General features: G+C 40.7%; 2 protein-coding genes and 1 long non-coding RNA gene across 3 annotated transcripts in view; 2 read left to right on the top strand and 1 right to left on the bottom strand.

Moving 5' to 3' along the window:
* The first annotated feature begins 7,838 nt into the window (after positions 1 to 7,838).
* Positions 7,839 to 9,289, top strand: LOC141009545 (uncharacterized). The gene is made up of 3 exons (XR_012180144.1): positions 7,839 to 8,001; positions 8,132 to 8,212; positions 8,302 to 9,289. It is a non-coding gene; the product is annotated as an uncharacterized lncRNA (long non-coding RNA).
* A 22,320-nt stretch (positions 9,290 to 31,609) lies between these two features.
* Positions 31,610 to 138,146, top strand: slc18a2 (solute carrier family 18 member 2). The gene is made up of 15 exons (XM_073482487.1): positions 31,610 to 31,742; positions 58,970 to 59,306; positions 76,194 to 76,252; positions 76,357 to 76,440; positions 92,497 to 92,589; positions 93,132 to 93,221; positions 93,387 to 93,430; positions 110,130 to 110,190; positions 118,360 to 118,455; positions 123,995 to 124,073; positions 130,289 to 130,340; positions 131,948 to 132,011; positions 132,108 to 132,227; positions 135,005 to 135,138; positions 138,039 to 138,146. Exons 1-15 carry the CDS (start codon positions 31,610 to 31,612, stop codon positions 138,144 to 138,146), a joined length of 1,554 nt encoding a protein of 517 aa, XP_073338588.1.
* Positions 138,147 to 161,269: 23,123 nt separating this feature from the next.
* The window catches only part of pdzd8 (PDZ domain containing 8), a 93,873-nt gene continuing 32,642 nt past the window's right edge, over positions 161,270 to 222,500 (bottom strand). Inside the window, exons 3-5 of the mRNA XM_073482206.1 lie at positions 214,991 to 215,093; positions 166,533 to 166,695; positions 161,270 to 166,422 (exon numbers count right to left, since the gene is read on the bottom strand). Coding sequence (XP_073338307.1) covers positions 164,060 to 166,422; positions 166,533 to 166,695; positions 214,991 to 215,093 — 2,629 coding nt within the window. The 3' untranslated portion in view covers positions 161,270 to 164,059. The remainder of the gene's footprint in view (positions 166,423 to 166,532; positions 166,696 to 214,990; positions 215,094 to 222,500) is intronic.

The following is a 222,500-nucleotide window of genomic DNA, read 5'->3' as shown; positions in this document are numbered from 1 at the left end:
ACCACATCGTCCATCAGCAGGGTTTGCAGGGCTGACCGGATCGACGGCTGCCATGTCACTAAGAATTTTTTAAGAAAGAAGCAAGAATTATAATTTCATAATATAATTATAATTAAAAAAAATAATACAACAAACAAAACTATCTACCAAACACTTTAAATAGGAATAATGCCTTTAAAATTATTTTACTTGCCAACTAAAGATAGTCGTGGTCAGGGATCACCGCCGCAGACAGCTGGTCCCGCCATGGAGCACCACTGGCTGCCTCCAACACGTTCTCCCCCTCATCCTCCAGCATGACGTCCTGCAGCTCATCCTCTGGGGGCATGATGTCACCTGCCCCCAGGCAGATGTTGTGCAGGACGGCACAAGCTGTTATGACCTGAAATGAAAAAAAAATCATTAATTTTGATTTACTCTGCTTCAGTACTCAAAAAAAAAAAAAGAATCCTGTTGCGTTATGACGTACCTGAGGCACAAAGGTGTGGGGCACCTCCAGCACTTGCAGGAAGATGGACCTGAACCTGGTCTTCATCATTCCAAAGGCACGCTCAATGATAGAGCGTGCCCTGGAATGATGGACGTTGAAGTGCTGGGCTCCCACACCTTGCACAGGCCGCTTGTAGGGAGTGATGAGGGGGAGTGGATGTTGGAGGCACGGGTACGGGTAGGATGAAGTGCCCTGGAGGAGGGTAGATAGCCCGCCTGTACAGTGGGCTGTGCCAAAGTACTCTGGAGTCGTGCACCGACCCCGGCCAGTCCATGTACGTGTCTACAAAGTGGCCCTGATGGTCACAAACTGCCTGCAGGATGATGGAGGCGAACAGTTCCCTTTTCTTGTAGCAGTGACCATCAGGGCCGCTTGGTGGCTTGATCCTAACATGGAAGTCGTCGATCGCTCCAGCAGCTTTTAAAAAAGCTCTGTGTCTTGCCAGCCCTGCAAACCCACGAGTTACTGCCGCCAGGTCTTCAGCGGTCTTTGGGAGGTAGATGACCTTGTGGCGAATGGCCACCACCTCCCCAGTAACTCGGTGGACGATACAGTGGAGCGAGGCATCCCAAACACCCTTGAGACCACCCTGTATGACGCCCCACTCGCCAGCCAGAAAAGGAACACCAAGGTCTCTATTGTGGCACCCCATCCATGTCTCCGATCCTGTTGGAGAAGGTTCAGCAGCACTGCCAGTGACTCTCTGCTCAGCCTAAAATCCTGCCTGGTGTCTCCTTCCTCAAAGAACCTGTCCAGGACAGGAACGGCCAGGTTGACCCTGCAGTACAGGGGTCTGGTCTGGATTGGGAAAGGAGGGGAAGAACAGGAGAAGAAAAATGGTTAATTAGACAATAGCTACATAATTTTAGTTAAGATAATTCTAGTTCATTTTAGAGCTTTGGTAGATAATGCTAAATCTGTTTATCGATCCACTTATCAGTCTATCTAGGCTTCTCAATCGGTTTTGATGATTCATGACAAAATATTTTAATATTAAATTAAGGTCAGGGTCCTTTAACTATTAATCAATTGTCAAGGTTATATGGCATTAACCATATGTGCCGTTCTACAGTTTATGTCTAGCATTAACGTAATGTATTGGTATGTTAATGACCCCTAACTGTTAGCTAGCTAATAATGATAATAATGATAACATTACTGTGGGTTCAAATAACAGGTCTACCTCTCCACGTTCCTCTCTCAACCGGAGATACACCAGCCGTTGGCGGTGCCAACAGAGCCGCATCTCCTCTTCCTCCAAAATAAGGAAGATTAAAAATAAAACCATAAAATCCATCAAATCAAACATTTTCAGTCAACTCTCTTTCACGGTCCTGGGCGTCAGAAATCTTGACGTAAGGGTAAGGGTGGGAACATCTGGTGACGCAACCAGGAAATACCAGGAAGGCTAGACCGTCCCATTTAACAACGGTTGACATGGCCTTCGAAGGTCCTTCGAAGGATGCAGCCCCTGAATTTGGACACAGCTAATGATTTTGTTGAATCATGTAACTAGAATTCCAAAAATGGTGGACGTGAATACGTCACCTATAGCTAGTCAAATGAACAAACGCGCGAGATTTGAACAACGGCAATGGTTACACCACCGTTGGCTTCGTGTGCGCTTTGATTGCACACAAGATGAATTTGGAGGGACAGTGACCCTACTGTTCCACAAAAGGTGGTCGTGCTACCATGAGGCGTCTGTCTCTGAAATCATGGGGGGCTGTGAAAGGCAGGCCGTACATACTGGACATTAGGGTCATTGCACTTTCCTTTGTTTACTAGGCTTTGTTAGTGCAAGGAGGCTGCATTTAAGCATTGAGCTGCACGCAGGCCGATCCCACGTCAGAACCATATGGACAGTCCCAACAGAATCATGTAATTGAATTTCTCCAGTGCTTTCAATAATAATAATAATAATAATAATAATAATCACAATAATAGACTTTATTTCTATAGCGCCTTTCAAAACTAAAGTTACAAGGTGCTTCACAGAATATAGTACCATACAGCACAGTGCAAGACAAATTAAGCAAATAAGATGCAATAAATCAGATGCCTCACAAAATACAATACCAACGCAAAGAGCAGTAAACAAGAAATATAAAACACAGAGATAATACAAAATATGAAAGAGCAAGATTAAGACTTATGGGAACCATAAAAGCATGATCCCCCTTTGTTTTCAGTCTGGACCGTGGTACTGTTAGCAGAATTTGGTTCTCTGATCTTAGGAATCTTGAAGCAGAATAAGGGTGGACCCCTTATTCAGGCCAACCTGATAAACTGATGAAGAAGGCCAGCTCTCTCCTGGAATGCTCCCTCAACCGAGGTGGTGGGAGAAAGGAAGATGTTAGCTAAACTATCATTCCTGATGGAGAATGACTGTCACACCATGCAGGACACTCTAGCCCTTTTGACACAGAGATTCCGCATTATCGCCGCAACAAAGGCTCACCTCTACACCGCCTTTGTTTGTTCACACTGAACCAAGCTGCGGAACCGAAAGAGGCTTGACGGTACACATCATGATGTTAACATCCCTGCATTTTTTTTCCCAACGTGTTTCCCCCGGTGTCCATCTGTTACTCTAAACATGTACTGGCCGGCTGTTTATAATCATATGGATGCAGTTATAATGTGTTGTGATTGAGATCCTGACCCACCATGCATCATGGAAAGTGACAAAGTTATGTTTTTTGCTCTAAATTATATAATTGCATAATCGAACTACAAAAACACAATAGTGGAAGATGACAAAGACATGGTGAGTTAAAGTTTTTTTCTCTGAATCATGTCACATAATCATCGCCATTCAACTAGCCTGGCTTGGCTGCCGGGGAACAGAAGCTGTTTTTCGGGCAGAAATGTGACGAAGAGTCGGTAGGACAGACATGATGGCAGACACTTTCCATGTATGGATGCAGTATTTTTTTTTTCTTATATAAAATGCTGAATGCCGAAAACCATGACAACCAAGAGATGCAAAAATGCCTAAAGACAAAGTAGCAAATAAAAAACTAACACAAAGTACAAACCAAGAGCAAAGTACAAATCAAAAGCAAAGTCCAAACCAGTAATCAAGAGAGCTAAGCCGAAACATAAAGCCAGGAACAAAAACCAGAAAACAACCCAAAAACAAAGCCACGTACATGACCAAATGTAACCCCAATGACTAACAAACATACTGTAATTCCTTAATCTCTGCATCTACCTCATCTCCTTTCACCCACCTTCACCTATCAACACCCATCATTTTACATACACATATCAGCCATTACACATACACCATGATTATTATTATTATTATTACTATTATGTATATTTTTTTCTCCTTTGTTTCCTGAGGCACACCGACATTACACATTCACCCAGCTACCTACATACAGTATATTTCCTTCTATCTCTCCCTTCCGTTTTCCTACTAATACTAATGTAGTGCTAATCAAATATCCACCCTCACTATTATTTATATAATTATTAGTGTTGAAATATTATGATATTATTGTTTTTTTTCTTCTTCTTCTTCCTTTCTCAACCAACATCATTAATATTATAACTATTATTATAATTGTTTCGACACACAGATTATCATCATCATCATCGTCGTCATCATCATCATCATCGTCATCATTATTATCTTCCTGTGACAATGTTTTATAATTTTAGACCAATAACTTAATTTTGTGCTTAAACTAAAAAACAAACTAAACTGTCGCTCAAATGTAATGGGCTACAGTAGAATCTGGGACTTTTAGGTCCTCCACCAAGCTTGGCTTCTGGTGTTATAATAAAGGCTGATTTATGGTTCACGTAGGCTTTATGCAGAGCTGATGCTGAAACCTACACAAGTGACCTACGCCGTATTGAGCATTTATATATGTGTGCAGGCAGATGCGGATTAATGCACAGGCTTCCCTAGGCTGCAGCCTAGGGGCCCCACGTGTGCAGGGACCGTGGGGGACTGTTAAAACAAAGTGATTTCATCCCCCCGACTTTCTCCTAACCGTTTGCCCGCCCTCGCGGTGTACCAGCGTACTAAAATGGAGCGCACCTCAGTCCCCCATACATGAAAACCCATTGGCCAAGTTAGATTGATTGACAGCCATCAGGCCAATCACAGCCATTTGACCAAACCCACTAGTCCCGCCCCCCGGGAAAGTAAACACGTAGGATTTTTTGGAGGTGCACGTCAGGCTACAGGCCAATTTAGGGTTGCGCGGCATATCGTCGCCGTCGCGTCGCAGAGAGTCGCCGTCGCCTTGAACCCCCTTTGCCGAACATCTGCGTCACTTGACGCGCACCTCCCAAAAATCCTAACTACGCGTCGAAATGGCGCAGACAGCAGGGACATGCGACGCGGACCTCGAGGGCTGTGATTGGTCCGCGTTACATCATTTCCGGCTCCTCCTCCTGTCGTTTGCCTTGACTCGTTCAAAGGACGTACAGACCACCTCCTCACACGTCTTCTCCTTCGTTTGGTATTTAACATTTGCACTAGAAGCATTTGTTCTTCAATATCGATCAGCTCCAGCTCCAAAAGTATCCTCTCTCGCTCAGTCGCCATTGTTCAATGTACTGTTTACCAGAGACCAGGCGTGTTCACTCTCTGGCGTAACCGGAAAGTAAACACTCCAGGTACGAATTCATGCGGTTTCGTTACTCAGCGCCCCCTAGCGTTGTGGCAGTGAATTACCACGCGATGCATAGACACCGCCGCACTACTATAAATGAAAAATCACGGCGATCATGTTCGCCGACGCCTAGGCGCACAATCGCCGCGCAAGCATAATCCCCGCTTACGGCGTAGGGGTCTGCGTCGACGGCGTAGCTACGGCGTAGGTACGCCGTCGACCTGACGCAGAACCATAAATTAAGCTTGACACGGAGCTGCCGTCACTCGCTGCCGCAGACAGCGAACAGAGCAGAGGTATGACACGTTATTTAACTAGTTAATAATGTAGAATTTTCTCTGTAAATAACTAAACTATGTCTTGCTTTGTGGCATGTCCGCTAATATTAAGCAAGCCAGGTGGCAAACAAAGTTAATGCAAGCCAGGTAAAGTTAATGGTAACTGTTTTCTAGAGACATCCACTGATTTTGATATTATTCAACATTATCATTATTCTTTTTGTTAGGAATGCCAAACAGGAAGAGGCAGCAGAAGATTGACTCCTCTTTCAAGTCAAGTTGTCATTTAATTGGAGTTATGTGACAGGAGGGAAACAGAAAGCTAGCTTTCAATCCATAAATGCACTAATTCAATTTTATGGAAGTACATTCATATTCTTGCATTAATGCCATGTAGGTGTTCATTTACGTAACTTAAAGCTATTTGTTGGAGTTTAAAACCTTCTTTTCAATGAAGAAAATCTCCTACGTCAACTCATCCCTGTTACTGCTCTCAGAAACTAGAAAAGAATAGAAATGAAGACAATGAAATGCAATAAAACTATTAAAATCTTATAGGAATAAAATAATATAGAGTACAATAAAGGCTAGGATGAAAGATTAGTTAAAACAGATTAGAACAACAAAATATATGTAAAATAATTAATAAAAAGCAGATAAAAGAACAACAAAAGAATTGAATGTTTCCTAATCAAAATCAAGGCTGTTTACATAAAATATTTCAACACTTCCATGTTCAGGAATATTAACATTGAGTTCTTTATGTAGGATGTTTCTGAGGAAGGGAAGTCCAGGAGGCAGGACAAAGGAGAGCATGGAGAAGATGAGGGAGAGAACAGGAGAGAAGTTGGAGAGAAGACAAGAGGGGGAGAACACAGGAGAAGAGAGGGAGAACACAAAAGAAGGAGAAGGGGAGAACATGAGAGAAGGAGAGGGAGATAACACAAGAGAAGAGGGAGGAACACAGTGTTCTTGCCAATTTCACTCACTCACACTTGTTCTTTAATAAGACATATACATTAATTTCTTAATACCATGGTATGTGATTGCTTGTGAATATATAATATCTTAGGTTAAAGAGTGTTGTGCTATAATGTACATTTTGAATGCAATATTATTGGCATATCCTAGTGAAGAAAATCTAGAAATGCATCGCATTAGTTTTGGAGACTGAAACAGGGGCCAAAGGTGGTTGCGGTGCTCATGTGCTACCCCAGAACCCCCCCACATTTAAAATTGCTGCTCCACCCCTGTGGAGGGGTCCTTGAATTGGTCAGATTATTTTTTAGAAATTTAAATACACTTGTATAATTATGGTACTTGTACAATAATGGAAAAATGCATTGACCTCTATTGGTCCATGGGGTAATAAACAAACAAAACAGCACTGATTGGGCAGACACGGGTCACCTCATCCAATCAAGCTCATCGATTCGATTTGACCTACCTGTGTGCTAACTGGAGTGTGTGTGGATCATGTTTGCCAAATATTCTCCTGCACTGTTACACATGGTGCAAAAATACATTTTTTCTGGGAGAGCGTGATGCATAAGGGGGGCCCACATCAAAAATAGCCTAGGGGCCCATGACTACCTTAATCCTCCTCTGTGCGCAGGTGTTACTGCATTGCTGGCAGTGGTGTGCAGATTGCCAGCTGACTTTCCCCTTTAAACACACTGACTCAGCTCACAGCTGCGTCTCTGAGCAAGAGACTGTGGACGGGCCGAGTATCTGCAGGGAGGGCCGCAGCTGCATACAACTGAACGACTTGGTTTCGGCAAGCCAGCGTTGCAACAACCTGATTGTTGTTTTTTTTTTACATCAACAATTATTAATCAGCAGGAATTATTCATTGTCCTGGTTGGTTCTCAGGTTGTTCTACAGTAAAGTCAGTACAGACGTTCCCAGTTATTCATTTACATTGCTGAAAAGGAGGTGTTCCTGAGGCCAAAACTATGTACAATGAAAAAACATCAACATCTTTTTTTCATCTGACTACTGATGCTGCTGCTGGAGAAGTGGGCTGCTGAGGACACTCAACATAGTGCTTGGGAGCAGTGGAGACATTCAATCTCCAACTTAACACAAACCATCCTCCATCTCCATCTGTAATCATGAAATAAATAATCGTAAACTGAACAGGCCGTAAATTCAGGCTCTGTCTGACTTTACATCCGGTCCTCTGTCATTTCGGGTAATATTAGGTAATATTAGATATAATATTATCTAATATAATATTAGATGTAACGCCAGTGACAAGTTAACTCCTGGCAAGTCATGGTTGGCCCACCAGCACAGGAGCTGGTCAGGTCAGCTGAGCCGGCGGAGCCAATCAGGCCGCTTTACGTCACTCAGGGGCCGTCTCTTTTCCCCTGGTGACAGAAGAAAACGCACCTGGCTCACAGAGCACGCCAGCCAGGCAGCCGTCCACTACTCATGGCACGTTGCTACTCACACATCCACGACTACAGAGAGATATACGGACACGAGAGGACTGAAGCAGAAAGCCGGAGCTTCACTGCAACAGTGGGAAGACAGTGACTGAAGAGGAAGCCGGACAAACTCTTATGTCACGTTCCAACTGAAGAAGAAGCTGGTGAGTGCAACTCATTCATGAAGATGCTAATGCTAAATGCTAGCGGGACGCCGCTAACGCTACCTAGCATTGCTAACATCGCTAGCTCTAAAGCTCTGATGCTAATTGATAATGCCCCGTCATTTAACAGTTACCTGCCTGTTCGGATGATGTGATGCTGTGCTGCTGCTGCTGCTGAAGAGGATGTGTGCTGGATTTGGACTTAACACTGGTGAGGAACTGTGTGATTAGTGTGGATGCTAACTCATGCAACCAGGAGGAATTAAATGACTGATGATGATGATACCTGTTCATTAACAGGTCAGGCTTTTTAATCCTGATGATGATGATGAAGAGGAAGATAAAGACGAAGACAACACGGATGGCGAGCTAACCAGAAGAGTAAAGACGACTGAGCAGCTAAGACACACACAGGCCGCAAGCCTGGCTGATCCCCAGGTGGTGTGGTAGCACTAGCTTTAGTCTGGTCCCGTTATTTATGGGTTAACAGTAATTAATTCTGCAATACTACTATACTTGAATCAAGGTCTAAAGTCTTTATAAACCACTGCGTACATTTCTGCTTATGGTATTGGGAAATGTTGTGTGTACCTGAATGATTGTGTGTTGAAGAGTTGATTAACCTCAGCTAAGTCAAAGCTGCGTGGAGTACAATCTCCAATTTTGATAGCACTTTATGCTTTATCACATTGAACCTTTGTACATAGTTTTCTTTTCCAAAGGCCTTTATTTTGGTTAATTATTTTGGTTAATTATTTTGGGTATCAAGTATTACTACTGCACTTTAACGTTTCTGTGTATATATATATATCTTTTGTCAATACACTTTACTCTCTTTGCAACTCAGTCGTTGTGTGCGTTGTTAATTCTCCATAGCTCCTGAGCCGAACCTCCTTTACATACTAGTCCACCACATACATTTTGGTATTCTCTTCTACCTATAAATTTAATCTGATTGTATCTTAAGTGCTACATAATTTTGGCGAGCTAGCCAGGAGCTGTGTTGAGAATTGATGAACATACATTTTTTGGGGGGTATAAATCAACAACTTAAATCATGGAAATCGTGTTGGAAGAGTCAATAAAAATCCCAGATTCGGTAGTAATAGTTGGTTTAACTAACACTGACAGAGACAAAGAAATTGAAACTTACCTTGAGCAATTTGGTTCGGTAAGTCGTGTTTTTGGTATTGATACTGCTGAATTTCCAAGACATGGTATTGTTGAGTTTACACATGGAACTGCAATGCAGTCTCTTGCACCTTTGTTACCGTTAAACTATATAAGTCCTACCGCACCTGAGGTCACTTATAAGATATGCTCATTGGCCGGCATATACAGTCCCCTCACATGCAGCAGCGCCACCAAGACCTACCTGGAGGAGCTGCAGGCCATCGCTAAGCTAAGTGCAAAGCCATTTGAAGTGTTATTACAAGAGGAGCTAGTCAAAGTCTCTTCTTCCCTGACCTCAGAAAAAGAGCCTGAAGTGAAATCTGACCCACACGATGATCAAGTGCCCTTTACTACAACAGAGACAGTGAAGAAAGGCCCTGTTAAAGCGTCTCCCGTTTCGACCCCAATTGGAAAATCATCGCCCAGCCTGACCAGTGCTTTTGTTTCTTACCTTGCCCCTCCTGCCACTATTAAGCGTCAGCCCCTCCTGTCAAGTGAGGAAGTGCTAAATCCCCCTGAAATTCAGAAAGTGGTAGTAGAACACATTGTCAAGACCGACAGTGTTGTGTCCCATCTTCATGGTTCTTCTCGACTCCGGGCTTTTTCTGGAAAATCTCTACGGCCCAGTAATGAAGCTGATTATGAGACTTGGCGAACCAATGTAGATTTGTTTCTCACTGATCCCTCTGTGTCTGATTTGGATCGCTCTCGCAAGATTTTTGATAGTTTGCTGCCCCCTGCTGCCGACATTGTGAAGCATTTAGGGCCCCGAGCGCTACCAAATGCATATCTTGAACTTTTGAACTCAGCTTATGGCACAGTGGCTGATGGAGATGAGTGTTTTGCCAAGTTTCTGAGCACATTGCAAAATAATGGAGAAAAGCCTTCTGAGTATCTGCACCGCCTTCAAGTGGTGTTAAACACAGCTGTGAAACGAGGTGGTGTTTCTTTCACTGACTTGAATCGCCATCTCTTGAAACAATTTTGTCGAGGCTGTTGGGATAACGCTTTGATCAGTGATCTCCAGTTGGAGCAAAAGAAGGACAATCCTCCATCCTTTGCAAAGTTGCTTTTGTTGCTCCGTGTTGAAGAGGATAAGCAAGTGGCTAAAGCTTCCCGTATGAAACATCACTTGGGTTCAGTAAGACCAACATCTCTTGCTTCAAAGTCACATGCGGCCTCCCATGTGCACAGTGCTTGCTCCTGTGCAGTGGTTGAGCAGTCCTCTGAAATTGAGCAGCTTAAGAAGATGGTGACGCAGATACAGAATCAACTTTCAACTTTGACCTCTTCTTTTGGTACAGGCTCTAGAAATACACCAATGAGCCATGCCAGGTCCACTGATTCAGCCACTTTTCGAAAGAGCCCAGGATACTCCGGAAAGCAGTTTAAAGCAAGCAGCAAGCCAAATTTTCAGCTTCGCCCTGGATATTGCTTTAACTGTGGAGAAGATGGCCACATTTCGTCTCACTGTGATCAACCATCCAACCCTTCTTTGGTTGCATTCAAAAAAACACAGCTGCAAGAGAAGCGTCGCCAACTTAAACCTCCTCCATCTTCTGGCGAATTAAACTAGAATCAGCTCCTGTGGAGGGACACTCAGGAGCTGGTGAAGAGGAACGGAGTCCCACTGCAAAGCGGGTACAGTTGAAACAAGCCAAAGCAAATAATCACCTGTCAGCACCCTCAAAAAGACTGGTGGGAACGAAGAGTACGGTGCAGGTTAAGATCTCCGGTAACCCAACAACCTGTCTACTGGACACGGGGTCTCAAGTCACAACCATTCCTTTGTCATATCATGCACAGTTTTTGGCAGATCAACCAATTAAGCCTTTAACCACCCTACTAGAAATAGAAGGAGCCAATGGACAAGAGGTACCGTATCTAGGGTGTGTAGAGCTGTGTGTGACATTCCCGAAGGAGTTTGTTGGGGCGGAGCTTGATGTCCCCACTCTTGCTTTAGTGGTCCCCAGTCACGGTGGAACCACAGGTGACCAAGTGTTAATTGGCACCAACACGCTTGATCTCCTTTATGCTGAGTATTGCCAGTGCAACCCCAGTTTTATCCCTGTACATCATGGTTATCGGGCTGTGTTGAAGATCATGGCATTGAGGCACCAGCATTCTCATGATGGAAACTTGGGGCTGATAAAGCTGCATGGACACAGCCCTGAAGTGATTCCAGCCTTTAGTACTGTGGTATTACAGGGTGTTATGAACAATAGAGGTCCCCATGCAGAGAAATGGGCCCTCATGGAACCCCCATCTGACTTTTCCTTACCTTGTGGTGTTTTGGTGACAAGTTGTCTTATTACTGTGTCTTCCAAGCATTCCAGTCGCCTTCCAGTGGTGGTGCACAATGAAACTGGGCGCGACATTATTCTTCCACCGAAGACTGTGTTGGCTGAATTGAGCGTGGTACAGAGCATCATTAAAACCCAGACTGATTCTGTTCAAAATAACCTGTCCAATCCCCCAGAATCCCCGCTACCTCCACGCTTTCAGTTTGATTTCACTGACTCACCTGTATCAGCTGAATGGAAAGAAAGGATAACCAAACTCCTCAACGCTATGCCTGAAGTCTTTGCACAGCATGATCTGGATTTTGGGAACACTGATAAAGTAAAACATCATATCAAACTGAATGACCAGACTCCCTTTAAACAGCGGGCGAGACCCATCCATCCGCATGATGTGGATGCAGTGCGCAAACACCTGCAAGAGCTGGCAGAGGCCGGGATTATCCGAGAGTCCGAATCCCCCTTCTCTTCACCGATTGTTGTCATTCGGAAGAAAGATAACTCTGTCCGCCTGTGCATTGACTACAGAAAGCTTAACATACAGACCATCAAAGATGCATATGCCCTTCCAAACATGGAAGAAGCTTTTCGTGCTCTGGCTGGTTCCAAATGGTTTTCTGTATTGGACCTTAAGTCTGGTTATTATCAAATTGAAATGGAAGAATCGGATAAAGAAAAAACTGCTTTTGTCTGCCCTTTAGGCTTCTGGGAGTTTAACCGGATGCCCCAAGGCATTACCAACGCCCCTAGCACATTTCAACGCTTGATGGAGAAGTGTATGGGAGGCTTCAATCTGAAAGAGGTGCTAGTGTTCATAGATGACATCATCATCTTTTCTGACACTCTGGAGGAACATGAATCCCGCCTGCTTAAAGTGTTGCAGCGTCTGAAGGAATATGGTCTCAAGTTGTCCGTGGAAAAATGTAAATTCTTCCAAACTTCAGTAAGATATCTTGGCCATATTGTATCTGCTGACGGTGTTGAGACGGATCCTGATAAAATCCAAGCACTGAAGACCTGGCCACAACCCAGAACACTCAAAGAATTGAGATCATTCCTTGGTTTCTCTGGTTATTATCGGAGGTTTATTAAAGGTTACTCCCAGCTCGTTAAGCCTCTGAACGACCTCACTGCAGGATATCCACCCCTTCACAACCGAGGGAAGAAAACTGGTCAGTCTCCTCAGTACCACAACCCAAAGGAGCCCTTTGGATCTCGATGGACCCCCGCTTGTCAGCAAGCCTTTGAAACTCTCATTGAAACTCTTTCTACAGCCCTTGTTCTCGGATTTGCTAATCCTAAACTGCCTTACACCCTCCACACCGATGCTAGCACCACCGGATTGGGTGCTGCATTGTACCAGGAGCAGGAAGGAAAGCTACGAGCCATTGCTTTTGCGAGCCGAGGATTGACCCGCAGTGAATCAAAGTACCCAGCGCATAAGCTTGAGTTTTTGGCTCTGAAATGGGCAGTTACGGCTAAATTCAGTGATTACTTGTATGGAGCTCAGTTCACAGTGGTCACTGATAGTAACCCCCTCACCTACATTCTGACTACAGCCAAGCTGGATGCTATAAGCTATCGATGGCTATCTGACCTTGCTACTTTCACTTTCAAGCTGCAGTATCGAGCCGGCAGCCAGAATGTAGATGCCGATGCTTTATCACGACGTCCTCATGGTGATCTGCTGAATGACTATTCTTCCCAAAAAGAAAGTGATCGAATCCGCCAGTTTGCCTTACAGCATCTGTCTGAGTCAGAAGTTGAAGCCATTTGTGACAAGCATGTTGTTTGTAACACTATGACTGTGGATGAAAGTGGATCTCACAACTCACCCTTGGTTGAATCGCTTACATGTCATGCTGAAGCCATTCCAAGTGCCCTCCTTGAGGGAGGTGAGAGCGGGTTCCCTGTGATTCCTCATCTAACAGAAAGTGAGTTAAAGGAAAAGCAAAGAGCGGACCCCTGTATCCGGGAAGTTGTTCAGCAATTGGAATCAGGAGTGAGTCCATCACCTACCGTTCGAGCGGAACTTCCTGAGCTTCCTCTGTTGCTCCGGGAATGGAATCGCTTGGTTCTGAAAAATGACATTCTGTACAGATCACGACAACAAGGTTCAAGTACCACTCTTCAATTGGTGTTACCAGCAGAATTGAGAGGCCTGGTGTTACAAAGTCTCCATGATGACATGGGACATATGGGAGGGGAGCGTGTGCTTGATCTTGTACGAGCCCGATTTTTTTGGCCCAAAATGGCAGCTACAGTTGAAAAGAAAATCCACACCTGCAATCGCTGTGTTCGGCGAAAGACCCCTCCCGAGAAAGCAGCTCCATTGGTCAACATACTTACCAGCCGTCCATTAGAGTTGGTGTGTATGGATTTTTTGTCTCTGGAACCCGATCGCAGCAATACAAAGGACATATTGGTAATAACTGATCATTTCACCAAGTATGCTGTGGCTATTCCGACTCCCAATCAAAAGGCTCGCACTGTTGCCAAAGCATTATGGGAAAGTTTCATCGTCCATTATGGCTTCCCAGAACGCCTTCACAGTGACCAAGGGCCGGATTTTGAATCCAAAACTATCAAGGAACTCTGTCAACTCGCTGGCATAAGGAAAGTCCGAACCACTCCATATCATCCAAGAGGAAATCCTGTGGAACGTTTTAATCGAACACTGCTTCAGATGCTGGGAACCTTAAGTCACAAGGACAAAAGTCATTGGAAGGACTTTGTTAAGCCTTTAGTACATGCTTATAACTGTACCAAGAATGATACTACTGGTTTTAGCCCCTACGAGCTCATGTTTGGTCGACAGCCTCGTCTGCCAATAGATTTGGCTTTTGGTCTTCCCTCTGATGTTGCACAGCCCTCACAATCTCAATATGTCAAAGATCTCAAGAGCCATCTGGAGGAGAGTTACAAACTTGCCAGTGGAAATTATGCTAAGAGCGCAGGCCGGAACAAGGCACGCTTTGACAAACGGATCACTGAATCTACACTCAATGTGGATGACCGGGTGCTTGTCAGAAATGTTCGGCTGCGAGGAAAGCACAAGTTGGCGGATAAGTGGGAGTCAGACATATATGTTGTCGTGAAACGGGCAGGAGAACTTCCAGTGTATACTGTAAAACCTGAACACCGAGATGGACCTTTACGCACAGTACACAGAGACCTGCTGCTTCCATGTGGGTTTTTGCCTAGCTGTGACCCTGAACTTCCTGGCACTGTCAATCTGCCTCGACGGCCACAAACCCGTAGCCAGTCAAGTCCCAGCAGTGACACACAGGTACAAGAGGATGTTAATTCTGATTCTGACTATGATATTCCTATTCCCCGAAAGCTGCAGAACACTCCATCTGCATTCATTAAAGTGTACGAGAAGAATCCAGTTCAGCAGTCTACGTGTGCAGATCCTCCAGCTCATGCAGTGACTTCCTCTCCCTTGCCACTCTCTGTTCATCCCTCTGAGAGTGATACAAGGGACGTGGTTGTCCCAGCTGTAGCGACCTCAGCTGACATCCCCGATGAGGTTGATCTTGGAGCTGGTGCTGAATCTGAACCTGCTTCATTCTCACACGCTAATTCCAATGTATCTCCTGATACTGCTTCACCTGGACAAGACAATGCTCTTAATATGGAACCTGGTTCTAACAAAGACAACTCACCTGAGCCTAACACTGTTTGTGATGTATCACCTGAAAGAAACTTACCTGATATGCATGCTGTTGACCAGGATGTAAGCTCAGATGTGTTAACTGAAAGTAATCAACGTGATGATGTTCAAGAACCTCCGCCGGAAAGCAATCCGTTGCCTCCTGACCCACCTGTCAGATATCCCACGAGACAGAGGAAACCACCAGAGCGGTTCCAATACACCACCCTGGGAAATCCACTTGTTTCAGTAATTCAGTCATTGTTTCAAGGCCTAAGCAATGCTGTCACCAGCTCTCTAGTGGATCCCAGTCCAGATGTGGTGATGTCCTCTGTGCCGATGTGGGCTGGCTTGGATGCTCCTGTAACTTCTCAGCCACAGGGAGGATGCAGCGGGACGTGCAATCCTTCAAGAGGGGAGGATGTAACGCCAGTGACAAGTTAACTCCTGGCAAGTCATGGTTGGCCCACCAGCACAGGAGCTGGTCAGGTCAGCTGAGCCGGCGGAGCCAATCAGGCCGCTTTACGTCACTCAGGGGCCGTCTCTTTTCCCCCGGTGACAGAAGAAAACGCACCTGGCTCACAGAGCACGCCAGCCAGGCAGCCGTCCACTACTCTGCTGAGGACTGAAGCAGAAAGCCGGAGCTTCACTGCAACAGTGGGAAGACAGTGACTGAAGAGGAAGCCGGACAAACTCTTATGTCACGTTCCAACTGAAGAAGAAGCTGGTGAGTGCAACTCATTCATGAAGATGCTAATGCTAAATGCTAGCGGGACGCCGCTAACGCTACCTAGCATTGCTAACATCGCTAGCTCTAAAGCTCTGATGCTAATTGATAATGCCCCGTCATTTAACAGTTACCTGCCTGTTCGGATGATGTGATGCTGTGCTGCTGCTGCTGCTGAAGAGGATGTGTGCTGGATTTGGACTTAACACTGGTGAGGAACTGTGTGATTAGTGTGGATGCTAACTCATGCAACCAGGAGGAATTAAATGACTGATGATGATGATACCTGTTCATTAACAGGTCAGGCTTTTTAATCCTGATGATGATGATGAAGAGGAAGATAAAGACGAAGACAACACGGATGGCGAGCTAACCAGAAGAGTAAAGACGACTGAGCAGCTAAGACACACACAGGCCGCAAGCCTGGCTGATCCCCAGGTGGTGTGGTAGCACTAGCTTTAGTCTGGTCCCGTTATTTATGGGTTAACAGTAATTAATTCTGCAATACTACTATACTTGAATCAAGGTCTAAAGTCTTTATAAACCACTGCGTACATTTCTGCTTATGGTATTGGGAAATGTTGTGTGTACCTGAATGATTGTGTGTTGAAGAGTTGATTAACCTCAGCTAAGTCAAAGCTGCGTGGAGTACAATCTCCAATTTTGATAGCACTTTATGCTTTATCACATTGAACCTTTGTACATAGTTTTCTTTTCCAAAGGCCTTTATTTTGGTTAATTATTTTGGTTAATTATTTTGGGTATCAAGTATTACTACTGCACTTTAACGTTTCTGTGTATATATATATATATCTTTTGTCAATACACTTTACTCTCTTTGCAACTCAGTCGTTGTGTGCGTTGTTAATTCTCCATAGCTCCTGAGCCGAACCTCCTTTACATACTAGTCCACCACATACATTTTGGTATTCTCTTCTACCTATAAATTTAATCTGATTGTATCTTAAGTGCTACATTATGTTCATGTTAATTAAATGTATTGATGGGAGTATGACCTAAGGTTACAGGAGCTGGAAATATTTGATAAAAGGGCAGTCAACACATTTTACACCAAAAAGGTTTAAAAATCCATTACAAGCCTGTATGGACACAAGGGGTTTAGGAGGATGTGGGTATTTACCAGTCAGAGAGGGTCAAGGAAAACAAGCTGCTTTATGGGAAATGTAGAATGCAGCATTTTTGGAGCTTGGTGATCCATAGTGACTAAAAGTCAGGATATCAGCCTCCGCTACTTGGATTTTGATTATTCTTGTTTTTCAATCGGTCTCTTGTGGATGCCCCAACTCTAAGGAAGTGCAGTACAGTAAAATTAGAGGAGCACTCAGTAGTTTTGGTGCAGAAATGTTAATGAGGAAATGAAGAAACTGTTGATGTGGCGGGAGGTTTTGGTCCTGATGGACCGCAGCCTCCTGCCAGAGGGGAGAGTGTCAAAAAGTCTGTGACCGGAATGGGAGGGGTTGGCCACAATCCTACCTGCACACCTCAGAGCCCTGGAGCTGTGCAGGTCCTGAAGGGATGGAAGGTTGCAGCCAATCACCTTCTCAGTAGAGCGTATGATACGCTGCAGTCTGCTCTTGTCCTTAGCAGTGGCAGCAGCGTACCAGATGGTGATGGAGGAGGTGAGGATGGACTCGATGATGGCAGTGTAGAAGTGCACCATCATCGTCTTTGGCAGGTTGAACTTCTTCAACTGCTGCAGGAAGAACATCTGTTGGGCCTTTTTGGTGAGGGATCTGATGTTCAGCTCCCATTTTAGGTCCTGGGTGATGATGGTGCCCAAGAAGCGGCAGGACTCCACAGAGTCGACTGGGGAGCCACAGGGTGATGGAGGCGGGTGGGGCTGGGTTCTTCCTGAAGTCTACTACTATCTCCACTGTCTTTAGAGCATTAAGCTCCAGGTTGTTCTGGCTGCACTAGGAGGAGATAGTACAACAGGGTTATGCCTGGTATATCAGATACTGCACTGGCTTCACTATAGTATGTGTAGCATTTAACGTGAAGAAACAGAGGAAATAAAATAAAAGCAGATGAATGCAGCACATAAAACTTACATACACCCCCCTGCACAGTCTCTGTTCCCATCTAGTGTCCAACTGTATGTACTTCAGGAGAGAAGAGTCGCAGCTAGGGTAATCACTGTGCTAAACTGTTGGTGCAAACCAAGTTCACTGTGTCCGTCATTATTACATGTTATATGTTAATATAGAGCTTTTAACTGAATCCCTAAGGGTTTAAATTCTGTTGTGATGTTAGCAATAATACAGTGACCATTTTTTCACCAAATAGCCAGTTAACAACGATGAAAGCAGTGCCCAAAATTTTCATCTTTTTTAAATTATCACATTATCAGAAGTCTTTCTTTTTATATAATTGACAATAAAATAAATACATTTAAAGTGGAAATGGACAACCTTTGCAAGTAGAGAGTAAAACTACCCAAAACACAGGACAAAACCTGAGCTCATTCATTCATTTAGTCTATAATGGAGACGTTAAAGCAGATGAAAATGATGCTGTATGCAGTATACATTTACTTTTATAATGATAAATTAAAGCAAAAAACTTAATGATTGCCAGTTTACATATGCACTACTGCTAACTAAAGTAATCAGATAAATATAGTGGATTAAAAAGTACAATATTTGCTTCCAAAATTTAGTGGAGTAAGTATAAAGTAGCAGAAAATGGTAATGCTCAAGTGAAGAACAAGTACCTCAAAATTGTACTTTAGTACAGTACTTGAGTAAACGTACTTAGTTGCATTCTATCACTGAATGAGAGAAACATGAGTTTGTTGGAACACTCTGACTTTATGGATGTTACAACTGCTTTGGTTCAGTTTTCATATAAAAACTCAAACTGACTCGCTAATTTCTTACTTTCAGGCAGAGCAGACTGTGCTATACACACAAAGAACATGAAAAAGTTTGCAGAGTTTGACAGTAAAAGGCTGTTTTCACATTAATTTGGCTCCACTACAGGCTTCAGCCAAGCTGTTAATGGGGAATAAGATTGGACCACACTCCTTACCTTGGAGAAAAATCTCACTCCAAAATAGCCCAGCTTGGTAGCTGTGAAAGAAAAGGACAGAAAGGAAAAGGCTACACAGGGCCACTACTTCAACCGTCACCATGGAGCCAGATCCTTGTCTGTCCAGGAGATCTTGTACTATCCAAGTTGGACCATGAAAAGTCGTAGTCTTCGGCTGCAGTGATCTCTAGTGAGCGCACTACCCCAGGTTGTTCGCAGGGAGCTGCGGCGGAAACGCCATCACCTGCAACTAGGGCTGGCTCCCCAGCCCTCACCAGCAGTGCCCTGTGAGGCGACAGAGACAGACACCGACTCGGACAGAGCCACCATGTTAGAGACTGTTCCTGTCAGTCAGAGTGAGGCTATACCCCCGACCCCTTTGCCTAGTCAGACTGTGACTAGATCTGGACGAGTTTGTAAACCAGTCAACAGGCTAGACCTGTAGACATGAAGGATTCATGGACTCTGGGGGGGGTTGAAAAAAAAAAGTGATAAAAAAAGGGGGATAGTGTGAGAATTTGCCACAGATGTTGATAATTCTCATTTGTGGTAGATTTGTGTTGATAGATATTACTAGTGGTAATTTGACGTTGAGGAACAACTCACTTTAAGTTTACATTGGTCGATGACAAGTGCTGTTAAGATAGCCATTTACAGTTACAAAGTTTCTGTGATGTTATTAAGATAATAACACAAAAAGACGGGGAGATGTCATATAAAGATGTGCCTGCACATTACCATGTGTTTTACGGTAACGCAGTGAAACCTAAGGGACAGAGATCTCACTTATTCTCGCTAGAGTATGTGTATGTTATGTTCTCCATGCTACCGTGTGTTCACTAAATATAGCTCTGGCTAGAAGTGAGTCAAACCTCCAGCATACACTTTCACTTTCAATTTTTTTTAAGTTTTGCATTTACACTTCTAGTTCAGTTATTTGAAATACAACATTTGTATTTGGTTGTTCCATGCTACTGTCCTTATACTGTAAATGGCAATGTCCTGATCAATATTGTAGCCATTTATTTTTCTATATTGATCCACTTAGCTTCTATTTTTACTTTCAACTATTTCATTATTGTGAGAATTTATGTTGCTTAAAAGTCATTTTGTAAATGTGGGATACCTAACCCTCCCTCATCTTTCTGTTGTTGTGAGGCTTTAAGTTTGATTTTCTGTCTTCTGTTGTTCCAAATACATTTTGAAATCATTTTATTCCACATACTGTTCCCTTTACTTTATTTTTATTATTGGTCTTGGCAATGCTTGAAATAGAAATACAAATTAAGGGGGTATCATCATTTGTAATCGTTTCTACTCTGCTTAGTATTCCGTCTGGTATTAATATCCATCTATTTAGATCCTGTCTTATTTTACTTTCCAAAACAGAATAATTGATTTCAAACAATTTATCTAGATTATTAATGCCCAAGTCTCTTTTTTTCTTTTTGTCCCATTTAATTCTGTAACCACCTTTCAAAGCTTGGCTACAGTGCCGGCCCTGACCAATTTGGTGCCCTAGGCAAGATTTTGGCTGGCACCCCCTTGCATCACAGTCAATTTTACAATTAATTTTCATACACTCACACAGAAATTACATGTATGTATTCAAGATTTTATTTTTTTTTAAGTCAAAAATATCACACCAAATAAAAACTGAAGAAAGAAACAAGTGATAAATTAAAAATACAATATAAATAAGGTATTGCACAAACATATTAAAGAATATTCTATTTACATACAAAATAAAAACAGTCTCTGTATTCTTTAGGAGGAAACCTTTTGCAGCAGAAGCAGTGCAAGCTATCATTCTTTTTTGAGTACATCAGCCAGCTTCTTTTGATTTTTTTCCCCACTGGCTAAGACTATGGTAAAAAAGTCATGTGGACAATTTCTCCCATCTTTGTTTTTGGGAAATGTGTAACTGTTTTTTATTTGAAATGGTCCTCTGTGAACTAACTCCTTTCTTACTTTGTCAGTTAGAAGAGATGGCCAGTCAGCAGGGTCTATTGGTGCAGCCTTTAGTCCTGATGCTGTGTCACTCTGGTGTGCTGAGGTAGAGGGGACAGGAGCACCTGATGCTGTGGCTGTGTCCAAATTCAGGGGCTGCAGCCCACGAAGGGCGCATTTGAAGGCCAATTACGTCACAACGCTGCGCGAAGGCTGTCCAAATTCGAAGGCTGCTCCACATGCAGCCCACAAATGCAGCCTTCCCCACCCTCGTTTAGGAGGACGCACCGCTACTATCCTTCGCGGCCTCACATATCCCAAGATCCTTTGCGCACTGCTGCTCAGTCCCGAAACAGAAGAGGAAGCAAGAGAAAATGGCGACATCAAGTGGCGCAGACATGACATTTAAATTTAAGTAATGGGTTTATACTCGGTTTTTACTCATTTGAACATCCAACGCCAGATATGTTAAACTTCAAGAGACTATAAAACCTCCAAAGTTTAACTTTCAGTTAAAATACGTGATGCTGGTACTGCTATGGTAAATATAGTTGTTAATCACCAATGGGTTAATGTTTATTTTGTAATGTTGATAATTCAATTTAGATTTGACACATTGTACACACACAAATAATGTACACGTTTGATAGATTTGAACCAAAACAGACTTTAATGCATGAACACCTGGTGATGCAACCAGGAAATACTCCGAAGGCTGGACCGTCCAATTTAACAATGGTGGACGCAGCCTTCAAGGTCTCTCCGAAGGACCCGGCCTCCGTGGGCCGCAAAGGCCGCGTCCTTGAAGGCTGCAGCCCCTGAATTTGGACACAGCCACATAGACGCCTCATTGAGCGCTGGACCGTACGTCGACGTCGCCGCCATATTGGAGGAGGCAGCTCTGCCCCGTGAACTAATACAAGTGAATGGAGTGAACTTTACAAAGCTCCTTCTACAAAGTGCTATAAGTTAATGCCTCTCATTTACACATTCACACACGTACGAATATATTCAGGAAACAGATAAGAACCAGAAACAACGTCTGTAACGTCCTCTGATGATTATAAACGTTAACTACTCCTTATATGTTCAGTATAAAGGTAGGCACCAAACCACCGGATGTACTTTTATAATGTTTTTATGAGTGTTTACAGCTGCCAACGTATGTAACGCTGCTACTGTGATGATACATGACGGTTAAATGTTGAATCTGTGTCTATAATAACCAGATCCTGACATGTAAATGTGACATCTGTCTACCATACTGTCAACTTAAATATGGACTACTGACTGCATAATATATTAATCAGAATCACTTCACTAATCCCCGACGGGAAATTGCTTGCGTTACAGTTGCTCCCATTCAAAGTCAAGAATATGCAGAAAAATAGTAATAATAACAATAACAATAATGATGATGATGATAATAATAATAATAATAATAATAATAATAATAATAATACAAACTATATATATAGTGCATATTTATAAAAGTAGCCTACTGCAACTTTACTTTTTTTTTACCATGTAATGTTATTTTATACAATATCATATTTTATAATGTTCTGTCATGGAGTTTATCACTTCACTGCTAAAAGAAAAGAAAGCAGGCTCACTGCCAGTTGCAGTTTCTTATCTTTAATTATTTGTCTCCATGATTGTTAATTTTATTACTTAGATTATCAGAAATCACTGTGTAAAAACGACGTTGGTGCTTTTTATTCCAACAGACATCACATTTACATGTCAGGATCTGGTTATTATAGACACAGATTCAATATTTAACCGTCATGTATGTAGCGTTACATACGTTGGCAGCTGTAAACACTCATAAAAACATTATAAAAATACATCCGGTGGTTTGGTGCCTACCTGTATACTGAACATATGAGGAGTAGTTAAGGTTTATAATCATCAGAGGACGTTACAGACGTTGTTTTTGGTTCCTATCTGTTTCCTGAATATATTCGTACGTGTGTGAATGTGTAAATGAGAGACATTAACTTATAGCACTTTGTAGAAGGAGCTTTGTAAAGTTCACTCCATTCACTTGTATTAGTTCACGGGGCTGAGTTGCCTCCTCCAATATGGCGGCGACGTCAACGTATCGCAGAGGCGGGCCAACCCGCTCAATGAGGCGTCTATGTATATATGTCTATGGTGATATGCTCCATGGCACCGCTATAGTTTTATGTGGACAACACGTCCAGTTAGGCATTACTACTGTAAATGTTTGTAGACAGACGACTAGTGTCTCTTACGAGAACATTGTACAGCAGTGTAGTTGTGTTGTGTTAAGTTAATTCGGGGAACTCGGATTGAGACACCAAAGTGCATCAGGAAGCTAACACGGCTAGCGCTAGCTTATTCGCCACAGACTTTGTACAAGTGTAGCCTGCTCGGACACATTGGATATACATCGTCCGGACTGCTAAGTTAACTACACTGAGACCAAGGGACTGAGGTATCCAGCGGACAGTGGAGAACTCCGGTCGCCAGACATCTCGGGTGAGCTGTACAGAGGATATCTCTTCTTTTCACGGATCGGCGCACTCTCGGTGAGGGCGGCGGCCATTGTTTCAAGTGTTTCTCTCAGCATTGGAGCGCAGAGGACATCTTGTTCTTTGTTTCTACGATCCCAAGCTTCATATCAGGCCTGCAACGTTTGATCTGGTAACTCATTGGGTACCCATAGTATTATTTAAGTTAGAGAACTGCCGGCTATAGATTGTAAGATTGAAGGGTTTTGTTTAATTGTCTTTGAAACTGAATATTTTGGTTTTGGTGTTCACATGAAGGACTTTTGAGGTATTGAAGTTAAAATAACTACCAGCGAACTGAAAAAAAACTACTTATTTGTTTATTAATAATTGTGTACAGATGTGTATATTTTGTGCTAAGTAAATAGTTCAATATATATCATTGGCAGTTGAATGGTTTATTTGAATTTAAGGCTTAATGCATATCTTTAGCTCTGGACAAGAGGGTAAACGTTTATTTTAGTACTTTGTGTGACTAAAATACAGTAAGTTTAAAGCTGTCATTTAAAGGTGAGTAATTGTCATTAAGTCAGAATAGTCTTGCTATATAGTAACTAAAACAAGGTCAAAAGACAAAGTAAACACACACCTACTGTTAGAGATAACACTTTATCCAAAGAACTCAGGATAGCTACCCCTATTAATTGCCAGAACAGCAAAGGGGCGCTACAAATATATGTACTAATTCCTCTGGTGATGTAAAATAAACAATTATATCATCTGCATAAAGAGATATTTTATGCATTTCCTTTCCCAATTGTGTTCTTTTATATCTGCATTTTTTCAAATTCCTATCGCTAGCCTTTTAATGTAAACAGCAAATAAATGGGGGGAGAGAGGATCTTGTCTGTCTGCTTCCTCTTTGTATTGTAAATCTTCTTGATAGTGTACCATTTGTTTTTACTCATGGATCCTATAAATTGCTTGCAACCATTAGCTAAATTTCTTGTCCAGGCCAAGGCTGTTAAGAGTCTCAAACATTAAAGGCCAGCTCACTAAATCAAAGGCCTTCTTTGCATCTAATGTGACTAACAGAAGGTCTTCGTTATGCCTTTGAGCATAATCATTTACATTTTACATTGCTTGCCTAATTTTGTCTGCTAGTAGCCTCACATTCTGTGTCAATTCTAACTGTAACAATGGATTTTACACTATTAGCTAAAATTGCTGATGGTCTGTATGGTCTGTATTGAGCAGTGAAATGGGCCATGTCTGTGCCCGCTTTCCTGTATAGTGCATAATTATAGTGCATATTATGTTTTTTGTTTTGTTTTGTAGAATTCATTTGTAAATGTGTCATCTCCTGGAGATTTTCCTGCATTTAGTCCAACTATTTGTTGTTTCCTCTTAAGTAACTTGTTTTATCAGTTGAATATTTTTTTCCTGTTGCACTCTTTGTGGTTTAAAATTTCTCTATTTCTCAATTTTCTTAATTTGATTTCCATCCACTCTTGCTTATTTCTGTATAATGTTTTGGACTAAGTTTGCAAACTCTTTAGTAATATTTTCCTTATCAGTTATTGTTTCTGACAGATCCATTTTTAATTTCATACTACAGGCTTTGTTCATATGTCTTTGAAGTTTATAGGTTTATAGATTAAGATTGTAAAAAATGTTGGTCCACCATCATGGTTTGACTCACAGGAGAGCCAAGGGATGCTCAGCTCCAGCCGGACACCAGCTGCTCTGAAAGCCTACTTTGAGACATCTATGGGGAGCTCTAAAATGTTTTCCACTTTTGTGTCTCTTGTTACATTTTATTTTCTGTACATTAAGGTTCCTGAAAAAAAAAAAAATATGTCCATGTTGCATGTTTATTTGCCCATGACATTCCAATTTCCAAACACTTGTCTCCACTAATTAACTCAATATTGTGTTGCTTTGTGGCGTGTAGACATAAGGTGTGTTTCCAGAGCTGATGAGATCCATAGACAAACAGAGCACATGATTCAGGTATCCTGTTTCTTTTCATGGTAAAAATTTACTTTTGGCCCTTCTTCCATGTTTCTCTCATGGTTGCAATCCACAGACATACGGGGAAACAACAGCAAAGTGAAGGGAATTTACAAGAGCATTGTCAAAGACATTTCACAAAGTTGAGAGTTTCCCCTTACTCACCTTAAAAAACTTTGATTTTTTTAGGGGAGTCTGGTACTGGTTTTTCACCATATCAAATTCCTCTTTGTTCAAGCAGTGGTCAAACATCATTCAGTCAGCCTTGAGTAATGAGAAAACTGAAACTGAAGGAAAACATTTTTAAAAAAGAACACCATATCTTTCACTGGCAAAACTCCTCTAAGTATCAAGCTAGCAAACTAGCATCCTTACATTACTCTGTCAGCAACTGCAAGCTAATGCCTGATTAATGCTAAATCACAATCTTTATATGTACATGACATGACATTCACTGTTGAAACAGAAGAACACAGACACAGGTCACATGCTTCAATGTTAACAATTTCATTGATGCACAGGTTGAACCGCAGGGGCTGTCAATCATTTTCACATCACATGATATGTGAAAACTTGACAGAAGTTCCCCAAACTTGAAAATGTTATTTATTTATTATAATAGTCATAACATAATGTTTCAAGTCCCTTTGATGAAAATATTTTTTTTGTTGACACAAATTAGATTTGCATTTGTAGTCACTCAGCTTGGTCTTGTGCTCCTGTTTAAAACCCACCCTAATTAAACACCTTGTATCCTGGTTGTTTACTAGTATTTTTTTTAATCTGTTGCTGTGGACAAACAATCTCAAGTAGAACCAGGATGCTAGTAGCAGAGCATCACAGTTTCTCCTTTGTTGTTTATGGCACTCATAAAACTTTAAGGTGCATCAACACCACCTTCTGGCTCGGCAGGTTCAAAAAGTTCACAACATGACGTCATACAAATGGGCTATGGATGACACTCCCAAACCGTGGCAAAACCCTGCAGCTGATCACCACAATGACTGATTTGGTCTGAATAAGGCCTTAGCCAAATAAGTAACTGTTATCAGAGTCTGGAGATCGCGTCCTGCCAGAGGAGGATTAAGGTAGTCATGGGCCCCTAGGCTATTTTTGATGTGGGCCCCCCCTTATGCATCACGCTCTCCCAGAAAAAATGTATTTTTGCACCATGTGTAACAGTGCAGGAGAATATTTGGCAAACATGATCCACACACACTCCAGTTAGCACACAGGTAGGTCAAATCGAATCGATGAGCTTGATTGGATGAGGTGACCCGTGTCTGCCCAATCAGTGCTGTTTTGTTTGTTTATTACCCCATGGACCAATAGAGGTCAATGCATTTTTCCATTATTGTACAAGTACCATAATTATACAAGTGTATTTAAATTTCTAAAAAATAATCTGACCAATTCAAGGACCCCTCCACAGGGGTGGAGCAGCAATTTTAAATGTGCGGGGGTTCTGGGGTAGCACATGAGCACCGCAACCACCTTTGGCCCCTGTTTCAGTCTCCAAAACTAATGCGATGCATTTCTAGATTTTCTTCACTAGGATATGCCAATAATATTGCATTCAAAATGTACATTATAGCACAACACTCTTTAACCTAAGATATTATATATTCACAAGCAATCACATACCATGGTATTAAGAAATTAATGTATATGTCTTATTAAAGAACAAGTGTGAGTGAGTGAAATTGGCAAGAACACTGTGTTCCTCCCTCTTCTCTTGTGTTATCTCCCTCTCCTTCTCTCATGTTCTCCCCTTCTCCTTCTTTTGTGTTCTCCCTCTCTTCTCCTGTGTTCTCCCCCTCTTGTCTTCTCTCCAACTTCTCTCCTGTTCTCTCCCTCATCTTCTCCATGCTCTCCTTTGTCCTGCCTCCTGGACTTCCCTTCCTCAGAAACATCCTACATAAAGAACTCAATGTTAATATTCCTGAACATGGAAGTGTTGAAATATTTTATGTAAACAGCCTTGATTTTGATTAGGAAACATTCAATTCTTTTGTTGTTCTTTTATCTGCTTTTTATTAATTATTTTACATATATTTTGTTGTTCTAATCTGTTTTAACTAATCTTTCATCCTAGCCTTTATTGTACTCTATATTATTTTATTCCTATAAGATTTTAATAGTTTTATTGCATTTCATTGTCTTCATTTCTATTCTTTTCTAGTTTCTGAGAGCAGTAACAGGGATGAGTTGATGTAGGAGATTTTCTTCATTGAAAAGAAGGTTTTAAACTCCAACAAATAGCTTTAAGTTACGTAAATGAACACCTACATGGCATTAATGCAAGAATATGAATGTACTACCATAAAATTGAATTAGTGCATTTATGGATTGAAAGCTAGCTTTCTGTTTCCCTCCTGTCACATAACTCCAATTAAATGACAACTTGACTTGAAAGAGGAGTCAATCTTCTGCTGCCTCTTCCTGTTTGGCATTCCTAACAAAAAGAATAATGATAATGTTGAATAATATCAAAATCAGTGGATGTCTCTAGAAAACAGTTACCATTAACTTTACCTGGCTTGCATTAACTTTGTTTGCCACCTGGCTTGCTTAATATTAGCGGACATGCCACAAAGCAAGACATACTTTAGTTATTTACAGAGAAAATTCTACATTATTAACTAGTTAAATAACGTGTCATACCTCTGCTCTGTTCGCTGTCTGCGGCAGCGAGTGACGGCAGCTCCGTGTCAGCATGTACGTGTTTACTTTCCCGGGGGGCGGGACTAGTGGGTTTGGTCAAATGGCTGTGATTGGCCTGATGGCTGTCAATCAATCTAACTTGGCCAATGGGTTTTCATGTATGGGGGACTGAGGTGCGCTCCATTTTAGTACGCTGGTACACCGCGAGGGCGGGCAAACGGTTTAATACCTTAAGAGAAAGTCGGGGGGAGGAAATCACCTTGTTTTAAAAGTCCCCCACGGCTGTGACACCACGGCCCCTCCACACGTGGGGCCCCTAGGCTGCAGCCTAGGGAAGCCTGTGCATTAATCCGCATCTGCGTCCTGCAATAAAGCATCTTGCCATTTGTCACCAATTCTCCTTTGATGTCCTCAAGAGATGTGTTTGGAGCCTCAATTATGATTGCCCGAGGGAAAGTAAAATGTGTGATTACCCTACACTGATCTGGATTGCCATTGTCATTAAACAAATCAGTCATTTATAGCAGTGAAGCCCCACTCTGTGGATACTCAATGATGCACAGCACATTACTTCCTAGTTAAATTAAAGTTTACAAAAATGACAAACTATGAAAACGATCATGATGCAATAAGTATTGTGGCTGCTATAGATCTAGTTTTATAAGGAACTGAATGTTACAGTTTAACCCAAACTGAACTGAACACAGTCAGAAAAAAGTGAATTAACTGCAAAGCTCATGGACCTTGACTCAAGGTTTAACAAAAAAAAATTTGAATCAGCAAAGTCATTCAGAAATTCCACCCAATGTGTCAATGCTTTTGTCATGTTATGCTGGTTTTGAATACATCATGTGCTTGTCCCAACATTTACTCTAAAAGCAGAGCTGTAGGGTTTTAATTAAAACTTTTACTAGATCAGATATCATTATTATATTCTAACTCACTATGTCCGTATCTTAATCCTTCATCACAATTGCGATAGCACATGTTATCCAGCAGATGTCACCATTGGTGTAATCAAACCTTCAAAACAGATTACAGCGCAACTATTTTGTATCAGTTCAGTGCTTCAGACATCTTTGTGTCTATCCTAATGCAAAGAAACAAAAGGGGGACATAATCAGTCCAGACAGTGAACACAGAATGGGGGATACGGGGGTTGTACAGAATATATTGAAGTAATAGTGTTATTTTATTCACAATATTACTTTGCTCTGTATTATTTAAAATCACAATGTATGTTGAATAGCACTTATAAGGGTTATTATGTATAGCTTTAACCTTCCATATCCCCCTGAAATAAATGGTTTGGGGGAGCACAACTCATTCTTTGTATTTCAAGAGAGTGAATATTGGACTTAAAGCAAAACTACTTTAATACAACTTTCATTTCGTACTCGCAAAAGTAACTGTTGAGATCTTGGATTATGGCAGTGTCAGTAAACCTGGGTCAGATGGAGCATAAATAGTCAGATTTTCATAAATTTAAGCTTACAGGCCAACTTCCAAACTTTGACTTACCATACTTAGCATAGGCACATGCATGGCTTTACATTACAATGTAGGACATATTCAACATTATATGTGCATATAATTAAACTTTATCTCTAGTTAAAGTTAAATTAAGTTAAACCGATGTTGCTGCATTCCAAGATCTCAGCAGTTATTTTGGTGAGCAAGATGTTATTGTAGCTAATAGAAACAATGACGAGAGTAAAAAGGTGTGGTCTCGCCACTTGAGGCAGCAGAAAGTGACTGCATTGTATTCTAACAAAAACCTGCTATTCAGTGAGTAATATAAGCCTACATATGTGGGTTCACAACCTGCTTTAATGATTAGAGAGGCAGCTATCAGAGGAAACTCTCAAGAGGAAACAGAATTTTAGCTTCTGAAAACAAAATGTTCACGGCTCTGATGGCTGCTTTTCTCAAAACCATTTCTCTATATGTTTGTGACCTTTTGGATGTGTAGGAGAAGACATTAAAATTAAGCTGCTGTGCAGCTAATTGCATCTTTGTATGAAAATCCCTGACGCAAATTCCTTGGGGATTATTCTTTTGATAAAATCCATTAGCCGCACAAAAATCCAGATGCCTGCCTTTTTTTCTAAGATGGCCACCATGTCTTGACCTTAAAATAATATTTGGGGTGCATATTTTTGGAAAAACTGTCCAACATCAATAATCTTGCTATGAAATCATAATTTTTTTGAACACATAGAAGGTTTAATTCTGGAGAAACTAAGAATTTTCCTTCTACAATATTTCAGCCATTGAAAGAAGAAAATCAGCTTATTGAGCTTTGGGCTGTTTAAATGCATGGTGTATGGAGAGTGGGGAAAGATGAGCCAGTGGGTTAGGTGACCCACCCCTGATATTTTTTAATACGTTTATCTGAAAGGAGAGAAACATATGTCAGAAGCATTTGTTTACACAGAAAAACATTTTTCAAATGTTCTGCAAGTCAGGTAAAATGATGACAGGTGTATTATACATGTACCCATAAGCCATGTGAATTAATCAGTTTAAGATTAGCCCAAATTGCTAAGCTACACAGTTTTACTTTAAGCAAAAAAAAGACAAAAAAAACCTTTTTTTCAAAATGGTGACCATGAGCTATGTGATCAAAGTGGGCAAAAGGCTGTGGGGGTAAATTGAGCCAGTGGTTGAGTTTACCCTACCATAAATTGAGTCTCTGAAGATAAAAGTGGTATTTCAGTGCAGTATAACATAACTGGTTTGGTTTTTCATATATTAAATATTGTAGATCTGTCATGGGCATGGGATTTATATTGTGCTTTTCTAGTCTATAATCTACTAAAAATGCTGTACAACACTCACATTCACCCTTCATACACGGATAGCAGAAGCTTGGTCTGGCCAGTTATAATCAGGCAGCATGGAACCTCTGGTGTTTGACCAGCTATGCTTACTTTTGTTGCCAGGTTGGTTCAAAACGCCATTATTACCCAGAAAAGAATATGGTTATTGGAAAAAAGGGCAACATCATCACATAACGTTTTTTTCAGCATGCTGTATCATAGCCCATCGGTACACAGACATGCAAGTCATTGCACGGTTCTCATTGAGAATCTATGTGACAACTGAAATGTATACATATACACAACAATAATAAAAACGATTTTTTCATAAAAATATGTATGTCACAATTGCTTTCACTATTGAAGCAGTTTTGAACATCCTTTCAGCAGTTTATTATTCGTTAATGTGCTCTACTCCAGGAAATATGGTTTGAATGGTTGACGGGAGGTCTGACCAAACTGAGCCTACACACAGCCTAAAGGTTGAATGACGTCAGCAGCGGGTCCAATGAGTAGAGAGAGCGTCTCCTCTTCCCATCACTGCTGCTGCTGCTGCTGCTGCTGCTGCCGGCCCTCGTACAGCCAAGGTAAGACCTCCACACTGCAGCGCTAACTTTAGGTTTTTTTTTACACATTCTAAGCACTTTGTTATTTCTAACTTATCAGCTGCTTCTTACAGAAAGTTACTGACCCAGCACTGCCACTTGTCTCTCTGCAGGAGGACTTGTCACCCGTCTCTCTTGTATTGTCTTGCCATTTTCGGGACCGATACCATGGGGAGGTTAGATGAGCTTCGGCAGTTTAGTTTGTTGAAATGGCTCAGAGAAGAGAGACAGTCGAGGAAACTGATTCTCTTCATTGTTTTCGTCGCCCTGCTCCTGGATAACATGCTGCTGACTGTAGTCGGTAGGTGCCTGCTTGTCTCACTTCTACACATCTGCAAAGTTCTTTGTTTTTCTTTATTTAACTCACGCAACAGGTAGTCGAGATCACAGTCTGTCTTAAGATGTAAATATGTCCAGTTGTCTTTGAGTCCAGCCAGTTGTCTTCCCAGGTTGTAAAATACGACACCGCTACCTGGGAATGACACGGGGCTGCAGCTCAGCCTGTTGCCCCAGTCTGCATGACGCGCTGTAGTGCTCTCTGTGGAATGCGTCCTCTACTGAGCCAATCTGAGCGTAAATGTCGGCCACATTTAGGACAAAATAAAATGATTGGGTCGGGTTAATGGGGTCGGGATTTTAGGTTTTCATTTGGGGTGTGATTTTTTTTTTCAGGAGCAAAATAATAAATAAATAATATACATTAAAATTGAAAATAATTGATTGTAATATATATATAAAGAAGCGTTTTAAAGATAACCAGCAGGGCAGGTTTTAAGGGGATGGTTTTCATCTCATTTGGTCCGTTTAAATCCACCTTAAAACCTCCTGATCCAATTAATGTATACTCATATGGAATTTGAAATATTGGCAATCAATATCAATATCATTTGGACTTCCAGGGGAAGTCCAAATGATATTAATCACTGTGATACTTGACCTAATATATGTGGTATATGTTTTGTATATGTATATATTTTAGATTAGTGGATCAATTCAAGATCTTCGTCCATCCATCTATTATCTGTAACCGCTTATCCTTTGCGAGGAGCCGATCCCAGTAACACACTTTGACAAAACACTGTTGATCCTGGTCTCAGTCATGAACTCTTCTTACACTATAACACTAAGCCCATTAATAGTTTTAAAAATGTGTGTGTGAGAGGGAGAAAGCGAGATAAATAATTTACCCATAATGATGTAAAACATTAAACAATTGGATTTTAAGGGGTTAATTACTTGACATCATCAACTGTCAAAATAAGACCAAAATAAAAATGTCTTCTTTCTTTCTTTGCACTCAAAATCTAACATGTCAAAGTATTTTATAGTTTTGGTTTACCATGTATACTTGTAAAGTGTATTAGTTATGGTTCAAGCGCCACAGGGGAGGAACCCTGTTGTGTTTGTACCGGTTTATTATTATTATTATTATTAGTAGTAGTAGTAGTATTACTGTTATTAATACTACTATTATTATAATTATTATTGTTTATCTTATGTCGTGGCTCAAATTGCCATCAGATGGAATGACACACGGAACTTGGTTCATTAGCTCAAAGTGATGTGCAGATGCTTCCCAAGAAACATGAACCCAATTGACCAGATGGTGGTGCTGTAATTAAGGCGCCCCCAAAATGCAATTTTGCAAAGGCCACATCCCTTCTGAATTTGGACCCAGTCCAGCTGAATATGCTCTTCAAAAAAGCTTCTTGGACCATAAAAGTCTGACTAGATTGATTTTCCACAATGTTGAATCTTTTCAAAAAACAGTTATAAAAATACAACTTTCAAATTTTGACCACACAAATGCCAAAATCTGTATACAGCATGGCGGGACAGTGTTACAGATTTCTATTGTAAATGAGAGAGATTATTGAAAAGCATGGCCGTCGTAAACCAAACAATTTAACAAGCTTTGGAGCTTAATAGAAAAATGGACATAACTCATTGATCATTTGTCCAATCATCATAAATATGGGTTCATATCTTCAGGCCATATTTGGGAAGAGGCTAATGAAGTATTTCAAATCTGATCCATAGGGGCTCCTCAAATATCAAAAAGAAGTACCCCAAAAAACAAGTGGAAAGAATTTAGCCAATTTTGATGTCCAAGCTCTTGGGGCTAGTATTAACCAAAATCGGTAGTGCTTAGTGATAGGTGTTAGTGGGAATGGCCTATCACATATTTGCTCATAACTCTGGATACCTTTGACTGAAATGCTACAGGCTTGCGGCCATATTTATAATTTGTCTTACTATTGCAGTGCCCACTCAAAATGTGCCTGTTCAGAATGGGCCGATTATTGGTCTCTGGAATTGCTTTTTCTTTTTTTTCTTTTTTTTTTATTAGTGCATGAACACAGAACAAAGACATTGTGGAGTAGACCAGTATTTTTCATCCTTTTTTGAATCCTGGCACATTTTTTACATTAAAAAAATCATGCAGCACACCACCGAACAAAAATGTTACAAAATGACACACTGTAGCCTAATACAGCATTAATAATGAAGTTATTATAACTAAGGTTCAGGAACTGGACCACGCCACTCCACCTTGCTGATCTGCCACCCAGGCCCATCCAATTAAACCACCTGTGTCTCATCAACCTAACCACCTGTGCCTCATTAACTCAACCACCCATGTCGCCCTGATTCAATCACCTGTGAAACCTAAAGAGGCAAGCCTAACCATTTCTCTCCCGTTTGTCTCAAGTTCTGACATCCTTCCATGCTAAGACAAGCATTTTGAAACTAATAAAGAAAATTTGAAAACCTTACCACCTTCCAATGGATCAAGAGCTGTTCCTCAATCCTTCCGATGACGATCTCTTCGACAATCGTTCTGTCATTCTGTCAGGTTTTCTCTGATGGCGTCTCCATCAACAAAACGCACATTGGTCAGGAGTTGAGCATGTCCACTAATGTCCATAGACTCATCAAGTTGCAATGCAAATGTCCCACTGATGTGTATCTTTTCCAAAACAACGCTTTTGATGTCTGCATACATGTCATCAATATGTCTGTTATCTGAGAGATAATTGGACAATTTCCCACGGCACACCTGATGATCTCTCGCGGCACACAGTGGTTGAAAATACGAGAGTAGACACATGACAAATGCTCGACATTACCTGACTAAACCATGAAGTGGAAATAAACAGACATGACAACAGCAAAACAAGTAATAATGATAGTACAAAAGAGAATCTCTAAAGCTACGGCAAGTGTGTGAGTATGTGTGTGTGTGCATGTGTCTGTGTGTGTTTGTGAGATCGTGGGTTTGAATGCATAGATATATGCGTGCTTCTACAGCAGTGAGCGGGAAAAAATAAATCAGATGAAGATAGAAGGATGACATTGTAAAAGATAGTATCGAGACAAAGAGAAAAATAAATAATTTAATAAATTGACAAGGCAGAGAAAGAAGGAAATAATTAAATATGAAGGTGAGGGGTGAGAGGAAGAGAGAAATAGTGTGAATAAATATTTTAGAAAATAGATAGTCTTGGGCACATTATAGGAATCAGGGGTTGCTTGGGCTACGTAGAGGTTGAGAGGGATGGGCCTGTTGTTCACTCCCAATCTATCTAGGTACTGTCTGCTGTGTGTGTGTGTGTTTGTGTGTGTGCATGTTCCCCTCTTCATGATTCTATTACCCATTGGGTCTGGCAACTTTCCCCAAGGGGCTGTTGCTGAGGCACCCAAGACGGAGGCAATACGCCACTGCCTCCAGATGGAGTAACTGAAAAAAAGATAAATAACAAAATAAATAAATAAATGCTAAGAAAAAGGACGGAAAAGTGAGTGCTACCAGTATGAAAGCACTATGTGGTAATGTGCGACCTGCTGTTTGTATGGGTTTGTGGCTATGTTGGAAGAAAGTGGTAGAGTTTACAGTTTATGATGTCAGATGTCTATTACTATTATGCACGTTGTCTGGTGAAGAAGAATTCCATGTCAGATTTATGCGGATAGTAATGGTGAGATGATAGTGGCAATATACGGTCGGTAGAGTGATAACATCGTTATTACCAATAATAGTAATAGTAATCATAATCATAATAATTATATAACAATATGTGAGTACATCCTGTACATTGATCATCATATTAATTAGTGTTATCATCCTTATTATCGTCATCATCACCACTAACATCAAAAGTGATAGCAATAATAATATAGTAAGAATTATATCATAATAATGACATAAGTAATAGCAATACTGAATGGGAACATTTTAAACATTAATATGACCATATGAATTATTATAATAATTCATAATTAAAAATAATAATAATACTAAATTAAAGCTGCAAGCAGCGATGAACGGGCCCTCGCAGTCCACGCGGGTCGGGGCGTGCTGCTGTCGGGGCGTGCTCCTTACCCGGACCCATTGCCCCGTTATTGTGCACGCATGTCTTAACTGATAGCCAAAAACGTTTTTGTGTTGATAATAGCGCCACCTGCTGGTGATTTTTGGTGTGTGAGTTACAGATGCCAGTCTATACCACCCCAATCAGTTTCATATCCATAAGTGTTATGGTGTGGGCACAGTGCCAATTATAAAATGAAACTGCCACCAGAGCGCCACCTAGTGTCAGATCGGTAACACCTTTGTCAGTTGTCCTCAGGAGGCCATTGGCAATCAGTGTACCAAGTTTTGTGTTAATCCGACCAACCAATGTCGAGATATAAAATACTTCAATTTAAATAGCGCCACCTAGTGGTCATGGGCTAAGCTTTTGCACAGAGCCTTAGGGGCTCATGGGGAAGTAGTACCCTGAGTTTCACGTTATTTGGACACACCAATGTGGAGATATGCAACACTTCCTGTTTTGACCCGAATCCACAGGAAGTTGTTATTTAATAACTTGAGTATTCTTTGGCGTATCAAAATTCTTTTAATAACTTTTTGTCAGAATGGTCCACAGATGCTGTGTGCAAAGTTTTGTGCAAATCGGTGAAATTGACTGGGAGGAGTTCGAAAAAGTAGGTTTGCGACATTTCGCGAGCTAGCGAAAAAAAACGGTAGGCGGAAATGGGCGTGGCCTATATCAGGAGATTCAGCAAGATTCACTGAACGCGTGGATATAAGTTCATAATTTTGAATGTGCGACAAAGTATGTGGGAGTTATTAGCCAAAACGCATGTGCCTTGATTATAGCGCCACCTAGTGGTGAAAATTCACAACGACAACAGATTATAAAATTTTTCGCCAGGCCTAATGTCTTTGCCAAATAAAATCGCGTTTTCATCCATGTTCAGGCAGTGAAAAATGCGATCATTAAGGACAAAGGAAAATAATAATCATTCGAAAAACAATAGGGACCTCGCAGGTTCCCTGCTTGGGCCCTAATTAGAACATTTGTAGTGGATCCTTTGGGTCCTGTATGAAGGGGGTGGGAATTTGGAGGCCTGGTCACCTTGGGCTCTTTGATTTTTTCATCAAGCCATTCCTGAGTTTTTGTGGCGTGTTGGTGCATTGTCCTGCAGGGGAAGGGGTGCACTGCCATCAAGGAGTGTCGTTGTCATGAGGTGGTGTACTTGGTCCACAACAGTGTTTGGATGGGTGGTATCAAGTGGCATCCACATGAATGTCAGGACACAAGGTTTCCCAGCAGAACATTGTAACGAGATGACCTATGTTACTCACATCACCTGTCAGGGGTTTTAATGTTGTGGTTGATCGGTGTATACCATCATCATCATCAACGTTACCATTCAAATAAAGTCAGACAAGATTGAATAAACAGAATGATAAATGAAAAGGGCGAAGGGACAACATGGGGCCGCGCCACTGTGGACTCTGGGAGAGCGATGGGGTCGGGTGCAATGTACCGGGCAGCAGGCGAAGGGGGGGACCTGGGCGTTGCAGACTAGCTCTCGGTACGTGGAATGTCACCTCTCTGGTGGGGAAGGAACCGGAGCTGGTGCGGGAGGTAGAGCGGTACCAACTAGATATAGTTTGGCTCACCTCCATGCACAGCACCAGTTCTGGAACCAAACTCCTTGAGAGGGGCTGGACTCTCCTTTTCCAGAGTTGCCCAGGGTGAGAGGTGCCGGGCGGGTGTGGGGATACTCATAAGCCCCCGGCTGAGCGCCGCTGTGTTGGAGTTCTCCCCGAGGGACGAGAGGGTCGCCTCCATGCGACTGCAGGTCACTGGGGGGAAGGCTCTGACTGTTGTTTGTGCGTATGCACCAAACAGCAGCTCAGAATACCCGGCCTTCTTGGAGTCCCTGGGTGGTGTTCTGGAAGGGGCTCCACCTGGGGACTCCATAGTTCTTCTGGGGGTGTCACGGTTCAGAAACTGAGACTCAAGTGCAAGACAACGAGACACAGGCTGGGATGAGTTCAAAGACAAAAGTAATTTATTAAAGGCTGCACCAATACAAAAACTAGAACCAAGGAAGGAGTGACACTTCACCCAAGGGGCTGGCGGGGACTAATTCAAACCCGCACAAACCAAAAGAAAAGATAAACAAACTCGGTACAAACTAACGCTAAAACGGGAAATCAGGAGGCAGCTAATAAACTAACAAAAAGTGCTGTCTACAAATAATTAGACAGGAACGGGAATTTACAACTACCAGACCGGACGGGAGAGAGAGCTGGACTGCGTCTGGCTGCGGGGCTGGAGGGGGGAAGGCATGCGGAGATGATGCGGAGGGACCAGGTGGAGATGCGGCAGACAGGTGCGGCTTTCCAGGGGGGAGCGGGAGTGGGAATCCGGAGAGCTGGGTGAAGCCTCGGCGGAGGAGACAGGAGACAGGCGGGTCCAGGAGTGCAGGCGAGGAAGGGAAACTGGAGACAGAGGTAGGGGTCAAAAATAGTTTCACTGGGAAAACAGGCTAGAACAGAGCAACATCAATGAACTAACAGTATATTGAGTTACGGTCCGGCGTCGTGTTGTGGAAAGTGTCTGGTTTTTATGGTGGCAGGTGAATGAATGAGATTGCTCCCCTCCCCGCCGCACGGATCAATCCACTGATTGCAGAGTGGCTGCACCTGTCCGCTCTGCACCCGCATCACGCTCCAGCCTGCCAGAGAGAGAGAGAGAGAGGAAGAAGAGAGAAAGAGGGAGAGAGGGAAAGAAAAGTGTGAGAGAGGCTGCCACTATATAGCCCTCGAAGTGGAGGGCGTGACAGGGGGACTTTAACGCTCACGTGGGTGACGATTGGGAAACTTGGAGGGGGGTGATTGGGAGGAACGGCCTGCCCGACCTGAACTCGAATGGGGTTTTGTTATTGGACTTCTGTGCTAGTCATGGATTGGCCATAACAAACACCATGTTTGAGCATAGGGTGGCTCATAAGTGTACCTGGTACCAGGCCACCTTAGGCCAAAGACTTGCGGCCTGCGGCCATATGTCGTGGACACTCGGGTGAAGAGAAGAGCAGAGCTGTCAACTGATCACCACCTGGTGGTGAGACAGACCTGAGAAACCCAAACAAGTAGTGAGGGTGAACTGGGAACGTCTGGCGGAGGCCCCGATCCATCAGGTCTTCAACCCCTACCTCCAGAAGAACTTTTCGCTCATCCCAGGAGAGACTGGGGATATGGAATCCAAATGGACCATGTTCAGAGCCTCCATTGTAGAGGCGGCTGCTAAGAGCTGTGGTCAGATGGTCATCGGTGCCAGTCAGGGCGGCGACCCAAGGACCCGCTGGTGGACACCGCCGGTGAGGGAAGCCGTCAAGCTGAAGAAGGAGGCCTTTCAGGCTTAGCTGGCCCAGGGGTCGCCTGAAACAGCAGACTGGTACCAGGAGGCGGGAGGAGTTAGGTGAGGCTATGGAGAAGGACTTTTGGTCAGCCTCAAGGAAGTTCTGGCAAACCATCCGGCGACTCAGAAAAGGGAAGCAGGCCTCAGCCCAGGCTGTTTTCAGCCATATCCCTGGCAGAGGTCACTGAGGTAGTCAAGAAGCTCCCCAGTGGCAAGGCGCCAGGGGTGGATGAGATTCGCCCCGAGATGCTGAAGGCTCTGGACATTGTTGGGCTGTCATGGCTGACACGTCTTTTCAGTGTCGTGTGGAGGTCAGGGACGGTACCTCTGGAGTGGCAGACCGGGGTGGTGGTTCCCATTTTTAAAAAGGGGGACTGGAGGGTGTGCTCCAATTATCGGGATATCACACTGCTTAGCCTCCCTGGGAAAGTTTATTCCAGGGTGCTGGAAAGGAGGGTCCGTCCGATTGTCAAACCTCTGATTCTGGAGGAACAATGCGGATTCCGTCCTGGCCATGGAACAGTGGATCAGCTCTTTGCAGGCTTCCTGGGGGGGTCATGGGAGTTTGCCCATCCAGTCTTCATGTGTTTTGTGGAGAAGGCCTATGACCGGGTCCCCCGGGGAGTACTGTGGCGGGTACTAAGGGAGCACCGGGGTCATTGGTACGAGCTATCCGGTCCTTGTACGACCAAAGTGAGAGTTGTGTCCGTATACTCAGCACAAAGTCGAATACATTTCCAGTGGGTGTTGGACTCCGCCAGGGCTGCCCTTTGTCTCCGATCCTGTTTGTGGTCTTCATGGACGGGATCTCAAGGTGGAGCCATGGTGAGGAGAGTGTCCGGTATGGGAACCTCAGAATTGCGTCTTTACTTTTTGCGGATGACGTGGTTCTGTTGGCTTCCTCAGCCAGTGACCTCCAGCAACCATTGGGGCGGTTCGCAGCCGAGTGTGACGCGGTCAGGATGAGGGTCAGCACCTCCAAGTCTGAGGCCATGGTTCTCTGCCAGAAAACGGTGGATTGCCCCCTCCAGTTGGGGAGTGAGCTTCTGACCCAAGCGAAGGAGTTTAAGTATCTTGGGGTCTTGTTCACAAGTGATGGGAGAATGGACAGATGGCTTGGTGCAGCGTCTGCAGTATTGCAGGCGTTGTAGTCGATTAACCGTTCCATCTCTGTTCCAACCCTCACCTATGGTCACGAGCTGTGGGTAGTGACTGAAAGAACGAGATTGCGGATACAAGTGGCCGAAATGAGTTTCCTCTGTAGGGTGGCTGGGCTCAGCCTTAGAGGAGCTCAGACATCCGGAGGGAGCTCGGAGTAGAGCCACTGCTCCTTCACGTTGAGAGGAGCCAGTTGAGGTGGTTCGGGCATATGATCAGGATGCCTCCTGGGCGCCTCCCCTTGGAGGTTTTCCGGGCACATCCAACTGGGAGGAGACCCAGGGGCAGACCCAGAACCCGCTGGAGAGATTACATACCTCATCTGGCCTGGGAACGCCTTGGGATCCTCCCGGAGGAGCTGGAAAGTGTTGCTGGGGAGAAGGAGGTCTGGAGCTCCCTACTGTGCCGGCTGCCACCGCGACTCAACCCCGGATAAGTGGTAGAAGATGAGATGAGATGAGATGAGATGAGATGAGATGAGATGAGATGAGATGAGACTTGGATCAAGAAGTGGCTGATTGGTGAGCAGTGCCAAGTGGCATGTAAGTAAGTGTTGGTGTTGCTCTGTGACTAATGTATGTATCTGTCTCAGTCAGGCAGTCAGTGTATTCCCAATGCTGAACTTCTGGATAAGCTGTGGAAAATTTGTGAAAGTATTGTAATAATATGGTGTAGATGTGGAAATTTAATGTTTTTTTTATTGATAGAGAAGTCTGGGTTGTTCCAAATTGGTGAGCGGTGGGATGGGGCACCTGTGCAGTGCTGAAGCAATGGTTATGTTTTGAAAACTGGTATTGCTGCTTGCAGCTTTATCATTAACCGTTCATCAAAAATACTGTGTGATTGACACTGGTTGTGTAGGCTCATAAACATTAACATTAAAACTTTAATTAACTGATGCCTTGTTAGGTGTAACCAGTGCTGATGAGAAATGCTCTACATTATCAAGGGCTGCGCCTAACAAATATTTTGATCAAATAATTTAATTCTTTTTTTGATCAGTCTTAATGTAATTCCTCATTTATCAATTTTTCAAAAGATCATTCTTTTGATGACTTAATATTACCTTTAATTTATCCAAATAATTATTACAAACATATATACTTTATACAGTAATATAAACATCACTCTCTAACGTCACTGCATGTCACTGCTGTGTAATGATAAAAGACCCATTGTCAGATGCCTGAAAAATAGTGGACCTCAAATTCAGAAGGATTGCTGTTACATATACATTAACCCTCTAGGCGCCAAAGTCGCATTATTGCGACAGGCAACATTGCTGAAGAAAACAGCCCATATCTTTAAATCTACTGCCTTGTGCTGTAACTGTTTGTAACCAGTAGATGGCCACTAGATTCAGCTCCAATCCTGACGTCATTTGTGGGTGTGTTTCTATGCAAAATATCTGAGAAAAAAAAAGTTTGAAACCCGACACCAGCTGTCAGAGCGGCAGTGGCTGAGCGGCAGAGTGGGAGAGGAGAGAGCAGCGGAGCGCTGGCAGCATCGTGCTGGACAGATCGAGAGACAGATAGCGATTTTTGTAATGAAAAAAACAAAATGCCCAGAGGACTTTACAGTGCGGATGAGGTGCTTGCACAGATCTTTGCTGATCACGATTCAGAAGGGGACGATTTGCCCTCTGATGACGATCGCTCGTCAGAGACGAGTGACTCTGATGATGCTGCAGCTGCACACACTGTCACACAAGCAACACACACTGATCATGGCGAGAGTTACTCCTATCAGATTCCTGTTCATTTACTCTGAGGATGAGAGGATGAAAAAATGAAATGAAAAAATGAAATGAAATGAAAAAAAAACTACTGTGTAAATATGTTCAGAATTCCGTTTTACTGAATTTTACCTGGTGATTTTCAAATTAGATTAGCAACTTTACTCCAATCAAACTCCTGTTCCTTTATTTTGAGGATGAGATACCAATACAAATATTTTCTTTTTCTGTGTAAATATGTTCAAAAATCAGTTTTACTGAAAGTTACGTAAACCAATATGGCTGCCACCTGGTGACGTCACAATATGCAAATTAGATGAGTAAATTTACTCCCATCACAAACTTTAGGTCATTATGAATATTTTTCTCATTTACACTATGGATTTATCTCTCACCACTTCCAAGCAACAGCCTTTTGAAATTGTAAAATCCAAACGGAATATTTTCCTAAATAAACCCTGGCGCCTAGAGGGTTAATTTAATTACTGTATGTCATAGCAATACTTTCCCAGTGGGAAAGGGAAAATAAATTAAATGATTTACAGACTGTAACAACAGTCTGTAGCATTAATTTTAGACATTTTCTCAGTCATATATGGCTTTTAATGTAAACAGAAAATTCTTCATTCGTCATTCCTCTCTCTGGCCAAACAACTGCTCACTCGACTCTACATTTTCCTGTTCCTAGTGTGACGTGTGAAGTCGCTTGGATAACATAAACATAATGCATAGCCATGGCTCAACAACATACTAGATCATAAAGAGACAATGCAGGAGAGCAGAATGTAAAAGGAAAGCAAATAAATCCCACGCCTTCCTCACTTGCTTAAAGGAGCTCTTGGGGAAATACCAGCAGGCCGTAAAAAATGCAAAATTTAAAAATATTTTTCTGATACATCTCCAAAAACACTAACATCTCCAGGACCCTGTTTAGAGTGATTGACTCTGTTTTGTCCACTCATCAAATTCTCCATTTAGAACAGTTCCCTGAAAATGTTAAAGAATTTCTTCCTGTCTCTTTGTGAGCAAAATAGAGAATAGCAGGCAACATATCCCATTAACTCCCCTTGACATTTCAATTTCAATGAACATTTCACATTAAATTAATCAGTTTGAACCCACTACTCTATTATCTCTCACCAAAACCATATCCCAGATGAAATTATCGTCAACCCTATTAGACACCATTTCTACATCTCTCCTAAAGGTAGTACTTGAAACAGTTGGTCCCACTATCCTCTCCATTGTAAGCAACTGCATAGTTTCTGGTTTTGTTCCTTCATTTAAACATGCATTAAAGCTATAGTTGGTAATCCTGTTCAGAAATACTTTTTGTTATACTGGGTGAAATGGTCCTTCCATCCTAAGGGTAGTCAATACATAATTAGTTCAGAAAAAGGAACGAAAAAAATCAGACCTCTGTGGAAGCTGCAGGCCTGTACAAACTCTGACCAATCCCTGCCTCTCGGTCAGAGTGGAAAGAACCAATCAGATGCCTTCATGTCTCGTCCGCCCACGCCCCCCTCTGTTCCTCCGTCCTCCCTGCGTGCACTCATCACGTGTCACCGTTGCCGGAAATATTCAGCACACTCCATACTGAGTTAGCAGGAGAGAACAATGCAGAGAAAATGCAGCCAAAAGTAGCACTTCCAGCATTACTTGTAACGGCTCGCCCCACTAAACAGGCTAAGAAAAGAAAGCCGGAGGCAGAAAAGGCTGCAACAAAAAAGGCTTTGGATAAAGCCAGAGGGAAAACCAGAGTCAACATCGGTTCAGCTTTTGAACAGTGGAGACAACTGAGGGAGCTGAAGGCCTTAAGAAGTAATGCAGAGGTTGCTGTCTTTCTGTTGGACAGGTAATTATTTGTTTTGCTTCAGGGGGATTTGTTATTTTCATGAAATATGTAACGTTAGCCAACTTAGCTACTTTTGTAGCTCGTATTAGCCCAATGCTAACATTAGATTCTCTGTCGGTGTAAGCCAGTAACGTTACAGGTCGTCGGTACTACTGCTTATCTAACTTATAGGATCTGTGCTTCCTGCACGGAGCATTGAGCGTTTGTACTCAACGCATCTGGTGGTACATGAGGTAGTTTGGTTGATGTCCAAAATGTGCTGAAGTACTCGGCTCTCCTCTGCCCTGCTGACTCCTACTGTCAGATGCACGTTCAAGTTTGTGGGGGCGTGGCTTTGGACGGAGCACTGACGGGAAGGGGAGGAGGGGAGCTTAGAGGAGGTGCCACTTTCAAATCTTGCTAGCTCTCCAACATTACCAACTATAGCTTTAATCCAGCCCCTTCTAAAGAAAGCCGGTCTTGATCCCCATCTTCCCTCAAACTACAGACCCATCTCAAAATTATCAGTTTTATCCCACATTTTAGAAAAACTCATTTCCTTACAGCTCCTTCCAACTTAAGCAATACCAGTCTCACAAATGACTTACTGATGACATTGGATGCTGCCTCAGTCCTGCTCTTACTAAATCTAACTAACTCAACTGCTGTTTTCTTACCTCTAAAATAGAACCCTCTACGTCATTGTTGGTAATGCCTCTACCTCAACAGCTCTTCTTACGTGCGCTGTCCCACAAGGATCCATCCTTGGTCCTTTAATTTTTTTCAGGCAACATGATCTCTCTTGGTCATGTCATCTGTGGCCATAACATCCAGTCTCACTGTTAGGCTGATGACACTCAGCTCTACAAAACCAAACCTAGATTCCCTCAAGGCCTGCCTAACCAATATACCCTGTTGGATGTCCCAGAACTTCTTACAACTTAACACAGATAAGTCTGAGATTGTCATGTTCAACCCCTTGTGTTCCAGATCCCACATATAAGAACTGTCTGTACCACCGTCGGCAAATGTCAAACTGATTCTAATAAACCTTGTCGTTTTGTACGACAACTTTTTTTTACAACTGTTTCAATGCCCAGGTAAAGAGTGTTGTTCAATCCTGCTTTTTGCATCTGATCCAAAAAAGATAATCAAATCAAGATCTGAACAAAGTTGTTCATGCCCTCGTGTCTATCCAGTTACAGTACTGCAATGCCCTTTACTCTAGTATTAGTCAAACCTTACTACACTGCCTGCAGCTGGTTCAGAATGTCGCAGCCAGATTTGTTACTGGTTCGAGGAAATAGGATCACATCACTTTGGTCTTAGCTACCCTTTACTGGCTACCTTCTATTTAGAATTGATTTTAAGATGTTGCTGCTGACTATAAAAGCTCTCCATGGTCTGGCTCCTGGCTACATCATTGAGTTTCTACTCTCATATGTGCCAAGTTGTAACCTAAGGTCCTTTGACATGGCTCTGCTGGTGGTCCCAAAGTCCAGGTTGGGCGATATGGCTGAAAAGTCTGCCAGTGATGAAGCTGATACCATGGATTGTGAGTCATAGTTTCCCTGATAATCACACCAACCACTTAGGCTGACACAACTGCAGTGTCTCTGGGCTGGTAGGTAGAGCAAACAGACCGGGTGGCGGAGCAGCGGCAGGGCAGCACCTTACCCCTTACCTAATGAGCCCAGAGACACTCCGGTAGCGAAGAGCGGCTCTGGAGGATGAGTGACACAGAAAGGAGCAGCAAAAAACCTGAACAGTGGCCAAAGAGGTTGTGTGTTTACCAGCGAAATCTACAACTTGTGAACCACTGCTTCAGGTCGCAAGAAAAGCAGACTGTGTGAGTAAACAGTTTACAGGCGGACTAAAACTGGTCTTGTCAGTCACATGGTGATAGTATAACCGAACTACACACTTGTGGAAGGATTGGCTGTCTGCATGTCACTCGTACCACATAGGCTGTTTAAATGAGCCAGGGAGGTAGCACACATGGGATTTGTCTGTTAAATGATGGGCTGTTCGCTGCTCATAGCAGCTCCATTATTAAGTTATATGACAGCCTGTTTGTTTGCTGGGGCATATTTGTTCTATGTTTTCCATTGGTTTAGATTTTGAGTTTAAAGTTTATGCATCACCCTGTCTGATGTTTTTTTAAATGAACTTTTTCTGTATTTTATTTTATAGGTCCTAGTGTTTTGTATTTTGCATTATGTAGTTCTAATTGTCTTTTAACTTATCTGTATTGTATTTTATTTGAACAAGCACTCTGTAACCTTGTTAAGAAATGTGCTATAAAAATAAGGTTATTATTATTATTGAGTGAACGGTTGTTGAGATATGCAAAGGACATAGCTATACAGCTCAAATTGCTGTAAGATGGAATAAGATGGACATGAACATTTGTCTCATAAGTTGTGCAAAATCAGAATCATATTCAGAATCAGAAATACTTTATTATTCCTGAGGGGAAATTGTTTGTGTTACAGCTGCTCCTATTCAAAGTTCAGAATATGCAGAAATAATAATAATAGTCATAATAATAATAATTAAACAAAAACAAAACAAAAATAGAAGAAATGTACATATACATTTATATATGTATATATATACAGAGCAATAATGCCACACTCAGAGCGAGGAATTAAACAGTTTGATAGCCACAGGCAGGAATGATTTCCTGTGGCGCTTTCTGGTGCATCTTGGTGGGATCAGTTTAGTGCGGAATGTACTCCTGTAACTGACCACCACGTCATGGAGTGGATGAGAGCCATTGTCCAAGATAACATGTAACTTGGACAGCATCATCCTCTCTGACACCACCATCAGAGAGTCACGCTCCACTCCCACAACGTCACTGGCCTTGCGGATCAGTCTGTTCAACCTTTTTTCCATCCGCTACCCTCACCCTGCTGCCCCAGCGCACAACAGCATAGAGTATAGCACTGGCCGCCACAGACTCATAAAACATCCTGAGCATAGTCCGGCAGATGTTGAATGACCTCCATCGTCTCAGAAAATAGAGATTCCTGTAGAGGGTATTTGTGTTCTTATCCCAGTCCAGTTTATTATCAGTGTGGACTCCCAGATACTTATAATCCTCCACAATGTCCACACTGACCCCCTGAATGGAGACAGGGGTCAACGGCACCTTGGTCCTCCTCAGGTTCACAACCAGTTCCTTGGTCTTTGTCACATTGAGCTGTAGATGGTTCCTCTCACACCATGTGACAAAGTTGTTCACAACAGGCCTGCACTCATCCTCAGCACCTTCACTGATACATCCAACTATTGCTGGGTCATCCGAGAACTTCTGGAGATGACGGGTCTCTTTGCAGTAGTTGAAGTCCATGGTGTAGAGGGTGAAGAGGAAGGGAGAGAGGACAATCCCCTGTGGGGCCCCGGTGTTGCTGACTACTCTATCTGATAAACAGTGTTGTAAGCGCACATACTGTGGTCTGCCAGTCAGATAGTCAATAATCCAGGTCACAAGGGGGGAATCCACCTGCTTTGCTGTCAGCTTCTCACAGTAGAGCCGGATGGATGGTGTTGAATGCACTGGAGAAGTCAACAAACTCTATATACAATACTCTCACAGTGCTCGCCGGCTTGTCCAGGTGGGCATAGACACGTTAAGCAGGTATATGATGGCATCCTCAACTCCAAGTTTGGGCTGATAGGCGAACTGTAGGGGGTCCAAGAGTAGTTAAACCAAGGGCTGGAGCTGCTCCAAGACAAGTCTCTCCTGAGTCTTCATGATGTGGGAGGTCAGTGCCACAGGTCTGTAGCCCTTGAAGCCACCGGGACGCGTCATCTATGGCACATGGACAAGGCAGGACATCTTCCACATCCCAGGGACCCTCTGTAGACTCAGGCTCACGCTGAAGACATGGTGGAGTACTCCACATAACTGGGGGCACAGGCGTTGAGCACCTTGGGGCTGACACCATGAGGACCCGCAGCCTTGCCTGAGTGGAGTCTCACCAGCTGTCTCCTAACGTGGTCAGCTGTGATGTTCACTGTGGAGGTGACAGGTAGGGGAGGGAGAGGTGTAGAGTCAATTGGTTGTAGTGTGTAGTGAGTTTGGAGACCAGGGGGAGGAGGAGTGGGGAGGGATCTCACAGGAGGATGAAAGGCTGTGAGGAGGAGGAGGGGGTGGAGAAGGTGGTAGTTGCTAGACAGCAGTGGGATTGATGGTGGTGTTATCAGGGGGTGCAGGGGTCTCAGTATCAAATCTGTTAAAAAAAAAAATTGAGTTCATTGGCCTGGTCCACGCTGCCTTCAACTCCTCTATTGCCAGCTGACCTTAATCCAGTGATGGTCCTCATCCCTCTCCAGACCTCTCTTGTGTTGTTCTGCTGAAGTTTCCACTCCAGCTTCCTCCCATAGTTTTCTTTACCCTCTTCACCTTTAGGCGTCCCTGTATTGTTCTCACCTCCTACCTGTTGCCAGCTCTGAAAGCCCTCTTCTTTTCATTGAGGATTTTTTTGATGTCCTTTGCTACCCACGGCTTGTTATTTGGGTAACAATGCACGGTCTCAGCTGGAACAGTGGAGTCTACACAAAAGTTGATATAGTCCGTGATGCACTCTGTGAGCCCATCAATGTCATCTCCATGCGGCTCACAGTGACAGTCCGTGATCTCAAAACATCCCTGAAGTGTCTCATAGGCTTCCTCTGACCATCTCCTCACAGTCCTTGTGGTCGCAGGCTGGCTCTTCACCAGAGGCACATAACAGGGGTTGAGGTGCACCAGGTTGTGGTCTGATCTACCCAGTGGGGGGAGGGGAGAGGAGTTGAATGCACTCAGGTGTTGAGTCTTTAACCGAGCTATGGATGACGTCACACGCCGATGTTGGGTTGGCAGAGGGAGGAATGTAAACAGTCACCACAACAACATGTGAAAACTCCCGAGGCAGATAATAATGGCAAACAGTTCAATGTCCGGGCAACAGATGTGCTCTTTGACGGTAATATGAGCAGGACTGCACCACCTGTTGTTAACTAGAACGGCAAGCCCCCCTCCTTTACGCTTACCCCTCCCGGTGCAGTCCCTGTCGGCCCGAACAGTCTCATAGCCCTCGATGGAAACGTTGTTGTCAGGAATGTCCTGGTGCAGCCATGTCTCCGTAAAGCACATTAAACTACACTGCCGGTACTCCCTCTGACTCTTGGCTAGCGGCGTTAGCTCCTCCATCTTGTTAGCTAGCGATCTCACGTTACCCATGATGAGAGAGGGGACACTCGGCTTAAATCTTCTCTTCTCCGTAAGCCTCTCGATTGCTCTTGGATTACGCTGCTTTATTCCTCCCCTGCAGCCTCTGTGTCATTCTCCATATCTCTTCGGGGATGTCTGATGATCTGGACACCATGCCGGCTGGTTTCATAGCAAACAGCTCATGTAAACAATACGGCCATGTAGTTGCTGTGCAACCATGGCTCCGCTGAGTGAAATAAGTACTTTCACTGCAAAAACAAAGGCCAAAACTCACTCCACCAGCATGTTTGGAGAGGGCACGGCTTAAGTAAGAGCTAATACAAAAAGTTAAAAACAATATATTAAATAGCGAGGAACCTGGGCATAATCCTCGACGACGAACTATCCTGCACCCCCAACATCACCACGGTGGCCTGATCCTGCAGATTTGCCCTCTACAACATCGGCAGGATCCGGTCTTTCCTCACAAAGGACGCAGCGCAACTCCTGGTCCAAATGCTGGTCATCTCCCACCTGGACTACTGCAACTCGCTCTTGGCTGGACTTTTTCCAGTTCTAAGTGCTATATGGCAACTGGACTTGCTTAACAGCTTAACAACCATTCACAGCTGGGCAAGACCTAACGACCCACATGAAGGCCAGCTGGGTCAACGACTTGCAAGTGGCCCTAACGACTTTAAAAATCAGAGTTCACACGTGACCTTAACGGCTTTGTAAGAACACTCCCACACCCTGGTGGTCCTAGCATTAAGGAAATGTAGGTTAAGTCTGGTAAATAATGAATCAATGGACAATACTGAATAAAACTTTGTGGAAACTTATTGACACTTTTCCCCGCTCTGACTCCGGCTTTTTTTTAAAATAAATGTGCACAGTCTACATACAGGGTCCGTGCACCAAGTATAACTCATTTGCACTTGTTCATGTTGTATAATGGAAAATGCTAGTTTAGGGGGTATTTCCTATTTTTATTGTCCTACTTGTGCCTTTTCAAATGTAGTTTGACACATGTGAGCTTGTTCTTCAATAGCCGATGTCTAAATACTGTTAACGCTTTGCATTTGTCATCGCATTAAACAAAGGCGTACAATGTGATTCAGCATACCAGATTGTCATCCTATCATCCGACTTGTAAAATGAAAAGTGAACACAGAAGGTTGAGAGCTGGAAACAGAGACAGCTCGCCTTCAGAATGAAAGTTTTTTGTGTGGGCTGTAGCGGTCAGTCGTAGTTTAATAAAATAACAAATTGCCAAAATAATGATTTTTTTTTTTTTTCATCATTCATTCATTCATTTATTTAGACTGATTAAGAGAGAGAAAACTATTTCACATCGGCTAGCTTAGTGGCGTAATTATCAAATGAAGGAAATCTCACTGTTTAACGAGTATAAACTATACATATTGTTTTGGCTATTTATTAATTTATTTGTTTAGATCAACCACTTTCACTTTGAAGGTGATCTGTCTCAGTAGCCGGCTCTCCACTTCGTGTGTAAAATTTTTATTGTACAAATGGGAAAATGGGACAAGTTGATGTTCTGGTCCATTGAAACAAATGGTGTTTAATTGTTTAATGCAACAATGACAAATGCAGAGTGTTAATCAAGCTTTGACAACATTGGCCATTGAAAAACGAGCTTACATGCATCAAAATACAATTATAATGGCAAAAGTAGGACAATGAAATTAGGAAATAACCTCTAAACTGGCATTTTTCACTATACAACTTAAACAACTGCAAATTAAATATACTTCATACATGGACCAAATAGCCTGCCGTATGCAATGATATGATGTTTTTGTGAAAAAAAGTTCAGTTTGAAATAAACACGGGTATCACATGCAATTGTGTACAGGTGAGATAAATTAACATGAAACATTATCACTCTCGGATGTTTGTATGTGTGAATGTTTTGCACAAGGACTTGGACTTGGTGTGTCACGACAAACTGGGGAAAAATAGGAACTCCCAGAAAACCTGAAGGAGTTTCTCGTCAACACTTAACAACACCTAATTAGCATTACAGTGGACCTTTTTGTTCACTTAATGGGCCATTGTCCAACAGGTCTTCAAGCCCCCACAAGGTGCATTGTCACACTGAGAGCAAGAGCCTTTGTACAATAACACAACAAATTAGCGCTGCGTAACTGTGTCAGCTGCTTAGGAAAATTAATATTGATGGATAACATGGACATTGATGACCTTAAAATTGCATTTACAAAACATGTAGGGCCTACTTATACACATTCAAATGACGTCTTAGTAGTTTTTTTCATCAGTTACTATAATAAAGACAAATAAAAAATAAAGAAATTGACAATACTATATAGCAGCAATCACAGTATTGTATAGCCTGATTCTGCACTCTACAGTATTCACATTCCATCAGCCCATAATGTTATGTGATGTGTACTGTAGCTATGGCAACAAGCGGCAACTGCCGTTGGCACATCTTAGCTAGTTTAGCCCCATCGTCTGAACAATAACCCATAAAATTACAATTTGCCGTACTTGAACAAAATCAACAACAACGACCAACAGCCATAGTCCTTACAACCTTAACTCATGTGTTGTCACGGTTAGACTTTAGATTAGAAAAATAACAGCTTAAATCCCTGAGGAGATACATTACCATTAGTGATGGTTGCGTCCACGGTTTGCAGTTACCTATAGCTCCCTCAAACAATGTAACGAAGATGCTAGAGGTGTGAATCTTCACTGGCCTCATGATTCGATTACAATTCAGCAGACGATTCAATTGCAAAACAATTCTCGATGTACTGCGATGCATCTCGATGCATCTCAGTGTATGGCATCCTCAATGATCTATATTACTGCATGGGGCTACTTTTTCATCATTTAAATTCCCCTTTTATTCAGAAAGTCCTTCCATTAATCAGATTACAGCAGTCTACAAAATAAAAGCTGCATCTTTTCAATACATAAACATTACAAAAACAAAACATGTATCCATCTGCAGTGCCTTTCACGTTTGTTGTAATCTACAATAATACTGTTTTCACATGGCAGCTTTAAGATAAGGCTGACTCTGCTGCACACACCTCTCAGAGTTAGACGGCAAGGTTGACAGCGCCTCCTCGGAACTTGGCCGATTAGCTGGGCTTCTGTAACGGTTATTATATATGGCTGCAGACGTTAGCTTCAGGTGAAAATGGTTAACGTGATTAGTAATTGTTGTGAGGCAGAAGTCACGCTCAGCATGGGTCTCATCCAGTTTGTGCTTTCTAGCAAGTTCATGAGGTCCGACATGCCCCGAGATGTCCGTTTAAAAAAATACTTGGTGAATGTTTTTATCATTTGCAGATGATCTTTACCTCCCTCTGACATACCTCCCACATAAGTAATGTTAGCCTAATGTCCGCCCATATTTCAAAGCATGGGAGCAACGTTGCGACATAACTTTATTGTCCAGCTGAGGCCAGACAATCAACAATCGGCATAAGCTGCAAACTCTCGATTATGCTCTGTCTCTGCATTTCCACACCTCTAGAAGATGTGCATCAGAGGGGATTTAGAAGTGGGTATACGCAATGCCGACTGAAAAATAAGCAGTGCTATGCCGTATACCTGAACCACAGGTTAAAGTTATATAACACGTTGATCTGGGTGTAAACATATACCTCAGACTATATTTTTCACTTATAGGCTTATGCAAGTACAAACAGTAACTTAAGGTTACACATCTTTAGTTTATTTAACTTAGTTCACAGAAGAGCTTTGAAAGTTAAATATCAGTCGAAGCAGTCATATTAACATAGTGTTAGACTACATACATCTGCTTCCTGTGAAGTCAACCAGCCGAAACATGGACAGCGCCACTCTGCCACTGCTGAGCACATTGTGGTCAAATGGGCTAAAAAGTAAAATATGATCAAGTGCAGCCCTCCCACGCAGCAGTAAAAAGGTCATATGAAAGGAGAAACATCTGTAAGTCACAGCCCACCTATAGTCTCAAAATTGAGTATTTTTTTTAAGGGAGTCTGATGATCCACAGACAACAAAGATGACTATATTAGTAACTGTTTACTGTATTTGTAAAATTTGACATGTTTAAATAAATTAATACATTTGGGGTAAATGGGATCAGAGATCAGTTCAAACAGTGAGTTCAAAGAGTTTACGCAGATGAGATTCTACTTTATCCATCCAATCATGTGCAATCCATACCCCCCTCTCAAACATAGTGGAACTTCTCAGCCCTTAATACTTCTGCCACATTTTTGCACCTCCAAGAAGGTTAACACCCATTGCATACATTAATTGCCATTTCATGCTCCTTCCAACAACTATTATACTTAATTTTACCCATCTAATTGAGAAATGCAAATTCGATCTTGAACGCTTGTGTATCCTCCCCTTATTAAGGGTTGGCCATATACACTGTGTTCCAAATTATTATGCATATACTGTTTTTGTTCTTTTTTTTCCTAAATAGTATATACAATTGGAAGTCAATAGGATTTTTCAACAAATTACCAATGGTGACAATGGCATTTTTTGCTAAATAACTCAAAATGCAGTGTTCCAAATTATTATGCAAAGCAGAAGAAAAGGATTGAAAACAGAAATCTGTCAGCTTTTGTTGCATTAGGAGGTTAGTTTTCTAAAATCAAAGCTATTTCAATCAAAAACATTGTTACAGATCAAGTTACATATTAACATAGGAGCCCTTCTTTGATATCACCTTAACAACTCTCTCATCCATTGAACTTGTAAGTCCATGTACAGTTTCTGCCCGTATTTCCTTTGAGGATGCCAGAATTGCCTCCCAGACCTGCTGTTTTGAGGTAAACTGCCGCCCACCCTCACAGAGCTTCCTTTTAAGGATGCTCCACAGGTTCTTACTAGGGTTGAGGTCAGGGGATGATGGTGGCCACACCATGATTTTTTCTCCCTTTATACCCATAGCAGCCAAGGCCTCAATGGTATTTTTTACAGCATGGGATGGTGCATTGTCTTGCATGAAGATGATTTTACTCCGGAAGGCACGGTTTTTCTTTTTATACCATGGCAGGAAATGGGCATTTAGGAACTCTACATGTTTGCAGAGGTCATTTTGACACCTTCAGGCAACCTAAAGGGATCTACCAACTCACTTCCCATGATTCCAGCCCAGAACATCACTCCGCCACCTCCTTGCTGACATGTTGGGACATGGTGGCCATCCACCAACCATCCAGAACTCCACCCATCTGGACCATCCAGTGTAGCATGGCATTCATCAGTGAATAAAACTGCTTGAAAATTAGTCTTCATGTGTTTCTAAGCCCACTGCAATCGTTTCTCCTTGTGGGCATTGGTTAAGGGTGACCAAAATACAGCTTTATGCACGTCAGCAAGCCTCTGGAGGATCCTGCATCGAGAGGTTCTTGGGACTCCAGAGGCACCAGCAGCTTCAGATACCTGTTTGCTACTCATCAGTGGCTTTTTCACAGCTGCTCTCTTAATACGATGAATTTGCCTTACAGAAACTTTCCTTAATACGCCTTTATCTGTACGAACCTGTCTGCGCTCTGAATCACACACAAATCACAAGTATGATGATCTCTCCTAATTTTTTTATGAAATATCCAATGTTTTCATACCTTTTGCAAGATACTGCACTATTGCACACTTTTCATCTGCAGAAAGATCTTTCTTTTTCCCCATATTGCATGAAACCTGTGACTTGCTTAATAATGTGGAACAATCTCCTTAAGTAGTTTCCCTTTAATTAGACTCACCTGGCAAACTAATTACCAAACCTGTCTGTGATTGATGTCAGTGATCTAAACAGAGAGGAGAAGCAGCACAATTGAAAACTTTAATTGAAAAACTAAACTAAAAATCAAATGTTCGTTTAATTGAAATTGTATTTGCATAATCATTTGGAACACAGTGTAAACTTGATCACCCAGTTATTCCTTTATCTGTTAAATACCAATAAATACAAAATGAGCGAGATGAGTTAAAAAGCATGGCCGCCATCAACAGAAAAACATTTTTGTTTCTTTCTTAATGGGAAAGAAGCATTTGAGATCGACCAATGGGGGTGCCTAAATATCTAAAACTTGTAACTCAAAAGTCAGTTGACAGAATTTAACCAAATTTTGTGTGCATTCTCTGGGGGCATGAATGTGTAATCAAGTGAATAATCTGATATGCCATATTGATTAGTATGCATGGGCATGGTCTATCACATATTTGCTCATAACTCAAGATGAGCAGACTCATTAGGTGACTTTGCTCACCTTTGTGAAGACTTAAACCTGCTTGTCGCATCTTGTGGCTTTACTTTTGTTAATTGTAAAAAAGTCAGCTTACCATAGATTTTGTTGATTTGTTCATTATTCATCATTTGTTATGTAAGGCAACACAACTATTTTCCACAACATAGCCTAACCATTTTTGGACATGATTATAGTTTCATAAATTGTTCCATGCACTGTTAGTTTTCATTTACATTTAGCTCTTTAAGAAACACGAAGATTGCTTTGAATTACCAGTTCCTGTTTCTCAACCTGTCATGTCTGACTGAATGACTAATTATTGTGTGTTAAGTGTCAGTTAGTGTTGTTGTAATGAGCAATGTATGTGTCCATTTTGCAATTCAACTAATCCGTTATTAAGTTATGTTTTTAAGCAAGTAATCCATTACTTTCAGGAATTGGATGCATTTCCCCGTTCCTTTTGTTGCCACAGTAAACAGAAAAAGAGAATTCCCCAATGCATGCACATTGTTTTTGTCTCCCCCTCTTTTTGGCAGTACAGAGCCACCTTCGGATGTGTAAATGAAGTTGTGTTGTGTCAGTGCGCAGGTGTAACACAATTAGCAAGAAGGCTAAATCAGAGAGGAAACTGGTTCTTTAGTCACATGTCAAAACATGCTGTATAGTAAGCCCAGTATTCCCAAACTACATGAAAAATGTGGTTTACACATTCAAAGTCAAATAATATGATTACATTTCAAACTGACCTATAAAAAGATGTAATTAAAGACAATTAGGTACAATTAAGGAGGACATGCTCTTCTGTTAACCAGTGGAAACAAGGACAACTGGAGAGGGCATTTTCAAACTGCTGGACGCCTTCGTAACATCAAATGGACTTTGTGGTCAAAATGTTTGAGCATCTGTACAGATGGCACAAGGGCCATGACGGGGAAACACAGTGGAGTGGTAACGTGCATCCAGGCGGTTGCTTCCGACGCCACTTGGGTACACTGCAGCATCCACGGGAGGCTCTGGCTGCCAAGGGGATGCATGCCACCTTGAAGGATGTTTTGGACACTAAAGTGAAAATGGTGAACTTTGTGAAAGCCAGGTCCCTGAACTCTCGCATATTTACTGCATTATGCACTGAAATAGGTAGCGACCTTGAGACATTATCACTGCACAGGGATGTGTGCTGGTTATCAAGAGGAAAGATGAGTTTAACATTTCCTTTATGGATCATAATTTTCACCTGTCTGAACTTAATCTCGGATTACGGGTCTCTCTGCAACCATATTCAACGTACCAGATAAAGTTGAAGCTATGTTAAAAAAGTTGAAACACTGGTTAGACTGCATGAACAACAAAACAGAGATCTTCCCGTCCTTGCATGATTTTTTGTGTGCAAATCAACTCATTGTGAAAGACAGTGTAAAACTCAGCATAACAACACACCTCACCCCTAAATTCCACCAGATCCGTGTTTGAGCCGTCCCCGATCCGCCACAGCAATGGAGCTGATAGGTTTCACTCTAGTCTATGTGTGTACTTCTACTGGCTTCGGTAGCAGTTACGCAAGGCTTCTTTTTCTACCGGATGCCGGAGCACGGCGCATCAATTCAGCCGAATTCAGCACAGAGTAGACAGGAAGTCAGACACCGAAACAACAACACACCATCTGTTAATTTTCATAATAAAACAGTCCGTGTTGATGCCAGCTCAAAAATCTCAAAAAGGAGATAATCCAAGCACTTCTTCTAATCTTTTGGTTGGGAACACTAACCTTCTGTCTGTTTGTTGATGTGATTATAAAATAAATGTATAACTGGAGTCGAGCGTGATTCTGTAATTATCGCAGGAACTCCTCGATCTCGCAACTCCAGCTATCCGGCTGCACTCAAAATGCAGATGGTGGGGGTTAAAGGAGGACGGAGCACAGAGGAAAACCGTAGCGGAGCCATTCCGCAACTTACATGCAAACCAGTGGAATTCCCGGGTCAGTGAGCTTGCAGCCAGCTGCACAGGTACTACTCCGAAACTGATGAGTCGGACAGTTGGATTTGTTATCCCTTTTCTGATGTCCCTGCTGCTTTACCAGCATCTGAGCAAGATAGCCTCATTGAAGTCTCAACAAGTGGATCCATGAAAATTGAATTCAATCAAAAGCCTCTGCCAGATTTCTGGATAGGACTGGTACATGGCTGGAGGTTGCACTCCGCTGCTCACTGCTTTTCCATCGTAAAGTGTTGCTGAAGGAAGCTCTGGCTTTCTCATGTGCCACAGTTACTAAAAGGAGCAACTACAAACCTTTGGAATTTACCTTCGCCTAGACCACAGTCCTAAACCTCAGTTTTTATGTTTACTAAACATGTTCTGGGTCCAGTGGAGACGCTGCGCAACCCAGCCTCTCTCATCAGCCTCTCATCCCTGCAGAAGTGAAGATTTTATTCAGGAAGAAATGGACCGCTTTCTTCACCCATGTTGACTCCACTGTTTCCTCCACTAAACAGCCATAACAGCCACCGTCAGCCTGCTGATAGAACGCTAGTGGCAGTGCCAATTATCCACGCAGAGGAAACAAGCTGGATTAAATTGGTGGACGGATCACATGCTAGTTGCCACCTGTGCAACATTAAAGAAAGAGGCTTCATTAGTGTCTGGGCAGATACTAGGTATTACTGTGTATTCATTTAAAAGCTACATTTTGTGGGTTCTGTGGACCACAGAGTCCTATTTGTTGCTGCTTTACACTGTAAAGTATTGTGATTGCTGTTTGCCTTTCTTTGTGCTCATCACAAGCTAATTTGAGCTTCTCTGCTTTGTTGATTTAAGTGTTAGTTTTGCCGCTGTCTAAGGGCACAATAAACTGCATTTCTATCTGGAACAAAGACCGGAGGAAGGTTATTGAGCCCAAGTTCATCCACTGGCCTCCGAGTGATAGAAAAGCAAGTATTGTGTCTCGCCATGGTTGTTACCTCCATGCTGCTCTCTGAGTCGTAGAGTGCTCTCTTTTTTTCTCTCTCTTCCCCTCTCTCTTTCCTCCCGATTAACCCCCCCCCCACACACACACACACACACACACACACACATCCAAGCACTCCTCTGGTGAGCAGATTGCTTGGAGTTAACTGCAGTTGTGTGTGATCATTTTTGTATATGTGGTATGATAACAGCTGGTTGTGACAGTCATTTCCTTCATTGTTCCTTTAATGTTACATGTTTTATAAATATTTACATTTTAAAGTGAATATCCTTTTTTTGAGACTGTTTTCATGTTTGATTATTGGTCCCTGATTCCAGAGTGGTGCCCTGTAATTATGAATTTATATTAATAATTATATTATTTTAGAAAATTGCTGTTAGTAATTATTAATTGACAATGACCAAACCTGTCCTACCAGTGTACCAACACAGGTCTCTGTAAGATTCAGCCTAGCTTCAGAAATTTTTGGGGTTTAGGATTTTTTTTTTCTTTCTGTCGTTAGGGTAGTGCTTGTGAATCACCCTTGAAGAACTGTCCTTTTCTTCAGCTGAAATATGTTACAGTGACATCTGGATTAGTATCGTGCCTTTAAGCATCAGTCAGTGGTCATGTCATATTTCATTGCATCACTCTCTTTTTGCCTCTTTATGCCTGCCAGTTCCCATCATTCCCAGCTACCTGTACAACCTAGATGAGTCAACAGACGTGGTGTTGAAGAACAACACTCCATCCCAGCAGAGTCCTCCGGGAGCCTTCCACAACATCGTGTCCTTATACGACAACACTGTGAGGTCTTTGGTCTCCAACACCACAGCCATGTCTACTGACCTGGTCCCTATAGTCCCCACTGCTACAGAAGTGCCACAGAACTCCTCTGACTGCCCCCAGTCCAACAGCAAGCTGCTCAATGAGAATGTCAAAGTGGGAATGCTGTTTGCCTCCAAGGCTACCATACAGCTGATTACCAACCCCTTCATAGGGCCACTCACAAACAGGTAGAATTTTCATCATCTCTTTTTTGTTTCTGTGTAGAGGCATTCTTTATGTAGCTGGGGGAATTAGCTGGTTAACTGTCTTTACAGGGAACCTAGAACATTATTGTTGCTGATGTAATAGCAGCCTGGAAATTCATACAACTTAGTAAAGGAAATCAAAATCCATGTAGTTGTTACATAATGAATGGAAATTCTGCATTTTACTAGCCATTTTATTCTAGCAAATGAATTTGTTTATATTCTTATTAAGTCACAAACTACACACAGAGAACAACATGAGGATAGGTACATATGTATGTCAGCTGGCATGTTTTCAGTTTCTTCCACAGCAAAAATGCATTAATACAGCCTTAATTTGCCTTCAAATTCACAGAACATCAGTCAAATGAATTTGACTAGCTTTACACCACTATTCAAACAAAGACAGAAGTCTAACGCACTCAATTACGTTTAAGTAATCTGTCAGAAAATGTAACCTCGCCAGCAATGAGTAGAGCTTTTATATATGAAAGTCATACATCTGATTCTTTTCCACAAAAGTAATTGAAGAAGTCTAAACAATCATGTATTTTGGAAAATTATCGTAATGTAAAGAACCTGACTTTTCAGCTTTCTGGTTTCGAAATTTACTTCACAAAGTGACAGTTGTAACAGATACCATGACCATGCAGTATGTAACTTTAGTGTTTAGGTCAATTCAATCCATGTGGGGAGTAATTGCTATGATAGTCTTATCTGGCATTTGATAAAACTCCAAAAACATTGTAGAGGAAATAATTACATTTAAAGCAGAAAAACTGTATGACAGGTTTCCTTAAAGGCAACACAGGCTTCCTGTAAGTCAAGGCCCAAAACTGTGGTTCAAATTTTCTCTTGTGTTTGGACAGCCAGCCAGACGTTAATACAGAATAACATTTATGGTCTTATCTAAGGCAACATCCAACACAAATTGAAGCAGAAGATCAGCAACAGACTCCATTTTCATGTTCTTGGAGGAAATCAAATGCTGCATATGGTAAACATGTCAGTGTAATGCAGTTTTGAGGGTGTAATGTAATGTCTGCTACAGCAGATGTAATACAACTGAATCAAATCGAGCGGAATTCCTGATTATGTGCTTTTGTACGTTTGTGTGTGCGTGCGTGCGTGTTTTCCTTTTGCATGGACAGCTGTACTATGTATGAGTAACTGAGCTTAACATACGAGAGTGTTGCTGGATCTGACCTTTGTCAATAAACAAAATGCCTTCAAAATAAACTCGTCTTTAAGCTTTAAAGGGGCAGTTCACCCCAAAATCACAGTTACAAATGTATTACTCTCACCTGCTTTTCAACCATCTAGATTGTTTTGGTGTGAGTTACCGAGGTCTGGCCGTAGAGATGTCTGCCTTCTCCTGACTATAATGGAACTAGATGCTAGTCGGCTTGTGTTGCTGGCTGGACTTAAATGAGTAGTCACCTATTTGGGCAGCAGCCAGTGCTGATGGAATTGTTCTTTGGAATTGATGAAATAAACTTACATTTTCCTCAAAGAAATTTCCTCCAGTCCAAACAGGTGCAGTGGTGGACTGGCCATCAGGCATGCCACTTACCCATATATTCACCATTGCTCAGTTGTTGCATTATTTTGTTACACAGTAACAAAAGTAAATAAAACTTTTGGAGGTATATATTGATACTAAGATACAACATTTTGAGAACAATTCATTCTATTGGTGTAACAACCACAGATCTGTGTAGGCAAAGCATACTAAAAAAAGCCTTTCCAGCAGGTTGGAATGTTTAATTTCAGTTATTATCAATACAAAAAGCCTTTCATGTTTCACCATTTATTACAAAATTAACAAAAATATCAGTGCAATAGTGGACACTAAAATGCCACTCCTTTTTTAGAGGAAGGAATTTGCCTTGATGTCTGGTATATAATAAAGATTAAGATTAAGATTGTCTTTATTTATCCCACAACGGTGCAACAGTACAAATGAGAATCAGAAAAATATGCATAGAAATATTAAATAGAAAATAAATTTAAAAAACACAAGGTATTTACAAAAAACAATAAGATATTTACAAAAGCAAACAAGTGAGTGGAAAGTGACTGTTCATGTAGTGCTTGAGTTGAACAGTCTGATGGCTGTGGGGATGAATGATCTGCAATAGCGCTCCTTATACAGTGGGTGTAAGAGTCTGCTGCTGACAGAGCTGCTCAAGGCTTCCACAGTCTGGTGCAGGAGATGAGAGGTGTTGTCCATGATTGACGTCAGCTTGGCTAACATCCTCCTCTCACCCACCACCTCTATGGAGTCCAGTGGACAGTCCAGGACAGAGCTGGTCCTCCTGACCAGTTTGTTCAGTCTCTTTCTGTCCCGGTCCGTGCTGCTACCTCCCCAGCAGACCACTGCATAAAGGAGCTCTGATGCCACCACAGTGTCATAAAATGTTCATAGTAATGTCCTCTGCACCCCAAAGGACCTCAGTCTCCTGAGCAGATGGAGGCGACTTTGGCCCTTCTTGTACAGGGCATCCGTGTTGTCAGTCCAGTCCAGTTTATTGTTTAGGTGAACACCCAGGTATTTGTATTTTGCCACCATCTCTATGTCCAAACCCTGGATGTTCACTGGTGTGATCTGTGGTGTCTTCCTCTGGAAGTTGATCACCATCTCCTTTGTTTTACTGGTGTTTATATGCAGGTGGTTGCATTCACACCAGTTAACAAAGTCGTTGATGACCCCCCTATATTCCTGTTCGTTCCCCTTAGACACACATCCAACAATGGCTGTATCATTGGAGAACTTTTGGAGGTGACAATTCACGGTCTTGTGCATGAAGTCCGATGTGTAGAGGGTGAAAAGGAAGGGAGAGAGCACCGTACCCTGAGGGGCCCCTGTACTGCATAGAACCACATCTGAGACACAGTCCTTGAGTCTCACATACTGTGGTCTGTTGGTGAGAAAGTCTGTGGTCCATGCAGCCAGGTGTTGGTCAACTCCCGCCCCTTCCAGTTCACCCCTCAGAAGTGCCGGCTGTATTGTGTTAAAAGCACTGGAGAAGTCAAAAAAACATGACCCTAACAGTGCGTCCAGTGTACTCCAGGTTTGAAAGTGTTCTGTGCAGTAGGTAGATGATTGCGTCATCCGCCCCAATTCCGGGATGGTAAGCAAACTGAAGGGGGTCCAGGGTCGTGCTCACCTGGGGACGGATGTGCCTGAGAATAATCCTCTCCATGGTCTTCATCAGGTGAGAAGTTAAGGCGACGGGGCGGAAGTGGCCAGGCTCCTTAGGGTGCACAGACTTTGGAACTGGCACCACACAGGAAGTCTTCCACAGGACAGGGACTCTCTCCAGGGTAAGGCTCAGGTTGAAGATGTGCATGACCACCTCACTCTGCACAGTCCTTTAATACTCTGGAGCTGATGCCATCAGGGCCTGTGGCTTTTCTCGCTTTGATCTTCCTCATTTCCATTCTCACCTGCTCAGTTGTCAAGGAGAGGGGGGAGATGGGGGGGATGGGTGTGGTGGAAGGCTGGGGGGAGTGGGGGATGGTGTGGAGTCATGGGAGAGGGTTGTCGATGAAGAAGACAGGTTAGGGGGTAGAGCGGGGGTTGTTCTTGAGAGGTGTGAAGGGGGGTCAGGGTGGGTGGAGGGGGGAGAGGGGCTGGACTCATAACGGCAAAAAAAGTCATTTAGAGTATTTGCCCAGTCCTGGTCTCCGATGTCTTGCTATCTCCCTCCACCTTTTCCATGACCAGATATCTTCAGTCCTCTCCAGACATCCCTGGTGTTGTTCTGCTCCAGCTGCTGCTCCAGCTTCCTCTTGTAGCTGTTTTTCCCCTTCCTAATTTCCTGCCTGAGCTCCTTCTGGACTCTCCTCAGTTCCTCTTTGTCCCCCGATCTGAAAACCCTCCTCTTTTCATACAGGAGGGTTTTGATCCCAGAGTTCACCCAGGGTTTGTTGTTGGGAAAACACTGTACTTTCCAGGAGGGTACAGTGTTCTGCAAACAGAAATGAATGTAATCTGTGATGCAGTCTGTCAGGCTGTTGATGTCTTCCCCATGTGGGCTGCAGAGTGCTTCCCAGTCTGTGGTGTCAAAGCAGTCTCTCAGCCTTTCTCTGGCCTCCTCAGACCAAACCTTCACTGACTTTTTCTGTAGCGGATGTTTATTCACCACAGGTATGTAGTCAGGTAGCAGATGGACCAGGTTGTGATCTGAGCGACCAAGCGGGGGGAGGATGTGTGTGCTTCCTTCAAGTTTGCATACAGGAGATCCAAGGTTTTATTGTCCCTGGTGTGACATTTCACTTACTGGGTGAAGGAAGGGAGGGTAGAGGACAGGGGAGCATGGTTAAAGTCCCCGGAGATGAGGAGGAGGGACTGTGGGTGTGGAGGAGCTCACAGGCTGCAGCAGCATCGGCCGAGGGAGGGATGTAAACATTTGTGATGATTACATGTGAAAACTCCCTCGGAAGATAGTATGGCCGAATGCTAACAGCTAGTAGCTCAATGTCTCTGGTGCAGCTCTGTTCTTTAACACTGATGTGTCCAGGGTTGCACCATCTCTCAATAACTAACACAGCTATGCCCCCTTCTTTCCTCTTACCGCACTCTTCTGCTCTCCTGCCCGTATGATCTTGAAGCCTTCCAGGGTTACCAGTGAGTCTGGAGAAAGTACGCTCAGCCACGTCTCCGTGAAGCACATGAGGCTACACTCACGATACTCTCTCTGTAGCCGGGTCAGGGCTGTTAATTCCTCCATCTTATTAGGGAGAGATCTGATGTTTCCCATGATGACAGACGGTAAACATGGTTTCGTTTTTAGTTTTTAAAAGTCCAATAAATAGCAGTATGCAGACTGCTAAAGTTATAAACTGACCATCCATAGTTCCTCACTTGCAAGGTGGGTCAGTGCAGCAGGAACAAAAACTAAAGAAATAATCTAAACACACTTAAAACACTATAAAGATAACGTAAAAGACGGAGCTGCTGTAACTGGCTGCCTATCTTGCGCCGCCATCTTGGAATCTACCTAAATGAAGGCTAATTACTGCAACAGTCAAGAACATAAATAACATACTATAACAAATACTATAGCAAGTATGTATGTTTTAGACTCACAAAGCTACACAGTTTTGTGAAAACCTCTTCATCATGGGATGTGCAAAAGTTCACAGTATAGAGAATATATGTCATGGGATGATGGTCAAAGATGTCAGCTGATGTAATGTATAGAGACAGATGTCCTTTGGGGAGCCTTGTTGATGAGACCAGCTGCAGAAGAGAATAAAGGGCAGGGATGTAATTCATCACTGCGGGTGGTTGGACTGGAATTCTGGTCCTAAAAATACAACGATGGGGCAGGGCAGTTAGTTTAGTTCAGACACATTGTTTTTATTAGAACATGTTAGGACTGTGTTTATTATACAGTGTGAACAGTGATGTGATCAGGCTCAGATATATACAGGGTAAACAGTGATGTGATCAGATATATATAGTGTGAACAGTGATGTGATCAGGCTCAGATATATACAGTGTGAACAGTGATGTGATCAGGCTCAGATACAGTCTGAACAGGGATGTGATCAGGCTCAGTTATATAATATATCGCCAATCGCCCATCAGCTGAGTCCATCAAGGTTGGTTTCATTTTTGGCGATTTTTTTGGCGATTTTTGTCATTTTATTTTGTTTAATCAATGGTCTGCCTCCACAGAATTCAACATGGTACATATAGTTCATAATTACTATGTAGAGCATAATTCAAAGTGTGCGCGTATTGGAACTGGCAGCTTCACACATGATTTCCGACGAATCTTTCACAAAATGGCGGAGCTGAAAGTAACGTTAATTCATAAACCATATTTGAGAACTACATCAAAAAAAGATGTGTAGTTGTGCACCCCGATCATTATAATAGGACAGGTATGTTATCCTGATCTCCCACCTGTTTGCTCATTTAGAGGCTGTGAGCAAATGCGTCCTTCTGCAGCCTCGCCCCCTGCACCTGCAAAGCACGCTAAATTTTTTTGCCGCATTCATGTGGTGTCAGAAGATCCAAGTTGTTTTTCTGACATGAGGTGGCGTTCATGTGAATTATCCCATTCTGAAAGTCATTTTTAGATTTTTTCCAACATCACATGAATGCAACATCCCCCCTCTTTTTTTTTCTCTGCCACACACACAACTGCTGAATATATTGGCAACCGCCGGTTGATGGGCTGACGATGGCCGGTTGGAAATTTTTTACATATCGCCCAACCCTAATACAGTGTGAACAGTGATGTGATCAGGCTCAGGTATATACAGTGTGATCTCTGTAGTATTTTTAATGTTTTCTGTAAAGCCCTCTGTACATGTAAGATATGATTAGTACGATATTCAAGTTTAATATTAAAGACAGGATTTATTCATTATTTCACTCGGATGATGTCAGTGCTTCTGATCTTCAGCCCCTTTAGACTTACTTGTCACTGTCACTCAGTCCAATGCTTGATGCAGCAGGATCTTCAGGTCTGCGTTCACTTCTTCATGAGGGTAGAAGCCGGAGCTGCTCAATGTTCTTTCCTGAAGCAAGAACTTCATGATTTACTGACTGTACACAATATCTAACAGTAGCAATGCTGCACTGAGACACATGTAATAAACCTTGTAATGTCCTCAAAAATGTATAGTGAAGTTACATAACAGTCTCATAACTGTAATGCCAAGTCGATACAATATGATGAATCTACTCCTGGGTCCATACAATCGCACTTTACAGTCAACTGTTATAATTAAAGGCAACTCATAACTGACAGCAGAGCAAAAATTACAGCTAGTCAAAATAAGACTGCTATCTTATGATCTTCACGTGTAGAGTTTGTGTATACAGTCACACTTACATCATAGCTCACTTGGCTCAGCTTGAGCAATGCCACAGTAACAAGAAAACAGTCACATCATGCTAACTGTTACAGTTTGTGTTGCCATTAGTTAACTAAAGATATGTTTCAGTAAACAGACAGCATTAGATGTTAAAAGAAAAGAAAGAAGTCTTGTGTTAATTTTTTTACTCACCTACAGCTGTCTCCAGTGTTAGAAAGCCTCTACATAATGTACACCTGTTTAGTTTCTTTTACATCGCTTCTTTTCTCTGCTGCAGACATGGTTTCTTTTCAGGAGCTATTGATTGAGATGATGATAAAAGTTGTTTTTCTAACTAACTTACTGAGGCTGTTAACTTCTCTGCGAACTGATTAGCCTAAAATATCTGAAATTGTGGTTAATTGGCATGAATTAAAAATGATCAATCAAAAAAGCTGGCTGCATTTTTTTGCAGAACCTCCTGCGGCCAGCACCAGATTTGGTACTCCTGTTGTTCAACTGTTACCAGAGGATAGAAACCTGAGAAAACAATGCCACTTCCTGTTTTGGTTTCGCAATGTCAGATATGCTTCCTTTTTGCCATTTTCTTTTTTCCCGGGAAAAATCCATCCTGGTGGCAAACTGAATATCATAGTCAAAGTGAGGTTTATAGGGAAACAGTCTATATGAGAATGGTGTTGCGCTGTGGCTCTTGCTCTCGAGAGCTTTCTGTGCTCTTTGTGTCTATGGACACACGCTGACAAAATGTGTGACAAAATTCTCTAGTTGATTCAACAGCCCTGCAGTCGCCAGATGAGCGTGGGGGGCTGGGAGACCTGTTGGGATGTCCATTGAATAAGAACAAAAAGATGCACTGTAATGCTAATGATGTGTTAGGCCTCTGTCACCTCCCAAGATATGCAGAGGATGTTTGTGAACACACTTTTATAAACTGATTGTACCTCTTATCACCCGCCACCGCGTGAGGAATTTCTGATAAAAATATCAGAAAAATTATACAGCGCAATGACAATCATTTCTGCTGAAGATGTGTCACCTCAGTGTAATATGCATCTTGTATCTACCCACACCCAGTGAAATAGTCAAACCAAATACAAATATGATCACAGACCGAGCATATTTAAAGATTATCTATCATAACATGAGGTCATCAATATTATGCTTCAGCTTTTTGTTTTTCAACAGTACTGCATGGAAGTGAAGTAATATGGCTGGGGAACTAATGATTTAACAACGACAGGACAAAATATTTTAGTGTAATTAGCTGAAAAAGTTTTTTTTTTCTTGTTTGTTCTTGTAGTTATATAAATTTAATTTCTCATGCTGTTAGATTACTGTTGGACCACGCTGTCAGGTGTGTGCAGAAATCTGAGAGCAAACTGTGTTTTGTGTTTTTGTGATTAAACACATATTGAAGCAGAATATTTCGTTAGGTAAAAACATGTTGTGGATTTAGAAATGATTACATAGCTATTTTTTCCATACATTTCAGCTTCTGAAATTTTTAAACACTATGAAGTTACTTCACATGGAAAATATTCTTCAGCAGGTATTTTAGTTATAACAACCTCGACCTGGTTAAGCATTTCTGTGTTTATATGTGCAGTATTTAGAAATTCCACGATCTCTGGAGCATTCAAGGCGGACTCAACAGGGACTAGATATCATCATCGCTTCACCAAAAATTGCTCTAATGTGCCTTCCACATTTGTGGAAATACAGAAAAAATGAGCAAATCTTCATTGTTTTGTTTTGCGAAAGTTGCTTCTGACTCCTGTAATCTGAACATTTCTAATAATTTCAGAGCACTTGAAAAGTCCAAAAGTCAAAATATATTGAAAAAAGATCGATAATTATTATAATAATAATAATATAATAAATAATAATTTCCAAAATCCACAACATGTTTCAACCTAACAAAATATTCAGCTTGTTGGCATTTAGCCTTTCAAAAATAACATTTTCACTGTGGCAGAAAAAAAACCCGTTTGCTCTCGGATTTTCGCACGCACCTGATGGCGTAGTAATCAACAGCACGAGACTTTACATTTATATAACTGCAATAACGAACAAGAAAACGGCTCTTACACTATAATAGTTTGTCCCGGTACCACAGGAGACAAAGTCAGCCGCTCAGACGAGTGCTGCACACGCAGTTTTTTCCTTCCTGTTAAATCACTAATTCCCTGGTCTTATTACTTTCACTTTCATGCAGTACTGTTGAAAAACAAAAAGCTGAAGCATAATATTGATGACCTCATGATATGGTTGCCTAATAATCATTAAATATGCTCTGACACTCTCACACACGTCAAATACTGTATGCTTATAATACAGTCAGAACAGCTGACTTCACACTGAAGTAATGCTTCAGCTTCCATCATCACTGCTCGGCCTGGTGGATAGATAAACCATTGAAACTGGTTTCCACACATGGCGCTTAGAGGTGTTATGATTCGGCCCCACGTTCACTACGTCATCACTCTTCCAGGTCTGAGCATGACCCGTCACGGAACTGTTAGGGCCTCTTCAAGGAGGAACAGGAAGTTTTAAGAGGCTTCATCTGTGGCAGAACAGACTTGGCAGAAATGGAATATAATATTCCTAAGTAAGTTTAAATTGCTGTATAATCACCCGAAAATAAGAGTTGTGTTTTCTTTACCTTAGAATTAGCCGTTTATATCTACATACGGAGCGGGTCTCCCTTCATGGAGGTCGCCATGTTGTACCGCCATGTTTCTAAAGTAGCCCAGAATGGACAAACCTGACACTAGTTAGGGCCTTGTGCATTTTTTGTGGCCACCAGAAATGACCAGATTGGAAGACGAAGAGGAGTGAGTGGCTGCAGTTTCCTGCCAAACAATTTGTATTGTGAGAAGTTTAAACCACAATCTGATAAAGGATGGATGATCATACTTATTTTGTGTAAGAAAAATCACAGGAGCGTGAATTGTTGTTGAGATACAATGTTTATTAGCAGTATATTAGATTCACTTAAAGGAAAAGGGTTCATTACAGCACTGGTTACTGGCAAAGGGCAGACTGGCTGTATGGTAGCAGCACAGCAGTGGAGACTTGACTGGTAGGCTGTCACGAGATGGCAGGCGGATTGAAATAGTTGTCAGTGTTCAAAAGACACCATAATCACATTCTGAGTTGTTAAATGATTATTTCAAAAATCAGACTATGAATGAGAGGCAAATTAGTTTCATTCTTCCCATAGAAATGGTTCCTGTGCCTCTGAGCAGGACACAGTATTAATACAGACTGCAGAACTAGCCTCTATTTTGCTCAATAATTAACAGAGTGTATATCTGCAACTACAAGGTCTATTTGAGAATCAAGGTATCATAATAAAAGGAACACTTGAAATATTTGTTCAGATGTATATAGATAAGTATATAGATCACTGGGTCCAAGTAAATTAAGTTGGCAAACAGCATTAAATATATATATATATATATTTTTATTACTAATTTGGAATGAGTATCTGTGAGGAATGATGCAGCTCCAAATCTCTAGCAAACCATAGCAAAACATCTGAACATTACCTCTGCCAACTTTTATGCTAATAAAAGAAATCAGAACAAAAATTGGAGAAGTTTTAGTACAGAGCACTCGGGCACAATTTCCAAAATCTGCCATTTTGGCACCATTTAAAATTTCTCAGGTACCAAATTATACATTTCACATATGTTACCATAGGTGCTCAAAAAAATAAACAAAAAATAAAAAATTGGGCTCTGCTTTGGCTTAACAGGTTAAACAATATGCCCAATGTACCTCAATTAGATCTTAAAAAAAGCAGTAATTACTAAGTAACGTACTTTGCTGGAAATGCATTCTTCCAGTTTGGAAAAATAAGTCTCCCTTCATCTCAAAGTTGCTCCTGGACCATATATCAGAAGTTTTACAATTAGATTATTTAACTTCACAAACTAACTTTAAGAGTAATAGAACAGAATATGTGATAAATGTTGAGGGGAGAGAGAAGTGTAAAAGCTCCAACATCACTGGCTCTCACTACAAAGCCTGTATTTAGTGTCTCAGAAGGGCACTCAGATATGCTGTAATTGAGGCAAAGAACATATTCCCATTACTGGTTCTTAGTCACCTTCTCTCCTGACAGGGGACAATACAAGGCAAGTCAAGCATGTCAGGCGAGGGAATACAACACCTCTGATGTGCACAGCAGCTTTCAGCTTTTAAATGACAAAAGATGTTGTAATCCTCCTCCAGTGTGATGGTTAAAATGTCAGGCCAACAACTGTAACTGGCAAGAATGTGTGTCACACCAGAGAACACAAGGATGCAGACACAGGTGCAGTTCAGTCATTTTGATGCAAACAAATGGCTTATAGGAGGTTTAGGTCAGCAAGGGTCAAAACCAGGAAAGCAGTCCAGCACAAACGAATCCAAGGGAGAAGGCATTAAATCTAAGTTTATAAACAGATAAGGTGTAAGGGACTGTGTACGGACCCAATTGCAGGATGCGGGAAACCAGGAATAGTTGATATGCAGTTTTAATGACCAGATTCAGCAGGAATAAAGCAAGATGATCATAATAACAGCAATGTCTCTTTGCAAAGTCTCTGGAGGGGACGCTGATAAAGCAGGCTGAATCAGGCAGGGATCCGCTGAGTGTGTCATAGAATTAGCCCAAACACACTTACAATCTGAAATTGTGGTTAATTGGCATGAATTAAAAATGATCAATCAAAAAAGCTGGCTGCATTTTTTTGCAGAACCTCCTGCGGCCAGCACCAGATTTGGTACTCCTGTTGTTCAACTGTTACCAGAGGATAGAAACCTGAGAAAACAATGCCACTTCCTGTTTTGGTTTCGCAATGTCAGATATGCTTCCTTTTTGCCATTTTCTTTTTTCCCGGGAAAAATCCATCCTGGTGGCAAACTGAATATCATAGTCAAAGTGAGGTTTATAGGGAAACAGTCTATATGAGAATGGTGTTGCGCTGTGGCTCTTGCTCTCGAGAGCTTTCTGTGCTCTTTGTGTCTATGGACACACGCTGACAAAATGTGTGACAAAATTCTCTAGTTGATTCAACAGCCCTGCAGTCGCCAGATGAGCGTGGGGGGCTGGGAGACCTGTTGGGATGTCCATTGAATAAGAACAAAAAGATGCACTGTAATGCTAATGATGTGTTAGGCCTCTGTCACCTCCCAAGATATGCAGAGGATGTTTGTGAACACACTTTTATAAACTGATTGTACCTCTTATCACCCGCCACCGCGTGAGGAATTTCTGATAAAAATATCAGAAAAATTATACAGCGCAATGACAATCATTTCTGCTGAAGATGTGTCACCTCAGTGTAATATGCATCTTGTATCTACCCACACCCAGTGAAATAGTCAAACCAAATACAAATATGATCACAGACCGAGCATATTTAAAGATTATCTATCATAACATGAGGTCATCAATATTATGCTTCAGCTTTTTGTTTTTCAACAGTACTGCATGGAAGTGAAGTAATATGGCTGGGGAACTAATGATTTAACAACGACAGGACAAAATATTTTAGTGTAATTAGCTGAAAAAGTTTTTTTTTTCTTTTTTTCAAAGAACATATTCCCATTACTGGTTCTTAGTCACCTTCTCTCCTGACAGGGGACAATACAAGGCAAGTCAAGCATGTCAGGCGAGGGAATACAACACCTCTGATGTGCACAGCAGCTTTCAGCTTTTAAATGACAAAAGATGTTGTAATCCTCCTCCAGTGTGATGGTTAAAATGTCAGGCCAACAACTGTAACTGGCAAGAATGTGTGTCACACCAGAGAACACAAGGATGCAGACACAGGTGCAGTTCAGTCATTTTGATGCAAACAAATGGCTTATAGGAGGTTTAGGTCAGCAAGGGTCAAAACCAGGAAAGCAGTCCAGCACAAACGAATCCAAGGGAGAAGGCATTAAATCTAAGTTTATAAACAGATAAGGTGTAAGGGACTGTGTACGGACCCAATTGCAGGATGCGGGAAACCAGGAATAGTTGATATGCAGTTTTAATGACCAGATTCAGCAGGAATAAAGCAAGATGATCATAATAACAGCAATGTCTCTTTGCAAAGTCTCTGGAGGGGACGCTGATAAAGCAGGCTGAATCAGGCAGGGATCCGCTGAGTGTGTCATAGAATTAGCCCAAACACACTTACAATTCAGTACAACGAAGGCTAAAGTACCAGACAGGGGTGAGCAGGCGTGAAGGCGGAAGTCAGCAGATGGATATTCACATGGTGCACAAACACAATAGCAAGCGTGGCAACGTAAAGAGTGTCTGAGCCACAGGAAGCCACAGGACTGGAAAACTCACTCTGGAAGTGGCATTCACTCTCATGGTGGTGGAAAGGCTTCGCCAGGAAGCCACAGGCAAAACAGTATCCAAAGAGGTAGCCGAAAATCTCAAAGCCGGGGCCAGGAGGCAGATGAGTTTAACGGGGGTCAGACAAAATGGGTTGGTCAGAGGCAGGCAGGGTTGGCAGCAGGAAATCAGTCCAGAGACAAGTGCTGGAGAGTCTTGCATAATAGGGGAAGAACAATCTGGCAATGAGTGTCTGGTAGCTATACTGGGCTGATTGGTGATGAGGAGCAGCTGAGAGAACAGGTGAGAGGTATTGGCTGATTAGGTGAGAATGGCTGGTGACAGGGCAGGCAGAAATGAGCAGTTGACCAGCTATGCCAACTGTGACATAAGGTCCAGGGACACTAAGAACCAAAATCACTGGGAGAAATAAACACGAGAACATTGTGAGAGCACTTGACACAAAAGGTTCTAAGGGTACATCCCAGTTCTCTTGAACTGCATCTGCATTTCCCTCATTTCTATCTTTTCCTTGTGTCTTAGTTCCGCCCAAGGGCGTAAGTTTGGTCTCAAACCACTCCACTCTTTTATATTCAGTAGTCTTACCTACTTTTATTTTGATGCCTTGATTTATTTGAACCTAAATAGTTGCCTATTTTTATATACAGTATATTTTGCAGCTAACATCACAAAACTGCTGGGTTCATTTTCACATTTGGCAGTATTACCTAGGTCTACATTAATTTTTGTTGCCTTATTTGAACATATTTCAAAATAATGCATCAATGAATGAAATGTAATCTTTATATGCATTACACTTATTTAACTTATTAGAAAGAACTTTTGTATATTAAGGGAATAGCCAAGGTTTAGGCTTTATGGAACCAACTTTGTCATTCAAAAAAAGAGAGAAAAAAACAACTCACGATAAAAAATGCTAATATAAGGTACAATAAAACCCAAACATCCTTCACTTTCATTGCTGATATCTCACCACAGAACCATTTTAAGACCTCACCTGAAGTCCTGACAGTCCAGCTGCTGCTTCCTTAACCTGCGCTACATCTGTACTGGATTTCTGAGTTTCCTGAATTTTCAAAATAATGCATCAATGAATAAAATGTCATCTTTATATCCATTACACATATCAAACGTATAAGAAAGAACATTTGGGTAACATTTGAAGAATAACATCTTGACACCTTTATTTATGCAAATCCAATCCATTTATTTTCAAAATAACCGGCATGATGATGAGATTCATTGGTTACAACTGCAAGGCATCCTAAAACAAAGAACTGCAATGCTCATGCCATCTTTATTTTAAAAAAAATTGTTAATTGACATTGTCAACACCTCATCTGAAACTCTGTTCCTGATTCATCATCAGCCTGCTCTACATTTGTAGCTTCATGCTGCTGTTTTTCTGCACTGTTTGCAGTGATTCATAGTTACTAGCCAGTTACTCACTAGTTCAGGGGTCTCCAACCTTTTTTAGGATGAGAGCTTCTTTCAAAAAATAAAATAAGTCATGAGCTACTTCTACTCCCCTTATTTTTGTTTTGTTTTTGCAGTGTATATTAGCACATTTTTGTGATCTTTGAACAAAGAATCAGCCACGAGAGTCATTGCATCCTTGACAGAATCCCCATCTGTAAAAGGTTTTTTTTTCTTTGCTAAATGATGGGCCACTTTGAATGACACTTCGGTTGCAGCCTCAGCTCCCTTCACTGGTTTCGTGAACAACGAGTGTTGCCGCTGCAATCCCACTTTCAGCTTGCTCACCTAAGCTGACCGCAGGCTGCTGCCAGAAGGAAGATCACGGTCAAACTTCTTATGAAGTGTGGTGAAGTGCCGCTCCACATTGCTTTTCTTCCCAACTGCAATGCTCGTCCCGCAAATCAAGCACACACACCTGTCTTTTACACTTGTGAAGAAATAGTCAGTCTCCCACTCTTGATGGAAATGGTACGCCTTCTGATTTTTCTTCGATGGCCCTGCTTCACTCATTGTTTATCTTGTATGTTAGCTTCAGTCACGTTAAAATAAAATCCACAGTTGTTCGTTAATTGCGTTCACGTTCAGCTCGGAAATATTTGCATTAGCCGCCGGCTTGCGTTACTGTTACTCAAACGTGATTGATCAATATTCATTGTGGGGTGGGGGAGGAGGGCGGTTTATAGATAGATCTAGAGTTGTAGTAAGTAGATAGAGTTCGCTATGAGTGAGGTTTTGTTTATGCATGGGGTAGATTCTTTTTATTTTCTTTCTTTTAATTTTTTATATTTTGGATTTGCATGGCGAGCTACTTATTGGGGGCCTGCGAGCTACCGGTAGCTCGCGAGCCCCCTGTTGGAGACCCCTGCACTAGTTTAACCCTTGTAATTGCTAACATTGGTTGAAAGACTAGAGGGGACACAGTTAGCTTTATTACTACCCTCAAAGCTTATACTTAACACCAGTTATGTTTTACACAGTAGAAGACTGGTGATATTACGCTAGGCTAGCATGTTTGCATTTGTGTGGGACCGCATCCACTTGTCTTCAAATCGACCGGCAAACATTACAGAACCCACAGTCAGTTAGCTTTAATACTAGCCTACGTTCACTACACTAACACCTTAATAACACTTTTCCATAGTAGAATGAGTGTTATTGTTAGGCTAGGAGGCTTGTATTGTGTGGGTAGTTAGCTAACTAACAACAGCCTAGCAGCTAGGCTACTGGTTAAATAGCTTCGGATGTCTCTTTTCTTTTTCAGTGGCATTTTCTATCTACAAAGCAGAAACACGGGTAAAAATGTTGTGAGGATTTACTTTCATGATTTCCTGGTGTATTTACGTCAGCACAGTCTGCAACAGCCAGCCTGATATCTTACCGTCAGTCCAGCTATCTTGCAGCAACTCTGCCACACAGCGCGTCTTCTTCACAAGAGGTGACGAGAGGGGCTTTGATACCTTCATGTGCTGAGAACATGACAATCCTTCAGCCAATCAAAAGGCAGCATATCTAAACTTGTTGCCTTGCGGATTACACTGAAGATTGCGATGAGAGGGCACGTCGGAAAAATAGTTCTCTACATATGCTTAATACTACGAATGAGTTTGCGAAAAATATTATATTCAATGCACTATGTAAAAAAAATTTCATTATGTTAAAATATATCAAAATATTGGTAGGGACAACTCTGTCTTTCCCAAACTTTGGTTGTGACTTGTCCCTATCGTCCCTATGCAAACTTACGCCCTTGGTTCCACCCACCAACATGTTTTAAAAAAAATGAGACGTCCTGTGTCACGTGAACCAACATGCGTTTCTGAAGACAATAAGTTGTCAGTCAGATTTAACTGATGTAGAACTTTTGATAAAGTTGCATCTTCCTCCTGCGTCCTCCATACTTGTCCTGGTGACCAAGGCAACAATACATTCAAACTGACAACGTATTTCACTAATTTTATACTTTTTGCATAAGCATAGCATTATCCCCCTTCGCTGGCTGAAGAATTTTTCATTTAAATAATCAACAGTGCTCACCATTTACAACATTTTTTTAGATCTCACTGCTTTAGAAGGCAATATGCTGAAAATAATACATTTCAACAGAATCAAGCGATTTTTTCATGTATATTTGTGTGGACGTCTTTACTTATATGATACTGTATAAATGTAATGTTCGCATTGTGTCTGCCTCTTTTTTGTCCCTTTAGAATAGGATACCAGCTTCCCATATTCGCTGGCTTCTGTATCATGTTCATCTCTACTATCAGTAAGTTCAGCCAACATGTCTTCATTATAACAAAGAATCAGAATGCTTGCATCATGCCTGATGTTTCTTTTTTCTATATTTCTGTTGTTCTCACTCTTGTGAAGTGTTCGCCTTCTCTTCGAGCTACGCTCTGCTGTTTTTGGCCAGATCACTTCAAGGTGTAGGCTCCTCCTGCTCATCTGTGGCTGGTAAGCCCCCTTCTCCCTGTTGTGATGTGATGCTCATATCCAGTCAGTCTATTCAACCATCCACTATTCAGTTTATCGGAATACATCTGAAGCTAAATGAGTATTGGATCTTGCATTATGAGTTATTTGTACCTGAAATGTGAGGTGAAGATTAATAGGGGTCCCAGGAGGGAGGCAAGTCACTTTCTTTGATGGCACAAAAGTATTTAAGAAAATAACTACATGCATGGTGTTTTTGATTCCTCGTCACATGGGACTTTAATGTTGGTATACTGTTGTTTGTATAATAACAGTCAAGCATCAATCCAAAATAGAATTGATTTCCCATAACAATTCGATTCGATTTCCAATTTGATTCAATATTGATTTAGCAAGGGGTATCTCAGTTACAAAACGCTGTAAATTAAGAGTGGTGTGAGATGACGTATTTTTTTAGGCTAACCCAGAAGTTAGCATTGCCCTGGTTCCCTCGACAAAAAGCCTGTGGGATTTTTGAATTGGATTTTAGAAAATAATCTCTGTGTCAAAGAAAAGTTTATGATACTTACACATTTTGTTCATCAAGATAATCTTCACAGATGAACACCAATTTCTGAAGTGTAAATTAAATCTGTAGCAGTAAAAAGCTAATGTTATAAACAGGCTATAAACACATTACATCACGGTCACATGACTTAAACTTCACCACCACTAAGTGTCTTACTACACGATTACTATACGGGATTTCTACAAACTGATCAATGTACAAGTTGTAGAGTCAGAGTTAGAATAGTTTGTAACTAAAGTGGGCCTGTAAAGACTAGTGAGTGGATGAGTCTTTGTGTTTGCTGGGATGACGTTTCATGTCCCCGACAACCTCTGTAGTCTCATTTAGACACTTGTTAGCAACCGCTAACCGTTTTTAACACATGGAAGAGCTTTATAATTAAACTGTGGGACATTTAATGATGGATTTTATGTTGGAGAATAAAACGTGTAAACAACCTTTTTCACACATTTAACTGTAAACCAATTCAAAAGATTCACAGACTTTGAGATAAGGGAACAGGTAATTTGATAATTGCTAACCGATTTCGGGGTTTTAGGACTACAAACTGCACCACTCTATTGTGTCAGAAACCCTCTAACCTGGTCCATTATAAAAAATCTTAATGTTTCTGTTTCTGTGCTGTGTGTGAAACTCTGACGTAGACAGACAACAGAGGACAGAGGAAGCACAACCAAAAATGACACCAAAATTAAGTGAAGACTCTCAGAAGACTGTTTTGGTACACACATTTGCTGTCAGTATGGCGGGTAGCCTTTGCAGATTTACTCGCCGAACATAAAATCTACACACATTTGACGCTTGGGGGGTGTTAATTTCAAACCCTCACACGCTTCGACAAGAAAAAGCATATTGTATATTTAAAGATGGATCTCAGGACCATCCAATATTAGATTATTCAAATTCAGATTTGAATGTCTGTAGATTAGTGTAGATTCAAATTTCCAATATCTAGAGCATAGACCTCATGACCTCACTCAAGACCTTTCATTAACATGCTCATATGTGAATGGGTTGAGGCTGAACATGGTGTCCCTGAGGACAGTTTTACAGGGAAGTTAATTCCTCTGATGTAGACATGTATAGTGGAGGATTTAATCTTAAGGACGGAATCAGCACATGTGATGAAACCAGAGAGGCTCAACACATCAAGCGAGGGGAGTGGGAGAGGGATGCTTTGAATATATTCCCTCCGGTCAGATAAAATGAGAGGGTACACAGAGCAATGCTGCTTAGGATGGCGTCTTGCAAAGAGGTGACCAAATGTTCCAGCTATAAAGACAGTTGAAGATGGTTGCTGAAAACAATGGGACTGGAGTTGGAAGAGGGATGGAGGCTGGTGCTAATTGTCTGAATTTCTGAAATGATAACGAGAGAGTGCATCAGAGATTGAGTTTTTGTGATCAGGGATGTGGAATGCTGGAATGATGAACTGATGCCAGGCCGAAACCAGGGTAGAATTCAATACCAGCACCGAACCTTACCTTTTTTCTGTACTTTAATCTCTCTGTAATAACATAAAAGTAATTTCAGTTCAAACCAGTTGAATCACTCACTTCTAGAGACAATATAACATGAGTCATATTTCCAGTAACAATGCACATCACATGTCAGTCAGTTGTTCTAAGTTTTATTTCAGTAGCATCTTGCTATAGTGCATATAAATCTGGTAAATAAAATACTTTTTGAAGTAAGCTGCTACAGTTTTCTGTTACTGCTCGTCAACTTGGTGTTGCTAGAATACATATAATAGAAAACATCTAGATGTACGTATACGTGCTGCCCTCTAATGGCACACAACATCTCCACCAGTGGTGGCTGTATTTTAAACTTATTGAGGATTTTTAGTTTGCGTTTTGACCCCTTGAGCTTGCTGTACCTGCTCAGTGTCATAGTGCTACAACAGCAGATTGAGTTAGATAGTTTAATTTCCTGAGAATATTAAATACTGTATATACCTGTAAATATGAGCATGCATATCATTTTATGTTATGTGAACTGAAACGGATTGTTTGTAAATTACTTTTGTACTTTTATCACGGTAGTGATGCGCATCATGGGAATTCCCATTATGTGTTAGCGTCAAGCTAGCAGGCTGAGTGCTTCTTATATGAAATTGTCTAGAGAATCAAAGAAAGCACGCTTACATATACATTTACATTTAGGGCATTTAGCAGATGCTTTTGTCCAAAGCAACTAACAGTAAGATTAGATTCAACTTTATTGTCATTGTGCACAGTACAGGTAAAGAGACAATGAAATGCAGTTAGCGTCTGCAGTTAGAGTCATGCTATGCAGGGTCAAGGTGAAGTCTGAACAAGTGAGTCTTGAGTCTTTTGCGGAAGACGGCGAGTGATTCTGCTGTCCTGACATTGGTCAGGAGTTCGTTCCACCACTGAGGCTGCAGAGCAGAGAAGAGTTGCGACTTCACTGAGCGACCTTTGTCTGCTCTCAGCGATGGTGGTACCAGCCAGCCAGCTGATGTAGTAGAGCGAAGTGCTCGCGCTGGGGCGTGTGGTCTGACCAGTGTTTGGAGGTAGATGGGTGCAGTTCCATTGACGGCCTTGAAGGCCAGTACCATCATCTTGAATCGGATGCGGGCTGCAACAGGAAGCCAGTGGAGGTCACGGAGGAGGGGGGTCACATGGGAGAATTTGGGTAGATTGAAAACGAGGCGCGCTGCAGCGTTCTGGATACGCTGCAATGGTTTGGTCGCAGAGACTGGGAGTCCAGCCAAGAGCGAGTTGCAGTAGTCCAGGCGGGAGATGACCAGTGCTTGGACCAGGAGTTGTGTTGCGTCCTTTGTGAGGAAAGACCGGATCCTGCTGAAATTGTAGAGGGCAAATCTGCAGGATCGGGCCACAGCAGTGATGTTGGGGGTGCAGGATAGTCTGTCGTCAAGTATTATGCCCAGGTTCCTCGCAGTCGATGAAGGCGATACTGTGATGTCCTCGACAGTGACTGACAGGTCCATGCAAGGTCAGTCTTTCCCCGGGATGAAGAGGAGTTCAGTTTAATGAAGGTTGAGCTTGAGGTGGTGTGCAGTTGTCCAAGTGGAGATGTCTGCCAGACATTCCAAGATGCGCGTTGCAACGTGGATGTCGGGGGAAAAGAGAGGAACAGTTGGGTGTCGTCTGCATAACAGTGGTCAGAGAATCCATGTGATGTGATTGCAGAGCCTAGTGATCTAGTGTATAGTGAAAACAGAAGTGGTCCTAGTACTGAGCCTTGAGGGACACCAGTTTCCAGAAAGCAGGGTTTGGACAAGGAGCCATTCCACATGACCTGAAAGGTGTGATTTGTCAGGTATGATGTGAACCAGGTTAGAGCAGAGTCAGCGATGCCAAGTTCAGCCAGAGTGGAGAGGAGGATTTGGTGGTTGACTGTGTCAAACGCAGCAGATAGGTCAAAGAGAATGAGGACGGACGAGTGGGACGAGGCTCTGGCAGCACGGAGGGACTCAGTCACTGTGAGGAGGGCCGTCTCAGTGGAGTGAGCAGTCCTGAAGCCTGACTGATTGGGGTTTAGGAGGTCGTTTTGTGAAAGATAGGAGTACAGTTGGTTGTGGACGGTGCGTTCCAGGGTTTTAGAGAGGAACGAAAGAAGAGATATAGGTCTGTATTTTCGGATGTCAGCTGAGTCTAGGGTGGATTTCTTTAGGAGTGGCTTTACTGTAGCTATCTTGAAAGGAGCTGGACTACGGCCCGAAGTGAGGGAGGAGTTGATCAGGGTGGTGAGGAATGGTAAGATGGCGTGTGAGATTTCTTGGAGAAGGGAGGAGGGAATCGGGTCAAGGGAACAGGTGGTGGCACGGTTAGATGTAACTAGTGTGTGAACATCTTCAGAGGAGCCCTGAATGTTGAAAGCGCAATGCACAAGTTGGAATATATGGTATAATAAGATCTGACATGTACGACGGGGCAAGGCCGTGTACAGTTTTGTATGTCATCAGCAGCACCTTAAAGTCTGATCTTATATGTATTGGGAGCCAGTGCAGTGAGGCTAGGATTGGTGTAATATGATCAAATAATTTTCTTGTACGTGTTAAGACTCTAGCTGCAGCATTTTGAACCATCTGAAGACTTTTAGTGCTCTCAAGCGGAAGACCCGAAAATAAGGCATTGCAATAATCCAGCCTAGAAGAAACAAAGGCATCATTCAGGGTCTCTGCGTTAGCCGTGGACAGGAAGGACCTAATTTTAGCTATATTGCGCATGTGGTAAAAAGCGATCTTGGTAATTTCTTTGATGTGCTGATCGAAAGAAAGGGTAGAATTCTTGACAGTTTAACTTTGAGAAATAACCCAGTTGTCGAGAGTTACGGTCACCTGATCAAAGTGGTGTCTCTGTCGAGCGGGGGCAATGACCAGCATCTCAGTTTTATCCGAATTCGGGAGCAGAAAGTTTTCTGATATCCATTTCTTCACTGCATACAACCAGGTCTCTAATTTCGTGATTTGAGATTTATAATCAGCTTTTATTGGCACATACAGCTGAGCATCGTCCACATAGCAGTGGAAATGTATTACATAACTCCAAATAAGTTGGCCAAGAGGTGAAATATATAAGGAGAAGAGCAAAGGGCCAAGAACAGAGCCCTGGGGAACTCCATACTACACATCAGTTAATATTGATGTAGTACTATTGTAAGAAACACATTGTGTTCTTTCGGACAGGTAAGACTTTAGCCAAGCAAGAGTCAAGCCAGAGATGCCAAATTGACTTTCAAGTCGGTCTGACAATATGCTATGATCTATGGTATCAAATGCAGTGCTGAAATCCAGTAACAGAAGCACTGAGGTAGAGTTTGAGTCCAAATAAGTAGAATGTCATTTACCACTTTAGTAAAGGCAGTTTCGGTGGAAGGAAAGGATCAAGTCCAGAGTGTTACCACTGGAATGAGTAGGTTCATGAACAAGCTGAATGAAGCCAGAAATATCAAGAAGTCCCAGAAAAGCTTTACTTAGAGGGTCAGAAGGCTTATTTAAGTGGATATTGAAATCCCTAATAATTAGGATCTTATCTGAACGAGTCACAAGATCTGCAAGGAATTCACCAAATTCTTCTAGGAATGGGAGTAGGGCCCTGGAGCTCTGTAGATTACCACCAGGTGAAAGCCTGTTTCCTGGACAAGGCCATTACTACTTGATGAAGATGGTTTTAAAACCAGAGCCTCAAATTAACTAAATTTAATATCCTGGTTGGAGGTTAAACTGAAAATAGATTTGTAGATTTGTAGACGAATATTGTTGCAACAGCATGAATTACAATGTTGATGTAGCTTGTGGTGCTGTGTGCCTGGCTTCCTTGTTTCTCCCTGTGTGATGCCAGCACCCTAAGATCAGCCTCTATGTCGTAAGCCCTTGCCCCAGGTAAACAGTAAACAGTGGCTGACGACGCTAACTTAACTTTGTGAGTAATGGAGTCACCTATCACTAGTGTGTGGAGTTTAGTCCCGTCAGCGAGGGCTGGGGAGGCACGTGAGCCAGCAGAACTTAGAACTGGGCTAGCGAGGACAGAAAACCGGTTCGCAGTCGGGAGGGGTGACTGCTGACCAGGCCACACAACCGGTGACTCTCTCCTGCGCCCTCTCCCACGCCATGGCCAAGCAGGAACAAACTCCACAGCAGCTGCTGACAAGACTGAGCTAGTGCTAAGGCTAGCAGGCCTGCTATCAGGCCCGGGGCTAACACTATCTGAAGTGCCCGTGTTTCTAACAGAGAGAAGCTGCTCTAGCTCACAGACACGTCTCTCTAATAGAGACAGTCAGCACAAGCCATCGTAACACTTGTTTATCGAGGCTGTGATGACTGCGGTGAAAGGTAAAACAGTGAGCTAGGCTAGGATGAGGAAAGCTAACTGGGCAGCAACAGACTACCTAGTCACAGAAGATCGGTTCCACAAAATACAAACAAATTATAAAAGCCTAACGTTAGCTAGGGTACAAAAAACAGTGGGACTATAAAAGACTCAGAAATCGAAGAATAAACAGCTAAGATAGATAGAGAAGAAGAGAGACACAGTAAACAACAGCTTTCGATCTCACGGAAGTCCCAGGTGGGCATCACAAGAAGCATCACAGGAAGCGGCTGATGCTGAATAATCTGGAGGTGGTTCTGCTGACACCAGTCCACAAAGTCCTGGATCAGTTCTCTGTACTCCCTGTTATCCTCGTCTGTGATGAGGCCAACAATTCCAGAGTGGTCAGAGAACTTTTGCAGGTGGTAGTTGGCTGAGATGTACATAAAATCTACAGTGTAGAGGGTGAAGAGGAAAGGAGCCAAGACGGTTTCCTGCAGGGCCCCTGTGCTGCAGATGACCATGTCAGACTCAGTCTTGTGCCCTCATATACTGCGGTTGGTTGGTGAGGTAGTCCAGAATCCAGGATGATAGGTGGTGGTCCACTCCTGACTGCCAGGCTGGTAGGCAAACTGAAGCACGTCCATTGATGGGCTCACCAGGGGGCAGAGATGGACAAGGACCAGCCTCTCCAGAGTCTTCATCGGGTGCAATGTCAGTGCCACCTGCCTTTAGCTGCCAAGGTCCTTTCGGGTGTCGCTGCTTTGGCACCAGTACCGCACAGGATGTTTTCCACAGCTGTGGCACTCTCCCTAGCTTCAGGCTCATGTTGAAGATGTGCTCCACTATTCTGCACCGCTAGTCTGCCTAGGACTTACACTTTCCTAGATTCCACCAGATATGTGTCCGGTCCGGCTCCACCACGGCAGCGGTTTCACTCTAGTCTATCTGTTAACTTCCACTGGCTCCGCTGCTTTGCGTATCTGCTCCGTCCCAGCTCCGGCAGTCCAGATCCTTCCGGAGCAGATACGCAGGACTTCTATTTCTTGCGAATGCTGCAGCACGACGCAGCAATTCAGCACGGAGCAGACAGGAAGTCACACACCGAAACAACAACATAACATCCGGTTAATTTTCAAAATAAAACACTCCGTGTTGATACCAGCACAAAAATAAATATGACCAAATCTGCTGGATCAAAAATATACATAATGTTGGGACTCACCACATGGTTCCGACAATAGAGCGGCCTGCATGTAGACCAAAGCTTAAATGCGGCCTCCCTGCACTAACAAAGGCTGGTAAGCAAAGGAGAGTGTGCCGACCTTAATGTCCAGTAGGTGGCGCCTGCTTGTCACAGTCCCCCCAGGTTTGACAACTCCCATCCCCCATTGTCGGTGAACGCACCTGAGTGCATCGTCAGTTCCGCAGTGACCGGATGCACGGAGAAGATAAGAGCAGCTGCGCGCCCGTTTCATCACCAGTCCCATCATAACATGTTGCTGGAAGCATCAGCTTTCGTCTGCGCAACTGTTACTCAAAGGGAGCACACAAACGTTTGGATTTCACCCACCTAGGCCGCAGTCTTTCATCTCGCTGGACGAGCCATAACTGCCCTGTGTTAACCAAACACTTTCCGGATCAAGAGAAGAGCTGCGCAACCAGCCTCTCTCATTTCCCTGCAGAAGGAGGATTTCCCCTCAGAAAATGCCCGCTTTGACCCATTTTCTTAATGCCCACATTGACTTCCCTGCTTGAACAGCCACTGCAGGACACTGCAAAGCCTTTAATCCACGCTGAGAAAGCAAGTTGGATTAAAGAAGACACACACCACAAGTGAGCCTTAATTAGCATATGGGCAGATACTACAAGTTAGCGTGTATTGTATGCTTGTAAGCTACATTGATTATGAGTTTGTGGACCGCAGAGTCCTTTTTTTCCTTCTGTTTTACGCTGTAAAACACTGATTGTTGCATGTTTTTCTTTGTGCTCATCACGAGCTGATTCGAGCCTCTCCACTCTGTGGAGCTAAACTGTTAGCTTGTGTCTAACAGTTTGTGGCTTGTACTTGTGTCTCGAGGTATCACCACCATAACATTAGATACGTTTGTCCCGTGGTAGTACCCCTACCTTTGTGGAACAATGTTGTGTGTAGTCAAAAGAGCATGTGAGATAACGGTGTTCCGTCATGGTTTGTTCAAGCCTCGCGCATGCTTGAACACTCTGTGACGTCATCTTCAAGGAGATCGTGTCAGCCATATTGGCTCTCTTTCTCTACAACCACCATCTTGGCTCTCTTTCCCTTTTAGCTGCTGTATTTGAATGATGATTTTGTTGATTGATGTATTATTGATTTGATCAATTTGCTAACGTTAATAAATTCTGTTATATTGTACAGAGCAGTTTTCTGTGCTTATTTTGTGCATATGTTTTGTGGTAATTACTGATTGTGATGGTCAGTGCTCGGATTCATTTCCTTCACTGTTCCTTTAATTCGAAATATTTTACAAATATTTACATTGCAAGTGAACCCTTCTTTGAAACTGTTTTTGGTCTGGTTATTGGTCCCTGATTCCAGGGTGGTGCCCCGTTTTAATGATTTGATTATTAATTTAAATTAATTTTGATTTATTTAATTTTAATAATTACTATCAATAATTATTCATTTCTAATAACCACATCTGCTCTTCCATCAATCCCAACAATACAGTAACTTGAACAATCAAAGTTGGTGATTATAGAAAGTTGTGTGAATCAAATGTTCTTTGTAGCATGGCCTCTTAACTTCTTCTGAGTGATTCTGATTGATAACTGCTGATGACTTTTCTGGGCTCATTTTAATAGGGCTTGTTTGATACACCCATTAGACTCAGTCACAAACACTACAATGGGAAAGTCTACGGAGCTCAGCATTGATCTGGAAGAGCACATTATTGATTTGAACAAGTCAGAAAAGTCACTTGGAGCCATTTCAAAGCAGTTACAGGTCCCAAGATCAACTGTACAAACAGCTGTTTGTAAGTATAAAGTGCATGGCACAGTTGTGTCACTGCCACCATCAGGAAGAAAACGCAAACTACTGACTGAAGTTCGCTGCTGATTACATGGACAAAGAAAAAAAACTTCTGGAGGAAAACTCTGTGGTTAGATGGAACAAAAATGTAGTTGTTTGGCCACAATGAGCAGCAATATGTTTGGAGGTGTGAATGTGAGGCCTTTAACCCCAAGAACGCCATACCTACTGTCAAGCATGGTGCTGGTAGTATTATGCTGTGGGGCTGTTTTGCTGCCAGTGGATCTGCTGCTCTAAAGGAAGTAAATGGAATAATGAAGAATAAGGATCATCTCCAATTTCTCCAGGAAAACCTAAAATCATCAGCCAGAAGATTGGGTCTTAGGTGCAGTTGTGTGTTCCAACAGGACAACGATCCCAAACACACATCAAAAGTGTTAAAGGAATGGCTAAATCAGGCTAGAATAGAAGTTTTGGAATAGTCTTCACAAAGTCCTGAGTTGAACCCCATAGAGAACATGTGGACTGTGCTGAAGAAACAAGTCTGTGCCAGGAAGCCAACAGATTTAATTGAACTTCACCAATGTCAAGAGGAGTGGTTAAAAATTCAGCCAGAGGACTACCAGAAGCTTGTGGATGGCTATCAAAAGCACCTAACTGAGGTGAAAATGGCCAAAAGACATTTAACCAAATATTAGAATTACTGTATGTATATTTTTGCTGTATACCCAGAAGATTTGTTCACATTTTCAGCAGACCTATAATAAATTCATTATTGAACCAAGCTTAAAAACACCTCAGAGGTGGATTTGAGGTAGACAGACAAATAGCCAAGGCTTCACTTCTCACAGATATTGTTACCCAAGATGTTAATTACATTCTAACTCTAAACATAATGTTCCCTTTAAATGTTAAAGTGTTATAGTTCTAACATAACCAAGTAATTAAAGAAATATAAAGCATTTTAAAAATTTTAGTAGGCCACTTTCCCCTGAAAACTGGAATTATTTTATTTATTAAGTGTAAAACATAATAACAATGCATTTCTCAATCTGTAGTTACACTTTAGCAGTGTAACCTGTTTGTACCAAAACACCGCACATATATTTTGTTTGTGGTCACACACTAAGCTGGCAAAGGCAACAGGAATGAGGTCACCAAACAAGGTTCAGTAGTGTTGATGAAGGTTCTCAGTTATCCAGGTCATGGTAATTCTACCAAGAATTACTCTGAAACTCAGAGCTCACACGTGTCCTTAACGACTCTGTGGTGACACTCCCACACAGAGTTTAAAAGCCTGCCAACTCCCCTCCAGTTAGTTAGAACTGAAGAAGCCTCTTGGATGAGAGGTGAAACGTCTTCAAGAAACTGAAACAAGTCCAGTTGCCTACAATACAGCAATTAGAAGGTTAAATTGTGCTTTCTATTGTCTAATTAGGCAAAACAACAACATCAAAGTACGGATTCGGCCATAAGGTAACAACTTCAACAATTGACTGAACTAAGTTCATACATCTGAATTAGCCTCTTTTCTGAAAGCTGTATTCTTAGTTGTGTCTCTTGCTGCTGGAGCATGGTCAGCTTCAGCTGCTCCTCAGCATGGTGGATTTGTTTCTCTGCCCTGTCAGTTTCCATTTTCAGCAGCTTTTCTTAAGAGTCCTTGTTATTAGCATGCTACTTCTGTTCTTGTTGCATTGGCACTGAGCTGTGCACCTCTTCCACAGGTGGGGCATTACTCATACACATGGCTCATCAAGAATCAAACTCCACAGGTGTAAGGAGCACAAATTTGCCACTTGAGGAGAGGTTGAGTGGCTGGTACTCATCAATCGATTACCCCACTCAGGCAGACGAATTGCCTGGGAACTCCCCCCTCTAATAATATCAAGGACTGAAAACTCACCACGTTTGAGTGCTTGTTCTGAATATGGGGGTTCTTTGCTTCTGCATGATCCCTTGTTAGCTTTCTGCTTCAGGTTTCTCCACCGAAGTCGAACCTATTTAACAGTTCTATGTTGGCCACTGCCAGTGGCATTCATTCACTGTGTTATGTCAGCCCAAATTTCATTTTTGACCTTGGCTAACAGGGTGCTTTGGCCAGAGCCACTAAAAGTTCTGAACAAGCGCCGGAGATAAAGCACACATCTTCCAGTAATGGTTGTGTTTCTGCAGTCCTGAAGTTCTTCTCCTCGTTCTTTTGGGCCTACATGTTGTATGGAGGTTGGTGAACAGGTTGACTTTTTATACCATGCTGGCATAACTGAATTCAGGATTTAAAGTAGTTGGGCTGATTGTGGGGAGTTTAAATTTGGTATTCTCAGCAGGAATTGCTCCAGTAGCTTCAGTTGTACATCGCCTCCAACATCATAGGATACGATATAAGCCAAGACATCATGCTGAACATCCAAATCTATTTGAGCTGTACCCCAATGATGAACTTTATTCGCAATATAGATTTGGGTGAGAGGAGATTTAATTTTTGACACTCTTCATCCACACCTAGAACGTGCCACTCAGAGAAGTCATGCCTTAACTGGGGAGGAGCAGGTGTTAATCACATTGGCTTTCCAATGCATGTTCAGGTTAATTCTACGAAGTTATTGTTGATGGACTGGCAGGGACGAAATCTACAGTGGGCCACATGGTGCATTCCATAGCATCTGCCCTGGCCAATTTTCTAAGTCAATTTGTGTAATTACCAGAAAATGATGATTGCATTGTTGCATGATATCTTTTGTGTATTAATCATTGAGTCTGAAGTCCGTTCCTCTAAGCTGCCTGCCCTGATGTTGAACCTGTTCTTTTTGTTTGAAGTGCTCGAAGCGATGATTGGCCGTGGATGAGTGTTGTTGTTGTTTTTCTGTCGCAAACGTGAACACAGTGAAATGTGATATTGTTGATGGTCTCGGTTAGTATTTTGAGCTTTTTGATCATGTAATCCTTGACTGATTGTTCCGGGTCATCTGTGGTTTGTTCGGAGGATGCAATGTTGAAAACTAGATTGTCCCTCATACTGCATACTTGTAAGTCCAGGATGGTTTCTTTCATGGTTTTGTATTCAGCGGGAACAGAGGTGAGCCGGGTTGGTAAGTGTGTTGATGGAATGTTGTTGTGATTTGTTTTCCTCAGTGAGATTGTCAATTTGTACTTGACTGAATTCCAGGCTATGGGGCAATGCTTAAAATTCCCTATGCAGCACCTCAATGAGAGCGATTCTGGCAGCAAGTTATTTTCAGTGGAAATGATAATGTAGCTTACTGCTGTGCAGCATTGTGGTTTCAGAGATGTGGATGGTGGTGTACCTTAGCTGGAGATCGAACCCTTTCAGAATCTTTTGTAGCTGGGAGTGGAGTTAGCTTTACCCGTTGTCGTAGTGTTGTCCATCACGTGTTAATGGTGCAGTCTGTCGATGCACTTGCCGATATATTGTTCCAGGTGGTCCAGGTCACTTGGTGTTATATTCCAGTTTTTAAAAATGTGAAAGGGAAGATGAAGAAAAAACAGAAAAGGAAAAAATGGTTTTGTGTCCAAGGAGAAAACTTTGTTTGTTTTACAGTCAAGCAGCTGGAGGCCGCTATTTTGGATCTCGCTCTGTCTCATGAGTGTTGCATTCACAGCAGCATCCCCTTGATTTTTGTATCAAGTCAAGGACTTGGAACCCACATTTCAAAAAGACTGTGAGCATGTAAATCCTCATTCCTGAGGGCACAATAATTTCTTTAGAAATGATTAAAAGCAACCTAATAAAGTCAAAGAAGAAGAGTAGCTGCTGTCATCCACTTTCATTTCTCAGAGAGCAGTGACTTGAATTCAGGTACTCCACTGTCTGAAGTGTCAGGGCTCGTCACTACACCCTCCTAGTCAATATCTGCTTCTGTAAGGGTCCAGACACACCAAACCTACATTAAAGAAATAGTGGCGATGAAGGCCGACTCTTGGGTCGACGTATGGCACTTATGTCTCAGTCATAAAGCTGCACTTGAATGCGCTACAAAGACTGCAGCTGTCGGCCAGTTAGCTCGTAAATTGTGCGTCTGTGTGACACAAAGTAACTCAGGTGACAATATTCTGTCATTTGTCAGTTTGTTGGAACCTGAAAACTCAGGACTGTGGTTCAGTAAACCATTGCTGTGAAAAAGCTGAGTTTTTGACACCACTCTTAATTTAGTCGTTTCTAATCAAGAATGTCTGATAAAAAGCTTGTGTTAGGGTTAGGGTTCCCTCCTGCCTCAAGACAGCCATCATTGTACCTAATTACCTAATCCCCTTGGGGATTTATAAAGTTATCTATCTATCTATCTTGTTCCTGTACCTAAAAAGTCTGCTGTGTCTAGTCTAAGTGACTACCGCCCTGTGGCTCTCACCCCCATCCTGATGAAGCGTTTTAAGAAACTCCAGCCCATCAAAGACAACATCCCTGCCAGCCTGTACCCTCACCAGTCTGCTTTCAGAACCAACAGACCCACAGAGGATGCCACATCTACTACCATCTTCAAACATCTGGAGAATAAGAACAGCTACATCAGGATGGTGTTTGTTGACCTCAGCCCAGCATTCAACACAATCTCACCTATAAAGCTGATTGGAAAACTAAACACACTGGGCTTCAGTACCATACTCTGCAACTGGATATTGGACTTCCTCACAAGCAGACCCAAGAGACTACAGATTGGCAGTCGCACCTCCTCTATGTAAGTGCTCAGCACCGGAGCCCCCCAAAGCTGCGTGCTCAGCCCCCTGCTTTCACACTGTACATCCATGACTGCACTCACAGACATCAGGAGGACTGTATTATGAAGTATGCAGACGATGCCTCATTCACTCATAACAGTTCATATCAGGAGGAAATCAACAATCTTCCAGAGTAGTGCACACAGAACATTCTACTGCTCAACGTCAGCAAAACCAAGGAGCTGATTGTTGATTTCAGAAAAAAAGAAGGCAAAGACACACACCCCTGTCTACATCAGATGAGCTGAAGTTTAGCAGGTGAGGTTAAGTAATGTTCCTTGGAATTACCATCACTGAGAACCTATCTTGGTCATCACACAATACCACTCTGGTTAAAAAAGCACAGAACAGGCTCTACTTCCTACGGAAACATAGGTCCTGGTCAACTTTTACAGAGGAGCAATAGAAAGCATCCTGACTGGAAACATCATAAACTGACATGGTTCATCACAGCCCAGGACAGTAGGGCTCTACAGTAGGTGATTAAAACCACTTAAAACATCACTGGTACCATCAACAGAGCATCAGTGACATCAGTGAAGTGAGATGTCTGCACAGAACCCAAAGAATACTAAACGATAACACCCACCCAGCAACAGTCTGTTCATCCTGCTGCCATCTGACAACAAATACAGAAGTATCTGTGAAATACCACCAAACTAAAGAGCAGCTTCATTCCACAGCCCGGACCCCTCAACATATCCTCAACACTCCATTTTATAAAATAGATTTTGCACAAAGGACTCAAACATAGTTTCTTTTTTTTTAAGCTCTTCGGTTTTAAAAAATGACAATAAATTTACCGTGTAACCTTATAGTGAAGAGGTAGAGGCAAATAATGAGAAGAAACCATACTAAATGGGTAAAATGAAACCTGCAACAACAGGCTCAACGCTTCTTCCATTTCTCTTCTTATGCACTGATTCCCTCAGCTGAACAGCAAATTGAAGTGATTTCTCTCACTGACATGTTGCGTGGTCTAAAAAGCTGCCAACAAGGGTGACTATTGCCAGTGGTTCGGGACACACCACAGAAACTACACCGCCAATCCTCCAGAGCAGCTCTTCCCTGCAGGAGTTAGGTACAGCTATCAGTCCACTAAATAGCCCAGAGACACTGCAGTTGCGATAGCCAAAAAAAACACAGCTCACAATCCACTGTATCAGCTCCGCCGCTGGCCATTTGCTTTTGAAACCAACCACGAGAAAAACACAGACACAACCCATCAACACCAGTCAACCACTGAACATAAAGTTAGAATTAGCATGCTAGCTAGCTGTTTCTTCTCTCTTTTGTGTGATTACATGATAAATGCATCATGCCCCTCTGACCTCCCTTTCTCTCTCTGGTTGTGCAGCAGAATACAGGGCACCCAGGGGTGTGTGGACATGAGAGGACAGCCCATAAACAGATAGCTTTGAAATGTTCAAACCTTTGATGTGAACTGCAAATCTTTGCGTTTTTTTACACTTTCGCACATTTATATGTATCCATATAAAATGTTTTTACTCATTCAGATATGGTGATAAACAGATACAATACAGGCGTACCTATATTGATTCCATAATAAATAGCATACAGTATGGTTGTTTTGTCATGTGACTGCTGATGACCTCATGGAGTTCCTGTGATACTTTTTTAAAAATATGCACCTGGAAGACCAGCAGCAACAAAATCACTGGTGAATTCCCTGGACAGACATTGTCATCTTAACATTAAGAACTTGACATCTGGGAAACACTGTTCATGTTTGAGTGACAAGCATCAACGATGTAAACACAGACGCGTCCCCTCATCCTACTGGAGTTTTATGTCCTTTGGGAACACAGTCCAACTGTCAAGTGCAAAAGTTTAATCCAGGATATTGTGATGGTTGTTGTGTGGTGACCAGGTCTTTGTTAAGATGTGGGCACAGCAGTCTTGAATGAACAAGTTGTGTTCGTATTATATAATCTGTGTGTTTTCAGGGATGGGAATGCTTGCTAGTGTGTATACAGATGATGAGGAGAGAGGTCAAGCCATTGGGATCGCCCTTGGAGGTTTGGCATTGGGAGTGTTGGGTATGTAAACATGCATTGTCCTTGCTGTACAATAACATATTTATTAAGACATGTTTGCAAGCAAATTATACCATAGAAATCACAGCTAAATGTTCAGTGTGCTTAATAAGAAAAATAGCCATAATATGTTCTCCAAAGTTGTATTGGTAATATTATTAGCTAAACTTATCCACATTTGCTTGGAAAAGAAAATAAACAGTTTGCTGTGAATTAAATATATTGACTTTGCCTATTAAAAATCCCTTATCAAAAATGTGAAGCTGCAACCAAAGACATAGAAACACTTCATTCTAAAACCAGTAAGTTTAAGATAGTGACAAATGATTGAGGTTCAATGGAGCCAATTCATGAAACTTCATGAGGACTTTTATTCTCACATTTTTAGTACACAAATGGATTTCTAAAAATAAAATACATTCTATACAAATTCTTCAAAACCATCACACCTATTGAATAGAAGCTGTCTTGTATGGGGGAAAAAACTGTAGGCTGCAATGCATGTTGATTTCTCCAAAACTGACCATCCAGTTTGTCCTCCACAGTTGGACCCCCATTCGGCAGTGTGATGTATGAGTTTGTCGGGAAGACGGCTCCTTTCCTTATTCTGGCTTTCCTGGCTTTGTTTGATGGAGGTACGGATACATTTCTTTCTTACACCCAAACTAACAATAGTCACTTTAAACGGAATTATAACTTAATATTTTTATTTTGTTGAACATAGTTTCATACCATTTTTAAATAAGATCTATTCTTTTAGAAAGACTTACATGAAGTTGATTGACTGTGTGTCCTCACAGCTCTGCAGCTCTTTGTTCTTCAACCCACCAAGGTGGAACCAGAGGTGAGCATGTTTATCTTGATAATTAATTTCCTGAAGGTTATCTCACTTCATTAAGATGACCTTTACAGCTATAGACTATTTTTATGCCTATGCCTAGACTATTTTAACTGGATAAATGATTCAGGGAATGTGGAGAAAAAGAGAAAGTAGATGACATGCATCAAAACATACATGACTTTTGGTAAATGGTAAATGGACTGCACCTTTAACTTGACACAAGAGCAAAGAACTTTGCAGTGCCTTACACTAAGTGAATCAAGCAAGGACACTCAGGTTCAAAATACATTCAGGATCCAACCTTAAATCCTGCCATTTATTTATGTAAGCTTCAATAACTGACTTAAAGGGGAATTGCTGTTTTTTACAACCTGGACCTTATTTCTAGCATAAAATACGATCATTTACTCACCCAGATAACTTTGGTGTCATTTGGAGAATTAGATCCAGTGGAGCGCCGCGTATATCCATATAATGCGAGTGATTGGGGCACCGAAGCGCAGCCTCTATATAACGCATTATCTGCCGTGAAACTAGTTCATTTCACCAATATTTTGTTATGATATGCTAGTGCTATTCCCCTCTGAGTCCGGGGTTGCCTGTTATCAACATCCGGGGTCTGTAGGTTGACCTAGCCGTTTAGCCTAGCTGCAGCCATTTGTTGTTCTTTGGCCAGCTGTTCCTCTCTCTGCCTCCGCATCCTCCTTTCAACGAGCTCCCAATCCGTGTACTCTGGCCGGCTGTAAATAAGCCGGCTGTCCTGGGTGCGCGCGGCTTTCAGAGATGACATCATCCAGGTCAGAGGTAGGTAGGTCAACCTACAGACCCCGGATTTTGATAACAGGCAACCCCGGACTCAGAGGGGAATAGCACTAGTGTATCATAACAAAATATTGGTGAAATGAACTAGTTTCGCGGCAGATAATGCGTTATATAGAGGCTGCGCTTCGGTGCCCCGATCACTCACATTATATGGATATACGCGGCGCTCCACTGGATCTAATTTCGTCCGAACGACTCCAAATGACACCAAAGTTATCTGGGTGAGTAAATGATCATATTTTATGCTAGAAATAAGGTCCAGGTTGTAAAAAACGGCAATTCCCCTTTAAAACTGAATGAGCTACTAACCCTGAATTAAACCACAAACAAAAGTTGTAATTCATTAAACTAATCCTTTGTCAGACCATTGACAGGTTTTTTTTTTATCTGTGGTGGTATCATTAAATACAGCTACCAAATGTCAACGACAACAGCCAATTAGAAGGCAAATCAAAGTGTAAGAAAATTATTGTGAAGAGAGTTCATGAGTTTTGACACATGCTGATTTAAGAATGGAAGAGACCAGTGAGGACAGTTATGTTTGTCTGCTTCTCTTAATTGTTCCTCAGCATTGAGTTTGTATACAGTAAAACTGAAATTCATATTACTTACTACAAACTCACAGTTTGTTTCTAAAGAAGCTGCAGAAACAACTTGTTGCATGGCTTGTGCATTTTTTTTAAACAACCAACAGTGCAGATACATGAGCAAGTAATTCTTAAGGACGGTGAACACTGTGATATTTGCCTGTGTCAGATGAAAAATGACCAAGTTGAAAAGAACCATAGTGATATCTTTGGCAGTTTTTCCAAATGGTTTTCTTGTGAGGCAGCTGGAATCACACAGTCACCTGATCATCGATCTTGCAAGTCCATCTTTCCAGGCTTCAAGCTATGCGCTTATAGCATAAAAGAACTGGAGAGTATATTTCATTTAAAGATTAGCAAAAAACAGCAAAGAAGGCTTTTCTCGATGGAGAGATTATTTTTCTTCTCCAGACTGGCTTCAGTAAGAGTTTGATTTACCAACAGGTAGCACTCTTCTAGTGGTGATGTGATTGGTTGAAGTTAGCCAATGATAGACAGTAATAGACAGATATCATCCAGTTACCTACCAATTAAAAAAGTGCCTGCCCTTTTCCAAACAGTTTCTAGTAGCCCCTTTCCAGATTGATTTGTGAAACAATGTCATATCCTATCCCAATCCTATGTCACATTGTGAGAGAGGTTCAAAGATGGTGTTTGTCACAGGCTTGCAGCAAAAGAAAGTATGGGTCAACATTCTGACATTGCCTGAAATTTAAGATGACCATCTCAGAATGTTACACAATATGTCTTGTAATTAATAAGGGTCCAGACACGAATCATGAGAAGGCCATCTTGAATTGCAAGGAATTATTCCTTTGGCAAATAAATTGCGTTTTTTGAGGGCTTTAACAACTTTTCCCAATTCAAACATGGTGGAAATTTCTGTATTTCATGGTTTTCGGCCATGGTTGTGGCAAGCTAGCACCACCTAAAATGCAACCCAGGGACTTTTATCTTAAGGGATTTGATTTTTTTTTGAGAATCTTGATTTCATGTTTTTTACTGAGACCTGGACCAAACCAGATGAGCACAACTTGTTTTTAGAATCATGCCCCCCTGAGTATGACTTTATCAGTTCCCCCAGGGCCCATGGTCGGAGTGGTGGGCTTGTAGCAGGGTTTAGTTTTTAGAAAGTAATTCAAATGCGGAATGTTAAGCTCTAGCGATCTCTCTAGCTTTCAGGCCCTTGTCCTAAAAATGCTCTGCAGACCATCTTGTCCACCTTATTGGATCTATCGCCCTCCAAAATCCAGCAGCACCATTTTCCGTGTTTATATCTTCTGTGGCTCTCCGTCATGACAAAGTTATGATTGCTGGTGATTTTAACATTCACATAGATGATGGTTCTGATGGCTTTGCCACTTAATTTTTAAACGTCATGGAGCCTTGTTTCTCAGCATGAATGTATTAAGAGATGTCCCCATTTCTTCTGATGGTGATTTTTCATTATCAAGATTGTTTGACATTCATTCGAAGATTGCATAATTGCCTGGCTGCATTTAAGCATTGAAAGGCAGTGAACTTTCTTCAGCTTAACTCCTCCAAAACCAAAATCCTTATTGAAGGCCCTGGGCACTTTCACCCTTTTTTTGTCTGTCCTTGGCTCTCTATCTCAGCATGTGTTACCCACTGTTAAGAACCTTGGACTTATATTAGACCATAATTTCACCCTTGAATCACATGTTAAACATTTTGCAGTCTTGCCTTTTCCACCCGAGAAATATCTCTAGAATTAAGTCTTTTATTTATTTTCAAGCGGGGGTTGGTAAGATGGAGAAACCATCAAGCCCAGGCTAGATTTTGAAAGTATACAGCCAGTAAACCCCGCCCCCCTGCACTCAGGCCTCTCTCCAAAGCCACTCCCCCCAAACCATGAACGCGCACTGTACAACGACTGCCGAATACTGCCGACGGAGTCAGTGTCCTCACGAGCAGTGGGAAGAAGAGTGTGTCTGTGCATCATTTTCATCACAACATCGAACTAGAAGTAGCTACCTCATTTCTCATTCACCTGTAAGTAAACACCTATTATTATCATATTGAACCTAAACAACCAACATAGCCATTGCTAGTACTGATAGCTGTCAAGCTAGCTTTGTTAGCATTCAGAAATTGTTTTGAAAGTGTATTTTGATGTTGTAACTTATTGCTGGTTAGCTAGCAGCAGCTGGCTATGGTAACGTTAGATATGGCGAAGCTAAAACAACAAGATTAGTGGTGGGCCTGCTACACGTTTTTTTTGTTACCCTCAGTGATTCACAGACAAACACGAATATTGTATTGGACTCATGATGATAAGATGTTTTACATATTAGAACTTCCAAGATGAGAGCATTGTACTCTGATGACGAGGACATGCCGAGGAAGTGGAGGCAGAGGCTATGGACATGGGAGTGCGACAGGTCAAGGAGCAGATGTTCTCAGAGAACAGATCTTCAAGCTCAAAGGATTGCACATGAGCAGGTATCTAAAGTAGAACATTCCTTGTGCTTTCCTCATATAAACACCACCTACAACTACTAGTGTTTGTACAGTATATTGACCAGGCATGTAACTTGGACACACAAGTGCCGTAATCAGAATCAAATTTTTTGGTAGTTTTTATGTAGTTTTTCACAATTTGAATTTGTGTTTTGGTGCATAACAGTAAACACAGTAAGTAGGAAAATGTAAAGAAAGATATAGGGCTGGTACTTCAAGTCGAAAGCATGAATAGATAAAATGAAAAAATGGAATATAAACTGGGACATCTGTACAGTTTTGTCCAGGAATTTCTAAAGTATTCACCATTGAAAGTGTATATGTTCACAGCAGTGACGTGCGGTGAGGTCCATGGCTGGTGAGGCACTGACTCCATATCAGAATCAGATTTACAAATATATGAACCCAACAGAGTAGATTATTCACCATTTGACAGCAAGGGCTGGCTCAATTCGTGGCAGCGGCAGCTAGTAGTGGCACTTCCTGCCTTTCACTCCAGTTGCCGGTGTCTGAGGCAGTCACTGCCCTGCCACGGCAACTGCTGCTGTTATGGGCATTTGTTTTTATTTTTATTTTATAAAACAGTCGTCAGTGTTGTATTAGACTCGCTGGCAGTAGCATTTCCATTACGTGATTTCTGCATTAATTTGGTTTTCTTAATTCGGACACACACACACACACACACACACACACAAACACACACACACATACACATGCACAGCGGCCCGTCACGTTAGTCTGAAGCAAACCTTTCAGCTCCGGTGTTGGTCTTCCTTTATTTATTGCCTCCTGTTTCGACTGAAAGTCCAGTTTAGAAAATTATTTGAGCTTGGATATAAAATCCTCCATTGTAAATCCAGGCGGGGTGAGAGGGGAAAAAAATATCACTGCACTTGACTCGCTCGTAACCATGGACTGTTGCTAGCTCGCTGTCACTTACTCTGCAGCTGCGGAGTAGCATTTAGAATTTCTGGGCTCACGAGTGCCCCCTACCTTGAGGCAAGAGAACTGCCTGCCTCACCCAGTGCCTCTTCACTGCCGTTGTAAGATCGCTGAGCACACGAAACAGGTTATACACATATATTATATACATCAGCTAAACTATGGGAAGTCAGGGGGGGCATATATTAAAAGTGTTTGAAACATTTGATTGGCGACATACAAAAGAGACTCTCATTGGATGGCAGAGCACAGTTTGTGAGGGATTGCGCAATCCAAGATGAGGCTCGGCTTGCTGCTGCCTCACCATGCGTCTCTTCCCTGTATTTGAACGGAAATGCGAAAATTCAGCGATTTTTAATAAAAAACAATCCAAATTGTTTAAGTTAAATGGAAAATTAGTTTATAGTTCAAACCATTTGATAAATATAACCATTTAATTTATTTGTTTATTATATATTTTATTTTTTCCATGATGACAGGTGAGGCTCTGCCTCCCCTGCCTCTCCTGACCGCATGTCACTGGTTCACAGTATGCTGAAGACAGTCGAGTTCTGTTCCATAAAAATATCTTATCATGTCCCTCATCTTTTGATTTACAGGCCAGAATTTGAGGACTAGGTTTGGAGCAATCACATCAAGTGCTGGAACTCTGCCTGACACCTATTTATTTCCCGTTCTGTATTTACTGCTTGTTTTACATTATCTCTAACTTGTTTGAATAAAGTCTTGAAAATGATAAATGCCTTTTCTTTACACTTCCAGCATAAACAACCAACCATTACAGTTCTTAAACTTTACATGATGCACTAATAATAACAACTAAATTAGGTAAGACTCTTGTTTATTGATTTTTTTGGAACACATGTAAATAAATAACACTACAAAAACAGTATACCTTTTATCATTTAGACAATATACGGTACAATTAGCATAAACAACTGTGTTCAGGAAGGAAGTCCAGAGGTTTCTTGACTGATTATAAACACAGATCAGATCACAAGAATAGCACAATTACATATCTGATAGGAAATACAGCTTTTCAAGGACACTGAAAGTACTTGTCCAACTTCTCAACTCTTGTGACTGAAAAGACATCATCTCTGCAAAAATTATAATAATTACAGAAAACTGGATAAGGATGGAGAACTAAATGTATTTACAGCACATAAAGGTACATTTCAATGTGTTTACAGGACATGAAGTTACATCCGGATGTGTTTATGGGGCATAAAAATGTTATTGATTCTGTCAAAGACAACACAGGACTGTTGCTATGTGTTACAACCTACTTAGAAGGTACACAAAATGAGATCTAACATAAGATAATCAAGCAAGTTGCAGTTTAAAGGAAGATAAGTTAATTAACTGAACAGCAACCAAACAAAGGGAAAATCCCCTAAACAATCAGATAAACAAACAAACTGATGGGCTGGCCAAAATAAACAAAAGAAGGTCAGCCTCCCAGACCAACCCACCAGGGCCGTCAGACCTGGGGGCTAACCCTCTACCCTAACACAAAGAAACAACTAAACCTAACTGAAACAAAGCCATGAAAACTAGACTACCGCACCCATCAGATAAACATAAAACAAAACATAATTCCACGGGAGCGTTACTATGTTCCAACAGCCCTATGTTCCCAAAAAATCTTGTGGGAGGATAGGGCTTAAATTGAAGGGAAATGTAGGAACACAAGACCTAATTTTGAAAATGTCCTAGAAATGTGGGGCATAGGGCTGTGGGAACATAGGGCCTAATTTTAAGAAAAATCTTAGAAATGTGGGAACATAGGGCTGTGGGACCATTGGGCTGTGAGAACATAGGGATGACCCCAATACCACAGCCAGCCTCCAGGCTGACTGACTGCATCTCTGGTCAGGTGGAATGGAGAAAGAGAGAGAGACAGAGCCTAGTGCCCTACCCCCTTTTATTGGTTATTCCTAATCAGCCAGACCGCTATCACCTGGAAAGGCAGGAGGCCAAGCATCCTGGCCAGCAGAGGGGGAGCATGTAACACTGTAAAAAAAAAAAAAAAAGTAAAAATAGAAGTCTGGGGTTAGGTGGGTGATGGGTGGAAATGATTCTTTGAAGGGGTTGGTAGGTGCATTGTGTGCAGCAATTATGGTCAGTGTCCCACATTCTACTGTGGTCAGCTGACAGTCAGATCATGAATTGAAATGCAAAATCTATTTTTGTTAAAAAAAAATGTCTTACTAATATGTTATAGTCTCAAGCAGTAGGCTAACGTGACTGCTAGGACCAGTACTTGAAGCATTTCCCTGGTGCAGCTAATGAAATTATGCCATTCCTTTTTGTATTGTATCCCTGCTAAGGGACAACATCGGCTCACAAATACAATGCAAACTATATTCACAGATATATTCAATCTTCCCAGGACCTCTGAACAGTGGACTTTGCCTTTCACACATGTAGCACACAAGAATTAGTCCACCTCTCACATACAGCTCGTCTGGCTAATGTCCAAAAAGCCCAGGGTAGCAGTGCATGTGTGAACACTGCTTCATGGATTAGATCCACAGCAGGGTTTCCTCTACATGTAATTGATTGTGGCGCACTGCCACGGCAAAATAAAAGCCGCCACACCTTCAGAATAATGTTTGTTTTTTTGTTGTTGTTTTTTTACCTTGTTTTTATGTTGTTTTATGTTTATGTTAATATAAATTATTGTATGAAATGTGAATTTTGGCACAAAACATGGTGTTTTTCATGAAATGTGACGCTACGCTGCAGATACCCTTATTTTGAAAAACCAACACCGGACACACCTGCCTGTCTGGCTGCGGCGCGCGAAAGACGAAGAGAGTAGAGACGACAGTCCGATGTGGAGGGAGAGAAAAGGGTGAAAGAAAGGTACCTAAGCTAGGTTATATTTGATACAGTTTTGTTCAAACCCGTGAAAACGAGCCTAATGTTATAGATGGATTAGGCTACAGAAAAAATCCTGAGTCGGGATAAATGTGTTATTGATTGGTTAATACAGGATACGCATAATTTTTTATCATTAGCCGTTTTTATACTGGGCAATAAGCCGCCAATTGGCCGTCCTTTTTGCGGCTAGGTCCGCGGATTTAGACAGAAGGCGGCAAATTGGCGGTCTGTTTTGGTCCGCCAATTTGACACCTCGGAGGGTACACTTATTTCCGCCTCCATTGCTATCTAAATCCGAGACGTCAATGTGCCGGCAATTGCGTGAGATGGGCGGAGGTGTCGATGACCTGCACTGTTGTGTGACCCACAGCGGAGAGTTTTAAAACCAGGAAACAGCTGATCACAGCAATCAGTCCATCACTTCATCCGCGGACGTCAAGATGAGCAACTGGAAAGCCGCTGAGATCCGGGAGATGCTAGCGTCTCCTCGGTCTCTGTAGCTGACAGCTAGCGGACACAACCAAACAGCTACTAGCTGCTGTCAGCTTGTTGTGTAGCGGCAAGCTACGAACGGTCTTTCAAATTAAAAGCCCCCGCTAAGAACCCAGTTCTAAAATCCAATGGGGTGCAATGTAAAGCTCTTATTTTGAAGACAAATTCATTGTCACTGTTCACTGCCCAACTTCGTGCTTCACGTCACGTCACATGTTTACGCCTACCCCAGTGGCGGCCAAGTGGCGGCTTTTGGAAAAGGAGGAATATTAGGCCTCCCTTTTAGAAAGACAAGGCGGCAGGTTGCCGCCCTTACCTTGGAGCAAATGTGCCGCCTTTTCTATCTAAAAAGGGCTACTATTTCAGAGAGATTCTTATTTTTGTTTTATTTTTGAGACCAGGGACAATTGTAACACTTTTTGCAATTTTTAGCAATATATCAAAAACCATTTACACTGGAATAACCAATTTGTTATATTATAAACTTCAATCTGTCAACTGCTGAAATAATGTATTTAAGTGGTTTTATGAAATATATACAGGTTGCAACATTGATTTTAATAAAGTCTCTCCACTGTTACAACCGTCCCAGTGTACAGGGACGGTTGTAACACATGTCAGGGACGGTTGTAACATGTCTAAAATATACATAATGAATCAATCATATAGTCAAAATGGAAAATATTATTTATCAGTAATGTTATTGTTATTAATTTCATGTTTATAAGTAATGATTACCTTTTTTTCATACTACATGACAAAAAAGAGGTGAAGCCGTCAAACTATAGTGCAAGAAAATGATTTAATGGGTAGAACATTTTCATTTCATTCATTTTCATTTCATTCATTTTCTGAAATGATTTAATGGGTAGAACATTTTCATTTCATTCATTTTCATTTCGTTCATTTTCTTAAAGGATTTAATGGGTAGCACCTAACACCAAAACAGTTTAAACATGAACATTCTCAATAACAGAGAGAGGGGAGGTGGGGGGGCTCAGTAGGCCTAGTCCGAGTCACAGTTGTGGCACGTGTAAAAAATCCCTTCCATCCGTGCAGTCCTTGTGTGCCCAGGCTTTACAGGACCAGCACTGGAGCCAGACCTCCCTTGGCCTGGAGAAGCTCTCCAAGCACACAATGCAAACCTCATTTTCATCATCAGATGAGTCCTGAATCTTCTGCTTCTTTGGTTTGGATTTTTTCTTGTTGCCGAAATTCATTTTTCTTTTAGCTGCAGACCTGCTTTTCTCAGCCTCCAGTTGTTCTTTCACTGGAGTATCTGTCAGGACAGCAGTTTCCCTTCTTTTCCTGCCCTTTGTCGTCTGCTTTCTTGGGCCAGCTTTTGGGTGTAGACGGATGGACACGGGTGCAAACGTTGTGTCCATAGCAGAGGATGATGGCTCAGGCTCAGGCTCAGGCTCAAAGACAAACATTGGTGGGATGGAATTCCCCACGGCATTCACTGCACAGGCAAGTGTAATAAGTGTCCCCCGTTCTGCAGAGGTGACTGCACCTACTTGCTTGATTCCCTTTCTGGCCACAATTTTTCCAGGATTTTGCACTGTGGTGATTCCTGTATAGAAAAATATTATTTTATTTAGTGCTTTTATTCTGTAATGCTTTTATTTTGTAAGGCTGTGAGCCTCTGGAAGGTATTTCTGAGGGAGATATAGATAATTTCCACCACACCTGTTTCATCCATGTTCCAGATGTCCTGTGCAGCAAATCTGTGTTTTTCCTGGACAGATAATAAGTTATCAAAAAACGTATTGATGTTTGTCACGTTGAAACTTGTAGCCCATGAGAGGCTTGTAGCCTGAGGGCTTCTTATGGAGAGAGTGGGGTGCCTCTTCAAAAAGGTTGTGAACCAGTCGGCTCCAGCCGTCTCCTTCTCTGCCCAGGTTTCGGGGTACCGGCAATTGTAGGTCTTTGCCAAATCATAGGCAAACTTCCGGACCTAAATTATATAAATTGTTAGTTTAATACACAACAAATGTACATAGCATAGCCTGCTCTAGCTTAATACATATCTAGCCTACCTCCTTTGGGCTCAACCCATAATACAAATCAGCTGCCTGCACCAGGTAGTCTCTTAAGAGGAGCTCCTGCTCTACTGAGAAAACCCTTTTTGGGGTCCAGTAGCCAACTCTGGGCGGTGTCTTTGATCCCTGGCTCCTCTTTTTGTGGAATCGGTGCAGGGTCAAATGGCAAATGCCATATGATTTGGCCACTCCTCTGACTGACTTTCCCTGTCTGATCTCATCAGAAGCCCTTTCCAGCACAGGAAATGGGACTCCCCTGTCTGTCTTCCTCTCTCTGATATTTGGCATCACTGAGTATCTTTATATAAAAAAAGATTATTACCTCAAAATGTGATTTGATGACATTTTACATTTAATTTGCAATGCACAGTGCACATATTACTTTGCACATTAAAGGTACACTATGCAGTTTTTTTTGGTTAATTTATCTTAACTTGAATGGTGAATGGTGGCCGTCTCGCTTCCCCCTGAGTGAGCGGAAAAAACAGCCATGCAACTTTGGGCTGGCGAGAAAACAGCAAATAAATTGCCAAAACTGCATAGTGTCCCTTTAATACCAATATCTGCAACTCTCTCCCTAACCTTAGCTAGTTTTTAAAATATAAAATAAACTTGGTTGGTGATACTGGGACGGTTGTCCCAGTGTGACCAAGCATTTTTTCACCTCATGTGAGCTAGCTTGATTGCTAGTTTGACACTTGTTAGCCATTTCTATTTTTAGCTTACAACACAGTGATTCTAATAATACTTGTTTACATTTATATTTTCTATTGATAGAGGAAACCTGTTACGTTTCAGATACACGTTTTGAACAGCACGACATAACGTTAGCTTAGGTAATGCCCAGGTAATTTTCTGCCATGACTCTTTTCTGGTTACATTGTCAGATGAGTATAAAGAAAAATAAAGTGCTCTCAGCCAGGCTGCAAACTGTGCCATTAGATTAGGCAGTTGTGTATATGCTTGCTACAGTACAAACACTCAGTTTGTAGTCATAATTTCAAATGTTAAAAAATTTCAAGTCTCACAGGAGACAGGAGGGCACAGTTGTGTATGTAGCTGTGCTACAGCCTTGTATTTTTACATTGTAGTTAGGCCTAGGGCTGTGCAATTAATCAAATTTTGATCGTGATTTCGATTTTTGGGTCAAACGATCTCCAAACTAATATAATCGAATTGAAACGATTTATTTGGCATTTTTCGTTGTACAGTAAGCCTAGAGATTTTCGGAAAGAGATGCGCATGCGCAATTCAGTCCCTCCCAAAAGCATTCAACGCGGCCCTGCTGACTGGCACTCACTCAAGTTACGTTTTTCTCGAAATTACATAATTACATAATCGCCATCAGTAAACAGGACGCTGTCTGACTCTGTCACTCGCGGGGAGGGATGCTGTTTTCTGGGGGAAAGTTCACCAAGTCTCAGTCGGGAGGGCTGAATCATCGCGACAAACACTTGGTGAGTTTAAGTTTTTTGCCGGGGACAGACGCTGTTTTTCGGGCAGAAATGTGACGAAGAGTCGGTCGGACAGACACTTCACGTATAACTGCGGTATTTTTTTCCTCATATAAGTTGCCAAAGACACGACCAGTTACTACGATACTGTTGTTTGGTCCTGTAACGTTGCTTTGTGGGACATTTCTCTATTTTGTTGAGTGAAGGGCCTGTTCAGTTATCAGACAGATAACCCGCTCCGCACCGCCGGCTTATCCGTTCACACTGGTTCGGTTCGCCAATACTGCGCGTCAGACACCGATCTCAGACACACTGTATAATGCGATTCCTTAACTGTCAAATTCGGACAGGCACAAGAAAATAACAGCTGCCATTGGATACTTTATAGCTAAAGATATGCACCCAATCGTTTGTCTTATTTGATTTTCTGAGTATATTTATTTTATTCATTAAATGTTTTATAGAAATTGCAGAACAGTTGGATACATATTTGTACATTATTTTCGATTTGAACATTGCGTGTATTTTTTTTAGAGAAATGCTGAATAAATGCATCATGTTTCCAAACTCAAAAATAATCGTTTAAATAATCGTGATTTCAATATTGACCAAAATAATCGTGATTATGATTTTTTCCATAATCGAGCAGCCCTAGTTAGGCCTGTCACGATAATCAATAAATCAATTAATCATACGATAAATTAAAATGAGCTCGATTATTTTGCCGGCCTCGATAATTTCCATTTGCATGCTTGTCTGTTTTCCTCGTGTCTCTCACTAGAACCCTCCTGTCAGTCACTAGCCCCATTCACGCAGCCGTTTGCATGCGGGGATACTGCGCCAATTCTCCGCATCCGCCTTTGTGTGAACGTTTCAGATGCGGTGAGGGGTGAAATTTCGCTGCGCCTCCGGAGGTAGTATCAGAGGCGAACCGAGCCGGTGGCGCGGAGCGAGGGCGTGTCGATCTGATGGTGTTGGTGTCTGATAACTCTACAGATCCTTCACTCAACAAAATAAAAATAAATGTCCCACAAAGCAACGTTACAGGACCAAACAACAGGAACGTAGTAACTGGTCGTGTCTTTGGCAACTTATGTGAGGAAAAAAATACCGCAGTTATTCGTGGAGAAGTGTCTGTCAGCCTGTCGGTCTGACCGACTCTTCGTCACATTTCTGCCCGAAAAACAGCGTCTGTCCCCGGCAAAAAACTTTAACTCACCGAGTGTCTGTCAGCCTGTCGGTCTGACCGACTCTTCGTCACATTTCTGGCCGAAAAACAGCGTCTGTCCCCGGCAAAAAACTTTAACTCACCAAGTGTCTGTCAGCCTGTCGGTCTGACCGACTCTTCGTCACATTTCTGCCCGAAAAACAGCGTCTGTACCCGGCAAAAAACTTTAACTCACCAAGTGTTTGTCGCGCGACGGTCAGTTACTGTTGTCATGGTGACGGTCAGCTCTCCCGACAAGACTCAGTGAACTTAGTGAACCCCGAGAGTGAAATAGTCAGACAGCGTCCAGTTTACTGATGGCGATTATGTAATTATGTAAATTATAGAAAAACGTAACTTTGTCACTTTCCAGGATGTTTGGTGTGTCAGGATCTCAATCACAACAGATTATAACAGCATCCATATGATTATAAACAGACAGCTGGTACATGTTTAGATTAACAGGAGGACACCGGGGAAACACCTTGAAAAAAAACACATACGTCATCGTCATCATCATCACGTGTACCGTCACGCCTCCGCATCACTACAGACAATGGTGCTAACGTTGTTGCTGCAGTAAGGAACCGTGGCTGGCCATGGCTCAATTGCTTTGGCCACAGCCTCCATCTTTATTTATTTTGGATATTTAAAATGTCTTTTTCACATTCCAATGTTAAATATTCTTTAGAAATAAAGGTTTATTGATCTTTGAAAGGGTGTACTTGCATTATTATGCCATTATCATTTTATTAGTTGAAAAATGGTCTCAAAGCGACAATATTATCGTTCATCGCAATAATTTCTAGGACAATTTATCGTCCAGCAAAATTTGTTATCGTGACAGGCCTAATTGTAGCTATTTTCTTCAAATGGATGGACTGCCTTTTTCTTTTGTACACATTCTATGCAGGAAGAGATGTTTATTTGACTGTATTCAGTATAGACTAGTTTAGTTATTTAACTTTGAAATATATCTTTAATTTGTTGTTGTTGTGTTTGTTGTTTTGGCCTAGTGATACTGCAAGATCCTATTTTCAATTATTATTTTCAATTCATGTACCGGAAACCCTATAGTAAATAATGTATTTAGAAAAACATTCAGTTTGAAATAGTCATAATTTCACATTTCAAAATTCATGTTGTCGTCGTCGTCGTCACCCCCTCTTCCACCCGGGCAGACCTCCCCCACGGTTAAAAAAAAAATTCCTGGAGGAAACCCTACACAGTATGTTTAAACGTTGGCCTGCTTATAAACGGTGACGTCACATGTAAATATGTTTCATACGGTAGTAGTCTATCATAGCTAGCTAGCTAACGTTAGCTACAAGCTGACAATGCTAACGATGCTAGTGTTGGACTAATACATACAACAGCAACATCAGGAGCTAACGTTAGCTACATTAACTAAATAATGCAGGGTAATAATACATTTCACCCATCCAAAACAAACCAGCTCATTACCGTTCAACAGAGACACAGCTACCACGGCGTCCGTTTTCAGGCCTTCGACTCCATCAGTTGTCTCCATCACTGAACAGCCACTCCAATGTTGACTCTTGTTTCACCTCTTGAGCTATCCAACTTCTTTTTGTTTGTAGCCTTCTTGTGTTCTGTCTTTCTTCTCTTGCTCTGTTTGGCAGTGCTAGCTGCTGTAGGTACAGCTGCTAATGAAAAGTGTGTCTGTACTTTCTCTGCCATTCTTGTCCGTAAACAATAAGCTCACTCCACCACAGCTCCAGCAGTGCGGTGAATAGACTCCGGTCACCTGCAGTGGGTGATGGGCGGAGTCAGCGGGTGGGCAGGTAAGAACAGATTGATAGACAGGAAGGCTGTCCATACAATATCTTGGGGGCGCTAAAATTGATTGGATGAAGTTATTACAGCCCTGTCGCTGCCACAAACCATGATTTTTTTTTTTAAAAATTTCAAAGTATTTGATATTTTTATTGCTGTCTGGATTTTAAGAGATTTTATACAAATATGATAAAAAATGCTTCTGAACAGATTTACCAACCCCAGCTTTAATGATCTTGAAAGAGTGACTCGTGCTTTTATTACCTCTCGTCTGGATTACTGTAATGCAGTGTTTACATGCCTTGGAAAAGACAAAATATGATTACACAGCTTCAGACTTTTAACTAGATCATGAAAGCGTGATCATATCTTCCCTATTTTAGCTTCCCTTCTCTGGCTGCCTGTCTGTTTTGGAATCAATTTTAAAATTTTACTCTAAACTTTTAAGGCCCTGCATGGTATGGCTCAGAGTACCTTGACTGAGCCTTTACATCACCATTCACCAGTCCGTAGCCTGAGATCCTCTGAAAAAGCTCTGCTAGACATTCCGAAGCCAAGGTTAAAGACCAAGGCTGACAAGGCTTTTGCTGTTAGTGCTCCAACCATTCTGAATAGTTAACCTGAGGATCTTAGACTGGAAAATTCACTGCCTGCCTTTAAATCATCTCTCAAAAATTACTTACTTATTATTGGCAATTTACATGTGTTGTACTTAACTAACTATATCTCAGCAGTAACTGGTTGAATCTGCACCAAACTTCACTCATTTGATTATGCCTGGAGCAGCCCTCCAGGTCATTCACCTTCCAGTGGACAGATTTGTTCATTCCCCACAGTTAAAGTGTAACTCTCGCCAAAATGCAACCTAGGCTTTTTTCGTGAATGTACCCGAGTCAAACCTTCGTGTAAAAGCATAATTACGACGAAAAAGCCACTTTTAAGATTTACCGTAGTTTCGTTTGTGGGTCAAAATCATTTTCAGTTGCGTGCTCGGGGCAGCTGTATGGTAGCATCAAAATCACTATTTTTAAAACACTAAGAAGACTCGACACAACATGAAACTTTGCTCATAGTATCACCAGGGTCTCTACACATGAACACGAGCATTGAGAACATTGTTTGTGTACACAGAGTTTACTAAAAAGAAGGTTTTTGAACAATTAACGTTAGCAGTAGCAGTAGCTGTCCTGCCAGTCGAGATGCGTCGATCCCCGATCCCCGATCCCCGGCGTAACACGGAGCTTTCTCCTCGCCACACTCAGGGATCGGGGATTTAAGAAAAGAGAGGAAGAATGCAGTGTTCCTTTTTTTCTGGGTGACACATGCACAACCAAACAGAACTGCTATTGGAAATAAAGCCAACATGAGGATCTGTTTCAGGTCTTGAGCAGATTCTTTTACCTTTCCATTAGGTCTATCCTTCATCTAAGGCATTCTAACATCTGTCCACAGGCCTGCTTAGACATTTTAATGAGGCTCCTCAGATATTTGCAGCAAGACACAATAGTCCTTTGCAATTATGACCAAGCTGCACTAAGCTCACACACATTTATTCATATTTTTTCTAATTAAAGACATACTGCCTTTGTCAGCCAGTTCTCATACATTTAAGAGTTTTGTTTGATAACTTTGGTGACATTACATAGCTGCATACTGGAAAATCTTTTTTTTTTTTTTTTATTGGTAAGTTTGTTTCCAGTGGTATTACTACATTAAATATTGTTACAAATACTACCTATTATTAAATGTAGTCAGTGCTGTGACACCCAAACCCTCAATTTGGTCTCAGAGGTAAGGAGGGTCTTAATGGTAATGTTTGCAGTGTGTGCTCACATACAAAAGAACTAAAAACATGCTTAATCCAAAAGCAGATTCCGTTGAGGTTTGTAACCTGAATCTTTTACAAATACGGGTTTTGGTTGAGAGCAGCAGTATATGACTATTTGCATTTGACATAGCATTTTGTTATTGTGCTTTTTTCCTTCACAGAGTCAGAAGGGGACCCCACTGTTGACACTGATGAAGGATCCATACATTTTAATTGCAGCTGGTAAGAATATAATATCAGCTTTGTGAACAAACCTGCCACCACACTCTGGAGATGCATCTGTGGGATACTGCCTTTTTATGATGATGCTGTGAAAAGAACAGGAGGAGAAATTGACTCAGATCTTGTATGTTGTCTATTAGACAACACACACAATAAAACACTGTGAACAGTGTTGTGTGTTTTGTTTGTGTGTGTGTGTGTACAGGTGTGTATACGTGTGTGTGTGTGTGTACGTGTGTGTGTGTTTGTGTGTATCCTGTTTGTGTGTGTGGTGACATACATCCACTTTCTGACACTTCTCAGGGTCTTGGGTGCAGTGTTAGCAGGCCAAGCAAAACAGGCCAGTCACCCTCCTTACTACTTCCTCAAGCTGGGGAATCCCAAAATGCCAGGCCAGATGAGATATATGTCCTCCATTGTGGTCTGTGCCTACCACAGGGTCTCATCCTAACTGTATATGCCAAGAATACTTAACAGTTAGGCGTGAAGCAGCAGTGTTGCCTTATTGGTTTGACATTTTCCAGCGTCAATAATAGCCTTAAATCCGCCCAAATTGATAAAAAATAAATACATTAATAAATAATAAATAATAAACAACAAGCTACCAATTAATTCATAAACAATATCCACAGTATTGTGGTTCATCATGATTTCTCAATATGACATAATTGTAAAACAAAAAAGTGTTTACAAGTGTGCAACATTGTACATTGCAATTTTTTTCTGCCCTTTGCCTTAAAAATAAGTATCTAATTGAGTAAACTGAACAAGCCTTGACAGTAGCCCTAAAGTGCCCCCCACACACGCATGAAAAATTAGAGAGAGACGTTAAAGGAAAGAAGAGATAGAAGTGGAAGGAGAAGTTTGCATGCAATCCTCTGCTATCAAAAAGCTAAACAAATAATGATTTTGTGGTGTTGTAGCATAGAGTTATCTGTTACAATGAAAATACATGTTTTATTTTTATTTAATGATGGTAGTCTGGTGGTATGGCAGTGGATACTTCTGTATCTTTTGTCAGATGGCAGCAGGGTGAACAGACAATGGCTGGGTGGGTGTTGTCTTTTAGAATCCTTGGAGCTCAGTGCAGACATCTCACTTCACCAATGTCACTGATGCCATTTCCTGTCCTGGGCCACACGAATCATGCCAGTTTGTGATATTTCCAGTCAGGATGCTTTCTATTGCTCCTCTGTAAAAGTTCACCGGAAAGTGGCTCCTAATTGTCTGTAGGAAGTAGAGCCTTTTCTGTTCTTTCTTAACCAGGGTGGTGATGTGCAGTCTTGTATAAAGTACTTGAAAGTGATACTTGAGTAAAAGTACAAGTATCTTACCAGAAAATGACTTTTTTGTTAGAAATTAAAGTCACCTTTTAAAATATTACTTGAGTAAAAGTCTTAAAGTTAGGGATGTCCCGATCAGGTTTTTTTCCCCCCGATCCCAATCCGAGCTATTTTGTATCTGCCGATACCGAGTCCCGATCCGATACTTAGCCCTAACTAATATTTTCTTAGATAATACAGCTGCATTAAGAAAAAAAAATCACTGCATCCAAGCTGCTCAATAGGTTTTTTATTTTGTTGAACAAAGTAAATACTGCAACATTTGTTTTCATATGTTTTTTTGACAAAAACACCAAGTAAATGTCAGTAACTAAAAAATGTCTTTGGCTCTAATCAATTCCGCTTAGTGCAGCTTTGTAGTAAAACTATAACACTCAAATGAATAACATCACAATTCCACTTAAGTGGTGTAATGGCTAACTGTAACTTTTACATTTACAGTTACAAAAATATACATCAAAATTCCACTTGGTGCTGCATTATAGTAATACAAAAATACTTGAACAGAAATCTCAATTCCACTTAAAAGTGGTGTAAACAGCTCAACCTGAATATTCAACAAAAAAATGAATACCATAAACAAATTAAATAAATGTGAAAAAGCAGCTTAACCTGAACATGAAAAAAACTGTTTCTGTAGCAGCACTGTTATAAAATCTGAATATCGAAATAAAATGTTAAGGCACTCTTGTTATCACAGAAGGCATTTTCTTAAAGTGCTATTGGAGCTACACATGAGATCTTTCTAAGTCTCATTCATTTATCTATCCTCTTTCTCTCACTTCAAAATGAAGTGAAGGTTCTTGTTAAGGAAAACCAGCATCTCCACCCTGTTAGCAGACAGGCGGTTCCTCTTCTCATCAATGATGTTTGAGACTGCACTAAAGAGTCTCTCACTGTCCACACTTGTGCAGGGGGCACAGAGAAACTTGGTAGCAACAGCAGCCAGTGAGGGAAATCGTGTGGCATTTGCCCTCCAGTAATGTAGTGGATTGTCTGACCTTGGGATGGTTTGCTCCGTGAGATAAAGTCTGCACCTGCACAACTGCTGATGAGGGGCTCACAGACCCTGTCTCCGTCTCCCTCTCTTCCAAGATCTGTTACATGGACCTGTTGCTTTTCTATTTCCCACGTGTTCAGCATCTCCTCGATTGCCTCTTTCACATGGTCCGCTGTATGAGACGAAACGTGTGAGCATGCACGTTGTAATTCAAAAGTGGAGTCAATCCAGTGTGCTGTGAGGCTAAGCAATGACATGGGGCAAACATCAGAACTCCAAATGTCTGTCGTAAAGCTTAAAGCAGTCACATCTCTTAAATCACCTCGTAGGTGGTCACGAACTTTGTTGTACATCTCCAGTAGGGCGGTATCCGAAAAGTAATGCTGAGATGGTAGGTCATACCGCGGATTCAGAAACTCTAGAAGACGGCGAAACCCCTGATCCTCAACCACGGAGATTGGCTGGTTATCCAGGGCGATGAATTCAAGGATCTTCTCTGTGATATGTTTGGCCGTGTTGCTGTCGCGAGGATATTTCTCTTTCTTTCTCAAAACATCTGCGAGTGTTTGCTAAGTCGGGGCTTTTGCCTGTGTTGCTCGAGTGAACTCACGGCAGACATTTTAACCACAGGTGTGCGAGTTTAACGAGTCAAGCGCGCGTCTACTTCCTGCCACAAATTGTGCTTCATTTACGACAGCTGACGTAAAAATGATCGGCGCTGGGTTCATGTTCAAAATTGTCGATTCCGATCAGTGAAAAAGTGCCCATATCGGCCCCGATCCCAATCCCGGAGATCGGATCGGGACATCCCTACTTAAAGTACCTGACATTTAGTGTACTTGAGTATCAAAAGTAATTGTCTGATATAAAATGTACTTAAGTATTAAAAGTAAAGGTATCTAAAAAAAAAGTGAGCGGTTAGAATTTTGATTATGAAATTTATTGTGGCTTCCTTACAGTGAAAGCATAATATCCAGGCACAGGAGAAAGAGGCTTGAACTTTTTCAACATTAAAAATTAAACTTCTGCCATCATCAATGGTGACTAGCTCTCTCTCTCAACCTCCCTGTGTGTTATATGGACAAACTGCACGTCTTTCAACTGGCATGAAGTTATTAACTGAAACTGAAAAGGTGTCTGTTCACCTTCAGAAGAAGTTGGTTTTCAAAGTTGCGAGAATTCAGTCTCACTCTTCTTGGACTGAAGACAAGTCCTGCGATGCTGAAGAGCCTTTCACAGGCCGCTGAGGCAGGTAGAGGAGTGTTCAGCTTCACGGAAAGCTTGCACACCACTGGGAAGGATTTCAGCAAGTCCATGTGATCTGCTGAACAGGCCAAGTATCCATCCAGCTATTTGGCACCATCTTGTGCTTGAGACGACTGCAGGGCAGAGAAGAAGTCATCGTCATCAGACGAACTGGACTGGTTGGCATCTGCTAGCTGAAGGGAGGGTTCTTAGATTTGCTGTCTGATGTAGTCAATTCCTGAAATAGTGACAATGAAAATATAAATTATAGATCTAATGCAACTCTCTAACATGTTATGACCCCAAATTTAAGTTTTAATTTAAGGTTTGTTATTTTAATTTTATGTACTATCCATGCATCCATAATTCAAGATTTATTTATTAGTAACCACGGATAAATTTGTTGTGCGGAGAGATTCAAAATATACACTTATTTTTTCACTATCCCCACGTCTTACCTGTTTTGATTGTGGATTCATCCTTTGTCCATGTTGTATGGAATTTTGGAAGTAGAATTGCAGCTGCGATCAACTCAGGGTCTCCTGACGTGGCCAAAACGGTTCTTGATTCCCACCTGCAAGGCAAGTTTATTTGTATAGCACATTTCAGCAACAAGCACTGTGACAAAGTGCCAAAGTAACACATTTTGTGATCAATATGTAAGCCTACATTCACAATATATAACATTAGCCTAACAATAGCCGATAACAACTGAGTTTTGAGGTAATTAATTCAAAGCAAATTTCAAGTTTAACAAAATGCATGGTGCTTTTGAAGACGTGAGTAATCCTGAACGCTCCTCTGTAACCTGCCATTAATTAGCCTAATGTGGTCTAAAAAAAAAAATCCCTCCACTGGTGTAACGCTAATTTACCTAAGGAAATATTCGACCGCCACTTAGGCTATACCAGAAACCGTTATTAACCATTTCAGTATTATGGACATGTCTTCAAGAATTTTGTGTTGAATTAATTCGGAGGGAAAATCATTGGTGTTGTTAAATATCTGCACATTGGCTAATCAGAAAAGTTAACTAGCACACGTTAGCCTGGCCATCACGTTAGCCAGATATCTGAACAGGCTTATGATAACAAATTCATGTTAAATAACGTTGACATTATGGCTTCATTGAATGAAAATTAATTTAACCTACCTCGATGTGCTTCTTCAGGTTGGACGGGGAGTTTTTGAATGCCAAATATTTCAGTGACTCTCGGTAGGCATTACAGGCACTTAATCCAGTAGGAAGACTCTTTCACTCCAACGTACGAAAGTATTTCTTGCAAATACGGCCACAGGTGTGTAACGTTATCTTCGTCACCACCATGGAGTTCACCAAGTTCGCCACTGTAGTCGACATGCTCGTCATCTGCTACCGGTGTGGTAACGTTAGCAGCAGAGCTTGCAGCAGGTGCTTCCATGATGGCATCAATAATGTGACATGCCCGGACAAGCGGAACTTCTTCTTCGCGCTTGGCTTGCCTCGCTTAAAAGTACACATTTTATTTAGGAAATGTAGTGGAGTAAAAGTGAAAGTTGTCAGAAATATAAATAACGAAGTAAAGTACAGATATGTGAAAATTCTACTTAAGTACAGTAATGAAGTATTTGTACTTCGTTACATTACAACACTGGTGATGTGTGATGACCAAGATAAATTCTCAGTGATGGTGGTCACCTGCTCCAACTCAGCTCCACCGATGTAGACAGAGGTGTGTGTCTTGGCCTCCTGTTTTCTAAAATCAACAATGAGCTCCTTGGTTTCACTGACGTTGAGCATTAGATTGTTCTCTGTGTGCAAGATTGCTGATTTCCTCCCAATATGAACCTTAATTGTTGTTTATTATACAGCCGATGATGGTGGTGTTGTCCTCATGCTTCACAATAGAGTTCTCTTTATGTCTGGGAGTGCAGTCATGGGTGTACAGTGTGAACAGGAGGGGGCTGAACACACAGCCCTGGGGGGCTCCGGTGTTGAGCACTAACCTAGAGGAGGTGTGACTGCCAATCCGAACTCTCTGGGGTCCAATAACCCGTTGCAGAGTGTTGTACTAAAGCCTAGTGTTTAGTTTTTGAATCATGGGTGAGATTGTGTTGAATGCTGAGCTGAAGTCAAAAAATAGCGTACTGATGCCATTCGGGTGGCTGATGATGGCAGAGCAAGCAGGTGGACTGGCAGGAGCTGCTGACCTGACATTTTGACGCAATTGTTCCTCTCAATGCACTGCTGTGGGATCAACCAGCTAATGAAGCCGCAGGAAAGTGCAATGCCGTTTCTACAACTGGTCTCACTGAATCCATTGAGCCAACTAACATCCGACACTGCTATTCTATGAGACGGGCAACCAACTGCACCATATGAACAGAGTAACACTGTGGGAGACAAAGCTTCGTGATCACACAGAAAACTGCTCTTTTACCACTCTCCAATCCAGGTAACACCAATCTATTATTTAGTATTATTTATTTCATAAATCTAACTAGTGGTTCTGATATGGCGGTTTATTAGCTGTAGTTTGAGCTGTAGTTTTCCCGGTAAACACAAGGATCTTTGGAATCCTCTTCCGTCTGCTGCTGCTTCTATCAGGGTCACTCATCCTGCAAGTGTAGACAGTTCAGGCGAGCAAGTATTAAGCAGTCGCGCACATGGGAGGGCTGTGCTCATGCTCCTCACAGCCCTGCCATTGCAGAGCAGAAATGCTCCCTCACAAGGATGGATTTACTCTCATGGATACTGTTCTGTGTGCTTTTATCATGTGCATGTGCCTGAATTTTATGTCTGACCTCAGTATCTGGGATGAACCAGGATAGGGTGATAATACAGGCTTCTCTGTAGGCCCTGCTCACCAGGCAGTTGGCATGCAAATGGATTTTATGACAATCATTTAGCAGTATGACGGTAAAGAAAATGGAAGGGACAGACAGAAGGGACACTTGCTCTGTCTGTTGGTTACCACTCCACACCTATCTCTTTAACTTGGTCATATCTCTGATGAAAGGATAACAGCTGGTTTCATGTTGCTGAGGATAGAAGAAGTGGTAGGAGATCTTCACGGCTGTAGTCCTGCTTTCCTCCTGAGACCTGCTTGCCAATTAAGAAGTTCCCAAGGCTAGCCAAGCCGGAAAAGCCTTCTTTTGCAGCCACTGGCCCTGATGATCTTCTGGCCAAAAGTTAAACATCCAAGGAGAACATGTTGCCAGCCTTACCCCAGGATATTAGGGGATACCTTGCAAACAATGGCATCTACTGGATTTTCCCAGTCCACCTTCACTGCATGTTTGGGTTTAACATCTGACCAGTAGTCTGATTCAACTGACTGCTAGGTGGTGCTCAGTTGGCTACTCGGCTCCTTTCTTTACTATGTTCTCATAAACGTGACTGATCTAATGAAAAAACTAGTTGGCTATAAATCTTTGTCCTTATTGCTCTCGTACCAAGTATGCTCATGGGCTAGTTTTGCTCTAACATGGTGTTTATAAAGGAGGCCATGACAACCACAGAAGTCCAGTAACAATGTGTGATTACCTTGCCCCCATGCTTGTCCCTCCCTCAGTAGAACTAGTTCCCAAGTGGTGTCTTCCCAGGTACCCCACCTAGATGTTCCAATTGGCGTGGCTCCTCACCAAATTTGAAGAGCCCACCAGGAGCTATTGCCAACAAGCTCCAGAGTTTAGAGGGATACAAAACACCAAACTGTGACAAGTTTGTGATATTCCTGGAATGGTAATAGGAACACAGGCCAATAGTCATTATGAGCAAAATGTCAAATAAAGGAGATACACAATGAGGTTAACATTCCTAGCAAGTCAAACTAAATCTGTCTACTGTCACAAAGGAATGCTAGACTCGCCCACTAATCTCATCTCTGCTGCATTCTGCTTTGGAACAGAACCTGAGTTTTCAGAAATATCATCAGCTTTGACGTTAAATGTATGGGCCATCACCCTATATCATACCAATGATTAAAATTTTAGTGTGTAGGATTGTAGGAAGTGGGTACCAGCCATTAAGTATGCAGATTTCAACTAACTGAATACCCCTTGCCTCAGCCTCCCTTACGGTGGCTGCTAAAATCTGGTAAAATGCGAGAGGCCTTCTCCAGAGCTAGGTGATTATACATGAAAAAACCACAATTCTGACAACACAGTAACAAAGAGAGCAGTATATGTTAGTATGTCTCTTTATGTGTATATGTGTGTGTGTGTGTGCCTTAATTATTGTATTACATAACACATAAATAAAACAGAATGTGAAAATTTGCTAGTTTTTCTTGATGTACTGTATACAAAATATTAGACAGTATATTTAGTGTTTTACCTCCTAAACTTCATCAATTTTTGTAAATATCTGCTTTTTCTGAATTTGATGGCGGCAACACATTTCAAACAAGTTGGGATGGGGCAACAAAAGACTGGGAAAGTGGTTGAAACTCATTCATCAAACTCACTGTAAATCATTCTGTATTTGTTTACATTTTTGACAGTGCGCTAACACTTTTGGAATTGGAGTTGTAAGAACCAAGGAACAAAAACAGACCGTAATTGACACTGCATCCACTTATCTTTAATCTTCCTTCCCAGGTGCAATTTGTTTTGGAAATATGGCCATTGCCATGATGGAGCCGACGCTGCCAATCTGGATGATGGAAACCATGTGTGCCAGGAAATGGCAGCTAGGTATTTATGACGCTCTGTTGAGTACTTATAAGATGTGCTCATACAGAAAATACTTATTATGTATACAGTTTACTATGTCCTTTCACAAAACGTTCCCCAAACTTTTGGTTCTGGCTCTGTAGTCAATATTTTAAAGAAGTTTATCATGTTCAGTTTTTGTTAACATTATAGAAAATGTGTGAATTCAATTATGTATTATTAAATTTAGATTTAAAAAATGTAATTTTCATATAAATAAATGTCTGTTAAGTCATTATCTATAGCTTAAGGAAGTAACACAATTATGATTGACCCTTTCATCCACTAATGAACGTGATGCAATATTAATATATACCCAGCATTGCGAGTTGGATGTGGGTCTTGGCATTCTCTGAAAAAATGTGGTAGTTAGTAAAAGTCATGTTAATTTACAGAAATTTTACTCATTATTTACTTATAATGAAGTATTTATAGGAAATGCAATGCATCTGTCAGAGAGCTTAAAGCCCCACTCCAGTGTATTTTGGCATTTCCTGAGAGTGATTTTGAGAAGCCGTAGAGGCACAGACAGTGTTTAGTGTCTCCAAAAATCGAAGCCATTGGCTCAAGTATATCTGGTGTTGCATGAGTAGAGTGGCTCCTTTAAGGAATAGGGCACTGCATAATGTGTGCTTGGTCAAGAGAGAGGCCCAGTTACAATTCATTCCCTATACACTCCCACTCCACATCTGTGGAGGTTCTCTTTATTAGGGGGGAGGGTATAAGTACACTGGCTGGCTTTGGTATGCCCTCGCCTTCTCTGACTGAAACAGAAACATAGACAGATGATTCACATATTTTTCACATCTTTCTGTTTGTTATATTCTATATTGTTATGAATATTGTAAAACACATATTTTAATTGTATTTTTTATTATTTTATTATTATTTATATATGTTATTATTATTATTATTATTTCCATTTTATTTATCTTATTGTCCACATAGAATAGACTGTATTTTGTATTTATGTATTGTTTTTATAATTCCTCTGTGCCATTACATTTCTGTTCTTGGAAGAAGCAAATGTAACAGGACCAGTTACTCCCCTTGGATCAATAAAGTAGCCTTTTTCTTATGAGAGGCAAAATATTAATTAAATAGATAAAAGCTCACTCCCACCCTTCTTAGGTCACATTTTGTTTTTTTGTTTGCCAATTTTAATCTGATTAGATCCTTGGTTCTGTTCACAGTTACTGCAATTACACAGCACAGTCAATCAAATCAAATCAAATCTGCACATGTAATGTTTTCTTAACGGCATATCCATACAATATATCCTCTTATTCTGTCATGTGTACACAAAAATAGTAGACAGACATTATTAATTATCCTTAGGAAATAACCTCACCAAACTTGGTATATGGTATTTCTTCCATCACTGAATCAAAGCGGTCCTGCATCAATGCAGACTGTGTTTGTGGGCTTCACAGCCCACTCCCCCTGTAGGTGCACTGGTTTGGAATGATGGCCGACCCTCCATACGAAAGCGCAAACCGAGTGTGAGTGGGTAGGAGGAGGCTGTAGAGGCTGGATTGTAATTGGGCCAGAGAGAGAATGACAGTGGCTGTTCTTGGAGCAGATGGGTGTTGGCAATCAGAGGTGTTTAGCAGGGAAGTTGTCTAGTGGCAGTAAATGCACAGTACAAGGAACCATTTGCCTATGATAAAAACTCCCTGCTAATATCCATGCTACCACTATCTTTACTAATGTTATTGATCTTGCTAGAAAGGCAGTCTGGTTGCAGGTCAGGCGAGCAAGTATTAAGCAGTCGCGCACATGGAAGGGCTGTGCTCATGCTCCTCACAGCCCCGCCCTCGCAGAGCAGAAATGCTCCCTCACAAGGATGGATTTACTCTCACGGATACTGTTCTGTGTGCTTTTATCACGTGCATGTGCCTGCATTTCATGTCTGAACTCAGTATGACGATAGAGAAAATGGAAGGGACAGACAGAAGGGACACTTGCTCTGTCTGGTGGGAACAATTTGCCTATGATAAAACTCCCTGCTAATATCCATGCTATCACTATCTTTACTAATGTTATTGATCTTGCTAGAAAGGCAGTCTGGTTGGTGGTAATGTATTATGTCAGACTAATAACCACACCCCCATTCTCTGTTTGAGAAAGAGCGTTAACTTTTAAAGACAGAGAAACACTGACTGGAGTGGGACTTTAACACTTATTGCTAGCAGTCATCAAAAATGTGTCTATAAAAAGAATGTTAATTTTTAGCATTTGTTGACAGCAGATCAGTTTGAAATACTGAAGGAAGGAATTGAACTATTTTCCCTCATCACAACTGCTAATATTCACACTACACTCTTCCACGCTGAGGAGCCCATTCTTCAAATGTAGCTTTATTCATTCCAACTGTTGTGGTTCCTGTTACATGATACTTAATGTTTGGGGCTTGACTCGAAAAATCTTGGTTATGAGCTAGCTGTTTCGGAAGAAAAAAGGTTTACAATTAATCTCCATTTAAACATTGCCAGGTGCTTATATAAATGCTGTTCTAAGCACCACCATGCATTAAATAAGTGCTGCCAGGTGCCTACATGTGTGTGACTCAAAGCCAATAGATTTGAACTGCAAGTCAGTCAGTCAGTCAGTCAAGATGAAGGGCAGACCACACTAATGAAGCACTCATCCCCTTTTCTGTTTGTTTGAGTAGCCTAAGGAAAATCCCAAGAATGCACTTGGGTGATTTTTTATTATTTATTAGGGCTAGAGCACCGAACGGTGAAAGGACACACTTGAAATGCAAGGAATTATTGTCTCCTTCTTTCTTTCCCTACAATAAATTGCTTTTTTTAGTGGCTAATGGTGCTCAAAAACTCATGAAACATTGCACACGTGTCATAGGTGGTGAAAATGTATGTGCTTTATTGGTTTTACCCATGGGTGGGGCAAAATGGCCTGCTAGCGCCCCCTAAGAACTTTACACACCGGGGATTGGACAAAATGACACAAATATGCAAAATACTCACCTGCTACACACCAGTAGCAGCACGTATTTGTGATAGTATGCTCCAAATACACAAATGGGTATATTATCACATTAAAATGAAACTTAGCACATACAAGCTGACAAGGGACTGGTAGAGAAAAACAGCGCCAGCTTGTAGAACTCTGAGAGGCCCCAGGGATATTCAAGGTTGCACTGCAGCACTGACCGGTTCACTGACAGGGAGAGAGGTCACATTCAACGGGTCATCTCAGCTGACTGTCCTGGGGCTCTAGTCCAGTCTGTAATGATGTATTAATACATTAAGACAAAAAAGTATCTTGTGGCTCTGACCTTAACCCAACAGGAAGTCGGCCATTTTGAATTTATTGCTCATTTTGGTGATTTGCACACGTTGTACAAACAAACTGCTCCTACATCTTCAACCCGATCGACTTAAAATTTCAGTGAGTTTTCACTGATGGGCAACTTATTTATAAATGCCAACATAATCAGACCTCTCAGGTGCTCAGTGACCTTGTGGTTCCACTTTGGGAAATGAAAGGTGCCTTTATGCAAATCCTTATTTGAAAAAACAGCTTATTTTATTCAGGCAATTAACATTATGAATTTGTTATCTGCTGAACTCAAACTAAATCCTGACTGGGATCACTCAAACTGAAACAGTTTCTGAAGAGGGATCAGTCACTTAGTTATTAATGATCTGGCGCTTCATATTTTATGGTGTTAATTGTAGCAAATTACAGTTTGTGTTTTAAATTCTGTATTTTCTTGTTTGTATTAATTGTTGTGTTTGAATTGTCTTTTGTGTATTTGTTGTTGAGTTTAATGTATTTTAAAGGGCCATGTTGGGAAGGGCATTGCAAATTAGCTTAGGCTATAACTGCTATGGTGTGTGGAATATGTTTATTATACATCCTTGTTCCTATACATAAAATAAATAGGGTTAAGGTTAGGGTCAGGGTCACACGTGTTTAGACACCTGACAGTGCTTAATAAACACTGAGCAGTGCTTAGAACTGTGTTAATAAATGCCCGATAGGGTTGAAATTGAAATTAATTGTGAACCTTTTGGCCCATATTGGAGTTATCATAATTATGAGTTTCTCACGTGATGTTCATACCTAACCTCTTTGGTTCGGTTTAAAATGTACCCTGGTGCCTTTTCCAAGTAAGGCTGCGGCTGGTGTGAAAGCTGTCAATGGAACTCATTGTGTAGACCAGACAATCGCACCAGGACAGCTTGAAAAACAGGTGGCTGTCAGTCTGCTTCAGAGCAGACTCTGGTACAGTTTGTTTATGGTGTAAAAGCACAAGGACCAACCACAGATGTTATTATAATAGATACATGATTGTAGCACCATTTCAAGTGCTTCATTTCAAATAAATCCATCTGGTGGTTGGTAACTGTACTTATAATTGATTTGGATCCAAGATGTGTATTTACGCAAAGTCATTTCATATGGTAAGATGTTTGCATGTCAACAATAAGCCCTGAATCATTACTGGACAGGACACATGCCATTCATCCTGTGTCTGTTACCTCATTATTCAACATGCTTGCGATTTGCAGTCTAAAAATACTTATGATAATATTTAGCAGGGTTGGGAAGGTTACTACTTACCAATACAGTTATTAATAATTATATGTCATTCAATTTAGTCAGTAACATAATCCAGATCCATAATCACATAAATAAAGTAACGTAACTTGATTACTTTCCGTTACTTTTGGATTACCTCAATACCAAACATATGCAAATAAAGACGAGAAAATCAATAAAATGACCATTTAATCTTTCCCGGAATACAGTGACCTTTTTTGTATCCAGATTATATAACCCTGCTACATGTATTCCATTACTGAGTTATTTGCTTGTGAGCTCTTTGAGACACCAAAGAACATAAATCAACATCAGAAGCGTTAAAGGGCTGCATAAACTGCCGTGCCATCATCATTTGCCCACCTGGGTCATGATGATTATGGTTATCGCCAACACACTGCAATTAATGCATTACCTGTCAGTCTGTATGACTTTATGTTCACTCTTGTGGGTTCATTTGTAAAATGCCAATGTGAACAGGAACCAGACCAGAACTAAAATGCAGCAATGTATCTTTTTTTTTCAGAAGGTACAGACCAAATTAACCAAATTACAGGCGTGAAAACACCCCAAGTCATCACTTTTATAAATTATCATCAGTAATTGCTCCTCTTTTTCTGATCTTATTTACATAATATACATACATTGTTTTACTGAGTGACTTGACGTAGTGCGAAAGTGTCACTCCTCCATCCTGCTAGATATTTTCTATACAGAGGCTGCCTACAGTCTTTGTTTTAATATGAAGTCTAGGTTAGATAAAAAAAAGGATGAGAACAGGATATTAGGGTGTCATATGCTGGCAGGTGGAAGGCACAAGTCTTCTTACAGACAATGGAAGATGTACAGCTGCTGAGTGATGAGGCAGTGATAGAGATCTGCTTATCTTGGAAATCCTGCCCACATGTTGAGTCTCTCATCTCTCTTTCTCTGTCTGTCTTTGGCCCAGGCGTTGCTTTCTTACCAGCTTCCATCTCCTACCTTATTGGAACCAACATCTTCGGCACGTTGGCACACAAGATGGGGAGGTAGGGAGGGAAATGATCTTTATCCATGTGTCTGTCTCTGTCTCCCACTGGGGATGTGATATCTGTTTCCGCTCCTCTAAATGAGTTTTCAGTGTTTTTTAGTGTTTATGAGGCTGCTTTATTGAAGCCTTGATGATACATGCCATCCATAATTTCTGTGTTCATGTCTTGTCCTTGAATTGTATCTGGGATTTTACATTCAGAATTCTTGTTGCGTATTGCCATTAACCTTTTCATTACTGTCACAAACCAATCCTTTTTTTATATAAAATGGGACTTAAAATATTCCAATTTAACCATATCAAACAAATACTATACTATTGCTTCTAATGCTATTGGCATTGCCTCTTCCACAGGTTTAATGCTGCAGTGCTGCCCCTTCTGTCTCTACTCTACACTGCCAATTATTAAGACTGCTGTTTCTGTCATGACGTTTTCAGCTTTAACTTCTATTTTATTTTAACTCAGTATCACATACTGTATATGGAAGAAAAACGCCGCTCACCGGTATCAAACTTCGCTGAGGTACTGCAGCTATAAAACATCAGACTAGAACAGAGAACAGCACTCCATCTGTGCAAAAATCAGTTTAATGTGTGCAAGCTCATGTTAGCTCTGAGACATTCTTCGAGGCTTGAACAGGCAGCTTGCTTTGTTCTGTCCTAACTCAGTAACACATACAATGTAGTACAACTACAACAAAAAAAATGTCAAAATTTTACATGTTTGTTTTCTTTATTGATCTTCCAGCTGTAACTTGTTATGACTTCAGTCATAATACACTTATGTCAGTACTGTATTTTGACTCCATGTCTAAACTTTAAATTAACTAACTACTGTTGCTTTCTGTTAGCTGAGCAGAGAGAGTTACCCCTAGATTCCACCAGATACGTGTCCGGTCTGGCTCCGCTCAGTCACGGCTCCGCCACGGCAGCAGAGCTGATAGGTTCCACTCTAGTCTATGTGTTAACTTCCACTGGCTCCGCTGCGTTGCGTGTCTGCTCCGTCCCAGTTCCGGTAGTCCAGAGCCTACCGGAGCAGATACGCAGGACTTCTATTTCTGCTGGATGCCAGAGCACGACACAGCAATTCAGCCGAATTCAGCACAGAGCAGACAGGAAGTCACACACCAAAACAACAACATAACATCTGGTTAATTTTCAAAATAAAACACTCCAGCACAAAAATCTCAAAAAAGAGAAAAAATACAAGCACTTCTACTAATCCTTCGTTTGGCAACACTTCGTGTTGTTGTCTTTATAACACATACCTATAATTACCGCGGGAACTCCTCGGTCTCGCAACTCCAGCTGTCCGGCAGTGCAGGACTCAAAACGCAGCCAGTGGGGGCTGCTGGACGATGGATGACGGAGCAAAACCGTACGGGAACCGGAACGCAACGCACATGCATCCAGTGGAATCTCCGGGTTTTGTTGTGGAAAGCTGATCTGAGTCTTTCACAACGAAATCCACAGTCCCAGCATTAAACAACTTGTCCACAGGCTTGTATAGACAACTGAGAGAGATGGGGAAGGTCTCATTTTTCACATCATGTTACAATCTGCTCACATTTGGACAATAAAAAAGTGATTAATACTACATTGCTGATTGCTACAATTTGTTACATGGGGCCCTTTAAGTACATTCAAAATGTATATTAAAGAAACAAGACAAAGACAATCCAGACAAACTCTTAAGGCCTCTGGCTCCATGGCTTACTGAGCAGCTAGCTACAGCCAAAGATAGTTAGCAAAGTATAGCAGTTGTCGGTTGGTGAAATGCTGCCCCCTATGTTATTGGAGGTACCTTCAAATTCTGGCCATATTCTACAAATTACACTTTTAATAACAATAATAGTAATAGTTTCCAGCTATTGTATCTTTTATCGACAGTCCAATTTCCCGAAAAGCTGCCAGAAGCACGTTTCAAACAAGCTGGGATGGGGCAACAAAAGATAGGGAGAGTTGTGGAATGATCAAAAAACACCTGTTTGGGACATTCCACAGGTAAACAGGTTGAATGGTAACAGGTGATTGTATTGTGCATAAGCAAGGATGGGGCGTGGTTCACCACTTGTATAAAGGATATTACTATAGAGGCTCAGGGACATTTTATGAAACCAACCTTGTGTTGTTATAAAAACTGAATGCGGGGGGCGCTAACGAGCAGCGATATGTGAGGACGTGTATGTACAGAGCTCCTGACCGGAGCGAACCTTTTTTAAAAATAATACTTTCATAAAACAACTTCAGACGGACCGTGTTTATCTCTGACAACTGAACAACACCAGTGCATCATACTGACAGCTTCATCTTTTCATAATATACGACTGAACGACTAAATGCCTAAAGGAAAATGCTACAAGAAAGAGGCCTCTGCTAAAGCCTTGGACCCCGCTGAAACCTCGTCACAAATGAGGAATCTTCAGATGAGGGGACTACAGACCTATCTGCTGTCATGGCTGCCATTGCAAGCAGCGAAAACAGGATTTTGGCACGGATAGGCTCAAGTACAGCTGACTTGAACACTAAGATAGACACGCTCCGGGAGGACGTGGCAAAGCAGGAGACCCGCCTGAGCGAGTTGGAGTCCGTCCTGAATACATACTCGGATAGGACGGCTACTACTGAAAACGAGGTCGCCATGCTAAAAGCGGAAGTCTCCTCACTCCACCAGAAAGTGGAAGAAATTGAGTACATGAAAAACGATTTAAAGGAGAGGGGTGGGTCATATAGAGGTACCTTGGTTTGTTTTCTGTTGTTGGCTATATGCAAATAATTTTCATTCTAAGTTCAATCCAATTTATATATATCATGGTTCGCCCTGGTTAGGGCCTGTTAGGAGGATAGGTTAGATGGTTATCTGCAGCACAACGCTAGAAGAGGGGTGTGCAATCTCGACAGGTTCAGTAGATCAGCATAGGGATTTAAGGCTCAGTTTTAGTTTTAGTTCTGTAGTTAGACAGGGACTTTTTCGCGCTTTCTTATTTTTCTTATTTATCCTAGAAGCACAACGTCTGATATACGAAAGTCAGGCCATATTCGTTTTTTGAGTTGGAACATAAAGGGAATCCATAACCCGGTGAAGCGAAGTAGGGTGTTTGCATATATACAAACATTAGGAAGTGTATCATGTTTTTACAGGAGACTCACTTATAATCAAGTGAATGCACAAAGCTAAAGAAAGCTTGGATAGGGCAATTATTCTGTTCAAAAAATGAGGATAGAGCACATGTTACAACTATTTTGATTAGAAAGGGCATCCCATTCATCCCATCACAGACCGTGTGTGATTCCAGGGATAGATATGTTATAGTGACTGGCAAATTGTACGGTACCCAATTAACATTAGCTAGTGTATACGGACCCAACTGGGACGACCCACTTTTTTTTACTAACTTTATAGCAGTATTACCAGATCTCAATAACAACCAATTGATGCTGGGAGGGCGATTTCAACTGTGTTTTACACCCAAAACTAGACAGATCAAATCCCAGACCTAATAGTAAGATCTCAAACTCAAGTGCAGTTATCCAGTCATTTATAGACACATACGCACTTTTTGACCCCTGGAGGAGAGACAACCCAACTACTAGGCAATACTCCTTCTTCTCCCCAGTTCACCACTCTTTTTCCAGGATCGACTTTTTCTTTGTAGATAGCATAACTCTCCCTATGGTCAAGGATAGCCAGTATAATAGCATTGTTATTTCTGACCATGGCCCAGTGCAGCTGGATATATGTTTCCCAGAGTGCATCAGACCCGCCAAACATGGCGGTTTGATCCTCTGTTGTTATCTAGGGACTCTTTCAAGAACTTCATCTCCCAACAAATTGATAGTTTTTTGGAATTCAACCTCACACCAGATATGCCACTAACCACTATGTGGGAGGCTCTTAAGGCCTATCTCAGGGGCCAGATAATATCTTATACAGCTTATGAGAGAAAGAAACGCAAACAATGCTTGAGCGACCTGTCTCACAGCATAGCAGAGGTGGATCGTAAATATGCTGACTCCCCAACGCCTGAGCTCTACAGAGAAAAAATTATTGTTAAAAACTGAATTCGATAACCTCTCCATTAAACAAACAGAACAGTTATTTTTTAAATCAAAACAAAAATTTTACGAACACGGGGAGAAGGCTGGAAAGCTTTTAGCTCACCAAATTAGACAGTCCGCAGCTGTAAGCACTATTCCTGAGATCCGAACAGAACTGGGGGAGAAAACCACTAACGCTAATGCAATAAATGATAAGTTTAAACAATTCTATATGACTCTCTACAGGTCAGAGCCACCAGACAACCCGTCGGATATTATTAAATTCTTGGAAGGGCTGACAAAACAAGATCTTGGGCAATGGTCAACATCACCGATTTCGTTAGCAGGTCGCATTAATATAAAAAAAAATGACAGTTCTACCTAGATTTCTTTATGTGTTTCAGATGATCCCCATATTTATCCCTCTGAAAACATTTAAACAGCTAGATAGACTAATCTCTTCATTTATATGGAACAATTCTTATCCTAGGATGAAAAAAATGTACCTGGAGGTTCCTAAAGATGCTGGTGGGTTAGGATTACCCAATTTTCTTTGGTATTATTGGGCGGCTAACATAGTAAAATTTATTCATTGGATTTACACATATGAGAATAAGCAGGGTCCAGACTGGGTCCACATGGAACTGTTATCCAACCCTCTACCAACACTCACATCATCGTTACCACACAACTGTAATGCACAGTTCACAAACCCAGTTGTTAAAGCCTCACTTAAGATATGGTTACAGTTTAGGAGACATTTTGATTTAAAGCAGTATAGCAGGTATTTCCTGGTAGCAAATAACCATTTCTTTCTTCCATCTGGGTTCGACAATGCATTTCAATATTGGCATAGAAATGGGTTGATATTCTTCTGGGATTTGTACTCTGATTACACGTTTATTTCATTTGAAGAACTTGAAAATGACCACAATATACCCAGATCGCATTATTTTAGGTTTTTTCAGATATGTAGCTTTACCAGAAAAAAGTTTCCCTCATTTCCTTTCATACCACCTAGGAATCATTTAGATGCAATTCTAGAACTGGATCCTTATGAGAAGAAACGTGTATCTGTGATTTACAATATGATAAGGGACTTCAAACCGATATCATGGGATAAAACTAAAATGGCATGGGAAAAAGATTTGGGGGTTGAACTTTCTGAAGATATGTGGCAATATAGTCTAGAACGTATTCATACCTCGTCATTGTGTATACGCCATGGTTTAATTCAATTTAAAGTACTTTATCGCCTGGACTATTCAAGGGATAAATTGTCCAAACTCTTTCCCACCACAGAGCCTGGTTGTCAGAGGTGCAGCTATGTACCCGCCACAATAGGACACATGTTCTGGTCATGCACCTCCCTCAATGACTATTGGAGACAGATATTTGATGTATTTTTCAAAATCTGTGGTCAGACTATAGCACCTGACCATCACACAGCCATCTTTGGCGTACCACCCCCAGGCTGCAAAGTCTCAAATTTACAAACAGATGCTTTAGCATTTGCTTCCCTACTTGTGCAAAGACTCATACTTTGGTATTGGAAATCAAATTCAACCCCGTCATTTCTGCAGTGGTTGAGGGATGTACTATCTTTTCTACCTTTAGAGAAACTGAGATACAAGATATGTAAAGCCCGCAAAAACTTCACACTGACCTGGAGTCCCTTTATAGAATTTGTAGAAGGTTTTCCCTTTCAATGATACGTCTTAACACTACTTGTATTGGATAGTTACAACTACTTATAACATGCTTAAAACATCAATTCACCCATTATATGATGAGAAGTCATTTATTTATGTGTCTACGTTTGTAAGTTGTATGCTTGTTAATGAAAAACTGCAAAATAAAGTTAAAAAAAAAACTGAATGCAGTCAGCTGCTAAAAAACTGTATTTACCATTTTACACAACCCAACTTTTTCGGAATCAAGGTTGTATCATTGCTATTAGGTGGGGAGAGTTAAATGTAAATGTCATATGCGTTACGTTTAGCGCTAAGTATTAAAGTGTTATACAATATCCGGCATATGTTAATGAATATACTGTATGTTACACACATGTAAAACAAAGTCACATCATTTAACTTTATGCAAAGATTATTGTCACTAATTAGAGTAAAATTGTTTAAGATACAATAACACTGACTACATCTTCTCCCCCTACAGATGGCTTTGTGCTCTGATTGGAATAATGGTGGTTGGAATCAGTGTTATATGTGTAAGTATGACGAAGTGTAAAGTCAAATATCATCTTGTGTAATATTTGATCAGCACTGGTAGGAAACTAACCATTTAAAATGAAGCAGAAATCATGATGTTTAAATAAGAATTCTAAAGAGGGTGTGTAAGACAAATGAATAAATCAAAATTTTTAGATTTATCAGCTAGAAGAAATACAACAGTAGATATGCTGAATGTGGATTTGATAGTGCTGTAATATGTACACTGTGTAAAAATGTTTGTTTTATCAAAACCAGGCTATTGTTTTCGTGTACAAAAAGTATTTAGTGGGTTGGAACCACTCTTATGAGATATTGGGCTCTATCTTACATTCGGCGCACAAAAAGTGTCATTGCTGACGCAGTTGCCATTTTCATGCCAATCATACTTTGTGTAAAAAGCAAATGTGCTTACCCCCACCTGCGCACCCCTGGGCGTGTTGGTCTTAATATGAGGTGTGGTCAGGTGCACTGATGGTAGATTGCTATCTTGAGCAGCAGGAAGCGACAGCGCCATAGACCAACAAAAAGCTGGCCTAAATTCCAAAGTATTTCCTGCTATTTAAAGGGCACATTAGATGCTCCTACACCGTTCATACACTCTGATTTTATGATTTGAGGGGCTGCTTTCAGTTATTTTAATCATTTCCATGAAAACAGTCATGTTACTGTGACAAATACCATGGCACATTTAATCAGCAAAACTAAAAGCTGTAGTTTTAACCTTTCCAAAGGAAACCAGTCAGGACTTTTTAATAATCAATGAAGTTTATCAGCTGTTCCTCGTGCGCAAATGCTCATGTTAATGTAGAGATACACACATCATTTCTGCTGCTGGAGGATCGCTGCAGGTAATGTCATTAATATTTTCCACATTAAAGACGTATTTCTCCCCTCTCATCCCACCGTTATTGATCAGGATGAGACTTTTTATGACCCGTCCCGCCTGATCCACAGACTGAGATCTGCACACACAGAGACACAGCAGCGCTCCTCCTCCTCCTCCTCAGTTAAATATCAGATTATATTTTCGTATGCAGTCAAACAGAGTTGTTGATGGGACAGATGATTGTGAAATGGCAGGGCAGAGGGTCCAGCAGCCGAGGATCACATCCCTGTCCCTCAGCGAAGACGAGTGCCACTGGTTAATATGTGCAGGCCATGACGCACCTGGCTCTTAAAGGGAACCGGAGACGACACTCGGATTGGTTTGATTTATGTTCCGCCCAAATCACATCCATGACTTATTCAGAGTCTAAATATCACCTCTTTGCGCCGTGTGCCACACTTTGCGCCCAGATTATCCTCTGTTTAACCAGCAAAATGGACCTGGACACGCCCTAAACACACTAGCACGCTGCACTTTAGACCGTCAAAATAGGGCCCATTATTTGTAACGGTAAAAAACATTGATATTGTTCAAATTGTTTAGATTTTCCCTCAGATTTATATGTAATTTCTCTCCAAACTTAATTCTGCCAATGGGGAGTTCACAATGAATTTGACACTAAAATAAAAAAATTGCCAGCATCACTTCTCAGACAAAGGTCTTTGTTGTTTACACTCACATACAAAATACATACATACTCTTGTCTGTCTGTTCTAGGTTCCATTTGCCACTAACATCTATGGTCTGATTCTTCCAAATTTTGGGGTTGGTTTTGCAATTGGTAAGTCTGCAAAATTGAATACTTAAAAAAATGCTAAAATATATAACTATTTTCTATTTTGTAAGATCTTTATACATGAATTGTGGCTTGTTACAGGCATGGTGGACGCCTCTATGATGCCTATAATGGGTTACCTGGTGGACTTGCGGCATGTGTCTGTTTATGGAAGTGTGTATGCAATCGCTGATGTGGCTTTCTGCATGGGATTTGCTTTAGGTAAGCAGGAATCAGAAACACAATACCTTAAGAAAGATCTTTACTGACTGATTTTTTTTGCACTGTTTTACTTTGTTTATATGTGGTGGACCCTGCCTAGCTTCAAACAGTGTTCTGGGACCTTATTTTCCTCTGAGAACAGCTTGTTTATTCACTTTTGGAACAAAGTTTGTATTATTACCTCATTAATATTGTAAATATTAATTAATTCTGAGTTTGAATTTCTTCTCTAAAACGACATAGTGCATTTTGTCTCATGTATTTCACGCATTATTACCAATAAAAACTAAAAAACGAATTAATTAAATTAAATTAAATTAAAGAAACTACTTATGTTTCCAAGTAATCTCTCTGGTTTTCTATGTTTGAGTGTTTACAAGAAACAAGAAAACCACTAACCATTAGCCATGGTTCATAGTTATTTTAAACTGCCGTCTCTGTTTCCAGATATTGTCTAGCACCTTTAAAATTTAGTTTAACCTAACATAACCACAAAATTAGATAATATGAGGTTTTTGCAGCCCTGATTCATTATTATGCTTAAAATGCAGTAGGGTTAAAAGTTCTGAGGCCATGCGTCTTTGTGAGGAGGGATGCATACTGCAGTAGGATAATTAGCCCAATCATTCTGTGTCACATTCTGTGATTTCCAGAAATTCATGGACATTTTTCAAAGATTCAACTTTTCACTGAAATTGTTAAGCTGGTACTTGGATCATTTTTAATGATAGTAAATTAACCAAAAGAGGAAACATGCATTTGCATGTTTCAGTGCTCATTTTATAGTTATTCAGTTTGAAATACCAGACCAATTATTGATTATTTGCCTTTGATGTTTAGTTTTACATCACATATTTCTACAAAAAAAAAGGTGGTTCATATAAGCCTGCTTCATGGTTATTATTCTGAAATCACAATAGGTGTTTCCAGCCAGTGGTTCTGGTAGTTGGTGTCTAGGTTAAAGTAATGTTAGCATGGCCTTAACTAGAAACAAGTGACATCTTGTAGCACTAATTTGTGGTTATAGCACAGAAAGCACCATATGTGTTTCCATGTAAGAAAGCACAGCACTTGAATATCTTCTGATTCATGTATTTGAACATATCATCAGTGTTGTATCCGGGAGTGATTGGGTGATTCAGGTGGTGCTACAGGGGACCCGATCAAGGTTGATCAAGCCTTAACCTGTGCTCAAGTTGCATTCTGCTGACCACAAGTGTCATCCATTTCAGTCAGAGCCATAAAGACACTTACTATAGGCTTTGCTGAGGGGATGGCTTGCAAACCTGTACTACCCACCGCCACTGGATTGCACCTGGTCCTCAACTCGTTCCTGCAACTGTCCTCCACCATCTCCCTCTTCCTCTCTTGTGCTTCCGCAATTCTTTCTTCCGTGGGCACAGTTAGCTTCACGTGTGTCGTCAGAGACCAGGATAATGTCTTGTCTCTATGAGGACTGGATGATGTGTGGTGAAATTTTCCGCTGCCTATCCAGGTAAACTGACATCACCCAGCCTGGTGCCTTGTAAAGCTAACAACCAGAACAATCTTTGGGTCTTTGTTTTGGTTGCTCTCCTTTATTGACTAATGCAAAAGTCTAGGCCACGGTTGCCCAAACTTTTTCCATGGAAGGGCCCAAACCTAAACTTAATGGTGGACTATGGGCCAAAAGCAAGCACCTATTGTGTTGTATTGTTAAGATGTGAATTGGTAACATTACTATACGGAAGCCCAGAGAGGCAAATGAGAAAAACAATTGGTGATCTGTTCGGTGTGATTGTTTTTTCTCCTGTATTTGTGACTTAAGAAGAGGTGAAAAAAAATTGTCAGAATAGGTTTTAGAAGTTCCTTAAATGTTCTTTCAGTTGCCTCTCAGCTCTTCTGTAGTACTAGCATCCCAGGTTCCCTTAATTGTTTGTGATAGCAACCCTTGCCCAGTGCCTCATAGCAGCTGCTCTAGATATATTAAAGGGTTCCTCTCTTGGAACATACGGGGCATGCCAGTGTTTCGACAGGTGAACTGATTGGATAGGCAGAGTATATCGTAGAACCCCTGATTCAACAGCTTGATCCTCTGAGGGTTCCACTTCCAGATGTCTTGCTAGGTGACATTCCATTCCATCGTCTGTTCCCACTTCATCAGGCCCCCTGTTGACATGGCATGGACACTACCCTGCTTGCTCGCTCCTCCCTGCGCCAGCTTCCACCTCTCCTTCTTACTTGCAGTGTCTTCAGGTTAATGTTAAACTCCTGAGTCCAGCCCTGCTCTGTGCTACACTCCCAAGAAGGACCTTGTGCTTCAACTGAGCTTCTGCCTGTTGGACTTGCCTTGGCCACCCTCCACTTCCTCCCTCCTCAAGGCAGTCTCTGCCCCAGCGGGGTTGGAATATTGCCTCCTAAAATTTGTAACAAAATACTATCCCACATCCATATTACCCAAAATAAACGAACCAATTGCAAAGATCTTAAAATACAATAAGCCTTTTGTTTGTAGCCTGATACATTATTATTCAGAGCAGATTAGCCTTTTGTTACACCATTATTAAGTTACTGGTAAGATTACACAACAGCCTATCTATTATTTCCCTGTTGCAGATATTAAACTTCAATATTACCCTCTCATGATTACCAAAAAAATGACTAGGTTACCACCCTGACGTTTCTCTGTTGTTACCACTATATCCTTTATATTGGTGTAGAGCTGCAATGGAAAGTGCTGCCCTCAGTCAAACAAAAACAAATGAAACCAGTATGTCATCTGTCCTGTATTGATTTAGGTCCATCTATCGGAGGATCCATCGCTGAGAGTATTGGCTTTCCCTGGGTGATGACCATAATTGGAATCGTGGATATTTTCTTTGCTCCTCTTTGCATCTTCCTCAGGAATCCACCAGGACAAGAAGAAAAAATAGTAAGATTCAAAGCACACTCAAATACAGTCAGCCAACTCCAACTTAAACACAAAGAAATACAGAAGCACTGGAAAACAACAAACAACTTTTCTCGGATGGCTTTGCTTGATAATGAATTGCTCCAATGAATTGCCCCCCCCCCCCCCCCCCCTTTTTTTGTGCATTGCATTTAAACCTGAGTGACATCATTCTGAAGAGTAGTTCTAAAAAATCTAGAATAGGTGCCTGAAAAATCAAACCAAAGTCACACACTACACACACTCTACAGAAGTAGAGATATTTTTATTTTTTTCATAACAGACATGGATAGTCTGTGAGTGAGTAACATTGCTTACACCAGGACTACCTACAGCAATGAAAGTTTAGGTATTTCTATTGATATTTTGGGGAAATGATTTAAAAAACTTAAACTTAACTTACTTTATTTTCAACTTCTTAAATTTTAATAAAATTCACTAAAGGCCTTTGCCATACCAACCTGCATTAAAGAAAACAGGAAGAAATTAAAAACAGGAAGTATACCAACTTTGTGAACCATGGAAAATTATCTAATACAACTAAAAGATTTTATTTATTTAAATATACCAACCTCATCATCAGACAATAATGATAGGCTTTGTTAAATAAAAAATGTAAAAAATTATCTCCAATGCCAATAATTTGCAATTGAATTAAGTTCAGTGCTTGTTATTGAGCTTATCTCATTTATGTATTATGTATTTATTCATGTCTCTTTTTCTGAGGTGAGATATGAGAAAATCAAGATAAGTGGTATGTCAGATTTAATGACATCAGTTAGACACAATGCGGAGACAGTTGAGGTATAAGCTACATAGAACCATTTAATCATGGATACTGTAGTTAAATCCATTAAAATATGTGGTGCATGCACAGTTGGAACTCCTGAGTAACTTCTAGTGGAATCTCAAAGGCAATAGTGGAAAAAGGAGTTTCTCCAAGGTCTATTGTGTGTATCATGTCTAAATACATTCTTAACCCATACAAATGACTGAAGAAAAGGAGTTGCCAAGTTGTCTGCTGTGGATGAATGCATTTTGACATTTCCTTTAAGGGCTTCACAGAAACACATAATGTCATGTTGACAGGTTTTAGTGACTGTAGAAAAAACATGAATTTCCTCATCATTGGACATCAATGTTGCATGCTTGTGGCTAAACCTCCTCATCCTGCAGTTCTATCCAGGGCAGGCATCCTTATGATCATTTCTTTAGCCCCATTCATACATGCACTGCAATTCTGGATTTATCCAGAATTTACCCAGAGGAGCTGCATGTGTGAACACAAATGTCTGCATTATTTGCCCCAGATTTACCCTGCCAGCTCCCTTATCCTCAATCTGGGTGAGTCACGTGTGAATAGAGCAGACAATTGTCCAGAGTGAATTCATAGTGAGCGAGTGGGCGTGTCGACAACGTGTAATCTTCCATGTTAGTGTTGGTTTAAACAGCTGTAACACATACTTAAACGTACACCAGGACATACAAAAAGGTCGGCAAAACATCTGCCCAGAATATTTCCCCACATGGTCTCTCACTCTTCCATATGGCCCGTTCACGCTGCTGCCGGACACAGATCTTCATGCAGAGAGTATAGCTACTTTGTACTCTTCTGTGCTTGTCTGTACATTACTTTGCACTCTTTTGTTGATATTGCAGATACATCCAAATGCACGTAGTGTTGATATCAACACAAAAACATTCATCATTATGAAGCAGTCTGTAGCCTCCTTCATCATTATGAAGCAGTCTGTAGCCTCCTACCCAGGCACCGCCCCTCGCCCGAACCACACAGAATATTTCCAACATGTGTGAGCATGTCTGACATGGACAATCTCCTGTTGTGTGCTGCATGTGTGAACAAGCAAATGTGGACAATATCCTGATCTGATTCTCTGGATACTGTCCAGAGTTCATATGTGAAAGGGGCTTTTGTTTCCATGCAGCATCTGCTTATGATTCATCACCCCTCTTCTCCATTCCATCTTGTGTGTAGTTACTCCCATCCGTTCAGCTCATCTGCTATCTCCCAATCAATATTTGCCTTATTTTACTCCGACATTTGACAAGCTTCCACTAGGAATTCTCTTCTCTGTCAGATCAGGATTGTTCTGATTCTGACCTTATGAAGTGAATAGGGCATTGGTCAGATGTAACCAATCCATATTAAATCCCCCCACTAACAGTAAGGGACAGCTGCAGTAAGCTGCTTTCTTGAATTTACCACTAGAAGTTTTCAAATCTCACATGTAGGGGCTTTAATGGCAACTGCAATAAATGTATTATTTCAACATGACTTTTAAAGGAACAGTTCACCAAAAAAGTAAAATTCATTATCTCCTCCCCTCCATGCTGATTGAAAGTCAGGTGAAGTTTTGTAGTCCACAAAACATTTCTAGAGCTTCACAGCAAAACAGTGTTGCAGCATTCTCCTAAACAACTGAAGTAGCTGGGGACTTGTTTTAAAACGGAAAAAACAACCAAAACAAACATCAAATGTCTCCATACAGCTCGTCTGGTGTAATCCTAGTCTCCAGAAGCCCCGAGATCACAAACTGATTTCAAAGGATGTTATTTAAACCCTTTTTAAGCCTTAATCTTAACTGTAACCCCTAAACTAATAGCGCACACCCAATCTGAAGTGAGTGCACCAGCTTGACTGCATCTGAAATGTTTTGTGGACCACAAAACTTTACCATCTTTTCTTTTCTTCTCACCTTCACTGAACCTTATTACCTTAGCATAATTATAGAATTATCTGAATACCTGAACTGAACCTTCTCAAATCAGGAACATAAACTGTAACAACTTTAAACATTTGCTAAGGTGACTTTGACACATGTTATGGCAGAAACAGAACTTTACAACAATTGTCTTTTCAGGCCATTTTGATGGACTCCAGCTGTTCAATGAAGATACGGTCCTACTCCACAACAGGGACGTACTACCAGGGTGGAGACATGGAGCCAGAATATGATGAATATAATTAACAGGACACCAGCCATGCAGGTTAACCCTTCAGAGGATCTATTTTGTTGTACAAAAGAAAAGGAACAGCAGAAAAAAAAACACAGCATTGAAAAAAACACCCAAGATATTTCCATGTTCAGCGTTCAGTCTTCACTGTTCAGTGTCCTCTAAGGGGTTGTACTGGAGTAAACCAAAGTTCTTTTTGACCTGTGGTTGCAGGCACATTGTGTGAGAGATATTGTGTAGCCAACAGCCTTATTCAGTAGAGAGATGTGTCAAAAAGCACTTTTTAGGTAGTAGGAGGGTGCTGAGCAACAAGTACGCTTTGCTGGTTTATTTGGTATACAGATCTGTCTTAACTTATGTGTCAGCCATTAAAAGTCTCATTTTTATCTACTGTATGTTCATGATACTGTCCATAGTATTATTACAAACCTTGGTGTGTAAGTTGGTATTGTATTTGTAAGGTATGCCATGAAACTGTTGTTTGTTGAAATTCCCAGAAGATTTGTCAGCTGGGTTGATGTTTTTTGTTTAAATTGATACTAAAGTGCATACTTACGACTTAAACAGCCCCAACCAACTGTTCTGGCTGAACTGCACGAGGAAGTCAACACATTTGAGCTGCTTCAGACAGGGATGAGGAATGTTTTCTAATACACTCCTTATAATCACAGAGCTATGTGTTTTTGTTGTTGTTGTTGTTGTTTTGTTTTTTGTTTTTTACATTTTGGCAGCTTCAGAGAGAGCAATCATATAAAGCTGTTTGTTGTATTTTTAATTTAATAATCCATTAATACTGTACATTTTCAAATAGTGGTCCTTTATGCCTTTTAACTTATGTTACCTTGATTTATTCATTATACTGTATTCATTATATCAATACAACAGGTACCCTCACCACTCTGCAGAGATTCCCTTTTTAACAGAAATACTGTTTATATTCACGTATTAATTTCAGTCACTTCCACTTTGATGTTTGCTAAAAACAATGTTAAGCTACAAAGAATGAAATTCAAGACATTCCATTTATTGTTAGCAGGTGCGGAGTATTTTCCCAGTGGGCGGGCCTTGTATGGCCCGGCAATATAGCCTATGTACATTCAGGTAGGTAGTCTGGCTGTTTCTCGCAGCGCATTTCTCCACACTGGTCAATTCTCCTACTCTTTTCTAATCACACATAGAGCTGATCTTTATATTTACCTCGTGAATTTGAAACGTATAGCCTTTCATGTGTTCCTGGATAGTGGGATGTTACATCTTCTGCAACAAAGAAGCTAAAGGATTATAGACTTGTGTGATAATCTGTGGGGAGGTATTTTTTGATGCCTGCAGCCTGTGTCTGTGTGTGTGTCTGCTCATCTCTGAGGAATAAATACGTAAGAACACAATCAAAAACAACAGTTATACTATTTCTAATAGTGTTTTGTTTCAGTGTGTTTTCTTGCTAATTGCATTAGCAGTAACCATGGAAAATACAACAGATCCCAAAACAATCGCTGATTGCAAGCTTCAGCGCTCTTCATGGGGCTGCCACCTACTGTGTGTCCCTAGCATGATATGGAGAAAAAATGAAAAAAAAAAAAAGACAAAAAACACGAAAGAGTAAAATGTAAAAGTGCCAATACTGTGTAATAGTCAGTTCTGGCCCACTTCAAGAGTCCCGCTGTACATTTAACCATTTCCAAGGTTCAACTGGTCAGACTCAGTGCACAATCGGTTTACAGAAGTTAATGCTTAATTTTATCTAGTGTTTTTTTTTCCAACTTCAGCTCTAAATGAGTAAAATAAACATGTAAATTTGATTTTCTTCTAGACTCCTCAACAATTCTTTTTCACATTATAGTCTACAAGGCATGTATAGCCCATCAAAAACACTGATTTGTTAAATACTACTACTTTTACTCTGCAAGTGAACATGGCATTGAAAAAGAAAGGAAAAAGATGGAGTAGCGTGCAGAAATTTGCCAGTCAGCCCCTTATTGTTAATCTTTAAATGTGAACGATGCAACATCGATGTGACAAACATGACATGACTCTGTTGTACTAATGAAGTATACTGGAAATATGAGTGTTGTAGTTGATGACATGTAATTCAATCCCTCCTAAATGTTTTTTTTTTATTTTACTTCATTGGTGACTAACTTTTAATTGTTCATACTGGCCACATTCACTTACTTCGGACTAGGCCATGATTTGAATACCGGCCTCAAGAATTTACAAGTTTGTCTCTCTGTGGAGTATCATTAAAAAAAAAAAAAAAAAAAAATTAAAAAAACTGTTCCATTTCATGTCACATTTCCCATGGATACTGCTGCTGGAAAACAGATATAGAAACCCTATGCCCTGTTTCCATGTAGTACAAAAACTTACTCACCCCCAGAAGAAAAAGCTTCAAACCATATTTGTACTTTCACAATTTGGTATTACAGCATGGACCTAGTAATATATTATACCTAATAAAGTTTGAATGGTTTGCAATGGATGATTTAAATAAGTAAAACGCTCCCACATAATCTTTCACAATAACTCCATCTCTCCGATAAGCTTCTTATTGTTCATGAATGTATTCCAGCTTTAATATAATAATTTACCACTTCCTCAACAAACATATTTGAATCAGTGCAGCATTATATTTAGATGCTTGAAGCCTGCAAACCATGTCTTTTTTTGTAAAGCAATTTACTGTATATTCCAGCAGAGCAGGGCTATAAAATGGTGATAGCTTTTTCTGTGTTGGACTGTCAAGCTCTCCTTTCCCTCAAAAGCCAGATTTGTCAAGTTGGTTTGCTATTGGTCAATGAAGCGAATTTGTATGTCAATTTCACCTCAATTGAATGTGAAGCAAAAGATTCACACAGATTTCTGTTGTCTCAGAGACAGAATGTAATTATTGGTGTGATTCCAATAAATTAAATTGATTTTGTTTCAAAATTTTTAGTTTTGAAATATTGAACTGATATCTTTCTTGACAGAACGGAAATCTGCACTACTATTGGGGATTCAAATTCTTGGCCACAAATTAATCAGTGATGTTACTACAGGTATTTTTATCTGCGATCCAAGGAAAAACACCTACTGTGAGATGGATGGATGGATGGATGGATGGATGGATGGATTGATTCAGTTCCAAGGTCTTAGTGTTGTACTGCTTCACTGCAGTGGCTTTCTTGGGACTTGGACCTTAGCGGAGAAACATATAGAAAGCAGAAATCCAGGTGGAGCAGCAGGCTCCCATCCGTTTTCTCCGAGGAAGACTAAATCCCTCACAAGAAGCACTATAACTTGATGTGTGCAGGGCAAAGTTGAAATATATGAAGGTGTGCCTGATTTTTATTTTTGTATACATGTAATTTGAGTGTCATTTAGATTTATTGAACAGTGACTAGCAGCTCCTGCACTGATTTGGATCATGAGCCAAAAATAGAAACAACGGACGACAGTAAACTGCATTTTGATTGACAGCTCAATGGATATACCCACCAGCAGCTGAGTGGGGGATGTGTTGCCGTGTCCTGGTGATCTTGCCACTTTCCGTGTATTTCTGCCCTGAGCAATCATTATGTTATTACTTACACCTGTGTTTCCCAAGTTGAAATGTAGGCAGTGGAAAAGATCTGTTTGTTTGTGTATTTTTGGATGGGGTATTACTTTGTAAGTATATCCAGTATACATCATACAATATGTGCTGGCAATTCACATCAGTGATTGGACACAAATGTGAATAGACATTCACACATCAATCTGCATTACAAGAATACATTGACATTTTGCTTAACTATGTTAACCAACTGCTGGTTCAAGGAACATGTTTACATACATATGTTAAAGTGGTATTAATCTTCTCATCAAAGCATGTTTCCAAAAAATTCAAAGTTTTAATTTAAGTTAAGGTACCACCTAATCATAAATCATAAAATATTTAAAGCCTCTCAAACAATATTTGGGGATTTGGATTTAAATGGGGCACTGAGAACCAGTATTATCTTAATGCATTCTACACTATTTGTCCTTTATATCAGATATCACTGACCTGACACCTGATGTTTACTAAAATACCAATATCTGCCTTTTAGAAGGGTTTAACACAGCTGATGCCATTGGTTGCCTCTTGTTCTGAGAGAATAAAACTTTTCAAGGCCTAAGGTGTTGACTCTTTAGTCAAACTAGTCCCTTTTCAACTATGGATTTAGGGAAAGAAATGCAAAACTGACTCTTTTCACCAATCATTTTCTCTGTTAAAGCCACTGATAAGTAGACACAGGGAGGTATAAAAAGGTGTAAAAAATCAGCTTCTTTTTCTGAAGTATTTGCATAATATGTATTTGTCATGCCATTGTTGTTGCAGTTACCGTACAATAACTAATGAAACTCTCTTGAATAACTTATTAATTTTATAACTTTAATTGTCTTTTACAATGATATGTGCTACTGTTTATTTGAATGTTATCATCTTTGTATAGTCTTGGTGGTTTAAACTCAATGGACAGAGCCAACAAACTTTAGAACATTAGACTGCAAAAATATTAAGCAGAAAAAACGTGGCAAATATACTGTATAAAGCTGAGCACAACTGGTGTTATCCCTGTTTTCAAAGTGCTATATCACGCCACCTATCACAGCACTATGCAGGTGTTACAGAAGTAAAAGTAACATTGTGAGCATAATGTTGTTGTTCCATAATGCAATGAGGAGCTACTCATGGCTGAAAAATAAAAAAAATGCTAAACACTGGTGAAACAATACCATAGACAGCTGAGAAATCATAAATACACCAAAAATATTTAAAGTAGCTATTTAACCTTTTATTGTTCAAAGTCACACTGCTCAACACTGTCATGTGGATAAAACATGATCAGTTCAAATTCTGAAGTTCTGTTGTACATAATTATTTGTCTTATAATAGAATAGACAAACATGTAGAAAGGTGTTACATGACATCAGCTGTCTGTTTGCAGTTTAGCATTCAGATATTCAAATAACTAATACAGCAGCGTACATTTCTTCTTTAAATATTATAAGTAGTGCTGTCAAGTGGTTAAACAAATCTAATTAATTACATGTTTTGTGAGGAATTAATCCAAATTAATCATACATACCAATTTTTGCCATGAGAAGCATTTAAAATATTTCAGTGTAAAAAAGGTTTTGGTAGATGAGTGAATCAGTGAAAAGACAGACATTATAAATTCAAAAGGAGGTGATATTCCTGGCTTGAAGTACCCTGATGGTACAAAAATGATCTACTGAAAAAATTGCACAGAATGGTGCTCCTGTCAACAGTTCCATCTGGGTGTTTTTACAGTATATTTTGTAATTTTTACTATATTTCATATTTTTCTGAGCCAAATATTTTTGGACAAATTACTTTATTTTGTGCTGTTGTTGCTAAAATTGAATGGACTGTAGCAGAACCTGGGAATCAAGTCATGCTCCAAGCTTGACTTATATGGCATATGGCAAAAAGTTGTGCCCCTTCTTTAAGAAACAAGGCAGAGCTACTGTGATGGTACTCAGAGCAGACAGGTGTCGATCGGAGCAGAGGGGATGTTAAGCAGTGAAGTTTTCTAGTTGCAGTAAATGTACAGTACAGGCTACAGTTTGCCTATTAATAGCTCTGCAGCTCCTCAGTACCCAAGAAGAAGTATCCCTGCTAATATCTATTCTGTTTATATCCATGCTGTTGGTGTTGGTCTTGGGAGAACAGCAGTCTGGTAGAGATGGTGTAGATGAGATCAGCCACAGGTCACGGTCCTGTCTCCAGAACAACCACGCCCCCTTTTGGCTGAAAACAATCGCTGTCAAAGTGTTGGTGCTAGATTGAAAACTGCTAGTAGTGACATTTCTAAAAGCTGCTGTGTTTTTCACGTCAAACAATAAAAAATCCCAAAGGTCATGATTTTATTTACTTCCCCTAAGAATAAAGGGGCAGTTAAAGAAGAGTTCTGCGACTTCAGGTCGTCCACAGAGAGGATGAAAATTGTAAACCATGAGACCCAGCCAGTCAATACATGTCCAGCTGTGTCAAACACTTCATCACAGGTTAATTAATGATGTTACTGAGTGAATGACATGTGTGCCGATTGTGTCTGTAGATCGAAGTGAATCAAAAGAGAGCCCTTGTGAAGTTGTAACTACATTTTCTACTGTGAAGAATTAAGGCCCTACTATAAAACATCTGATTAACCCAGGTGAGAAAGGAGATTCAGGAGACATGATGCCTTACATCACCATATGCAAAGAAAATATTTGCTTCACTTTACTCATGCGAGTTTGACTGGTTATTAATTTTTATTTAAAAAATAATAAACAATAATAATTTTAAAAAATAAGAATAACTAAGTGCCCATCTCTCAGCTCGGTGAATTTCACTGTCTGGAGCTGTGACTGGATGACTGCAGATTCCAGCCCAGTTCTCAGCTGCGGAGCGTTTGTCGATCTGTCTCCGGTGAGTGGCAGTTTTTATAGGTGTGTTAAAATCAATAAATAGTAACTAAATCGGTTTTGCCACATCGGGATGGGCCCAAAACAAAGAGATTTCTCTGTGATCTGGCTGCAATAAATGGATCAAAAGGATGCTGAAATAACAACATCATAATGCTGCCTTGTAAAAAGCCTGAATTCATGCTTGGTCAGGTCTGTCGGCCAGACAACAAGCAAACAACTTTTAAAATGCTTGTTTCCTGAATGGAGTTCGGATTGATCAGGGCTGTGCTGTGCTGAGACATATTTCCATGACTTACCAGGTAGTCTGACTTTCTTGCTCACTTCCATGGGAGCTCCTTATTTGTCCTGTCTCGGTACGAGTAGATGTGTTATCGTACAGCTCTGGGTGTCTGCAAACGGCCACAATCAGTGATTATGGCCGTTTGCGGACGTTTCTTGTCCATGTTCAATGTCCAGACATCAGCGATGTCAATGTCATGACATCAGTGTGAATGTCAATGCCAATAAGCTTTTGTGACACAGCGTCATGCGAAAATTTGAGTTCAATATTTTCAACTTTCAACTTTTTCAACTCACGTGAATGATGCAAATTTTCTTGTCTATTCGCAACCTATCACTGACTTTGTATGTAATCTAGTTGCGCAAATAATTTGCCTCGCATTTGGTCTGAACATAACATTACATTGAAGTATTTAATAAAGCTTGATCAAAGAGAACATAGCTGAACAGTACATGCAGTAACACAATTGCAATGCTATGCTAGTTCTGAATGACACTTCCCAGTCTGTCACTATTTAACCTGCAGAGGAATACTGTGTGGAAATGTACTTACCTAAGTCACATTGTAATTGATAGGAGAATATGGCGTTTGGTCTATCCTGGCACCAGTGCATCTCTCGTATAAGATATGTATATGTATGTATATATATATATATATATATATATATATATATATATATATATATATATATATATATATATATATATATATGTGTGTATATATATATACATATATATATATCTATATATATATATATATATATATATATACATATATATATATATATATGTATGTATATATGTATATATATGTATATATATGTATGTATCCAAGTGAAGATAAGATGTTGGGGGAACAGAATGTGACCTTGGTTGTCTGGGAGCTGCTTAAAACAACATTCCACTGTGCAGACCCAGATACCGAACTCCTGTGTGAGCAGAGTGGGAGATCTATATAGATGTATATAGACTATTAACTTGTGAGACCTAACATATGGAAATTCCTTTACAGTGACGTACCAGGTGAAGGGGCATCACAGAGCGCGATTGAATCTGTGTTATTTTATTTTACACGTTATTTTTTCTAGTTTTTCAAAATTAATATTATATTGACAGGTGTAATTACTAACAGCCTAACCATTCAGCTACATCTGTGCCCCAATATTAACATTTGTCATATGCTTACTGCAGAACTAGTGCTTTATCAACATAAGTATAGTTTTTGTGAAACCTGGACCTATCATCTGATGAACCCTAGGTCAACAGACACCCTCACCCACCCAAGTGTGGGTCCGCCTTCCAGCGTTCTGCACAGGGAATCTTCTGGCTGGTTGTATGCTCCCACTTGATCTAGGCCCTCTAGGCCCTCTGCATACCCACCGTTCTGCTGTCACAAGCTACCTCTAACTCGGTGCATACCTGCTCCTAGGTTAGCTTTCACCTTTCTGAGTCTCTTGAGCCAAGCCTAGCCAGTGCCCATCAGAATGCTTTGCCGCAACCCTTCCTCAGCACACTTCTCTGGCTCTGGTGACCTTGAATTCCTCTGCCAGACTGCAAATGGGAGCTGTAGCCTGATGCTATAGCTGTAAAGGGCGATTCTGCTTAGGATCCACGTCAGGCCCAGCCACCTTTGCAAGAACTTGCTGATCGGACAGGAGAACCAACCAGAGCATCTGGAACACTTACTTTCACTCATAGGTATGCACTGTCAGTTCAGACAAGGCCCCCACACAAACCAAGCAATCTGATTTCTCACCAGGGTTCTGCTTCTCCTTCTCTCTTCTTCCATTTGGGTGTGTGGATGACATAACCTGTGGGAGAAAACTTACTTTCCACTACATGAGGACAACAACAAGCACTTAGAGGGTCACAATTCTACAACAGAGGTACTACAATAACAGGCCTTTAAAAACCAGTTGCTGTGCTGGAGTTGAGTTGCTGGAATTGGCCTGGTGGTGTTATCAGCAGGGTTCAGGTGTGTCGACCACTGGTCAGGGTGTGTGGATCTTCTGATCCGAGTGACGTGGTTTGAAACTTATATATAAAACATTCTGGTGGAGATGTGGATATAACCAAGCACGATTTTACAGTCTGTGAAAAACTTCACAGCATCCATCTCAATGTTGATCTCATCCATGATTAGGTCATATAGCTCAACAGCCAGCACAGCTGCACAGAGCTCCAGACATGGAATGGTGTGTGCAGGGCGAGGGGCCAATTTTGGTATTACAACATGGTATTAGTAAGCCACAGCTCCTATAGCAATCATGGAAGCATCTGAAAAGACACACATTGTTTTCTCTGTGTTGAGGACAGCAAGACTGGAAAGTAGCACCTCTGCATGAACTTGATATAATGATCTTTCATTTCTGGTTTCTTCTCTAGAGTTCCTCTAAGTGAGCAGAGACGTTTCAGGGCTTGCTTTCTGTTACTTGGAAGGTGTCGTCTGGGATAGCGGAATGGCAAAGGTGCAACCCAGCTGTTTTCATTGTTTTGGTGGACCTCTGCATCCATGATGGCCAGAAAAGCTTTGTCATCAATGTATGGAACTGGTTTGACATCATCCTTGGTCCTGTCAAACACTTCCAAGGTTGTCTGCACTCACTGTGAGACTTGTGTTCTCCATAGATGCAGGGAGGGTCAAATCTTGATACTGTGGCATGCCACAGTAGTTTTCCTTCATATGGTTACTGTTTGAACATTGGCTGAGAAAGGATGAGCGACCGTTGTGCAGTGTGGTTGCTTTGTAGACATTCAAATAAGCCACAACATGCTCGACAGGGTGCTGAATCCCTCTTGTAGTGAATGAGCAAAAAGAAAAATAAAGGACAGCACTCCCATTAAACTGTTTATCCTTGCCACACTTGCCACATTTCAGGCAAGACGCCCTTCTTCAGCATGCGTCCTGGCAAAAATTCCCTGTGAATTTGCCAGAACATATGCTGAAGAAGGGCGGGAGGGGAGAGGGACACCATTTCCATATTTATATATATTTATACATTTCAACACTACTGTATTTAACATTGAACTTTTGACATCAACAAATCTTTAACTCTCACAGCTCTGGTAAGCGTTATATTTTTCCTATGTCTTCACATTAGCAGTGTCACATTTTATAATGTAACTACAGTGCACTAAGTCATACAATGGACCGTGATATACACACACACATATGTATATATGTATATATATATATATATATATATATATATACACACATATATATAATAATTATTATTATTATTATTATTATTATTATTATTTATTATTATTATTTATTTATTTTCTGTACACCAGAATATCAAAGTAAACTAAAATGACGTTGGTTATCCGACCTTTACATCCAAATTTGGAGAGCAGCTTTATGTATTATTTGTAGTATTTTATACCAATTGGGAGATCTGTACCAAGCTACAATTTATAAAAGTTTTATAAAACATAGTGGATATGTAACAGGTCCTGCTACGCCGTGCATGTAAACAGATTATTTACCTGTAAAACAGGAGAAATAATGAATCAGAGGAATCTTGCTGCCGTTCGTCTGGTCGGCCTTGCCAGAATTTATTGAATAATCACATTGTCAAATGCATTGTTTTCCTTTTTGTCTTACTCACCCACTTAATTAAACCAAAATCTCTCATCGGTTATCATTTCTACACATTCACCAACATTTTACATATTCCATAAAACAAAACCAGTAAAGGCACATTTATCCATAAACAGATACGGAAATTAATCTACATGCTATCTCATTGATATTACATTATGAAGGAATATAGACCTTTCATCACATATATTACTACTGTACTAACTCTAAACAGACTGGCAGGATAGCGGCTGATACCAGCATATTAGCATTCAATGGATATTTATATGACTGACCTTAGACCAACATGGCACATATTTTTGAACAGAATACCCATAAAATGCTTGAAACACAAAATTAACAAAGTGCAAAGGAGCTGTAAACATGTAAACTGGAGCTCTACATTGACCAGGGAGCAGTAGTCTCTGCTAAAGGAAAATAGCGTCCGCCATCTTCCCTGCTCACGACGAGCTTTTCCCAGCGCCAGAGTAACACAGGTAAATATGACAACTATACGGTACAGCATGAACACAGCTTAAAACCACAGGTGATAACACCTCACTATACTTATTTAAGCATTCTGTACCCATTGCTAAGGTTACGACAACTACGTCATCAAGGCAGCCCCGCTACGGCAAGTGCTTTGCTGCTCTCCACTATCCTCTGCAACCCCCTACTGTCTGTAGCGGTGTACATATACGCATAATGTAGGTAGAATTTACCCATTATAATATATTTTACTTGCTGACTAATATACTAAGGAAAATTTTAAAAACTTGCATGGATAGTATTGACAGCCCTCCAAAATCTTTTCTTACAGTGTGCCTTCACAAACAGATTTTGGAACACGAATGTGTGCCATCTGCATTTCCACAAATCTCTGTACACTTGGAGGTGACTGAAGGTGGTGAACTTTCACTTTGCCCCCCGCTGTGATCCTTGTCAGCCAAAACACTCTGTGTGATTACAGGAGAAGGACCTGGGTATAGCGGCGCAATGTGTTGCATTTGACAGTCATCTTGCATTTGACAGTCATCTTGCAGTATTTCGCCAAAAAGCGAACATGGCGAGTACACCCACAACATCTATAACATATGCGATTCTCTCTGAGGTACGCTTTGTGCTCTTCTAGGGTTTTGTCTCTAAAGAGCTTACATTTTTTCAATTCTTATGTATTGGACACTGACAATCTGGTTTTTATTTTTGCCGATTGCTGGACAAACTTGGAGAACACAAAGAAAGGATGAAAAAGCCACTCTGTAATCCTCCTTGTACTTGCTTCCAAATATTATCAATTTTTCTTGATGTTATAAGGGAGCTTTTCCACTATTTGTTTTATCCCATGAGCTGTATCCACTGAAGTGAGCCCTGGTAGAGCACGATCTTCCTTAGCACACTCCAGTTCAAGAAGAAAGTCATTTAGCTCGCTCAGCATGACATTATCTCTGTTGGTCAGCCTTGGAAAATGCTCAGTCTCCTTGAGCAGAGTATCTTCAATAACACCCTTCGAGACGTTGCCAAACCATGTTGACCCCTGCTGTGGGACTGAGGACATGCACTGCACAAATTCTCTTTGCCTGCGCTGATGCTTCCACTCAAAGTCACTTTGTCATCAGGTCCAGCTTTTCCCTGGCTGAAAGATTCAAGTCCTTGGTAGCGCTCAGAAAGGAGGCCTTCCATGACCAATGATTTTCAGGTTTGTCATCAAATTGCATAAGACCAGAACTGACCATTTCTCTCCGAATGAGATATCTTGCAAAATCTTGTCCACATTGTTGCTCAGGTAAATGTTCTTTTACAGGATTGGTTGTGGGCTGAGTGCTGTGAAGGTAAGTCTTTGTTGGCTCATTCTTTATTTCTTTGTAAACTGGTTGTGTGCTGCAAGGGTACATTGTTGGTTTGGTGTCAGATATTTCCAATGTATCTATTCTTATCTCTTGTGACTCCGCTGCAACGTGTTTTGAAGGCAGCTCAGGGAACAACTAGACTGCTGTTGAATTAACTCAGTGGTGCGATGGACTGTGCTGAGGGGCTCCTCTTCATCATAGGGTACTTGACTGAGCTCCCCGCTTTCAACTTCAGCTTCCTCATATGTTGTAGCTTCAGCTTCAGATCCAGCAGCAGCTCTTTGGCAATGGAACAAAAGGAGTCTGGCATCATAGTCAGCTTTTTGCTTAAGCATGCTTGCTTCCAGGTCTGCTCTCAGTTTCATCATGTCAGCTTCTTTTTCTGCGTTCAGCCCAAGCAGCTTTTGCCTTAGCACAGGCTTTCATGGCCGCATAGGCTGTCTTGATGACTGAGACTTAATATTAAATGCCTGAGGAAGCTCCTGCTTCCCTGTAGCTTTATGAGCATCCTCTTCTTGTTGTTCTCCGCTAGCCTCATTTTGCTTTGTAGTGGTGTTTTCCTGAATACTATTTTCTGGTGCTAAAGCCAGCCATGCTGGTGTCTTTTTACTGTACTGACCTTACAGCGCATTCACTTGTGCAAAGCTAGACAGTCAGTTAACATTTAAAAGTCCTCAAATAAACACACAAGGCTTGAATTTTCTTGTATTTTACTGAAGTCTTGTTTCCTCTTTTGTTTTTTGCTTTGTAAAACTGAAACATTACAGAAATAAAAACATGAACCAGTACACAAGCATTTACATTTACCTGTAGAAATTAAGTATTATACACAGACAATTTAACTATGTCAAAAGCAAGCACTGTACTGCTAAAAAACAGCTAACTACCACAACAGCTACAAAGCCAATTGCAGGACAGAGCTAGCTGGTGCTAGCTAGCAGAGCACATTTTTCACCAAAACAACAAAAAAGTATGTAACATGACATTCTTTAAAAAATTATATAGTTATTATCTACACAGTACTACTTACAGACGCATAGTTTCATAAGGATAGTTGCATAGTTTATAAGCATAGTTTTATTCCTCAAGCACTCCATCTTGGTCTGATGGATCTTAAGACCTCATTGTTTTTTTACAGACCTTGACCACATTTGGATACTGCGCTTGTGGTCTTTTGCTCATTAGCCATTAGGCAAGGCAAGGCCAGGCAAGTTTATTTGTATAGCACAATTCAGACACAAGGCAACTCAAAGTGCTTTACAGGGGCATAAAATTACATTAAAACACGTTAAAAATTGCATTTAAAATACATTTAAAACAAGTAAGAAGACAGGCAAAACATTAAAACAAGTTAAGAAATAGGAAAATTAGCTAAAATAGAATAGGTTTAAAAGAGACAAGACTAAAAACTAAAAGTCACAGTGCAGTTCAAAGCCTTGAAATTGCTTCAACGAAAGGCAGTGGCAAACAGAAAGGTCTTCATCCTTGATTTAAAAGAGGTGAGAGTTGGAGCAGACCTGCAGTTTTCTGGGAGTTTGATCCAGATATGTGGCGCAAAATAACTCAATGCTGCTTCTCCAGTCAGTTTAGTTTTGACTCTAGGGACTGAGAGCAGACCTGTGCTTGATGACCTCAGAGGTCTGGATGGTTCATAACATAGCAGCAGATCAGAAATGTATTTTGGCCCAAAACCATTCAGTGCTTTATAAACCAACAGCAGCATTTTGAAATCTGTTTTTCGACAGACAGGAAGCCAGTGTAAAGATCTAAGAACTGGAGTGATGTGATTCGAACAGCAGCGTTCTGAATCAGCTGCAGCTGTCTGATAGATTTTTTAGAGTGTCCTGTAAAGACACCGTTACAGAAGTTGAGTCTGCTAAAGATGCATGGACAAGTTTTTCGAAGTCCTGCTGAGACATAAGTCCTTTAATCCTTGATATATTCTCAAGGTGATAGTAAGCTGACTTTGTAATTGTCTTAGTGTGACTGCTGAAATTCAGGTATGAGTCAATGTTTACACCGAGGTTTCTGGCTTGGTTTGTAGTTTTCAGCATTACAGATTGAAGCTGAGCAGAAACTGTTAGTCATTCTTCGTTCTACAATTCTTCCAACAATTATTTCAGTCTTATCTTTGTTTAACTGGGGAAAACTCATCCAGTCATTGATTTGTTCAATGCATCTACTCAGCATTTGTATGGGATTATAGTCCCCTGGTGATGTGGTTATGTAAATTTGTGTGTCATCTGCATAAGTATGGTAATAGTTATAGTAATTGTTGTTTTCCATTATCTGAGCTAGAGGAAGCATGTAAATGTTGAATAGCAGAGGCCCCAGAATAGAGCCCTGTGGTACTCCGCATGTCATTTTCTTTCACTAAGATGTGTAATTACCCATAGACACAAAGTAGTCTCTATCATTTAGATAGGCTTTAAACCAATGTAGTGCTGTACCAGAGTCCCACACAGTTTTTTTTTGGTCGGTCCAGTAGTATATTGTGGTCGACCGTGTCAAACGCAGCACTGAGATCCAGTAGCACTAAGACTGAAATTTTAATCTGTGTTTAAATAAATGTGATTGAGGACCTTGACAAGAGTGGTCTCAGTGCTGTGATGTGGTCGAATTCCTGACAGGAAATCACCAAAACAGCCATTTATTATTATGTAATTGTTTAGCTGTTGAAAAACAGCTTTTTCAGTGATTTTACTTAAAATTGTGAGGTTTGATATGGGCCTATAATTATTCATTACCAATGTGTCTAGATTGTTCTTCTACAGGAGTGGTTTTAAGGACTGCAGTTTTCATGGCTTGTGGGAAGACGCCTGAGAAAAGAGACAAGAGTCATGCAGTTTGAAACTTTGTTGAAGAATGCTGTTGGTTATACATCAAGGCAGCAGGAGGAAGATTTCAAATGCCGTATTATGTCTCGCAGGTTTTTGTCATTGATTGGATCAAATTGTGTCATGGTATTAGAGTTGGTTTTAGATGGACACAGTATTTCTGTCTTTTTAGGGTGCTTTGTGGGTTACTGAGTTAGTTTTTTGATACCCTTTGTGGTGACTCTGGGGTCATCAGGTGTTTCCAGTCTTTATCAGATGCCCTCATTCTGTGGATCATGCTGTAACCTGTGTCCAGGAAGCAAATTACGGAGGATGTGCTCCAAAGGATCCCCCTTTCTGGCAGAGTTGGCAAGCTGTTAAGTCCACCAGGCCCCAGCTGAACAGGTTGGAAGGGCTCAGGAGGACACCATACACTGACTGGACCAAGAACTTGAATTAGTGTGGTTTCACCTTCCAGGGCTCTGCTTAGGTTATCTTTTGGCCAGTTGTATGCACCAACTAGGCCCCAAGGTGGTACATACCTACCATACTACTGTGGCAAGCTTTCTTGCTTCCTCTTGGCATAGCTTTTCTGTCTGTTCCTCTGGTTTTACCCAAAAAAAGTTTTGCAGCCGAGCCGAGCCATACCAGTAGACACAGTGTCCATCAGGATGCTGCGCCACAACCTTGCATCAGCTCACCGGTCTCCTACAATTGGCACTTCCACCTCGAATTGGAGAAGAGGAGACCGTGTTGTCAGCAGAATCGCTGTAGAGCAGATTGATCAATAGATCTTGACTAGTGGATGCGTTAGCTTAGCTGACCTTAAGGGATAAGTACTGTGCTCATGTCTGAATGGAAAAGTGCAGTAATTTTTACATTTTCTTTTTTTATATATATTCTAAAATAATTGCTTTTGACCACATGACTTAAATTATTGTTCTTTACTATTTCATTTGACCAGTCAGATTATTTCTCCCAGATATACTTCGATGGATGAATGGAATGCTGTCATGATCCTCATCATGGCAGCCCTCCCTTCTCCCTTTATGTGTGTATTGTCATTCCCTGTCTGTATTATTCCTCCTGTCTCTCCCCCTGTCTGTTCTGTGTGTGTGTGTGTGTGTGTGTGTGTGTGTGTGTGTGTGTGCATGTGGGCGTGGTCTCCTTCCACAGGCAGCGCCAGGTGAATCCACTTCTGTAATCAACCCTTCTACTGTATAAAGCCTCTGGATTCCCTCCTGTTCATAGCCAGATCGTGTTGTTGTTTTTGCACATTGAACATTAAAGACTTGTTATTTACTGTTAAACCTGTTGTTTGAGTCGTGCATTTGGGTCCAGACTCTGTACAAATCATAACAAATGCTTCACTTCTGGTGCAGCTCTGCATCTCAGAAATGTGTAGAAAATAACACTACAAACTGATTTGTTAATATATTCCACTGACAGCCATTGTGTTAAGAATATAATGTGATGTTCAGAAAGTTGTGTCACATATAGTGTTTTCATTTCCTCAAAAACATGTTAATGGGTTAGGAAAAACTGTAATGAACTGCACAGGATTTTAGTGAAGTGGTTTTGTGATTATACAACACAATGAAGCACTTTATCCAAAAATGTGAAAGTCACTGGTCTAAGCATTGGGTAACACACCAAACTCTCCACAATAGTCTCCTTTTTTGCATCAATTGTATGATACTTTGTGGATATTTGCAAATAGTAATATTTTTTATAGTTTCATTAATTCAAATTCTATTGCAAACATTCAGTGCCCATATCAGTGAGCCTTCTTACATGTATGTCATTGGCTAAATGTTTTCTGTATTTCTTTATCTTACTTGTAGGAACACCATATCCTGTAGTAAATTCTGTATATTTTTTACTGACATGACAGTTTGGAGTGGATGAAGGACTAACATGTATAGGTACCAAGAAAAAGTCATACAGCTAAGAATGTGCATGCTTTTCAGTTTTGAAAATAGAAACACTGACTTGATTGCCTACGCTGGGTGGTGGAAGAAAGCAGAATAAGTTGCCATGATGTGGAAATGTGGGAGAAGACACACTGTAATCAGCCTGTCCATCTCAACACTGGGCTTCAATTACATTGCAGATGCTCACACAATACCTCCCCTCCTTTCCCCCTTCGCTGAGAACCCAGACAATTGTGGTTCTTACAGCGATGGACATACAGGGAAGCATCACCAAATTGTCTCTTTACATTTCTAAGGGAGAATTATGTACTACGGATGCAATGTCAAATAAAACCTCAATTCTAAAAAGTAAATAAAAACAGGATACAGTAATTTGCAAATCTGTTTTTACCTTTATTCAATTGAATACAATAGAAATACAAGATATTTAATTTTCAAACTGATAAACGTTATTGTTTTTTGTAAATATACCATCGACAGTAACATACTCACATACTATCACAAATGCTGGCTTTTGACCTTTGCACTGGTAAAAATCTAGATGGTCTTTTTACTCTTTAGCCTGTAGGGCACGACATCCATGATTTCAAAGATCTATATGAATTGTGAACTTGTCAGCATATGTTTTCCACTTTGTATCATCTCAGAAGGGCTCAGGCCCAGAGGAGTTGGCGTTTTTTTCTGTATGTTGTGGATACATGGCTTTCACTTTTCATTGTAGACAGTTGTCGGTAAACACAGTTTGTTGCTGCATCTAGTTTTCTAACGATTCTTTGAATCGTTTTATGATGATATACACTGCCCGGCCAAGTCACACACTCTAATATTTCATTGAACCGCCTTTAGCTTTGGCATCCCAAAGATTCTCAAGGGGGTTAAGGTCTGGACTCTGTGGTGGCCAATCCATTTGTGAAAATTATGTCTCATGCTCCCTGAACCACTCTTTCACAATTTGAGCCTGTTGAATCGTGGCACTGTCATCTTGGAGTATGCCCAGCTGATCTCATTTTTTGGGCACATAACGTTGCTGAAACCAAATGAATCAACCCCAGATCATAACACTGCCTCCACAGGCTTGTTCAGTAGGCACTAGGCACGATGGGTGCATCACTTCATCCGCCTCTCTTCTTACCCGGATGCGCCCATCACTCTGGAACAGGGTAAATCTGGACTCAGACCACATGACCTTTTTCCATTGCTCCAGAGTCCAATCTTTCTGCTCCCTAGCAAATTGAAGCCACTTTCCCCCCCGATTAGCCTCACTGATAAGTGGTTTTCTTAAGGCTACACAGCTGTTTTAGTCCCAATCCCTAGAGTTCAATTCACATTGTGCATGTGGAAATGCACTTACTTTTACTATTAAACATAGCTATGTGAGTTGTACTGTTGATTCTTTACCATTTGATTTCACCAAACGTTTAAGTGATCTCCAATCACAATTATTCAGAGATTTTTTTCTGACCACATTTCTTCATGGAATAATTATCCCTGATAATCATTAATTATTATTGATAGTCAAATTTAACCCAAAAGTCCCTAATAATGTTGCATGAAGCACTACAACAACTTGATAGGTAATAAATCATTAATGAGTAATTCCTGAATTACAGTGATTAAAGGAATATATAGTAGATAATGATGAGTTACTGGAGAACAGACTGGGAGATAATATATTAATGAGTCACTAGGTAATGATTAGTTCATAAATATCTGTGAATTGACATATTAACATGTACATACATACATGAGCTGTTCCTGATTGACTATTACGGAATCATTACAGTTTTTGTACACCTTTAAGTAAAGTGAGACATCATAATGAGTAGTCGACCAACAGACAACAGAAATTCTAATTACTTAATCTTTAGTTACTGTTTTTGTGTTCCTTTACCTGTGGAAAGTTCTAAATAGGTGTTTTTGGAGCATTACACAAATTTCCCAGTCTTTTGTTGCCCTGTTCCCATTTTTTCCAAGTCTTGTTGGCATGAAGTTTTGTCTGCAATTTTCAGTTTTGTGTTTTTATCTACATTTCACACAGAGTTCCACATTTTTGGGGATCGCGTTTCTATGTAAAGAAGAAAAAAGTGTTGAGCTGTATGAGTGCAGTGTAGAACTGTCAACAAGTCCCAGTGCAAGTTGACCCACTTTTAAAGGATCACATCTTAAATTAGAAGGAATGGGCTTGGGGCTGACTGCAACAGACAGTTTAGGGAAGTCAGACAGCAACGTGAAAGGGGCTGAGGTCTGCGGCATGGTTCTTGGCAAGCTGCATGGTTTCTTTTCTCGAGCAAATGTGTGCACACCTACAAATCTCTGTTGGAGAGTTATGGCCTTTTCCACACAGACAAGAGCACAACTCATGGCATGAATTAGGTGAGAATGTTGAATCATTGGTTTTCGGCTTTGTATGTGAGGAGGAGGATTTAAAATTCTATTCTGTATTTTACAGGAAGCCAGTCCAGAGAGGCTAATACTGGAAAAATATGGGAATCATGTCAGTTTTAAAAATGAAAGTTTGATTTAATAACTGTATTATAAAGGAAGCTTAGGAGGAGGCTTGTTTTTCAAAAATAAAAGCTCGGACACATACATTGTTAGATCCTGAGTTAACCCCTGTTCAGGAGGTACTGGTAACTTTTAAGAACAACTCCTGCCGTCACCCCCACCTTGGGCGACAATTGTTAGATCCTGAGTTTACCCCTGTTCAGGAGGTACTGGATCAGCTAGCGGGTTAGGTCCCTAAACTTTGCAAGGGCAAAGCATACAGCTCATACTTATCTCAATTACTATAAATCATTATTAAGAATACCTATTGATAATCACAATTCAGTATATAATAAAGATTCATCTAAAAGAGCTGAGGCTGGTTGAAATACTTAGATGTAGTAGAGAATGAAAGGGTTAGACCTTCCGGCCGGTATGCCTTTCCCTTCCTGCTGAAAGTCTCTGTGGTAACGCATGACCCTGCCCAAGGTCCCCAAGTTCCCTCAAAGTCCCATTTCCATGCCAACAGAGCCAGCGAAAGAGATTCTAAAATCCAAATTATAATCCACAGTTGGTTGTAAACTGGTTAGTCCTCCTTGTGCTCTGTTATCCTTGGATCCAACTGTGAATCTATTGAAGTCCATTCTGGCTGCTCACATACTCGATGGTGTATGGCAGGTGTGTAGGGATCTCAACTCTTTTGACAACATACACATACACATACATGCATACTTCTTCTTCTTCCTCCTCCTCTTCTTCCCCTCCACCTACCTTTTTCCTTCCCTCCTCCTCCTTCTCCTATTGGGTTTTAATTGTATACAGTTAAATTAAAATACAGTATTTGTGATGAAGTCACCTGTCTGCTTCATACTTCTTAATCTCAAATAGGCTCTCTAAAGACATTAAGTATTTATTGAATGTTTTCTGCCTATTATACTTTTAAAGCTAGTAAGCTTTCTCAACATTTATTTTTTGATTGATTGATTGATTGATTGAAACATCGATCGAACATGTAATTTTATTTTTCCATAAACAAACACAACAAAAGAGTAGTGCATATGAAAACAGGCAATTCTAATTGCATGTTCAAAAAGGAGAGGGAAGAAGTGTGAACTTCTCTAATTTTTTTACAAGAGGTTAAAAAAAAGACAATATTACAGTTTAGCCTCCAGCTTTTCAAGCAATACATTTCAGCTCTTAGTTCCCATAGATAATGAATCTTCATTTCAGTTACCAGTTGTTTGTTTTAGCAGTGCAGTGCATTTTAACTTTGAGATTTTACATCAATTCTTTTCTCATTAATTAATTTCCAGCAATGCTTTACAATTCAGTGTCAGCATTCACATTGCATTCTGTGCAAGAAATGCATTTTCTATTTATTGTTTTTCATCTGCCACATGTGCAGATAGATTTTGCAGATAGACACATTCATTTTCACATCTGCATAAGCATATTTCTCTCATGGTGGCTATTACTTTTCTTTTCATTCTGTTACATTGTAACAATAACATTTTTACTGTGATATTTATTTGAAAGGCCATCTATGGGAGTACACATATATTCATTAATATCTTGTATAGTATTCTTGCTAAAGTAATTATGTCTGGTACACAGGTGCCCCATGGGGATATGCTCATTATATTCAAGGATGTTTTCAAAAGTGGCACCATGTGGTTGGTTATTATGTTTTTTATGTTTTATTTAATGACAGATAAAGTGTTGGAAGAAGAAGAAATATGTTTGTGCCTGGATAAGCTGATTTGACTGATAAAGGCCACATCTATTTGGACCTGGAAAATTTTAACCTATTTGCATTTGGTAAACAACTTTTTTTCTTCTTTTTTGGTACATTCCATATTTAGATGACCTCAGAAAAGTTTGTCTTTTAATACTGCTCACTGTTTGTCTGTTTGGGTCAGAAGAGACCAGGGAATGGGCCATAGGAACCTGGCTCTTGGTCCAGCACCTTACCAAAAAACAACTTCTTCAGAGTATACCTGAGTCAGAGAAAATGCTCAAAGAAAATCACTGCTCAAAGAAAATCCGAGTCTGTTGCAATAGAGTTTATTGTGTTCTCCAAGACAGCAACCCCAATCACCCAAGCAGGTCCTGGGACCGTACTAACTCAGAGCTCTCAGGGCTCCTTCTTCTGTTCTCTAGGATATCTCCTCCTAACATTTCTTATTGTCGTTACTGAGAACGCTTCTAGACCACCCTTCATTGATTAGTGTCATCTCCTATGTGTCAGGCTAAAAATGCTTTTGTAGGCCTCTCAGCAAACAGTCTGAAGATACCTCCTCGGTGTTGAGGATTACACAAATGGTTAATAAGTTATGACCATTTTCCGACTAAGCCCCACCCCTTGCCAAGTTTTTGGCTGATGGTGGCCATGTTTTCATGCTCATTTCTATTAAAAGAATATGTATGTCAGTCAAACGTGCTGTATTCCAATTTTGGTGTTGATACAATCAAAATTTTAAAACGCGCATTGCTGTTTTTCAATGAATTAGCTCAAGAGGCTTTTTTGTAAAGCACATTTAGCTTGACTTACATGTCCAATTTCAGTCAGTTCAATAGGATTTTCTATCTAAGGGGCATGGCCCTTCCAAAATTTCAATTCTGGGAATTAATTAAAGCACCACCATCTGGTTGATCGGGCTTATTATTTATTTATTTATTGAGCCAAGGCTCATGTTTCTAATTCATTTGAGCTCATGGCAATTTGAGCCAATGCAGCATGAGACAAATTACAAGCAAAAAAACAAAACAATCGAGTTCTGCCCCTTCAGGGCTTGAATCCTGAATATAGTCTAGTCTATAGTGACTAGCCAGTTCATGCCCTATTTTGCTTAACAAATGGAAGCAACTGAGTGTGCCAAAATTAAAGCAACAACAAGGTTTCAGGCTTCACCAAGGTGAGCAAAGTAATTTCAGCAAGTTAAATTCTGTTTACAATTAAAGTTCTCCAATTTGTCCCCCATCATTGGATTTGAACAAAATTTGATGAAAAGGATGTAACCAATGAGTTCAATCAGGAAGCTCAAGGGCATCTTGAGTCATGAGCAAATATGTAATAAGCCACGCTCAACTGCATCTGTCAATATGGCACTTCAGATTTAGACACCGAAATGGTGAAATTCTGTCCACTGGGTTTTGTGACACGTTTTTCCTGTTTGTGGCATCTTCTGTCTTTTTTTGATCCAAGAGGCTATTTTGTTTGACCACATCGAGCAGGACTTGTGTGTCTAACTTCAAGCCAATTGGACTTATGGTTGAAGGGGTACAGCTGCATTTTTGGGCCTTCTTCTGGCCAATTGAGCTTGTATTTCTTTGTTAGCATTTGCACATAATTTCCAGTTATTGGCCAAGTTTCATGTTCATTCCAGCTCACAGCAATAAGATAAACAATAAAAATAAACTTGCACAAACGCCATAGGGTTCTCCCCCTTTAGGACTTGAACCCTAATAAGATGAATGTTTTATGGTCAAAATCTATAGACCTCAAGAGCATTGTAAAATTCTTTTTCTAGAAAGGCAATCATTTTGTCCATGAGTCAGTATTGTTTTTGTCATGTTGGTGCTTGTTGAAAGAGGCACAGAAAAAGCAAATATCCTTGTTCAGTTTGGATGAAATAGAAGATTCAAGTCTTATGTTTTGATTTGCTGGTGTTGCGACTCGTTAAGATTTGGATTTCGCCTTCAAAGTTCTCCTGTGTGAGCTGATTAAACCACAAAGCAGTGTGATGGGAATACATTTGAGCTTGTTTATTTATGTTATGTACAATAAAGCTTCATCACATGAACCTTCTGTGTACAACATCCCTCACATACACAAAAAAAACACCATCTTGATCTGCTGAAAGCCATGGTGGGCAGTCATATTGTAAGCGCAGTTTCAAGGTTTCAAAAGTTAGGGCTTTGGGTAGGGGTGGGTGGAAGAAGCATGTGATAATGACTTCTGCAGAAAAGCACATTGTAACAAAAGCATCAGCAGCAACAGCAGTGATTCTCAGGATAAAGAGGGGTTTAAAGAGTGAACTCCTGTCAGGTTCTCGTTGGCCCCAAAACCAAGGTGACATTATCAGAAAGGTGGGCACACAGACTGAACATTTTTAAAGAGAAGATCAATGAGAATATAAAGCACAGACATTGGGATTTATTTCTGATTAACAGCTTCATTTCCTTCAAAAATAATGCACAAAAAAGATACACAGAGACTGAGAGAAATTGAAAAGTATAGCAGCCAGTAAGCCATTATCTACATAAGCAACATATCTTATACACAGAAAAGGGCAGGGAATGTGTCTATGCTTCTTCTGAATCTAGTTGATTACTTCTAGTTGTTCCATGAGCTTGGACGAGTGCTCAATGCATTTTGGGTGTTTTGTTGTTTTCATAGTGTTAAATCTACTATCAATTTGTTTTTTGTACAAGAAAATCTATAGATATATCTAGGGCAGTTGCTCCCAACCCCAGGTACCTGGCCACAGACCATTTTGTCAGGCCATGAGTAATTAATATGGTACTGCAAAAAACTATATTTATGTAACATTAAAGGCCATTTTAAACGTACTTGGGCCATCGTTCCTCATCGTGCCCTTCCACACATACAATAAGAGGACAATGATTTTGATAGTTGGTCATCAGTGTGTAAGCACATCACCCACATAACCACTTCTTATGTGCAAGAACAACTGTTCTTTTGACTGCTGCAACAAGCCAGCTAATATTCAGTAAAAAAACCAAACCAAAACAAAAAAACAAGAAAAACTCCACATACCTGGTAGATAACTTTGTAACCCAAACCAAATATTTTCTATGGTTTACAGTGTGATTGTCAGGACAAAAGGTAAAATGATGGCTGCCTCAATAACTGTTCAGGTTTTTTAAACCCAACTCATCAACCTATTACTACAACTGGATTCTGGATTGTGTTTTATCATCTACTTTTTTCAGACACAGAGCTGTTTTCTGTCTAAATGCCTACTTACTTTCAATGGAGCATCGACTCTATACATGAACTTCACAGTACTGATGGGCTCATACCAAAGCCTGCTGTTGATATTTTTTAAGGACACTAACAAACTCAACTGTTTTTGTGCAGGACATATTTGATGTAGAACTAATTGGCAAAATAACTATCAGAATAGAAAAAGGGTGAAAAAAAACAAACCCAGATTGATTCTTTTGATATGCAACAGCAAGATATTCCCTCTTCATGTACAGTTCTTTTACAGTGGCTGTCTGATAGCACTTTGGGGTTGGAGCTTGTTATGATAGAATCACTGTAACAGGCTACATTAATGCTTGATGTTTTGAAAGGAAATGGTGGGGGGCAATGCCAACCAGATGGATATACACAGAACATAGAAAGGGCTAAACATGAATTCAATGGGCTTGAAACTCACAAAGGCAAATGATCTGCACGAAATCACATCATAAGGTTTGAAGTATAGAGATGATCTTCATACATATACGCACACAAACATTTAACCAAATAAATAAGAGATCGAGAGTTTATTAACATCATGATAGCTACTAGGTAACATTCATTCAGAGAACATACATTCATAAAAAGTTACTTATGTGCCATTCTTACATTGCACCCATGGAATTTTTAATTGGTTAGCAATGTGCATCAGCTGAATTTTAGATGTTGTTGGGATTTTCTAAAAAAACAATTTCACTGGGCAAAACAAACAAATAAGAATTGGTTAATTATAGCCAAGGACAATTACCTCCTTACAAGCTCCAAGGAAAAATAACATATGGGTTATATGGTCAACATTTTTGACCTTACCAATACAAACAAATAAAACAAAAGAAAGAGGGAAATAAGATTTCACAAATAATTATTCAGCTGCTGAAAACCCCAAAAGCTTTGGGTAAAATCCAAATATAGTATAAAAGTGCTCAAAAGAAAAAGATGTATGACCACTTGCAGGGTCCTCAGAGAAATGACATGTTCCACTGAGGTGGATGTCTAAACCTGCTTTCTCTAGTGGTATCCACACTGTTAAAGACTTAGTTCACCTTCATATGGGCTTGTTATTCACAGCAAACAAATTCTGAACAAATATTTTCCTTCTCTAAATTAAAGGTAATTCCGACTACAACACAACAGAAATGTGCACATTTTCTAGTCCTTATGTCATATCAGTTGAGACAAAAAAACAAACTGATTTAAATGCTTACAAAGACATTTTGAAGCCACAGAATAACAAAACCGGAGGATACACATGCAGCACAACTGTGGGCAGATAATAGTGTAGCTCTTATAATTCCCTTTAAAAAACCAAGAGCATGGAAACGGCATCACATTGTGCAAATCAATAACAGGTTAACCATGAACCCTAAGTGAGGACATTTTTTTTTATGTAAAATAAAAAATGTGTGAATCAGACACTGGACCGCAACATCCCTGATATTTAAAACCAATTTCTGAAATTTCCAAATCTCTAAAAACAAGCTAGACTTAAATTTGCTGGGAGGCATCGGGCCAAATTACTTGTTCCTCCTCTTTTTCTTTTCTAGGCTTATTTACTGGAGAGCTTCCACACAGATTTGCTCCTCAGTAATGTCATCCAGCAGCTGCACTTCGACAGGGCTGCATATGTCACTGTCATAGACCTCTGTCCCCATCAGGGCCTCTTCCTCCAGGGCTTCTCCTTTGCCTTTAAAACCTTGCTGCTCTGAAGGAGAGGTGCTTTCTACTGACTCTAAGTCCTCAATGCCTGCCCGGTAGTGGATCATGAGCAGGGTAAGGGCCTGGAGTCTCTCCCCAGACTTGGCCAGGGCAGTACTTATTAGGGCCTTGCGCCGGGCATCTGTGGCCTCCCTCTCCTCCAGCAGAAGAGCGTTATTGTGCTCCAGCTCCTGATCAATTTCCTGCTGCAGCTTGTCCAGCATCAACTCCAGCTTTTGGGAACGCTCATCTGTGGGCAGACCCCGGTACAGGTCGCGGCCTATCTCCTTTACAGCAATGAACACACTGTCATCTAACCCACCTTCCTTGCGCACAAGTTTACCGCTGCCACCACTGCTGGTGGGCTGCTTTGAGGGGCTGGCACCACTGGTATACGTCTCAGTATCACTGCTTTCATTGTCTGAAGTGTTTGGGGTGTGCTTGGGTGAGGGTTCCACCACTCCAGGCAAAACATCAGCCACCTGCTCAACCAGCCGAGTCTTGGGCACCTGGCGGAGGTTAAGCAGGCGGGAGCTGGTATTAATGATATGGCGTGTTAGGCCAGTGGTGGCCCGGTTGAGGGTGGATTTGGCTTCAGGGTCAGCTCCACGACGTTCAGTCGCTGCCACACAGAAGGGATTCTCTGTGAGGCACTTGTCCTGGCACTTCTTGTGGCAAACGTAGGCGCAAATCATACACTGGGAGGCTGCCTTGGTCCAAACCTTCTTCTTGCAGTATTCACACCAGGTGGGGTTCTGGAACTGGGTGTCCTGGAAGTTGTGACGCACCTCCACCAACTGCATGGCACTGTAGGCCAAGTCATCACGCGGTGCTGAGGGGATATGCTCCTTCTCTCTCTCCCTTAGATCCTCATGGTGGAGACTGCCCTCTCGCTCCCTTTCTGCCAGCCCCCCTGGATACGCGAACTCACCCTCAGGTAAGTAACAGAAGTTCAGAGTGACATCTCCATAACACAGCTTCTCATTGAAGCCCTTGTGGGTACTGAGGCCACGTAGTGCAGTGCGGCTGACGTTAGCTCTGGGTTCTGGAGGCCCCAACCTAAAGGTGCTCTGGTATTCTGCCGAAGATGTGGCCATACATTCCAGGGCTAAATGCTCCAGCTGGAGGCTGACATGGCCCAGGCACAATAAACTGCCGAGCTTAAAGGGATCTTTGCACCATAGGGCCACATTAAGGTACTTATGGTTGCCCTCCACCTCAAGCACCACAGATGCTTTGTTCCAATGGGCTGTCTGGTTACGAAACATGGTTTCTGGGGATTCCCAGAGAGAGTGGTCCTCCAGAATGTCCCGTGTGCTGCAGGAGTTGTCTGAAGTTTTGTCCTTTGCGTGATCCACTTTGCTGCTGCTGGTCATGGTGGAAGGGACTGGCAGTTCATCACTACACTCTGCTGGCCGGGTAGACTGCTTCCCCTCAGCCTGTTTCACACTCATTTTCTCAGTACCAGCTTTGTCCTCATTGGCTCCAGTGAGAGGTACTTTTTCTGGAGATTTTTCAGAAGGACTAATGGTGGTAGTCAGTGTAGGAGCAATAGTAGCATTTGTAGTTGTAACAGAATCAATTCCTTCTAAAAGACTGGTTTCTGAGGAGGCTGATGTCAATCTTATTTGAGGTCTTGGCGGCACTTGGGGTCGAGAAGGAGGAGGTGGGGGAGGAATGGTGGGCCGTTGCAAACCCTCCCCTGGATCACCACTGGTCTTATGTGGTGAGGGCTTTGGTGATTCTTTGGGCTGGGGCTTTAGTGGTGACTGGAGACCCACCAGGTTCAACTTGCGGTTGAGGATAGGTGAGATGGTACCAAGGGGCTTAGTGGCCAAGTTGGCCACAGTCCTTTTAGGGCTTTGGTTTACTGTAAGTAAATAATCTTCCTTAGTGTCACTGGTATTTGCAGTACTGCTGTTAGGGCCACCACTCTGGCTTTGTTTCGAGTCCACAATCAACTCTTCAAACTCAGAGTCCATGTCTTTGCTGTCAGATATGTCAGAAAGGGTGGTAATAGGGGCAGGATCCTCTTCATAACCCCCTGGTTGGGAAATAAAACCTGTTTCCTCTATCTGCCCAAACCCTTCCTGAAGAGTTCCCAGGCTTCCAAAAGAGGGAGTCTGGTGACGAACCGGTCTCTCATAAAATACCACCACCCTGTCTCCAGCCTGCTTCAACAATTTGGGCACTTGAACTGAGGATGTCACTTTTACACCTGTTGACAGAAACAAGAACAGGAAAGAAGTTTTCTGTCAAAAAAAACTGCAAAAAACTAAATGACACTTTCAAAAATAGTGGAAAGAGGTACAGTAACACATCTCAGACCTCCGATGGCGATGAGACGATCTCCCCTCTGTAAGTCTGCCAAGGCTGCAGGGGAATTGGGCGTGACCGTCTCGATGCTGACATGCACTGCATCCCCCTCGCTGGCAGGGACATGCCTGAATGTCATTCCAACACTGCCACATGACCCCTTGACAACCTCCGTCTGATGTATACATGTAACAAAAAAAAACTCAACAATTAAGACCTGGCTATAGGTCACATATAACTGCAACTTATCTACTTAATGTAGTGGTAGGATTGTAGTGTGCAAAACATGATGAAATCATGATCAGTGCTAAAAGACTGATGTCCCTTTTAAATATAAAACAGCAGTTTCAATACTCTCTTAACCTCATTTTGGAGATTGTCCATGTCCTAATATTTATGGTCATGGATTTGTGGTTATACACATTAGAGGTGGAATAGATTTGAGTATATTGTGTTTTGGAGGAGTGTATTTGGTAAAGAGTATTTTGAAAAGGTGGTTGAAATATTGTAGGATTCTTATTCATGGTCATTTTTGGTGTGGACATTTCTGATTATTATTATTATTGTTTTTTATTCTTATTTATATTATTACAGATCATAATTTGATCAAAATTAACGTTGAAAAAAAGCTGGAACATACTAACTTTGTGAACAGTATATCACTGAAATTGAATCAACACTTGTTTGTAAATGAATCAATAATAAATTAACATTTTGTTCACTGCTGTGTGTAATTTTTAATGGCAAAGTCACTGTCAACACTGTTGAATGTGCCCCTGCACACTTGCACATCGATTTTTTTGTTGTTGTTGCATTGACGGTACTACATCACCGTATATTGGTGTAGCAATGACACATTTTTGTAGACTTACCCAGAAGTTAGCATCATCCTGGTTCCCTCGACAAAAAGCCTATGAGATTTTTTTAATTGCATTTTGGAATACCGCCAAAAATAATCTCTGCGTCAAACATACGTTTTTGATACTTGCACGTTTTGTTCATCAAGATAATCTTCACAGATGAACACTACTTTTGTGATTTTCAAAGTGTACATTAAAACTCTACCAGTAAAAAGGCAATGTTAGGCTATAAACAGACAGTCGCATGACTTACACGTCACCACCACTAAGCGTCTTACTACATAATTACTATACAAGTTTTCTATAAACTAATCAATGTACAAGTTGTAAAGTTAAATAGTTTGTAACTAAAGTGGGCCTGTAAAGATGGACTGGTGAGAAGATGAGTGTCCATGTTAGCTGTGATGACGTTTCATGTCCCCGACAACCTCTGTAGTCTCATTTAGATACTTGTTAGCAACCGCCATTTTTAACACACGAAAGAGCTTTATAATTAAGTTGCAGGACATTTAATTATTATTATTATTTTATGTCCTAGAACAAAATGTTTGAATATCTTCGGCCTGTGGTAACCACACACCTCATTTTAGACGTTTAACTGTAAACCAATTAAAAAAACTCAGACTTTGAGACGAGGGAATCGGATGTGCAAAAATGCTAACTGAACCGAGTTTTAGGACTACAGACTACACCACTCTATTACAAAAATAAAAGGGACACTCCACTTGAACATTGTTCAACCTCTCTTATCCTATTGACAATGTACGGGAGCAGATCTTAAGACAGACAAAAAGATTTTAAAACAAACATATGTGCTTATTGGCTTCAAATAGGATTAAAAATAAGGTATAGACCTACACGTGTTTTGGGAGGAGTAGCCTACCTAATAATATAGGTTAATTTGTAAATGTAATGTGTTTCATTCTCCGAGTTAGACAAGGGGTGAGATTAGGCATCTCATCGTATTTATTTGTAAAAAAAATCCAAAGTATATTTATTTAAGTACAATAGTCAGCGTGCCATGGGGTATGTCTATCAAGTACATTTACCAACAGCCCAGTGGTGGCTGGTGACTCAAAAGATTCTGGGGGGCAGCTGAAAAACTAACCCAGCCTTTTTATCTTGTTTTACATTATTAGCTAGAATTTTTTTTACAAGAATATTCCTCTTGCCTCTTGCCTCTCAAAGATAGACAAGCAGCAACCTCCTTTGCCTAAATGGCCCAGCCTCCCTGAGACACACAGGACTACTGGCCAACGTCACGGAGTAGATGGAGATTTTGTGTAACGTTAACAGAGCCAGCTGATTTTGCATTGCAACAAATTCCACAATGAGCAACATGACAAAACAGTCCTCACATCTAACCTCCTACTCCGGTTATTTAATTAGCTTCAAACGAGGTTAACATTCACACAATTTCTATTCACTGTCCCTTAATACTGTACTAAATACTCCACAACATACATCCTTCTACAACATTGCTCCAGCTTGCTACATTAGAAGGAAATGGCAAAACTTTTCAAGTTTGATCTTGTACTGATCAATCCTTGGGCTTGAGTTAAAAAATACATTATGCTTTTTACACTGCTGGCCCTTGCTGAGAATCCAGTCCAAAGTAAAACGGTTAGTACAAACATAAGAGTTTTTCAGTTGCTGTGGGGAGAGTTTGACATGACATATTTGTTCTACCAAACAACAACGGAGAACTTGTAACTGTAACTTTATTTCTATGAGTACGTGTTTAGCCCCCTGGCTGCATGCTAACACAGCCACATTAAAGCAAATAACTGTTTCAAGGTGGGCCATCAAAATTCGCTGTACCACCATGGAGACACAAGGTCACAATCTTCAATCCTTGAAGTTTGGGACGGAACAAACTTGTATATTTGAGTTACAATAACTTAAATATTTCATGTGGCCTGTACACCCCCTCATCACAACAACACTACCAGATGGCAGTGGCCCCCCAGCAGGACAATGAGCCCTGACACACCGCAAACACTGCTCAGGAACAGCTCGAGGAACACAATAAAGGGCCCAAGGTGTTGACTGGGCCTCCAAATTCCCCAGATCCCAATCTGATCGAGCATCTGTAAGACATGCTGGAGCAGGTCTGATCCATACAGGCCCCACCCCCCAACATACAGGACCCAGAGGATCCACTATAAAACGCCCTGGTGCCAGACACCACAGGACACCCTCAGAGGTCTTAAGTCCATGTCTTGACAGGTCAGAGCTGTTTTGGCTGCACAAGGGGGACCTTCACAATATTAGGCAGGTGGTCATAATGTTATGCCTGATCACTGTATATATATACAGTCCATTTCATTTGGACTGTGTGCAAAGTGCTGCATTTGTATTTGTAAAATTACAGTTGCGTCTCATGAGGGCCCGAGCACTGACTGATGCGAGAACCCTATGGGGATGTAAGGAATTTCTATAAGGGCCCGAGCACTGACAGGTGCAAAGACCCTCTTGTAATGCAAGGCATTCTTCTCCCACGTTTCTCTTATTCTTCTTTAACGCCAGAGCACCAAACAGTGTAAGGACCCTTTGGAAATGCAAGGAAGTTTTCTTCAGACAGGGGCTCTAATAAAATTATAAAATTTCAGGTGAACACATTTTTTTTTTTTTAGTTCTAAGTGCTGTATCGTAGGCAACTGGACGTGTTTCAGTTTCTTGAAGACGTTTCACCTCTCATCCAAGAGGCATCTTCAGTTCTAACTAACTGGAGGGGAGTTGTAGGCTTTTAAACTCTGTGTGGGAGTGTCACCACAGAGTCGTTAAGGAAACATGCAAGCTTCAGAGGCGTTCGGGCTACTTGTGGGTTGTTGACCCAACCGGCCTTCATGTGGGTTGCTAGGGCTAGGTGAGCCATCTCCTCTGTTCAAAGACGGTTGTTCCAGTTTGACATAGATGGATTCTTTAACGCTTCTTTCAAATCATCTGTCTTCTCTGGCCAAGATGTTACATAGTTGTCCTCAAAGAAATGATTCTTCCCCTTCAGATATAAGTGGACAGCAGAGTCCTGACCTGTGTTGTCCCATTCGTTTATGGAGAGGTTGTTTTGTCTCCCCAATTCCGCCGTGCACGATTCTGCATCGATGCAGCAACGTGACATAATCGCTTTTTTCCCCCTTTATTATATTATTTTTCTGGCCGCGCTTGGACAATAAAGTTGTGGGGTTTCAACTACTTCCGGGGGCAGAGTTGCAATGACATGCGCACTGCGTTGCACTAGCGTCAATACAACAACAGAAATGGCGGACGGGCATACGGCGCGAACCACACGAGTAATCAAAGATGCACCCATTACCTTTAAATCGGACGTCTGGGCTAATTTCGGCTTTATGAACTTGATGGGAAGCTTGAGAAGACGCACGCCGTGTGTAAAGTCTGCCACACAAAAATAAAGTACTTTGGGAATACAACTAATATGACGAAACATTTTGAACGTTTCCACCCTGTGAGGACTTCGGCAGCAACAGCCACGAAAACAGCGAGCACATCCCAGCCAACAATCGAACAAGCGCTGACAACTTTGCCGTCCGCTTCGGAGAGAGGGAAGAGGATCACCCGTTCTGTTGCATGTTTCATTGCTAAGGATCTACGGCCCTATTCGGTGGTAGAAAATGTCGGGTTTTGCTACCTCCTGAAGACACTTGAGCCTCGGTATAACCTGCTGACAAGAAGACACTTCAAAGATTGTCAGGTTTACAACTTTGTTTATTAAGATTTATGTTTACATCTATGTTGCAGCTGTATGATGTGATTGCCACACACGATTCTCAGGTTCTCAAGAGTCCTTGTCTTCAAGCTGCTAAAAATGTTTTATACAGCACACTTGCAATGTAGAACAAGGAATTGTTTTGTTTTGAAAATTGAATATTTACACTCTTAAATAGGTAGGCTAGGCCTATGCTATTTGTTTTGGTATACTACATGTGAAAGAAACACTTTGATTTGCAACAGTATTTGTTTACTATTTTGCACAGTCAGTGTGTGATTGCAAAGTTCAGAAGTACCCTGTCTTAGAGCTATATATATATATACATATATATATACATATACATATATATATATATATACATATATACATATAATATATATATACATATAATATATATATATATATATTATATGTATATATATATATATATATATATATATATATATATATATATATACATATATATATACATATATACATATATATACATATATACATATATATATATATACATATACATATATATATATATATCCATATATCCATATATCCATATATATACCCCAGGCCTTATTTTCATCAATTAGTGCCACTCTGGCATGCAGCAGATTTCGGTGTTTCCCTATGAAAGAGGAAGTTGTTAAGGGGCTAACAGGTCGGTGCTTGGGCCTCTATCATAATTCCAGTCTAAATCAAATCTCCCTCAAAACACATGTTGTAATGTTATCTTTCAAATCACAGTGCATGTACTATAGCAAGTCATTCACGCCTCCAATGCAGATGATGGTATATTTAAAACTGATGATGATTGGAAGCTTACTGGATACATATGGCATATATGGATTTTACCAGGTAGAGACAAAGACTTAAATGAGCTGGAAGAGGAGAAGGAGAAGGAGAAAGAGAAGAAAGATGGTACAGGTGTCCTGGTTTCAAAGATAGAAAAGGAAGCCCAACAGGATGTGGGTAGACGGAGACGAATGGCTTTAATTTCCCTGCTGTCATTTGTTACATTTCTGGCGGAAGGGAGTGATTGAGTTAGGGCTGGCCATGAATAAGCAGATGATCTGTATGAGCTGACGAGGACAGTGGAGGGGCAGGTTCACTGAAGACTGAGCTGGTCCTGATCCATTCTAAAGACACAAGCCTTGGACAAAACTACACCTATAAACAATGATGTACAACTCGCTCTTTTAATATTGAGTATGGTGCACGAAGCAAAAATAATGCTTGACTTAAAGGAATAGTTCACTCTAAAACAAAATTCAGTCATTATCGACTCACCCACATGCTGATTAGAAGTCCGGTGTAGTTTCTTATTCCTCAAAGTGCAGCTGGAGACCCGTGGGGGTACCCTCCGGCAGGAATAATCCATATAACGAGCTTAAGTGGCGCCCGAGACAAAAAGGTCCATAAAACTACACAAAAACTTTGTAATATTCCTCCATACTGCTCGTCCGCTGCAATCCAAGTGTCCTGAAGTGGCGACATCCAGAGTTTAGGCTAGAAAAATTTACTAAATGACGTTGTTTTGACCAGATGCACTTTGAGGAATAAGAAACTACACCGGACTTCTCATCAGCATGAGGGTGAGTCGATAATGACTGAATTTCGTTCTAGAGTGAACTATTCCTTTAACAACGCTGTTGTGTTAATGTTACCCCCTTATTTACAAATGAGAGAGTAACTCACATAAAGTCACATAGTAAACCAGATTTTTTGCCTCGTGGTTGTATGCCTCCGCTACCAATTTACCAGTTTAAATCAATGTCTGTCCAGACTCATATATGTAGTGAGGACTTCAGAGGAATTTTAAACAAGATGAAGATATGGCTAAAACATTTTTTCTGAGGTCACACAGACCTTGACCTTTGTCCAACACAATGTACTGGTGGTCAAAAATCTAATTTAAAATCTAATAATAAAATCAATTCATTTGAGTGGACGTGTACCAAATTTGAAGAAATTCTCTTAAGGCATTCCTGAGAAGAAGAGAAAAAGAAAAAAAAGAGTTCAAAGTGATGAAATCAACTGTCTTGAAGAATGGTGAACAGACAACAATCTATTGCTCAGTGTCAGCCAAACCAAGGAGCTGATTGCAGATTTTAGAGAAAAGGAGGCAAAAACACACACCTGTCTAGATCAGTGGAACTGAGAGGGAGCAGGCAAACAGTTTAAGGTTCGGGGAAGCAACATCGCCGTCACGGTCTTTACAATTGTGTTTTCATCTCAGCCTTACATATGTTTGGCTGCTACACAAACGGCGGCTTGGCCATCCGCGGGGCTGCAAGGCATGCCGGCCCTGCTATCCATACACAGCCAACAGCAGTGGCGCGATGTAAGCTATGCTTGGGTTGAAGACGTCACCTTGCCGCTGGACATCCAGCTACCTCAGCGCCGTCGTATAGGGGAGATAGGTGATGACAATTCTAAGGGCCCACAGCCCGCTAGGGCCCACACACAGCCCCCAGTAGCCTCTATGACAAAATTATTATGCATACACTGAACTAATATATATTCATACGAATGAATCCGAATTAAAACAAAGCCACAAGTCATACAATATTCTAATTTTAATAATTTCAATAACCCCCTTGGCCCCTTCTTAAAAAATGGTTTGGTCCACACCGCGGTTCGTTCTTCCTCATCGGAATTAAGTGAGCGCGAGCGAACTCCAGCAGGGTTAGGATGGCCCCCAAAAAGCACAAGTCCGGACACCAGAAAAGAGTTGAGAAGGAGGCCAGGAGTAGGAGCAGCAGAGCAGGGGCCCAGGACATCAAAAACTTTTTTTCTAAGAATGGTGAGAGTAAAACTACCGAGGGCGGCTGAAACAATTAGCCTACTTGTTCATTCATTTAATGTCTGTAACATTACCTTTGACGGGGCGCAGGCTGGAGCCTACGTTAGCTGTCATCTGGCCGCGCTACACTCTGGACAAGTCGCCAGTTCATTAAAAACATTTTTAAAAAGTCGCCAGTTCATTGTAGAGCAACGGTTCCTAGAGTAGCTATAACTGAACGTTACTAATTTAGGGGCTACTACAGTGACTGTGTGTTTCACACATATCACTGTCAGACAGTGCTCCAGTATGCGCCCACTCAGAGGCTGCATTGAATTGTATTATGACGCATTCAAGTTCTACTCAGTAATTATGAGCATCAGACGAAGGTCAGTTACGTTATCATGATGTGTTGTGTTGTTGATGTGTTTGTTGTTGTTGTTTGTTTTCATAGCAATATAAAATAAAAGACACCATAATAGCTGACAACAACAAAGTAAAAAAGACTATTTAGAATTTTGGACAGTTTACACTGACTTTTGAATGGTTTAAAAATATTTTTTGCCTGGGAAAGTGAAGCTGTCCGCCTAGAGCTATGGTACTAAGAAGCCGATTTAGATTTTGTCCAAGAATAGGTTAGTTCCGCATCAGTTTTTCCATGAAACATAACATTTAATGTTTACAATATATATAATGGAACAATAAACCTTTATGCTCTGCTGCTCCAGAATCAGCAGTGGCCGCTTCATCTGAGTTTGACCCCACAGCAGACGCTCACCCCCAGCAGTCCAATGATGCCTTTGATGGTGAGTGAGTGATGTAGACACTGGTTGGCTGTTTTGGTTTATTAGTGAACTGCTGTACCACTGGCAGTGACTAAGACATTAATCAACACCTTGGCTATTCCAATTATATAATCAATAGCAAAATATAGGCTACATTTTTTTATAACTCAATTTACGTCACTGTTGCTGTTGACCGAGCCAGGCCCAAGTTCCCAAAGAAGGCTACTTCAGATAGTGAAGGGAATTGTGAAGCAGATCAAAGCTGTTGCAGTCATGAAACTGCTGAAGACAGTCAGAGCACAGGAAGTACAGAAAGAAATGAAAAAGAGAACAAGGAGGAAGAATATTTAAAATGCGACCCAGGATTATGGCCAGAGAAGCTCACAGACCACGATCGTGAGATAATTGTCAAAAAGCTAGCTACAGCCACTCAGAGAGACCTGACCTTGATAATGCCAAAGGATTCAGATGGAAGGAAATTTCCAGAGTATTTAGGGTATACAAAGTCAACAAATGGACGGGAAAAACAGAAGAGAGACTGGTTAATGTACAGTGAAAGCGCAAGGGCAATATACTGTGTGCCATGCATGTTATTTTCCTGTGATGGCCTAAAAAAACCATCAGCCAGTGCACTTAACACCAAAGTAGGGTACAAAATATCAGATCTCAAATGGCGGAGAATGTACAACAAATTCCCTGACCATGAAGTTTGCAAGGCGCACAAAACCTGCTACCTCAAGTGGAAAAATCTGAGATATTCTTTGATGGAAGCAAAGGGGATAGACAGCCATCTGCAACAAGAAATCCAACTTGAAGTTGACAGAAACAAAGCTATTCTTGAGAGAATATTAGATGTTACTCTTTTTCTGGCCTCAAGAAATTTGCCATTCAGAGGGAGCACAGAAACGCTTGGTGATGTACGGAATGGTAACTTCCTTGGCACTGTAGAGCTTGTAGCCAAGTACGATCCTCTGTTGAATGATCATCTGAGAAAAGTGAAGGAGAAAAGACCAAGCACCAGAGTGACCCATTACCTTAGCCCAGAGTCTCAAAATGAGTTCATAGAACTCTGTGGAGATAGAGTTTTGAAAGAAATACTGAAGGAAAGAGAGTGTGCAATTTATTACTCATTAATATGTGATGCGACTCCTGATGTCTCCCACAAGGAACAGAAAGTAATTCTGTTGAGATATGTCGTTCAGAAGGAGAATGATCAGTGACATGTAACTGAACGTTTCTTGCAGTTTGAAGAATTCAGTGGCAAGACTGGCCATGAAATATCAGAGATGATACTGAAGACATTAGAGGAGCACCACATTGACATTGCAGATTGCAGAGGCCAGGGCTTTGACAATGGCTCGAACATGTCAGGAAAAGTTAAAGGGGTCCAGGCTGAAATAAGGAAAATAAATCCACTTGCTACATATTCACCATGTGCCTCACATACTCTAAATATTGTTGGAGTACATGCTGCAGAGTCATGTACCGACTTTTCAACATTTTTCGGGTGTTGTGCTTGTACAATATCTTCAGTTCCAGCCCAGAGAGATGGGCCATTGTCAAAGAAAAGACTGGCTGCTCCCTTCACCGCATGTCTGATACCCGTTGGAGTGCCCGCATAGCGGCTGTTAAACCAGTTGCAAATCACTTACCATCACTCCTAAGGCCCTGGATAGCATCCTTGCTAGATGCAGCTTGACTAATGAAGTCAAATCAGAGGTCACTGGTCTCAGGAGTTATTTTACATCTTTTAAAGCCATTGTTCTCCTGACTGTCTGGAAAAAAATACTGCAGTCCATTGAAGACAGAAACATAATTCTGCAGTCAGGAAAAATTACACTAGATGTAGAAGCAGCCAATATAGAGGCATTGAAGGAAGAAATGCAGGTCTTTCGCGACTCATGGGATGACTTCCTTGCAGAGGCTTCCCTCATCGCAGAAGCTATGGATGTTCCCACTGGATTTCCAGTCAGCCACAAGCGAAAGAGAAAACGTTTTGCAGACGAGAGTCAGAGGTCAGAAGAAGAGGGAAACCAACAGGAGACAGAATCAAATCTGTCTCGAAACAGTGTTTTCTATGTGGCTTTAGACACCCGCTTTCAATCCATTGCAAATATCTTTGAGGAATTTGCTGCAATACTGAAAATCAACGATTTAAAAGATGATCAGATTCACTCAGTTTGCCATTCATTAACAAGCAAATACAAACAGGATCTTAGTGCTAATTTTGAAAGTGAAGTGCAACATTTGAGGTCTGTTTATACTGCCACATTTTCAGACTGCCACTCTCCCCTTGAACTGCTGAATTCCATTTATAAACTTCAGCTTCAGAGCATTTTTGGTGAAGTATGTGTTGCCATCCGAATCTTCTGTACATTACCTGTGACTGTTGCAGGTGGAGAAAGGGCGTTTAGCAAACTGAAACTAGTTAAAAACTATCTCAGATCCACAACAACCCAAGAGAGGCTAAATAGCCTTGCTAGACTTTCAACTGAAAGTCAGCTAAGCCGACAGTTGGACTTCAAAGACCTCATCAGCGAATTTGCTAACAAAAAGGCCCGGCGTTGGGCTTTCTGATGAGACTTACAGTGAACAAACAAGCCAATTTAAACTTTAATTGAGATTAGATGAGGCTTGTTGTTGTTTTTGATATTTGTTTTACAACAATGTATTCCACGTGCTCTTTGTTTTACTTGCACATTTAAGTTAAATGCTACATATTTACCTTGGGCTCCACCCTGTGGACTATCTTGAGCCAGGACACTTTGTTTTTTTGCATATCAGTGCTTGATTGTTAAATACAATAAAGTACCCACTACCTATTTGTTGAGTGGTTAATTGAAAATGTATTTGCAATCAGGTGTAATAACGTGTTGCAAATCAGTGAAATGAGAATAAGACAACTAATAATACATAATTTACATAATAATACTCTGACTTGTTAAGTCGTTAATCGTAAAAAAGGAAACAAATTGGGTGTATTACACCAGGCACCGTCAAGAACACTGAAAAACAAGAAAATTGAAGGTGGCAATGAATGGGGTAGAGCAGTGTTTCTCAAACTTTTTCAGACCAAGGACCACTTAACCCATAAAAAAACACTCAGGGACCACCTAACTCAAAATAGCCCCAAAACAATATGCCAACTTCAGTTCACAAATTACAACATAAAATGACAGTTTTACCAAAGATACAGGTACTTTATTTTTGTCACACAGCTTGTACAGTGAGATTCTTTGTATTTAACCCATCCCTCAAGGAAGCAATATCATAGTCTCTGTACTCACTCAGTTTTTTTGTCATCTTAATGAGAAGAATGGTGCTGCTTTTTTTTCTGGGCCATGAGTGAAGCAATGTCTGGCTCCAAACTGGACAGTTTCAGTCTCATATCATAGTCCACATTAATCCGGTTGCGCTGCTTTGTTTTCAGACCAACAAGGGAGGAAAATCCAACTTCACAGTTGTAGGTGGTTGGAAACGGCATCAACAATTTCAGAGCAGAGTCAGCCAGCTCAGGGTGCTCAGGCTGGATGTGGAGCCAAAAGTCAGTCAATCCTTTCTCCCTGAAAGTTGTCCTCAGTGTCCCATCTGATGCAATGTCCACAAGGCTGTCAACCTCTCTTGGTGAAAGTTTGGAACTGACTTGCTCAATGTGCGTTTTGTCCCCAAATGGATTTCTGATCCACTCAAAGCTTGTGTCTAATTCTGGGAAATATATTCCCAGCTGCGAGTGGAGGTCTTGCAGATGTTGCTTGAAGGATGCAACTGTGCTCCTATCCACGTCCTCTCCAGCAGTGAGGAGAAAATCAGCAAGTGTGGGAAAACTGTCGAATTCTCCGCGATCGAGACGGCCACGCCATAATTCCATTTTCATGCGTGTGGCTTTAATTTTGTCTTGGACATTGAAGATGGTGACGGTCTTCCCTTGCAGCGCCACATTCAAAGTATTGAGAGCGCTGAAAACATCAGCCAAGTACGCCAACTTTGCGAGCCACTGGAAATCATGCATTCTGTCATACAGTTCATCACTGTGGTGCATTAATAACATTACCTCGTCTCGCAGTTCAAATAGACGGGTGAGAACTTTACCACGCGACAGCCAGCGAACTTCAGTGTGGAACAGGAGTTTTGTGTGTTCGCTCCCCATTTCTTCACACAGAGCTTTAAAAAGACGTGTGTTCAGTGCTTTACCTTTGATCTTGTTGACTATTTTCACAGATTCGTCCAGTACTGATTTTAGGCACTGTGGCATTTTTTTCACAGCCAGTTGTTCTCTGTGGATGCAACAGTGTGTTGCTGCTGCAGACGGCGCTACTGCGCGAACGCGCGCTACCAGTCCTTTCAGCTTTCCAGTCATTGCAGTTGCGCCGTCGGTGCAAATGCCGACACATCTTGACCAGTCCAGGTTATTCGTCATAATGAAATCATTGAGTGAGTGAAAAACTGCTTCTCCTGTGGTGTTGGTCGGCAGGGAACGGCAGAAAAGAAAGTCATCATGCACTCCACCGGCATAAATGTATCTCACAAAACACAGCAGATTTGCCTCATTCCCAATGTCGGTAGATTCATCCAACTGTAGTGAGAAGAACTGGCTTTGGCGCAATCGTGTCACCAGCTGATCTTCCACGCTTTCAGCCATAGATTTGATGCGCCGCTGGACGGTGTCATTGGAAAGAGGAATCCTGTTAATTTCGTCGCTGGCTTTCCCCCCAAACAATATGTTAGTCATCACCTTTGCAGCTGGTTTAACTAAATTTTCACCTATTGAATGAGGTTTTCCAGCTTTAGCGATCAAGAGGGATACCTTGTATGAAGCCTCAGTAGCCTTAGCATTTTCTCCGGGTGCAAAAAACTGTGAAGCCTCTTTCATCATATGCTGCGTGAGTTCGTCGCGTTTCCTTTCAAAAAATCCAGTAGGTTTCTCCACGTACTCCTTGTGTTTAGTTTCCAGATGTCGCTTTAACTTTGCAGGTTTCATAGCCTCGTTAGCTAACGTTTCATAGCACAACACGCAGTGTGGTTTAGGATCCTCCTCGTCGCCAGTCCAAAAAAACCCGAACTGTATGTAGTCGCTGTGGTATCTCCGTTTCACCTTAACGGTGGATTTTTCACGTTCATGACGACTTGGCGGCGGGGTCTGCTTTGACGACGCCGCTGGCGTTGGACCAGCATCCTGGGACTCAACAACTTTTCCTGTCGAGTCAGAATTTTCATCTGCTTTTCTTTTACATGACCCGGTCCTAAGCCACTGATCCATTTATAACTCGTTTCCGTGCTTGTTCACACCATACATCCACGCTTTACACCGTGTTGCACAGTCACATTCCCACAGTTACGGCAGCAGGGTCACACTTAATTTGACGTAAACCGGTTGCGGTGTCGCAAACCGGTCCACTGCACTGCTCAAGTCAGACAATGCCACAAAAAAATATTTTGTGATTTTACATGCTAGTTTATTTGATATTGAAAACAACACATATATGTCACAGGCAGTTTGAGAAACACTGAAATTAAAACACTGACATTTTAAATTTTAAAACATGATATGTCACTTGTCACCTCGCGGACCACTAGGGGTCGCTCACGGACCACCAGTGGTCCGGGGACCACACTTTGAGAAAGTCTGGGGTAGAGGGGCCCACACCGATATTCTTTTAGGGGGCCCAGAATTCCTAGCAACTGCCCTGAGCTACCTAATTGTAAAGTGTTACTGATTGACCACTTAACACATCTTAGTTTGCCTATGTTAAGTTGTCCTTAATAAATGCATGTTTACTTAAACAGTTGCTGTGTGGACATCACTTCTTTGTTATACTCCTGAATGAACTGAGAATAACAGCATAATTTTTATTTGTGCGTGTGTGCGTAGCTCCGGGAAACCCAATAGAAATGTATTTATACAATCTTGTGTTGCGTATTCATCTTGAATCTTGAAGTATACAATGCCATTAATCAAGAACAGAAGATGAGATTGTGACTTTCTAAGTGCTGTATCGTAGGCAACTGGACGTGTTTCAGTTTCTTGTTCCAGTTGCGTACGATACAGCACTTAGAATTACCAAGATCTGGATGACTAAGAACCTTCATCAACAGTGACTTGTGACTTTATTTGACATTTGCTCGGATACTGAATTGGTAACACTAATCTTTGATGGTCACCTTGAAACTGTGTTGATTGTAGAGATCTTCTGTGCTGCCTGGTTGAAGATGAAGACAATGCAGTGTGTGAAGCATCAACATTTAGAATTCATAGCTTCTCTGTGTTCTATCAGAATCAGCTTAATTGGTCAAATATGAGCATTATACAAGGAATCTGACTCTGTTTTTTTCACTGGCATTTGGGCACATTTGGGTGGGTGGGTCAGATCCTCACACCAGTGCTGAATAGGTCAGCTTTGCTTAGCTACTGAAGATTCACATATAGACTTTCAAGGAAGTCATATTTTGCCTTTAAAGTAAGAGCTACTGAAAGGTGAGTGTGGGTGCTTAATATCACCAATTGGTTTTGTTGTGTGGAGACAGCTGCAGCAACAGAAGCAATATGGCCATTGGTCCCCAGATAGATTTACAAATGAGAGCGTACAAGTCCATTATGCTGAAGTGCAAATAGTGGCAATTCCAATTTGACACACACTTAACACCACCAATATATGCACAGTCACAGACACTCATATGCACCTAATCATATGTCAGTGCACACAAAACTCTGGTGATACTACTACTGCTCAGCAGCAGTTTCAAAGAAATAAAGCTAGTGTTTCCACTACATTCAGGGGAAGAGAGGAGAACAGAGGAGCGAAGAGGGCTGCGTTTTACTGTTGGCCTATATTATTTTGCACTACGGACACTTCATATAGCTACAGGTCAATTAACACACCTGCGGTTGAAAGCATATTCAGAAAAGAGAGATCTCATTCTTATAGCTTTACAAACTTGAGTTGTATTCCTCACTACTGACTTAACTCACTATACTACCAAGCAGAGCATTAAAGCTGGAGTTTGTAGAATATGTGAAAAACGCATGAGACTGGGGTGGAAACAACTGATAATAAAGCCACGATATTTGTCATACTGACGTGATACTTATACAGCATAATCTAATGACAACAGCAACACATATATCACGGGGAAGAGGTGTGAATATTATTCTATGCTAAGAATAATAAAACAACGCTACAGTAAACAATTACCCCCACATGCACGGACTATCGGAGACAACCACTTTATTCAGACACTTCTTTCTTTTCACCGTAGCCTGAAAATAAATAATAACTGTCACATCCATATTTACACGACACACGTCCTCTGTATGTTGTGTATATATAACGGTATTGACAATACATTTGACGTTGACTTTGGCTCTGACTTGCTTGTAGCTGTCGTGAGCCTTTGGCTACGGTTAGCATAAAGCTAATCAACTCACAACATTACTCGTCAATTGTGACCACAAACCGCCTGCTTTATTAGATTCACGGTCATTTCAACTACACAGCCAATTACTACCACACATTTAGATTATCAGCTACGTAAAACTGACATTGGAGGCTCACCTGTCCAGGAGAAGAACAGCAAGCTAAGAATCCAACTTCAGCCCGATACTATCACAAAGCTCTCTCCACCTCGGATATGCTTGTCCAATGTTTACACGCGATTTATTCCGTCTATTGTCACTCTCTCTCTTAGACTCTCGTTTCTCTACATCGGTCTTCCTTTTTTTGGCTTGCTTAGCCGTGTACACTTTTGTTGGTAATGCCGGGATAGCGGCTTTTCCTGCCGAGACGTCCGCCGTTGCACCTTCACCACCGATGGAAAGTGAACACGCATCGACTTTGGTCAAGCAACCAATAGGAACGCCCAAAACAGCTTGCTCTGTAAAATGACCTGTGATTGGCTGAACACTGCCGTCACAGCACTGGTTTTTTAAAGCCTGAATACAGAGCCAAGAGGAGACACAGAAGTCCAGTGTTCTGTCATAACACTATGAATTACAATATGCTGAAAGGTTATTATTGATTTTTGACCAAATGACGCCTAAAATAACTTACACACTCCAGCATACACCTATCAGCCACAACATTAAAACCACTGACAGGTGACGTGAACAACATTGATTATCTCATCACAATGCGATGTTCTGCTGGGAAACCTTGTGTCCTGGCATTCATGTGAATGCCACTTGACACGCAGCACCCATCCAAACACTGTTGTGGACCAAGTACATCCCCTCATCACAACAACACTACCCGATGGCAGTGGCCCCCAGCAGGACAATGAGCCCTGACGCACTGCAAACGCTGCTAAGGAACAGCTCGAGGAACACAATAAAGGGCCCAATGTGTTGACCGGGCCTCCAAATTCCCCAGATCCCAATCTGATCGAGCATCTGTAAGACGTGCTGGAGCAGGTCTGATCCATGGAGGCCCCACCCCCCAACATACAGGACCCAGAGGATCCACTATAAAACGCCCTGGTGCCAGACACCACAGGACACCCTCAGAGGTCATAAGTCCATGTCTTGACAGGTCAGAGCTGTTTTGGCTGCACAAGGGGAACCTTCACAATATTAGGCAGGTGGTCATGATGTTATGCCTGATTGGTGTATAAACGAGGAACTTTACGCTTACCTGAATATGTCAGCTCGTCTATTAAAACAACAAGCATCGCATAGATGTCAACACTGAAGCAAGCAATGTTGAACATGGATTCAAGATAATCATTCTCACAGAAAGGAAAAAAAGAACTATCCTGCAACTTCACATGAGGCACAGTAACGTTACAGCCAACGCAATCATGTGTCGGGAAAACGCGAGTGAACACCAATCTTTGAAATAAACAACATTTGGTTGATCCATGTTGATATAAAGACAGTAGGTATTCCACATGAACTGACTGTTTTCTTCACCCTTGAGGTCGGCCTTTCCCTGTGCACAAGGGGCACCGACAGTTGTCAATCACATCAGTTGACAGATTCCCTCAGAGATATTAATGATTATTTAGATTATTGATGACTAGGCCTGTCACGATAACAAATTTTGCTGGACGATAAATTGTCCTAGAAATTATTGCGATAAAGGATAATATTGTCGCTTTGAGACCATTTTTCAACTAATATAATGATAATGGCATAATAATGCAAGTACACCCTTTCAAAGATCAATAAACCTTTATTTCTAAAGAATATTTAACATTGGAATGTGAAAAAGACATTTTAAATATCCAAAATAAATAAAGATGGAGGCTGTGGCCAAAGCAATTGAGCCATGGCCAGCCACGGTTCCTTACTGCAGCAACAACGTTAGCACCATTGTCTGTAGTGATGCGGAGGCGTGACGGTACACGTGATGATGATGACGATGACGTATGTGTTTTTTTTCAAGGTGTTTCCCCGGTGTCCTCCTGTTAATCTAAACATGTACCAGCTGTCTGTTTATAATCATATGGATGCTGTTATAATGTGTTGTAATTGAGATCCTGACCCACCATACATCCTGGAAAGTGACAAAGTTACGTTTTTCTATAATTTACATAATTACATAATCGCCATCAGTAAACTGGACGCTGTCTGACTATTTCACTCTCGGGGTTCACTAAGTTCACTGAGTCTTGTCAGGAGGGCTGACCGTCACCATGACAACAGTAACTGACCGTCGCGCGACAAACACTTGGTGAGTTAAAGTTTTTTGCCGGGGACAGACGCTGTTGAAATGTGACGAAGAGTCGGTCAGACCGACAGGCTGACAGACACTTCTCCACGAATAACTGCGGTATTTTTTTCCTCACATAAGTTGCCAAAGACACGACCAGTTACTACGTTCCTGTTGTTTGGTCCTGTAACGTTGCTTTGTGGGACATTTATTTTTATTTTGTTGAGTGAAGGATCTGTAGAGTTATCAGACACCAACACCATCAGATCGACACGCCCTCGCTCCGCGCCACCGGCTCGGTTCGCCTCTGATACTACCTCCGGAGGCGCAGCGAAATTTCACCCCTCACCGCATCTGAAACGTTCACACAAAGGCGGATGTGGAGAATTGGCGCAGTATCCCCGCATGCAAACGGCTGCGTGAATGGGGCTAGTGACTGACAAGAGGGTTCTAGTGAGAGACACGAGGAAAACAAACAAGCATGCAAATGGAAATTATCGAGGCCGGCAAAATAATCGAGCTCATTTTAATTTATCGTATGATTAATTGATTTATTGATTATCGTGACAGGCCTATTGATGACTTTGCCTAACTAGTAAATCTGTTGAGTTTCTCACATTGGCTTTTGCAGGTTAGCCTAATACATTATCCTCACACATTTCCGTTAAATTTAGCTTGATTTCTTAACCCAAAAAAGAAGAATCGACTCAAATAAAAAACTACTTATCTCTTGAATCATACACTAAATCATAAACCAGACTACAGTACAATATAGTATGCTGTTTGTATAACTGGCAACCATTTGGTTCTAGGGGTGAAGTAATTCCTCTTTATAACTCATATTTACAGTGATGATTTTGTTTGGTGGAGAAAGGCAAATGTGCAAAATACGAGAACACTTCAATAAAAAAGTGAGCAATGAATCCCATGTCATCTGACTTTCCTGAGAGAAGGTAGCTGTTTGGTGCTTTTCCAAATTGCAGAGTTTAATTGTTGTGTAGTGGAGCTTTCTCTCGGGGCTGAGCAGCAGTGACTGGACTAACTTTGTTAACATTGACTAAGACTACAGGCAGCTCTTGGTTCCTTGTCTCTGAGCAGAACAAAAAAACGTAGCAACCCCGAAACTGGCCAGGTGCAAATGGACCATGAACCATCTATTTCAGCAAATCCAGCCCTCTCTTTTATGTGCACTGCCACAGAGAGCAAATGAAAGGTTAATATGTTGAAATAGCAGCTATCAGTGGATTAAAGTTCTCTCCTTTATCTCCAGGACCGAAGCCCAGACAAGTCTTCCTCTTATACCTCGAACAAAACACTCATTGTGATAAAAAAAAAAAAAAGACCTCTGACACTTTTTGTTACAATTGGCCATATCAGATCTCACATACACTGTTCTGTTGCCCAAAATAATCAGTGGAACGCCAAATGTGCTTCAATAAGCAACTGAAAATAATGCCCATCAAACGCGATATTTCCACCTGTTTGAGTAAAATTTGCTAAAAAACAATTTTTTAATTGATTAGGGAATCTCTGTTTGTTAATTGTTTTATTAAAATTGAATTTTCATGAAACTGTTGAAAACAAGAAACTACAGAATGAAGTAGGCCTTATATACACTGTATATAGGTTTATCCTAACAATTACAATTAGTAATTTCTGACCTATGTTAAAAAGATATAATATACAGATTTTACTGCATTAAAATGTCGACTAAAACGATCAGAGCTATCTTATACATTTTAATGAAACCCAGAGAACTCAGGGGTAAGGAAGTCAGCTAAAAAGACTAAATTTAAGGTGAATAAACCTTCAAAACATTACCTTGTTTGTAAACATTTGTGTCCGAGTCACATCAAATAGATTTTAATCAGAAATGATTGTTGTTCATTGGTGTGTTCGCCATCAGCGAAGCAAGCTGAACCGCAGGATCATTTGTGTTTATTCACGTTACGTATGTATTGTTTAAAAACAGTCAGATTACTTTACTGTACACTAACCATAAGCTAACATTATTATTATACGTTATTATTGTCAGATATTAGCAGAGCAGAATAGCCTTTTAGAAAGCATTTAGTGTGGATTGTGTGGCGGGGAGAGGGGAGAAGGTGTCATAGAACTCAGCAAGGCAGAAGTGGTGTCGTCTGAGCGAAATCAGGTTTGCTGTAAACCATGATTATTAACAGGGAATGATTAGTATGAGCTACAATTAGTGAGAAAATAATGTTTTTAATAAAAATTATAGCCAGGTGATTCAGTCAATTGTCTTAAATGTATAATGCTATACAAAGTATGATTTATGTTTAATCACATACGTTTTTTTTTGGGGTTTTGGTGCAAAACTTAAAATGATGTCCCTACAACTGGAAAACGTTCACAGGTATATATGTGAGCTAACCATTTAAATTTGGACTGTTTTCTCAGCGTGGGTCAGCAACATAAAAAGCAGGATGGGCTTTAAAACTCAAGCTCACTGATGGATTGTTAATGACTTCAAACTCCGAAGCTTTAGGTTTTGCCATTGCTGAAGGTTACCATTTATTTTGCACGTGACCTGTTGAATGTCCCACAGCTAATATGGTAGTGTTTACTGTAGCACACTGGAGCAATGCTAGAGTTTTTAGTATTAAGGGACAGTCAAGTGAAAATATCTGAATAATAAGCATCACTTGAAGCGGATTAAATAAGCAGGGCCTCATTTATAAACATTGCGTACACACAAAAAAAAGGCTTGAAATGTGCATTCACCACTCTCTGAGCATAAATTGGGATTTATAAAACAATACTTGAGGAAATATTTGTACTAGGCCTGTCACGATAACAAATTTTGCTGGACGATAAATTGTCCTAGAAATTATTGCGATAAACGATAATATTGTCGCTTTGAGACCATTTTTCAACTAATATAATGATAATGGCATAATAATGCAAGTACACCCTTTCAAAGATCAATAAACCTTTATTTCTAAAGAATATTTAACATTGGAATGTGAAAAAGACATTTTAAATATCCAAAATAAATAAAGATGGAGGCTGTGGCCAAAGCAATTGAGCCATGGCCAGCCACGGTTCCTTACTGCAGCAACAATGTTAGCACCATTGTCTGTAGTGATGCGGAGGCGTGACGGTACACGTGATGATGATGACGTATGTGTTTTTTTTCAAGGTGTTTCCCCGGTGTCCTCCTGTTAATCTAAACATGTACCAGCTGTCTGTTTATAATCATATGGATGCTGTTATAATGTGTTGTAATTGAGATCCTGACACACCAAACATCCTGGAAAGTGACAAAGTTACGTTTTTCTATAATTTACATAATTACATAATCGCCATCAGTAAACTGGACGCTGTCTGACTATTTCACTCTCGGGGTTCACTAAGTTCACTTAGTCTTGTCGGGAGGGCTGACCGTCACCATGACAACAGTAACTGACCGTCGCGCGACAAACACTTGGTGAGTTAAAGTTTTTTGCCGGGTACAGACGCTGTCGAAATGTGACGAAGAGTCGGTCAGACCGACAGGCTGACAAACACTTGGTGAGTTAAAGTTTTTTGCCGGGTACAGACGCTGTTTTTCGGGCAGAAATGTGACGAAGAGTCGGTCAGACCGACAGGCTGACAGACACTTCTCCACGAATAACTGCGGTATTTTTTTCCTCACATAAGTTGCCAAAGACACGACCAGTTACTACGTTCCTGTTGTTTGGTCCTGTAACGTTGCTTTGTGGGACATTTATTTTTATTTTGTTGAGTGAAGGATCTGTAGAGTTATCAGACACCAACACCATCAGATCGACACGCCCTCGCTCCGCGCCACCGGCTCGGTTCGCCTCTGATACTACCTCCGGAGGCGCAGCGAAATTTCACCCCTCACCGCATCTGAAACGTTCACACAAAGGCGGATGTGGAGAATTGGCGCAGTATCCCCGCATGCAAACGGCTGCGTGAATGGGGCTAGTGACTGACAAGAGGGTTCTAGTGAGAGACACGAGGAAAACAAACAAGCATGCAAATGGAAATTATCGAGACCTGCAAAATTATCGAGCTCATTTTAATTTATCGTATGATTAATTGATTTATTGATTATCGTGACAGACCTAATTTGTACATTCACAGAAACTTTGACCCATGTGTACAGACATTTTAGTTAGAATAATGTGACTGCGTGTTACGTTTCTAGAACCGCAACTCAGAACTGTAGTTGTTAAATCTCTGGTTTAACGCTATTTTATTTCAGCCTGGCTCGCAGTGCTTTCAAATGTTTCATCACAGAGGACAGCATGCGGCTGTGTGCATTCCTTCTTGTGCTTTAGTGCACCTGATTTGTAGGTTACTTTCTCTCTATTTTACCGCCCAGCTTAATTAAAAAAAACACATCAATCATGCAGCATTAGGCTGACCAATAGCAACTGAGAACCTTCATCAACAATAGCAACCTTATTATTAATCCAATTTGATGTGGAGCAACAGCCCACTTCCCCATCAAGCCCGGTGGTTTTTCATTGTGGTAAAATTAAAATGTTAGAAATGTAACCATTCACTAATCTTTGTAATATCTGTGTCTGTTCAGAACTTTGTGGTGTATATTGATAATTGTCATTTGGTTGGTTTATAGTTTTAACCATTATTGAGGTGGATGCTGCATTTCTTGAGGTCAGCTGTATTCCTCAGAAAATACAAGGCCAGTGGGGTTGGAATGTTAATAAAAAGAGAACTGTGGTCCCCATGCTAACGTTTCTTTGTATTGTACTGTTACACCTGGTGTCCCCCCTTTTAAAGTGCCAGTACTGCGGTATTGTCTGCACCATAAGACACCCTAACCCCCCAAAGTGCAGTGGATAGGGCTGGACTGTTTGGTAACTAACTGATGAAATTATACTCATTGATTGTACAAAAAGATTACACTACACAGCATTAAAAAACGAATACTACGCATTTATTACAAATTACAATATTAGTTTTCATGTAGTTGCTGTGTATAAAATGGGCCCCAGGCACTGGAGACAATGCAGCCTTTGACACACACACTCTGCCTTCTCCAGTCAGCTCACCTGATATGTCTTCACCACCTGCTCATATGGATTGTATAAATTATCAAAGTCTGGATATAAAGCCAGTGACAGCTCTCGCACAAACATACATGTGCCACTGATTGTCGCGATCATTTTGGAGGGCTTGAAGCAGTCAGTCTGACCGCTGTAAACATATAAATACTGAGATGCTACTCATGTGTAATGGTGCATGATGGATTCATGGACTTTCACTGTCCTCGCACTGCTAGAGGACAACATGAATGAAAGAATTCACGAGAATTTAGTAACCTCCACCTCATCCCCACTTTGATTTTTGTGTCAGAAAAAATCATTTTGGTTCATGGTTGTGGCCATGATCCCAAAAATGCAACTGTGCAATCTGGCAGCATTTTGGGTTCCAACTGGGAGACAGATGACAAGGAAGAGCCAGCCAATCACAACAAGGCTGTGTGCAAGATTTACATAATGAAGATGACAGCCGGGGATGTCAATACTTCAAATCTACGTCCCCATCTCAGAACCACTCACCTGCTAATTACTGCCAGGATGAACTTCAATAGTAATAATAATAAGAATAATAATAAGAATAATAATAATAGTCATTTATAAAGCACCTTTCATTCAAGAAATGCAGCTCAAAATACTTGACAACAAATAAATTACATGCAGTGAGTGCTTCAGATAAAATCAGACCCTAAAATGAACATAAAAACATGTTATAAATGTTAACATGACAAAGGATGGAAAATTACAGTTGAAGTGAACTGCAGCAGTGCAGCACCATGTGGCAAAAACAGCACAGCAGTGATTGGGGGCTTCCTCAAAGCCTTAAAATGTGATTTGTCATCAGCTGGTGGTAATACGGTTTTCCACAGGAAAATATGGGGAAGGTTTAACGGTATTAAAATTTATAATACTGTTAAACCTTCCCCATATTTTCCTCTGTGATCCTGGCCAGTATGTGTATCTGTTGCTGCTGTATGTAAATGTACTTATAGAAAAGCCCTGTGGTACAGTGATTATTGTACCCTCATAAATATACTTTGGGTTTTCTACAAATAAAGAGATGCTTAATCCGACCAATTGTCTATCTCTGCAAATCAATCACATTACATTATCAAGCTGGCAACTTCTCCCAAAACACATGTAATCCTAGACCTTATTTTTAATCATATTTGAAGCAAATAAACACACATTATTCTTAGATCTTTTTTGTTTTTTAAGCTCCATTTTGATGTGAGTGTCCTTTTTATTTTTGTAACACTGGGATATAAAACAGTGACTGCAAAAAACAAAAAAAAGTAATGTGATATAAATTTTAGGTCATATCGCCCAGCCCGAGTAATAAGTTTTAAAGTCAATAACCAGTTTTAATTTGACTTTTATTAGATAATACCATGTTTCTGTAGTGACTGAAATCTTGCAACAGTCACATGCACCTATATTTGAGAAGAATGAATTATCCTAGAATCCATGGAATAAGTCGTCAGAGGGTTATGTGTTTACTGAAAGCGGTCAATACAGCGAGAGATGGCTAGCTGCAGGCTGGTCTGAAACCCTGGCTTGATGAATAACTCGGATGGAGCAGCATCTTCTGTTGCTTGGCTGAACATCCCTCTGCAGTTCTGGGAGGGTGCATGTGAGATGAAGAGGTGGGGGTTGAACAAATCCTTTTCCTTGTCACTGCGCTGCTTGGTAATTTAATCTAATACCACATGTCAGATCGATTTGTGTATGGTTATAGGGTACAGGTCCCTGCAAGGCAAGTGCACAGCAATTCCCTGCCACATCCAATTAGCAGCCATGGTGGTGATGGGGATGGAGTGGGCTGAGGGGTGGGGTGCATGGCCAGCAGCTGCTCAGGTGTTTACGTGGCTGTTTATTAGTCTGGTTAACAGTGATGCATATTGTGCTGTACATGTTCTCAGATACAATATTACAGACAGTCAAGTTACAGTATGGATTCTGCATGGGACCATTTCAACTGTCTTATACACAGCAGTGCTTTCAAGAGATCATCTGGATGTTTCCGTTCATGTTTCCATAATGATGTTTTCATTCATTACTCCGTTAAAGCAGGGGTTTAAATTGGACCGTTAGTACTTTTCTAAGGGGTACCTGCTCCATCTGAAGGGGCTGCAACACTATGACAACAATACTAACAATACTATAAAACTGTATCTTGTGTACGTGCTGCAGATTCGTATCAAAATGATACAGAGATTCATATTGGCAACATTACAGTAGCAATAATGTTAATGATTACAGTAAATAAATTACTTTTAGTTAATGATTAAATCAGTTAAGAAGAAGAAGAAGAAGGTGAACCACAACAAACATCCATTAGTTTGATAAGGGCTCAACTGTGCCACTGAGAAATATTTGTGTTTCCACATGGAATATCGAAAAATAAATAAATAAATAAATGAAACGGAGTAAGATAATAGTGACACCCATTCCTATTTGTAATAATAATAAGGCTGGTTAATAAGAATAATATTCCTTCAACACACTATATACACATATACATTAACATATATATATATATATACACATCAATATGCATATACACATATACACATATACATTTATACATATACACACATACATACATATGTGTATACATATATAGTGTGTTGAAGGAATATTGATGTAAATACATACATACATAAATATATACATATGTACATACATATACACCAATATATACACATATATACATCAATATACATATGCATATATACATATACACACATACATACATATTTGTGTATACATATATAGTGTGTTGAAGGAATATTGATGTATATACATATATACATAAATATAAATATATACATATACATACATATGTACATACATTTGCATATACACACATATATACATCAATATACATGTACATATATACACATATATACATCAATATACATATATGTGTATACATATATGTGTACTGTGTTGAAGGAATATTGATGCATATACATACATATATACATATCAGACATGCATACATACATATACATACATACATACATTAGGGGTGGGCGATATGGCAAAAATATCATATCACGATTTATTAAAAATAAAATCACGATTTCGATTTTATCACGATCTTAAATCAAAAAAAGAAAAACAGACAATTTAGGTCAAAGAACCTTTCTGAACAGATTTTAATTTAAACAGTTGCAGTTTTGCCAACATGTGCAAACAACGTAAACATACTAAAAGGTAAACAACAACACTCTGATAAAGTGCACTTTTGCAACATAAAAGGTAGCTTTCAATAAACATGAAAGTAAAATATCAATGAAGACATTACTGTTTGTTTTATTCAACAGTCATTTTAACAGGATTTAAGTATATCAAAACACTAAATAGCTTATTGAAAAGGGTCAAGTAAGTCCGTCAGTGGTCGGACTATCCGACGGGGGGGTGGGGGGGTCGCGGTAATTTGAACACTGTACAATTAGCGCATTTGCGGTTTATTAGTGGCCAAGCGCGACCTATCCATGTGCCCGTGTGTGTGTGTGTGCGTGCGTGCGTGCGCACCCGAGAGAGGCGGCAGGTGGAGGGGCTAACTGGCAGAGATGAGAGATGGTGAAACGCTGTTTTTTTGTTTTTCTTTTAAAAAAAGCGACCAACTCCTCCGTTTGGCTTTCAGCCATGGCTCTGCATGCGGCTACCGCTACACACATAAACAAGGAGGCGGGTAAGAAAGCGCGTCACTGCCCGTAATTCGCTATGATTGGTCGGTCAGGTTGACGACGTAATACGTTTGGTGCGTCGGTGCATCAGCATAGAACTGCAATTTATAGACTGTGCCCTAGACGATCCCTACGATCTCTGCACTTTGGCAGATCGTCTACACATTCTAATCCTTCACGATCTAATATCGTCATATCGCACACCCCTAACATACATACATACACACAGTGAGCCGATAACTTAACACGGCTGAGCATACTGAATGGATCCACTGCAGCCAGTGTTCTACTGTTAAACGGTTAACATTCTTTCTCAAACAGAGAATGGGCTGTGGTTAATAGTGCTCCTATACCATCGCTACCAGACGCTGTTGTTAGCATGATTAACATCTTTAGCATGGATATAGTGATAGCTGTTACTCAGACATGAGGTCTTCTTGTATATTGAGTAGCCGCAGAGTTTGCTCATGGTCAAACTGTAACCTGTACTGTACATTTACTGCCACAACCTCACTGCAAAATGTTCCCTCTGCTCTGCTGGCTAACAGCTGTCTGCTCTGAGCTGAGCCACCGACCGTTGCTCTCCACTCAGTCACTACAAACTGCCCTGTTCTTAAAGGAGCCATGGCACTCTTAAAACACCAGAAGCCAAGCTTGGTGGATGACATAAAAGTCCCAGATTCTTTTTTTTTTGTTTTTAATTATATATTTATTTGGAGTGGACATGTAAATACACCAGCATAGCAACAGTAGTAAAAATAAAAACACGTCCTTCCGGTTTTGTTTGTTTTGAGTCCAGAAAAAGCGTATCACCAGCCATCCAGGCATACGAGTCCAAAGAAAGTATAGTCATGGATCATGGGTCAAATTACGTTCGTCCTTTGTATTGCCCACTCTCCTCTAATAAAAAGTCCCAGATTCTACTGTTGTCCATTCACTTTTAGCGACAGCTTTATTTTTAATTAAGTTATTTGTCAAAAATTATAAAACATTGTCAGGAAAGATCATAAAAATACCAAGTGGGGTGGGGCTTCAAAAGAAACACCCAGTCCAACAAGCTGGACTGAGAGACAACACAGAGGCACTGATCATGGCAGCACAGGAACAGGTGCTCAGCACAAGATCAACTGAGGCTGGGGTCTACCACACCAGGCAGGACACAAGATGCAGGCTGTGCAAAGATGCCCCTGAGACAATCAAGCACATAATTAGGCCTGTCACGATAACAAATTTTGCTGGACGATAAATTGTCCTAGAAATTATTGCGATAAAGGATAATATTGTCGCTTTGAGACCATTTTTCAACTAATATAATGATAATGGCATAATAATGCAAGTACACCCTTTCAAAGATCAATAAACCTTTATTTCTAAAGAATATTTAACATTGGAATGTGAAAAAGACATTTTAAATATCCAAAATAAATAAAGATGGAGGCTGTGGCCAAAGCAATTGAGCCATGGCCAGCCACGGTTCCTTACTGCAGCAACAACGTTAGCACCATTGTCTGTAGTGATGCGGAGGCGTGACGGTACACGTGATGATGATGACGATGACGTATGTGTTTTTTTTCAAGGTGTTTCCCCGGTGTCCTCCTGTTAATCTAAACATGTACCAGCTGTCTGTTTATAATCATATGGATGCTGTTATAATGTGTTGTAATTGAGATCCTGACCCACCATACATCCTGGAAAGTGACAAAGTTACGTTTTTCTATAATTTACATAATTACATAATCGCCATCAGTAAACTGGACGCTGTCTGACTATTTCACTCTCGGGGTTCACTAAGTTCACTGAGTCTTGTCAGGAGGGCTGACCGTCACCATGACAACAGTAACTGACCGTCGCGCGACAAACACTTGGTGAGTTAAAGTTTTTTGCCGGGTACAGACGCTGTCGAAATGTGACGAAGAGTCGGTCAGACCGACAGGCTGACAGACACTTCTCCACGAATAACTGCGGTATTTTTTTCCTCACATAAGTTGCCAAAGACACGACCAGTTACTACGTTCCTGTTGTTTGGTCCTGTAACGTTGCTTTGTGGGACATTTATTTTTATTTTGTTGAGTGAAGGATCTGTAGAGTTATCAGACACCAACACCATCAGATCGACACGCCCTCGCTCCGCGCCACCGGCTCGGTTCGCCTCTGATACTACCTCCGGAGGCGCAGCGAAATTTCACCCCTCACCGCATCTGAAACGTTCACACAAAGGCGGATGTGGAGAATTGGCGCAGTATCCCCGCATGCAAACGGCTGCGTGAATGGGGCTAGTGACTGACAAGAGGGTTCTAGTGAGAGACACGAGGAAAACAGACAAGCATGCAAATGGAAATTATCGAGGCCGGCAAAATGATCGAGCTCATTTTAATTTATCGTATGATTAATTGATTTATTGATTATCGTGACAGGCCTAAACATAATAGGATGCAGGCAGGCCAGAGTGTGTTGGCATTTCCTAGATGACAAGGGCATTGATGCCATTGACTGGCCCTCTCATTCCCCTGACCGAAATCCAATTGAGCACCTATGGGACGTTATGCATCCGTGCACCAGACACCGCCAAGTATCTCCACAGACTGTCCAGGAGCTTTTCTGGGCCCATTTTAATAGGGCTTGTCTGATACACCCATTAGACTCAGCCACAAACACTACAGTGGGAAAGTCTAAGGAGCTCAGCATTGATCTGAAAGAGATCATTATTGATTTGAACAAGTCAGTAAAGTCACTCGGAGCTATTTCAAAGCAGTTACAGGTCCTAAGATCAACTGTACAAACAGCTGTTTGTAAGTATAAAGTGCATGGCACAGTTGTGTCACTGCCACCATCAGGAAGAAAACACAAACTATCACCTGCTGCTCCAAGAGTCAACCAAAAACCACCAAAAGGCAAGTTTGCAATGAATTAGAAGCTGCTGGAAGACAGGTGTCAGTGTCCACAGTCAAGTGTGTTTTACATCAACATGAACTGAGAGGCTGCCATGCAAGAAAGAAGCCCTTGCTCCAGACACGTAAACTTAAAGCTCGACTGAAGTTTGCTGCTGATCACATGGACAAAGAAAAAAACCTTCTGGAGGAAAACTCTGTGGTCACATGAAACAAAAAATGAGTTGTTTGGCCACAATGAGCAGCAATATATTTGGAGGAGAGAAGGTGAGGCTTTTTACCCCAAAACACTTTTCTTCAACCACTAGTTATGTGGTTCTTTAGTTCAGTATACCCCTTCTTGCAACTGCCTCTTGCCATGGTACACATCCAACAGGTGTCTGAAAGAAAGGCTTGAGGTTGTACTCCGTTATCTCATTACTCACAGATGCTGGTTTCTCCATTTATGATTAACTCAATAATATGATGATTCTCACATCCATTGAAAACCTCCACCCACCCCAGACCACTTGTACTCAAATGCACTGGTGTACATCTATCCACACTATGTCAATAGAGAGAATATCACAACCTGAAAACAAACACACAGCATAATGGAGAGATATTAATGAGAGTGGCACAACTACATTTGCTCCATTATGTTGTGGAAAAATGAATGGATGTACAATGTAGCAGTGGATGGGATATTTCTCGTCAGTAAAATTACTATGACATTTACTTTTATACTTGTGTTTGTTGTGTGGCTAAATCTGAATTTTCCAGTTGCCTTTTTATCATAGGAAGCAGGTTTCAAAAGCACTAAGAACAAAGGAGTTGTTATGGAGACTCAAACAAAAAGGTTTGCTGATTTGCACTTGCATTGACAGCAACAGTGGTTTGGTCGCCCACACGGTCCCTCTTTGTAGCACTGTCATTGTTCAGGCTGTAGAAAATAATGATCCGTCATGACGGTTACATCATCCCAATTTAGTAAATGACAACTAAATTCTGAACTACTATTACCTGGTTCCAAAAGGAGGACATTTTCCAGGTTACCAAGTTGGCATTTCAGTCTCTCCTCTTTTTTGAATACTAATGCTTGTCTGTCATGCAAAAACATGCATCTCCTCCCTGCTTCTTGGAATCTATGAGGAGTGATTTGACCACTTAACATAACATTCATTTATCATTTATTTAACATTTGCACAGTTTCTCACCCAATTTCAGCCTATAGATGAACAGGTTACAGATCTTGGTGTCATTAACATCTCGTCTCTGCCAGCTATTATGACTTATATTCAAAACAAGTCAGCTATTCAAAACAGCTGACTTGCACACACCCTCATCCCTCAGTGAGTCAAGGAGGAAGAGCATAACAAAAATAAATGCTTTTATGTCATTTGGCTCTGCTGCTGCACAACACAGCCAATATATCATTTTTGTTGAGGAAATGGAGAAACAGCAAATGTACTCAAAGTGGTTACCATCACTCTAAATAACATGAACACAGCAGAAGAAAAGCAGACAAGCCACGTCATGTCAGTTGTCAGATCCTTCTAGATGGAAAGAAAGGGCATTCGGCATAATTTCATAAACCAAGGGCCTGTATTATCTCTGAGTTACTTAAAGATTATAAGGAGTTTGTTAAACCAACATGGACTAACTGTGGGGCTGAATGTCATCCAAGGCACATAATGTAAGGTCAAACCCCAGATTAATCCAAGTGTATGTGATACTGAAATGTTTGGTAATGCTTTATTTTTGAGTTGATAATATCCTATTATTCCTATGAAGTTTCCGACTTTCCGACCCTACTGTATATTCTTGCTAACATTAAGACAGTGTTACTGGGCAGTGTCAAACCACAGTGGCTCAGTGGCTCAGCCTGGCTAAATACCAGTTTTTCTCGAAGAAAAAAAAAAAAAAAGTTTTCAGTTTGAGGTAAATAAATAATGAATGAATAAGCAATTGCTGGCTAGTTGTTTCAGCACTGGTGTGATTTTAAAGTTAGTATATCTAAGTACAGCCTACATAATAGCCTCATCGAATTGTCTGGCATATTTGAAAAACATGAAGATGCTGATTATGCAGGGGCTTATAAATCTAACTGAATGAGTTTGAAGAGAGAAAACATTGTGACTTAAGCAAAATTAAGCATTTCGATGAAGAAAATTCTTATATTTGGACCAAATTACATGAATCTTTTTAGAAAGTTTCGAGGGAAAATATTAGAGCAACATTTATCAATTTAAAGACCTGTAACATCAAGTGATGCCCAAATGTTTTTAATTTAAGAAGATTTACTGAGAAACACTACTGTTACAGTGTGGGCATTACTTGGAATTATGAGCACCACTGTTGACACTCAGGTCAACAATTTATTTTCTAAAGAGAGACCTTGCTTGTAGGATCAGAAAAAAACATCCCAAATGAAAATGGCAAGAAAACTGTAATATAGCTGTGGCTCTGTCTGTCATGCACATAGCGGCTGAGCTATTGAGTTTCCTCCTTGGTGAATTGATCTTTGGAAGAAGTGATTAGGAACAAACAGCTTGTGGGATCAACCTCTCATGTCTTTAATCTACTTTTCACTACATGGCCAGCCATTGTCAAACAGAATATGAACAGGATATTTAATTGGTCCAGCAAGGCGGAAATGGATGAACCCACCACAAGTCAATGTGTGGGTAATGTAAAATGAAAAAGGTGACAGGCTTCCATGGCTACTATTTGATTATGCTCTGGACATGCACGTGTATATGACAAACAAAGCTTTTGCAGAATCTGGTCTTTTTTTTTAAAAGGAGATATAAGGCATAATCAGCTTTTGGGTTTAAAGACCTTTACAGAGCTTTGTACTGAGATACTGTATGGACACCAATATCAATAACCAGCCGTGATTCTTTATTACTTAATTTTTTTTGTTGGCCTGAAAGTAAAATTAGTATAATAGAATAATAAATTGTTATTTCATTTGCGGGATTGGCCAAAAACACATATATGCATTTGTTATTTTATCGATTAGCATTTTCTCGACTGATTTTGTGGAATAATTACAACAGGATAATATGTCCATTCAAAATAAACTACACTGTGATTGATGATTTCATCCATATTGCTTGCTCCTACTTGTACTCCTGAATGGAATTTGAGCTTGTGGCCAGTCTGATGCTTCAAGCAGCAGATGATTCATTTTTGTAGGGTGTGTGTGAGCCTCCTCATCATCCAACTGTCTTTCATCGGTTGTACGGTGCACATTAAAGAAACAAAGACACCCTGAGTGGAACATCAAACAACCACTCAGATGGTGAGGGGTGTGTGTGTGTGTGTGTGTGTGTGTGTGTGTGTGTGTGTGTGTGTGTGTGTGTGTGTGTCTGTGTGTCTGTGAGTTTGGGGTGTGCGTCAGAGATGCTAAAATCACCTGCCTGTTCTCCCTGTCTGGCCTGACTGGTGCTGTGTGTGTATGTGTGTGTGTCAGTATGTCTGTCTGTTTGAAGTGTATATTGACTACAGCATGAGAGGCTTAGAAATAGAAACTGGGAGAGGATAAGAAATAGTGCCATGGCTGATGCTCGGGTCTTGGGTGACAGCTGTGGACAACACTCTTGCAAATGTTCAAGCTATGACTAAACAACACAACCATGAACAACAGTAGGGCTGCATCGATCAATTATTTTCTTATTGATGAATCTAACAATTATTTTTCAATTAGTCAATTAATCTAACAACTAATTCTTCTATTACTATGGATTATCTTTTTATTACTCGATTAATACAATAATGAATTTACCCCAAATACATTTTAAAATTTTGTCTCACTAATATTTTAATATTCTATTCAATCATCTTCTCTTAAAAACAAACAAATGTAAAAAGAAACAAAGTATGCATGTATTAACAGTAATGATTTTTCAAATGCCTTATCAGAAAAATACTGGATCTCAAATTCAAAAGAATTGCTGTGATGCATAAGTGTAGGATTATCAATACTGCTTTAATCTGCATGTGATGGGACCCTTTCAGCACCCCTCCCTGAGAGTCATGAAATGGCTTTCAACACACCGGGACACCAGCTCCAGGACATCAAAAGGACCTAAACTCCAAGTTCCATCCTGCAATAAAGTATAGTATAAAGTATTGCAGGATGGAACTGACCTATCTGATAAACTGTCATCAATTTCACCTCTTCAGACATGGCCCAGAGTTCACAAAGAAGTGTGAACTGCCCTCTCAGGACCTCAGACCCCAGGGTGCCATGGCCTGCTTAGATGCTATCCACATGCTTGTATGCTAATTCACTCTACAGTCTCCTCATCCAGGGAAGAAGGAACCATCCTTGGACAACAGAGCGTTATTTTTAATTCTCTGTTTCATTTCATTGTGCGAGAGATATCAATGTATCATTACATACATAATATGTAATGCTTATTAGCTGACATTCATAACATTTCAAACTGAATTAATAATTTGGTATCATTTAAAAGCGGAGAGTGCCACCATGTCAAATGTATATAAAGTTTGATTTCAGAGAGGTACACAGGGGAGGAGTGAGGTGTCACCGCTGATGACATCACACATCACCTCCCAGTCTCAAGACTCCTTTAAAGAAAGGATGAACTTTCTAAGTTCAAAAGAGAGGAAGAGAAGAAGATAACAAGAAGAAGAATCGCAAGGACCATAGCAAGAACACACAGCCATCAGCCCCACCAAGACTTCAGCTGCATACTTGCAACAACAGCATGCATAGTGCACCAGAGGCCTGCTGCACCTTTGATTCCTGACTCCACGAAGTCAGAGAGAGCGAGAGATGCAGGACCCCATGGCAGCAAAGGCTGACTGGAGAATCATCGCAACACCTCCTCCCTCTTCACCCTCCTTCCCCTGCAGCCTCGTCAGGTATACGTGTCGGACATTTCAGTACTTAAAGTGTGGGTGTCTGTGCACAATCTGGCGTGATTTTGTCGCTCCTGTACTACAATTGGTCCTCAGTACTGTCTAAAACAGCTTCCACATCTCACATCTAAACAGCCTTGGAAATTAAAACAGTTTTAGCCGTGCAGGATATTCGTGCATGGTGTGCGAATGGCAGTTTTTTCACTGCCAATCATGTGGCATAGCCAAATCGTTTTAGATCTTACGTTCCCTGAAGGCAACATGATAGGGGAAGGTCTGTAGCCTTTTGGTTAAGCTGTCTGTCCACACCCCTCTCAGTTGATGCCACGCCCCCCACGCTAGATCAGGGTCAAAAGTCTGAAACTGAAAAAGAAAGATCTGAAACTGAAGAAAAGATTTGAAACTGTAAAAAAAACTAAGATCTGAATCTGAAAAGATAAAACATGCAACTGAAAGAAATAGGATCCCAAATATCAAAACATATGAAAGTGAAAAATGAAAATAAATGATTTATTCAAAAGAATTACCAGAGTTGATCATAATTATTTTTAACCTGAAAAAACTTTTTGTACATTTATTTTTATTTTGAATATGTTGATGTATTTTTCAAAATTCAAGATCAAAACTTGAAATTTCAGTTTCAAATTTTACTTTTTCAAGTACAAAACATTTGACCCCGATTCAGCTCCATACTGTTGTGCAAGTCCTCAAAAATCAATGCTACGCATCTGTAAGATGCAATAGGCACATGGACGGTAGGAGGCATGCAGGGTAGGTCATCGGATGTGACCATAGATTTATACAAGAACTACATACCAGAATCAAGGATGGTGCCCATTCAAATCAATGACAATTGCTCGCCTAGCACATACACCAACAAATTTTTCTGGCTTCTGCCTTTTCTTCCTTGTTATACGATCCATTGAATATGCGCAGAAGAGTTTCACCCACTGGCCCCGCAAGCAAGTTCCCGCTCTGCCCATAGACTTTACATTGTGATGATGTCACAGATTTTTTAAATCTCTTTCCTCAGCTCGTGGAATGTTTTACAAATATAAAACCTCCATGGTTCAAAAATTCACAATAAATAGAGTCATAATCGACCTTGTTTGCAGTTCTTGGTGTCCTGTTGACAGTTTTACAGACGTCTCCTGTATAATGGCGGTCTATGGGGAAAATGCTTTTTGAGCCACAGGGGAATTGTTTGCAATACCGCAAGTGGCCACCGGGCTAGATTGGAAGCAAGGCTGAGGCTAGGTTTGACAGGGTCAAGAGGAGTCAGTAAGCATGTCTGCAGCAGGGACCACAATGGGACAACAAGCTAACGAGTGCCAACTAATGGTATCCTCCAGTAACATGCCATATGCTGTATATAGGTAAGTATTGTATGTGAACAACTACGTTCATGATGCAGCCGGTTGTCTACGCAAATGTGTCATTCAAAAGTATATCTCCAGCCTAAGTTGTGATCTACTGTTTCATGCTTTTGCGTATTACTGTTCCTTGTATTTTAAGTGATTAAACTTGAACAAATGAATGGTGCTCAGGCTGGGTGTCTGGAATAAAAGAAACAGACATACTGATACAGAATGGAAAGATTAAATACGTGTATTGTATGATTGTGTATGATCCCCTTGAATGAATAATTACTGTAGTGTGCAGTCAGACTCTAGATGTCTTATTTACTATATATTTATAGTAATAAAGTCTATTTAATCATTTAATTAAAGGTCTGACAAGTCATTCTTCCTACCAAATTTGTTTTGCAAATACGGACATCTGTACACGTTTTTTCTCACTGTCGTTGATATAATCCTGAGGAAAGGACCACAACTGATTCTGTTTTGTTACCACAGTCAAACATATTTCGTTTAGTATTGCCAAAATACTGGCTACACATTTTTTTGTTTGTTCCATACAATCGTTGTCTCTCAACTTACAGTTGCTATTGCTAGCTATAGTGAATAACAGTCAAAAGTCCTGAAATTCCCAAAGCTGGGAACACATGTTCACCATCCTCAGTGAGGACCAGCCTCAAACAAATTTATAAAAGATTGACATTTTCAGGGCTGAAACTAGTGTACACCAACAGTACCCCCTACTACCTGTTCAGTGAACATTGGGAATATCCTGCATTAGGAACACTCTGCAATGTCACCTACTGGGGAAATTTTACACCACAGAAAAAAAATACTGAATGTACTCTAAAGCATAAACTGACAGAATTACAAAAGGTATTCCACTGAAATGCATGAGATTCGTGAATTAATGTAATTTGATTAATTTAGGCCACAAGATTCCTAAAGAAATTATTATCTAACATTATATGTATGTTATTAAAAGATTATTATGACATTATATTATATATTTTGTGGCCCTTGATAATTATGAATGGTACACAAAATGAATGCCAGGTCTGTGCACCTTGTTGCAACCATTGTCAACCTTACACTAAACAAGCAAAAATTACAGAGAAGCTAAATGTCAACAATAGTTTGTTTCCCTGGAAATATTAGAGAAATAATTAAATAACTATGAAGAAATAATAAAGAAATATAAATAATAAATATCAGGCTATTTGAGCATTGTTGTTTTTAGGTAACCGCTTAAATATTCACATCGATCATGTTAAAGCTGTCAAAGTGTCAACTGCCGGTGAAATGATGAACCATGGCTGAACACCATGTGCAGTCCACTCCTAAGGAACTACTAAGTCATCATTTGTTTTAAGTCTTTTTATGTTTGAACAAAATACAAAAATTAAAATCAATCAAAACTTATATCAAACGTTATATCAAATATGGATCAAATTGCTCGTATTGTCTTACTAAGTCTCAACAATCCAATAGGTGTTAAAGTGATAAGCAACAAGTGAACAAATCCTTCAATACTAGAAGCTGTTAACAACAAAGGTTTGGTATTTTTACTGATAAAATAACTTTTCATAGGGGCATTCAGACAGCACATTCGTGAACCACAATCTGCAACTGGATCTGCTTTTAATGCATAGAATGGAGGAAAGGACCACAACTGATTCTGTTTTGTTACCACAGTCAAACATATTTCGTTTAGTATTGCCAAAATACTGGCTACACATTTTTTTGTTTGTTCCATACAATCGTTGTCTCTCAACTTACAGTTGCTATTGCTAGCTATAGTGAATAACAGTCAAAAGTCCTGAATTTCCCAAAGCTGGGAACACATGTTCACCATCCTCAGTGAGATTATATGGCCTGACACCACATTAACCGCAAATATCAGATTAAAAAATGAAAAAAAAAGTTTCTTTAGGCATCCGGTGATCTAGTGGTTAAGGCATATACCACATAATGACAACATTGGTTATGTGCCGGGGGCAACTTTGCAGCACATCATACACCCCTCTCTCCCACCTTGTTTTCTGTTTCGTTACACTGTCAACTTTCAAATAAGAAAATAATAGATCACTCCAGCAAAGTTACATTCAGCATTAGCTTACAACTACCAGAATCATATTATCTATATATTTATCTTATATTCTGTTTTGTAGCAGCTCTATGTTTTTGTAGTAAAAAAAAAAATACTCAAAGAGCTGTGATGATTTATGCGCCAGTACAATAATACAGGTTGGGGCTATTAGCATTATTTGCATTCTTTACAAATGGTCACCAACAGCTGACTTTTGTTTTGGTTAGGGCGTCTGGGAAACTACACGAGTTTAGACTCAGTCATAAATACACAAGCTCTTTTTATACAACACAAAGCCACCCATCAAATACAACCAGTGTTACACAAGAAGATGCTCAGCTGTGGTGTGTGCACACACGTCGTATGTCGCTTCAGTCAAGCTGTCAATAGGCGTCAGTACTCAGAGCCGACGATGGGTTAGACAGGGCAGATGTGCAAACACTCCTGAGTCCCTGCCCCCCCACCCTCAACACACCATAAATGAGTAATAAAAAAAACACACGCCCAATCCAACTTGGTAATGAAACAGGGCTTCATTTACCCAGTTCACAGGTGGTCCGTGTTGTGCAGATGCAAACACACAGCACAATGAAATAAACATTGACCAATGGGAGGCAGCAGAGATAAAGGGACCTCTTTCTCTGTATAATAAGCATGAAGGAGAATCCATTCAGAGCTACTCACATGCTGACAGCTCAGAGCCCAGGATGCTTGATGTAAAGCCTAGAAATTAAAGCATGATTGATAAAATTCTATAATTCTATATACAATCTAAATAGCTATTCATACAAATAATTATTCTTAAAAACATATGCCTATAATACAGGAAAAAAATGAATATACACAAATGGCTGATCTCAGATATTACATTATGCATTCAGGGTTTTTCTGTGCCTCAAACAAATTTATAAAAGATTGACATTTTCAGGGCTGAAACTAGTGTACACCAACAGTACCCCCTACTACCTGTTCAGTGAACATTGGGAATATCCTGCATTAGGAACACTCTGCAATGTCACCTACTGGGGAAATTTTACACCACAGAAAAAAAATACTGAATGTACTCTAAAGCATAAACTGACAGAATTACAAAAGGTATTCCACTGAAATGCATGAGATTCGTGAATTAATGTAATTTGATTAATTTAGGCCACAAGATTCCTAAAGAAATTATTAACTAACATTATATGTATGTTATTAAAAGATTATTATGACATTATATTATATATTTTGTGGCCCTTGATAATTATGAATGGTACACAAAATGAATGCCAGGTCTGTGCACTTGTTGCAACCATTGTCAACCTTACACTAAACAAGCAAAAATTACAGAGAAGCTAAATGTCAACAATAGTTTGTTTCCCTGGAAATATTAGAGAAATAATTAAATAACTATGAAGAAATAATAAAGAAATATAAATAATAAATATCAGGCTATTTGAGCATTGTTGTTTTTAGGTAACCGCTTAAATATTCACATCGATCATGTTAAAGCTGTCAAAGTGTCAACTGCCGGTGAAATGATGAACCATGGCTGAACACCATGTGCAGTCCACTCCTAAGGAACTACTAAGTCATCATTTGTTTTAAGTCTTTTTATGTTTGAACAAAATACAAAAATTAAAATCAATCAAAACTTATATCAAACGTTATATCAAATATGGATCAAATTGCTCGTATTGTCTTACTAAGTCTCAACAATCCAATAGGTGTTAAAGTGATAAGCAACAAGTGAACAAATCCTTCAATACTAGAAGCTGTAAACAACAAAGGTTTGGTATTTTTACTGATAAAATAACTTTTCATAGGGGCATTCAGACAGCACATTCGTGAACCACAATCTGCAACTGGATCTGCTTTTAATGCATAGAATGATCATCATAGGAGACTTGTGCCATACTGTCTGTGCTTTCCTCATATTCATGCAGTTTAATGCTGCCAGGATTCACATTTTGGTGAGAAAACAATATCTCCATTAGTTAAGCATTCATTTCTGTTGGTGAAATTTTTATATAAGGTGTCCAGGACTAGTGGAATCTGTCCACGAAATACTAAATATAATTTTTTTATAAATTTTAAAATGCACCGCCACCCATGTTGCTAAAAATCCCCCGGTGTCTTCAGTGGTAGTTATGGCCTGACATTAAGAAATTCTTGAGAACACTCCCGGGTCCACAAGCTCCTGACATTTCCTGCTAACAGACAATTAGACAAAGTACAGGACCAAAAGAGATAACCTTCTTGGTACAAATCATTTGAGCACAAAATTTTTCTTGCAAACTTTTCAGGCTTGGTATATTAAAAAAATAAAATACGAATAAAAACACTAAAATGTGTATACTAAATCCATTAAGTCTGTCAGCAGTAATAATTAGAGCCTGGCCTATACTGGAAATTTGGGGCCAATACCAATTTTGTGCATTTAATTATAACATACACAATGTTTTTTTAAAGAATTTTAACAAAGATATGTACTAACTAGCCACTACAATAGCAATCAAACCAAAAGACAAAGCAGCAAGCTTCCAGGGGATAAAAAGAGGACACCAAATGAAGTCAGTGACCTTTAATGACTTTGCTCTGATGTTGTCTTGAGGGCAGCTTAAGGAGAAGTGTGAGTGAGCAAAAATGTAAATGAAGAGAATAAGAATAAGTATACGCAAACATATTTCAGACCCTTAGGATGGATTAATGGCCCAGTCAAAACTGTTAAGCTACCAAACATTAATTTTTGTTAAACAATAAACTATTCCATATTTTCAACAATGTGTGTATCTCCTGGTAGGAGACATAAAGCTAATATTCTCCAACTAGGTATTCAAATAACAACGTCCAGCCTGTGCAATGCATAAAACTGTTGTCCTCTTTGAGGTGACACTTTGTCACATTGTGATCACACTGTCTCAGCTACCACAACCCCACAACAAATAAAGAAACATTTACATACATATTTGGGACATGGGTGTTGGTGTGTTAAGAAAGAGCTACTGTTCACAACACAAATTAATGAGAAGGAAAACGGATTTACCAAGCAAATATCAAACATATCAGCACCAGATAACTGAAATAACCGAGGTGGATGAACAATGTACGGCAATTGAAAACAACACTGAGCAAACAGAGTGTCTGTGAAGCTGAATAGCTCATTAAAAATGTGACTGTCTCTCTCAGTCTAATTCTTAACTGCTATTGTCACTTTCTATTGTACAGTATATGGAACCAGAAACTAAACAGTTAAGTCTACCTGGAAGATAGAGATTTTAAACCAGCCCTGAAAAGCATGTTGAACACAGTCCAAAGGTCCTTACAGATGAAAGTGTTGTGAAGACAGACACATGGTGCACCGAGAAGCAGGAGTGAGAGGCTCAAGCTAGTTAAAATGAGAGAATATTCAAATGGCATGAAAACCATAAACATACATGAGACAAGCGCCTGTGTTCATAAGGGAAGCTCCAATCTGGCAATCATCAGGGGATGAAGGGAGAGTGAGAGGAAGATGGCGCGTTGACCTTTTCCAGATGGTATAGCCTTTAATCCTTACTACAGAGTCCTGCTGGGGACATTCAGACTAGAGAAGTCTGATAAATCAGGCTGAATGCCACAGTCAATCTGCATTTCTATGCGTACATTAACAAAAAAGGATACAAGTGCTTTGAAGTAGGTCCACTTGGAGAGGGATGTGCTGATGGCTGTATTGGTTGAGTGTTGAAGTGGTATGGTTCACATAATAATCACTTATTGGATTGCTGGCTGGCACCTTTAACTAACCAGGGGGTTAGTTTTATATATGCGTTTGCAGACATGTAAGGTACAAACTGTGATTGTGAAATTGTGATTATTTGATAAAATGATAAAAAATAAACATAGAAATACTAAAAAACTACCATTTTTTCTATAAATTTACAATGAACTGTTTGGGAGAGAAGAGGCTAGGAAGATAATGTGGTTAATTCTGAGAGGAAGACCTGATTCTGAGTGCCCTCTGCTGGATGAAGATTCAACTTTTAACACACATTATGTGACTATTACTGTTCAATGTAATACAAACAATCTTTGAGCTGCTGCAAATGTCATTCAGTGTGTTTCAAGGACAGCAGCATCATGCTTTGCTGAAGCCAGAGCCGGTAATTATGGCTGACATTTCACTCTAAAATGGTCATTAGTCACCTCCAAACAAGCCTGATGTTATAACTGTAATATTTCTTAATTGCTTTCAGAAAAGGTTTCCCAGAGGGCCCTGAAAATTGTCTTCGCCACTCGAAATGTCAACAATTGGACAATCTCATCAGTGCAAACATGGAAATAAGCTTGTATTAATGTGTCAATAAGACAAGGGGTATAATATGTAGCATGTGTTCGTGTTACACAGTGGAGTGTTTGAAAAGCTTGGTTTTTAAAGAAAATTCATGGGCTTGCTTCATTATTGGAAACTGGTATCAGAAACAGATGAAATGTTCTAAATTATTTGTGGATTTTGTTAACTGGCGGTGGCACTGTATTTGCTACAAGCACATATTTGACTGTTCTAACTTTTTGGGTCGAAGAGTAACGTTACACAGCTTTTGGCATTTTGATCCCCCTACAGATATGCCAGAAATACACAAAGTGAATGATTTTTTTTATTTATTTATTTTTTATTTACATTTTATGATTTAACACAACACAACATAACACAACACGTAGACGTAGAGAAAATCAATCAATCTACACAAGAAACAAAACAGAACAATGCAGACAATACAAACAACAATGACAGTACATGCGTCGGGGGGCACAGATTAATTAAACTTCAAAAGGTACACATTTATTTCTCGGTGAGTATTAAATCAAGGTTTCATTCTTCTTAAGGAAGGAAAAAAGGAAAATACAGAGCCTAATGCTTAATCCTATTGTCTTCCCTCTACATATTGCTGAACATTAGTCCATAAATTGTTTAGTCCATTATCCCTGTAGGATTCCAGCAGGGGAATGGCTGCTTGCTCCATCGTTATCAGGTCTATCAAATCCTTTAGCCAGTGATCTAAACAAAAACAATTTGGTTTTCTTATTTTCCAGTTCATCAGAATGATCCTTTTTACAGAAAGAAAAGCCAGTGATAACAGGCGTTGCAATACTTTAGATTCCACTCTGTCCAGTTTCAGACCCAACAGACACACTTCTGGGCAAATAGATACATCCACTCTTAAGATTAAACATAGAATATTTTGCACTCCGGCCCAGAGTTGTTTTATTTGTGGACATTGCCATAACAAATGTATCAGACACCCTCTCTCTCCACAGTGCCAACATAAATCAGATGTGTTTGGGTTCATTTTATGCAGCCTCTGTGGTGTTATATATGCTCGGTGCAGAATTTTCATCTGTATAAGTTTGTACCTAATACATTTTGACAAGTAATTTGTGCGTCGCATTATAGTGCCCCAATGCTCTGTTGTTAGGTTTTTCCCCAAGTCCTGTTCCCACTGTGCTTTAGTTTTATCCAAGATGTTACAGGTAGAGGGATGAATAAACCTATATAATTTAGATACTGTGCCTTGATTTTTTATGATTTCTTTCAGTTTATTATCTGTTTCCACATCTGAAGCCAGTGATATTCCTTTTGTTAAATATTCCTTCAGAATCAATTTGATCTGTAGATACAGTAAGAAAACAGTATCATTAAGTGCAAATATGTACTTGAATTCAGGAAAACTTATTATTTTATTCTGCTTTACAATCTGACCCAAATTCCTGATGTTGTAGTTTTTCCAGGTCTCATTAATAAGAGTTTTCCCTCTAGCCGTGAGCAATGGGTTCTCCCATAATGGGCATGAGGGTAACATTAGGCCATTAATTGAACATTTCTTTTGTATGGTCTTTGCTATTTTACATGAGAAACTAATAATAGGATCTTTAATATTTGTTTTTACGTCTGTACAATACCACAGAGAGGAGAGGGATGCCTCTTTTTTACACTCATGAACAATTTTCTGTTCCAACCAGAGCAAGCTTCCAACCTCACATTGACAATAATAATAAGCCCAGAGCATGAGGTATTTGTCATTAAATGCTAAGTAATACGCATGAATATCAGGTATCCCCAGACCTCCTTTTTTCCTGCAAATTTTGAGTTTGTCAAAACTAATTCTTGGCTTTTTGTTCCTCCAAAGAAACTTTGTTAGAAATTTCTTGATTTCTTTAAACCAATATTCTGGTACTTTAAGTGGAATTGAAGATAACAAAAAAGATATTCTAGGGAAAATATTAATTTTGATGATCTCCGCTCTACCCCATAGAGACAATGGAAGTGTACTCCATCTAGTAATGTCATCCCTTATAGTTTTTAACATTTTGGGCCCCATTCAATTCAAATATCTTCTCTGTGGGAGAGATAATGTTAATCCCCAGATATTTTAGTCCTTCTTTCCCCCACACTATTTGGGTTGTATCGAGGTGTATTGGAAAGGTCAGGCGGTTGAGTGGGGTTGCTTCGCTTTTATCCCAGTTGACTTTATAGCCTGATAGATCGCCAAATTTTTTAATGGTGGTAAGTAAGTGAGGCATTGATACATTTGGTTTTGAGAGGGTCAACAAAATATCATCTGTGTAAATATTTATTTTAAAATCATATCCATGTATGTTTATGCCTGTTATTTGTTGGTTAGCTTTGCTGTTTGCTTGTTTTGTATAGGTTAGTAATTTTCCTACTACAATTTTAGCACTTTTTTGCACTCTCCGGCACTTTGTATGATACAGATGTGCATGTGCATATGTGATTGTGTGTAATTGCATGTTCTGTGTTACTTGTGGCTGCAGCATGGGCGAATGGCCCAGAACAAATTTCCCACATTGTGGGACAACAAAGTTAATCTTAATAGCACACGCTAGTGGTTCCAACTCTAAAATAAAAATTATCGGGGAGACTGGATATCCTTGTCTAGTTGACCTAGATAACTCAAAAGGTTGCGACACAATACCATTAGTTTTTACATGGGCAAGAGGTTTGTAATAAAGTGCACGAAACCACTGCATACACACAGGACAAAGGCCATATTTCTCTAATGTGTAGAACAGATACGGCCATTCGATCCGATCAAATGCTTTTTCAGCGTCCAGCGATAACATGATCACTGGATGCTGAGATAAAGCAGCTCTGTTCATGACTTGAAGGAGTCTTCTTATGTTGTTTGCAGCAGATCGGCCCTTAACAAAACCTACTTGTTCAAAATGGACAAGCGAGGGAACCACACTTTCAAGTCGCATTGCAAGTATTTTTGCAAAGAGCTTGTAGTCATTGATGGTTTTGGTGTTGATGTGATGACAGCTGTGCGCATACTTATTGGCAAGGATTCAGCTTTGATGATATCATTGAATAATATAATAAGAAATGGAATCAGTGTATCCTGAAAACATTTATAGAATTCAATGCTGAATCCATCTGCTCCAGGACTCTTACCATTACAGAGGCTTTTTAATGCCCGTTTTATTTCTCCTCCAGTAATATTCTCATCAGGATATTTTTTGTCTGTTTCTTTTAATGAGCGCAAAGGCATGTCACTGAAGAAATTTTGTGCTTCTTCTAAATTAAAAAGACACTCAGTTTCATGCAATTTCGTATAGTAAGTTTTAAAACAGTTATTAATTTGTTTTGGTTCTTGCACATTCTGTCCATCACAATCATGTATATTTAATATAAAATGTTTAGCCTCCATTTGCTTTAATCTCATTGCTAACATTTTAGCAGCCTTATCACCTGACTCAAAGTATTTTCTTTTTAGTTTAAACAATGCAAATGTAGTTTCTTCATGTATCATTTCTTGTAGCTGTGCTCTGCAGAGTAGTACCACGTCCTTTAATTTATTATTGTTTGGTTCCCTCATATGTCTGTTTTCAAGCTTGTTCAGCTCTTCTTTGTGTGATTTTCTTTTTCTTTTTTTCCTTTTTCTTAGCAGAGGAATAACTTATTATCCATCCCCTACATGTGGTCTTAAATGCTTCCCATACTGTCTGAATTGATGATACTGAATTGATATTTAAAGTAAAAAACTCCTCAATTTTATCTCTTATCAAGGAAGTGAATTTTACATCTGTGAGGAGTGAGTTATTTAAACTCCATTGTTTTGTTTTATTTACTTCCATGAAAGGGTAAAAACTGACAGAGATAGGTGCATGGTCTGATATCACTATATTATGAATTTCAGAGTTTACAGCATTATTGATCATCTGGCTAGTTAACAGTATGTAATCAATCCTAGAATATGAATTATGAACCTTTGAGTAGAAAGTATATTCTCGTGCCTCTCCATTACAGCACCTCCAAATATCTGTTGTACCTGTATTTGTCTGAAATTCCTCAAGAGCTGCTGCAAGCATATCATCTGTTGGTAAGGGTTGCTCAGACCGATCTATATTAGGTTGAGCTACTAAATTAAAATCTCCACCAATTATTATTGGGATATTTAAGTAACTAGAAAGTAATATATTCAATTTGATCAAAAATTGAGCTTGTCCAGTGTTAGGATTATAAATATTGACTAACACCATTTTTTGATTATGCAAGAGTCCCATAACTATTATGTATCTTCCTTCTTTGTCTGGAATTACTTCCAGTGCTTTAAATACAGTAGTACTTGAGATTAATATGCTGACACCTCTTGAGGAATTACTACCATAAGCTGAAAAGACTTGGTCTACCCATCTCTGTTTTAGTTTTAGAGATTCCTTTTCAGACAGGTGGGTCTCTTGAAGCATTGCTACGTTACATGTCAGAGATTTCAAATGTGAAAGTATCTTATATCGTTTGACTTTATTTGTGATCCCATTAACATTCCATGATATAATTCTGATGATTGGCAAACTCATCCTTCACCTAAACAATTATAAGCTATGCTCCTTAAACTCATACTCTTAATCAGTTTACTCTGTTCTCCTGACGCATTAGTACACATACATTCACACACACACATACACACACAACAAACAACAATGCCAATAGGCAAAAAACCCAACAAAAAAACAAAAGAAGGGGCTCCCATCCCTCCTCTATCCATGATCCAATGAGAGCAGGCGCAAAGTCATTCAGAGAACGTTCCACAACCAGGTTTCATGTTGCCGCACTATTCAAATCATATTTCATGAGAAAAGTCAGTGTCTTATCCAAATATAGACGGGAGACGAGCTGTCAAGTCCTTTGAAGCTTGATCCGGGGTACTGTAGATATGTTTCTGGCCATCCAACGTGACCATGAGTCTTGCTGGAAATAGCAGACCATACCGGAGACCTGCTCAGTGCAGCTTCCTCGTGATGTTCGCATACTCATTGCGTTTTTGCTGGATCTCAGGTGGCAGATCTTGAAACACATGAATAGGCTTATTTTTCCATTCCAGCCTTTTCCTTTTTTCGGCCAACTTCTTTCCCTTTTCAGCTGCAGCTCTCAGAATAAGCTGTCGATCGCTCCATCTCAGAAGGCGGACAATATATGGTCTTGGTGGGTCTGACGGGTCCAGGCGGGGACGAAGAGACCTGTGGTGCCTATCCACCTCCGGCGCTGGTTCCGTCTCACTCCGGTCCAGAATGTAGCGCAACAGTGCTGCCAATTCCTCATCAGGGTTACCGCTCTCCAACAAGCCCTCCCGCAGGCCCACAATGATCAAGTTATTTCTTCTGCTATGTGACTCTAAATAAGTCACTTTAGTTTTCAGATTTCTTATCTCTTTCGTGCATTCTTGTATGGCTGTCTGGTGGATGGCTTGTTTATCCTCCAGAGTCCCGATCCGTTTTTCAGCGTTCCCCACTCTGTTGACAATAGCACCTACGTCTTTTTTTTATCTCCTTTACTGAGTTGTTCAGTTCATCGAACCTTTGTTGGAAGGTATCTTTTATGCTGGTAACTTCTGTCAGCAGTTCCTTGGCCCAAGCAGGTGGTTCCTCATTGGCACACATGCTTTGTTTGATTGAATGCCACAGAGCCTTGCGCTGTTTCACAGTTTGTCTCGTCTCTCGGGAGCATGCCTTTGACATAAAAAACGCATCTTTCCTAAGAGAATAAGTTTCTCCAGTTTACGCTCAAAACTTGAGCAATCAGAGGTATTTATTAAGTTGTTTTTTTTCTGGTATGTGGACGCCGAACAGCTCAGTCCGCCATACTCTCTTGTCACGTGATCTGACAAAGTGACACAAAGTGAGTGATGACACATACATGAGTCCCATTTGTCATGTTAGGCATGTTAATACTCCATCAGTGTTCAAACAACTTTTTAATCTTGTATCTTATTGGGTGGAACGGGTGAAGCTGCTGTTTTGTACTTTTAGTTTAGGCTATGGGATTCCTCTGTTATTTTTACACTGAGCAACAAGATTCCCTTTGCATTTACAAACTAAGCCATGAGGGTTAGGGCTAAACTTCCTCTGTATTGTGTCCATTTATTTTGAAACACAGACAAAGAACCCTATCATCCCAGAAGTCAAAGGTTTTAGTTATTTGTTAAGCATTAACTTTTGTAACTTTACATCGGGTGCTGTGTGTTAAATGGGTTAAGTTAAATGCAGACAACCAGTTTCACTACGCTGTATATTGTATGATTGTATGTGATTAATAAAGATTCTTCTTCTTCTAAATGTATACCTCTATATACAGTAGATTTGAAAGTATGATTGAAGTATGATTAATAGCAATCTTAAACCGGGGGAATGAGAAGGAAAACAACAAAGAAATAGAGGTAAAGTCAGATATCAAAGTGGAGGAGAACACACCCGTTTGATGGAGCTGCGAGTCTTCTCCTTCCACTGGTAGCTGCTCAGCTCGAGCGTGCAGTGAACATAGGTTTCTCTGTCATAGGAGCCGAGGACGAACAGTCTGCAGAGACGGGAAACAAGACATACAAGTGAGAATCTACCACTACAACATTTAGAAGCACTAATAAAGTCAAATCTATGTGCATTTTTTGCCTTGTCTTAAATACTCATGTTGGCATTGTTACAATAAAAGGACAACATCTTGTTGTCCTTCTAAAATATAGAAATAACCAGGAGACTTTGTCTCAAAATGTAGTTCATTAGATGTCATTCAGTGTAACCAGATGAGACTATTTTGAAATCATATCAACAACTGACTGTCAAGGTGCCCTGGTAGTTCACTTGGTAGAGCATGCACCCTATGAAGGCTGAGTCCTCAGCAGCTGCCCAGGTATGATTGCAACCTGTGTCACTTTGCATGTCAGGGGGTATTGCCTTGAACAGGCTGTGTGCTGCATAATGTACTGCAATTCGGTGTCCGAATTTCCCGCGCAGTCCTGCGGACATGACGTCAGATTACGCTGAATGCGCATCCTCGACGGCTTTCAACTTGGATACGGGAAGAAGACAAGCGCGGTGGACCCAAACTAGTGTTTGGGTAGTAATGGATTCTGTTACAGCCAGCAAACGACCCACCACCACTAGCTACAAACATGTAACTTAGTCCACCGCTGTGTAACACTGAATAGTTACAGACTGCGCATTTTCCACGGTCCTTTAGTCTGAAACCGAATAGTTAGAAATATGTCCCTTTATATATGGGACCGAGAGCCCAACCTGTTATCCGGGAGGTGACATTAGCAGCTGGCTGTAGCCACAGGCTAACGGTTTGTTTGTGTCTGTGTAGTAACATTAGCCGCTTACACACAGCAATCCCGTATCAGAGATGATATTTCTGTCCCCCAATATGCCGTCTTTGCTTTCACCTGTGCCTTCAGACTGCATCAACCGTAACGGTAAATCACCGCACTTGTGTGTCGCTACACACAGCGAGCCGGCTTCCCGGCTGCTTCATGTGTGTAGGGGATAAGGCATCAGCTGCACTGCTGTGAAGAGTTCATGCGTGCTCCCGCGCCGGCTTGGCTGGTGGCTGCAGTTACCCTAACGGCCGCAACGGCCATCGTGTCACTATTGAGTCTTATTTCTTGATCCTGCCCTTTAAAGTTCCTTTAAAATGAGCTGGTGCAAGGGTTTTTTTTTTTATCTCTTCTTGGTGCAATAACCTAGGCCACAAACCTGCGTTTCATTTGGTGAAAAAACAAAAAACATTTTAATTTGTAGATTTTAAAAAAAAAATTAAGCATATGTTGTAAGTAACTGTACTGAACTTCACTGGTCAAGGTCATGGTCTGATATATTTGGCCAGTTGATTCCCTGCAATATATTTTTAAGTAAAGGTGTCATCTGTCAGTGTAATGTTTTTGTACTTGGGTTTATTGACTGTGGTGTAACAGAAGTTACCACAAAACACAACCACGACATTGAGTATTGAAGAATATTTTTGACAACTTTTTAAAAAAAAATTTAATTCATGTTATTGATTTTTCTAGATGCCTCTGAACAACATTCATTTTCACCATCTGCTTTCTGCTGTCATTTACTCAGGAATATTATTTAAACTAATGTAATGTGCCCGACTGATAACAAAAACATTGCAATATTGAGAAATATGATAATATCAATACTCTATTCCTTTTTGACAAAACATTATTCAGAGTAAAAATGTGTATCAGATAAAGTAAGGACGGGAAAGTCAGAGATCACTAGTGAAAATACTTTGCATTTATTTCAAATTTCATACTATTTTTTTTTTTCATTTTCATTACAAATGACAATATAAGCCTAACAATACAATACAAGTGAAAAGTTGAATCTTCGATTTGATTTTACAATATCTTAGTAATTGGTACAGGTTACATTCTAATGTACAAAAACTTTTTTTTTTTTTTTATTTAATTTTATTTTATTACACATTTACTTTTTTGATGCTTGAAAACCCCTTTTCATCTTTGACCCAACAACATAATACTTTTACAGTTTATATTGACTTCGAGTCCAAATGTTTTTTGTTTTTTTTATGTCTACCACGTATATTATATACTGACTGTTACTAGTTTAACACTGCTGTTGTGTGATTGGTTTGCCCTGACCGCAGACATAGTAGTACATTTTGCTGTACTAAAGAGGATTTTGACCTTTTTTCCACCATGGCATTTCACTCTCAAGGCAACAACCTAATGTAACTAAGGCTTTATTGATCTTCATCCAGAGACACTTATAGACACAATAGAGTACATGATTCCCCTTTGAGAAATACCCTCTCTCATAATCTCATAATCTTTACAACATCATCATCATCATTTACCAAGTCATTTGCTAATTCTCTCTATTTCAAATCACAATAGAGATTATATATATATTTATATATACATATATATATAATATCTCTATTGTGATTATATATTCTCTATTTTAAATCACAATATAGATTATATATATTTATATATATATACATATAGATCATATATATCTATATATATCTTTATATCTATATATATCTATATATAAATATATATATATATATTTATATATATACATATACATCATATATATCTATATATATAAAAGAGATTATATATAAATGTATAATAATAATCACATAATCTCTAATAGAGACAATATATATATTTATATATATAAATATAATCACAATAGAGATTATACATATATAAGAGATTATATATATAACAGATTATACATATATATATTATATAGATTATATATACATTTATAATATGATTTATAATCATAATCACATATATAATCTCTAATAAAGACTATATATATATATATATATATAATCACAATAGAGATTATACATATATAATTATATAGATTATATATAAATTTATAATATGATTTATAATCATAATCACATATATATAATCTCTAATAGAGACAATATATATTTATAACCATATATTTAACCCATATATTTATATATATATATAAATACATACATATATATACACACACACTGAAGAAAAATATAAACGCAACACTTTTGTTTTTGCTCCCATTTTTCATGAGCTGAACTCAAAGATCTAAAACATTTTCTATATACACAAAAGAACCATTTCTGTCAAATATTGTTCACAAATCTGTCTAAATCTGTGTTAGTGTGCACTTCTCCTTTGCCGGGATAATCCATCCCACCTCACAGGTGTGCCTTAGGCTGGCCACAATAAAAGGCCACTCTGAAATGTGCAGTTTTGCTTTATTGGGGGGGTCTGGGGGGGTCAGAAAACCAGTCAGTATCTGGTGTGACCACCATTTGCCACATAGAGTTGATCAGGTTGTTGATTGTGGCCTGTGGAATGTTGGTCCACTCCTCTTCAATGGCTGTGCGGAGTTGCTGGATATTGGCAGGAACTGGAACACGCTGTCGTATACGCTGATCCAGAGCATCCCAAACATGCTCAATGGGTGACATGTCCGGTGAGTATGTTGGCCATGCAAGAACTGGGATGTTTTCAGCTTCCAGGAATTGTGTACAGATCCTTGCAACATGGGGCCGTGCATTATCATGCTGCAACATGAGGTGATGGTCGTGGATTAATGGCACAACAATGCCTCAGGATCTCGTCACGGTATCTCTGTGCATTCACAATGCCATCAATAAAATGCACCTGTGTTCGTTGTCCATAACATACGCCTGCCCATACCATAACCCCACTGCCACCATGGGCCACTCGATCCACAACATTGACATCAGCAAACTGCTCACCCATACGACGCCACACACGCTGTCTGCCATCTGCCCTGAACAGTGAAAACCGGGATTCATCCGTGAAGAGAACACCTCTCCAACGTGCCAGACGCCATCGAATGTGAGCATTTGCCCACTCAAGTCGGTTACGACGACGAACTGCAGTCAGGTCGAGACCCCGATGAGGACGACGAGCATGCAGATGAGCTTCCCTGAGACGGTTTCTGACAGTTTGTGCAGAAATTCTTTGGTTATGCAAACTGATTGTTGTAGCAGCTGTCCGGGTGGCTGGTCTCAGACGATCTTGGAGGTGAACATGCTGGATGTGGAGGTCCGGGGCTGGTGTGGATACACATGGTCTGTGGTTGTGAGACCGGTTGGATGTACTGCCAAATTGTCTGAAACGCCTTTGGAGGCGGCTTGTGGTAGAGAAATGAACATTCAATTCACGGGCAACAGCTCTGGTGGGCAAATGGTGGTCACACCAGATACTGACTGGTTTTCTGACCCCCCCAGACCCCCCCAATAAAGCAAAATGGCACATTCCAGAGTGGCCTTTTATTGTGGCCAGCCTAAGGCACACCTGTGCAATATTCACGCTGTCTAATCAGCATCTTGATATGCCACACCTGTGAGGTGGGATGGATTATCTCTGCAAAGGAGAAGTGCTCACTAACACAGATTTAGACAGATTTGTGAACAATATTTGACAGAAATGGTTCTTTTGTGTATATAGAAAATGTTTTAGATCTTTGAGTTCAGCTCATGAAAAATGGGAGCAAAAACAAAAGTGTTGCGTTTATATTTTTCTTCAGTGTATATATACACACATATACATGTATATACATATACATACATATACACATATATATACATATATGTGTATATACGTATATGTGTATGTATGTATGTATATATATATATATATATATATATATATATGAAAAGAGATTACATACATTTATAATAATCACATATATAATCTCTAATAGAGATTATATATATAATAGCAATGATATAAATATAATCACAATAGAGATTATAAATATATAATTATATAGATTATATATAAATGTATAATATAATTTATAATCATAATCACATATATATAATCTCTAACAGAGACTATATATACATACATATACATATATACACATATATACATACATATACATATATACACACATACATACATATACATGCAAGAACTCACATACATACACACATACATACACATATATACACACATACATACATATTTATGTATATACACATATATACATATATGTATATATACACATATATATACATACATATATATACACACATATATATGCATACATATATACACATACATACATATATACACACATATATACATATATACACACATATATATATATACATACATACATACATATATATACATACATATATATACACACATGTATATATTGTTGCCAGGTTTTCTGTTCTTCAACTAATCATTTAAGTTCTGATATTTGTATTTCTTTTCTTTATACAACATGCACCTCATCCATCCTCGTTTTACCTTAAAAAGGCATACCTCAGTTTTCGTTCATAAAGATCAGATTACTTGCCATAGGTAGTGCTATCCAGCCTTTGATGCACTTGAACAGCTCTGTCAAGTCTACAAATTTTTAACTGATAGCCTGTGTTACAAAGTAGTGACATGGAGTTGAGGGCATTTATTAGGCAATTGAAAAAATACTGTTGGTTGCATTGAAAAAGTTTAGGATTAGAATATTTTTACATACTAGCGACTAAGGGTCAGGATATATTGACCTTTGCTGTTTCAATGTTGAACATTCTTTTAACGTCTTTAATGTCATCTCTTTTAAGTCCCACAATTTTATGGAAGTGCAATACAACGTCACAAAGAATTCAAGCCCAACTTTCCCCATTTGCTTTCTGTTAGCTTTAATGTTTGGTCAGTTGGACTTCAACTAAGAATTATTTTCATTATTTGAATTCTTTTTCAATTTATCGATTACATGTTTGGTCTATAAATGACAGGAAATCAATGTCCAAGTTCCCAGAGCCCTTGATGAGATGTTCAAAATTATTCTTTATTTTCAAATACATTCAATTCACTTGATATACAATTTACTATCATGAAAGATAAAGAAAAAGCAGAAGATATCCACATTTGAGAATCTAAAACTTGCCAGATTTTATGGCTGATCCAAGATTTTCATTTGGTCTCATATATTCCACTCCCAGCGGCCCTTCACTAATTCACTGCTTTATGGAATTGCAAAGGGTAAAGCTGTACACCAGCACATGTATAGTGTACTCCACCTGACTAATACTGGAAAGAAAAGCAACATATGTTTTGGCTACTGCTGCCCCCTGCTGTGCTGAGGCGATTATTGTATTAGACGTTCATAACAAGTGATTCCCTGACTTCCCAGTCTGAATAATGTACATCTACTGAAACTGCAGTACTTCAGAAATGGTGTGACTTGTATGATCATCTCGATATTGGCATTCCTCAAGACTCAACTGTTTCCTTTGAAAGATTTCGTGCTAAAACATGGATGGGAATCAATAAAAATTGATTGATAAATATGCCACTTTTGATTCTGATTTTGGTCCAAATCTTTCTCAATTCCTTTCTTGATTCCTGATCAAGTTGAGCTGGCTGTAGCCTGAGATTTAACTGTAGAAACAGCCTGTCTGTCATCATTCAAAATGGAGGAAAGGAGAGAATATTTGTACAGAATTCGTTTTCATTTAGGCTTTCTTCATCAAAGGAAAAAATCTGCAAAACCCGCCTGCATGCCACTAATGTTATGATAACAGAGAATATATACCCTTGTTAATGGACATGCTGCTCAGTGAGGAGGCAGTGGCACTCATACCTTGAATGTCATAGATATGGTATTCCTGGAATTCCGAATGTGCAGAAGATGAAATATGTAGGTGGTGTTTCCTACAAATAATCATTTTACAGGCACTACAACATACCCTTCTTTAGACATGAAACAAATACCTCGACACACCTAAATTGAAATCGATCGAAATTAATTCACAATCTCGAACTTCGAATTAACAAAATGGAATCGTCGATGCTGCCACGCCCACATGTCACGTCCAGTCAGCTTGCCAAGGGGAAAAAAACACACACGTCTTGAAGTGCTGCGAGTCAACCTCCTCTAACTTAGCTACAAGCTAAGTCAGCAGCTATTGGCTACAGCCAGTCAAACGATAGCATGGTGTTACGCCATTCCTGTTCGGCTCCCGGACCGTGGTCGGGAAGCACAGGGGAGATGATTTCCTCCAGGGCTGAAGTTTATGTTTACCTTCGGGGTGAACCCCCTTTCACGTGTTAAGCTGGTCGGGAAATAATACCAGGGAGCTTTGCTGTATCTTGAGGAGCCGTCGCCTTTATTCACAGCCAAACTGCAGCCTATACACTTTATTGCTGTCACTACTACTGCTACTCCTTTCGCTTCTCCTTCCTCTCCCATTCATTCACTGTCCGCACGTACTAGAGGCTGACATTTGTTCGGGAATCCCATGGGTCACGGGATTCCCGCGACTTATTTTTACTATTAATCACGTGATTGGGACGGTACAGGATAAAAAGTTAACGGGAGCAGACGGGAGCGGGAACCAACCAATAGGACAACAACCACAAAAAAACATAGAACAGGCGCGCCGCCACTTTGTAGT

This window comes from Pagrus major, chromosome 15 (genome assembly GCF_040436345.1).
Source record: "Pagrus major chromosome 15, Pma_NU_1.0".
NCBI lineage: Eukaryota > Metazoa > Chordata > Actinopteri > Spariformes > Sparidae > Pagrus > Pagrus major.
Note: the sequence above shows the minus strand (reverse complement) of the source record. Positions and strands in the feature narration are given on the sequence as shown.

Excerpts from the sequence above, each read along its gene's own strand:
- slc18a2 (XM_073482487.1), top strand. The coding sequence starts at position 31,610 with ATGGGGAGGTTAGATGAGCTTCGGCAGTTTAGTTTGTTGAAATGGCTC. Across the intron at positions 59,307-76,193 it reads ATAGGGCCACTCACAAACAG|AATAGGATACCAGCTTCCCA; the intron begins GTAGAATTTTCA and ends TTGTCCCTTTAG. Across the intron at positions 135,139-138,038 it reads CAGGACAAGAAGAAAAAATA|GCCATTTTGATGGACTCCAG; the intron begins GTAAGATTCAAA and ends TTGTCTTTTCAG.